At 42.1% G+C, this 263,381-nt stretch overlaps 6 protein-coding genes across 15 annotated transcripts in view; 4 read left to right on the plus strand and 2 right to left on the minus strand.

The window, feature by feature from the left end:
* The window catches only part of ZNF423 (zinc finger protein 423), a 209,708-nt gene extending 167,642 nt beyond the window's left edge, over positions 1 to 42,066 (minus strand). For all 3 annotated transcript variants that reach the window (XM_082770090.1, XM_082770091.1, XM_082770089.1), the window contains exons 1-2: positions 40,881 to 42,066; positions 9,358 to 9,417 (exon numbers count right to left, since the gene is read on the minus strand). In XM_082770090.1, the coding sequence (XP_082626216.1) occupies positions 9,358 to 9,417; positions 40,881 to 40,920 (100 nt within the window). In that variant the 5' untranslated portion in view covers positions 40,921 to 42,066. The remainder of the gene's footprint in view (positions 1 to 9,357; positions 9,418 to 40,880) is intronic.
* Positions 42,067 to 83,019: 40,953 nt separating this feature from the next.
* On the plus strand, positions 83,020 to 87,883 carry CNEP1R1 (CTD nuclear envelope phosphatase 1 regulatory subunit 1). 2 transcript variants are annotated; one of them, XR_014318371.1, is made up of 7 exons: positions 83,020 to 83,114; positions 84,578 to 84,649; positions 85,669 to 85,742; positions 86,071 to 86,180; positions 86,298 to 86,352; positions 86,596 to 86,786; positions 87,498 to 87,883. XR_014318371.1 is itself a non-coding variant. In XM_082770346.1 (6 exons), the coding sequence occupies exons 1-6, from the start codon at positions 83,090 to 83,092 to the stop codon at positions 86,635 to 86,637; spliced, it is 378 nt and encodes a 125-aa protein (XP_082626472.1). In that variant the 5' UTR covers positions 83,020 to 83,089; the 3' UTR covers positions 86,638 to 87,883. The 2 variants fall into 2 exon arrangements, 1 of the variants encoding a protein (XP_082626472.1); XM_082770346.1 differs by having other exon boundaries at positions 86,596 to 87,883.
* A 118-nt stretch (positions 87,884 to 88,001) lies between these two features.
* Positions 88,002 to 106,359, plus strand: HEATR3 (HEAT repeat containing 3). Its single transcript, XM_082770345.1, has 15 exons — positions 88,002 to 88,114; positions 89,388 to 89,560; positions 90,340 to 90,427; positions 91,511 to 91,623; positions 93,405 to 93,514; positions 94,256 to 94,396; positions 95,187 to 95,470; positions 96,167 to 96,257; positions 99,232 to 99,389; positions 100,414 to 100,496; positions 100,760 to 100,896; positions 103,199 to 103,287; positions 104,139 to 104,282; positions 104,383 to 104,559; positions 105,483 to 106,359. The coding sequence occupies exons 1-15, from the start codon at positions 88,010 to 88,012 to the stop codon at positions 105,600 to 105,602; spliced, it is 2,013 nt and encodes a 670-aa protein (XP_082626471.1). The 5' UTR covers positions 88,002 to 88,009; the 3' UTR covers positions 105,603 to 106,359.
* Positions 106,360 to 112,102: 5,743 nt separating this feature from the next.
* TENT4B (terminal nucleotidyltransferase 4B) lies at positions 112,103 to 153,735 on the plus strand. Of its 3 annotated transcripts, XM_082770215.1 has the most exons (12): positions 112,120 to 112,858; positions 132,514 to 132,637; positions 137,571 to 137,617; positions 140,135 to 140,255; positions 141,252 to 141,359; positions 143,904 to 144,032; positions 145,326 to 145,539; positions 146,414 to 146,540; positions 146,650 to 146,753; positions 148,614 to 148,801; positions 149,380 to 149,544; positions 150,835 to 153,735. In XM_082770215.1, the coding sequence occupies exons 1-12, from the start codon at positions 112,293 to 112,295 to the stop codon at positions 151,012 to 151,014; spliced, it is 2,073 nt and encodes a 690-aa protein (XP_082626341.1). In that variant the 5' UTR covers positions 112,120 to 112,292; the 3' UTR covers positions 151,015 to 153,735. The 3 variants fall into 3 exon arrangements, with proteins under 3 accessions (XP_082626342.1, XP_082626343.1, XP_082626341.1); XM_082770216.1 differs by lacking the exon at positions 149,380 to 149,544 and having other exon boundaries at positions 112,103 to 112,858; XM_082770217.1 differs by lacking the exons at positions 137,571 to 137,617; positions 140,135 to 140,255; positions 141,252 to 141,359 and having other exon boundaries at positions 112,118 to 112,858.
* Positions 153,736 to 161,974: 8,239 nt separating this feature from the next.
* ADCY7 (adenylate cyclase 7) lies at positions 161,975 to 224,351 on the plus strand. Of its 5 annotated transcripts, none has more exons than XM_082770092.1 (28): positions 161,975 to 162,889; positions 181,741 to 181,889; positions 192,712 to 193,241; positions 194,537 to 194,737; positions 196,748 to 196,909; positions 197,708 to 197,857; positions 200,152 to 200,300; positions 200,624 to 200,735; positions 202,006 to 202,133; positions 202,386 to 202,544; positions 206,083 to 206,215; positions 207,477 to 207,662; positions 207,778 to 207,821; positions 208,776 to 208,856; positions 209,656 to 209,728; positions 210,528 to 210,625; positions 211,353 to 211,437; positions 213,016 to 213,153; positions 214,374 to 214,436; positions 215,017 to 215,067; positions 216,399 to 216,565; positions 218,836 to 218,917; positions 219,494 to 219,649; positions 220,351 to 220,497; positions 220,923 to 221,030; positions 222,118 to 222,232; positions 222,877 to 223,001; positions 223,114 to 224,351. In XM_082770092.1, the coding sequence occupies exons 3-28, from the start codon at positions 193,071 to 193,073 to the stop codon at positions 223,258 to 223,260; spliced, it is 3,231 nt and encodes a 1,076-aa protein (XP_082626218.1). In that variant the 5' UTR covers positions 161,975 to 162,889; positions 181,741 to 181,889; positions 192,712 to 193,070; the 3' UTR covers positions 223,261 to 224,351. The 5 variants fall into 5 exon arrangements, with proteins under 5 accessions (XP_082626218.1, XP_082626221.1, XP_082626219.1 ...); XM_082770093.1 differs by lacking the exon at positions 161,975 to 162,889 and adding an exon at positions 163,092 to 163,109; XM_082770094.1 differs by lacking the exon at positions 161,975 to 162,889 and adding an exon at positions 163,738 to 163,755.
* A 1,823-nt stretch (positions 224,352 to 226,174) lies between these two features.
* Positions 226,175 to 240,306, minus strand: BRD7 (bromodomain containing 7). The gene is made up of 17 exons (XM_082770097.1): positions 240,188 to 240,306; positions 239,658 to 239,866; positions 238,778 to 238,907; positions 238,331 to 238,388; positions 237,272 to 237,416; positions 236,750 to 236,860; positions 236,229 to 236,413; positions 235,290 to 235,413; positions 234,534 to 234,609; positions 233,551 to 233,658; positions 233,043 to 233,175; positions 231,990 to 232,101; positions 230,763 to 230,819; positions 229,870 to 229,981; positions 229,568 to 229,711; positions 228,782 to 228,925; positions 226,175 to 227,816 (listed from the first exon to the last, which is right to left on the minus strand). Exons 1-17 carry the CDS (start codon positions 240,234 to 240,236, stop codon positions 227,752 to 227,754), a joined length of 1,962 nt encoding a protein of 653 aa, XP_082626223.1. The 5' UTR covers positions 240,237 to 240,306; the 3' UTR covers positions 226,175 to 227,751.
* Between the last annotated feature and the right edge of the window lie 23,075 nt (positions 240,307 to 263,381).

The following is a 263,381-nucleotide window of genomic DNA, read 5'->3' on the forward strand; positions in this document are numbered from 1 at the left end:
TAGTGCAATTAAATGTCTTTTTGTTTGTTTGTTTCCTTCCTTTTCGGAGCTTTGAAGAGTTTACTAGGAGAAATCTAACAGCAGAGTCACAACTTCACAACTAGGATTATAAAGATTAAGAAAATAAATGTGCTTTCTTCAATTATAATGATGCAATAAGCATCTTAGCCCTCAAAAGCACCTTTTGTGTTTTAAACATAAAAGTAATACTTGTGCATCATTTTACTTGTGAAATGCAAACCTCTCCCCCCTGCAGGAACCTGGGACATGAGCTCCAAGCTGCTCCTCTTCACCCGTCTGCAGAGCAGTAAGTGCTTCTCCCAGACACCGCGCCGAGGAGCTTGCTGCCAGTAGTGGAGGCGCGCACTTTCCGTATCTTGACAATTAAGTTAGGAAAGCACATTGCACGGATTCACTTCAAATGTGCCCAAGTTTCCAACAAAAGCAGCTATTTTCAGCCACGTTGCCCCACTGCAGCTTCAGTACCAACAAGCTGGCGTTGCCCACCTTCATCCACCACAAAGTGCCAGTATATCCCCAAGAAAATGTCAAGCTGAACGCACACATCTAATCCACGTGCTGCTGGTTAGCATTCGGGTAGTGCTGTTCTGCCCATTAGATTTACGATTTTATTGCTAATTGACTTTCTCCTTCTGAAGGAGAAGCCCTTAGCAGGAGGCCTGCGGTCCTTGCCCCCTTACCCTCACCCCAGCCTCATTACAGCCCCAGCACTGTTGCCAAAATGAGATATTTCCTCATTTTTGGTGCCGTGCCCTTGAAGGCATCTTATTAGAAGAGACCAGTTCTTAATTAACATTTTTGATCTCTAATCTATTACGCGTCCCTCTAATCCCACCCGGAGGAGCTTCTGGCCCACTTTGGCGGCGCAGGGTGGAGGCGAGGGGCTGGCGGGTGGCACTGGGGCTCCCGCCCAGCCCGGCGGTGCCGCCGCAGGCCCACGGCCAGCATCCGAGGCCACCACTCGGTGCCTTGCCACCCTCGTGGCTGCTGCTGGACATGGGCTGGACGTGGGCTGGATGTGGTCCTGCTCCGTGGCTGCGCAGCACGGCCACAGCCTGCCCACGGCAGCCGGCTGCCAGCGGCCGTCCCGCTCCGCAGCGTCCCGGCCACGCTCCTAGCACAGGACTTCGTGGGTCGCCAACGCGCAAAGCACTAAGAACGGTGCAGCCTTAAGTCCCTGACATCATTTGCCTCGCAAATAATTACAGCAATTACAATGTGCTAACTGGCAATTAATGACACGGGCCTCACAACTCACCAGAATTTTTTAAAGCAGGCTGCGACCTGATGCAAATCATCTCTTTGGTGCTCCTGATTCGGAGCCCGTACTTGCTAAGGGCTACGCATTAGCTCAGCAGATCTCGCAACAGAATTGTCCACGTGCCAGATAATTTAATTAGAGGCTTGATTTTGTCAGAGCTCTACGCAGCACAGACAGCGCTTCCAAGCAAAGCGCATGGGTTTTCTCCTCTCTCTTTAGCATTTTCCAACTGTCTAATAATTTCTCCTGACGAATGCCAAAGCCACCCAACGGAGCGAGGAGGCCCGGCTGGTGACACAGGCGGGCACGCAGGGGCCCGGTCGCAGCCGGGATGAACTCAGGGGTCGGCAGAGCGCGGCGGGCCCTGCACCTCTGCCACGCACACAGCACTCCGCACGCATCCAGGCGTCTTCACCGTGATGCGCACGGGTCGCTTGTGTCCAAGTGAGAGCCATCGAGCATCCCAAACCTCATTTAGCAGGTTCCTCAGCTGACTCTGCAGACAACAAATAGCAGCTTATGAGACGAACTCGCTTTGTTTTGACAGTGACACCGTAATTCCTCGTAGCCAGTCCTGAAAAGGCTGCTTTAGGCACTAAATGACAGAAATGCAAACATATCTTCCAATATGGGAAATTTCAGGCTATGTTAGCTTTAAAAATTCTTCTTTCCCTGTGAGTCTTTGACCTTATTTTCCCATTTTCTGCACACCCTTACACTACAGTAACCATACTTACACTCTTGCTTTATAATAAGCTTAACAGTTAAAGACAATTTAACCCAAAACACAGAGGTAGGGGTTGCTGAAACATTTCCAAGCAGGTCAATGTTGAACAAGACCCACTAGAGGTCCCTTCCAACCCAAACGATTCTAGTCTCCTGTACTGACTAAGCGAGGATTATTTGGGCACAGCACCACAGATTTCACGCAGTCCTTCACTGCAGAGTTCCTTACCAACGGCCTTGCCCAGAGAACAGCAGCAGAGTTTGTTTATTCCCTGTGTTTTCCTTCTTTCACAGCCTCATTTACAAAATCCCATTCTGATGACTGGCACAATTTGCTTTATTCTCAAGAAGAATGATTAGTGGGGATCCACCACTGCGGCATTATTTTTGTATTGATTTTTTTCCCCTTAAGCACAGGCCAATGTAATATATTCTGCCGTTCCTGTTTCACATTTATTCAGGCTGGGAGCTTTGAGCTACCAGTTACAACTGCAACGTGTGAATTAGTCGAAGGAGTGCAGGAGCTGCAGTAAAAACCAAAGAGATCGTTCACCAGGAGACTTTCCTTCAACCCTTCTGCTGCCTGCCTCCACAAAGGTGAAGCCCATCGCCACCTCTTCTGCAGCTTCCCCTGCCCCTGCTGAAGCAGGGTGGGATCTGTGCTCTTGGTCCTGCAGAAGCAGCTCCGAGCAAGTCCCAGAGCCGCAGCCCACACAGGGCAACCCGCGGCATGGTGCATGACACAGACGCAAGGCCGCACGGGCGTGGGGCACTAGGAACACTTTCTGCTCGGCTGGGAGGCTTAATTAGCATTTGTAATGTGCCACGAGATCCTACATCGAAGTGATTTACTGAAATAGGCTCTAGAAAGTGTGATTTGCCAGAGCATTCAGTCTGCATCTGTCGCCAAATCTGCAGGATATTAGTAAATCCAGAGTGTGGCAGAGCTGGATAAATTAGAAATGAGGAGGACTTATCAGGTGATCTTATCCATCCCTCTGCAACATCAGGCTGTTCCTCCAGTATATTTTCAAGCGCTTTGTCCAGTCCGGCTTGAAAATGACTGAAGTGATGGGAGATAATACCAGAGCCTATTAGATCTCACTACTGGGAAATGTTTCTTGATATTCAGCCCAGGATCTCCTTTGCTCTACTTTAGCCCATTACTGCTAGTTATGCCCCTGAGGGCTTTTGTAAACAACAGATATAATTTTCATCTAAAAACACAGAAAATGTTCATCTGAGCAAATCCCTTTGCTTGTGCAGCAAGAAGGGACAAGGTAGCGTCAGCAGAGGAGAGCCCAGGAAGGAAGAGGAGCGGACAAGAAGGTGCCAGGCTGCACCCTGCAGCCACTCCTGCAGGGACCCGAAAGGGAGCCCAGGAGGGTTGGTCCCAAGCAGGACACCCCACCCAGGGTGCCCACGGGAATGTCACCCAGCCCCTGGGGGACCCGCTCAGCTCACAGACCTCAGAGGTGAGCCCAGGACCCCACTAGCCATAAGTGGCCCCAACCACGGGCTCCCGCGGAGCACGGCGGTGCTGAGGGCAGCTCTGCCAGCATCACACGGCTCAGCAGGGCTGAGGAAATCCAGCGCTCTGCAGATGGTGCCTGCAGTGCTTTCAGTGCTGGGAAGTCCGGCAACGCTAGCGACAGACTAAGGAACACTCCACTTGCTCGGCTTTTCTTAGGCAGATTTGTTTTCAAAGTGAAAGGGTGGGTGAGGGGCAGGGGGAGCACTCCGTAGCTCCCTTCCAGATAAGCTTTTTTTTCCTCCCCTCTTTTACGATGGAAATTAATTCTCCTCCTCTGTGCTATCGCTATAATTTTCCCAATTAACATTTTTAATAGTAAGTATTTTCTAGGAAATGCCGTAATACACAGGTGTGTGCTTCTAATTTAAATACTGCCACCCGTGCTGTGCTCACATCTGAGGACCGCTCCTCCTTGCAGGAGGCTCCCTCCCAGCCAGGCCAGCAGCACCTACAGCCCCACGCCACCAGAGACGCCCCTGCAGGCTCCTGGGGTGGCCATCCCCACACCAGCCAGGGGCTCTGCTGGTGGAGCTTTGGGTCCTGTCCCCTGCCCCTGATGCAGATGGGGCAGGGGGGACCCTATTACTCCAGGCACCGCAGCACCCTGCCACCAGCCGTCCCCGTTCCCACCACCGACCTGTGGGCGCAGGGCTGTGCCCTGAGCTGCAATCGACAGAGGGATCTGGTGGGGTTTATAGTATAAAAACAAAAAATGCGAATAATTTACGTTGGCTCCAACAATCTTATGTCTGTCTTAGGTGCTGACCAAGCTCCCGTGACCACACGAGCTGAGCATCACGCACTTTCCATCACTTCACCTTCTGTTTGAGGAAATACTACAAAAACTATGCAGTAAGTATCATAAGTAAGAGACTGAAGTTAAAAAAATAATTCTATTTAAAAAAAAAAATTTAAAACTTTCCCTGTTCTGAAAGGACATACAATGTTACATCCTAAAAACGAATGTTACCAAGGAAAATAAAAGCTCTACTTGGCATAAACACACTTAAACCTTAGAGCTGTTTGCCAGGGGGTTAAGGCGACATCTTCTTGGGCAAGAGCATGGAAACGCAGTGAGATTTAGGAACCAGTGCATGTAAGTGGGTAAGTGTAGGCTTGAAAGCCTGAACCGAGAGGCCTCTCTTGGCTCTGGGGAGGCAGAGCAACGCTGGGTGGGATGTCAGACATCCCGGCGTCTCCGTGTGGCGGGCGGGCTTGGCGCTGCCTCCCGAGCACAGCTCCAGAGGAGCTGCGTGCTTGTAGGGCACGGGATGAGGCCCCTCCGCCTGGCCACTGCGTGCGTCCTTCCCACTAGGACAAAGGGGAAGGAACTGGTGTCACCGTGTCCCCCAGGCAGCCCACAAGACAGCCACCACCTCAAACTTCCCCAGGGAGGGAGGGGGCCGCGAGCTTCTGCAGCTTTGTCTCTACTTTGCATCTCTTTGGGTTTTGGCTGACTCCACAGCAGATATTTAAAATGTTGAGAACCTCAGCCTACACTAGCCAGGCTGCATGCTGCAGGTCCACGTGGAGGCAGGGATGTTGTTTTTAGAACCAACGTAAGGAAATCCATCAGCCGAGATCAAACGTTTCATGGTAGATTGAAAAAATACACCAAAGTTACCAAAGTCTGTTATGTTCTTTGCTAATACAGTTCAAGGGTTTATTTCTTTGGAAACCCTTACGTGCTGCAGTCAGAACGCTGGAGTATTGATTTACCGATGAGATCAGCTTTTAGAAGATGTCTGAGCTTGTAAAGGTGCTCAGGACAGGCGATTCCAGAGTACCTACGAGCTAATAGGTTTCTAATGCTCGCCAAGTTGTTACTGACCTTCTCGATGGTTTGCACAATTCCGGAATTTCATTCTGAGGGTGTCTGCCCAGCCTCGACCCCCCCGCCGGCCCACTCCAGGGGTTTGGCAGGAGCAGAGAGCGGGACAGCCCTGGGCGCAGCAGGGACCGGGACCCACCGGGACAGTGGCCCCAGTGAGCACCAGGACAGAGATCCCAGTGGGCACCAGGGCAGTGGGAGGACGTCTGAGGGATGCCAGCAGCTGCCTCACCCCCACGCGGCTCTGATGGCCCCCAGGCAGTGTAAAGGTGTTCCTCTGCTGAGGCAGCAGGCAAAAGTCGAGATTTACATAGCTGGGAGACATCGCGCAAAGCGGAAGAGAGGGGAGAGGAGTGACCGCAGCTTGGGGTTTTGCTTTGTTGTTTTTTTTTTCAATTATTGTTTTTGTGGTTCATTTCTGAAAAGCTGCTACTTCCCCTTTTTTCTTGAACTCCCCTCCCTTAAAAGAAAAAAAAAAAAAAGCTTTAAGAGAAATTGAAGAAAGCAACTAGAGCTCTGAAGCTGCACCCTGGACAAAACAAGTCCGTACGGGAACTCCTGCTGACAAAACACCAGATGCCTGCGTCCTAAAACATTTCTCCCCGTGCTGAGCTTTGCTAACACGTCCCCCGCACGTGGGGACTGCAGCAAGTAGTGAGATGGGCACGGGGGGCCTGGAGCTGATGGGGGTAACAGCCTGTCCTTGCGGTTTGTGATGTCAGGAATATTGTGACAGCACCGCACTCGTGTCTCCTGCTCGCTCACCACCTCCGGCACAGCCAGGAGCAGCAGGGCCACTTGCCCCCAGCGCCTGCTGCAGGTCCCTGGCCGTGCTCCCCAGCCCCCTTCTCGCTCGGTACCGCAGCCCGTAGCTGCGTACGGAGATACACCCAGTTACCTCAAGAATAGGAAAAAAATAAAATTCAGGCTTTTAGGTCTGCGGGATCCCAATGAGAATGCAGAATCTGCTCTGCGTGCCCCAGACAATTTGGCTGAGCTTCCCCAGGGCCCCACAGCCAGGCTAATGAGAAACTCCCCAGCAACCCCCATGTACAATGCTTCCATAGGTCTTTAAAATGCCTTAAATTCTCTGTATATTTAGTAAGACTTTTTACTTCTTTAAAACGTCCCTTGCTGCTCCTCAAGATAATGCTCTCGTGATGTATTGCAACAGCAATGCAGCACTGCAAACAAGGGCCCAGCCAGGCAGACGCTGAGCTTTGCTTTCCTGGCTCCAAGGCAGCAGCGAGCCCCCGAGCAGGGCAGGGCTGAGCCGGGGGCTGGGGGCTGCTGGGGGCAGCGGGGACCCCGCCACGCTCCTCGGCTGGGACGGGAGCCGGACCTGCCGCCGGCAGCGAGCGCTACTGGTGGGCTCTGCACCAGCAAGCCCGGTCCTCGGGGAGGGAGAGGAAAGGAAGAGCTTTCCTTCCCGCTGCATGAAGGAAAAACGGAGACGAGAACGGAAGAGGAAGGGCGCTTGCAGGATGCCCCTTGTAAACAGGGCTGGTGGGCACCGCCAGTGTTTTCCAGGGCAGGGGGCAACCTGCGCCTCCCTGCACACTCTGCCAGCCCTTTGGGTCAGTGCATACAGCCCTCAAGTTGCCAACCCAAAAAGAAAAGAATCCTAAAACTATTCCTAGTTGCATTTGAAGTATTGAAATCCCACCGTGGCAGGTTCTCCCAGCACAGGGCTGATGTGCCCTGCCATGGCAAACAGCACCTGGCACAAGGCGCCCGAGGAGCATCTCCGCAAGCAGCTCCTTTGCCCCACAAATTCCGCCTTGCCTTACCAGGAAGGCTTCCAGCATGGCTTACACTGGTTTGGTGAACACAGCAAGCTCGAGCAGCAAAAGCATCTCCCCGGGGCTGCTCCTCAATGACACGCGGGCCTTTCAAGCGCAGCTACCAAGGGCACTACCTGGCCGTGGCTCCCTCGCGCTGCCCCGTGCTCGCCCCACGGCTCGCCCCGCACCGGCAGCAGCGGAGCACAGCAGCAGCACGGCTGCTCAGAAGGCGCTTGGTGTGCGTTTGCACACACACAGAGATGTACAAACACACGCAGGAGAAGAAGGCAGAGAACTATGTTAATTTGAAACATCTGGCAACTGTTTTGGAGTTAACAAGTCTGGTTTTTGGCCTTTTGTTTAATTTTTTTTTTCTGCTGGGGGGTTAAGCAGGGAAGGCAAGCTTGTCATTTGGGGCTGGGGAAGGAAGGGGCATGAAAGGAGAAGTAGAAGCGTGTTTTTTCACCCGTTATTGAAGTTCAACATCACCCTACTGGAGCTAATGCAAACAGGAAGATCATAAAAGAGCATAATGAAAGTCTCGCGGGCTGGGGCCAGGGGCTGGTTTCAGTTACGGGCTGTAGCCGGGGAGGCACACCACACAAGAGCGAGGCTCCGCCGCACACCGCTACGCACCGCGGCGCGCGATGCTTTTTCTAGGTCGCTCCTCAGTCCCATTGCAGCCTCTGCCCCGTGCCCTGTACTCACAGGACGGCACACCGTGCCTTTATACGCATGCAAGGCCGAAGCCTGTAGCTGCTGAATGCACTGAAAGGAAAATCCACCAGTTAGCACACATTTTCTTTAAGCCACCATAAATCACACTTCCAAAACATCCAAGGTGTCAGATGTAGGGTAAAATGAGAGCTATAATTATGGCAGTAAATGAAGAACAATGTAGGAGACCCAACTAATTTGGGAAAAGCCTCTTACAGGCTTTGTCACCTACAGCACAGTCACTGCTACCATGCACAAATCCCAAATTAACTCCCACTCTGCACAGAAGTGACTGATGCTACTGCTTTGAGCCTCAGCCCGTGTTGAGCCGAACACACCCTGAGGCCAGCAACAGCACCAACCACCACGGGCACGAAGGGGCCCCAAGGGCACTGCCAGGGTTTGTGGCAGGGTCGGCCACCAAAGAACAGAGAGAACAAGAACCCCTCAGAGCAGCCCTGGCATGGGGAAGGATGTGCCCACCCCACGAGGCACCACGCCGAGGCAGCCCATGCTGTGCCGAGCAGCCAGATGCTGCCTCCAGGAGGAGAAGCCTCCTGCGAGCCCGTCTCCTGGTGACTCCCAGCCAGCCCGTGTGGAACAGGAAGGCAGCACCAACATTGATGCTTGTGTTACTGCTTGGTTTCTGAGCAGCTTTCATGCCACTGCCGAGACTCGCCGAGAACACCCTTGCCTGTCCCAGGAGGAGGGCACAGCGGTGGCATTATTGTCTTGAGAGTCAAGAGCATCCTGAGAATCTCATAACCATTAAAGACATACCAGACAGTAAAACATCAGCACACATGGCACACAGGGACTGGGACGTGGCTAGTGACTTACCCTGAACTTGAAGTACAAATGGATCTGCCACGTACATTTGTGTTATCAATACACATTACACAGCTACATACAAGCTTGTTTTATCCTGCTGCGTTCCCCGAGCCTCTCTTTATTCATGTTTTCAGTGCAATACAGATGAGCATGTCCCAGACACATGTTTAAGTTCTCTTACTATCAAAGAGACCAAAAGCTGGTTCAAATGTTAAATCTTTCTGCCATGGCAATGTACCACTTTCATCCTCCAGCTCCGACAGTACTTTCCAATTTCCTCCGAGAGAAGAAACACACACATTCCAGTTGAGACTGAAGTTTAAAATTCCTATTAAAGCCGCTTTTATGTAATTAGATTGGAATGAATGTGCAACAGTGCCCATTGCAGAAAACTTCAAAGCGGTTATACTGGAGAAATCGCAACCCGCTTCAGTGTGCCCACAAGAAGGAGGAATGGGTCTCCAGAGGATAAGAGTATATTAGTCTCTGTATGTAATAGATTTTATTGACCATATGGAACTGATATAAAAATTGTGTTGCAGTGGGTAGTCTTGGATTTGAGACAGGAATGTGACATACAAAATACAGTTTCTGTAAAAAGCCTGGCAGCTTTCTGGCAGTTTTTGCAATCAGAAGAACCTAAAATATTTACCTGATTGAGTCACTGATGAGTCCCAGTTCAAAGCAAAATCCGAAGATTCGCCCTCTTCAACTGAAAAAGAACAAAAATATGTTGTGATTGCTAAAACAAACCAACTGGAAAGCAAAACCATCAGAAAACTAGGTCCGCTATGACATTAAGTGTTCTACCAGACTTCTGCACCAGTGAAAGAGAACTTACTGCTTTCCATAAAATAATTCATACGGCGGAAATTTAGCAGAATTTTTCCCTACATTTTAACCTAACTATGGGATTTCTGCCTGCAGCTTCTTTCTGGATAGCTAACTGTAAGTTTATGTGAAATTTTAATAGAGGTTTAAGTACCCCTAGCTGCTAAAGGTGCATATTTGAAAGTCTGTACATTCACGACAACTTACATGCACAAAATTACCATTGTGAACTTAGAGGTCATTTTTGAGATCCATGTAACGCATCATAGTAAGGAACTGTCCCATGAAGGGAGAATTGCCCAACTTACGTAATTAACACATTAACAATAGTTCTTCCGTGTTCAGAATTAAAAGAAAAAATACTCTTATAATGTGCAAGCGATTTCTGTAATATGGCAGTCATAAATAAGTGCATTTAAGGCTTGATGATGTGAAAGCTGTCAGAGCCAGGTGCTCAGCACTCACAAGCGACGTGTATATAACCTGCCTGTTAGGAATTATAAAATTTCATTTCATTCTTACAAATAACGAAGAGACCAGCTGACAACAGGCAGGCTAGCTGAGAGCTCAATCCTGCTGTTCCTGAAGTCAGTGGCAGCCTCACTGCTGCCAGACTGTGTGTTTGAAAGCGGTAACTGCAGAAATTCTTCTTTTTAATCATGAAAGTTGATCACCTTCATCTGCCTGCTCTGTCACCACGACACCAAAAGAATTTAAATCACCAGTCTTTATTTCCTGATGAAAAGTATTTATTCCTTGCACTGAACAACCTCTCACCTTTTATCTAAATACTGCTGGATATGAGTACAAGTCCTACATAATTCTGCAACTGAAATCAAAGCCATATTGCAAAGCCCCAAGCACAAGTGCTATTGAACAGGTGGGACGTGTGTGCCCAGCCCTGGAACCTGCTGCAGTGATTATTTACATTGATTATTCACATTTGCATCACAACATTCTTGATTTTATGCTTTTTCTCCATCTTTTCTCTTCCTTTGAGGAATTCCAGCATCCTTTAAACTTGTCTGTGGAGGCTGGTGTCATCGATGACATCAATGAGCTATTAGGAACAGAGGATATAGCTTACACAGGCAGTGCTTTGACAAATTTCAATTTTCTGTTCAGCCCTCACAAGCAGCACACACTGCACAGAAGGGCACAGTGCCGGCCATGGTGGGCTGCAGGTTTATTAACTAGGGGAGAACTCGCCACTTCTGCTCAAAGTCCTACTTCAGACAGCTCTGCTTTTTCCAAAAAGAAACAAATCCATGTTAGCACAAAGGCCATGTCAGGTAATTCCAGAAGGGCAGAAGCCCGTAAGCTGTGAACGTCCTGCAGCCACTGGCAGGGACGGAGCGGGTAGGATCACACCTGCGCTATCCTAGGGGCTCGCCCGCCATTTTGTGCTCGGTAAGCCGCCATCTTGTTAACATTTTGACCTATCTCTTAACAGAAAAACTCCGGATATAATATCCTAAGTACAGTTTCCTAAGTACTTATGTATCCTAAGTACAATTTCACTTTCATACAAATATCTCATTTTAACATGAAAATCCACATAAAGTTAGGAGGATTTTGCCCTGACCTAAATAATACTTCAGATACCTTACTCAGACAAGTGGAAGGTTTTAATTTTATTTTTTCCATGACTGATTTTTGGCTAGTTGGTTTGGACAGGTTTCTTTATTAGTTATTTTATGCTGGGTTTTTGTATTTCTTGATATTTTTTCTTAGAAGGAAGAGTGGGGAAAAAAGTCTACTGAAAAGACACAAAGGCAGTAAATTCAGTCACAATCAAGCCGCAGCACACAAGATCAGTGCTGGCCATCAGCAGTTGCAGCCACACGCTGCCTTTCACTTTGGCCAGACCCTGCAGACTGCCCCAGTCCTGGAGCTGCCTTGGGGCAGCCGGCTCCAGCAACACAGCAATTTTAGGGATCCCCTACACAAGTGCTAAGGGTTGAGCCTGCCTCTGCTGGCATTAACTGGCTCTGCTCCCTAATGACTGAAAAGGGGACAGAGAACACAGACGTGAAGGTGGCGGCTCCTAAACCCGCCCTGTGGCACTGCAGCCCTGCTTTGGGCTGTGGGTTCCTCCCTGCTCTGCGCGGAGCCACCACGCAGCCGACCGCACAGCACCTCCCGGCAAGGAGCCGGCAAGTCTTCCTCTGGCCGCTGCTTGCATCACTGTTCCCTTCTTTTATTTTCATTAGAATTTGTTATAACAAAGGAGAAGGGGTAAAAGGGTGGCTGAGGCTGGGACTAAGCTCCGGGAGGTCGGGCCTTGCCACAGGCACGCAGTGTGACCATAGGGAGGGTGCTCAGCCCCACCCGGCCTCTGCTCCCCTCTCCTCCACGAACACAACTTTGAGCTGAGAGGTTTGTCTGTGGCCACCTTAATCTGGATGTCAACCTTTATTAGTGAGTCACTGCTTGAACCGGTGTCACTGTGGTTTCACCTCGGCCATGACAGCAAGCAGAAGCCACAGAAATCAGAGGAACAGAGCGGGTTTTTTCCTCCCCAAAATCAGCCTGCACAGCCAAACAGCAACAGCTACAGCCTGCCCTCTGTTGTGCCCAGCCATTACGGGCCTCATGGGGAAGCCGGAGCTTTCCTGGGACAGTCGGAGGCTCAACGATGTGATGCTCACGTCGGGGACAGGGAGTCCCACGGCCATGCCTGGGGACAGGCACCTGGGGACCCCCGGGAGGGCATGGTGGGTTGGCAGCAGGTCCTGTGGCTGCGGCTGGGAAGGGTTCCCAGCTCTCGCTGTGGAGAACTGAGGCAGAACCACCCTTGGAGCATAATATCAGCCAGAGTAATTCACTTCAGTTGATTTTTCAGTTAAAGCTTCAGTTTCTTAATATTTTGGCTGTCACTCCTTGAAACCTAGTTTGACTCAGGTGGCCAGTTTGCATTACCACTCACTTTGTGGATGCTATTATTTAAGCAGCCGTAATGGGGGAAAAAAGCCCACGAAGAGGTACAAAGTGTTCGACGTGATTACTTTCACAATACGTAGCACAGTAGAATAACTCCCATTTCATTAGCAAGAAAATAGGCTTTCTGAGACACACCAGACAATCACAGTTGCCGAACCCAGGGACCAGACCCTGGCCCTGTGCTGGCTCACCTGGGGGCACGCAGACATACACCCCACACCCCGATGCTCGGCCCCAGCAGGACACGGGCACAGCGGAGCCCCGCTGCCATCTGGCACATCCTGCAGCCTGGGAACACGGCAGGGAACCAGCATGGTTTCATAGGGAAAGCTGAGATTTCACAGAGCAACCAGAGATGTTGTATCTGCTTCACTGCTCTAAAGCACTAAACCTTCATATCAATGTCCACAGCACAGGATTTCTATATCTAAACCATCAGCTTTTGTGTTTGTTTTTTTTTGTGTGTTTTTTTTTTTTGTTTGTTTGTTTGTTTTGTTTGTTTTGTTTTTGTTTTTCCCATTCTGCCCCCATTATTCCCCAGCACTGGGGGCCCCACTGCATGCCCCCCAAGCAGAGCAGATGAGGGATCTGGGCACAAGACCCAGGGCAAGGGCAGCACAGCCATGGCCAAGGGGTGACATCGCAGCATGACACTCCTGTGCACCCCAAATATTTGCCTTTTGCCCACTTGTCTCAGCCATCCTTGGCTCTCCAAGGATGCTGATTTAATTGCTAGGTCACGAGTGCTGCAGGCACAGAGATTTCAGTTCTTTGTGCTCAGAGAAACTTCTGACAGGCTTCAGCATCCATTTCCCCAAGAGCGAGAGCATCTATTTATGGGGCTACCATTACCTGCGCTCCATTCACAGCCACAGTGCTTATTTAACACTTTATCACTCCCAGGAAAGAAGTTAACCTTATCAAAGGAAGACGCTTCTGAACCAAATGTTGATTTCTAGATGCAATCAAGCTTTACAAGCGAGCAGCAGCCCTCAGCAATTCAGATGGCATGTGCGTGCTCCCTTATCCTATTACACAGGCTTCGAGGACCGGTTTAATTCTTCTCGTAACACAAAAACTCCCTGATACGCACACTAAACCTCCAGGAACAGTGGCTGTGTGAGGCCTGGCCAGGAGGCATCCCTACACGGGGCTGTGGCGAGGAGTTGCAGTTGGACGGAACCACGCCACTGCCCTCAGCCCGAGCTCGGGCACCATGAACCTGAGAGCCCGAGTGCCAAACACAGGTGCCATGCTTGGAGGATTTTGTCAGATGTTGTTTATGACAGACCGCTCTCAGACAAACTCAGGGAAGTCTCAGTGACGGCTGCGTGTTAGCTGCAACACACGAGCCGAGATTCACTGCTCTCCCTCTAGAGAAATGCTCCAGCACCAGGCCCGCCTCCCAAGCCACTCACACAACGATCACGCATTTTCCCTGACCTGTCCGGGGGTATTTGCAAGCAAGATCTCTGTGACATTCCCAAATCTTTGGGTTCTTCTCTGCCTTTCAGATGCACACCTCAGTGCTGTCTGACCCAGCCTCTGCTCTGCTGCAGCCTTCACACGAAGCCGTACGCTCCCAAACCCACACACCAGGCTGAGCCCCACGTGCCCAGCCGGGATCTGATCCTGCGAAACATGGAGCAGCTTCGATGCCAGTCAAGTCCAAGGGAGTGAAGGATGCTTAAAACTTTATGGATGGAGGGCTGCAAATCCACCAGTTCCCAGCTGCATGGCATGGCAGCAGCACACAGGCTGTTAGCCATCATTACGCTGTAAATAGCCAAGTATTTTCCAGGCACATCTTGAGGTGCAGGTCGTGGGGCTTCACGGGGTATGGGAACACACACCAGAGAGCATGTCCTGGGGCATCCACCTCACCTCAGGAATGGACAGGAAGTGCTGGTGCCTCACTGCTCATCCTCGCCCACGATCCGTCCCCTGCAGGAGCCCCAAAACCACGAGCTCGCCAGTACCTTTCCCTTGGCACTGTCACTCTCAGCTCGCAGAGGGGACGAGCCCAACGGCTCCCTCGTCTCTCCCTGCTGCCCAGCCCCGTCAGCCATCGGTGGCCTCTGGCCAGCATTTTCTTCCCCCGTTAAATAGGGGCATTATACATCTGTGCTTTCACAGGCCAGCAGGCCAGGGAATAAGACAAGAGGGCTTACTGACATGGCTTATTTAGCTAGTTCAGAGCCTAAATTTGCACAAGTTCTCTAGCTGCTTTTCTCCAAAGTCAGTTACAGGGCTTGGCAGGGAACATGGTTTTTGCTGGCAAAGTCAGCCTTTTTGTGCAAAGGAGGGAGGAGTGGGGAAACCCAGGCTGCTGTGCTCAGTAGGTCAGGGAAAAAGAAAAATAAAAAAAAAGGAAGAAGGATGAGACAAATGGAACAGAATTACAAAGGAAAAATGAGAAAGAAATGCAAAGAAATATAGGAACAGGAAAAGATGCAGAGATGATTAAGGAGAACAAAACAAACAACAAAATAAGGTAGCACTAGCAGGTTTATGCAAAGAAGATCTAATTATGGGTGGCTAAATCCTCCAGGACATTAATATTCCATCCTAATGTGTCTAGTTTCCTCCTTTCCAGACATGGCAGGGAGGAAATGAGAATCACTTAGATACACTGTTTAATGAGCAAATGATGGACGATCACCAAATACAGCCTGCCTGATAAGTATCCATTAGCTCCAGCCCGCACCGTAAATCTGCACGCAGCTAACAGGCCCGGGTCTTCAGCCACCACAGCGAAACTTCATGTAACTGCGAGCACATAACGGGATCCCTCGAAATAAAAGCCTGCTCTCGGTAACAGGAGGCAGGCTGCAGGACATCCATAATGGCTAATCACTGCCCTGCCCGCGGCCCACACACCTGACTCACCGGCCGCAGCATATTTATTCCCAGTGCTCATATTTAGTTTTTGTTTCTAATTCGCAGACTCCACTGGAGACATACATTTCCCATCAAAATCTATTATGTAAATAAATACGAGTGCACGGCGTAATAAAACACAGGCAACGTTTCAGTTTACTCTCAGGATCAGCATCTTAAACGTGCGATACATTAAGCTCGTGGCTCCGAGAAGTGAACAGGCAGATACCTTGTCTGGGTGCTTTTAGAGATCTGGGAGCAATTCTCACCCCCCACCACCACTGCCCTCGGCTCTGAGGCAGATGGATGGGAGCACCCAGGCGGTGCCCTGCAGCCCCAGGGGAGCACCCAGGGGTGCTGTGGCAGCCCCAAGTGGGGCAGGGGGCCGCGGGCGGGCGGCTGGCAAGGCCGGAGGGAGGCGAGAGCCGGCTGCCTGCGGGCGCGCTCCTCTCTCATTACGTGCATTTCTAAGGCAACTGTCACCATAGTGTCTGCGCCTTCTTTCAAAAATAGATCTACTATGAGTAAACAGCCGTTTTAAAGCTCAAGTGAAACAAAACAGGTGAATCTGACGTCCCCCACGTCGCTCGTAAAACATGTATTTTACTTCAGCAACCAACAGTTTAAATGTTCTCATTCCATCTGGAATGCTGGTGGAGGACAAACCCGGTTACGTGTTGAAATCGGGGGGATCCATTTGAGAAAGCAGAGGAAGGAGGAACTGGCACACCTACAGCTCCATGCCAGGACCCTGTGCCAGGGGGCGATGCTGCAGCCTGAGGGGTGATCCCCTGCTCTGCCAGCAGGCCAGCAGCAAGCCCACGTCCCCAGAGGACAGCGGGGTGAGACGTGTGATGAGTGACGGACCAGGGGTGGGTCAGCAAGCGCAGACGCTGAGCTGCTGCTCCAGCACTCACGGCTCCGATGCCTCCCTTCACGTGCTGAGGAGCACGAAGAACACGGGGCGTACATCAGGAGGCAGCAGAGCCAAGAGCTGTGCCCGGCTTTTTGGTTGCTTTGTTAACCCAACGCAAAGAAGTGGCTGCAACAAAGCGACATCTCAGAACCAAACCAGAGCACTGCAAAGTTCAAACAAACTGGGCTTCGCTCCGAGGGGGGCAGAGTCTCACCAGACCCATCTATGGCGTGTTTGGCTTCTCCAGTGCGGAGAGGGAAAAAAAAAAAAGAAAAAAAAGAAAAGAAAAAGAAAACAGGAAAGAGCACTGTTTTTACATTCAGGCTATAAAGTCTCCCTACAAACAGGACACCTAATAAAATAATTTACATGTGCTTGCCCTATCTTGAGGCAGCTAATGAGGATGCTGAGGGTTCACGTCTAACAGACTGCCGACACAAAGCAAGAAGGCTTTGAAATTAATTTACATGTGCTTTTTATCGAAATAGGAACTAACCCTGGGGAGAACAGAAGTAGACAACTAGGACCTGCAGACAGGCAGTGTGGCTGTAACTCCTTACTCCTCATCCTGCCCTAGTGGCAAGAGACCGTGCCACCCGAAACACCGACCGGGACCACGTGCTGCTCCCCACTGCTGCCGACTGCCGTCACCCCGGACCGCAGGGTTCCTGCTTCATCAAAGCCTAGTGCAGCTCTGAACTCAAAAGCTGCCTCCTCCTTTCCTCCAGCAGCAAGCAGCAAAGCCTCCCCCAAAATCGCTCCTGCCTCATTGCCAATTTTCCCCATGCGTTTCACTGGGATGGGCAGGAGCAGGCACGGGGCCTCCCATGGCAGCAGCACCCCAGCACCCAGCCACTCGCAGCTTCCCCTCACCAAGCTTTTGGACTCGTGCTCAAGTTCGACATCGCAACAATTCACACCGCACATGTGATAAAAAGAACAGAAGATGACCAAAACAGCAGCGACTGCCTCAGGGGCATGGATGGCATGGCAAGCTGCACAGCCCTGCTCTTACAGACCTCTGCCTCTTCCTCCACCCTCCTCAAAAGCAGGTTTGGGGGTCAGGATGCCCGCACCCCTCATGCCTGCGTCCCCACCGACACCCCATCCAGCACCAGGGCTGCTCAGCAGAGCTGGAAAGAGTCTCCAGCTGGATCTCTTCCCCTCGGCCTAAAGAAATGCACTGCTCCTTGCTGCTAATCCTTCCAACTCAGTGTGTTTTTTTTTTTTTTTTAAATTGGTCAGCTCTGTTTCCAGAGCAGGTAGCACAGGAAAAGGAAGAGAGGAGGCCTTTCCTGACCAGCCACGTTAATTAGAGCCGTGAGGGCTTGGAAAAACCCATCTGGCGAGTAGTGTTATTTCCCCTTACCCCTCCTCTTTGGTGCTGGTCCCCGTCTGAACGAAATGAGTTTCCCAAAGCACAGCCACGCTGGGCTGCCGCTGTGCCGGCTCCACACCCGATGATGGGACAGGGGCAGCTCTTGTGGGGGAGCAGACATTTTGGGGCTGTTGGCAGGGGTCTGTGGCTCTAGCAAACAGCTCCCTGTGGCTCTTTGTGCATGCAGGCGTGTGCACGCCTCTGTGCGCGGGTATGGCAACACTCCCCAGGCGCTCTCATTCTAATGCTGCTTTCTCCCCAGATGAAAATATACATATTCTTATTAAGAAAAAAAAATGTGTGAAGTATAAATTTGCATCTATGATCATTTCTGTTTCATAAATTGTACTTTAATAATAAAACAATGCGCTCTTCTGAACTGCCTGATAAACGCTCACAGGAAGGTCAGCCTCTCGTACACAAGCCTCAATATTTTGACGAAGGAACGCACAAGTGGTATAAATTAAATACCACAGGGTAAAATACAGATAAAAGGGTAGATAAAAGCCGGTCCGAGAGCTCACACATGGGGAATCCAGCACCTCCTCCTGCGCCACGAGAAGTGTCTGGGACCCCCCAGAAGGACCCATGGGCAGGGCAGCGCTGCCGGGGTGTCACCGCCCCGGCCCGGAGAAGCCCCCCAGCGGAGATTTGTCTCCTTGAAAGACGAGACTTGTGGCCGCATTACAGCGAAAGAAATTACAGTGAGGGAGAGAACGTTTTATATATCACATATATCCCTTCGTAGCGTCAAATTTAATTTGAAGAAAAACCAAGGCGGCCGCCATAAAGTGGAAACTAATATTTTTTATGACCCCTTAACAACCTGTCCTTAGTGCTAACATACCATAAATAAATTTCAACGTCTTGTTATACACGTAGTTTATTTTAAACAAGACTAAAAGGGGAACACAGTTCTTATTGAAAACCGGCGCACACACAAAGAAGGGGGAAAGCTGGCTTTGAAAAACTTAATCCCAAAACCTACTCTTTTCTATTCGTATTAATCTCACAACCTTTCCATCGAAGCGAAACATGGAAAGAGTTTCCAAATATTTTATAATTCTGAATGGATTTCCCCCGTGTAACAGTAATAATATTTTTACAGCTAAAAGATCCACTGATTTAATAAGTGTGATTTGTGTATTTAGAAAATTCATTAGAGCAGACGTTTCCCGACATTTTCAGATTTATTTATTTATTTAGCCTAATTTGGGTACACTACTTCAAAAGAACGCTTAGAGCTTCCCAGTTCCTTAGTCACTCACTAATAACATCTAATAATTAATAAAGACATGTAAATTCTTAACTCCCAGAACTATTCCAAACTTACTATCAGTACGCTTCGTGTCATGTCTCACTTATGGATATCTGCATTACTTTGTTTCATAAAACGCTGAAGGGACACATACTTATCTCGCTCTCCACCGCGAACGAACACCCAGGCACGCTGCAGCCGCTCGGGCGCGGGGCCGAGGCTGCACCAGGCTGCGCCTCCCAGCCTGCAAAGCCTCACAGGCAGCAGCGCAGGATCACAGTCCAGGTCGTGCCAGGCTGTGGCCCTCGTGTGAAAACACGCCTATAAAGACGGGGCAGGGGACGTGCGCCTGTTCAGCCCTTGCGCAAAAATGTGGGTGCTACTCGTGGGTTGGGATGAAGGCAGATTGGGAGGGAAAGCAAACACTGCAAAAGCGGAGCATGAGGAGGAATTCAGGCGCTGCCTCCCACCGCAGGCAGATGTTCCACCACGGCCAGGAGAGCAGAGCCACCACACACAACGGGTGTGCCATCGCTCCCAACGTCCCCGCTGCTCCTTCCTCTCCCCCTGCTTCTATCACGAGCACACTCCGTGGCACAGCAGAGCTGGGGTCCCTCAGCATCCCTCAGCACCCCAGCCTGCTCGCTGGTGGGCAGGGCACGGAGCAGAAAGGACTGGGCTCCGGGCAAGCACACTCAGCAGCAGCTACGACATCCGCCTGCTATCAGCAGTTTTCATCACAAATCCGAAGCAGAGCGCCACAGGAGCTACTAGGAAGTAAATTAACTCCGTCCCAGCCAAAAGCAGGGTGGGCGAGTACATCTGGACAGGAAAGGCCCAGCTGAAAAGTATAAAAGCCCCGGACAGCAGCTCTGAAAGCATCTGTGGAAACAAAGAAGGCACCGAGGGCAGCAGCAAACACCCTCATTTTCCTCCTTACAGCCCCTTCTGCACCTGCCTCCAGGGTTATTAAAATCCCTATTCCATGGATGGGGACCACGGGGAATAACATCAGCTCAATCCATCTTTACTCGGAGGCAAATTATTTTGTGTCTACTCCTCTCTGACAAGTGCTCTTGTCAGTGCTTTGTGTTCTGTAACGTTTCTGTGTCATATTTATTTGCTTGTTTTGATTTCTGGTCCTCTGTCGGAAGGAAGGCTGCCAAGAACGTAAGTCCTGTCTCTGAGCAGTCCTGCTGAGCCTGGGAAATGGGGCGTGGGCACTTCCAGACGCAGCAAAAGGCAGTACGTTGACAGAAGCGTCCCTAAAGAAACACAACTTGCACCAAGTTTTGCATTTGAAGTTCAGTGGACTACACGAACAGTACTTGGAAGAAGACTGAGAAGAGCCCCAGTGTCCTAAAGAAGAGGGAGCACAATGGGTATTATGAAGCGACACCCGAGTAAGCTTCCCACACCAGGAACACGTGCAGGTGCAAGGTTATTCACACACGGACAAACCGCAGTCTGGTGGTAATTTCACTGCATGCGAGACAAGTCCCCCCAGATTTCAGCTGTTTCTATCACAGCCTCCCATAATCTGCAAGTCTCTTCCTCAAAGCCAAACAGAAAAAAATAAAAAAGAAAAAAATGCACCAAAGCTCCTTACCTTTCAATACAAATAGCTTTCTTCCAATCTAGCCACTATAAAAAAGTGTTCTGATAATTAATTTGCACTCAAGGCAAACAGGGTTACTTAGCCGAACTAATGTCTTTTCCCTGGAAAGTTTCACCCATAGCCCAGGGGTCAGTGAAGCAGAGTTCCTCTACAAATTTTTATGACATCTGAATATATTTCCCATCCACACTTGTATTCTTCCCTGTTAACAAGATTTCTCTGTTCTCTTGGTTTTCTGCTAGAGTTACACAACCTTATGGAAACCCTGCAGTAATAGGAGCCCTATTTGCGCTCAGCCCATGCTAATTCGTGCTCCTCAACTCAGGCACGCTTTGGCCATGCATACGCCGGCACAGGAACAACTCCCAGTCCCGCTGACAAATGAGCTCTTTAAATAATAATACTGCAGAAAGGGGATCGACTGCCTCCATCCCTTCTGCATGCATTATGGACTTCGCGGCGTTCTGGGAAGCCATCACTTTGTATTAGTGCTGACTGGTTTCAGGGATGGGCTGTTAAGGTGAGCGTCAGTCAAGTGGATATAAAACTTGCCATTGATCAGAAAGCTGACCCTGTAATCGATAACGGTGCAGACATCCTTCCCCCTCCATCACACTAGTTATTTGTCTAAAAATGTGACTTCTTTTAAGACAAGGCTTTGTGATAGTCTACTTGGGATGTGGCAGATGAAAACTTTTGTTGTAGATAAATGCAGTAATCAACAGAATTTGACTGCGCTCAGGAAGCCTTGAGCTGGCCACCACCCAGCACCACCAGCCCCATGGGGGCTTCCCAGTGCCGGCACCACCACAGGATGAGCACCCTGCCTGGCCTTACTCATCCCTGTGGCTTGGGGGCACACAGCCGAGCACCCCACAGACTAGTAAAATTGTGTCTTAGGCAAGATTCAGGGCGAGGAGGCAGCGGACACCGTACTGAAGTCTGGACAGTTCTGCTCATCTTTCCCCCGAGTGTCCGACACCTGGAAAAGCTGGCATGGGCTGCAGCTCCTTAGACCTTGTGTCTAAGTGGGGGGAGGAGTAGGGGGGAGTCTCCCACTGTTTTTAACGCATGCCTGTGCATTAGTATTTTTAGATTAAAAAATATATATATATTTTCTAAATGAGTTATTCTTTTTCATACCTGGGCTTACGCGATAGATACTGCTCAGAACCACAAATCAGTCTCCTAGAGCACCACACCTCCACCCACTAATCTGAACCCAGATACTGCTTTATGAAGTCTGCGTTTAGGCTGGTGGCACAAGTAGGAGTGTGGAGTGAAGGCTTCAGCCCTAACCAGGCATCGCTCACCTACCTGGGCACAACCCGAGCACAAACCAGCAGCAGGGTAAGCGCTGCACAGCCCAAACGCTAACAGGGCACCCGGCCCTCTGAAAGGACAGAGTGGAGGGGAGCATCTGCAGCGATACCATTTACAAACCCCTTCACTTGGTGAAATGTCACCAAAGCAGCGCCTCCCACACGCCCCGTGTCCACACCCCCCACAGCCGGCTCCGAGTGCCGTGACACCCCCAGTACCTTGGTTAGCTGCAGATCGTCCCCCGATGGCACGCGTGCTGACATGGCTGGGTTGGTAATATTGCGTTACTCAGACAGGTAATTAACTTCATTTAAAACTAACTGGAAACAACACCGGTTAATATTCCTTGATCTCTGTTACTGTTGTACTGTCATCAAACCACCAGCTATAAGTTAGCAGTCAGTGGGGAAAAAAAAAAAAAACAAAAACAAACAACCGAACTTCTGGCAGCCAGAACCATTTTCAAAATCAAAATAAGAGCTTTTAATAACTCCAAAATAGCGTGATGTGTTTTGAACAACAGCTTTTCATTTCAGTAAGCTTATATTATAGTATGTGTCTCCTTGAACTAAGAGATCATTTGTTTAAATTGCTTGATTATACATAATGATCCTTCTCTTATAAAAGAAGATTCAACATTGCCACTGGGGGAGAGGGTGGAAAAATGCAGAGAATTTTACAAGAAATAAAAACAGCTTACAGCTCTTGCAGTAATAAAACATTAAGAAAATTTTCATTTGACTGTTGAACAAAACAGCTAGAAACATCTCGTTCTACCACTAACTCGCCATTCACAGGGAATAATGTACAGTTTTGATCAAGCTATAGAATCCACAAGCTCACAAAATATTTAATTTTAAATATATAGCATAGAATTACTCCAACAACTTTTGCCATCACCTCCTGCCACTCTACATTTCCTAAACCTCGAGCCTAATTCACACATGAAGTCAGAGTATTTTAGTTTTAACCTAATAGCAATTGGACATAATTTAATACAAATCTGCCAAAAAGGGTACAGTTTCAAAGCAGTCTTTTACACTTTTATGGTCTGAAATGAGAACAAACATTTTAATTTCATAAAATTTGAGAGTGAAAAAAATGAAATCGTTTACCAGCAAGTCAGAGAACAGCTTACACGTACATTACAAAAGTCTGCTGAAAAGGTCCCACAGGGCAGACAGGAAAAATAAGAGCTTACAGAATGAAAGTCTGGCAAAGAGGTAACTTTTAAGAGGCAAAAACATGGATTTTGTGTCTCCCTACATTTAATTGAGCTAATTGCAGGACAAAAAAAGATGGGCCCTGCTCCCAGATGAGAAAAGGCTGGCAGGGAGCGATGTGCTGATCCCGGGGACGTTGCTTGCTGCTCTGCGACACGGGAGCAGCCGCAGGTTGCCCACGCTTGTCTGGCCGACTGCAGCTCTCACCGGCACCTGGCGAGCCCTCACACTGCCACCAGCAGCCCCCCCAAATGTCCCCCATGGATCAGGGAGCTTCGGGTGCATCTTGCCAAGGGAAAAGGGAGGGAGAACCACCAGGGAAAAGAAGTGAGCTTTTGGAGAGAGGTCTTGGTGACCTACACATAAATATGCAAAGCCAAGGAGAATGCCAAAGCCTTTGTACCATCCCCTCCTCCCCCGTTCCCACCGGACATTACTGCCTCCTGAGCATCACTCACCGCCTGTCCGTGTGCCTTACGCAAGGTGAGAACAAGACAAAGATGCTCCACAGCTGCAGCCAGTGCGTGCACGGAAGGGCCAAACCAACTGCAGACATCAAAGCTCTCATGTCTTCAAATAACAGAATTGCCATCCCAGCGACATGTACCCAAAATGCTGCTACTTCTTGTGCTAAACAACCAGGGCACCATTTTCACAGCGCGTGCAGCTCAGTGCTGGCTCCCACCAGGCACTCAAACATCATGCGATACATGCATAGCTTCAACTTTTTTAATACGGAGCACCTAGTTCAGGGCTGTGTAACTATCTGGTGGCCCAGGTTTTGCACTGTTGTCTGACACTTCCCAAATATTCCAGCCCCTTCCTGGCTACCCAGTCCGCTCTTTTCGGAGCAGTGGCTGCTGAGCAGGGCAGCTCCCGTGGGCAGGCCCTGCAGCTGCCACAGGATGGTCCCACCATGGCCAGGGCTGCCAGCCTGTGCCCCAGCCTGCCGGGCAGCTTGCTCACCCGCCCAGCCCCTCTGCACAGCCAGGTTTCGGCAAACGAAGGGTTCAAAAAAAAAAAAAAATTTTTTTTAAATTGACCTTTCAGAGTTGCAACTTGGCTTGCAGAACTTCCCCACCCCATCCTGAAACTGCTAAACATTTACATTTTTAATTCAATGTACAAAAATAAACAAGCACCAGGAGTTACAAACAGCCATGCTGCAGTCCCAGGCATCCCCTCCCGCTGCTCCCCAGCACCCAGTCCCTCCTGCACCACAACCAGGCTGCTCCTGGACCCAGCCGGGCACCGTGGCCAGGACCAGGGTGCACCCACGACCCCTGCCCAGGGCTGTGCAGCACCAGCCCCTCGCTGCTACCCCCAGCACAGATACCAGCTGCTGCCCCAGCACCGAGTACAGGCTGGTACGTGCCCACCCACACCCATACCGACACAGGGATGAGCACCTGAAGGGCAGCCCTTCCCTTCTCATCTCAATGAAAGCTGTTACTAAACATTTTTCTACAAGATTGGATTGCGTTCTCCAAGTGTTTCAAGGTATCCAGTGGTTTTCATGGAGAGTATAGAAGACAAAATCACCTGTACCACCACCTTTCCAGCAGCAATATGCACGTATACCCTAACACATGCATTTTGGCTGAGAAACTGGTAAGTCCCCTAGACAATAGCAGCACACCTTCATTAAGTTTCTCTTCCAAGCCCCAAGGATGGGAGCCAGTAGAACACTAAATGTATGTGGAAGTTTTAAGGTCAGCATTGTGTAAATCCTTGCCTTCGGTGTCCCATCAGCAGTCAGCCCCTGCCGGTGTCCCCAGCCCACCAAGGCCACGCATCCACTAATGCTCCTCCCTGTAAGGATGCTCTGCTTGGCCAATGCCCCAAGCCACAGCGGGGACCCCATGGTGGCAGCCACAAGCACCCTGCAAACACCAGGGCACAGGAAAGGCAGAGAGCACAGCAGCAGTCAGGAGACACCAGGTGCCAGGGGGTCACTGGGCTTGGAGAATATGCGATATGAAAAATAATTAACTGGGCCACGAAACACTGCCATCATTTCCAGTATTAAAAATATAATCTTGCATATTAAAACAAATCAACTGAAATCCAATTGATAACTCAGTGTCCTCAGTATTTCCTCCAGACAGCTAATTTAATTAATCTTTTTGTTCTCTTGGATATAGATTTTAGATTTGCATTCTGCCATCAGAAAATAGCTTGTGCAATACTACAGGATCCTCACAAAGCAAATACATTTGTACATGGATTGGATTTTATTCCCTTGGCTGAAATGCTGATCATTTAGAAGCAAGAATGTTGCTGCCGCACACAGGATGTCACTCAGGATGTGACAGTTTCCTCTTGTTTCAAGCTACTTTTTGAAAAAAAAAATCCTTCTTAAATTAGAAACAAAGTATTGCTTTTGATCAGCAGCAGCAGAGACTGCAAGCACGCTGGGCCCGATCCGGTTATCTGCGAATTTCACTTTCAACTCTGACGGAAATTAAATGGAAATTAAACACGGTGCGGCAGAATTGCTTCCCTACAACGCGGTCGAGGCGTTAGGCCCGCTGCCGCACCGGTGCCACTCCTGCCCGCGTTCCTGGGGCCATCAGGGCCCAGCCCCGCAGAGCAGGACCCCCAGGGCCGCTGGCCCCAGCAGGGCGGGCTCCTCTGGGGCTGCACGGCTTCGGCCCGAGGAGACAGCCTGCCGCCGAGCTCCTTGCAAGGGGTCAATTATTTTTTTTCAACACGAGTACGATAAGACATCCCTCCCTTTCATTCAGCTACACTGGCTTCATTGTTGCCTGGTTATTTTGCGAAGCTCAAGCGAATACGTGCAAATAGAAGAATCCAGTAATGCAGAGGCACAGACCCGAAATTGCATTTTGTGGGAACGTTTGAAAAAGTCAGGCCAGACTGCAATTTTTCCAGGTATTTCCAAGGCAAATCTGGATTGGACCCAAATTTGCAGTGGACCCTAAATTAGCTGCCTTTTCTCAACCTGTGCAATCCTGATAACTTAACTTGAGAGGGGCACATCCCATATTGCTTCAAAACTCACTTATCCTTGACTCTCCTATGTTTGTCTTGGTAGAACCGTGCTTGAATAACCCATTTGTTGGGCTAACATAACATTTTGCTTGGCTTGCAAGCTGTATCTGGGTAAACGCACATTTCCCCATCTCATTTTTTGATCGTTTTCTTCTGCAGGCATTTAATTGGGCTCACAAAGATGTTTGCAGAAGTTTAAATGAGGCATAGTTAGAGCTTTCAAAAATACATATAATTACCCACACCTACAATTTCTAAAGAAAAAATAAGTCTACATAAGCAACGATCCTGAAGGGCTCAGCGGGATATTTGCAAAGTTTCAGTTAAACATTAGTGGCAGCGCATTTAGAGCTTACAGCAGATAAAGAGACATTCACAGAAGCCAGCAACGTAACATTTCCACATTAGTATCATTGCATCGCCACCTGAACCCACCGCAGCGGTGCAAGGACCGAGGAACATGGGCGATCTCTTCCCAAGAAGCTGAACTCTGCAGTTGTGTGGGGCGTTATCCAGCTCTTTAGAAATGGTGATGCGGCCATACGTCCTGTCCCTCTCCCAAACAGTAATGGGACTCACAACGAGCAAAGTACCACGCTGAAGTGAGCCAAACGCGGAGATTTTTGCAGAATTCAGGCCAGTGGCAAAGCCTGATAGCTGGGCATAAGGCAGGGCCCTGACGTTACTGTCACAGAAAGCAGTTGGGCACACAGAAAGGCAGGACCTCGTCTGCCTGATGAGAGCTGAGGGAACAGAGAAAGCAAGCTCAGAGTGCCCGGACAGCCTCTCACACTCATTTGCTGATCAACAGAAATCCCCGTAAAATAAATGGACATGGAGCTGTATAAGCTTCTGTCAAAAGGATTCAAGGGATAAAGAGGGTTAGACCAGTCTGAACTAGAGCCCTGTTCTGCAGGGCTGTGGGCTGCTGGTAATGGAGCGCAAAGGAGGTGAGGAATCGCAGAACTTCTCTTCACTAGCAGCAACAGCACCGATCCTGCAGGAAAGCATGTGGCACTCCTCCCCATGAAGGAAATCCCTCCAAGGCAGCACTGGAGCCATCCCTGCTCTCACTTCACCTCACGCTCTGCACCCATGGGGCAGCCAGGCCCAAGGAGATCTGGTGAGGGCACCACCACCACGCTGCCCCCACTGCACCCCGTGCCCCTGCTGCGGCCATCACAGGGCGAGACCAGGGTGGCAATTCCTCTTACTGTGCAGATTGGACATTTTTCTTAGATTTCTGTGTGCCTTCAAATATTCCTCTCATAAACTGACTATAAACCAAGTAAGGACTCCATAATTCCTAAAAGAAACTTTTTTTTTTTTTTTAAAAAGAGGGATGGAAGTGGGGAGGGAAGAGCGTAAAAAAAAAAAAAAAACAAAACAAGCAGGTATATTTCTTGTGGGATATGCACTACAGATGAAATGCAAAGTGAGTCTCACCCTCCCTGGAGGGTCTTTTTTCAAGAGGGAGAATAATAATAATGTAGTAATAATAAGCACTTATATAGCGCTTTACATTTTCAAAGCGCTGTGCAAACATCAACTAATGGGACACGGTAGAATAAGTAGTGTCTAAAATGAGTTTACGTACTGCATTATATTTTTCTACAAAGTGGTTGGGACTGTTTTTAAAATTAAATTCCCTTACATATTGATACTTGTGCAAATGGATTCTCTGCTAAAGCAGTGCAACAACAACATTTCTGTATTAGCTATACTTCACAACTTGCATATTTCCAAATTCTGTTTCAAAGCGAATTGTTTACATAGCTTCATAGTCAAAAAGCATACTTTGTTCTAAGAACAATAGGTGTGTTAATCAAGTCCTTAGGATAATGCATCAGACTCTTAGAGATACATGCCAGTGTTTTCTAAGAAAAAAAGTTTGTTTTTTTTTTTTAAATGTATTAAATCAAAAGGAGTTTTTATGAGAGAAATAAAACAAATATTAATGGTTCTCCATATTCCTGCCCTGAAGACAGAATATAGCACACACGGCCTCCTCAATAAGAGGCTGCCCACAGAGGACAGATGTCTCTATAAGGGACATTGTAAAGTAAGCATCACTTTCTAGTTTTTCCATGTGAATTCTACTCTATAAAACTAACTTTCTAGAACAGGGAAGATGAAACAACCAAAAAGCAAATCCAAATATTATGGCCTGAACCATAATACCAGTGTTTCATTTCACTTTTACCTATCCAGGACCTCAGCATCCAATACATTCACTTTCATCTCCAAGGGTCACTGCTATACCCTCTTTGCACAGAACCAAGACGGGAAAAAAAAGAGGTATAGAAAAGTTGACACACACACACACGCTCACCAGTGGTTTGTGGCAGAGGTATGAAGAGAAGGTGGGAGGAAGCAGAGAAACCCAACTTAACTCTTGCTTGCCAGCCCATAGTATCTCACTGCTGTACAAGCTTTCCACTCCTTATTATCGATAGCTTGCTGGGGAGCAAACCTGGGTGCTTCTGTCACAAGCCACAACCCACTGTGCTACAGCCACATAGGCTCAGAACAAAAAGGCTGCACAAGACCAAAGTGATCGAAGGACTTTTTTCCCCCCCTGATCGCTCAAGCTAAGAATCAAACGCAAGTCAGAAAAATGCATGCTGAATATATCTACCTTTAGGCATGCGCTTAACTGTAAGTATATGAGTAATCCCAGCGGTTTCAGTTTTGGGGATTTTAATAGTTGTATGGTTTTCATAACTACAGGAAAAACCCTTTCCAACAAACTGCCAGTGCGACTCCCTGTTGTACTACACCACAATTACTGGAACATATTTGGTATTTCTCAAGAGGTTCAGATAATGAAGAATCCTCCAAATTTTCTATTAGCCCAAACTTAGGAATTCTGCATCAGGGAGTTAAGAGCAGAACAGACAATGTATGTTAGGTATTGCAAAAGAGAGGCAGAAATATTTATAAAATTTAAAGCTTTTTTCTTTTTAGTAAGGTTGTTCGAGAGCCCAGACTGCAGCCCAACCAATGCTATTGCACAAGCACGCTGAGTTATATAAAGAGCTTTACTTTTACTCCTTTATCTGAGACATTTGAACATTTCTTCATATTTTTCAAACCACAATGTTTTCCCACATCTAAACAAGACTAAAAACAAATAGGAAAACAGACAAAAATCCTATTTTATTCTTTGATGTGTCATCAGTTTAACACTGAATCACGAGCTTCTACCAAAAAAACAGATCAGTATTTACAGTTGCAAAGAATTTTATTTTTTGAAAAATGCAAGGAAAGGTACAATGCCTAGGTTGCTTTGGGGGTTTTGTTTGTTTTCTTACTGGCAAACAGCCGGTTCTTGTATTTCTGATGACTACTTGTATTTCCTATGACTAAAAACAAGCAAACAAGAAAAAAAGAGCCCTTTCGCAGCAGGGAAAGCCACGTAAGTTTGCCATATCAGAAATATTCCCAATAAGAAAGCAAATGGTTGCAACCAGTGCTGCGCTAGTAGGGGCCACGCACACCAACAGCTCGGCTGGCCCAAGGACACTTGCTCTGGGCAGCAGCCTTTGTCCTCGGCAAGATCATTGCTGCTTTGCAATTCCAGAAACGCTCGTGAGCCTGTACACTAGGTTACTGGGCACAGCAGTATTTGGGTCAGCCATAGTCAAAATGCTCAGAGGAGCACAGTTGTAAATCAGCAACAAGAACTGCAACTCACCACCGTAAAACCACCCATTTGGTCTCATACGTGCAACGGCAGCACAGCCTATGGTGAGAGCTGCACACGGATAATGTATCTCCCTTCTTCTTGAGAGGCATAATCTAATTTATTAGTGGCATTATCTTCACTCAGTTGGGGTGGAGAAGAGGATGGCTCCTCAGCCAGGTCTCCTCGTGCGGGGCAGCTGCCAGGAGCCAAGAGCCCCCAGACAAGCTCCAGCCTGCGGGGCCTCCCCTGCTCCCCCAGACCTGCCCCCCCATAAACCTGGGGCCCACAGGCAGGAGCAGAAAGCAGTGGTGGCAGCACAGCACAGCAGATCAGTGCTGCCACCAGCACGCTGCGAGGCCTGCACTGCTGCCAGCAGCGCGCTGCCCGGCCTACACCGCCTTTCTCTCACAGCGGTTACGACACAAAGAGTGAAACGGTGCCACAGCCGGCACCACCACGTGCTAAGGTGGTGCCGACATGGAGCAGTCCCTCCAAACCCACCAGGATTTGTCCCCACGCTCCCCCCAGGCCTGGCTCAGCACAGGCCGAGCGGCAGCAGGCATTCCAGGCAGGGCTCTCCTGAGGAGGGGGCGTTGGAGGGTACTTTCTTGATATGACAACAGCAGTTTAAAAAACAACCTTCACATGAAAACAAACCCGTTGGGGCGTGCTAATGCAAGAGAATCGAGTCAAGCCCGGCAGCAGACAGCAAGGCAGACGGGGGAGCAGATGCAGGCTGCCTAATAAAAGCCCACCGCTCCCCAGCGGGCAGGGACTGCCCTCCTGCCAGCCCACTGGGGCTTCCCAGCACTTTCAGAGCACCCCAGCAGGATGGCCCCGTGTGTTTCCTCCTCCCCGTCGGGGCCCACCAAGAGCAGCCATGGCCAGGGTCCTGCTGGTCCCTCCTGGCCCACCCAGGCCCCTCTCCCAACAGCCCTGCAGCTGTTTTCTGTACCACGAGGAGCAAAACCACCAGAGGCTGAGGAGAAAAACCTCAGTCAGAGGGCTTCCAGCTGCGTAAGGAGGCCAACCTGAAGCCCTCCCCACAAAGCAAAGCTTCCCAAGGAGATGCAGGAAGGGAAGCAAGGCTGCTGAAGGGACTCCACCAACAACCTTTTCACAGGCTACAGATACGAGGAAGGCTGGGCTTCATTTTTTTTCCAGACAGAAAGCTTGCAGCAGACCCTGCTCCCGCAGGCAGCAGCTCTGACACAACCCACGCACAGCCCCCTTGGGCACCCCCCAGGGCTTTCCGACCTCCACCTTTAAGTCCCACTCCAAATTTACTCACATTAAGATGAAGAAAAACAGCAGCTTTCTTTTGAGCATTTATTGAGGACAAAAAAAAATAGCAACTAAAATAAACCAAAACAGAGCTTTAAAGCAAGTCTCATGTATCTGTTATTAAGCAGGAAAGAAAAAAGCTTTAAATCAAGGGGACCACATCAATGGACTCCACACACAAGTATTAGGTGAGACTCAGTACCAGATCTGAAGGCAAGGATTCAGTTTTGTTTTAAAGAGGCTCAGAATACATTGTACCACACTCCCGACTGATGTTCAGAATCCAACTGAAAGTACTTATTTATCTTTAAGAAAATCCTTTCAAGGCAACAACTTTCTGACCCAGACTTGGCTACTACACTCTACATAAACATCAGTGCCAGAAACACACCATTTTTGCCAAACAAATCTAGAGGAAAAGAGATGCCATTCACACACAGACCTCCTTCTCTACTTCTCCATCCCAGGATTTTCAGTACTCTGCCACATCCCACATGCCCTCTGGGGGAACAGTCTGGTCAGTAAAAGCAAAGAAATTACGAAGGGCAAGGCATGCCATTTTCCTAGAAATAAAGGAGACCACGAGCAAATCGGCTGGCTAAGACATCTCCACAGAATTCAGCAATAAATAATATACAAGCTTGGCATTACTGTGCATGTAGCTCAGTATCTCTTCACTCATCTGAGTAGTCTCAGAAAACAAGATAAATCTGAACAAGAGCTTGAATAAGTAAATTAAAGCAAAGCTGCATTTGCCTATCAAGCAGTTAGCCAGAAGGCTGCTGCTTTTTTCAGGGCAGGCAGGCTGGCGCACCAGAAAAGCTTCCTTGCATCTTGCAGCCAGGTTAGTTGGCCTTAAAAAAAAAGAGGAAAAAAAAAGAAGCTACTATCTAATCCTTCAGACCTTCTCCTTCACATACTGTTTGTAGACATTTCACATAATGCTTGTAAACACACATTATGTTATATTTGTGTGCTTTTATGTAAGCTATCTTGAAAACCTCCTTTACCTACTCTTCCCTCTCAAACCCCGAGCAATCAGACATTCTCACAATCCAAGCTCAGACGCTGCCATGATCATAAAATAATTGAAACTCCCAGAACTAATGACTGATCACAGTTGTTCTCATATTTCTCTTCAATAAACAAAGAGCAGCCATAAACCACAACTATACTCCTCTAAAGAGAAAAGTACTGGTACTGTCTATTAAGAGCCAAAAATATAATTTGTTTAGGTGTTTTACATTTCTAGTGTTTTCTTTTCCACTTATACTTAATTATACTATTTTCCATAGAGCGAGATTTACTTTTCAGATTCATTTGTCCTCTCAGTCTTAAACTAAGAGTTAAAAAAAAATAAGGACACAGCTAAGGGTAAGTTAGCACCTGTGCCAATACTTTGCATCTAATCATCAGACACCTTCCATACTCAAGTGCCAGCAACAGATTTCCTGGTTTGTTTGGTTGTGGGTTTTTTTGTTTGTTTGGTTGGTTGTTTTTCTATTTTATTTCCATCTTTCTCCACTTAACACTTCTGCCTCCCCAAGTATTAAGCTCACCCTTCCACTGTGTGCTTTCTCCACCTCCTTTAGCTTTTCAAGTTTTAGGGACAGGAGGTTGAAAGGATGAAGAAGGATGGTCAGTTTTGCTCAGGCATGGCTTGCCCCTCTTTGGGTTAATAGCTGATAAATACGGGCCGAGTCTCTAGGGTTTCCCACAGTGCCATCAGAGAGCTCCCAGAGCACCGGTGCATCCCCTGCACCTCAAACACACCCAGGGCTCTGCTGGAAACTCCATCGGCAGCAGCCCCAGAGAGCTGGCAGAAGCAGCAGGTGATAAGCTCTGCAGTGTTGGGTGCCAAGTGACTACTCCCCCCAGATCTTTTCTCTGCTTTCTCCCTCAATTGTGACTCAAAACCAGAGAATAAAATCCCATCCCTTTTGAGATCGGTGAAAAACACTGCCACCAACAAAAATAGGACAGAGGCTTCATCCCATAGCTGATAAATACCTAGACTTGCTCATGGACCTCCAACATCAGCAGGAATCTCAGCACCTGCAGCTCTCCAGTAGATCTAGAAGACTTGGGCTTGCATTGCTGGTTTACATCTAAACACTCAAACCACATCCAACATCAAGGGGCAAACTTCCCCTTATCCTAAAAACTGGAGCAGCATGTCCTAGATACTCCCCTAGTGAAGGGCTCTGGCTCTGCAGGGCACCAACCACCCTCTTTTCAAAGGGCACAGCAGATCTTTGTTACCAGCACCTTGATTAACACTCAGTTGCCCACCACGTGAGACAAGTCCCAGCAATCACCACGCGAAGGGCTTGGCTACCTTCCCTCCACGGCAACGCAGAAAAACCTCACCCCAGCCAGGTGAGGATCATCAAGAAATACTCAGAGCTTCTAAATTAAGCACCAGCCCTGCTGGAAGTTGCCTGGGGTATCCCTCCCACCCCTGAATTATCTGTAGGCAAATCCTCTGTAAAGCCAGTAACAGCTTCTGTGAGTCCAATCAACTGAGTGGTTAAACTTGTGCATTCAGCAGGCAACCAAGGGAGGGATGTATTTTAATGGTAGATGTGGAAACAAAGGAATTTTGATTAGCCTTGGGACTGGAGGGGGTAAAAATACTGTTTTAGGATTTTCCCAGGATATGCATATTAAGAACTTGTCTTTTTGCCCTCTGTGTAATTTTTTAATATTTGGAAAGCAGAATTAGGCCACATTTGACCAAACCTCCAGAGCCTTGTAGGAGCCAGCAGAGACTGGAGCACAGCGACTTGCTAACTCTTGTGCTTTTACCCATAATGGGGTTTCGCTGGTGAGCAGCGAGGTTTTTGTAGAGCTATCGAAGGCTTAAAAAAACTGCTTCTCTACAAGCAGGGACCTTACCTCCGCTTTGCTTTAAAACACGTGCATGTTGTTTGCTTTCTCTAATACGAGCTGGAAATAACTTCTGCATCAAGCAACTCCAACTGCTACGCTTCTGAAACAGCCCTCCTTATCAGCGCCAGGCCCAAGGAGAACGCGGCCATCGGCGATGCTGTGCAGAGAGCCGAGACCAGCCCCACCAGAAATGCCCAGGAGAGCACGAGACCACGGCAGGGCTTGTCTCTCCCCAGCAGAGCCACGCAGGTCTCCGCCGTGGCCAACCCCACCACGACGCCGCTCCTCTGCCCCCACGGCGGTGTCGCAGCCGTACCTGCCCCTCCGCTGCGGTACCCATCAGTCCTTTACTGTTTGTTCAGCTCTTGAAAGTGCTGTAAAGCATTTGCCGTTCACCTGTCACACAGCACAAACTGATGCCTTTGAAATGAAAATCTAAAAGTAAACGTGTTAGTCGACGTCTGCGGCTGCAACAAGCACCAATGCCAGAGCGAGCCTCCAGGCAGGTAATTCACTGCAACGCTAGGCTGGCGAACAACACTATGTTTTATTTAATTAGGATGAACAGAAGAGATAAACCTCACAGCAGGGCGGGTAATGACAACATTTCAAAAATAATTCATGCCCAGGTAACAAAAGGGCAAATTTCAATTACATAAAAAGCTAAAAAAAGTTGACTTAATACATCCAAGGGGGAAAGTGAAAAAAAATAATAATAATTGTACTGCATATGATTAACAAGTGGCATTTACAAGCTCTGCAAATTGGTCTTTCTGTTGCCTAATCTGCGGTCGGAAAGGAAAAGGTTTTAAGAAACGCAAACAATATAATGAAGCTGCTGATCGCACGACCTGGCTGGGCTCTGCGGCGCTGCCCAGCGCGAACCAACCACCCCACATCCCCGCTCCGCCGCCACCTGCCTGCTCCCCAGCTCCATCGGGTCCCTCTCCATGTTGGAGAAGACAAACCGTGGCAAGGGGTTTGGGCTTGAGCCTTCTTTAGCTGCACATGTCACAAGAGACCATTCCCAGTGTCTCCCCAACCGTCTGCTCTCTAGAATAAAGTGACTCTGCTACACCACCCCAGTTCACTGGAGTAAATATGTCCAGATATATATCCATAGGTGTTGTCCAGGAGATGTAGTACTTTGAACTTTTATTACCTTACTTATCTAACAGAAGTAACCAGCATTCCTACATTTACTACCGGACAGCAGAAGACGTACAGGAATCTAGTTCTGGGTCTAAAAGTCCGCTGAGTGAACGTGGGCACTGCAGAAAGCTCCGAGCTGGCTCTCACTTGGCTACAAGACGCACCTGAATCCTCATAGCCCACGTACAGTAACGCATGCACAACACCAGACCATCCCCTCCAGCACCATTTGTCAGTGAGGATTTAGCAGAAGTCTGTAACAGGCTTTATGTTATTAGTATTTCATTACTCCGGTGCATTTAGCAGGATACAGCGGAACATAATAGCCATCCTTTTTCAGAGGCATTTAAGGAGAATACTGATGGAGTGATGAGGGGTTGGTGTAGGCACTTTTATAAGACAGTTCAATTACTGTGGGTAATTAATAATCTTTTAGGAGAATATTAAAATACAAGAAAAAAAAAATACTATCTTTTGCAGATTGCAGGCTAACAAATGAGACCAAGAGATTACCTCAAACAAACAAACAAACAAAAAGAGCACAGTGTGTGTTGCATTTTCCAAATGTTGTCATGATTGAAAACGTTGATTCCCCAGATTGGGGGGGGGGGGAGGATAAAGATGAACAAGTTCAGTAAAAAATAACTGAATAAAATTAAGAGCACATTTATCAAAACTGAAATAAATATTAATTCTACAGCATGAGAAAGCATCGCCATTCACAGAGCCAGCAGGTGAGGGGGAGGATGTTTAAAATGTTTATTCTAACAACCGAGCAATGGGTGCCACCCCAAGCTCATAGCTTAGTGGCTTAGTTCATTCAGCCTGGCTGAAAGCACTTATCCAGGTTTAACATAAAAGTTAATTTGGCACCAAACAATAGATAAAACCAAGCCAAAGCCCCATCTATGATAAGACAATTTGTGTTTACGCAAGCTTAATGCATCTCCAAAACATCATTTTTATATCCAATTCAGAGGATGGCATGAACATCTGCTTTCACTTCAAGACATTAATTTTCAATTATTGAAGAAAAACAAAATAAATCCTGACAAATTACTGGTAACTGTGGAATCTTTTGTTACTCTATTAGTTTATAATAGTAATTTAGAAATCCTACAATTAACATCCTAACAAGAGCTCTCTGATTATTTTTTTTGCATGTGTCATCTGAAGCAATTCAGTAATGAATGATGTTCTGTAGCGTGCACTGATTTTACACGGATACTTTTGAAGAAAAAAAAAAAAAAAACGACACGTTCTCTGAGAGTCACTGCTGCTGCTTGGTATTTGCTTTTCATCAATGGCATTAGAGGCAGCATCACTAAAAATGTGGGAATTCTATTTTCTCTCCGTTTGTATTTAAACCCTTCGCGTTGCCTTTTCCACCCTTTTCAATTTTTGGCCACATTTATTAGTTATGCTTGCCAGGACCAATGGGAACAGACCACAATTAAAAGGTGTTTGCACACAGGCATGAGTTTCAATCAGCAAAACCAGTTAAATACCACACAGATCCTGTCCAGGAAACCATACCGGAGGGAGAAAGAGGAAGGAAAATGGGACTTGTGGAGTTCAGGGGAGAACGCTGCTAGGCTTGTATCAAAATACACGCTCAAAAATTAAAAACTGCAGGCTAATCCCCAAAGGCAACGCTCGCTGTACTGCATGGATTCAAACGTTCTCATGGCACCAGCCCCACGACGAAACACCAACATCTCCAATTATTCCTAATCCCCCAAAAGCTACACTTGATAAAGAACAATCAAGAGTGTAATCTTATTTGATATGAGTTTTATCAATTTTAGCTGCTGCTTTCACTGTATCAATAAAATTCCACCAAAACTTGAATGAACTGTAAAATTAAAGGATAATCGCACAAGTCTCTTGTATTTGGCAATTATGATTATACTTGTCAAAATTTAATTTGTAGAATGTACTGTTCCAGTACCTGCAGGTTCTTCTCTATCAACTGGGAAAAAAAGAAAATTATATCTTTAAGACAAGTATGAAAGACATTGTTACTTCCACAGTCAACTCTGTAACTGAGCTCCGACATTGTATAATTGACTTTGCAAGCAGAACAACAGCAATATAACAAAGAAAATGTCAGTGTTTTCACAGCGCTAATCTATAGCACTAGGAGGGCCTCCTGCTGTCAGCCAGAGCTGACAATACAATAGCTTTCAAAGGGGTATTACCATCACGCTTTTATTCTTGACATCAATCAAGACAAAGAGAATCCTTTTCACAAGACATTAAAAATCAAACCTTTGTATGAGCAGATAGGTAAAACAGCATTCCTTTAAAGAAGATCATTCATAGCAATCAACTAATTGGAACTCAGCAAATGGCTGAAGTATTTTTATTTACTTTGCAGATAACGAAGTAGTGAACAACCCCCTTTTTTTTTCCCCTTGACTGACACAAATGAGGCAGGTAGGGTGTGAATCAAAAGTTTCTATCAGCATTTTTGCCAACTGAAAGCGAAAAAATATGACAGCAATTCTGCAACTTCAAGTAGGATAACAAATCTAGACTTAATTAGTGCATTCTTTTGCAAAACAGTTTGATTACTGACTAGCACGTTTATGCACAAAACACCCGCGCAACCTGACAGCAATTTGCAGAACTGTCAAATTCAGCAAGCAACGTGCATCTGATGCTGGAAACCTTGTGCCACCACCAGCCCAGTCCCCACAAACTGCCTCCAAGCCATTCCTCGACTGCATGATGTGGGACCTGAAACCTACGGCTCCGCTACCAGACCTGCATGTTTCGCAGCCGCGCTTCCGCAGGATTGCTTCCAGAGGCGGCGGGCTGCAAGGCACAGCTACAGCTCATCAACAGGCACCAGCAACACCTGCCCTGTGCCAGCCCCATGGCGAACGCGGCACACAGCCCTCCCCAGAGCTGGTGGCCCGCAGCAAACCTCTGAGGGTGCCCGCTTGGATGTGGCCGGGACCGCTCGTAGCAGGACGCAGGGAACTGCTGGGATGTTCTCCGTTCCATGATGGTCTGGGGTGCAAACCTTGGGGCTTTAGCAGCACTAAGGAGCGTACAGCTCTCCTTGCAGAGCTCTGGCAAAGCCACCAGCAGATCGGACTATGGGCAACAGGGCAAAGGAAGGTCCTGCGTTGAGGAAAAGCACTTCGATGGGCCCAGCTATGATGTGAAGGACAGCTTCAGAACAGGCAAGTGCGTGACTCCAAAACCACCGCCACCACGTTGTCCCCGAATGGTTTATGCTGCCAGCCAACAAAGGCTCGGTCCCTCCTACTTCTCTTCTGCCCTGCCTGACCCACAGCAACCTTCTCGGAGCCAAGGAGAGCCCTGTCCCCAGCCATCAGCTCCATGGCTGAGTGCCTGGGGGCCTGCACAGCCAAACCGATGGTCAAACCAAAGCAGCAGTGTGTTGTGCTGCAAGTGATGAATCCGCACCAGGGGAAATTCCACGGCTACTGCTGGAGTTACAGCTGCAGTAATTACTGCAACTTTCTGCGAGGCTGAACCAGATGCCTCATCACACAGACCGTGGGGCCACAGGACCCGCAGGTTTGCTGCCATCCAGTTCTGGGTTACAATTGCTTAATTTTCAATTACGTGGATCTAAAGAGTTGTCAGCATTTGATACTTCCGTCAGAGTCGGTTGCTTCTTTAATGTCAAAGGCAGCATCACTCACAGTTAATGCGCAGGCAACTTGCCTTTTGCATGCAGAATCATCCCTTTCATCACAGGCACACACCGGCTCTATTTCAGTATGTAATCTTTCTGAATGAAAAAGGATGCGCAAATCTCACTAGTGGTTAATAAATACCAAGGTTACTATACAAAGTGAAATAAATATACAGAAAAGAGAAAACCGGCAAATTGTTTGAAGTCCTAAATGCTACACATATATCCACATAATTTATGCCTGTTTTCTTCTCAGTTGAATTGGGAAACCTGTGACCTCAGAGTGCCTTTATTTATTACATCTCAATTATTTCCATGGAAACGTGTACTGTGGCAATCTACTGGGTTGCCAGCTCCCTAGACCACAAAATGTATATGATGGACTTCTTAAAAGCAAAAGATACGTATGGGCATAAGAAAAGGAAGAAATTCTATATCCTGTATACATATATATGAGTTGCCTCCTATTATTGAAAATTTCACCCGCATTCAGCCCCTTCCTTAGATTCCCTATTAGTCAGCTCACGCTAAGACCTGTAATTTACAGCCAGTTTACACTGAAGCTGAAAACACGTTTTTTGTGCCTAGAGACTAGAAGAATATTTAGAATCTCTGAGAAACCGGGCTTCACCCAGCTCCCTGTTGCAAAGACATTCTAGATATTTCTGCATCGCATGGAAAACGTTTCTTGGCTGTGACTTGCCACTAAGTTACCTGCTTCAATTCCTAAAAACGCTCCTGTAAATAGCGACCTGCTCTATCTCAGAGTTAGGGATAAATTTTCGTTATACAGCATCAATAGCCTGGGAGAGAGATCGCTGCCTGAAAAGTAACGAGGTAGAAAACAAACGAATAAACGTAAATATCGGATACCGTTATGTAACGAGGTGCCAGCGTTTATTAACCGGGCTTGCAGCGTGCGTACGGTCTCACTGACGTACGGCCGCGTCCCGAGCGTTAGGCGTGACACTGAGGCACAGACACCCCAGGCTGCAGGGGCCTGCGGGCTCGGGGCGATCCCGTGCCCAGGGAAGTCGTGACCCGAGGCCTGGGCGGCCGCTGGCAACCTGCGAGCCTTGAGCCTCCTCGTTTCCAGCCCCGTTATTTCAGCGCATCTCCTGGAAATCGCTCCGGCTCTGCCCTTTCTCCTTCCCTGCTGTGTGGGGGCCCCGCACCGCCAGGCCAGGCGGCTGCCGCTCGGCGCAGGGCTGAGGGCGACGCCGGGTCGGGGGCAGCGAGTTGAGCTTGCTGCGTGCCGGCCAAGGGCTGGCTTCACGGGAACTTCGCACACATCTGAAGCCTGCTTCCCCGCGACGTGCTACCCGCGGGTACCCGGTGAGCACAGAAAATGGCCCCGCACGGGGCTTCGGCGCCCGCACTGAGGGGTCTCGGCGCCAGCCCGGCGCTCGTTTGGTCCAGGCGCGACTTCTTCCATCACGAGCCGCTCCCGGGCTCTGCCTTCCAGGCGGGCACCGCGGCCCCTTTGTGCCTCCGCAACAAAGCCCCGAGGGCGGACAAAGCCGCGGGGCCCCGGAGCGGCCTCCCCGCAGCGCCCCGCGCCGGGCCCGGCCATTGTTCCCGCAGTCCCGGGCGGCTCCGCGGGGCTGCGGCCGCCGGGCTTCGCCCTTCGCCCCCCGCCCCCGCGCCGGGCACCGCCGCCAAACTTTTCCCTCGGCGGGCGGCGCCGCGGGGCTCCCGCTCCCGGTCCCCGTCCCCGTCCCCATCCCCATCCCCGCCACCCCGCCCCCGGCCTCCCGCAGCCCCCCGCCCCCGCGGCGCTGCCTCCCCTCCCTGGCGGGGCCGGGGGCCGCCATTACGCGAGGGCGCCGCGGCCGCTGCCCCTCCGGGCGCCGCCCGGCCCGCCCCCGGCGCGGGGCGCGGAGCCCCCAAGATGGAGGCGGGCGGGCGGCGGCCCCCTCCCCGCCGCTCCCCTCCCGGCCGGCCGGGCCCCGGGGCGGGGGGGGATTCGCAATCCCCGCCAAGCCGGGCCCCGGCCCTGATTGGCCGCGCCGCGGAGGCTGGAGCGGCGGCGGCGGCGGCTGCCCGGGGCCGGGCGCGGTGCGGGGCGGTGCGGTGCGGTGCGGGGCCGGGCGCTTACCTTTCACCGAGCGGGGCTTGGCTTGCTTCCTCCTGGACATGTCCGGGCGCCGCTGGCTCGTCCTCCCGGCCGCCGCGTCCTGCTCCGGCCCCTGCCTACCCTGCCCTGGCCCTGCCTCGCGCCCCTCCAAACTTTCGCCGAGCTCCGCCGGGCGCGGCGGCGGCAGCGGGACCGCTCAGTGGGATCCCCCGCTCCTTTCGCCTGTTGCAATGCGGCAAGTTCAGCTGCTCTTTCCACCCCCTCGGGCACCTAGAGGTTCTCCCCCCGGGGGAAAAGAAAAAAAAAAAAAAAAAAAAAAATCACAGGCGCAACAGTTGCAATTTCTTTCTTTTTTTTTTTTTTCCTTTTTTTCCTTTCCTCCCCTTCGATGTGCAAATAATGCCGAGCCCCTCCGCGCCCCCACCCGCCTTTTTGTTCTCTTTAAAGTTTGCAGGCGCCCTGCGGCTCTCAGTCCGGCTCGCACTTTCAGAATAATACAAAAAAGCCGTGCGGGGCTGCGGAGGGGAGGGGGGGGGGGGGGAGGAGAGGGAGGGCGCGGGGAGAATCGGCGGCTAAAAATAAGCCCGGCGACGGCCCCGACAATGCGAGGCGCTCCGGGGGTGCGCCCCGGCGGCGATTTTCCTAAATCCTCCCCGCGGCCGCGCTCGGCTCCCCCCCTCGGCTGCCGGCCGTGCCCGCGGGCTGCGCTCCTCTCGCTCTCGCTCTCCCTCTCGCTCTCCCTCGCCGCGTCCTCTACTGGGGCCGCGCTGCCCGGCGCGGTGCCCGCCGAGGGGCTGGGGGGGCTCCCGGCCGCCGGCCGCGCTCGCCGCCGCCTTCCCCTGCGCGCACGCACTTGGCGGCCCGGGCCGGGCGCCGCTTGGCATGGAGGCCGGGCCCGCTAGCTGCCTCCATGGGTCATCCGCTGCGAGGCGGCACCGCTCCTGCCTTCATCGCCGCTGCCGCTGCTGCCCTGGGTTTTTATTTTCTTTAGCTCTCGCCAGCCTCCCTCTCTTTTCTTTGTCCTGGCTCCTTTTCCTCCTCCCGATCTTGCTGCTGGGGCTGCAGTGCAGACACACATAATAAAGCCAGGCTTGGCTGGAAATGTAGCTGAGTCCCAGCAGGAGGATGTGAGGAGTGGAGTCCCGGCGGGGGAGCGCTCTGATCCCGTAGGGAGCCCCGCGCAGCCTGCGCCGATCAGACGGAGAGAGAGCCAACAGCACCGAGCCATGGACGGCCCGGGAAATACAGCGGCCGCCCGCAAAACCAGGACCCGCCGCCAGCGCGGACCGGACTCGGCGCCGCCGCCGCCCGCGGAGCCGCGCGGGGCCGGGGCAGCTGCGGGAGCCGCGGGGCGGGGGGGGGGGCTCCGCCCGCGGCCGCTGCCGGGGCCGGGCCGGGCCGCGCCGGGCCAAGTTTGCCGGGGGAGCCGGAGGGCAGCCGGAGGGGCCCTGCCCACGCTCCGCGCCCGCGGAGGGGCCGCTGGGGGCCGGGGGGCCGCGGGGAAGGCGGCCGGCGGCGGGGCTGCGGGGCGGCGGGGCTGCGGCCGGGCTCCCCGGGAGGTGCCGCCCTGCCCCGGCTCTCGGCCCGCCGGGCGCTCAGCGCGGCCCCGGGGGGGGCAGCCCCGCGGCGCGGGGACAGCGGGCTGGGGGTGCCGGGGCTGCAGCCTGGCCCCCGTAGGCCTGGCGCTGGGAAAGCGTCTGCCGGGGGGCTGTGTGTGGGTTCGGGGCTCCCTTTGGCTCTGTTTTTCTTTTTTCTTTTTCCTTTTTTTTTTTTTTTTCGCCCCACACCGAAAGAAACCCAAATCATTCCGGAGTGGGCTTGTCGTGTGATCCAGCAGATTCAGAATGTAAGTGTGAGGATGTCTGTTAGCACAGCGTCAAATTTCGATGGATGTGCAGGGGTGACTTTCTACTTTCTTAAGGTCTGTCAGAAACTGTTGGGTTTATTGTTATAATCAAGGTCTCCAGTTCCTTCCTACAGCATCACTCCGCTTTACCATCACGGACTGGACCTACAGTAACGAATGTTTCCTGTAACACCACTCAAATTAAGATACACTTCCTCTACATCACTGCACTAAGCATCACCCAATTCTGGGGTCAGGAAGGCTAACCCAGGAGAAAGAAGGATTTTAAAAGAGCCTGTGGCCCCAGTTCTGACACCGATACAAAATGGGGATAAGTCTCGTCAGCAGAAACCCAGCATTACAAAAGCTGGTGTGGTACCCGTCTCTATAAAGACATAACCAGAGCTGATGGGGAAAAAAAATGTGATGATATTTGTATCCTGAAAAAAAAACAACAACCAGAATCGTTGGCAAATTTGGTCAACGTGACCCTGGATTCATATCCGTACAGCATCTGAGTTGGATCAGGAACTGAATTACTTCTGTTTCCTCGTCTTATTGGAGAGCGTTACTCCCCAGGCTATCAGATTGTTTCTGTTCTCTCACTGGCCCAATGAATATTTAATTATTCTTACAAAGCAGAACAGCTTCAGCAGGACAGATTCTCATCCAGAATGTGCCGGCAGTTGGGCACTCTCGGAGGAGTTCAGAGACCCACATTCAAATCCCTGTGCAATCAGGCAAAGAGGGGATTTCAACCTTAGTTGTACACGTTCCACTTGGCGAGTAATTCACAAGCCCCGTCACCGTCCTCAGTCCCTTTGCCATCCACAGCCCTGCCTCGAAATTCTCCATGCTTTTTTAAAAATATCAGTAAATGCCCCGATTAAAATGAAGCGTTTCTACAACTTCTTCCTTTTTTAAAAAGGAAAAAACCGCTAAGAAGCCTGTATGGTTTTGTTTGAAATGAATGAACAGAAGCATTTTTCACCTTCTCTCTTGCCAGAGGGCCAAAAAGAAGGTTTATTTGTGAGCGAGCCCCTACCTGGTTCGGAGCAGCTGCTGGCAAGGTGAGGAGCCCTGATCGGAGCATCCCGAGCCCCTGCACTGGAAGTGGTTCCAGTTCACTCTCACGTCTGTCGTCAAAGCTGCAGCACCCTTGGAACTGCTGCTGTCCATGCTGGGACCTCCTGAAAGCAGCCGGTTCATAGCTAGAGAGAAAGAAAGTGGGAAAGCAGGTTCAGAAGTTTAAAAAACCTAAGTGTAAATCCATCTTTAAGTATGGCACTCGTGTATATAATTATTAATTCATCCCTCTCTATTATCTTCAAACCCAGAACACACAGCCTTCCTCTAGGCCCCGCTCTGTAAGCACATCTTTGTCCCACAGAGTTTGTCAGCATGTGCCTAAACGGTCTGCAGCCTGATTTTTGGATGTGCCGGTCCCGCGTGCATCCCCTCCAGACGTATGTACGGGGAGCGGGTTCGCTTCCCCCGCCTTGTGGTCCTGCAGCAGCTCTTGAGCAAAGAAAGCCCAGAACCATGCCGTGGCGCCCAGAGGAATGCAGAGCTCACCCATCTTCGCTCCGTTCCCAGCACCAGAACTTAAAATCGTATCGTCACTCAAACAGGTACATTCCAAAACCACTAATAACAGGGGAAGGCTTCACAGACTTCATTAAAACACTGAAGGCAAATGATGCCAGCCTGTGTGCTAATTTAATGAAAATACATTTAATAATTCAATTTAAATATGGTAATTTAAGAGGGCAGTAGAAATACATTTTGAACCTACTATCAGTCTTGCTTCCTCACGGATGCCTTCCCTCTTTATTCCGGGAAGTTTAATGAAAGCACAGAAAGCGGAGCTGCTCTCTCTGGGAGAGAGCCGAGTACCTTCCCCGTCTCTGGCCAACTCCCGTGCTCATTGGGGCAATTTGGATGCCACTTTCTGCTCTGGGAAACCCTCCTGGGGATGCTGCTGGTGAATATTATATATGATACCGCTGCTGGTGAGAGGAAACCCCTCCTGCGATGTGGGGAACCCCCAAGCTCAGCACAACTTGTCCAAAGCCAGGGTTTGCTGGCGGTGGCCACTGACACCTTCCCAACACACAGCTCCTCCTCCAGTTCCCACCGGAGCCCAGCAAGGTGCCACCATGCTCACACGCAGTCCAGGGGGACACAGTGTGTGTGCACGTGAGTTCTAAAGTTTGGTGACAGTTTCAGGAAGATGCTGTCCGCAGCACTAGCGAAAACCTGCCCTTTTCTCTTTGGAAGGCCCTTACACTGTGCCAGTGTCTTGTGGCATTATTCCCCCCACACCTGGTGGAGAGCATCCAGAATATTGGCACTTTGGCTTAAGTTTTCTCAAAGCAATTACATTTAAGACAGAAAACACCAGCTCAGGCAGCTCTGCCCCGGCAGTGGTATGGGAAACTGGTGGCAAGGCCACAGAGTGGGGCAATGCAGGCAGCACCCCCAGTATCTCTGCAGCATGGAGTTATTGGCATTCAGGACTGAGAGCAAAAACTTGCACATTTCTATATATAGGCATAATTATTTTAAAAGTCTGTCAGAATTAGCTTGAAATTACAACTTGCATAAAAATAGCACAGTTGCGTGAAAGCAGAAATAAAAACTTCCTGAAAGCTGCGGTCTTCACGGAGGACCTTACTTCCTTAGTCCTGGAGTTAGGCACCCAATGGGCTGAGCCTGCTTCGAGAAACACAGCCCCAGTCAGGATTTAAACTTTCTAAAGTCGAAAAGAGGAATGTTTTCAACCCATAAAATGACACTGACCAAGCAGGCAGCACAGGAAAAATCATCGGAATTGTGAAGCCGGCAATCAACCTTGAATTAAAGAACGTGTCTCACGTGTAGACATGAGAGATGCTCGCAACACCTAGGAGAAATGTGGCAAAATCCTAACACCCCCAGAAAAGCCAGACAGCGATCAGAAGGTTTACAGGAGAGATTGAGCAGAGCATGAAGGGACACCCATCTCTAGCCCCAGCGGGGCTCGAGGGGCAGGAGGCAGCCGGGCAGAGCCGAGGTGGGTGAGCACCTGAGCTCTCCATGGCAAAGGCAGCCAGGCACACGCAGGAAGCTGTTAAAGGCCTGGATTAGTTCTTAAAAAGAGATAATGTTTCCAAAACACGTGGCACAATGCACTCATTCAGCTGAGAGTCAAATGTCACAGTGGATACAGCTGCAAGACAGTGTCGCTCTTTATTTACAGTAAAATATGTCAAATGGGGAACACAAAGGCAGCGTCAGGGTAAACATGGGACTGGAGCACACAAAGGCAGGCGGCATCCACGGCGCATCAGACAACCCGAATAAAAGCCCCGACTACAATACCAGCCCAGTTTCTATGGTGTTTGCGAGTTAATGCCTCAGAACGTTTTACATAAATAAATAACTGGCATCCCCGCTTCAGTCACAGCAGAGGGCTGCCACGGCCTGAAATTCAGGCTACCGGGAGCGGCAGAGGCAGGAGCCAGAGGCGCTCCGGAGGGAGGACGTGCGCAGGGAGGAAAGGCTTCACCCCAAGGGCTGCTGGTGGGGCTGCGGGCAGGACCCAGCGCCAGTGTGCGTGCCGCTTTGTGCTTTGGCAACTTGCGGTAAAACAGGGTCGAGCTATTGTCCACGAGAGCTGAAAAACCACGGGGAAGTTACACTGCGAAACATCTTCCCAAGCGCAGAATTACGCATGCCATGTGTGCCGGTGTTACAACTCAGACATTTGTAATGATGCCGTGATTTCAAATTCCTTTTCACCAGTGTCTGGCACTCACCTCTATCAATCATTTTTCCTTCTATTAAAAAAGACACAGGACAGTCTAAAACCAAGACAGCGTAAGTGGCGCAGTTAGTGACACTTTCTGAAAAATACTATCATAGGCTGGTGCTGAATTTAGCTCAAATATCCCCAAATACCCATCTGTGGAGGAATCGCACATGCACACTCCTGCACAGCTCCAGGAAAACAATCGTTACCGATAACAGTGCTAAAGATACCGGCCATGCAGCACCCTACAAACACAGACAGGTATTTTTCCCCTTCCATCGCTCGCTGAGCAAAGCGTTCATTTCAGCCTCTTCCAGTTACGTGCCCCGGGAAACGGTGTGGGAGTCAGGCAGAGGATCTGCGCTTCATGACACAATCGCCTTCAGGACTGAGGGTTTTCCAGGCTCTACATCTGCCTTCTGAATGTTCCCATAAAAATAACTTACAGCCTCATAACGTTCCTTATTAACTTATGATGTTTACTGTTAAAAAATACCATGTTTCTGTACTTTTAATCACAACTCGGAGAAAGGATTTCTCTGTCATCTACTTATTCTGGATCCCTTCCATTCCCGCTGGACATGGGTCTGCAATGCTTCCACAGGACTTGTCTGAAGGAAAAAAAAAAAAGAAAAACTTCACACCCTGGGTTCATGAGAAGGGCTGGAGCCCCCGCACACCGGGGTGTGGTGGGCTGCCTCCAGCTGCTGGCTCCTCTGGTCTTGGGCCATCCACTTCACCTCTCCCCATTTCTGTTTCCTCGTAAACCAAACAACACCAGCAATCTTTGACCATGATCCTAAGCCTGCCAGCACCAGTCTGTCAGATGCTGCTATTTCTTCTTCAGAAAGCAGGCACCAAGCTGAGAGGCTGCCCCCCTGCACAAAACCCTTCTCGCCACCAAGAACATCTCTACCAAAGAAACCATCACCAAGGAGCTTTGGGCAACTCCTTGGTTAACCCCAGCGGCGCGAGGCCGATGCTCACCCCCACGCTACAACACATCCAGCTCTGAGCCGGCCCTGCCAGCAGTGTCCCCTCTGCTCCTGCAGTGGAGGAAAGATGGGCCCGAAGAGCAGCCTCGTGTTGCACCAAGGGACGCGGGGACAGGCCGACAAACTGCTGGTGTCACCTCCTCTTGCAGCTCCTTTCCACGGCACCAGAGAAAAGAAAACTGAAACACAAATCAAATCCTACTCTGCAAAATTAATAGCTTCCACTTGCTTCTTTCCTGTGTCTGCTTTTCTGCAATCACACACGCAGGCACGGTGCTACTGATGAACGAACCCCGCAGCTGCACAGGCAGACCCCCAGGCAGTTTTGAAAGCAGCACTTTAAAGAAAGTTGGTTCTTTAGTATTAAGATATTTATGGTCCCCCCTCTGAACCGATGTGATAACAGCGATGAGCTTGTGGTGGGGAGCAGGTGGCAGTGTGAGAACACACAGTTATTATCCTTGTGAAAAAGTTCTGTAGGAATTAATAGAAAATTATCTCCTTACTACTGAACGATGTCAGGTGAAGGCAAAAACCCAGGGAAAAGATCTCGTTCTCTATTAAATTCAGTAAGATTTGTCAAGTAGTTTCCAAAGAATCAGCCCAAATTTTTACAGATTTCTCTCCATTTCATCCCTCTACAGGGTTTTTGGAAGGGTCACAGAACTCCTGCCTGTTATCAGCCCCGCTGGTGCCCTGTTTAAAATTGCGTGCTTGGCAGCATTCGTTCTTTTCTTACTAGGGTTCCCTTCTTGCTATCAGTGATAACAGCTGGGCAAAACAGGAGGAGCCAGGGGATATTACGAGAGTGGGGTTTGTTTACATTTATTTAAGGGACGTTCCTTTACATCCTAAAGTACATTTTTAAATGCAGCAGCGCAAGTTTTCAAAACACATAATGCCCCTTAAAACAAGCGACCTGCTCTGTGTTTATTTCTACTTGCTTAACTTGCCGTGCTGCTCACAATTCTTGCTGTGGCCTCCAAAGAGGCCCCAAAATCTCAAGACCCTGGCGCTTCCCGGAGGCAGACGCCGAGCTCGGGCCCACGCGGTGCTCAGGGCAGCGCTGCTGCGCGGGGCCCAGCCCGTGCTGCGGGGTGGCGCTGGGCTTTGTGCCCTTGCTCCACAGCTCGGCACCACCACGGCTGTCCTCGCACACCAGCGAGGCCCGGCACAGCAGGGCATGGCACTGCATGAGGCCAGCCCGAAGGCCAGCCCGCTCCCCCCAGGGCTCGCTTTGGCTGGCGAAGGCAGCCCAGCCCAGCACAACCTCCGGCCTGTCAGCCACCTCCGTGAGGGAGCAGCACAACGTGACCAACTGGCGTCTCTTCTGGAGAAGGAGAAGCACACCCCGGCGAGGAGACGCCGCGGGATGGGAGCCCGCTGCCTTGCTGCTTTCGTGCCCGCCAGGGCAGCGCGGGGGGGCTCCGGGGGCAGCGCAGCGGGGGGCAGCCGGAGGGGCACGAATTCCTGCCGGCCCGGCGGGTCATGGCAACGGGAGCTGGGGGAGGAAAATGAAGCAGCGGGAGCTGTGAGAAAGCGGCGGCACGGCGGGGGGAAGAGGAGGGCGGGAGGGGAGCACGCAGCGCTGGCAGCTCTGGCTGGCAGCCGGCGGCAGGGAGCAGCGGCCCCGCTGACGGGAGCACCGCGCCATCCGCGCACCCAGCGCCTTGACTCACGCCAGCCACAGCAGCCCCTCACCCCTGAGTGAGGCACAGCCTGCTCCGAGCACAAAGGGGCTCGGGGATTCAAGCAGCACACACGGGCTCTGGGTTTGTGGCCCCCAGACACACCCAGCATGTTCCCAACAAAAGCCGGCGAGGCTGGGAGCCCATGGCACCAGCCCCCGGGGCCAGGGCGCTCTCCGTGCCCGCACTGGCACGAGCCCAGCTGACCCGCGGGCACACGCATCTGGGTTGGACCACACCAGCCATCAACGGCAGAGCGATGCGAGGTTTCCTCGAGCCCCCTTTTCCAGAGTGCCGTGTGAGCCTGGCTAAGCAAGGGCTGGCTCCTCCTGGCGCCGCACGGGCCAGCCAGGCCCTGGGGAAGTTTTGCTCACGCCGAGGATCCCACCTGGGCTCTGCGAGGCGCCCCCGTGCCTGGCACACGCAGCAGGCACCGCGCTGCTGCTCCCCGGTGAGGCCGGGCCAGCTCAGCACTGAGCTCCCATCAACCTCCCGTGGAAATGAATCCCCAGTGAGCTCAGGCCTCTTCCTTAGCAGTTTGGGAGCTGCACAGATGCGGTGCCAGTTTCCTTTTTTCCACACACTTTCCTACTTTGAGCCATGACCACAGTCCTCTCCTAATACAAAAAAAGGGTAAGGACCCGGTAAGAGCCGCAGAAGATGGCTCCATCGCAGGGAGCCTCCAGAAGCACCCCCTGCATTTCAGCCCTGCCTTTCAGCAGACACACGCCTCACGGCGCTCTCAGCCCCAGGAACAGGCCCGGCCCCGCTGCCCCCAGCCCCCAGGGGCCGTGCCTTGCCCCAGATGCTGCCCTTTCTTCACAGCCACCTCCCCTCCGAGCTGGGGCGCAGGCTGCCAGAGCCACAGCTGCGGCGGGGGTAAGAGGAGGCAGAAGCTGCCCCAGGCAGCTGGCGGCACAGCAGCAGCATCGCCCCTCCTGCCCCTGCTGCAGGGCCGCCCTGCCCTGCCCAGGGCACCACCCGCAGCGCCATGGCTGCGCGGGGGAGCCTCAGCCGGAGAGCCGCAGGGGGAAGAAGGGGAGCCGTGTAGAAGCAGGTATTTTTACATCAATCTGATTTACAGAAAGTCCCACCCGCTGCGAGAGGAGAAAAAGAGCCCCGGGGGCGTTTCGGCCAAACACACGCTGATGCAGGCCGAAGTGCTGAGCGGGAGCGGGCCCGACGCGGGCGCTGGGGAGGAGGCACGCGTCCACGCTAACCCCGCCAGGGGCAGAGGGGGCAAGTGGCATGCACACCTGGAACAGCACCGCGAAGTTCTGTGCACCCTGCCGTCACTTTTAAAGCTCTTCCTCTGATTCTTTCCCAGTGCCAGCATCTGCATGTACGCTGGGATACACTGACAATGTTGCAGCCCCAGTGGGGTCCCACCACAGGGTGGCCCCGAGGAGGTGCGGGTCCCTCCAGGCTGCAGTGACAAACTGAGTGTCCCCGATGAGCACAAGAGCTTGCGATGGGCAGAAACACAGCTGAAAATGGTGGGGGCACCTGGGCACCAACAGAAACTCACACGTGGAAAGGGCTGGCAAAGAGTGAGTTACTCCGTGTTGCAAGTCAAAATAAACCTGACCCTTCAGAGAGCCCCAGTCCATTACTCTTGTGCAAATTACATGTGTGTCCTCTGGTGCATACATCCACAGCCACAAACACGGAACATGAGAGGGACAGAGAAGGAGAAACCTTGCTGAACAAGGGGGTTACACACTGTAGGAATGCAGGCGTGTGTGATCTGCGTTATTTCTTTGCTCAAGGCCACCTAGCAACAGCGCATAGGTTAATCCTCCACAGACCGAGCAGACAGCATCAGCCAACAGGAAAACAAAACATCCCTGCCAGAAAAAATCAGAACAAGAATTTCCCATTTGTGAGAGGGTTGTATAAACAGGTATACACGGCACTCCTGCAAAAGGCAGATTTCCTTGTAAATGGAGTTATTGTCCACCTCGTTATTAAAAATACAAAAAGAGCTTCACAACCTTTCCAGCACACCCCACTGGGAGCTGCGGGAGCCCTGCCCCGCGGGGAGCTGGGGGCTGAGCCGTGCGGTGCCCGAGGCTGGTTGCTGTCTCTGCTGCCGTGCCCTCTGGAGCCGTGCCCCTCAGCCAGGGCCCGCAGCACCTGCAAGGGCAGGGGCAGGTTTCCACGAGCAGCAGCTGGACGTTAACACAGGCTGATGCCATCTTCAAGCCACTGTTCGCAGAGGCTTGGTCGCCCTGCGGCGATCATCTTAGCATTTAAGCTCTGCGACTTCGGGCCAAGCAGTTTGTCCTAGCTCAAAGGGCATCCCCACAACAGCAGCACAGCACCCCGTGCTTGTCCCAGCTCCCCGCTCCCGTGCTAGCAGGGGGTGCACCAAGAGCCAGCTCTTCACGGCATCACTTCGTTCCCTGTTTGATGCCTTCCCGGAGCTCTCGCCACTGACACAGGCTGGTAGCCAGCCCTGCAAACTTGTCAGTGACGGCCTTCTGTGGCCGCTCCCTTCCTGCAGCTCACCAACAGATGGTAGCAGCACTGCTGCTGTCACGCCGGCACTGGCGGCAGGAGGGGACTGCTCCAAAACTCTCCCTGAGTGCGGAGAAGCCTCCCTCGCCTCACCCCATGCCCCCAATGCCCCCTCGCAGACTGGAGCGTCTCCCAGCACGGCACACTCGACACGAGGCTCTGGCAGGAGCAGGAGCAGGAGCAGGGCTGCAGCTCAGTGCAGCTGAGGGGATGCTGCCGGCACCGAGGGGCTCGCTGCCTCCTCCTGCCTGGCGAGGTGTGCCCAGCAGGGTGGCACGCACCGGCCTCAGGACCTGCTCCACAGCTGCACCACAGACACACACCAGCTCTGCTGTGGGGCTTCCCCCGACTCTGCAAAGTGCTCGGGGGCTCGCAAGTGTCCCACTGCAAGGAATAACACCATTAACAGAAACACGTTACCTCTGATTAAAACAGAGCCCGTTGTGCATGGCAGACCCGGCCACATTGCTGCTTCTCCGCTCGCAGGCAGGCCTTTCCTAGCGCCATGCAATTCCTCTCCAAATCGCAGCAATACGGCAGGATTCCTTGCAGCTGCTCGCAAGTCTTTGGAGGCTGCCATTACACTTCACCTTTTTAATGCTTTATGTATTACAGCTTTATTTTCACTTAAGGCTGTGATCCTAAGCTTCCTCGCAGCCTTGTCTACAACTCGTATTTCAAAGCTTAATTTTCCTGCCCCCAAACGTAGAATAAAATAGCTTGCAAAAACAGCTGCGAGGAAGCTGCAAGTCCTGTGCTTTCCCAGCCCATCTCCATAGGTCCTGTACAGGTGCTATTCCTCACGGAGCCAGAAACTTCCTGGAGAAGTGCTGTAGCTAGAAGATATTTCTTGACCTGGCGTAACACTCTGTCCACCCTGGCTGGTGGAGAGATTATGAAATTTTAATTGGTCTGAGAGCAAGATATCACTATAATTGGAGCCCAAGTGTCTCTGCGAGCCCAGAGCTTGCACTTGCTGGAAATCCTCAGCCCCCGGCAGCGGCCCCAGTGCCCGACCGTGCCCGTGCGGCTGTGCAGAGGCAGCGCGCGCCCTCCCCTCTGCTCGCCTCGCAGCCACCGGCTCCCTTCTGCAACAAAAGGTTTCGCAAAGGAAGGATGCTTGGGCCCCTCCGGGCTTCCACCTCCCCGCAGTGCAGCCCGCAGCAGGGACAAGGGGAACGCCCCAGCCCTCGGATGCAGACGGTGTTTGTCACCCAGGAGCGGTCGGGGCAGAGCTGGCAGCGCTCTCTTGCCCTCCGAGCTGTGGTTGTCCTCCCCGTGGTGTGCTCCATGGGGACACAGCGAGCGCCGCCTCCCGCTGCCTCTGGGAGCAGGTAGGGGCTGTCGGATGGAGACAGGCACTGGAGCAATGCAGATGATGGGATCCCAGCCCCGCATTACCCCACCTCCAAGCCTGCCAGCTCACCACGGAGCCCACGGCGGCCCCAGCAGGGCCACGCTCCAAAGTTCATGCCCACATTACCCTTGCTCACACACACAGTGCTTAAGTCTCTGCCAGGCGTGGTCAGGGAGCTTTCCACGCCTGGCACACACAAAGCAAGGTCTCCGTTTTACTAGCAAGCCCACGGTGAAGAACCGTCAGGAAAACAAGGCTACAGCACAACAGCCTGAAGGCTCACAGAGGTTGTCTCTAGCCGGAGGCCAGCACAAACCTCCCTCGCATAACCCAGGCTTACCCAAAGTGGCCATGGCTTACCCATCGCTGCCTGGCATGTACTGCTCCTGGGATGGGCTCCCCATGGGGTAGCTCTGAAAACACCGACAGGCTGCGGGGTCGCTCCTTGTTGGGAGGAGAGGAATGGTTCTGGAAATGTAATAAGGAACCAAAGATGCAGATGGACAACTTAAAGCGGCTGGGTAGAGGCATCCCAGGGAACCCGGGCTGGTCTGTGGGCAGGCTGTGCTGGAGCACACATGGGGACAAGCACAACACTTTACTTGGTTTATGCTCCCTCAGCATTGGGATTGCTCAACAGAAAACACAATTACAAATAGATCGATACAGCTCTCATCGAGGTGGAGCTGGGAACAGCGTGCCTGACCCCAGGGACGCCCTGTCCCACCTCGCTCCGTCCCCTCCCCTCGGGCCACGCCTGCCCACCGCAGCCGAGAGGCAACAAAGCAGCCGGGACTGAAAACCCCTGGCATGGGCAGAGGGGTTTCAGCCGCACCAAGCGTCTTGCAAACCACGCCGAACTCAATTACTGTGGCCTTCATGTCTGGATTCATTAAGAACCAGGCTGCTTTATGATCTTATAAGCACGTTGTAGGATACTGACTGCATTAACTTCTCTCTTTTGTGAGAAAATTAATGAAAGGAATATTCAAGTCAGTCCGTATTGAGTGAGAACAGAGGGAAACCCAAACGAAGCTCGGCAGGCAGCGTGCGGGGACGGGACGGGACGGGACTGTGCGGGGCCTTCCCTGCCTGAGCAACCCATGGCTGCTGGCAGGCAGCACCAGCACCAGCCCTGCTTAGTGTAACTCCGCTAGGGCCCTGTGGCTGCTTGCCCACCGCGGAGCTCTGTGCGCCCCGGAGAATTAAGGGCTGAAGGGTCGTTACTGGGACGAGGAGAGCACAAACTTTTGCAAAAGGCCTCATCGATTGGCACCGTGTCTCGACCTAAAAGAGAAACTCTAAGGCAGCCTGATAGGAAGCTGATTCCTGCCGGGGTTTATGGCTATTAAGTACTATCATTATTGATTTCAGCTCATTATTTTCCTTTATTAAAAAAAAAAAAAAAAAAAAAGAGGAAATACAGAGAAGTTCAGTGGGTTTTCCATCAGCCTGTCTCTGGGTAAGGCTATTCATATTGCAAGGCAAAACAGAGTTGCACATGCAGATGCTATTAATACTTCCTTTCTAATTAAATTCCACAAGAAATTGTGCAGGATATTTCTGTCCCCATACTCATTCCAGTCCCATCATCTCCTGATTAACCACACTCACGCACTAGGAATTAAGGTGTGACCTCTAACTTTTTTTGAGGGAGATGTGCTGGTTTTAATATTAACAGCTCCATCCTTCCACTGTTCCTTGAGCAGGGCTGGGAGGAGAAATATAATTACACACTATGGGGGTATAATTCATGCATTACAAGTGACATGACAACGATAGGTAGCGAAAGGTAGCAGTACAACAGCTTGCCCGTTGCTCTCATGGACTGCTGGCACCCTCCACCCCCACCACAAACCAGCCCCGGGAGCGAGGGCAGCACCAGCACAGACCCCACAGACACCAAAAGGGCACCAGTCCATGAGCAGACTGCTTTGTGCACAGCCCCAGAGACTCACAGCACCCTGACACCACCACCTTGGGCTGAAAAGAAGTAGGGAATGCCCTCTCCAGTGGGGCTGCGGGTCCCTCGGCGAGCTGTGCTGCTGCAGGAGGATGCTGCTGCCCACTGCAGGTGTCCTCCAGCACCGCTGGTTTCAGCACACAACCACCAGCCTGCAGCGAGCTGCCTGCTGAGCATAAGACCCTCAGTTTGCCATCACCATGCTTCTTCAAGTAGGGAAATGAAATGAACTTCAGGATAAGCTTATATTTCAATGAAACCGACCCCTCAGTCACTCCAAATAAAGAGAAGTTTGTGGTTACTCCTCTCTCAGTAAGCCTCTCTGAGGGAGTGACTCTCAGTATTAAATAAAATCGCTTTCCGTGTCACCAGAACTTTCAAGTCAGGCAGCAAATTGTGATTATATGGATTAGGGAAGTCACAAGTGTGCTGTGTCAGACAACACAAATACAGAAGCTACAGTGAACTGGTATTGCACCGCATGATAATAGATGGACAAAGTTTATGTAAACCTTCAAAGTTCAAAAAATAATGGGCTCCCATAAAAAGTAGCACAGCCGGGGCCGGTACAGGTTAAACATGGTGGCTTACTGCAGCTGCTGCTTTACACAGCCTTTGAGTCAGGTTTCCTTGGACCACTGGTCACTGAGGCCTGATTCGTGCTGGTCAGAGGCAGGAGGGATGGTGGCTCTTGTTCCAAGACTTCTTGGAGCCAGCTGCCTTGTGAATACGGAGAATTTCCATCATGGTGAAGGGTTTCATGTAGAGGAGCAAACTAATCCTCTTCCAGGTCCATGGTGCCAGGGTGAGGATGCCCAGCTCTGATGACTGGGAGATAGGAGTCTGGCCTTGAGGAAGAACTTTGTAATTATAAGCCCTGGAACATGCTGTCTCCAGTGCCACTCAACACTTTTTTTTTTTTTTTTCCCTATCAGGTGAGCAGAGAACCACCAGCAGTCTGGATGCACTGATCCCATTTCACAGCAGGAGATGGACTGAGCCGTTCCCGAAATCCCTTCCCCACCCGTACTGCTGTGCTTATCTGGCCCTAAAGCTTTCCAAATCCTTTCGTGTCAAAGTTCACCAACAACTGCGTGAGCTTCAAGTGGATAATCCACTTGGAGCTGCCAGGCCAAGCAGCCCAGTTGAGCACGTTAAGGCTCCTCGTCCTGCGCTTGGTGTGGGCTCTCGCGCTGCCTGGCCCAGCAGGGTGGCATCACCAGGGAGGAGCCCAGAGCCCGCAGGTTTTCTGTGTTGTGGCTGAAAGGTGCAGTGCAGTGCTTCTCCTGTGCTGCAGGAACTAGTCCGTATTTCCATGAGGATCCCCATGAGTGAGCGGGACATCCGGAGGAACCAGAAGGGTCAGTGGCAACTGCAGGCACTGGGCTCCTCTGCACATGGAGGAGGCTCTACCTTTCCTTGTGCCGGGGCGGGAAGTTAACAGGGAACGTCCTTACACACTACAGCACATCGCAGCCTCCTGAAATGTAGTGAGCACAGGGGGCTCCCTGACTCCAGGAGCTCCCTGTCCCACCAAGGAGGTGCCACAGCCGTGCCGCCACAATGGTCCTGCTGCCAGAGAGGGCACGCTGCTGCTGCAGCTCCTGGCACAGCACGCTGCTTCTCAGCTGCCTGCTCCATGGGCCAGCACAGGCACAAACCCACCAGGCACATCCTGCCACTTCTCACCACAATTACTCTAAAAATACACTACAGAGCTGTTCAGTGGTTTTGAGTACTTACTCCCCGTGCTTCTCTTTCCCATGGCTTTCAGAGCCCGTGGCTCACGTTACCGCTGCCCACCCGTTAGATCTCCTTCTCCTCAGGAACACGGGTGTCCAGAGAGGAGATGGTGCAGGCCGAGCAACTATGTGAAGCAGCAGCAACAACTCGCAGCAACTTTTCATTTTCTGCCTTCTTGAGCCAAGTTTGTGGAGAGCTGACAGCCGTTTGTCAGAAGGCATTATCAGGAGGCGATACCTATGAGCGCAGCTATCGACTTGCTGCCTGGGCAAAATGTCTCCTCACCTCCTTCCATCAGAGCTGAGCGCGGCGCGGGCACCGTCTCTGGGGAGCAATCCGAAGCAAGTTTTAAGCCGGCTGCCACCGTGGCAGGAATGTTTCCCCCGCCTTTTCCCTTGTCCTCTCTGTCTGCCGCGGTCCCTGCTCGCCCCGCAACGCGGAGGTCAGCCAGACCCACGCAATTAGAGAGATTGTCTGCGGCTGACCCCGGGCCCGCCAGGCCCTTTCAAGCGCGGGCAGTCTTTATCAGCACGGCACAGAAAACACAGCAGAGCCATGAGATAGGCGGGAGGATGAGGTTGTTAAGATGTTTTTCCCTCACTCTCTGCAAACTAAGACAGTACCTCTGCCACTTGGGTGAACTTAGGTTATTCCCACTCACATCTGGCAGCCCGTGGCTTCCTCCTTCATCTCAACTGCTGCTATTTTCGTCCTGTGATGTCTGTACTTTGGCACTATTGGGAGTGGATTGTGTGTGGATCACTAACTTTTGGACAGGTCAGCCGTCTCGGCCTGAGCACCACTAGATGGATACTAATAAGAGGAAACGAATACATCAAAGAAAAGTCTCTCTTTTTCTCCTCATATCCCTCTCGCAGGCACACTGCTTTCTTCTGCTCTTGTTGTCTCTGCCCTTTCTCGCTCTGCACTCCCGCTCTGACTTCTGCAAATGGTACTGTACCGAGGAGGGGGACAGCTGACTTTTTAGATCTGCTGGAACCACCCCAACGGGGCTGCGGAGAGCCTCCCTTCAAAAGGGAGGATGCAAAAAAAAAAAAAAAAAAAAAAAAAAAAAAGATAAGGGATGGGACAAAATGCAAGAGAAACATAACAATGCAGAGCCGTGGCTGCCGGGGTACGGGTGGAGGGGCTGCGGGGAGCCCTGGCAGCCCTCAGTCACTTCAGGGCACTGAACAGCCAGACACAGCTGCAGGCAGTACGTGGCCGGGCAGACTGGGCAAGCACACCGCCTGCGCTCCTTGCCTCCTTGCCCAGGGACGCGGTGCAGGAGCCCCGTTGGAGCTGAGCACGCAGTGCCTGGCTCAGCACAGCTTCGGGGGACCCAGCAGTGCAAACCTGGGAAGTCGCCGTAGCAGATTTTCTGAGGACATGGTCCAAGAGGATCGATTCCCCTTTGCTTTGCAAGTAAGAAGCCAATATCCACCACCAGCCATGGCAGCTGGATGAGGCCGAGCACCTGCCCCCCCTGCCCCTGGAGCACAGACAGCTCAGCCCAGCTAGCCGCTCACCCCTCTGATGGTGCAGCACTGCAGCAGCTCCGGGCATCACAGCCACACCGATCACAGCTGGACACACACACACAGCCCAGTGGCATTGGCACAGCTGTCCCTGGGGCCGAATTTGGGCAGAAAAGGCTTTACCCCAGTGGCAATGCCTGAAAAGGACTTGCTCCAGCCTGGCTGGCAGGCTGTTCCAAAAGGCTGCAGCTGGGCTAAGACACCCCGTCCCTGGTGACGATCCATTGCAGGTGATCCGGTGCTCTGGACCTGAAGCTTTAGGGTAGCCGGGTGCCAGGAGCTCTGTGGCACCATAACCGTACTGGGAACCTCTCCCCAGAGCTGGCTGGTCACCCCCCTTGGACATGCATGAAGCCCAAAATTCCCCACATGGCAAAAGGGCTGCAAGGCCATGGAGCATTTGGCAAGGTGCAGGGAGCAGGGTGACAAAACACTTATTTCCAGGGGCTGAGTCAGTCCGTGGGGTATTTACGGACACACTCACCAGCAGAGCTTCCCAAGCTGTGAGCAGACACGGTGGGGAGAAGCAAACCAGGAGTGCATAGTAAATCCATGGCCTTGCAACTTGCCACTGCAGCAATGCAGCGAGGCCGGGTGTGCGGAGCAGGCTGCCTCAAGGCACGCTGTGCAGGCACCGCATGCAGCACGCTCTTGGATGACAGACTTTCAAAAATGGCTTTGCAGTCTGCTCTCAAGAAGTGTGAGCCTGCACTAAACTGATCGTTTGAATTACTCATCGTTTGTATTACCTTAGCAAAGGAGTGCACAGACACCGAGCTGCAGGGCCCAGCTGAGCCCTCCCCAGCTCCCACCCTCACAGCCCCAGCTTCACCCCGTGCTCCCAGCTCGTTCTTGTTTCCAAATGCTCACTTCAGGCAGTATTTCAAAGACTGAACACTGGTCACCTCTGTCACTATTTGTTTTTAAAACCTCACTCCACATTTGTACGTGAGGCGGTATTTTCCCTGGTGGCTGTACCAAAAAACTGTGTTACATTTAAACTCTTCCAACAGAAATATTTTCTTGAATGCTTTCTACTAGCTGAAAAATGGGGGGGGGGGGGGGGGCAAGAAGAAAACCACAAACTGCTAACAGCAGCAGGTCAGCATCCAGGAGCTCACAGCCGCCCTCCCACGGCAGCCATCCTGGCCCAGCCCTCAAACAGCACCCCTGCATCAGGCGGATGCCCCGAGACAGCCCCAGGAAGGCGATGCCCTTCTGCGCCAGCAGCGCTCCAACGTTTTCCATGCACGTGTGTGCTCCTCGTGCTCCTCCCTCCCTGCGGCAGGGAGGTTGATGCCGTCCAAACACCGCTGGTGCGAGGTGAGGCAGGTGGGCACACCACCTGAGATGGTTTTGGTGCAGGTGACAAGGGCCTCGGACAAACAACCATGCCGAGCCCAACAGAGCCTGCACAGAACCCCACCAGCCCCAGCCATCACCGCGGCCGGCTCCCAGCCACCACGGTTCCTCACCGCCTGGGCTGACGGGCTCTGGCTAATGAGAGCTTACCCAGCTCTGTGCCCCAGAGAGGAGCAGAGAGCACTTCACCTGCCAGCAGGGCCCCTCTGAGGGGACATGGATGAGCAGGAACATGCCCCCACCCAAGGAGGTATCAGCTGGGACTCGCACCCATCCCACCGACTGGCAGCTCACCATTTCCAGCGGCGTCAGCTCTCCTGGGGCTGCCTGCAGCGAAGCCCCGTGGCAGTGCAGCCCCCCATCACCCCGCTCCCCAGCCACTCACATCCCCATTAGCTGGTAATGACAAACGTTTAGAGCGCAGGCTTCCTCCCACACGCTTCCACAGGGCTTTGTGAGCTGAGCCATGGGCGCCCGCCGGGGACTGCTGCTCTCCCCGGGGCGAAGCGCCGCAGCCGCAGGGTCCCCAGGCGCCGGCACTGCCCTGGGACACGGCGCTGCCAGCTGGGGACGGGCACGGGGGTGGCACACGGGGCTGCCACACTGCACCGACGGGCGCCCAGCGGGCACAGGGTGCCCGGGACCGCCTGGCAGCGTGGGGGCTCTGCAGCCAGCCAGCAGGCGGGGCAAGGCGCTGCTGCTCTCCTGATTTTGTCCTAAATGTCCGGCCATTATGCATTTGTTTTGAATTCCTGGCCACGGAGTCATTACGCATTCAGGTGGAGAGGAAAGTGAGCTCGGCGGGAGCCTGACAGTAATTCTGCATTAGTTAAGCATTAGCTGACAGATGTACAAAGCCAAACCATTACTCCTGTCACACGTTGGGCCCTGACTTTCTTTTCCCCATTGTGGTGCTCCTCCAATCAACAGCTCCGGAGCACTGCACAAACGCCGAGACGAAAGCCTTGCAAAAGCTGTTATTGGAGGGGTTTTCAGCGGTAATTAGAGGTGAATGAAAGGGGGAAAAGGATTTTGTCTGGAACACAGTTTGGCAAAGTGTTACTGCTGCATTTATTTATTTCAGCGCTTTTCTGATAAAGCGACGTCGGGGCACAAACCTTTGCAGACACACGCGCCGCTTAGAGCCGGCACACCAGAAGTAATGCTCACAAACTTCAGATCGCTGAGTATTACTCAAACTGGAATTTATTTGAAATTCAGTCCATTAGTAACGATACCAAGAAACCACAAGAACTCCCTAGAAAATATGGCCTCCAAATAGCTTTTACTAAACCACTTACTACATACTAATTACTAAGTCCTATTAATGGTGAAAGAAATACACCAAGAGATGACTGGGTGCCTGCACGGAAGCAGCCAGATCCTTAACTGCATAAAAAGATCAATGTTGTGTTTCTGCAGAGCAAACTTTAAAACACGCCACATATATGGAAAATCAATGCAAAGTACAATTCCCTACGATTACTGTTGTTGGGTGCAAAATCAAAGATCTGGGGAGCAAATAATTTGGTGGTTCTTCTGTACACCTCCACCACCAGCCTGCCCGACACCGCACAAGCCCATACACCTCCCCGCAGATCAGAAGCACGCTCAAGTCCATCAGGAAGAAATTTGCAGCACAGTTGAATCAAAGCGGTGCCTCGGACAAGGCCGTCCTTCCTGCCACGTCCTACCCAATGAAATCATGTTCAGGAACCTACACAGCACGAAGTGCTGAAAGATATTGTAGGACAAAAAGAAGAACAACTCCCACCCCAGCCCTCTCCTCTTGGTGCTTACCAGATGACACCCATTTTAAAAGCCTTTGCACAAGCAGATGCACAGGGAGCACAGCACCCACACTCCCTGTCTGCATGCATATCCCCAAGAATACAGCAAGTACGGCTGAGGGAGAATCCAAATGTACCCCTCCATGATCCCGATGAGACTCAGCCGAGTATGTATTGTCAGACATCTGAACGAGATCTGCTAAAGCTCAAGTGCGGAGACAAGCTCCTGCTGCCAGCTGCAGCTCCTCGCCCCCAGCACCAACCCTGCCGCGCGGTGCCAGCCCGCCCCCTGCCCGAGGAGGGCCTGTGCCGGCAGGGGGATGCTTCCCACCATCACCCCTCACCGCCACGCTGGCCCAGAGCGGCAAGGGCTTTTCTGACAGGGCTTTCATCCCCCAGGGAGCCTGCCAGAGCTCGGGCGTGCAGCGATGCCTGGGCAGCCACGTGTGCCCAACAATTCCAGTGCCACGCTGCCCACGGTGCTGCTCTCCGGCTGCTCACATCCACTGGACTTGCCAGCAGTCCACGATGCTTTTCGCCTCGTGCTCAAAACCTGTGTCATTCCTTCTCTCTCCCATCTTTAACAGCTCGGACATTGCCCACCTTTTAATGAGTGGCTTTAATATTTCATTGCCCCGTACTGCTTTCTGTTAAATCATCCTGTATTATTTCCTTCCCACCCATTAGAGGCTCCCCCTTACTAAATTATTAAAGCATTTATTTAGATCACAGAAGCAAAGAAATTAGATTACATTGATCCATGACAATTTGCTCCCACACCGTTTCTTCATGAAACATCCCTGCCACATTTCGTTCACATCAGGCCTGGCCACCGCACTCCTGCCACTCCTGCATCCAACATCTTCATCAGCTTTTTTTTTTCTCTCAGCATTTTTCTCAGACTTTCAGACTTTCCCCAGATAAAACTTTAGATCAAAACGAACTTAAGCCAAGAAAAGGAGGGCCAATTTTCCTGGCCTCATGGCATTAAGGAGCCTTTGGTGCCACCGGCTGCCACAGCCCCAGGAGGCATCACATACTGCAGCCTCCTGCTGCCCCCAAACTGTCCCAAAGCCACGACCACCAGAGTGCTGCTCACGAAGGGGATGGAGAGAGTACCGCCGGTTTGGGGAAGAATGAATCGTGCCATGCAGCTCTGCTTTCCCTCCCTGTTCTTTCCTCAGTCTCTTCCCAGAAGCCGCTTCGTACTGCACAGGTGGAGGCCCTGCAGAGTGCAGCATCCGCTACAGCGCGCTGTCAGGGAGAGAGCTCCTAGCATCACCTACCGTAACCACCCCAATCTGAGCAAGGCTTGGATGCATTATTTCATCCTCTCTCCTCGCATTTCCCTCTTCTCCTTCCACAAGCCCCCAGCAGCAGGCTCTCACCCGGGACACCAGGGTCCCTGCAGCCTGTCGCAGGCAGCGCACCCTTTCCCTGCATTCCCTCTCCTGGCCTCCCCTCACCTGGCTGTGCGCAGGGAGCTGGAGGCCCAGGGGGACCCCTCCGGCCACGGGGCTCCTGCCACTCCTGGGCCCTTCCCCGGCTGCGGTCGCAGCCTCGGGACAGTGGCTGTCCCCACACAATGCCCCAAGGGCACTGGTGGTCTGCATGTAGGAAGCTTTGCTGCCTGCAGCAGCCCAGGCACCTCGCAGCATCTCCAAGTTTTACTTTAAAGCCACCTGCCCCTGGCTTCCCGAGCCCTCGCTGCCCCTTCCCGTGGAGCTGTCGAGCCTGTACCTGCACCTCCACTGACAGGCCAGGGGGAAGCAGCACGCAGGAAGGTGCACGGACGGGTGAGCGACTCGAAAAGCCACCAGGGAGGGAGAGGTTGCCAAAGGGTTGTTTTTCCCTTATGTCACTGCATTGGGACTCAAGACACAAAGCACGTTTTGAAGGAAAGGCTGAGCTCTGCAGGAGACAAAGACACTGAACAAAGTGTTCAGCGAGCACCGGAGAGGTGGAGAAACACCTGATAGGAGAGGCAGGGAGCTGCAGGCACAGGCACTAGCTGTGCCTGCTAACTAGTGGCAGCAGTAATTAATAACACCACCCTGCTACTGCCGCGCACGTAAGCCCAGAATCGCTGCGTTTTCTGCTCTGCCCCCTCATCCAGATGACTTTTGTGCAGCAGCTAACTCCTCGGAGCCCTGACCTATAGAAAAAGCGTCAGAGAAACCAACGACTCCGTGGTGGCTTCAGCAAAGGCATGAGAAAAGAGTTGTTGATTCACTGGGTAAAAACCTGGAACCTGGGGCACGTCACATTCTTGTCAGCAAGGGCAAAAGCTTCCCGGTTATCAGATGTCTGTCCTCTGCTGAGGTACCTGGGCACTCCCATCACCTCCAATCCTTTATGTGGGACAAAATAAAACTCATAAAACTTAGCAGCACAAGGCTTGTTTTCCCAGGCACGGCTCACTTCTGCAGCCTCTGATAGGCTGCAACATATCCCCAAATCCTCCCTGAAATATGAGCTCAAAACAGGTGATTCTGTTCTTCTCTTTGGAAACAGCACCACTAAGAACGTTCTCCTTCCTGCTAATGGAATCAAAAAAAGTCACGCAAGGCCTGTATTTTTCTCTCACTGCAGCACAGCGCTTAGTCCTCAAGCTGCTGCATCTCCCACCTGAAACACAACTCTTTGGCCTTTGTGCACGGGCATGCAGCAAGAGCCGGCTCCTGCCTTGAACCATGTTTTCACGTTGAGTCCTCTCAGCCAGCTGAGTTGGACAGAAAAAGCCTTTGCTATTTACTACCTCGCTGCTTCACTGTTTGAAAGTTTTGCCAGAAATAGGGCTTCTGTCACTCAGAAGTGCCCCATCTGTGGCACACCGGCTGCTCTGGGCTTGACAAACCAACTCGTCCTGTCCACAGCCTGTCCCTGGATCAGACCTTTCCACCCAGTGGCAGAATTTAGGTAAGATTTAACCCAAGAGCTTAAATGCCCACAGCAAAAGATGAAGAGGATTGAAACCTCCCTGCTTCCACGAGAAACGTGTCTGCTGTTGCAATTTCAGCGTAGCTCACCAGAGGCAGCAGATACATGTCCAAGAATTTCTACTTTCATTCATGCCATTTGTATCATATTTGTCTTGCTTCAGCACATCTAATTACATTACACAAATTACACAGTCTAGCACTCTTCCCTCCACAAGTCAGACAGAAGGCCTGAGCAGACGTGACTAAACTATTCCATAGCTGCTTTGCACTGAGCTGCCTTAGAAGTTGCTACCAAACGAAGGAAAGCAGATGTAAAGCAGTACAATGATGCTTCTGTTTGCTGTTCTGCCCATGGCAATAAAAGGCAAAGCGAGGGCACCATTTCTTCTCCCCACTCTGTTGGGCTGCAGCAGCCACCGAGCTCTCCCCTTCCGCAGCACCTTGGCATGCTCAGGTGGGCGAGCAGCTTTAGCTCTTCATTGCCCTCCGTTAGTTGTGTTTAATCCCCAAATTCTTACTGAACGGCTGCAAGTGAGAACTGTTTTTTCCTCTCCCACAGCAGCTCTCCAACCAGTGAGATGCAGCACAGCTGCCACCACAGGGCACAGCAGCTTCCCTCTCCCCAGCACTCCTCTTCCCTCCCCTGCAAAGCTCAGCAGGTGGCACGACGGATGGAACGGGCTGATACATGGCCTACAGGGCACGATGGTGGTACACTGCAAAAAAGTTACAAGCCCAAAGTACATATTTTAAATTAGGAAGTCACTTTCTCTTGCCTTGATTACCCAAACTTCACCAGACCACAAGAACCCCTATACAGAATCACCTGAAGATCAACACCATCAATTTTTTTTCTTTTTCACCCCAAAACCTCAAGTTTTAAGGCAGGTTAGGGCAGCACTGGTGTTTGTCTGAGAAGTACTTCAAACCCAAGCTTTCTGTCAGAAAAGTAAATCCTTCTAAAGATGCAGAAGTATAGGATGAAAAATACAATGCATTTAAAATCTATCACCACAGGTGCCCCAAGGACAGCTAAATCAACCGCAGTACTGGCAATACGAACAGCATTCAATAATTCAAGCACCCTGGGCCATGTGTCAGCCTTAACTACACATGAAAGTTATCTTTCCTTTTTTCCACTTGATCACTAGAGCGGGTTTCTGGTTAAAATCTCATCTGATATGTTTTCTTCTTTGTAAAACATGACACAGGTCTCCAGTGACTATTACGAAACTAAGCAGCTCAGAAAATAAACAGCGTATTCTGGAAGTATGAAAAGATTGAATGAAAGCTCAAACAAATGGTGTGCTAAGAATGATTAGGTGTCCACAACATATCTTCTGCGGGCCTCTGACACAGGCCACAGCTTGTGCTTACTCTCATCTTCGTGTTTTAAAGAATAGGAGACACCTGGTAAACTTTCAAACTTCTCCCCCCAGGTGGCTTCAGTAGCTGCATCAGAGTTGCACAACTTGTAGGGTTTCTTTGTTATTTGTGTTTTTTTTTTTTTGAGAATATGGGAATCTTCAGGAACCCACAGGTGATTATAAAAGGTTGTGAAGGAAGGTGAATGGGAAGTTGAGCTCTTTTCTTCACTTTCCACAAATGAACGGCCTAACATCATTTGCACTGAGGATCTGTACACACACCTTTGATTAAATACCTCCCATTTCTGCTCTCACACACACAGTGCTGTGAATGTTAAGGACAATTTGCCTTTTAGCCTGTTTGAGCTGATTACCTGATTTAGAAATGAACATACATTACTTAGCCAAGCATCCCATTTAAAAGTCAAACAAACATTTTTGTCTATAAGAAAGTTTGAGAGCCCTTTTGAGAGTTTGCAAATAGGAGACCAATGAAAGAATCTGAGCTCCTCTAAGCTGCTCAGAAATCTCCTTAGGAAAAGAAGCTCCAAGTTCACACCCTTTAGCTGACAATTCCTACAAAAGGCAGGGGCACTTTTTTTGTCATGTTTTTTTGGGGGTGGGGAGAGAGTCAGGTAATGTTTGGGTTTTGTGTGTGTGTTCTCCTATTTTCAAGTTTCAAATACAATTTCTTCTGTGCTCAGGCATGCAGAGTTTAGAACTTGTTCCCCTCCCTCTAATTTCACATCAGGAAAGCTGATAACTTAAACCTAATTCTCTTGAAAAGCCAGCTTCCAAAGACGTGTCCCTCTTATCTCCAAATGCAGATGAAAACTGGTTTTGCTTTGATTAGCTTCCTTAAATGTCGTTATCATGCTTCAGCTCAGAGGCTCAGAATGACTCCTAAACCAGACATGTTACACCATTTTTCACTTTATTTTATTCTCATCTCCATTCCTTACAGAACACAAGTATGCACCACTTTCACCCTCTGTTCTCTGAGGATGTTTAGGTTAGCCTCTCCTCCTTGCACAGAGGGATCGGGGTTTTTGTGCCCATGTCCCAGCCCTCCACCCAAGGCAGGGAAGGCCAGTCCTGATCAACTCCAGGCACAACAAAGCAGCACTCAGCATCTCAGTCCCTGCCTGCCAGAAGAGATTTTACACTAGGACAGAGAACATTTTAGCAAAGCTAACCTCAAAACCTCAACCTCAAGTGTTAAAAAAAAAGAAAAAAGAAAAAAAGAAAAAACTTAAATGATACAAGTTATTACATTTAATCCCTTTGGGGGAAGTGGGGAATGATTTTGTGATTAAGGACCTACTATGGGGCTCAGGAGAATTAGTTCAATTCCAGGCTCTGAAACAAGCTCCCAGATCCCCATGGGAAAGCCTCCTGCACTCTCCTGCTCGTATGGACACCGGCAGGGTAATTTGTAAGTGCTCACAGTCCTCAGACGATGTAGTACCAACAGCTAAATAAACTCCTGGGTAGGTGGGCTATAATAATTCTGAGGTTAGCTAGCTACCCAAAGAGGACACTGCCATTGGACTTTCACACTGCCACAGAAGTCATATTTACATATTTAAAAACCAATATTAGAGGGAGCCTTGACAAAGAATAAGTTATATGCTTACACACTCTTGGTATGACAGCTAGTTCCTGATGGTTTTAGCTAACCCATTCAATGAGCGAAAAAAGCTGCAAGACAAAAATAAACTGGCAGGCCTTGCAGAAAGACACCACTTCATTCTCAATCAGAGGGCTATTTTCCACAGCTTGCACTGCAGGGAAATTTTGCTCAATTAAAATCTGTATTGGTATTGTTTCTCAGCAAAATTAAATTTATGAATTGATTTAATTCATATAATGAGCAAATTCAATAATGAAAACTCATCTGTCAGCATACATTATGATAGAGCAAATCAAGCAAGCACCATCAGAAAAAACGTAACACTGAAGTCACCGTGTAACCTTCTAGATGGTGAAGTGCTACAGAAAACACAGTGGAAAAAGCATTATCCTGTTTTGCAAAAACAAAAAAGAAACATTACTCTGATATACAGATAAGCACACACATTAGTCAGTTCTTCACTATTCACTATAAGCAGAAATTTGTTATTTTGAGAACTACCAAGAAAAGTTATTATGGTTGCAAGTAATATCTGTGATGTATTTAGTGCAATTACAGAAGTTATTTTTGGTTACTGAATGTACAATTTTCTCTATGCAAGTAAATTTTCTCTTTCAGAAGTTAGAAACATCCATATAGTGCTTCATGGTGACGGTTACTGGTGTTGTTTACTTACGTACAAGCTGTAGTCAATAATTTAATCTTGGTATTAAAAACTTTTGGAGAGTAGCTGCTGTTTATTTTTCATGTATTAAATCCAAGTATACTTGACGTTTCAGTAGAATGGCTATTAAATATTTTTTAAACCTGGTATTTGACTGGCTTGTAGGTAACTACATATTAAGGTGATTCCTCACATAACTAAATGGCTTTATTAACTACAGTTATTTCAATATTTTCCTTATTTTTTTCCACTGTTACAATTTCAAGTTACAATGGAAGTAAAAAGAAATTAAAATACAACAAATCATTTTCAAGCAAATTAAAGACATGAATTTAAAACTTTTTCAAAGCTGTTAGTTATGTGAGAGAGCAACACCAGCAATTTCAGTTGAGGCTAAAGTCGGTCCTTTCATCTTCATCTCCCTCTAAGAAAATACAACAACAACAAAAAAAGATCAACCTCACACATTCAAAGAAATTCCATCCATGCTCTACTATATCCTGCAAACAACATCTGACTGGGCCTGCACATCTGAACTTGAATAGAGTCAGATGAAGTTCAACCACTAAATGAAACTGATGACAACTACCTAAGGCAGGCAACCCTATCTTGTGACTATTTAAGAGCTTCTATTTTAAAATTATGTAGCTATGACACTGACACTCATGAAAAATGGTTTTAATGAAAAAGCCTTCTTCAATTTTCAGAAATGGTCATGGGATGGAGTGCAACAGAAGGCGAACGTACTCACAGTAACAGGACTTCCACTATGGCCAGTTGTGTCAGTGGTATCTTCTTAGTTAAGTAAAGACTTGAGTTTAGCTTCCTGTTGGTGCTGCACTGCTTTAATGTTAATACCTGTGAAAAAGTAAAAACAAATACTGTGAGACAGTTTGTGGTTTATTTATCTGGTCACCTTCCCCACATCTATTTTTATCTGAAAATCAACTCCCTCTTCAATCAGCGAAAGGCTAATTGACATTTCCGTTTTACTGTAGTATCAAAACTAACGACTTGCTATAAACTTTTGATTGTTTCAAGTCCCCAAATACGTAATCTAACATCGAACTGCTCATTTTGATACAAAGCGCAGTCCAATATTTCTTTAAGTATTCTGCATACATGAGTAAGGTGAGGGCCCACTGCAAAGATAATATTCTCCTCTAGCTAATATTGTCTAATCCTAACCTAAGTCTTCATTACAAATTAAACCAAGTATTTATTATTTTACCTACAATGAACATGGAAAAAAGTTGTTTTCTTTAGAAACTTTTACATATAATTAACTTTTACTATCATTTTTCTTTTCCGTTTTCTCTTTTCTAGGTTTGAGTAAAACTAGCTTCTTAACTATTCCTCATAGGGCAGTTAAAAAAAAAAATGTTGTGGAGAAGGGCACCCAGCCAGCTACACTCATCTCAAACTGTTATGTACCAAGCTGGAAACTGAGCTCCTGTATTGACACTCCTATCTAAACACGACAGAACGAGATGCTCTTTTTTTTTGCAGCAACAGCAGCATTACATCAGTTCATTCACATCTCATCTTCTATGTAAATATATTGCCCATGTTCACCTTTCTGGGTATACGAAATTGCTAATGATATTTTACAATTCCTTAGCTCAGATGTTCAGCAAGGTGTTTTGTTTGTTTGTTTGTTTTAATTCTGTTCTCACAAACTGACAGTGTCAGGACTAAGTACGCTCTCTATTCTGTCCCATCACACGTACTGAAAACACCAAGCAGTACCTTATTTTCAGCTAGGCCTCTAAGGGTCCTTTCAGCAATGCCCTAAGAGTTTGATTGCAAACAAGTGACAGCTACAGTCTTAGAAGGACTCCAAGCTATTAGACCTTAGCTATCAGAACAGACTTATCTACTCTACCCCCTACTTGCTCCTGTAGGTCTCTGACAACCCAACATGACATCCTTCCCGTGAGGCACTGCAGGGATAAGTTCCTACTGCACATTCTCATGATTATTAACCTTTTCTTGAGACTCTGCTGACACAACGCCAGTTGATCAGCAGTCAAGCCATACTCTTGAAAGACTCAACCCATACCAAGAGGAAGAGCTTTGAAGAAAAAGAGAAAAAACAATTCCTCTAATGATCTTCTGCTCTTCTGAGAACCCCTTTCAGTTTCTGTCAGCTCACAGCTACCGCACACTCAGGTAGCTCCATTGCACCACATGCCTAATAAGCTGTAAAAACATCCACTTCTATTTCATGACCAGAAAATAGTACCAGTGTATTTTTCTATATTCTAATAGTAACAGCTACGCAGATATCTTAGGTAAACATCCTGGTTATTAAGAAAAAAGCCAAAGAAATCCACTGAACTTGAAATAATGACAAACTGCTTTCTAAAACATTCAATACAGAAACAGTATCCTTTGAGCTGAGAGTGGCTTAAAGAAGGCAGGCCACTGCTTTCAATTTTATTGAAATTAAGTTCTTTAACCAGAATGGATGTACAGCTGTCAGCATCAGGAAGGTCTGAGCTAGACGTGATGCATGGCTATCAGCACAAATAGCCACAGAGGCGGTGTCAGCACAAGGCCAGGTTTCTCCAAGCAGAGCCCATTCTGCAGGTGGATGTGGAGAATATCCCAGAGGCTCAAACCCCCTAGCAGGTGCTAAAAGAGGTGGAGGTTTACCCTCCACATCTGAGGGTCCCATTTGGAAAATGGTTTTGTTTTTTTTTAAAAGTGCTCTTACCTATGAGTACATGAAAACACTGGGCTTAAGCAAGGCCCACTACCTGCCTGAAGCACACAGAAACCAGCGCGGCAGATGAAGCAGCTTCACCACACACCAAGTGACGAATGCCATAGCTGTTTTCATTCATAGTGTCCTACTTTAAAAGATGTACAACCACTGAGCTGCAACAAAGCCTTCCTGGATGTATTTAACAACGCAGAGCTCACTGGCCTCCCGTGTTACTAAACTTAGCATGAGCTACTACAAAGCAAATCTTTCCCCAATACTAATGTTAACCTTGCACACATGAGTTAAAACACAAACTGACAAATTAAATACAATTGTCACAGAAAGTTAAAGCCAGATTCTATTTCTGACTGATGGTTCATGACAAACATTTTAGATGACATCTAAGGCTTGTTCTAAGCAAGCTTTTAATCCATGACCATAATGTAGGTCACGAATCTCAGTTCAGTTTGTGCCTAGTGTTCATGCCAAGGAACCAGACTCAGCACTAACAACAACAGCTGTCAAGAGTGTACGTGCAGCTTCCTTCTACACTACCATTTGATAAAAGAAAATAGTCCAATTAAGCAGATTTCACACTTTTTTAAAATCAATTTGCCTATTTGTTTCAATCATGAAAGCGGTATTTAATTGACGAAGCACCATACCCTAATCCTACGCATCTAGGAATATTCATGCTTAAAACCTGAACCGCCCTCACTGTTTCTGCCACCCTTTTGGTTTTCAATGAGCTTCAATAACTCAAAAGAATTGCAACCAACTTGGTAACTAAAAAAGAAAGCTTTGTGGAACAGGAAAGTTCACAACGGGGGAAGAAAAAAAGCCTTTCTAAAATAGCCAGGTGTTCACCTCAACCCGTACCAACTTCAAACAGATGCAAGGACAGTAGTTGAATCCGATTTCAGACTAAGGACATAAAAGATAAGCTTTATATTCCTATGCTTTTATAATGTTGGAACGAATTCATTTTTAGATAAAGAATAGTATACTCCCCTACTCTCCTATCCTTTCACATAAAGTTTGCTCTGAAAATACCATTGCTGAGTTCCAGTCTTTCAACTGTTATTTGATCACTGCTAAATATTTGCAAGTTCAGATTTTTTCAAGTCCCACCTACCTACTTGATGTAATTCACATAGTATCTACCATGTATTGTTCTACTTTTACGAGCAAACATACTGTGGCAAGCAACAAAGTCAGATGTGAAAACAGAACAAAATACTTTGAAATGGTGTTGGAAGACCACCCCCTAACGGCCTATTGCCCAGTAGTGCAGGTTTAACCTGAGGAAAGGGTGACTGGCCTAAGAGAGCTTTCCTGCTTGGCAGTGGAAAAGATGGGAGTTTGTTTAAGTTGATGATTGTGTCATCAACTTCAGCTGAAGGATCAGTTTGTTCAACACGGTCTAGTTTAAATGAAGAGGAAAGAAATTCTTCATAATACATTAACAGCGCAAGTAGAAACTTGTAAGAATCTCACTATTCCCTTGTCACAAGGGGATCGAAGATGTTTCCATAGAATAGCTCCTAAAATAAAATTAGCACAGATATTTTAAGTCTCTAATTTATGGGTGATGTAGCTGGGTTCATTTTTATCTTTTAGAGATGTTCTGCTGGATTTTAAACTTCTGTCAATAAAATATATGCACCATTAAATTATCGAACTCTTAAATCAAGAGTTGCTTAACAGACTGCTGGACATCACCAGCTTAAAGGCATTTATGTGCACGCAGTGTTAAACACAACAGCAGTAGCAGATGATCAAATACTTGTAACCATGCCCTGTGAAAGAGTAATTGCCAGCTAGAGTGTCTGTGTATGTCCTTATAGTGTTTCCAGATATGTGAAGAAACATATACATCCTACTTCAGGATGTACATGCCCACGAATATACACACTGGCATTTTATACATACGCTTTTGAACTTTACTGCTCTCCTTTATTTACAGATTACTGACATGGAATGTACTCAGGCTTTCTTTATATCAGATTTAAAAGAAGCTTGAAGTGGTATTTCAGGGAAAAAAAAGTGAGTACTTTCAATCATACCTTTCCTGGTCTTCGCATAGTCACTTACTGAGCTCAACTCTCCAAGAAAGATTCAGGTATCTTTCCTCATTTAACAGAAAAACATCTAATGCCCAGAGGCACGCTAACTCTCACACAGCTCCTGTGCTAGATAGTCATCCACCAGATCAGCTGCCTTATGTGAGATCTTGGTATACTCCTGTTGCTCACGCTCAGCGAATATATTCCCAAGTGCTTTAACTACGATAGCCAGTGCATTTTCCACAGGCATATTATGATTTACTGCAGAGAAGAGAGCATGCTGGCTTTATCAAGCTTATGTTTTCATCTACTTCACACATTTGCAAAAAGATAGAAAAATATAGCTGTTAAGTCTGTGTGTAATAAAACTGAGTGAGATTTTTTTAAACCTCCAGTTCAGCACTGACATAACCCGCCCGTAGCTGCACAAGTATATGAACTTCATTGGAAATACATATGAAAAGTTGTATTTTCTCCTTCTCACTGTCAAAACATTACTGGCCACTCATGATCTAAAGTTAAATTTAAGATAGATTTCCAATTCCATACAGACTTTCACAAATGCCTAAACTTGAAATAGAAATAGTATTATCACAGATTTTTCTTAAACTCAGAATATTTTTCCCTAACTGTACAACAGGGCAGTTACTTTCCATTCAAGAGAAAATGCGTTTTTACTACTGTGATCTTGATTCTAAAAATGATGTAAAATTTAAATCTACAATAGAGTTCTAAAACAGACAAAAAAAATTATTTTGATTAATTTACATAGAATCAATGCAAGAAAGAAATTTCAATTAATTTCTATGCAACTTCCTACCATTACTTACTGTATCTGACATACTGACTATATCATGTTGCACGCATGTCATGCCATTTAGGAAGAAGGAAACGAGGACAGATGTTTAATCACTCCATGTATTATGAATTATTAGAAATTAATTCAGTGAACTATTTCAAAGCTGTCTCATTTTAACTAGGTCAAATTTTGTTAGTAAGTGTAGTGAATCAGTGTTTAAAATTTTAATGGGTTGAAAGAAATATAAAGTGCAGTTCCGAATGGGGACTACCTTAAGCGACATCTCTAAACCAAGCTAAACTTAGTTTTGATAGAACCTTGAAGAATGATTACAAATGAAAGGGATATTTTTGACTTTTCAAAAATATAAATGCATCATTTTTAACTTCTTGGAATGCTTGTGTGAAACCTTACTTGTGTATTACTTCCACCACGAGACCACATTATTGTACCTGATCATCTATGCCTCTAGCATATTCGCCTGAAGAAAATCTTAAATAATAAAAAAATGCTTCAAGGTGGCCTTTAATTCTTAATATTTTGTTGTTGTTGTTCTAAGTCTGATTTTAATCCAATAAATCACTGAATGTGTTTGGTTTTTGTTTGTTTGTTCTAAGAACCTATACATGTTCCTCATTGTTGTAATACTCAAAAGCCCATGAGAGGCATAAGAAATTTTATTACCAACTTGAAATATTTAGGACATTCAGAAACATCAAATAAGCATGCTCTTCAAGTATTATCTACATATTTGCAAGATTACACCTTTCTAAATTGGGTAACACTTACCTATGTAGCTATCGTTTCTGTAACAGAATTAGCTGAAAGATTGTAATAGAAACTACTTTTGCTCCTTGCTGATGGCAACAATGACACAGTCAGGTCTCTCTCCATCATATTCTTGCTGCATCTGTTGGTAAAACTGCAGGTATAGCTTCTCTTTACAATCATCCCTGCTGCAGTCATCATCTGCAACCAAGTGAAAAATCAATTAAGCAACAGCAGACTGCAAAACCATATTAGAACATCACTATTTTGCCATTCAATACTGACAAAAATATGATAAAAAATAGTTCTTTGAAGTGTGGGTTTTGTTCCCCTCCTCTTTCCCTTTTTTCCCTGAGGGAATTTGTTACAGACATGCAAGAAGGCACAAGAAACATGGTTAAAGTTGGTTGCAGAGTTCTGAGAATTAAACTCTTGGGAACCAACCATTCATCTATTCATCTATTCCAACCTACAGAGGATTATTTTTGTCCCATTCTTTCCCCATCTTGGTTCCAGTATGATGCTGGGACTCAAATCTTACTCCAGGGGGAGGCAGAAAGAGACTAAGAAAAGAAACCATTTGCCCAGTTCGTCCTGCTGAAGATAAGACGTGATAACGGCACCAATTACAGAACCTGGTCCCTGCAACTCACACAAACTCACAGTAACTCCAATTTTGATTTTGCATAACCACCTAGTCGCTTCTTTCTCCACTATTCTGTGTGTTCTTCTACTCCTAGCATCTCCAGTTATCTCCTCTGGATACCTTTAACATAAGTACTCTGGGAGGAGTATGAGGAAACAAAGCATCCTTTCGTTACAGGATGCTTTCGTTACAGGACCAGGCTAATAAAATGATGTTTTAGAAATCTATTTTGTGCCTTCCTCAAAGGGTAAAAGGCACATAAGTCTGGCACAGTGTTTTAACTCAGGATTTTAAATGCTTTACCCTTTCTTTAGAGGATAACTTTCAACACTGGAACACTTCTCCTGGCTTACAGAATCCAAAGACTCTGTTAAAATTAGAAGATTTAAAACAAGCGGAATAGTCATTAACTGCACTTCAAGAGAAAATATTTTGGCGAGGGAGACTGCTCCAATACATTTCACACATCAGGCATCAGTGGACTACCCTGTTAAGCTGCTAGAGGGAGTACGTATCTTAGTACGGTCCTTTTGATCTTGAAAATTAAGTACCCTATTTTGAAAACCATTATTGTACTTCAGACCATAAGTAAACTAAAATGCTTTGGTAAACAGACAAGATGAAGAATGGACAAAATACAGCTTTACGTTATATTCCAATTTTTTACATTATATATTTCTATCCTGTAGATTGGACAATGAAGAGCGGTAATTGATAGTTATTTGTCCTTAGTGTTACAGAATGTAATAGTCAAAAATTGAACAGGTATTTAATTTCCTATGGCTATTCTTTCCTTTAAAGTTAAATTTTGAATGACAGCTTGATTCGAGAAAACCCATGTAAAGATGTAAAGTCACAAGAAAAATACTTTTCATCACAGGTTAGAGTTCAAGTTGCAAATGGAAGGCCAACCTGTTAAAAATCAGGTCAAATGCAAGTTAGTTTTGTACTCGGTACAATAATATTCCTGTCAAGCTGTGCATCTCTCATATATTCTTTTAAGTAACTCCCTAGCAGTTCATTAAAAAAGCCTCATTGTTACCTTCCTATAGCCACAAATGCTCTTAAAGGACCACACCATTTAATCCCATTCCAACATTTTTCTAAACCGTGTGAATATCAAACTAATCACATGAAATTTACTCATAATCACAGCCTTATCTGAGTTAGAAGGGGTGAGAATCTTGAGCACTTTTCTTCAAACTTATTTAAGCATAAGCTATGAAACCCAAAAAGTTAGAAAATATTAATTTCCAGGTAGTTTGATTATGCTGTTATCCATACAGCTGGATTTTGAATTTTAAGTTGAGATTCAGTTTCCCTGACCACTTACGGAAATTAAAAAAAAACATTTAAGGAAACGGGCAACTACAATTACAAAATCCTCAACAACTGCAGGATGATTCCAGAATAGATAGAGAATGCACTTATTAAAAAAGGAACAGGGAAAAAAAAAAAAAAAAGCCATGTTTGCTCCGGAAACAAATCATAACATGGAATAATGTAAGCATTTTAAAAGATTAGGTATCTAGAATCAAGCTTGTACACCACAGAAGCTGGCAATTCAAATCACTACAAAAGCTCAAAAGCACCATCAAGACCAGCTGAAGAACAGTCACGCTTTGCCCTCAAACTTAATGAGAACTCAGCAGCCAGGCACCCGTAAGAGACAGTCGGTGCCCTGGAATTCAGCCTCTGAAGAGCAGAGCCTGGAACTTGATAGGCTTCAAGGGACAAAACGTTTTCCTTCCCTGCTTATTTCACCTTATTTTATACTCCCAGATGAGTACTACAATTAATATAGGTTTATTAATTAATAAACTCTAAGGAGAAGTGAAAAGGTCGTGTTTCCCCAAACTATTGAATGTCTTATGATACACTGTAAGGTAGTTCAGTCTGTTCCTCCTGAAGTTGTTTAACAAAAGTCTAAAGAACAGTACACTGACATCAATCATTGCAAAAGAACGCAACCCCAAGGGGACGTTTAAGCCAAGAATTCTGCTTACACAGTATCTTTCCAAAGTTTTTGCTTCATTTATTTTCCCTTGAGTAAAGAGGTGCTGAGCAGTTTATGAGAGAAAGCACCTTCATTAAGCATCAGCAACCTGAAGGATCTCAAGTGACTGTTGCTGTTTCCCTCTATTTGCTTCCCAAAAGAAGATGTGGCACTTGCACATCATTTGTGTGCTCTAAATTAAGGATGTTTTTCGAATTAGTGTCTATGCTTGACCTAACTGAAAAACTGCTTTCTTAACTTGCATAAGACCCCAAATTGTACATACGGGCTTACTTCAGCCTGTACCACGAGATGTTGTCCGCAAGCACAGCCTTGTGTAGAAAAAAAAAAAAAAAAAGTATCTTTTTTCGTCTTTTCATGTTTACATTGCAGTAGCTATGAGGATTCTCCAAAACAGAGCTGGGACATGCTGTGCTCTGTTTGTACTAACTGTTGGACTTCCCAAAGAGCCCATGTCCTAGGACATGTGACATACAGAAGATGGTGGAGATGATCTAATGCATATCTTAACACAAGCAAATGTGGTGGTGGTGGTGGGTTTTGTTGGTGTTGTTTGTTTGTTTGTTTTTAAAAAAGGTTTGATAACTTAACTGAGCACAAATAATTAAAGGCAAAGAATCTATCCAGTTTCCATTTCCATCTAGGAACATTATATCCTAATGAAACAAGATGTTCAACCAAAAGCCTCAAAAGAGATTATCTCCCACTTCTTTTATAACTGCAAATTGATAGAGAAGAGCAATTGAAGTTCACTTTACAGAGCAACCATCACATTCTTCCAGAACATGCTCTTTTGGAAGCAGGTAAGAGAAAGAGCAACGCAAGAGACCATGAACAATAAACAGACTTGTATGGATTTGGTTATTTTGTTTGTTTTTGCTTTTAATAGACAGAACCTATGCTTAGAATGAATCCATTTTGCAAAAGTAGTTCAGACATTAGGAGTACAGGACAAGCAGATGGCTGAATGCAAACAACCCTCAAAGCAGCTGCTACAAATAGGATCTCAAGCTGAATAAAAAAGTTCCCCAAAATGTAGTTGGGAAATGGTAAGCAATACAGCATACCCCAGCAAACCCCCAGGGTGTAGGGCTCAGCATTTCAAAAGCTAACAAACTTCCTACTCATGCGCCTAGCACAAGGCAGACTACACACAGACGAGCTCAAGCAAGTGATCAGGTGCCAGCGCTCAGGGTGCTGTCAGCAATACGAACATAGCTGAAACTGCACCGCTGCCTGTCCTGTGGTGCTCTGCACCCACCACAGCTGCTCTTAATACCTTTGGGCTACACTGCCCAGTGGCAGCTGCCAGCTGGGGAGGGAGATGAGGACATAGCTACCCACAGGGAACCATCAGGCAGATGGGAACAACAGCCTCACCACCTCACAGCAGGCTGGTCTTCCAAGAGCAAGAACATGAAACTTCTGCACCCAAAAGGCAAGCATCTACTTCTGCTTTCAATCCCAGATTCCCCACTTCATTAACAATGGTTTGGTTTTCCTATGAGCCATTGTTGTTATGGTGCAGTATCTTGGCATCTAAGGTTGTTAAATGCATTATCCTTATTCTAAACACACCCTTCAAAGCTGAAAGTCAATAAAAACCCAACTTTGCCACTTGGTATTATATGTGGAACAACGTTTGAAGAACTAAAGTACTCCTTAAAACAAGGAAAAAGCAGATAAATGCAAGACTTCCCTGTCAGGTAGGATTTTTTTGGTTTGTTTTTTGAAAACCAAATACAAAACCATGGGAGATCATGAGCAATAAGAGACTGAAAAAATACTACTTGTGAATTAAATAGGGAGGACTAGGAACTGGAAAAGTTGAATACATGCTATTCAGGACTGAACAGACATTCTATTATGGTACAAAAACATGACAAAAAAGCAAACAAGAAGTTTCTGAGGGAGTTTTTTCCAACTTCATGTTATATGCCTAATAACTAAAGATCCATGTTTTTCATAAACTCTTTCATATCAGCAATTCTGTTACGTATTATTTACTCCAGGAGATATGGAATCCACATGGGTCTGTGACTGGGCTGAAAATCAAGAACCTTTGGGGATTAAATATTGAAGACAAACAGCAACAAAGAGCCACCATAGTTTAATTAAACACTGTGCTAATGAGAGCACAGAACTTGCGCAAAAGCAAGAACATGCTTTTAGACAGCTATAATATGTGTTAAGAAGAATGATAAACTTAAAAGTTATCTTGGATGTAAGAAGCCTGATTTCTGAAGCACTATAGAGGATAAGAAAGGGAGTTTTATCTCTACTGTCCTAATTACCTAAAAGTACATAAAAACCTTACACACCTCTGTTCCAGAAAAAAGAGTGGAAGATCAATTAGCTTTATAGACAACTGAAATTCAAGCATTGTTTAGTATCTCAAACCAAAACTTATCTTGTGCACAATGTGGCAGAACAAGTCTCAAACAACAATTCTAAGAATAATAATAACAAAAATCAATCTTCTATTATATCAAGACGCACGCATTTTTATAACACACATGTATTGAGTGATTCATGTAGATTTTGCTTACGTGTCCAAAGGGCCTTCTCTTTTCTACTGGATGTGCTGCTACTTGATAAAGCTGTTCTTCCAGGAAAAACTTCAAAATGTTTTCTAGAAGCCCACTGGGGAAAAAAAAATATTCCGATCAGATTTTTTTTGGCCAAAACAAGAAATAATGAATATGGATTTCCTTTAAAAAAAAAGTAGTTCTGTGGAAAAAATAACACTTCTCATGGAAAATGACATGGAAGGAAGGGAAAAAAAAAGAAAAAAAAAAAGACAGATTCATGATAAGAGTTTAAGCTTCCAAAAATCTAATTACAGAAGGAATATAAAGCACTATCCTCCTATCATTAAATGTAAATTAGGGTAATAATCACCAAGCTTGGGAGGTAGTTACTACGATAAACTGACTTATAAAAATACAGGATGAATAAATTCAAAAAGACTGAATTTTAACATCCCCAAGTGTTAACATAGTATTTCTGAAATCACATGTTGCCTCAAAAGGGAGGAACTGTTAAGAGAAAAATGAGCAGGAAAAGGGACTGTGTAGAGGAAAATGTGCAGGAGAAGGCTGGAAATGCACGCAAAGTAAGAAACAAGTGACCCATCCTAATTATCTCTGATAGCAGATGCTGCTAACAGATGCTCTCACATTATGCTCGAAGTACAGTTGTGAGAACCAGAAATAGATACCAAAGATGCTAAACTCAAAAAGATGCATCCCTTGCACCTCAAAAAGAGATACTTAAAATATTATTCTAGACTGACAAAGCACATTTCTTCCAAGTGCCTCTGCATTATGAAGCAATCCAAATGTATACTAAACCCTTTGCTCAAGGAGTTAATATTAAGGCTTTGCAGGTGTCAGCAAGAAAAACATCAAGACTTATTAACAGATGCACAACCCTAAGAAACAGTTTATTCGAGCCGTATTCGTAGTATAACAATTACTGTTTGGTCTCATTTACCTTAGCTAGACTCCAGTCAGTGGAATTGTACAGAAGAGTAAGCTACTTGGAAAAATCAGAGTGATATAAGCATTTTGAACCACCCAAGAAGTTTTAATATTAAAAATAAAGGAATTGCAATTGACTTCAGTTATCTCAAGGGGGCATGGATCTCATTGCTCTTGGAACTGTTTCCCCCAGTATAGGTTTAGCATTTGTGTCACAAATCATGAAAGCTTGAACAAAATCAGATGTAAAATATCTGTATCTCTTCCGAAGTAAATAGCTGGAGCAAAATGAAAGAGAACAGCAGATCTGTACATGAACAAGCTTTCGGAAGTATAAATAGCCTGGTGCAAATTAGAACTTTCTGATACTTTCAGGATGCTAGAAATCGTGAAGGATTTCTCCAAGCACGCCATTATCCAGAGTAGCATCAAACTTTTTGGTGTCTGATGAATGTAAGTGTCTGCAAGATTATAGTGCCTCATGTCCTCTAGCCAGAAAGCACGCTGGAGAAGGAGAGCTCTCAGCCTTCCTTCCTGAAACCGTTCCATATTTCAGTGGAGATCTTAGAAGACAAAGATCTGCATGGACAAAGACAAATCACAACTTGTGTAGTGCCAGGATTTGGGCACTGCTTTCAGTGCTTCAAGGACTTGTTACACACCTTACTTGAAACAACCACCTCACAAAATGCGTAAGTATTCTTCAACAAACAAACGCCAGATCTCTTCTGCCCCCTGTAAAATGCAGTGCTGCAGCTGCCCACAGCAAGCAGTCAGTAATTACACCCCAACTGACTGCAGCCTTGAGCCATTACACTCAGAACAAACTGCTGCTTTGACTTTTCTTTGGAATCTGTGAAAAGATCCAAGACTATTAATTCAACAGCAGTCATTCTTTAGTAATAAATAGTAATAATTCTGCAGTGCAATTATTACTGTATTGTGTGGTGTTTCGCTGCCTAGCACAGTAAAACCAACACAGTCCTTTTTTTTTGTCCTTTATTTCAGATTCCCCCAGTAAGTTCAGAACAGCCCTACAGCCGGTCCAACCTCCCTGACTATTCCTACAAATGCTGTTATGAGCAGAACAGATGGGAGTAGCACAGTATCAGTTATCACTACAGAATGTACCGTGGAGAAGCATTTGCATGCACAAGCATCACACTTTTTTTTTCCCTCTTGCATTCAATACCCATTGCCATCAGCATTCAGGAAGAAGAGAAGCAAGACCAATGATTTGGTATCTTCTACAGGGAGCATAATCCTGTAGCTGTGCAAATCAGCTGAAAAAAAACAGCCTGGACACTAAATCCTGGCCTCGGCAGGACTTGCACCAATGCCTCCTGCCCCCAAAGCACCACCAGAGCCCCTACACTGTGGCACCTCGGTGGCTGCTGATGCCAGCTCCCCGGCCAGCCCAGTCCCACTGCCCCAGAGCCCCGTGCCCCCAGGTGAGCCCAGCAGCCTCCCTGATGGGGTGGGCACGTGCCTGGCTCCCCACACGTCCCCCTTCCTGCCAAACCCCAGCTGCACGGCCTGCAAGTGGGAACTGCGCTGCCAGTGAACTGCTCCTAGGGCGGATTTCAGTAGTGTGAGGCTTCTGAGCAAAGCTTAACACACACAGAACTGTTTTGTTAATAAATAAAGAAAACTATGAGCTTACTATAGCTTACTTTGGTCAAATCTGATGGCATTTGATGATTACCTCCCTAAGCAAAACAAGCACTGTGCTGAGATGCCAGTGAAATATCTGCCTGTGCTGAGGTGGGAGCTGTCGGGTGCTGACAAGCGGGCTCTGCTCAATGAACACAAACGGTGCAGAGCACAGGGGGAGCTCCCTGGGGCCAGGTCCAACTCTGCCTGCTCCGTGTGCTCGTGGAGGGGAGCCTGAGGTGCGTGGCGCCGTGCCTGGGCCACCGCAGGGCACCACGACCAGCCCCCAGCGCCAGCTGGTTAAAAACCATGGGCAGCGAGCCGAGCCGGGCCTCCAGCGCCTGACACCTAAAAGCCGGGGCCGCGGGCACAGCGCTCTGTAACGCGGGGCGCTGTCACCGGGGGGAGCTGGCGGCCCGGCTACCCCAGCGCCCAGCCAGGGCAGCGGGAGGCGCCAGGGCAGCGGGAGGCGGCAGGGACCTGGGGCTCAGGGCTGGGAACCGTGCACAGGGCGCCGCCAGGCGCTGCTCTGGGGCACCCGCCCGCTGTGGCAGCGGCCCCACGCAGCGCCACAGGGCCCGGGGCTGGGCCGCCGGCACCGCTGAGGGGCCGCATCCCGGGGCCGTGCGCTCTGAGGCGCCGCCGCCGCGCGGAGCTCCTCACCCCGCCGCAGCCTCCTCCGACTGATCAAGCCCCGCCCTCAGCCCCGCCCCTTAGCGCCCGCTCGGGCGAATGGGAGCCGCGCTTACTGAAGGGGGCGTGGCGAGCGGGAGGGGGGCTGCCCAGTAGGGCGCGGCATTGTTGGGGGGTGAGGCCGGACCGGGCGGCCGGTGGAGGTGGCGGCGGGGCGCGGCGCCGTGAGGGGCCGTGAGGGGCCCGCCCGCTGCCATGAACTCCCTGGAGCAGGCCGAGGGTGAGTGCCCGGGGGGCGCCGCCACAGCAACACGGGGGGCCCCGGCTCCCTCCCGGCTCCCCCCCGGCTGGGGTCGGGCTCTCGGGGCCCGGCGGGGCGCGGGGCCGCGGGCAGGGGGCGTTCGGGCCGGGCAGCCCCTGCCCGTGCTGCCTCGGCGCCCGGCCGGGGGCTCCCTGTCAGAAGGGCGGTGAGGGCGGCGCCAGGGCCGCGTTACCACGGCCGAGGTGCCCGGAGCCGGCCCCGTGCCGCCGGGTGCTGCGGACCCGGAGCGTGTCGGTGCCCCGTTGCGGGGAGCTGTTACTGGGCTGTAATTGCCGGCCTGGGCTGGGCTTCCCCAGGAGGGAGGCGGAGGCCGGGCCGTGAGTGCCGGGCTGTTGGCAGCAGTTGGGGCAGGGTGCTGCAGCCCTGCCTCCGTGAGTGCACCTCCAAACCTCCCGGGAGGAAGCGTAAAACCTGAAAAAATGCCTTAGTAATGGCCACGGCCGGTGTGCTTCTTCTCATCGCGATCTCTAATCGCTTTGTGGTGGCACTTTAAATAACTTAGCGGTAGTTTTAAGTTGGAGGAGAGGATTTTCAGAGTGGCGTTAACTGAAACGTTTCAGCTGAAAGCCTGTGTGTTCATGCTATGAAAGATTTAACGCCAGGGAGAATTCTGTTTTTGACCGGAATGTTGTCAAATATTGACCTTGTTTTACAGAAGCTTGAATCTAAAACAGAGTGCAGGTGAAACCACTCTTTGTAGGCAAGTGTTGGGTGGCAGGCTAGGATTTTTAAACAAATCAGAAGTATAAACTTGACGTGCTGCTCATCTTTTAACAACGACCTCGGGGAAAAATGATGGTGATAAGGAGAAACATCTATTTAAAGAAAAAAAAGAACTGAAGTAAGATCAGTGAGCTAGTGTTTGCTGTGGGGATTATATGTATATTTGTATCTCTCTCTGTCATGTGGCATTAAAGGTGCCTACAAAATAAAGTCCTCAAAGCCACACTGCTACAAATAACCCTTTGAACAAGTAGCAAATTGCCAACCTCTTTTTCTTTTTTCACTGATATATAGATAATAGAACTTACTGGCTTCCTGATATACTTAATACTCTAAAATATGTTACTTATTTGCGTGGAGGGGCTGTTTAAAGTACTCTAAATCCAACTCCAGGTATTCTTAAAAGCTGTCTAAAATACTCCGGTTTCTTAACTACATTGATTTTACTTCCAATAAGTGGGAATGTTTCTTGCATTTAGTATGCCTTCATCATTATGCATTTTTGCTAGAGTTGCGTGAAGCTACTCTGACTTTACTTTTCATTTTTCATTTTCATTTCATCTGAATGATCAATGCGTTGTTTTCTCTATCTAAGAAAGTGATGTGCACAGGGAAAAAGTCAATTCCTTTGATCTTTTACATCACAATTTGACTGAATAGATGAAGATCTAATTATGCTTGCTGTGTATCCTCCTCAGATCTCAAAGCTTTTGAAAGAAGACTTACTGAATATATTGCATGTTTGCAACCAGCTACAGGACGTTGGAGAAGTAAGTTTGATATTCAAGGGATGAATAAGATTCTATTTTACAAGCATTTTAGATTTGCCAGTGTGTCTCTGATTTGTTCTTGCCCAAACAAAAATCTGTGCTTAAAGTCCCTTTATGGGTTCTGTGGCATGCATACACTCTGCAACAAGGCAGTAATGTGTAAACCTACAGTTAAAATTCAATGTTTGCCTGGTTATTGTTCTTTAGAAACCATGTAGTGGGCTCCAATGACAATTTCCACTGTTGCCTGAACGCAAATTTGACAAATCAAAAGAATGTTGTATGAATTAAAGGGGTGAGTTTATATCCAATATTCACAGTGCCAGTTGTCCTGGCAGATATGTTTTTAAAACTAATATTCTAGCCAGAGGGCAAGACAGAATGTGCTCAAGGCTGAATTATTCTGGAAGGAGTTGGGACATGAATATGTTGTGTGTTTTTTTTCTCCTGTTTTATTTTGGATTGTTGTTGGGTTGCGTTTTGTTGCTTTATTTGTTGTTTGTTTGTTTGTTTGTTTTGCAGGCTTGTACTGCCTACTTAGTCACTTTGGTTACCGGAACCAAACATGATTGCATTAGATAGTCCCTATTAAAAAGAAGGTGAAGAAATTAAAACAGTGAGGCTTGAAGCAGAAAGAACTAAGGGCAGAATATGTCCACATCTGTTCTAACAGAAAAGTTTGAAGTAGGGGGATGAGGGAAGCAATGTTCCCTTGATATGCTTCCAATTTTGGGGTCAGTAGTCCGTGGTAGAAACATAACTGCTTTTTGGTTCTAAGGTTCTGCTGAAGTTTCCATGCAGAAATACAGAAATATTATTCCATAATACAAAATACAGAAATATATTCTGTATAGAATACAGAAACTTTTTAGTACATATAATTAATTTAAAATGTAGGAAGACTGAATGAAAGTACTTTTACACACAAAAAAATATGCTTAAGAGCCACTGTTGAAAAATAAATGCTTTTTGATGGGGTGACGTAGACTGCTCATGGCTCTCATTCTTTCTTTTATCAGCGATTCTGATAGTGGTATCGGTCTGCACAGCAACTGGTGCTTGGAACTGGTTAATAGACCCAGAGACACAAAAGGTAAAGATTGTGTTAGTCCTGAAGCTAATCTGCTTCGTAGCTTGGTGCTGCAGCTAAGTGCTGTAGTGCCTTGAAAGGCAAAAGGCTAAAGGTGCTTCTCCCATGACACCGGGAGATCATTTTCAGCTTTTGAGCTGGCTGGGCTAGTTGTGGAATATGTCCTAGGACAGAGCCTGCCAAAATGCTACTACGTGAGTCTGTATCTAAAGAATTGCTCACAAATGTGTAGAAATGCCTAAGAGCAGTGTTTTCTGAATTGATTGAACAAGATAGCTTTCTGTATGGTTTAAGAAAGTAAATGCTAGGACTAATCTGATTTCTTTCCTAGGTGTCCTTTTTCACATCGCTTTGGAATCACCCATTTTTCACAATTAGCTGTATTACCCTAATAGGCTTGTTCTTTGCTGGAATACATAAAAGAGTTGTGGCACCGTCAATGTATCCTTTGATCATGTTTGTCAAGTTAAGTGCTTTAGTTATTAGTGGGGGCATTAGCATATGCTAATATTTACCGTGTGCAAGCGTTAGCTGCTTTCCTTGACACACTGCACACAGTATAGCAGCCCGATGTCGAACCGTTCTGGCAGAATATAACATGTCCTGTGATGATGTAAGTGTTGGTGGTTCACTGCCTAAACCCTTTTTTTTAAGATGCCAGTAATTCAAAAAGGCATGCAAGGTGTTTTTTTCTGCACAGCACTTATGTATGCCGTATCCAATCGTGTGGGTGTGTGTAAAGAATACAGAACACTTAGTATTTCATGTGTCTTTTTAAACGTAGCCTGTAAAATTGAAGTGCAATTATTAGGCTCAGCTTTCAGGATCTAAACTTTATTTTTTTTCTGTCTTGCAGACTGGAAAATTAATTTTGAAACCTAGGCCTCACGTTCAATAAGGGCTGTCTTCCTTCAGTTTTTTCCACTGCCATGGAAACCAAAAATGACCTTTTTTCTAAGGTAGTATGACAGTAAAAAAACAAAACCACCCAAACAGGACTGGATGTCACTGCCTAGGAGTGAGAGTCTTACACAGTTGACAATGAAGGTGTGCAATATTACTTTCTTGAATATTTATCCAAATTCTTTGTTATCATATCAGTGCTTTTGCTACTTCTGATTACCTCTTTTTCAGTATTAATGTCACTTTTTTACTTCAGCTAAAACAGAACATGCAGGAGAAGTATGTAAATTGGTTATAAAGTTGAACTTGAAAATCAAACCTCATTTGTGTTACGTCTTCGTAAGCTGTTGTAAATAGCAGACTAATGCCAATGTTCAGGGAAAAAAAATACATGCTACATGGATTTTTTGTTGTTCTCATGAACAGTATTGAAAGGAACACTTACCATTCCTGATGTTTTATTAGCACACTTACTCATTACAGCTGTCCTTATCTCCTGGTCACTTTTTGGGACTGGTTAAAAGGCTTGCAGAAAGTCTGTCCGTCTGTGCTGGAGAGAACTGCTCTTACTATTTAAGAACTTTACAAATATGTTGAGGATCACATTTGTCAAGTTGTGTGTGTATATAGAGTGCACCAGCCACTTTCGTTGTGGTCACATGCAGCTCGTTGATTGACCTGGTCACAACACTGCTATTTTAAGATTTTAACATTTTAAGAATTGTCTTAAATATGCTTGCACCATCCAAGTGATTGTAAAACTGTACCGTGTCTTAATTCACAAGACCATTCTGGGTGGGTTTTATGCTGTGATAGTCCGAAAATGAAACTAGTATTCCAAATGTGTCGCTTCAGGTTGGGTGAAGAAAACGTAAACCGTGCCACAATAAAATAACGAGGTGTTATTCCGAGTGTTAAAAGCAAGGCGTGGATGTTACCTGCGAGAAGTGTAACTTTTTGAATAGCTTAGGCCGTGAAGAGTTGTAGAAGCTGTTTCAGGTGCCTTTTTCATTGTTTTGAACTCTTTCAATTGACTGCAAGTGCACAGCTGCCGCACCTTCAGTAACTACAAGCTGGCCGGACTTTTACAGGCAGCCTGTCCGAGTCAACGGTGACATGAAAAATCATCCCTGCCCCTTCCTCTCGTCCCTCTGCCCGTCCGTGCTTTGTACCTGCTGTATGTTTTGTGGGTAAAGGTGGATGAAATAAACCCTTTGTACAAACAGCTGCGCCCTCCTTCCTGCTCCGGGGCCCTGGGGGTGGCGCTGGGCGGCGGGGCCGGGCGGGGCCGTGCCGGGCTGTGCCGAGCCGCGGCTGCGCCGTGCCGCACACGTGGGGCTGCGCCGGCGCCGGGCGGGCGCGGAGCCATGGGGAAGAGCCGGGCGCGGCGGTTCCGCAGGGCCCCCCCGGCCCCCAGCGGCCCCGAGCAGGGAGACCCCGAGGAGGAGCCGGCGGCCGAGCTGCTGGAGAAGGTGAGCGCGGGCCCGGACCCGGCGGCGGTGGCGGCGGGGGGAGGCCCCCGGGGCTGCGCCCGGGGGTGCGGGGCGGGGCGGGGGCAGCGCGGAGGGGAGCGGGGTCCCTCCGTGCGGCCCCCCCCGTGCCTGCCCTGCTCCCGCGGGGCAGTGCCCGGCCGCCTGGCCCCGCCACTGCAGGCGCTGCCTCCCCCCGGGCCTCGCTCCGCTGCTGGAGGCGCGGGCCGGGCCGGGAGGGGGGGCTCTGAAGCCGGTCCTGCCGCCGCCTGCCTCGTCCGAGGGTTTTGTGCGGGTGGGAAGAGCGGCGGGCATCTGCCGGCCCTGGGAAGTCTCTGGCAAGGTGCTGAAAATGGCTGGCTGCAGGCACTCGTTCGCCTCGTTCCTTTGGTTTGGTCGTTACACGTGAAAACTGGAGCTTAAACCTCCTTGTGCATGCGTTAGGTTGATATTAAAAAGCTGCTTTCCCTTACGTAAATAAATCCCTTTTGGTCACTTTGCCTGAATGAAAAGATCGAACAAATCACTGCTCGTTTTTCTGGAACAATCTTGTTGCTGGTTTAAAACAAAAAAAGTACAGAAATACACCAATGCATGGGTGAGGATGAGCTGGGAGGTCTGTGGGGTACGACACACCACTCTTTTCCACTCTGCTCTTCAGCAGGTGCTTATTTTCTCTGTTTTGTTGTCAGTAATCCCCATGGCCTTCCAGGTAGTCAGTTCTGCTTGTTTATTGTTTTCATGGTGTTCAATTCTGACAGCTCGTCTAAACCGCTGCTGTGCTACGAGCTGCTGCTGTCTTGTGGACATGGAGAACAGTTGCTCCATGTATTCTTTATCCAGATGCCTTTAACCTAAGGGCTATTATGCGTTTGCATATTTTTTGATTCTTCAGTTCTTTTGGTGTTATTTCTTTCGTCCGTTATACTTGATGCTATTTGTCCCCTAGTTCTGTGCATGTTTTTTTAAGCATGGTAAACAAAAGTAGATGCAAGGTCTCACCAGTGCCAGCTAGCGTCAAATCTGTGTCTGAACTACTACTCTCTTGTTAAACACCCATAACACAATTTATCTAGTCATTATAGATAACCTCATAACCCACATGAAGATTTATAAACTTCTGTGGAAGCTGAAAGCTCTTGATTCTCTTCAGGACCAATAAAGCAGGAGCTACCGTGCTGTGGTATACAAACTGAGAGGCAGATGAGCTGTTTCACTTGATAAAAAACTTCCAGCTACTTCTCCCCTTGTCCTTGATCTGTTTGTGTCCCCCTAGCTACAACATCCGAGTGCTGAAGTGAGAGAGTATGCCTGTGCCAGTATTTCCAAGCTGCTGCAGCAGAAACACGTAATCCCAGCCTTTTTGCAGAGAGATGTTGTCCGGTGTTTAGGACCGATGCTGCTGGATCACAGTTTAGCTGTTCGTGAGACAGCTGCGGGCGCTCTCCGGTAAGCAGTTGCTAACATTCAGAGTTAAAACAAGGTGTTCTTGGTGTGATAAATAAGAGAATGAGTTTCCCCTGTTAAAAGCTATGACCTTAAATTCCCTCCCTCTCTTGCTTCAACTCCGTTTTGTGTAAGTATTCCTGAGTCCGTTGAAGTCTTAGAGAGAGAGAGGACTCTCTTGCCCTGATGGGGCGCCCTCAGGCTTCAGTGTCAGGAATAGGGTTAAAGTTAGCTGCTGCCAGCGGGATGCATTGCTTTCCAACTTTACTTCAGGAAAGAAAACCTGTTACGTGAAGAAATCTAGAAAACTTGAATGCTGCTGGTATGGCATTTTGTGTCCTGATAACCCCAGGAGTAGTGGATTAGCTGGAGAGTGCACGTATGTCACTTTTTGGTAGCCTTTTAAATACTAGCAGCATTTTGAGTTGTCATTCTCTATTCAGACCTGCAACTTGCTCTACTTGTACAGAAACATAATGGTAATAATTGATAATGTTCAAATTTTATCTTATACCATGTAATTAGCTGTCAGAAGGTGTGTTTTAGACTATGTGAGCCTCCTAGCTATGGTAGACAAGTAGATAAATCTTTTTTTTTCTAACACCAAACTTCAGTTCTTTACGTTAGGAAGGGGTAGAAGACTAAAGATACTGATTAAGCAGATCCTTTTTAATGCAAAATATACCATTCATTGCCTTTATAGAAAAAGCATTGAATACAGGTTTTTGAAATACTCCTGGAAACTACTGACTATGATCCAAAGTATGTATTTTTTTTCCCAGAAATCTGAGTGCTTGTGGAGGGTTTGAAGTCTGTGATGACATGGTGACAAAAGACGTCATGACTCCTCTTGTTGCACTTCTGAAAGAGGTATGTTTATATTTATTCTGATTTTAAAACTGATCTAGCCATTTAATTATCTTCTTTTCCAATATAGTTCGATTTTTTTATATCTGTTTTCAAGATAAGATACTTGCAAGATCTTTACAAGAATATTTCAGGAGATGTATCTCCTCTTTAGGATTGTTAATTGCTATATGTTTGGATATCATCCAAGTGAATTTATAGAATACATTGCCTTTTCATCATTAGGATTTGCTAGTAAACATACACTACTACAACTCTTGATATGTATGACTCTTTCAAAAGCATGATAAAAATCAATCCAGAGATTTCAAACCGCTTACTTCTGCCTCTTGACCTGCTAACTTGGGTCCATGGAGAGGTGTGCTGCATAGGATGATTTTTGCATAAGTAGGCTGGAGATTTTGGGTCCGGAGTGTCATTCAGGGCAAATCAGTTCTGTTGGTCAAGATTTAGATACAAAATTTATGTTGCATCATTATTCTAGTGAGGGTTTTTGGTAAATCATTTTGTCTCAATGAAAGCTTAAATTTACAGTTGAATAGTTGCTGCTTTTGTAGAATAATCTGTACTGAATACCTGTTCTCTGTTTGGTCCAGGTTTTGCAGTGCAGTTTGGAAATTGCATTGAGTTCTGTCACCTGCTGTCTTTGAGCAGTCTTGAGAAATACCATCATTTTCTGTATGTTTCTTCCCCATTTTAAAATAAGGGTAATAGTATTGTTGTAAAGCACAGCAATATAGATAGCGAATTAGCCTTTGTGATTAAAACTGCTGAAAATTGCATACCCACTGTATTAGCAAGAAATGACATTTCAGCTTCTAAAATTGCTAAGCATTTGTTTGTGAAAAGTTTCTGAAGTCTGAATGCGAAGCAAGTACTGTAGGAGTCTGTTTCTACAGGAGAAAAAAAAATCAATGATTCAATTCCATTGTGACTCGGTTTTCATAGAGAATAGAAAACTAGTCAGGTTTTCTGATATTAAACACTTCATGAGAGATCTCTCAATTCCCTCTGCTTCAAACATTTTAAGTTTTTGCTTTTCTTCTTGGCTTGCTTCCCAACCCCGGTTCTCTTATTTGGTTGTAGTGTAGCACTGGACTAGATGCTAACCAGATCTCTCCAAAGAAATGCAGAGAGATGAACAAAAATTACATTGAAGACATAGCCAACGAGGCTATTAACTTGCTGTGGAATGTATGGTAAGTTCGATGTTAACACTTGCCTCTCAGAAGAGCTAAATGAAATTGCTCCTGAAAGAGTGTGGTAATCGAGGCAGAAAAGAAACGTCTGTCCTTGCATGAGAAGATGTGTTCAGTTGCAGATTCTGATTTCTGCCTGTGTAGCTCCTACATGTCTTGCTAATAAGTGGCGAGTCCACAACTGAAATGCAAAAATACCCTATGATAGAAAATAAATTTGTAAGTGAAAGATTTTAGAAATATACAAAGCTGCTAATTAGTTTCAGGAGAGTGACAAAGTTTTCTTTCTATTGATCCTTCTAAGTTCAGATACTGTTTTCTGAATGTGCTCTGTCATAGCACATTTGAAGACACTTGGACAGTTTGAGTTTTCTTGTCTTGCATGCAGCTCCTGTAGATCCATACTACGATACAGGAGATGGCTTTTAGAGGATTTTTTTAATTTATTTTATTTCCTCTGCAGACCTCATCAAAAGTTATAGTAAGTACTTGAACAACTACCCGACAGTGACTGAGGCACTGATTAAAAAAAAAAAAGTCTGCATGATTTTGTGAGAAGAGAATATGAATAGCTCAATTAGTAATTTACATTGGAAACGCTGGGTAAAAGAGATACAGCAATGCTATTCATACAGAAATGGCTATAAATATTGAAGTGATAAAAACCCCTTACACAAGTTCTTGAATTTTGTATTGTTTCTCCTCGCTTTGTAACAATTGCGCATCATTTTGCTGTTTGCTCCATACAGAATTGTGGTTTGTACTGTACAGTATTTCAATAGAGTTGCCTCTGTATGGCTGCTGGCTTGAGGCCTTATTTTTAATTTTTTTATTTTTTTTTTTTGGGGGGGGGGGAGGTTGACATGTAGAACAGTACAGAAACTGCTTGCGCAGCACCTTACAGATAATGTGACCCCTTGTAACTCTGAGTCAACTAAATTTTTGTGTGTGTTCATTTTCTTTAATTGCCTTTGTAGACATAAGTGCTTTGGAACAGGAACTGTAATCATTAAGCGTGCTGTAAATCACTTCTGTGTTTTGAACTCTGTGGCTATGACTGTGAACTGTTGGCATCAGTGCTAAGTTTGGTACTTATAAAATTGGAGCTGGTGTTGCTAATGAGATCAAAAATTTACTTTTGAAAATATTGTAAGAACGCTGTAGCTAGTCAGGTCCAATGCTGTTCTAGCTAGAATTTGTCTTGCATTCATGTTTTGGTTAAAAACAGAAATGGCTGTGGAAGCTAGAAGAAAAACAAATCCCACAGTTGTTAACTGAAGTGAATGTTGCATTTAATACTCATTTAAGATGCATTTCTGAATGTCAAGCAGTGGTCATTTTCTAGATTAAACGACTCTTTTGATATGAGAGGCAGCAGCCCCTTCTGTTACTGGTGTGTTTGCGGATGAAGTCATCCACGGGTGCAGAAAGCCCTGGGCTGGCTCATAGCCTGCAGCTGTAAGCTGCCTTTTACACGCAGGCTGGCTCTGTTCACAAGAGAATGCACTTAGGCTAATAAACTCCTGAATAAGGTGTATGAGGAAGCAGCTGACAGAAGGCAGCTTTCCTCAGAGGTATTCCAGCCGCTTTCCATTTTATGTACAGTTGACCATAACCTCAGTAATGAGGGGCAGCTCTTTGGCTAAAGTGTAATTCTTAGGTAGGTTTTAAAAATATAAATGTGAGAAATACTGAGTACATGTTACTTAAGATGTTGTTACAATAACTTTTTTTTTTTTTTCCTGGGAAAAGTATTTTATTGACCTTTTTTTATGCATTAGTGAATGCAACAGTACAGCAGTGTCCATATTCACTAAAGAAGGGTGTTTGGAGGCTGTGTTACATTACATGAAGAAATTTTCCACAAATGTGGACCTGGCTATTTCAGTTGGTAAGTGGTAAACAGAAGATAAAGGTCTAAAGATATTTTTTCTTTACGATCTGAATGTAGTACTGATGTCAAATTGATTGCATAATGCACCTGTTACTTAAACTGTACACTGAATATAGGACTGAATTCCTTCCTGAACAGTACATCACTTAGAATTTGACATGTTTTCTCTTTGTTTTCAATCTGAAGGGGAATGGAGCATTGATTGTTACATGGGAGAAAAAAAAAATGTGGAAAGAAAATAGTTGAGGGAGGATGAGGATGTCTTTTTTTTTTTTTTTTTTTTTTTTGTTAGAGCAAAGTACATAGGCCATCTGAAAAACAAAACCAAATGACTCCTACCATTGTGATCATATCTTTATTAGTAGTATTGCTGTTATGGTCTTACATAAAGGTCTTGGTTGTGTATGTGCTTGGAATGTTTTTTGGTGTTTTTCCTAATCAGTATATGGCAGAGAAATTGAATTGTATGTAGCTGGAACTGATCCAGCTAGTCCTGTGTCTGTGGTGGTACTGTTCTCTCCTGTATTACGTACAGGTTTGCTGGAGGATGGCTGTTAATCTAAAACAATTTGTGAAGGACAGTGTTATACCATTACAATAGGATGCTGCAGCACAGGTTTTTTCCTGTTTGTATTTAATTACTCCAGCTTTTAGGAGTACAGTGCATTCTTTTAAGAGACTGAAAGCTACTATTGGGTTTGTGAATTACCTTTTTTTTTTTTTTTTTGTTCGCTACAGCTAACTGCTTACAGGCAGTGACGGAAGATAATCCAGATCTTCTTTCTTCATTCAATGCCTCTGCACAGCAAGTATTGGAAACTGTGATGTTGTGTCCAGAGACCACAATGAAGCACGTACTTCTGAGAACACTGATAGCAGGTATGATGTTTGAGGGCATTCGTTCTTTTGTGTTGGACAGCACAGGAAGTAATAGAGGGTGGGAAAGATGTGAGATTTAGTTTTTTAATCTGCTATCATCTTGATACCCAGTTGAGGTACTGTGCTATCACCTAGCTATAAGCAAAACCTGTATAGACAGTTCATAAGGTTATTTCTGCCCCTTGGGCTTGTGTTCTGTGGTGTTTTGGAGGGAAAGATAGTTCCAAATATCTGTAGATAGTTTAAGAACTGTCTCAACTGCTTGATTCTGAATTTGGTACCTCTTCAGCATGATAACCCATTTTGAAGGTTCGTTTGGTTTTCACCGGTAAAATGAGTCAATAATTAATAGTACAGGAATTGTTTTGATCTTAACAGGTATAAGCTGTTTACCTCATGTTTTATGTCTTGCATCATCCTTTCTACCTCAAATGCTTAACTACGGTGATTTTTAATATGGAAATGGAATAAATTAGTTTAATTTTGAGAGTCCTTAAAATGTGGTAATCTCCTGGATTTTTTTTTTTTTGTCACAAGTCAAAAGTGTCATCAAGGTTACTCCTTAAAAATACTGCGTGTATTCTTATGTGCTAGAGTTTACTTGAGCTTATGATCTGGACATTATTACAGATATAAACAGGAAAAAATGCAAATCTGTGGAGAAAGGACTTGAAGTTTCATACTGAAATATAAGCACTGAGTATTGTAACTTGTTTAAGTACGTGGCTCTTAAAGAGCTGGGAATTGAGCACTTTAATGCATTTTTACGTTTCAACTATTTTGTGCTTAGGCACCATCTGGAATATCAAGGACACAATTCCACCAGGCAGCCTGGGAAGCATGGTTAATGCAATCCTGAAGATTTTTTCAGAATCATTAGCAATAGATGCTGGTGAAACAATTATTCGTATGAATGAAGCTGAAAAAAACAGGTTAAAGCTTGCTGCAGAGGCAGAAACTGAGGAAAACATGAGTGATGTTATAGACAACTGTGCTGTAAGTGAAGATGATGACATGGAAGAAATACCAAAAGGAAAAGTCAGAAGAGAACACGACATTTCAGACCTACTTCCAGTAAGTGTGGCTGGCTGGCTCTGAGAGCTTAATGCATTTGAGCATCTGGCTGTTGTTGACTAGCGTTTGCCAGAGTAACTGGCTACTACTGTTAATAATCTGAACTCCCAAGTGGCTTGTCTGTTTTAGTTAGGACTTCAAAGGTGAGCACGGAGAATTTCAGCACAAATTGTTCAGATGTGGTCAAGTTGAGCAACGTATAACGAAAGCACATTTCCATTTGTTCCATCTAGCGGGAAGTATATGCTAACCCAATAGTTTTACCTGTAGCTAGCGCAGAAAATTCCTGATCTCTGCATAAGACGAGCGAGATGTTTAATGGTTGTAACTATTCAATCACGAGTGGAGATTGCTGAGAGTTTACCAAATGAATTTGCTGTTCCATATGTGAAAAGAAAACAGAAATAAATATTTTTGTTAGGGCTTTAGGTAACATGTTAGTAGTCTTTTCTGTTATGATTTTAGTGCAGATGGCATTTTTAAAAGTAAAATTTGTTCCCTAGTACAGCTGGTCATCTGAAACATCTGACAGAAAGATGATAGATAATGCCTCTTAGCTCATTTTAAAAAGCTTTGGTGGGGGTGTGAGAAGAGGAAATGGCTGGGTAGTATTTTTCACTGACAGTCTAGGTACTTGAAATTGCACTGAAATGTTGTTTTCCAAAATTAAATTTTGCACTTTTTTTTTTTTTTTAGTCTGATAAATGGGAACTGAAAGAAGTGACAGCCTTACTGATGGCTCAGCAGACTGCTTTGGAAATCATTGTTAATATGTGCTGCAGTGAAGGTTTGTAGGAATCTCTTTCATTGCAAGTGTTAGTGTTGCTTTTGTTTCTGAGATATGTCATGTATAGTTTGCTATTTGGTGGTTGTAGCCTTTAAGGGTGAATGCACATAGATTTGTCTCCCTGATTTCCTCATCTGATTGAGAATCACAAGAATTAATTCTATTACTAATTTAAGTATTTTTCTCATTTAAATAACATCTATTGCTTACATGTTTTTTTGCTTGTTACTACAGATGTCATATGATTTAAAGAGGAAGGCTTTGTTCATAGTTCTCTTGCCGAAGATACATTTCCTAAAAAGTCTTGCAGCAAATTCTTTGTTCAGTTAGTCTGGTCTAAGTGCTAATCTGATACAGTATGGGTGTGAATCCTATTACAGGACTGGGGCATCATTTTTTTTAAGCAGAGAAATGTACTAGGTTTGATTTAGTTTTGATATTACAAATGTGGCAAAAGAAGAAGAGATGGCTTTTGCGTGAAACTCTAGTAGCAATGCAGATGTAGACTGTTAAGAGTTCTGCCTTTAAGAGCTTTGTTTTTGTTTTTTTTAATGCTGTTATTGTGGGTAGGTGGAATAAGGAAAAGATATTCTATATTCTTCTATGAACTTTAAGTTTTGATGCCAAATCTTCAGGAAAACAAGTGATTCTCAAGTTCTGTTTAAAAACTCAAAACCAAACATTTTAATTACTAATACAATTCATGAGCCTGATGCAAAAGTAATTGTGGAGATAGCTTTGTAAGTAAATCTTGCAGGTTCTAATAATAAAATCCACAGTAATACCCAGATATTCCCAATGGTGATTTTTTTTCTCTTGCAGCACAAGGAAATTTTGCACCTAGTATATGAAGCTCCTTTCATAGCTGCATTTCTCATCTAATGAGCTGTAATTCATAAGCTCTCCCCTTTAATTGGAAAATCTCTTGTGGATAAGCTGCATGTTCTGCCATTCACTCAGTGTAATGTAAGGTTGATTGTGTTGTATTTCACTACACTACTTTACCCATTCATGGGCAGACAGAAGTATAGTTGGTAGAAATTAAGAGGAATCCAGAGGCAGCTGTTCATTTAATTTTCAAGTTATTTGATGACTAAAATAGCTTTAGCCGTTAGGCTGAGTTCATAGAAACACTTGGTTTGCTGAAGAACTAAGGGAGATAACTAGGCTAGTGAAGAGATGTTCTCCTGAGTGCTGGCTGGCATTTGGAAGGAGAAACAAAGTGCTCCCCCCCTTAACAGGGACACAGGAAGGAATCAGGAGACTCTGGCATCACTGTCCAATTTGTGGTTCGTAGGTTGCCAGCCCTAGTTAAGATAGGATTGCCATTGGAAATGCTCCTGTATTTCCAAGAATGTTACAAGAAACCTGATCTTAGTTGTGGGCTGATGTTCTGGAGTCCAGTTTCTGCTCTGCCCTGCTCACTGTGAGCTGTGATAACACTGCCATTGTCTTTGCTGAAGCATGGTCAGCTAGTATAGTGGTCACTTAATTTTCAAATTAGTTTTTTTTTCTTTGCAGGTGAAAACTTGGAAACTTTTTTTTTTTTTTTTTTTGTAGAAGCAGCAGGAGGCTGACTAAAAGGGGCATGTGGGCTTTGTTTTTATGTTTGTTGTTCTAGTGGGGCTGATGATGTTTTCTCTTGCAAAGACTAGTAACACCAACGTGTTATGGGGGTGGATCGAATTGGGTGTTAACATGGGCAGCTTCTTGTGCTTATAGTATCAAGTGGCCACAGCTTCATAAGTTAATTTGTATCACAAACAATAGTCATCACCTTGAAACAAGTTCTTAAAACACTGCACAGTGCAGGTGACATGCGTTCTTTTAGACCTCTTACTGTATTTTAAGTGAAATAATTGGCCTTTTGCCACAGGAAAAGTGCATGGCTATGTTAGTAACTGAATCACACATGAACTTATTGTCAGACAAATTACATGGAAATGAATATATATTTTTTTCATAGTAGTTAAATATCCTGACCTTTTCATAGAAGCAGAACTTTCATCCCTCAATGAGGAGGATCGTTCCAGCCTGTAGACTTAGGGCTTGTGTAAACACCAATTTTGCACCAGTTAAAATGTAACTAGATCTAAAACAACTTCAGATAAATCAGTGTAAACCCTGTGGACATGGAAATACCAGTTTATATGTAGATGATAGACTTAGATTGTGGCCATCAGGCCAAATCAGCTTTTAGCCATAGGCAGATTTGCTGTAGCTGTGCTCATTGATAATTCTCTTCCTATAGCTGACCTTCCAGATCTGCTAGGATAGTAAATCATAAGTTTAGGTTATAACCCAGTTTAGGTTAATAACTATAAACTTAGTTTAAGTTACTTAAAATATGTTGCCTGAAATGGCTAACAGAGAGAGTTTGGATTGCTTTGCCTTGCTTTGTTGTCGTGATTTCCTTTTCACTGGCTTTGCTGTAGAGACAGCAGCATTTTCATCCAGTCCGGTTAGCATCCAGTTACAGGGTATCTGTCCGTGGCTTCAGGACTGTGAGAAAAAACAGGTACCTTAAACTGATTACAAGTTGTAAATAGGTGAAACTGGGGTATTTTCATGCTTGAATCTATCCCAAAAAGTAAACTGGTACAATCCAAATAAAAAATCTTAGTAAATGTTTTATGTTTCTTATGAAGTGCTTCTTTTTTATGTTATTTGATATCTCGAAGTCAAGCATAGTTAATACCAGAGAATGAGGTGTCTGTGTATGGAGAACCACTTTGATAAGAATACTTGTTCCCTGAGTGAATATAAAATGAGTAATTTTTTTAAATAAAACAATTTAAGCAAAAGTGGTTCTGTATTTATACCTGTTGCTTAATGGTTCTTGGGTTACGTGCTGTTTGTTAGAGCACTAGAACTTAAGACTCTTAAACCAAGAGCTGGAGCCAAGTATAATTCAGAAGTGGGGTACCTATTGCATGAGTACTGTCACATTTGCAAGTCTCTCTTCTGTTTTCAGATCCCTCCGATGATGAATGGGAAGAACTCTCCAGCAGTGATGAAAGTGACCTGTTTATGGAAAATTCTTACAATGAGGGCAGTGGGCTGCTGATGTCACCCCTATGCCTCTCTGATGAGGTTCACTCAGCATTTCTGAACAACCTTATTCCAAAGAAGGTATCGTCTTTTGTTTCCAACACATGGTACAATCTTGGATTTGTGCCTGTTTTGTATCCCAGGTTAGGCAGACAAACTATCCCAGTCCATCTGAAGAAGAGGAACATTTTTTTTTGAAGACAGTTTAGCTTATTTTTTCTGTTGTCCTAGAGGTGTAGCATCATTACATTAATTGTCTTGACGTAAATAACGTAAGTAGGAATGGAACATTTTTGTTTCTGAAGTCTTGCAGTTTTGTCTTTTAATTAATTTGGCTTTTCCAAAATACAGTGGCTATTTCTTGATTGCACATGGAAAGATGACTTGCAAAAAAAAAGAAAGGGAACTTTGAGTAGGAGCTTGGGTGCCAAATTTCCATGTTACCTAAGGCAAATAGAAGTAACCTGTGTGAACAACAGCAGTCAGCACTGAAAAATGACAAGTTCCTCTTTCACTCAATTTTATACGTGGGGTACAGTATTTGACACCAACAAGAATGCAGGTTTTCTTGTTCCAGAACTGTTTTGGTCATTCTTATCTGGGGTTGTAAAGATAACATTCCTGACTTGAATCAGTTAATAAGGTAGTTCAACATCGTGATAGAATTGTGACACGAGACTTGAGGTAAAAACATTCAGGGTTTTTTGCACTTTATAGCAAGCAGACTTAAGATTCATGTCAAGATCTTTTAGATTTGTAGCTATATGAAAGTTCTGAAACAGAATCTGTGAGAAGAAAGATTTAAATAAATAAATAGATATAGCAGAGACCTAGAAAATTACATTTTGTTCAGTATAGTTAGATACTTAAGATATGCTGTGATGAACCAGTGTGTAATTGCTCTGTTTGAGTGTTTGAGGAAGATTCTGGCAGTTTTAGCAAGTGAGACCTTTGCTGCCTGCAAAGCTTGGAAGATAGTCATGTATGAAATACTTGGATTTGAGGTATCTGTTTGACATTAAGCTAAAACTTTGGTCTTCCCCCTCCCCACACTTAAATAAATAAATAAGCTTTATTGCTAAACCTTTCTTTTTCCCCTCCCCAGATTCTTGAAAAAACTGCTTTTCCGAACAGTGTTGCTCTAGACATCTGTATGCACAATCCGTCTTGGAAACCATTAATTAAAAAGTAGGAATTTCGTTGTCTCTCTTGCTATTTTTAATGTATATTCAGTTGTTTTAGAATTCTTAGAAGGATTGTCCATCTTTGGGTTGCTTTTAAGATCTGGAAAATGGCACATCTGATAAGTGATTTTCAATAAGGAGGTACAAATCTTCGTGTAAACTGCACACCAGTTCACAGCTTTATTTGCTTAATTCAAGATCCTTCTTTGTATTTCAACATTTGTTTACAAAGATCTGCTAAGTGCATTTTTCTTTTGTTTGTTTCAGACTGAACACAGTGCAGTGTAGAGCTTTAACATGTCTTCATAGCATTTTATTAGTGTCAGATGTGGATTGTCTTGGAGGAGCTTCAGCACTTCAGTCACTTGCACAGCACCTTTCACAGCTGGTCTTTTCTAAAACAGGTAAGATGTTCCAAGATGTGCTTAACCTATTGTATAGATATAAGGTAGCTATGTACATTAAGTTTTATTGCCATTTTATTATTAAATTTATTCCCTTGCCCTTTCAAAATAAGGATTCTGAATGCTGGAAGTGTGCTAACAGAACAGTGTATCCTGACACGTGTTCACCCAAATTGAATTTTGAGCAAGTAAGCTTCTAATGCAAGGCTGGCTTATGTCTGTACGTGTGAGAAGAAATTCACTAAAGCAAATGAATCCTGCTTTGCTGTGAGACCAGAACGGCTTGCGTGATCGTATTTGTTGGTAATAGCAATTTTTCATTGATCAGCCAAGTCATGAAAAAGAGACATTTTCCTTTTAAATGTGGAAACTAGCCTAAACAGCCGTATGAAAAAAAAAAAGGGTATCTGAAACTTCTTTACATCTTTTTTTTTTTTTTTTTTTTTCCTAGTAATCATACGAAATTATGGTAGAAGTGGCTATTGTAAGGATCTCCATAATGCATGTTCTTATTACAGTAGGGAAGATAGCAGCCTTCTTGTCTCCAGGACATACATTACACGTATGATTTGCACAGTTCATTGAAATCATATTTACAAAAAGAAAGTGAGCAAAGTTTTTATGACTAAATATGAAAGCTGCTTATCTTCCTGTTATGACGGTGATTCAGTTTGAATGGAGAAGACAATAAATTGGATAATTTCATTTTTCTAAAAGTGATATTGGTTTAAAATATCAAGTATATCCTGGTGATCACTATAATGCATCCACCCTGATTCCTCCAAGACACATTATTTTCTGGAGATGCTGTGTTGGTCTAATGCAGATATGCAGCAGTTAGCATTTCCGACTACCTCCTGTAATCTCTTACGTTGGATCACTGTCATTCCAGTAATTCATGCTGGACCATTTACTCTGTGATCTCAGTTGCTAACAGTAGAGAAGCTGAACTGAGTCTTTAAAAAAAAATCTGGTTCCAAGTCAGTGATCTGGTTCCCTGATAGGCTGCTTCATTCAAACTATTTTACTAATGTGTTTCTTTTTTAGGGTCAGTGGTATGGCTCATCAATAAATCAGAGATATTCTTAGAGGCTGGAAAAGCCTGCCAAATCTCAAAAGTGACAGAAAATATTTTTCCTCAAATGGATCTGTTGAAGCATAGCATATGTATGGCTTTGTTATTTCTTGTCTTTTAGAAGCTTGAGAGGCTTGGTTTTCTTCTCTTCCGTCGAGTGTCTTCATTTGTAGCCACAAATATGGTGTTTGCAGTCCTTACTTGTATAGTATGACACTGCATTATTGCTTGGAATGCAACTGCCTCTAAGACATGCTTTTTTAAATCAAGATGCCACATTAAAAGGATATGATCAGAGCACAGTACTTGGAAAAAAAAACAAAATGCAGGAAATGAAAATAAATATGAAGATATTTTACTTTGCAGTAGTTGGAAAGTTCTTAGATGAAACTGGAGAAATGATTAGCTGAACACAGAGGATACTTATAAATTAGCTTAATGGCCCATGTCCATTTTCATTAACATTTTTAATAGTTAAATGCTATCTAATGGAAACTGCCAGTTAGAGCTGATCAGACACCAACAAGTGATTAGAAGGAATTTTGTGGTTTACAGGGTGAAAAAAGGCATAACAATCTAGTTGCATACATGGGGATGGCAGAGATGCATACTAAATTAACGAGAGTTTCTGGTTCTGGAATAGTCCAGAAAATAAGAACACAGAGGAAAATAAAAGCTTCAAGAAATGCAGAACATGCGCTGAAGATGCTTCTACTGATGATTTTTTAGTTAAACAGGAAAACAGTGTTTGAATTGTACATTTCTAAAAGGTTATTAAACCACTAGAAAACAGGCTCTTTACATGAGTTGGAAAGAGTCCAATCTTCTGGGTGTCTAAAAAAGCTTACTTAGAAGAAGGCAGCTAAAGCTTCAATCAGCTTTTGTGGTTTTCTGTTCATGTAATACGGCCCGCATGTAACACCAAGTTTTCAAGCTGCTATTCTGAGTGTGGTGGTTTATACTATATCTTAGGTCATGCAAATGTCTTAACCAGGGGTGTGCCTAAAAATAAAGACCATAAAGAACTATGATCTATCTTCCAGATGCAATTAATACTGAATTGAAAAATTCACAATGGCTACAACCTACAAAGACCAGTCTCTGAAAATCTAGCTCTTCCTGTTTGTGGTAGTATGTGGAGGAACAATTAAGGAATTCATATTTCTTTGCTTCATAATCCTTTATCTTTGTGATTAACTTTTGGCTTTGGGTTCAATTCTTTGACAGAACTCCCTGAAGACACAGACTTCCTGGAAGCCATAACCAGTGCTTTGAGGGCTCTTTTACAAACAATGGCATCAAAGAACATCTCCCAGGTAAGAGGTTTCAAGCTCAATTGCTGTGGTAGATTAAAATTAATGTAAGATTGTGCTGAAATGTTTTTGGAACAAATTCACTTACATGAGTTAATCTGTAATTGTGAACACCGAATGATTTTAAAATCTGTACTTTCAGACTTTATACTTTCCCTAGACCTTACAGGAATACTTTGCTATATATATGCTTCATAACACTTAAATTTCAGTGAAGTGTATTTCAAAACCAAAATAGCAATAAAAAACCCAGGTAGTCTCTTTGAGATGAGATGGATATAATGACAAATATTTCATCTACTACATTACCACCTACACGTACTGAGTCTTTATTTCCTGATGTCACCCAGTTGAAGCTGATTGTTCTTCTAGAATCTTTGTTGGACATAGATGTCCAACATCAAACATGAGGTAAGCATAGAAATGAAGCAAAATAATTTGTTTTAAAAGGTAATACTAGGTGGTCTGCAGGTCCTTTCTGTCTTTAAACTGAAAAAGAGCTTCTATAAGTTATAATGAGCTAGGAATAGCTATTGAGCTAGTAGGTAAATTTGTGAAAATCTTACTGGGCTCAGAACCATTTTTTCAGCTTTCTAATGGCCTTGGTTATGTTCTGGGAGAAACAACAAGCTGAAAAGGAAAGTGTAACTTTATTGTATTGTTGATTACACTTTCAGAATTTGTGTGATTTTTATAATATAGGAATTTCTATTTCTCTGTTACAAATCTACCTGTGTGGTCAGTAGAAGCAGATTACCGAAATGTCATATTTGAAATTTTCCCTGGAAGTGTAAATTTTATTTTTATTTTTTTAATTATTATTTATTTTCCCTTTCCTCTCCATTGCTAAACAGTGTATGACTCCTGAGCAGTTACTGGCTTTATGCGAAGCTGGTATTCACAGCAGCAATGCCAGTGTTAGAGTGAATGTGGTGAGCATCCTTGGAATTTCTGGCAGTGTCCTGGCAAAATTACAAGATACAGCTGAAACACTAAAGGTGAAAAAGCAAATTTTGTGTTTTAAGTCTGAAACTGTTTTGATACTTCTTTAAATTTTCACAAGTACTGTTTGAAAAATCTTTTTTTTTCTTATTTCAGATGATTGGAAAATTTCTTCTTGAGGTTGCTATGAAGGAATCTTCTCTTGTAGTAGCAGGAGAAGCCTTGGATGCGCTTTTTGATGTATTTGCAGATGGTAAAGAAGCAGAAAAAGCAGCGGTACAGATGAAGTTGCTCCCAGCACTGAAAGAATTTCAGCCAGTGTTCAAATTGAGGGTAGGCATTGGATGCAGCCAGCTCAGTATCTCAACACATGATGGGGGTTAGGGTTTGCGGGCTGGCAGAGGGATAATTATCTGGACTGTGTGACTTTGTAAGATCATGGGGGAAAAACTAAAACAAATAATTGAATTCCTGCTATCCTACTTTAAAGCAGAAGAAATGTACTTACCTTGCAGTTCATGGAACCATTCAGGTATCAGCACAGCATGAGCATTGCAACATCTGTGATACACTATCAGCGTTACTGATGTCCAAATGACTACTTTCCTGAAACTGTTGTAAAATTAATCCTTCAGATGTCTCTGGAGAACAGGTGATTTGGTGGGAGAGAGAGAAGTCCTATCTGAAATTACACTGACGTCTTTTGTTTTTGACTTGATGTAGTCGCAGGTGGATATTTCTGTTCCGTTGCTGCTCAATTATGCTGTATTTTCAAGAGCTACACAGATAAAATTCTAAGCTGTGTTTTTAATTTGAACTTCAGCTTAAATAGAAAATGATCTCCAGTGCATTATTTTTCACTCAGATGAAGCCTGAGGAATGACTTCTGTAGTCTTAGAAGTAAGCACATTTTGTGTGCATATAAAATAAATACTTGACAGTGCTACAGGTGTTTGGTTAGTTAGATGTGTAAGGTCTTTAATTTAAAAAGCTACAGTTAATAAATGTATGTATCAGATTTATGAGCAAAATAGGATGCCAGTAGTAGTATAGTTCTAGGCAGAGATGTATTGTAAATTACTTGCAGAAGTATTTGCTAGCTGTGAATGTGCGCACGTAAATATGTGGGTGTTCTCAAAAGGCACAGATAGCGCGCCTTGCTAGAGAACCTCCATGCAATTGTTAGAAACTTCTGGTGATCTAATGGAAAAGCTTCTCCATTAGTAAAATATGTATTATTTTTTTTGGTTTTGCAGATGCGAAAAGAAGGCAAAGAACAATGTAGTACAGATCAGCTCTGTGTTCTTGACAATGTGAAGATGAATTTGAGAAGATTCATTGCATATCAGGAGACGCTAGGCAAAAACCCAACTTGAAACATCGAGGAACTTTAAGGTTTCCTTATTGCAAAATGTTTTCCAAAAATATAACCATTTTGAACTTCTAAAATGTATTGAGCAGAACAGTTTGTGCTTTCATGTTCACATTAGATTTTTAAACGTTCAGTATTTTATACTCCTGGGTTGATGCAATATGTAAGTCACGACAGCATAAAAATGCATAGCATACTTTGAGATTAAATGTTAGCAGTGATAATAATGTGCTTTTGCAGTCCTGAGATCTGTAAATAGCACCACTGTCATTGTTTAGAAACTGTCATGTATCCTGGTGGACAAGTACAATTGCATGAAAAAGTAATTTAAAGAATATTGTCAGATATGCCCTAGATCAAGGTGGGGGGAACAGGACACTGAAGTTATTTTGAGGGAATTGAGCAGTGGCAGGATGTGCCTATTTGCCATTTGCTCTTAACTGTTTCTGGAATTGCACAGGCACTTATGGCAAGATTTGCAAGGGAAGTGTGTATAGATTACTATCAGCACTTGGATCTGTTGCTGCGTAAAGTTTATCAAAGAGGAAACTGTTTGCTTCATTTATGACAAATTTGGTATGATAGCTTTTCACTCTTGAAATTGGTCTAAGAGGATGCTATTCTTAAACAGTTCCATGTTTTTAGTTTGATTAGTGTTTCAGAAAATCAAGTCTCCCGATGTACCTTCTTCCTTGTAATTCTACATCAGGATGAATTTGAATTCAGGGAAGTAGTAAACATAATAAAAATATTTTGTTATACTGAGGTATTATCTAAAGTAATTTTATAACTGCTGAAAATCTTTTTTTAAATATTTGTGATAGAAACTTTTAAGCTGTAAAATACAGAAACTGTTTTCAAAAATGTCACTGATTCATGAAGAGACTGTATGTGCACTCCCATATATCCAAAGTTTTGGTTTTGTATCTGTGAACAAGATACTCATACATGTATACTTCAAGGGGTTTTATTTTTACCTTTTCAGGAAAATGCATTTTTTATACTGGCTTTTGAAGTAGGACGCCCCTCCTCCCTCCGTTAAAATAGACATCTAGTTTTTGGCAAGATTCTGCTTGTGGTGTTAGCATGGAACAGCAAACACCAAATTTACTCAGTTTGTTAGATATCAGTCTGTTAGTTTGGAAAGCAGGCTTTGGAACTGGCCAGAAAACTTGCAAATGGCTGATTTAAAAAAAAAATAAATCTGACATACTGTGTTTTGTCAAATGCAAGCAAGGGGGAGTGAAAACTGAGTTTTAAGCAGCTCCACAGCGTGAAATTCCTGTTACTGCTAGTACTTTTCAGAAGTTTGATTAAATGTGTGATGTGATGCCAGCTAAGCAAGTGTGCAAGTGAGTGTGCACAATTGGAAAGGCTCCAGAGCTGTTGGGCCTGGCTCTCAAAAGTCCGGGAGAAGTCCTGAGGAGATGGAGCTGTTGAAAAAGTTATCCTGTCATTCAGCAAGGGCAGCCAGTGACAAGGGCTGGAGTGTAACAGCTGAGGAAAGAGCAGTGAGGTGGATTAGGGCATAAGACTACACAGTGTGGATTTTAATCCCAATGTTAATAATACTTGCTGTTCACTGAGGTTAGTATAAGATTAGCCTGATTTAAAAAAAAAAAAAAAAAAAAAGGGGGGGGGTCAAAGCATTGAAAAGACTTCCATGGAGAAACTGAATACAATACTCCAGGTGTGATCTCATGAATGCTGAATAGAGGGAAGTAGTAGGTTCTCTTGACCATGCTCCTGCCAATGCAGTCCAGTATTTGATAGCGTGTGTTCCCTCCGAGGGTACGCTGCTGACTTCTCTTCAACTTGTTGTCCACCAGGACCCTGAGCTCCTTCTCTGGAACACTGCTCTCTGATCGTTCAGTCAAGAGCCTGCTCTGTTTCATGGGATTGTTCTGTCCCAGGTGTCAGGGCTTCAGGTTTTGCATCAAGTAAGAGGTCAGAATCTGTTTCCAGGGGCCATTAGCACAATTAAGGGGGTGGGGGTGGTGTTCTCTTAAGGTACAAATATGAAAGTTGCAGATAAACGCAGCAACTGGAAAGCCTACTGTTCTAATATGATCTGTCAGACCCTATTTTTCTTCTTCAAATGAAAGTAAAGACTGTCATTTAGATCTTCAGCTCTCCTAGTAGTAGGAATTCTTGTTTTGTTTTTGTTTCTGGTATGCACTAATCAGTTAACTACCTTAGAAAATCTTGGGGGTTTTTTGTTCTTTTTTTTTTTTTTTTTTTTTTTTCCATTATAAAATAGAGTCATAGTATAAACTGTATCACTTGTAGAAGTATATGATGTAGTGCTTTGATTTAGGGCTTAAAGTATTTTCTTCTATCTTCTGGTACGTATGCCATTTCTAAGCTAATAGCTGGAAGAGTAATGAGGACATAAAAAAAGCATTTTAGTTTCTTGTGAGTTTATACTAAAACTAATATAGAAAAGCTAAAATAATCCTTCACCTCGATTTCATCTGAGCAGGTTGAAGCACTTCAGTGGGCCTATTTGGCTGAGGGTATGGAAAAATTAGCAGGCTGGCTGTTCTGTCTACAGCTCTTCAGATACGTTTGGGTTGATAGAAGGAGAAGCTGTAGCTCTTAAGAGGGTTTTCTGTTTTATTAGCTCATCACTAATTAAAGAAACTTTTATAGGTAATTTCTGAACATCCCGTATTGTATAGTCTTATCAAAGTCTATTGCCCTTCTCAGTGATCCATAGCAAAATGGAGCCATCATATTCCTTTGGGGTTTCTGTGGTATTATGGTTATTAAAAATTAGCCAACTGCATATTTTGACATGCACGCTTTTGTTTCTTTTTTTTTTTAAATGAAGAAAATCTCACTATATCACCTGCTACTAACTTGGTGTAAGTTGCTCTTAGACTCTAATGGGTGGCTTGTGAGCGAACATGAGATAGTAATTTGGGATGCTAATGTAGGGGGCCTGTTCTACTTGTAAGGGATGAGATAGAAGAGAATAGGAAAAGTGTGGAAGACAACGAAATAGCAAGTTATGTGCGATGGGAGGAAGTGTCAGATCACGGCCTAAAAAGAGAAGAGAGATACAAGTACAGAAAAACTAAGCTGTATGATTTGGGCTATAAAAATTGTTCTAACACAGCTGAGGAATATTAAGGCATCAGAAAAGATAATGTGGCATAAGTTAACTGCTTGGTGGGCTCTTTTGACACTGATTTATTTAAGTAGTTTTAGGGTAAGTGTGAGATGAAGATAAGCTCCTTGACAACCTATAAAGACAAAGCCAGCTCTCTGATACACTTTGAAGGTGGAGGATACTGGCCTGATCCAGACAGTGAGCAGCATAAGTAAACAGATGCTAAATAGATGAAAGTGATCTTCATCAGTTCATGTAATCACACAGATAAAACTGGTATCAAAACAGGTATCTTAAGCTGAATTGGTTTGTTTATCCTGGTCCCTAAAGCATCATCTGTCTGTGCTTCCATTTAAAACCTGTGGTTCTTTCAAAGTATGGACTGCTGCTTTGTCTCCCTGTCTGACACCTAGCACAACAGAATCTGCCTCTGGAGAGAGATTTCGTGCCTTAGTAAGTGCTGAATTAGGTCAGTCTATGGTGTTAAGTATGATTGGAAAGGAAGAGGGGCTGTCTGCTTTCCCTTGCTGTTCAGAAGCAGTGGGACAGGTGGCACTCGCTGCTGCTTTGGCCTCTTTGCAGTCTGCAAAAAGTTGAATCTCCATCTGTGTAGATCAGGAGTTATCTTTGCTGTGTGGTTTTATTTTTACCCTCTATGCAAAGAAACGAGATAAGATTTAAATAAGCATTTGTTGTGAAGTACTTTTTATACGTCATGCCTTGGCATTCAGATGTTCTGCGTTGGGGGTATTTTTTTTGCATTATGTTTTATTTTAAAGATCCTCTCTGTAGGGGAACAAGAATAAGTTTAGCCAGTACTATCTGGCTTGGTTTTACATTTGTATTTTGAGTGAGGGGAAAAAAAAATAATCAGAGCACAGTAAAATTATAAAATGAAAACTGTAATGTGAGAACGAATTAATTTGAAATCACTTTGTAGTTTAAGTACAATAAATGAAACACATATCTTGTGGAATATTAACATATACCAACCAACCAAAAATGCTTAGAAACTGAAGTTCTGTTTCCTTAATGAGTAATTTTCAGTAAAAGCATTCCCAGAGGACTGGAAAGAAACATCTAGCCTTACATTTGCTGTTGCAAATTCAAATTCAGGCAATGGTAATTGTAATTGAAAATAATATAATGATTCTTTTCTGGCACAGATGAATTGAGTAAACAATCTAAATATAGTTGCACTGGACATGCTGTTAAGATAGAATACGCTAAAATAATTGGCAGAAAATAAAAACTCTGACAGTCACAGCAGATTAAGGAACCTGAAGTTTATCCACAAGGGCTGAAACATGGTGGGCCTTTCTGTCTGAAGAAGCTTTTACCGAGCAATGTGGAGTTTTTTTGTCTATCCTCCAGATAAATTCAAACTGTTTAACTTCTGTACTTTCCAGGAAAAACAGCATGTATTTAAATCACTTTGCTCTAACTTCATTTTGTTTCTGTATTATTTTCCTAAGCTCCTCGCTTCTGTGAGAGGCAGTGTGTCAGACATAATTCAGTGACCACATAAAAACATAGTTTGAGAATTGTACACAAAAGATATGGTAAGATGTTTGTCTTTTTTCTGCCGAATCTGGGTGTCTTTGTATTACTGCTATATTAAGGACTTAAATCAAAATGCCTGTGAGCTGGAACAAGGTATCGTCGCAATAATCTGTGTGCTGTTAGAACTATTGTGGCTGCTGTGTGGTTGTCTTGACACGCGGGAGGGTCTTAATGCAGCCCTGGCACTGCCAGGTGCTGTGAGTCATGGCCATGTAAATGCCTTTACCGCTTCTAGAGATGCATTGGGATTTCAGTATACATTCTCTAGGCTTTGTGTTCCTTTTTTTAACAAAAATCTCAGCTGGGATTCTTTGTTTTCTTTCCCTTCTGATGTGAATTTTTTGAACTTTTAAGGAAAATTGCATTGGCCTTTTCCCTCCCCCCTCACTGCTTGTTAGAGAGTGAAGGGCACTTCCAGAATTTGACTGAAGAATGGCTGACTCAGCTAGAAAATGCATGATGTTTCTAAATAGCCTTTTCTGAGGAATTGCCTCTCTTTAGTAAGTTGAAGTTCAAAGTCATGACTTAAAAATCATGTTGACCACATTCAAGAATGGTGCTCTTTTTTGCCTTTTTTTCTAATATCCTCTCAGTTTACCCCCTAATCTAATGTAGTATCACACTGTTTTTTTTAAGACCGGATTTTTTTTGTTACTGTTATCTCTGTAAGGATAATATGGATTTTTATTAGTCGTTTGTTCCCCTTCTTCTGTGGTGTTTAAAAAAGAAAGTTGATGACTCGAAGTTTGGCAGTTTATGTATCTTTGTAAAAGGAACATGAGGCTAATAATTTTTGATATTCTTCAGTTATTCTGGCAGTTACAAGCATGTGCATTATGGAAAGCAGTTATTCAGGACAGTTCTCCCACTTAGGAGCTTTTACTCCTGTGCTCCAGATCCACCAGTTTCCACTTGGCTTTGGATGGTAGTTTTCAGGTGACTTTCAAAGCAATTAACCAAATCTGCCACATCAAAGACAGAATTTCACCCAACACATTCTCACTGTAGTTGAGTTTTACTTCAGCCATACCTCTCAGGTACCTTAAGACAAAACCCCTCCTCGTCCTGCTCTTGGATGTTGGGGGACAGCAGCGTGAAGCCGTAACTCCAGTCTGTGTGTGTCAGCAGGACTTGCTGCGAGCATTTCTTTGCACACTTTCCATGTCGTGGGATACTGGGAATTGAAATGCATCGTGTTAATCGCAAAGCATCTCCATGCTCCATCTACCTACAGACAAATCTGGTCCCATACAGTCCTGAAACTACACAGAGAAGCATCAGGACATCCCTGCTTACTGCCTGATCTGATATTGAAGATGGTTTAGGGCTGTAGTATGCAACTACTCAAAATAAAGTTGGCGCTGCCCACACGTCCTACAGCTACATCTCGCTGCCTGTGTAAGGCGTTTTCCCAGCTGCAGCAGCGCTGGCGCTACCCGTGTGGCACCGAGGCTCCCCCTTGGCTCCTCGGGGAGCCCCTCGGCCGCCCGCCGTCACAGAGGGGCTGGGGGGGGGCACCCGTTGGGGAACGGCCGCCCGCGGCTGAGGGGCGCGGGGCTGGCCCCGCGGCGGCTCCTCGGGGCCGGGCGGCCGCTGCCGCCCCCTGCCGCCCAGCGGGGCCTCCCCGGGCAGCCCTCGGTGCGCTCAGCGCCGCTCAGCGCCGGGGGCGGCCGTGTCCTGAGGGGGGCCGGGGGCGTTTGTTACGCCGGGCCCGGCCGTGTGAGTGTGTGCGGGGTGTGTGAGTGTGAGCGTGCCCGTGTGTGTGTGTGTGTGTGCGTGTGTGTGTGTGTGTGTGTGCGTGTGTGTGTGCGTGTGCCGGCCCGGCCGGGCCCCGCCTCGCCGCGCTCGCCAGGAGGGGCGGGGGCTGTGGAGCGACGGCAGCGATCAGGCAGGCGCGGAGCTGCCCTTCCATAGGAGCCGCCATTAGCGCTGGGACCCGCTGACAGGGTCTCGGCGGCGGCGGCCGGCGCGGCGCGGCGCGGGGAGCGGAGGCAGCCGGGGTGGGGTCCCCGTTTGATGGATCCCCGGATCGCCTGGTTCCAGCCAGAGCAGCTCGGCCCCTCGAACCGCCTGTGGATGCAGATCTGGGAGACCACGCAGGGGGTCCGCAACCTCTACTTCCAGCAGCAGCAGCAGCAGGAGCAGCAGCAGCAGCAGCAGCAGCAGCAGAGCGCCCCCGCCGGGGCCGGCCCGGCCTCCCCGCCCGGCATGTACCGCGCCCCCCGCGCCGACCCCCAGCCCGACTTCCTGCCGCTCGAGAGCGCCAACAACCAGCACAACCGCAGCCTCCGCCAGGCCTCGCCGCCCCCGGGGGCCGCCGCCGCCTGGGCCCGGCCCGCCCGGGGGGTGCCGCCCGCCGCCGCCGCCGCCGCCGCGGCCGCCGCCGCCAGCAACAAGAGGAAGCGCGACAACAAGGCCAGCACCTTCGGCCTCAACTACAGCCTGCTGCTGGGCGCCCCCGCGCAGGGCCGGGCCCCCGCCCTGGGCGACGGGCCGGCGGGCAGGGCCCAGGCCGGCCTGGCCGAGCCGCCCTACACCGGCACCCCCTGGAAGAAGCGCAACTACAGCCAGGGCGTCGTGGGGTGAGCGGGGCGCGGGGGGAGGAGGAGGAGGAGGGGGAGGAGGGGGAGGAGGAGGAGGCCCGGGGCCGGCGGGGGGCGCTGGGCCGCGGCACCTGAGGCGGGCGGCGGGGCCCAGGCAGGCGCAGGCCCCGCGGGCGGCGCAGGGCAGGGCAGGGCCGGGCACGGGCGGTGCGGGAGCGGGCGGCGGGGCCTGGTGCGGCAGGTGCCGGGGCGGGACGGGACGGGACGGGACGGGACGGGCAGGGGGCAGCGCCTGGTGCCGGGGGGTGCCCGGGTGCGGCCCCCCCGGCTGTCCCCGCACGCGGTGCGCAGCCCCCTCCGCGCCGTGCCCCTGCTGCGGGGAGGGCCGGGGCCGGGAGCTGCCCGCAGCGCGGCGGGGGCACGGCGCTGTCAGCCGCTGTTCTGCCCGTGTGGCCGTGCCGCACGCCCCTGCGGCTCGGAGCTCCCCTGGAAGAAGCGCCCAGCAGGGCTGTGAGTTGAGGAGGAGCCGCTCAGTGAGCGCACACACCGGGCGGTTACGGTTACGCAGGGAGCGCGTTTTCTAGAGCCGTGACAGAAGAGGCAGGCGCACGTGCTGGCACCTGTGCTCAGCTGGGAGCCTGTGTGCGCGCACAGGGCGTTACGGGTTGCGGTGTGGGGTTATTAATGGCTTTCATGGAGCGCTGACTATGGAATGCGTGTGCTGATCTGAGTGTCTTGGCTGTGCTGGTTTTGCGTTAGCTTAGGTCTCATCAGTTGGCGTTGTGCGAGCCCACAGAGATCGAGGGCAGGCAAACACGTCTCTTCTGTCCCATCTACCCAAAAACCGTTCTGAGCTCCTCCTCCCCCATTTTGTAAATGTGAGGATGGCTTTGGGTACAGGTGATTCCTTGGATAAAATGCCATTGACAACTTCTGTAGCCTTTTTATGTTTTATTTATCTTTTTATTGCGTTCGTGCTTTTCAAAATATAACCTTTGTCTTTGACCCATAGCTTAGCCCTCCTCCCCCCGGCAGGAGCATGTTGACGTGTATTTGACTTGTTAAGTATGGATTTCTGCTGTGGCATGTGCAGGTGTAGTACCCTTTCCAATCCTTCTCCTTTACAAAAACGTCTGGCTTCGTTCCAGGGTTGGATGGCTGAGGTGTATGGTGACAGCAGGAGGCCACGAAGAGCTCATTTTAGAAATCAGTAATGATTTGGGTGCGTCGCTTTCTGTGTGCCCAGCTTGCACCTAAAGGTCCTTCTGCCACCTCCCACCAGAAAGCATTGACCTCGTGCCTTCTGAAAACTGCAGTTCTGTAAGATCTGTCAGAATGAATATTCAAAGTTGCTGGTTGTTTTGGAAGGCGAGCTCTTATAGCCTCGGGCTCCCTACTTTCTTGCCAGCTCCTATGTTACCTTTACTGCTGGGGTTATAATAATTCATAAAATGACATTGCAGAAGTGTGCTGTTTTAACTTCTGTAGTCACTGGACGCTGGAGCCTTCCATGACTTCCTTCACAAGACTTAAAAGCAGCGTGTTCAAAGCATACTAAATACCATGTGTTATTTTTTGTAAGTTAGTTTTTGGACTCTGTCTGTCTTCTAGCTTGTCATTTATTTACTTGAAGGTTGAGGATCGTTTTTAGAAGCGCCATTCTCTCTTGTAAACTGTAAACCTTTTCTCGGCATTGGAGATGCAGGGTAGGAAAAGGGGGTGAGCTTCCTCAAGAGATATAAACTAATAATTGTACGTAAGAATTCAAGACGATGGCTGTCACAACAGCAGAATTTTGTTTGAAAGAGTTTCAAAAGCCAAATGGATGTACTGTGTGTATTTTTTTTTCCTCTTAGTATTTAAAATCATTGAAATACGTCGGCTTGTCCTAGGTTTGGCTGTCAAATTTGTGGCATATATTTACATGATGCCCAGATTTTCTCTTAGCTATTTCCTTTGTTCGTAGCGGGGTAAGGTAGAGTGTCTCTAAGATGTGCCCCTGAATTCCATTTTCAAAGTGATGGAAGTAAGTGGCATTTGCTTTTTAAATGCTACTTATTCCTAAGGTATTAAGAGGCTATTAGCTAACAAGTCTTAATGAAAAATAGTGAAAACAAGTATTAAAAGGAGCTGTAGCCTCTCAGGAAAGCACGGAAAACCCTCAGATTTTCTGCAGATTGTTCTGTGACTGGCTGGCTGCTGGCGAGGCGTGGCGAAGCCTGCAGAGCTGCTTGGGTTGTGCTGAGCTGCTCCCATCCCTGTCATACATGGTTCTTTTTAATAGCTGCAGTCTTGGGGCTGAGATCACCACGTATGGTGAGGATGGACAGAGAGGTTCATAACCTAGCAAATGAGGCCATGGCGGAAATATGTGTTTTAAATTCCTTTTTTCCGAGATGGGCTCCTGCGTTTGTGTTGGCAATGCCTGGCAGCTGATAGGAGAGGAAAAGATACTGGAGCTCTGTTACAGGCACTACTTCTGTGTTAACAGGTATCTTTTTCTCCTCCCTAAATTGTTCCAATGCAAGTGGTAAATGTAATAAAGGCTTGACGCTTTCCCCTACCTACCATCCTATAACTGTTTTCAGCTGATGGCTTTAAATTCAGAGTCTCCTGAACGCTGCCGTGTTGTTGAACTGTCCCCTTTTCAGAAAGCTTAGGCCTGACTTGACAGCAAGCACAGTTGAAAGCTGACATGTGGAATTCACGTTTCCAGTGCAGGGATGTCACTTGCGTGTACAGCTGTGTGAAACCAGCTCTGAATACACAATTACATTGATCAGCTGTCTGGAAAAACAGTCCAATAATTCTTAGCTAGTGGGGCAGTTTGTGTAAACACCTAACAGCCTGTAACTAGTTTGCTGCTAGGCTGTCCAGGTAAATGTTTGAGTCTTCTCAGTTTTTTGATTTTTGAGATACAGTATTTTCTTGGTTTGCTCTATCTGTACGTAAGGTGATATCCAAATCATTCAGAAATAAGCTTCAAGTGTGTTGTTCTGATTTCAGGGTGGGTTTCTTACAAAGCCCGCACAGTGTTTGTGAACGTGCCTCAGTACCGGGATGCTGGCTGCCTTCAACATGTGGCCGGTTTTGGCAGAGTTAATGGTGCTGTTGTACACATCGTATTCGGGCATATCTGTAATATTTCTCCTTAATCTGTTTTCAGACTTGTAGTTCTGTGAATAATGTAGATGTTCACATTACACATGATCTTTCCTTAGTTCTGGCACTCCTACCGTTGTGAGGTCCAAAACCCCGCTGTAAACGAATTGTCCAGTGCTGCCCGTGATTGCTTTGCACTGGTCACATTCAGGCCGTGTGTCTTACATCCTCCATGGGCTTTGTCAGCAGGCAGTAGTGCTAAAAAGAACAAACAGCACAGGGAATGAACCTAAAGTCGTGCAGGATCCGTATGATGTTTCTGGTGACAAACATACCTCTGAGGACTGTAATTGAATTTACCTGGATGTGGTACTCTGGGCAGCATCACTCAGGGATGCAGGATTTGTGCTTTGGGGTTTGTGGAGGGTTTTCTTGTCATTCCCTTCCTTCCCAGGGCAATAGTCAACTGTTAGCACTGTGCCACAGTTCCAAGGGCACAACAAGTGGCTGGGGTACAGAGACAGGTGCCTGACCACTTTTGCCAAGCGTAGGCTGAAGCCTGAACTGCAACAAAACAGCAAAAATAAAGACCAGCGCTTCAGTTTGGTCCATCTCCTCATGTGTTTCTCTGATGCTTGCACTGAAGGGAAGAGTTGATAAGCAGCTCCCAGGTAGGAGACGTGGATTTGGGAACTTTGTAGGAAGCTGGATAATTTTGACCAGAGTCTTCTTTCAAGTAGAAAGGCCCTGATTCATGTATGAGTTTAGGAGGGAAAAGGCCATGTGCACAGCTGAGGAAGAACCTGGGTTAAACAGAAGACAAAGTGTTTTGAAATGCTGAACTCATGGCGCTTTGAAGTGCTGGTGGAGACTTTGACACAGAGGGAGAGCCTCCCGTGACCCCACTGGAGGTGGGTGCCGGTGCGGGCTCAGCCTTGCGAATTGGTCGGCACGGCGTGGGGGTTCCCTGCTGCCCTCCTGGATTACAAGGGTACCGTGAAATAAAACCAGTACTGCTTCGGGAAGAAAATAACTTAAAGCCGCATGTGCTTACTGGAGAAGTTGTAATGGGATTTTTTTCATGTGAAGTATGCCAGCTTTTCATGTCTTGTAGTCGCTTTTTTGGAAGAAGCTGAGTGTGCTAAGGCAGCTGCAAGCTCATGCTCATTGAGCTTTGAGCTGACCAGAAGGCATGTAGCCGCACTGCTGCAGCAGTTGGTCTGAGATAACGTGCCCTGTGTCTCTTCAGGTCTTACTCGTGCGGGCCCTTGCTTGGTATCAGGCACAGCAGCATGATTTCCACAGGGGCTGGAGCAGGAAGAGAAAGCTGTGTGTGTGAGTACCTGCAGCAAAATGTCTAGCCGGGCTGAATGCCTGACTGGGGGAGGGAACTGTGATAAAATCCTAATCAGCCGTGCTGGTTTTCGTCATGTACTCCCAGCAGTTCACATCAAATGCATGGGTGGCACTTGCTTTGCTCTTGCAGTAGCTCGATACCTACAAGTGCTTCAGGTAAATAAAGCACACGCTTGTCAGACGCGGAGCATCTGTGCGACTGCTGCTGAGGCAGCAGCGAGGGGTGCGTGCGGCTCTTCCAGCACTTTGTCACTTAGAGGATCGCATGCGTTTGGGATCTAATGAAGAAGTGGATGTCAAAACATCAGCTGCAGTCGAATTCACCACATACATCATGCACAGAAATCAACTACTTGGGAAACGTTCACAGGTGGCAGTCTGCCTGCTCCCTGGAGGTGTCTCAGAACGGTACTGGCCCTTGGCTCCGTACCCCTGTAAGTGTTCAGGTACGCTGCAGGGCCGTGAGTCCAGTGCGAATCATTTTCTTCTGCCTCTCTGGTAGGAGTCCCAATCACTCCTGGTCTTGTCCCGTGCTGTGACCCAGGGCCCTGGCAGGACCCTTGTGACAGCTCCTGCAGTACTTGAAGGCGGGCGTCGGGGTTTTATGGACGCAAAGTCAGCTGTTAGCCCACGGCCTCCAGCAGTGGCAGCCTGTTGTTACCCTCTTGGAGGGTCTGGGAGAGAGAAGCAGGCTTCCTAGGAGATGAAACTGTTAGACTAGAGGCAGTTTGAGGAAACCTGTAGGAAATATACTGTAAATATTATATAACAGTATTGTTTGAGCTTGCAGAACCTTGGGACGGGGCCAAAATTTCAGCAAGTCTTGTTTAAACAGTTTAAAGAGGACTTCAGAGGCCTGCTGGTTTCCACACATGCAGGGAAAGAGTATTTAAATGTATTTTTGTGGGCTGTTTTGTTTGCTCCGATTCTTATATTCCGTTTATGACTTGGGCACCTATTTACCTTGGAGCGGCTATATAAGGAACAGAAGTTTGGTGGACTTTTTTGGTGGACGGGGATGTCTATATTAAGTAATAGGAAGAGCATGTCGTGCCCTCTTGAGTGTTTGCTGGTTCCCAAGAGCTGATACGTGCTCTCCGTAGCAGTGTGCAGTTGGAGAAAGGGGACCTGCTCACCCCAAATCCTTATCAGTATCACATTAAACTGTGTTGGGGTTACAGCTCTTACTTTTTAATCGGCAAGCTGTTAGCTTGAGGTCAGCTTTAGGAAGCACGGGATTGTGTTGCTGGTCCTTGCCCTGTATCACAGAAGCATGTTGTTGTCTTTTCCTCTGCTTTGTTGTTTTTTAACCATCTTGCTGTTACACTTTGTTCCGGGGTAGCTTGTACTCACTTATTTCAGGTTGGAGAGTAAGATCTGTTTTTTACTTTGGGAGTTCTTAAAACTTTGAAATGCAGTCTGGGAGGCTGTATACATAACATTACAATCTCAGTAGGTAATAATGTAATATTTCATATTTCTTCTTCATGACCTCATAATTTGGTGATTCTGAGTGCATCTCTGAATATAGAGCGTGTTCTCCAAAATGACAGATATGCCAGAATACAGAGGTGACACCGTTATGTATTGAGGTGTTTGCGTGCTGGTAGTGATACTGCTACGTAACCTGCAAACCTCTCAGAGAGAGAAGTGTTTCTGAAGAAAACAAAGTGAAAATCTTGCATAATACATGTTATAAGCAAACAAACACTACCGCTGTTCTTAGCGAGCAGTTTGCATGCTAATTCATTAGTCGAACATGCTGTGAGCTCGTAATTTCTGAAATTACGACTTCATTCCTTTGAATTACCCTTGTGGATGAACTGCCAAAGAGTGCTCAAGATATTGGTCGCACTTGTGTATTGCTTTCTGTCCTTTCATCTAGAAATTGGGGCTAAACAAAGTATTGCTATAAGCAATTAAAAGCGTAAAAGCTAGGAAGCTGGCTGCTGGCTTCAGATATTCTTCCTAGGGTACAGGTAGCTTTAAAGAAGAAGTAATTTGAACTTTAATCATTTTGAAACTTTAACCTACAACAGATAACACAGCAGGATTTTTTTTTCCTGGAATATGAACTTCGGATGTCAAAGCAAGGCAGGCTGGATCGAGGCAACAGGGCTCATGTTTGTAAGGTGGCCCGAAACCTCTTCTGCGGAATCTCTGGAGCCTGTTTACCTAATACCAATTAACATATTAGTGCTGCTGTGTTCAGCACCCTTCTGAAGTCAGCTGTCCCTGATGGCTGTTGCTCTGACCTGTGGAGCAACGTCACAAAACCTGGGTGAGACCGGGTACCTGAGGGGTGCTGCAGCCCCGAGGAGGACGGCAGCAGCTCCTCGGCCACCACCGTGAGCTGGCCCTGCGGCCCGACCGAGGTGCATCGGCAACATCTGTTAACTTCCTTCCTCCCATGGTGACAATTAAGAGTATTTGGCAGCCCTCATTCCAGATCAGCCTCTCTGACAGTCTCGTAATGTCCTCCTTGGCATGGGAACTACCTCTGAATTATTCAGAAGCAATGTGCAGCTGAAGAGGCACGGTCTTGCTGCGATTACTTGGAGAAGGCTTTACAGTATGGAATGCCCCATCACCATACTGCATTGCATGGTCTTGCGTTTTATTTAGTTCTTCTGCACCGGATTTTACAGGGTTTTTACTGAAAAGCAGTGGTAGAGGGCTTGGGATCAAAGTCCATGCCCAGGTGTGCCTGCTGGGCCATCGTACTGGCGTGATGGGTGGGCCTGAAGGGAGGAACGAGACAGCCAGCACTGACCTGAGCGTGTCGGACAGGATGCTGTGATTCTACAGGTGGTGGGTTTTAACAGCAGGCAAATGCAAACCAAGTCCTCTCGGAACTTCCAAAGGAGGGAGAGCTGTGGTTACAGGTGACTGGGAGCCTCAGCTCATCATCTGCGCTCGGCGCAGGCTCGCTGCCAGGCTGAGCTGCGTGCACACATGTCAAGTGTCGCTGCCTTTCCTTCTGTTTGTTTACGGACCCGGCAAATGCTGCGAGAACTTGCATTAACCTGCCCCAAATACCACGCAGAAGTAAGCCCTTCATAAAATGTCTCGCTGTAATCAGAGCGGGGGCGTCAGTCACACAGGGCATGTGGGAGCACCTCACGGTGCTTTGGGACTGAGGCCTTGGTCTTACGGCCGCGTGTGGGCTGAGGGGAGCGAGCCTCGGTCAGGGCTTGCTGGCCTTGCCTGACCTCTTGATGTCGTGGTTGCTCCGGGCTGAGGATGTGTGACAGCACAGCTTGCCTCTTGCCTTCGTTTTTTCTCTCACTCTGTCAGTTTTGAAGCTATTCCCTTCCGCGTGGGGCTGCGTGGGCTCGTGGCTGCAGCCGCGCTGCCCGAGGTCAGGCCTGAGCCGTGCTGGGAGTGAGATCCCCACAGGTTTCTAGTGATTTTCTTTGCGATGTCACACTGTAGCTGGCTGAGTCAAGCAGCCTGTGAGGATCTTCTGTTTACTTGGCCTTCTGGTTGTGTTTTGGACTCGGTGCCTTATTCCCATTCATTCATGGGGATTTTTCCTTGTTGGAGTCATACTTGGCAGGTACTCCTGGGAGAACGATTTCATGTTGATTTTTGCCTTGAGGAGCTAGTTATCTGAGGTAAACAACTTCCTTACTCGTACCTCTGCTTCCAGCCTCGGCTAGAGAAGCTGGTCTCATCAAGCTGTTGGGTTTTGCTCTTAAACTTTTTTGAAATGAGGCAGAAAGAGCGACGTTGTCTTGCTTTTGTTGCTGTCTTGTAATTACATTATACATTTTCTTAGCTAAAATCTCTATAAATTTGAATTAGCCAGTGATGTTTTGAAGCTGCTCTTGTTACAATTTGGCCAAATGCGGCAGTGCTCATCCAGGTAGTAAAAGATACTATTTCAGTGGCAGTAAGTAGCAGTGGCGATTCCCAGGGTAGCAGTACCTTGGAGCAGATGAATAGAATAACTGCGTAATAATAAACTTCCCCTCTCAGTTCTTGTATAATGCAGTATTTGCCTGTAGGCAGTAAGTCACTGAGCATCATATGCTGGAATAGTTCACTTCAGCACTTGCTCCTGAAGCATTCCACTTCAGGCACGCTGCAGCGTGTCAATTCAGCTGCCTGTAGAGATTCGGGGACCCTCCTGCGGGTTTCTGATAGCTGGCCAGTTGGGCTCCACTGCCAGGTCTTCTACTCAATTTTGGGTACACTAGACAAATCTGCTTAATGTTCAGATTATTAATTAAATTATTTTGAGATAGCGGTTTCAGTAAACTAGTTGGATGAATCTGGAGTGCATATTGGGAGAGCTCTGGACAGCCTCATTTCCATTTGCTGCTTTTGCCAGAAGGCTGCACGCAAATTTGGTACCACACGTGTGTGGTCTGGGGATGTCCCACCCTAGGGCAGGGTCCAGTGTTCAGCTGCCTGATGTTATTATGCCTCGGCCTGCTGTGACTCTCAAGCTATTACAGTCCCTAATGTACCCTACACAGATCACTTTGTCCTTGCGTCCAAGCAGAATTCAGTAGTTAGTGTAGTTGCTTTAAATCCTTTACAAGCCATCCTTCAGCATATAATGGTCTCTCTGAATTTTAAGATTTTAGACCCTCGGTCGGTGAAGGGTATTTTCTAGGCTTGTATTGGTAGCTTTCTGGCAGAAAGCTGAACCTTCTGAGGGAAAGAAGATACAAACCATGAGCTGACCTGCAGGTTTAGTAAGAGACCACCTCTTCTAGATGCTGTGAGGAGGAGTCTGGTAGCTGCAGTGGAGGAGAAAGCGTTTCTCCTGGTTCTGAGATCGAAGCTCCTCAGTGTGCATCTGTCATTGAGCTAATGGAGGTGACCTCAGGGAACACGTTTCTGTGATCTGCTTAAGTATTATTCTTCTCTGCCTCTTGCTGTTTGGAGCCTTGTAGCCCAGAGCAGTCGAGCAGACTGAAAGATGCTGATGAGTCTCCAAAATATTTGGCAGGTTGTGTGGAAGCATGGCATGCTGCTGCTCACAGCTCATGCTAGTGCCTCTGCACCTTGTCTTGCCAGTGACAGTATCTGAGCTCCAGAAAACAAACCAGAATACAAACAGGTAGTTCGTATATACCTTTGAGAGAGTATGCTATTGGATAAATGAGTCCCAAAATGAATACTGAGTTTTTAAATCCAAACATAGCTCACTGTGCACCCCTTTACTGTAAAAATAACAAATCATCAGTGTAAAAAGCTGCCTGAGATGTTCCTTGTACTTTGCAATAGTATGTGTAATTCTTCCTTCTCCCTTAAAATGCACTCACTCTAGTGACTTCTGAACATTTGGAAATTGAGAGGGAAAAATACTTCTGTGACTCAAATTTTGCCTTGATATGACAACGCTGCTTACTGTTATAGCACTGTGTCACTGCCGTTCAGTAAAAGTCATGAATGGTTTTGAACATGTGCTAGGCAGGTAAGTCAGGATCACTGTCCTGACTTACTTTACTACACGAATATTTTTATATTTACTATATTTACTTTATTTTACTACACGAATATAAATTTGTCGTGGTTTAACCCGGCTGGCAGCTAAACACCACGCAGCCGTTCGCTCACCCTCCCCCCTCCCTCTCTGGGACGGGGGAGAGAAATGGAAAGTGAAGCCCGTGAGTTGAGATAAAGACAGTTTAATAAGACAGGAAAATAATAATAATAATAATAATGATGATGATACAATGGTGATAATACGAAAGTAATAATAGTATGTACAAACAAGTGATGCACAATGCAATTGCTCACCACCCGCTGACCGATGCCCAGCCTAACCCCGAGCAGTCCGGCCCCCTCCCCCCGGCTAGCCACCCCTATATATTGTTTAGCATGACGTCAGATGGTATGGAATACCCCTTTGGCTAGTTTGGGTCACCTGTCCTGGGTCTGTCCCCTCCCAGCTCTTACTGCACCCCCAGCCTGCCTGTTGGCAGGACAGAGCGAAAGGCTGAGATGTCCTTGGCTTGGTATAAGCACTGCTCTGCAACAATTAAAACATCGGGGTGTTATCAGCACTCTTCTCATTCTAAGCCAAAACACAGCATTCCACCAGCTACTAGGAAGAAAATTAATTCTGTGCTAACTGAAACCAGGACAAAATTTAACATACAAATCTAAAACCTTGTGCAAAATAGTAAGTGCTAACTTCAAATCTTTTCACAAAAATAAATAAATAAATAAATACTTTTAATGTAGAAGATGCAACCAAACCCTCCATCCCGTTAGCCCCCTCAAAATAGCCACCCAATACTATAAATATAAGAAAGCTTTAGGAATGTGCACTGACTTTCCAGGTGGCATACTTTTCCAGATTTCATCGTTTGAAAATGTTCCTATGCTGGAGTTGAAAAGGTCTTAAACTGCAAATGTAGCTTGTTTATTGGACTTACAAATAATAGAAAAAAAATGTTTAGTGTTGTGTGAATGAAATGGAGGTGTTTTGAGTTTTATGCTGTTCTTGGTTCTTCTGTCTACTTAGTAGCGAAGAAGCAGGCTTGTTGCACAAATGGACGTGAGGGGTTTCTGGAATTACCACTGCACTCAGAGGTGCGTGCTGCTCAGCTGCAGAGACAAGTGGGTAAGCAGGACCAGCTGTAGGTAGGAACTCAGATGTTAAACATCTTTCTTACTTGACTTTGGTGTGAATATGGTAAGCCTGGGATTGCATTAGTGTCTCTCTTCAACTGAAGACTGGCATGGGTACATTTGGGGTGGAGCTTTAAGGGTTTAAGTCAACTCTGATGGAAGGAGACTATGGTGAATAATTGCATAACCCTCCTTCTTTTCATTTAACTAATCTTTTAAGTTAAATCAGTTATCAAGTTGTGAGCAAGAAGAGTATTTGCTAGGCAGAACCTGCTGTGTCTGTGAAAGCAGACGACTTGTCTCAAATTTATTCTGTTTTGGAGCAGGCCCTGCTTTGGGTCCCCTGCAAGGCTCGTTGGGTTGTTGTGTGTGCTTCTGTGGCACGCGTGAGCCCGGCATGCTCACAGCCATTTAGCCGTGCTGGGAAAGGGCTGCACTGCGATTTTTTAGCTCAGAGCCAAGTCTTCAGATGGAGATTTTTTGTTTGAGCACACATTATCCATCGGAAGTACTCAACAGCCTTTGGGGAGTATGGTCATCTCACCTCTGCCCTGACAGCGTGCGCTGTCGTTTGTTGGCAGATCAGAGGCTGAGTGTTTGTTTAATAATATTTGCTGCACTGACAAAGTAGCAGCGATGTACTAGTGATGTATGGAGAACTTCCATGGTGGTGTATATTCATGAAACCAAACAGGAAGCTGACCTGCCATATTCCTACAGTCTGGTTTAACAGTAAACACCACAGTTACAATTGCAAAACTGATCTAATTTCTTAAAAACAAACAAATTTCCTTACTTCTTGTGTTGATACAGAAGGGTTTTTGCAAGCCTCTGAGGGGATGTACTGACAGTAACTTTTGTTACAGCCTGAGCACTAACTCAGCTGTTACTGTGTTATTGGGAAAGTTCAGCTAAAATAAACTACTACTGATAGTTACTTTTACTTCTCATTAAGCTCTTGTTTAAAAATCTGTTGTTTGGGCTCATTGAATGAGAGTTTTTTAAGCAAGGGAAACTGGCAGGCTGAGGAATTACTAATTCCTCCCTATAGGAAGTAGATACTTCTACAACTTCTCCGTGGTTTTAGCTGTTTGGAATTTTACCTCAATTTGTCATTACAGAATGTAGAAAGTGCATACTAATAGTTGCCCTCTAAACCTAAGGTGTTGTGTTGTTGTTTTTTGTTTTTGTTTTTTGTTTTTTTTTTTTTTAATATGAATCAGTCTTCTAGATTATGAGTTTGCAAAATGCATAGCTGATCTATGCATCCAACCATATTCCAACAGACTAAAGCTTTTCAAAAAGTCAGCGGAAGAAAAACCTCGTGGTAGTATTTTACATATGCTCGCTAGAGGAGATGCTGGAATTACTGGTGTGTTTCAAGATAATTAGATATCACCAAGAGTTGAAGGCCTTTTTGTCATTATGAAATAAAACAGATATATCCTTTCTCTATCTACTCGTCCCACTTTTTTTTTTCCTGCACAAACCTTTCCCTCCTGCTTCATCTTGTTCTTGTTAATCCTTTTCTCTTTCAGCAAAGTTGAGGTAGCAGTTTCTCTCTCCCCCCCGCCCCCCAACTCCTCTGTTAACAACACACATTAACTTTCCTTCCTTTGGCAACCTATTGCCTGGGAGAATAGAAGCAGAAGACTTGGTACGCATACGGCCTGGGTTTAAAAGCCAGTGGATCAGTTGTGGAGTCATATTTGAGACTGCTTATAGGTATGATTCATTCAAGCATTTAATTTCTAATTAAAGTTCTGTAGGATCTTTTTCCTCTTAAAAGACAAATTTCTCTAGGAAAAAAAAACTCTCTTCCAACCTAGAAATTCTGTGATTCTGTGGTAGTATATCTGGAGTGTATTTTAGAAGACAAAGCACATGTTGCAATTTATAAACAGACAAAAACGCTCACTTCTATGTTGTCTGAGAAATGCAGTCTTTAATAGTAGTTTCTGACCAAAGAATACGCTTGGAGTTTTAATCAGTTTAAAGAAGATAGTATTCATCCAGATTGAAGCAAAGGATCTATAAAATAATGATAAAAAAAATAACTGAAATGATGGAGACAATTTAAATTCAATAGTTGGAATAGAAAAAACCTGCCCACATTGCTTCTTTCTTCTGTGTTTTAATACGACTGCTTCACTTTGGCCATTTCCTTTTGGCAGTGTTATTTTAGTGCTTTTTATGATGCAGTTAAACCCATAAGTTAATTTAAATCCAGATCATAGATAAAAAGCTACATTGTTTTGGTGTGTCTAGGGGGAATGGTGTTTATTGGGAAGAAGAAGGAAGGGGCTACACTACCTATGTTTTCAAATATTTACACAGGATAGAAATTTTACGTCTTGTAATGCAGATTTTTGTAGCATCTTTTGCTCCACCACATTTGAAGAAATGTGTATTACTATCAGTTGACCATACTGAAGAAATGTGTATTATTATCAGTCCCCCATAAATTTTTAAAGTGTACAAACCCCATTCATGAAAACATTGTCAAGTTTAATGTCAGGTTAGTTTCATCTTGAAAGGCATTGGTCCTGAAAACAGGATCTGGGTTCCTGCATCACGCAGGTGTTTGGGAAAATGCTGCCCTCCCTCAGCGCGAAAAGGCACTTCTATCTACGGCACTACAAATGCTGCTCAGTAATGTCCTGCTTCTTGTGGGTAACTGCTGAAAGCCCCCCAGCGATGGCTCGTCCTGCCTTCTGGGCATGGGGGTGCCAGCTGAAGGTGTTTGTCCTGCTGGCAGCTGCTTGCCCCGTGCTGCCCCGGTGGAGGTGGCAGCGGCAGCTGCAGCGCTCAGGAAGCCCCTTCGGAGAGCTGGCAGCGTGGCTGGCCGGGGGGTGCTGGGTTTAACTTCACTATCTTTGCCTGAGGTGGATTAGGGAGGCTCACATAATCCTTTTATAGCAGACCTTGCGAGCACAAAGCCAGGGAGCGGTGACAAACACCTGGGCTGTAACGGAAGAGGGCAGAAATAAATCCCATTTGTCTAGCTTGTTGCAAAGTGAAGTCCTCTGTTTGTATCGTAGGGAACTGCTTTGTGCAGCAGATAGCCAGATTTTTAGTGATGCTTACTGAACATATGGTGGAAAAGCACCTGTTTTTTTTTCCTGCACGTCTATTTTAATGTGAACTCTGAGAAGGTGGCCTGGTGAAGCTGTATTTCAAACAGGTAAACTTACCTGAAGGAAAATGTGATCAAAAACCCCACCTCCGAAAGCTTTTCTGTTTCTGTTAGGTTACTAATATGGAAATCTTTTTGGCTGTTTCATTTTAAAGTTCCCCGAGGACATATGTGGCTACAGTACTGTTGCTGTGTGACCTGTGGTATATTGATATGGTTCGGTCACCAGGGATATGAAAAGTGATGGTCAAAGTCTCTGAGGCTGTTGAAAGTTGTTTGCTTCATTATGTGCAATTTTAGTTTCTTACCAGGGCCGATGTAGCAGTCATCGTGAAGCTTAATTGCCTATTAAATCACCTGCAGATGCAGTTAGGTGTTTCCTCAGTAGCTTAAAACCTAGCACATATTAAAAGAATTTGTCTGCTAGAGAGGCACAGGTGGTAGGGAGAGGACCTCAGCAGATGCTTCGTATTTACAGTTCCCTTCACATCTCTCATGTTTGTTTTTGTGTGAGATTGAAGGTAGGCAAAATAATTTGTGCTCTTTACAGTGTCTACTCTTGTTCTTGCTTTGTTACTGAATGCATGTAGATGGTGATAGTAACCTAGAAATTATTTATTAGGCTTGTGGGAGCTAAGTATTAAAATTGAAAGAGAATTCGGGAAGCTGTTGGATTCCCCATCTTGTAGAGTGCTGGTGTTACTTTTGAACTACTACTGCTAATAATAACGGGGGGAAAGGATTGGGCTGCCAGTGTCTTTCCTTTGTCTCAGAGTTTTGTTCAAAGACCCTTCAGAACCAAATAAGAGATGGACAAGCTTTCAAGTTCATCAAACTTCTAAAGGATCAGAAATCCCTGCCGTAATTGTGTTTTTTTTTTTTTTGTTGTTTGTTTGTTTTTAGACAGTTCCAAAAACAGTGCCGCCATCTTATTAAAAGGAAGCTTCAGACCAAAATTGTTCTCCTCCTGTGCAACACTGGTTTTCCTAACTGGAGCAGAGGGATGGATGCAGTTAGGGCTCTTAGTATTGATGCTTCCAAGAAGTTAATATGCCTAAGGTTCCTCCTTCCCCGGAGACTGAAATGCTATGTTGCTTCTCTCTGTTGCATTACATTCTTTTGTTGTTGTTTTTCCTTCAGAGAATACTTAAAATGGTAGGGGAGACTAAACAGTCAGATGGGAATTATTCAGCCAAAGAGAATTCAGATACAAAAGACTTATTCAGTGCTACAGGAGTACCTTGTAAATATCCCATCCAAGTGTGGGTATAAAATCAATAAACTCTGAAATCAGAAGTGATTCATCTTAAAACATAGAGTTTGGGGAGACAAAAGTTGTCTGTGTGTTCATTGCTTGCTTCTGCCCTCAGTCCACAGAGGTTCTCAATAATATAAGTTTTCATCACTCCAAAAATAGGGCTTCTTTCAGAAAGTCCTGTAGAATAAATTGTAGTACATGAGCACCATACGCTTTTTCTTTATTATTATTTTTACGTGTAGTTAATATCCAGTGTTTTAAATTCTCTTCAGTGATGTTGCAGATAGCCTTTCCAGTGCAGAGATATAGATGTGGCAAAGGCAGAAGAAGCTCTCTGGGACAGATGAGCAGAATTTTTAACTCAGTCGTTTTGAACAGTTGGAGCAGAAGCTCCGGGTAACACCCTTACTAGAGAAATTAGAACGTGCATGCCTGCATAATTTCTCTTGTGAAATGAAAAGTGAAGAAGAGCCAAAGGAGAGTGGAATAATAATGCAATTCTGGAATGACAAAAGCAGGAAACTTTTCAATTAAAACTTATTTCTCTGGTTAGCATAACACTGCATGTTGGCACACGATGGCAACACTTAACTGCTCTTCTGTTTATTAATAATAATAACAAAAAAATCAGAATTATCTGTATCTTGCTGGCGGCTCTGCTTAGTGTGACTGCTGCCTGCTTCGCAGCTGCTCAGGGCAGGACGGGAAGGGCCAGGCTAGGTGTGAACTTGGGGCAGCCACTGGCAAGGCTTGCAAATGGCTTACGTCTGGCTGGCTCCCTCCAAGCTGTCGAAACCTGTAAGCACAGCGGGCCAATCATTTAGTCTGTATCAAGATCCCAGTGCACAGAAACAATACTTCTAGCATCTCCAGCAATGTTTGTGAAGCAGTGTGACTGCCAGTGTCACTCCTGGTTCCAGTTCGGGACTTGTAATAGTGAGTTGTGCTGCTTTATGCCTCGGGCAACTGAAGAATGTAGTCCAACTTATGTGATGGACCCGTATCTTCTCTGTGCAGTGCATTTGAAACAGAAATAACATTTTGTTTGTATGTGACTGTTTTTAATCAATTGGCAAACATGCAGAAGGATTTGTCCTCCAGAATATCGTCATCTTGGACACGTAAACTAGTTGGAGAATCCCGAGTTGCATTTGTAGAGCCCACAAGTTGTGCTGCGAAAGAAAGTGAGGTGTGATCAAACTGAGAAAGAAATCTAACGTCCTGTGTTCCGTATCACTTGCATTGGTACAAGAGCTGCAGCTTTCCACCTAAACAGTGCCAGTCTAACAGCCTTTGTGTTCCTCACGGTGTGATTTGGTGACGTTACAATGGGAAGTTCTTGTGATTACAGCTTTTTGACCAGCATTTATTTTTTAATGTTGCATCGTTATCTCTGTCAGGTAAACATAACAAATGCTATAATCCACTGTATTTAGTGGCATCTGTTTTCTGTTACTTCAGTTCTGTTTGGTCTGTAAAACTCAAATGAAGTCAGCTTTCAAGGTTTTAAAACGGGATATGATGCGGCTAGTACTTTGTTTTAAAACATAGAGAAAGTATAAGATTTTTTTTCCAAAAGGTTAAGATTTCCTGCAATACAGGACTAAGATGCCCTTGTTTATTGCTATTTGCTGTAATAAATAGAGTAAACTAATGTTCCTATGCATTGCAAGGAACTCTTCGTGCATCCAAGTAGGTCTTGGGTGTCAGTAGCTTCGATACAACTATAAAGCCAAATAAAATATCCCTGCATAGTGTAATCGGGTTTATTACAGTGTAATTTCCTTCTAAAAACAAGCCTCCTTTTAAGGACTTTTATCTTAAATAACTAATGAATGTAGTAGCGTTAAATAATAAAATACTGTTAGGATGCCAAAAATAACTTCTCAGTCTCTTTGATCTTCATTTCAGCTAAAGATATAAAATTCCACTAGAGACTCCAGTAAACAGCCTCCATTAATCCAAACAAATTGTTTTGAAAAACAGTGACTGTAATAGATGTTGATTAAGACAGTGAATAACCTTGAGTTTTAATTTTCAATACAAGTTGAGTTAACTCCGCATTAATTGGAGTCACGCTACTAAGTCGTGTCGTACTGCTCTGAAATCTGCGTGTTGCTGCTTCTGTTTGCCGTGGCTTTAATTAATCATTCTCTTACTTCTTGGCAGCAGTTTTTGCTGGCAGGGAAGTGCAGTTCCAGGTGTAGATGTAAGCCCTGACCGCTCCTGCCGGCCGCCTGAGCGCCGCGATCCTGTGCAGCACAGGTGGCCCTGTCCGGGCAGCGTGGGATCCCGGGGGTGCCGAGATCCGGGTTATCTGTGGTGTTCTGTGGTGTTCGTCCTCTGGTAGTCTTAAAGCTGGTCTTCTATCAGTGAGAAAGGTCACATTTCATTTTTTTCTGTATCTGCATTGTGTAGTACCAGTCGGTGTGCATGTGATGCAAGTTTCTGTGTGTTTGCGTACTGCTTAATTTCTTGTCTTTGCCATCAAAGTGTCTGTGACTCCTGAAGAGTAAGACTGATCCCAGTTAGAGATGCAGACAGGTATTTTATGTGCTCCCAAGGAATGCACTGACTGATACATACAGGCTCCCTCGGGGGGAGCTGTCCCAGCAGGGCTCCTGCCATCAAATACCCTGACAGCAGTGTTTGTGTGTGCTTCATCTTGTTAAAAACACTGCTCTGGGCCAAATCGTGCATACTGTGGGTGCAGCCAGGCTGCTCCAGCCAGTCCAGGCTCGAAGGCTCCCTCGGCAGGTGCCGGAGGAGAAGCTGCACCCAGTGCAGGTTTCAAGCAGCTGTATTGCTTCTCCCTCAGGGTCTCCCCGTGGACAAACTCGTTCAGAGGCACTTTTCTCCTTGCATTAGCTGCAGAGAGCCTGTGGTGTTTGCCAGCTCAAGCTAATAGACTGTTAGCACTGTTGCCCTGCGGGTGTTGGGGGGGAATTCCCATAAATGCTCGGCAAAGGTGATGCAGGTATTTTATTCCTCAGTCTCTTGGGGAAAGACACTGGTGTTGTGGTGGCACATGGCGCTGAGGGGCGCAAGGCAGATGGATGGGTTGGGTTCTGTCCTTACTTGGGCTCTGTTACAACATCTTATTAAACAACATTAAATACAACATCTGAAAGTTGTATTTAATCTGTTTTTCTGACACCTGTGTACAACTTGCAGTGATTAACATGTGGTTTATGTGGATGTGTACGCGGTGGGGCAACGCTGGATTCCCTGTCTGATCTAAGGACGTGCTCTTAATGAACTGCTCCCTTGATGATCCCTCAGAGCTTTAAGGAGAGATGTGTTTGTACTTGGTACTGAGAAACAATCCATTTAAAAAAAAAAAAAAAACAAAAAAAATACCTGTAACTATAATGATCATTGCAGGAAGCAAATTACATTAATTTAGCTACTCAATGCCAGAGTTCCTCTGCGTTTTACTGGAATTAAGAGGTTGTTTGTGTCTGTTTTTTTAATACATTGTTAGTCAAGATGATGATGTGTTTATGATATTACAGAAGCCTAGAAATTCGTGGCACTGTATGAAGACATTGCTATTTCAGCTCTGATCACAGGCAATCTGAATGTAACTTACCACACGTGCGTCTCCCAGGCAGGCTGGGAGCTCCCATCTGCCAGAGGCAGTGCTTAGCTGCCTCTCCGGCACTTACTCCTCTGAGCCACCACTGCTGCTTGTCTGCGTGTTCCAAGGAGAGAATGCATGCTTAGTTGGTGTCTTGTCTAAACAGTAGACGAGGCAGGTTTCCTAGCTCCAGTACTGGCACAGTTACTGCAAACTTTTTTTTGCAAGCTCGGTGCTGGATACAGGCTGATGCCTGAAACGACCCTACTGGTGCCAAGGGGCAGGCTGCAAAGCGTTGGCTGAAAACCTCCTGGTTAAGCTGTTGAGCAGTGTGTACTTTGAGCTCGCAGCTGCTTTCTTAGCTGAAGACTGAAGCGTTCCTGTATAACGCTGACTTTAAAATACATGGCGCGACTTCTAACGTGAATCGAAGGTACTTGGGTTTAGATTTGCTTCCGTACTTTCAGCGAATGCAGTACAATATTGATGTATGATGCAAGTTTGTATGGGGAGACTAAACCTTACTAAGCAGCGTGAATTCATTTTTTTTAATTGCATTGTACTCATAAACTGAGCTTAAAAGTTATGTTTGATTAGAGTAGTTGCAATTTCATTCTTCTGTGTTTTTTTTCCTGACTTTCTGATCTTTTTTTTTTTTTTTCTTTCAGTCTCCATGAAGAAATCATTGACTTTTATAAGTATATGTCTCCCAGACATGAAGAGGAAAGAATGCGGATGGAAGTGGTGAACAGGATAGAAAACGTTATAAAGGAGCTCTGGCCTAATGCAGATGTGAGTAGGATACTATTGTATTTGTTAAAATATAATAGCAACGTTATGTGTCTATTTAGTTTGTAAAGTACTGAATAATGAAAACACTGTTTATTCTTCTGAAAAAAAAGGCTTTCTAGTCAAATGAGAGAGAGGTGATGTTTATTTGTAGAATAATATAGGTCAACGTTTTATATCACACCTAAGAACAGAAAGAACAAAGATGAGCTAAACCTGCTGTATCAAAGAAAGGGCATAAAGTATGGCAATGTTCAGTTTCATTAATATTCATTAAGGTTAATGGAAACATATCAGGCATGCATGCATATAAAAAGTGATGTTAAAAAAAAAAAAAAAAAGCTTCTGAAACTCATAGCTTGACTGAAAAAGTCTGTATTGCAGGACTTGTAGTCCAAAGACCTGCAGTCTTGAGTAGGTCTGTAAGCTGGAATGCCAGCAATGCCGTGCTATCTAGGCTGCTGTTTTTAATAGGCAGGGAAACTAAATTGAAATATCTTACAAATGTAAAGAAACCAGGTTTCTGTATGGGAAGAAACAAGCTATAGATCTCTGCTGTATATTGAGCTTTAAACCTCTAATGCGTCTTTCCATTGAAGGTAGATTTTTGCCAGGACTTTGTACAGTCAAAACAAGATTTTCTCCTCTGCACAGCTATGCTTCTGTGTGTATGTCGGGGGGGGGAGGTTGTTTGTTAGTTCTGTTTGTTTTCAATAAAGAATGGATTAAAGGGAAGCTAGAGAAGTTTCTTTTACATCTTAAGATGTTTTTTATGCAGACAACATTGGATTTTTAGCATAACTGACTCTAGTTTAATTGCATCCCTCTACTAACATGTTCGTTTCCAGAATGCAGATCTGTAGCCTCAGTCATTTATCTAAAGATAAATATAGATAACAGTAGCTGAAAATAAGGACTTGTTAACTAGAATAGCAAACCAAATTCAGACAGCAGAAATCTTTATTATAAGGAATGCTCTTTGATCCTGCCACAGTAAAAGGTAATGTTACGACATGAGTGACTTTAACCCACTGTTCATTTCAGATCTTCTTAACCTGTTTTTTGGAAAATGTTTTTAGAATTTGGCAGAAGGACTGATGGAATTCTGTATGAGCTGTACATGTATGTGTGTTTTTTTTTTGTGTGTGTGTGTAAAATACACTCTCGTGGTTCATGTTACGGACGTGTTAGTGATGTGTAACATGGAAGGAGCGCATTGCTCCATCACAGCTTTTGTTACAGAATTACAGAGGATTGGTATAGTCAGTATTACATATTTGGTAATTTTCTCTTTGAGGAAAAGCAGAGATTTTTCCAAGGGAACTGTGTCAGCCACCAGCATATCTCACAGGTATTATATAGCTCTCCTGTAACCAAGAGACCCAGTGCTGTAGGCGCTGCTGAAGAGCAGGAGTAGCAGGGTGCCAGTGTGACAAGAAGTAGTGTAGGAAACTGTGCTGGCATTGAACAGTTCTAACCATGATAGACCTTGCCAAAGTCTTGTAGTAGTGGATTTCACCCCCCAAAATTTGCTTCAGCCTAGGTGCTACTATTTCCAGACAAGTTTGTATGCTGCAGGCTTCCTAGCATAATGGGGCGAGTGCATTTATTAGCATGGGATCTTCCCTTGTTACTGCTGACATTTTGAATAGTACACAAGGACTTACTGCTTCCCAAGGTACTCTAAGCATTTGTAGGACAGACTTGACCCGTAAAAGCTAGCTAGGTATTCTATATTTAAAACAAAACCAAAAAAAAAGTATGACTTGAGAAAACAGTTATCTAACCTACTGATACTGTTTTTCAAAGCCCATAATCTTTTTAAGAATGGGAAGCATGCCAGCTTATAGCCTGGCAGTTACTGTAATGTCATTTTTCTAATACTTTACAGACCTACTTGGGAACTAACTGCTGAGCTAACTGTCTTCAACTTTGATGGTCTTTTGGATTTTTTTTTAGCCATTTGAGTTAATCACTAACCTTTCGAAAATCTGTATTGGTTTAGCTACTTGGAAGATTTGAGTACATACTTTGAGAAGGTGGACTGCTGTCTGGTCCAATGTCGTCAGCTTCAGCTGTAGTCTAAGGTGATAAGTTAATGTTTAAGCTGTTCATTTTGACTGATAGATGCAGCAAATCCAGCTAAAATAAACTTTTAAGTTAAACATACACATTTAGTTTGTAGTTTTTCACTAAACCGCTTTAGTAAGACACTCTAAAATTCAGATACCAAGAAAAGTAAAATTGGGCTTCATGAATCTAACTGTAAAAAGAGAGTGTAGAATGTGTGCATGCACATTTTTATATTTTTTTCCTGTTCCACTTAGGGAAAGGCTGAAAAAACAGATGGGGGGGGGGGGGTAAAACTAGGTGTCCTAAGCTGTTACTTTATTTATAGAAATTAGCAATTGTGTCATTTGCTCTCTTACTCAAGGGAATGTGCTTAGAAGGAAACATTCCTAGTAAGTGAGAACTGTTCTTGGCATCAGCAATGCTCTGACCGTAAGAAAGGCTTTAATTACACTGAAACTGAGCAACCCAAAACATTAAATTAAGGCATTTTAAGACAAAGTTTTTTTGACCAGTTGAATGTGAAAAACTGAGTATTGAATAAATACTGACTTAGACAATAGAGTTTAGGATACGTTTGTCATAATGTCTTCAACTTTGTGTCTGAGTAGTCTGTGGCCTTGCAGATGTCATGCTGCATACCTCATGCACTTCAGTTGTGAAAATGCACTGATCGGCAATAGAACTAGGAAGATGAACCCTATTTATTTTCATGGCCTTCAGAAAATTCAGTGTTTGAACTTAACAGCATAGCAGAAAGAGGAGTTTTAATTGGCTATGGATAGATTGATAGATTGTTTGTTTTGATTGGGGGGGGGGGGGAGATTTTGTTAGCAAGGACTTCACAAGATTTTGTGAGTTTCCAAGTTCTGTTCTGCATAGTGAGGATATTTTTGGACACAGCATCCGTAAAGCTCCTTCAGGAACTTTGGAATTTAACATGAACAAATTTGCGGAAGTATAGGATAAATACTAACAATAATATACAGCACTAAGAGTCCGTTACAGTCCTCTGAAATATTAGGGATGCAAATACTTATCTCTGTCCACATAGAAAAAAATATAATCATCAGTGTTGGCACTCCACAGAAAACAGCGTTTATGTCTCTCATGACATAACAGTATCCTGCTTTTGGGATGCTTTAAACATGAAAATGGCTACACAGCTACTGTGGGTTATGATTCTAATTTGATAATAAATCAACATGTTTTTAAATTTCTGTTCTGACTTCCCCACTTTTCCCTTTCAATCTCTACCAATTTGGTGAGAAAGGGATTGAAGTGTGGGTGTGGGTGTCTTTTATAATATTTCAGTGTTTCTCATACTCCAAATTATTGTACAATAGCAGATGTTCTCTCATTCCTTTCAGTAAAGGTCATATATGTTGTATCAGTAAGTTTATGAATACTTTCAGGATTGTTTATTCAATAAAGGCTTTCTTTGCTGTTCAGTTGAAGACACTATTTTGTTTGATAATGTGAAAGCATATTTAGACTTCTGAACCCATCACTGTTTGTTTTATTGTGCAAAAGTACTTTTCAGACTTCTTTGGTGTCAGAATAAATCCTGGTTTGACTGGACCCAAACAGTTTGACAGAGGATGCTTTTTTTATTATCCTGTGTTAAGAAAAAAATAATGTTTTTATTACATTCCTAGCTTTGTCATGCCTTTATGCTTTTGTCAAGGTCTAGTAAAATATTGATACTAGCACAGTAACATCTCTTGCAGTCTTTTCTAGTGTGAAGAGCTATGAACTTTCAACATAAATTTACTGCAAGTGTGTGCTTTTTGTTGGAGGTGGAGGTGAGAAGGGTTAAAGTGTGAAGTAACGTAAAATAATCAACAGGAAGCACTCATACTGCTTTTTAGTCTCTTAAACTATCAAGGCACTTATTTACAGAACATCATTTTTTCCCATCTCCCCTTTTTTCTTATCCCAAAGGAGAAAAACAAAAAGTGGGTCACTTGACATACAGATAGTGGAAATCAAGCTAGTTTGTGAGACTCATTAGAGCGGAATACATAACTCTGTTAGGTGGCTCCAGGAAACACATCAGAAGACAGTCTGGTTGAAAATTAGTCCAAATGTGTAGGTATCTTTCCTTTGAAGTCTCACCAGTCCCCCTTGGAGACTCAGCATGTGAGTCCGACCTCCCAGTGAGGCTTAGCTACATTAATGAGAATGTGGTTCTGGACAGCTTACAAAAGATACCTGGCCATTTAAGCCTCTGGTGCTAGGAAAAATCCAGCAAGGTGAACTAAATCTGTGTGATACGAAAATTCCTGAAACTATTTTGTTGTTGTTGAAGCGTAAATACCAGAGTTGTGCTACCTGCTCTATAATTCAGAAAGAAAAAAATTACTTTTTTTTTTTTTTTTCAAGTATGCAGAGCAGTGGAAATATATTAAACCTAAATTTGAAAATTTGTTTAAAAGCTAAAGGGTATACTTTAAGATACAAAAGCAAGAAAACAAATAGAACTAATACTGGTTTTGGTTTTGTTGTTCTGTCAGTCATCGTTTTTTGTTTGTTTCATTTTTTAAATCTTTTGGTTTATGGCTTTTGCCAAGTTTTCATGGTGAAAAGTTTTGCCATTACAAAGAAGATTTTGTAGGAGAAAAGTCAAGGTTGTAAACATTATTATCTGTACTTATGTGGGTGATAATAATGAAGATTAATTGTTTGTACGACACTGAAGATGTAAATGCTGTGACAGTACTTCTGTTCGTAATGTGCCTGTTAGCAATACCAAAATCTACCAATGGAGGGTTGCAATAGCCATCCCTCCATGCAACTTAATAGAATTTGTTTGTCTTCTGAAGTCTGAAAATTTGTTTTCATATATACTGTTCTTGTGTTTCAGGTGCAGATATTTGGAAGTTTTAAAACTGGTTTATATTTACCTACGAGGTTAGTAACTTTACAGTGTAAATTCCACACAAGTAAAAAGATACCCTCAGGAATCCGTGCCTTTGTAGTGATTTACCTGATCTCCTAATAGCTGTTACTTGTGGGTATGCTTGCTGAATTAAGACAGGGTTAACCTATTAACACTCTGCAAAATGGATAGAAACACAATAATCAGAACTACTAACAGTAATATGTGTCTATATAGATTTTACAAGGATCAGAAAAAGATAAGAATTGTCAAAAAAGAAAAAGGCTTATTTTGTGATTTGGCTTCATTAAGTGACTGAACCAAAATAATTTTAGTCTTAAAAGGGAAAGCTGGATTTCAGCATCTCCACAGTTAAATCAAAATATGTAACATTACCTTGTTAATGTTAGCATTGAAGATAAAAGATTGCACATAGTACTGTTTTGATTTGTTGTATTTTGTGAAATCTGTACAATAGTCAATCTCTGCCTTTTCAAAATCTAGTCCTAGTTTTCACTAAAAAAAAAAAACAACAACTTATTGTTCATTGGTGTCCTCTGTATAGAAAATGTAAATATTTTTGACAGAAATAGTATAAAAGACTTAAATGGCTGCAGAGGATAAACACATTTACATAGCATGAGTCTGAGGTTAACACTTGAAGTTCTGTAAATATTCCAAAATATTCTTTAGGTACATGAGGAATTAATACCTACTACTGACTGCAAGTGATACCTGAGTGGTTTTGTCTCCTAATGAAAAGAAAGTGTCTGTCATATCAAGAGAGATACTGTGTGGGTTGTTTTAGTCTAAGGAGTTGTGGGAAAGCTGAACTACTCATTTTTTATTTGGGAGATTAAAAGTGAGGTCTACAAATATACATTGTTTTCACATTTAGCTTTGTTCTTGGCCTTTTTTTGTAGATTATAGAAGGGCTTGGTTGAACTCATATGCTGGTAGTTCAAGAGAGAGATTTCTGTCCTCATGAGTGATAGCTATAGTTCTTTACTGTATTTACTTTTTTGAAGCTGATGCAATAACAAAAAAAGTTTACTCTTTTCTGTTTGATTTCATGTACTACTTTTCCTCCGTATCAGTTTCAGCTGAGTATTTGGTGGAGAACAAATGTGGATATTCTGAAAACAGTACGGGCCTACAGAAAAAAGTGCCTGTGGCAGTACTTTCCCAGACTTTCAAATTAACCAACATCCTCGTGTTGGTAATTAATTCAGTGTTGCCTTCCAACAGAGCTCCCCTTTGCCACAGTTTTTGCCCACTCATCAGGGAGTCAATAGTTAATCTAGATGTCAGGTTCTTAGATTCAGAAAGACCTACAGTGTGTTTTTAATTCTGTTACTCTGTTAGAGTTTGTCTGATATTCTTTTACTTCAGCTGATACTGAGGATTTGCATACATGCTTGTTCAGCTGCTGGATCTCTATGTTATCTTGTAGGTAACACTGAGGTGTACTTGAGGTGATGAGAGAGCTGCCTTTTCTGTCTCGGTGTGCATCAGAAAAACGTCTCCCACTGCTAACCGTCAGCAACAGGAGTAGGTTTAACACTCATTTAGTTTAGGTAAATTAGGAGAGAAGTGTTCAGCACCATTTCCTGCTCTCCAAGCAGGTTTTAAACATAGTTTTCTGAAACTCACTGAATGCTGCCTGTCCTTGTCAGCTAAATGGTATGCAGCTGAACTGGTGCTGAACTTGCCTGTTGCTGACATGAGTTGTTGGCGGGAGATGTTTTGTCTAAGGCAGATGTAGTTTCTTTGAACACTTCGAGATTGTTTAAGCATCGTTATATGTGAATGGGCAGACCTGTAAAAACGGTGCAGGAGGAAAAAAAAAGCATTCCTAAATTTGTTGGCGTTTTCTGTTATGTCAGTAACAGGTCCCTATTACTGCAGTGGCTGGCTGCTCTAACTGTAGGGTTGTACACTCGCCGCCTTTATGTTCCCAACCAAGCAGGAGAGATAGAGGAAAGAAGTTGAGGAGCAAAGAGGAATTAAGTTTACAGTTCCCTCTATATGAATGTCAGTGTGCGTAGGGGGAAGCATAGAGGGGCAGAGGCACTTCTTCAAGGAGTTGAGTTAATGAGTGAGGTTAATTAGCAGATTTGATGTTATTTAACAGCTTGTTGCTTCCTGAAGTCAAAGTTGCTGTGTTTTTCTCGCTTCTTCCCTGCTCCCCATCAGCTGCTTACCACCTGCCCACTCTGATGCTCTGATCACCCAGAAAACCCCCTTCAAGTTATGAAAAGGCCCCCAGAATGCTTTCAGGTTTTTTTTGGGGGGGTGAGTGGGTATTGGCTTTCTGCCAGGCAAGCCAATTGATCGATATGTATAGCTCTCCTTGGTAATCTGAAATGTTCTATATCTCCCCAAGTTTAAGGGCTTATCCCCGCCCCTTTCCTAAGACAAAACAAGAATAAATTTCTTGGTTAAGCTATCATTCCATGAACTTTCTTCCAGTTATGTGTGGGTAGTCTGTCTTTTTGGTGTATTGGTCTTTTAATTTGAATATAACTCTTGTTTTCTTTCTGTTTCAGTGATATTGATTTAGTTGTGTTTGGGAAGTGGGAGACATTACCTCTTTGGACGCTGGAAGAAGCTCTTAGAAAGCACAATGTAGCAGATGAAAACTCAGTAAAGGTTTTAGATAAAGCAACTGTAAGTTTGGGGAAGGAGGGTGTTTCCTTGTTCTAAGCTAAATTTCCAGTCAAAGAAAGATCTTTCTTAAAAGGATGAATTATCATAAGAGCAGAATATATATGTATAGATTCAAAACAGAACACTTTTATGTAGTGCAGGTTTTTTTTGCTGACAAAATAATTGATACTGTCACAAAAGAAGCATTTCTTCTGCTGGGGAATATTTTTGGATTTTCCATACAGCACGTGCTTGCTTTCAAATGTAGTTATGCTAGTCATGCTAGAATTAATGTGATCAGATTTGGAATTTCTGGACTGAGTTAGTACATAAGTAAATGCTATATATTTATTGCAAGCAAGCAAACACAATACATTTTCATATATAAGTAATAAGTACAGGCATATATGAACATTTAGGGGTGTTTCTTGTGCAGGATAGGATCAATTCCATTATAACATCCTATCTTTTGCTTATTATAAAACTATGGCAAGGGTTTAAACAGGTGTCTAACTAATGGCTATTATTAGTAAAAGAGATAATTTGGAAGCCACACAGATGGAGATATATTAGAGTGCTCTCAGTACCTTGCGCTTCTTATTTAAAGATCATTTTGATGAGGAATCTGTTTTTTTCTTAAGAGGATGTCTGTTACAATTTATCTTTATTTCTTAAGCATTTGTCTCCCTCTGGTGTTTGTTTTTCCCAATAGAACTATGCTTCTGCACCAGAAACTGACTAAAAACAATGCAAAATAAATAATTTGAAGCTGAAGTGTTAAGTTCAGTTAAAACAGAAGAGCAAATTGGAAATAGCATATATGAATTTAAAAATAAAATCAACATCTATTTGAACAGATTGGCAAGGAGAGTGAGTTCATAATTAGATAGAAGTCCTCCTGTTCTCTTTATCCACTTCCTCTGCAATTCATAAAATATTTCAGTTTTACTGAAGTCATTAATGAAACCAAATGTGTCTTGGGAGTCTGTGTTGACTTAATCTTTCTTTCTTTTGCAGGTACCTATTATTAAACTGACAGATTCCTTCACTGAAGTAAAAGTTGATATCAGCTTTAATGTACAGAATGGGGTTAAAGCAGCCCAGCTCATCAAAGATTTTATCAAGGTTAGGCAACACTATGATAGAGCTATAGAGCTGAACATATGATGAGTTAATTTGGTTCTGTTTTACTTTGACTGCATCCTTACTACAGATACACTTTCACTCAATTATTTTTTTGCTGTTACTGTTGCATGAAGTTCCTAGATTTCTGCTGCATTGCACTAAAAGGCATGTAGATAGCAAAACATACAAAGAAAGTACACATGGAGAAGTCATAATGATACAGTGACTAAGGAAAACACACTAATACTGACTTTGGATGTTCTCTTCTAGCTGTGGCTCCTTGAACATAAATCAGTATCACTCTGCATTCCTGCAGCAAGGAGGAATAATCTTGTTCTAGACTGAGTATCTGTTGTTCCAGTGTACAAATGCCAATTAAGTAGAATAAGTTAGATTTAACAAGTTACTGTTCAGGAGTTCACTGACAGCTATCTTGTAGGTACCATTGCCAATATTTTTGTTTAATATATAGGATGTATTAAAATGTGTTTATACTCATTTACTTTTCTTCCTCTACTCAGTGCATTGTACACTCATGGTTAATGTCTTACAGCAGAAAATTGTATCTGGATCTTCATGCTTTGTGTAGAGATATGAAGTGCATTTAGTGCATCATTTTAGTGATTTGGTATTGCTTTTCTACTACTGAGTGCTTTATTTTGTGTTTGGTTTATTTTTTAAACAAATTAACAGACAGTAGGAAAGTATTTCAACAGTTAGGCAAATAAAAATTCTTCAGAAAACTCTAAATCTGAGTAAAGCAAGCACTTTAAATCATCAGGATTATAAATCACGTGCATATGCCTTGGTAACGTCATTATCACAAGACACCTACCTGAAATTTGGTAGTTACTTTCAGTTTTTACATTTTGTGTGTTGTCACATTGCCTTGTGATGGACAGGTAATCTGTATTTGTTTTTTCTGCAGCACAGAGGGTGGTTACGTTTCTGTTATTCTCTGCAAGTTTATTTTTAGTTAAGTCCATCAAGCCCTGCATACTTGCCCAGTTGCCTCTATAGGTACCTTAAAGGAGGCTGTAGCGAGGTGGGGGTTGGTCTGTTCTCCCACGTGCCTGGTGACAGGACAAGGGGGAATGGGCTAAAGTTGCACCAGGGGAGGTTTAGGTTGGATATTAGGAAGAACTTCTTTACTGAGAGGGTTGTGAGGCATTGGAACGGGCTGCCCAGGGAAGTGGTGGAGTCACCATCCCTGGAGGTCTTTAAAAGACATTTAGATGTAGAGCTTGGTGATATGGTTTAGTGGAGAACTGGTTAGTGTTAGGTCAGAGGTTGGACTAGGTGATCTTGGAGGTCTCTTCCAACCTAGACGATCCTGTGATTTTCTGTACCCACATACTTCTTAGCTTCAGCATAGGAGATAGTCTTCTCTTGAGCCGGCATTTGTTTTTCTGGTGCTTAAAAAAAAAAGAGAGAAGTGCTGGTGTGCTCCTGTTGCCCAGGTTATTTGCAACCCTCTGGAGAGGCTGCTTTGGCTTTGCATCAGGGCACAGTGAGAGTGGGCTGCACACCTGGGGAAGGACGGGGTAGCCCCCGGCAGGATCCCTGCCAGCCAAGGGTGCAGCCTGCTGGTGCCTGAAGAGCAGAGCAGGTCTGGTGACAGCACTTGGGCAGCTCACAGTCCAGCCAAGCCCAGAGCGAAGAGGTGGAGGCTCAGGAAACCAGCAGGTAGGGGCAGCATCAGCAAGGGGTTGGGTAGGGTGCAGCAGTGGCTCTTGCAGGCACCAAGGGGAACCACTGGGATGAAAAGCAGCTCTTGAGCAAAGCAGGGGACCGCAGCAAGGCTTCTTGCAAGGTGTTTTCTCCTGCAGCTGTGTTGCTGGCAGCCCAAGTCAAGGCCACACAACTGGCCTTGGACACAGGCAGCTGTGCTTGCTGTGGCGGGGGAGAGGTTGCTCACAGCAGGTAGCATGGACACCCCGATCCACATCTCTTAGCTCTGTGATTATAAGAGGAGAGATGGTGTTGAGCCCCTTTTACCCCTCCCCTGTGAGGAGGGTGTGCAGAGTGCAGGTGTAGCCCCAGCCTCCATTGCTGTCCAAAAGGTCCAGGTTCTCCCACGTGCAGCTTACTCACCCCCTCAGGGAATCTCTGCAGACAAACTTTTTGAAGGGCTGTTACGATCTCCAGGCATCTCAAGTACTCACAGGACAGAAGTCCCAGTTCATTCTGGGTTATCACCTTGGATGTAGCAGGCAGTTTCTGTTACAGACTTGATTATCTCCAGAGTTATTCCTTTGTTTTCATTCTCATTTGTATTATAAAAGCAAGTGTGTTTACATATTCAAATGAAGTCGCACTGATTTTGTGAGGTAATAGTTTTTCTTCCATTGTTAGTAACTCTAAGCAGAGTTGAAGAGGTAAAATAACAGTCTTGATCGCAGGCAGAGCACTCAGCTTCTCCTGTTATTAAAAATAAGAAGTCAGAATTCTATCTAGCTTTGAGACTTACAGCACCTAGCTTTGATATGCTTTTAGCATCAGTTGTATGTATGCAGTCCTAAAGCCTTTGTTCTTCTTTTTCAGAAATACCCTGTGTTACCCTACCTAGTTTTAGTATTGAAACAGTTCCTGTTGCAGAGGGACCTTAATGAAGTATTCACGGGTGGAATTGGTTCTTACAGTCTTTTTTTAATGGCTGTCAGTTTCCTTCAGGTAAGCTGAATGAAATCTAATGCTTTTGGTGCAAAAGGACTCTATGTTAAGGAATTTAGTTTTTAAGCTTAATAACTTAACCTCTCCTATTTGTGGCTTTGCACACCCTTTTCACTTAAAAATAGAGGCATCCCACTCGCCTTCTACTCTTCCTTCCATACTGGTACTACCAGTACTAGAAGAGGTGTTTGGAACATCTATTAGTGTATCAATACCAGGCATGTTTGTCGTTCATGGTAAAATAACTTGACTACTGAGTAATTTCTCTGGAACAAGCTACAAAGGTTAGTGTTAGATGCAGCTGTCCTTTATAACACTTGTTCTCCAAGTCATGTGTGCTGTAAGTGCTTTAATGAGTGCAACATAATTTTGTTTGCTTGTCTTAGGTTTTTAAGCTGGTATGAAATAAAACATTTTACATCTTTCTTTTAAATATATGAGAACAAAATATGTAAGCTAAAAATACATTGTTATGTCTGGGGGAGAAAAATACTGCAGAAGCAAGAGGTAGTCAAGTTCTGACTTTACCAACCTCATTTTTATTCTTGTACTAAAGTATGTTTATACTTTTGCAGACTGTAGTTACTTTTAAAGCTGAGCCTTGAACTGGAGATCAGTGTTTGCTCAGTGGTGTTTTCAATTGACTGCTGAGCAGCAAAAGAAATGAAGGCAACAGGCATATCTTTGTGAAAGAAACGAGAATCTCTCCCAGTCTTAATTTTGTCTAATTGTGACTAGTGGTATAGCCATTCACAAAAAAACAAACTGATATCCAGTCAAGTTCTGTATCGGTTAGAAACCTAGTTCATAATCTCTCAGACTGCATAGTTAACAGTAGAGGGAATCATTTATATAGCTTTGTATGTTAAAATCTTGCATTTGTATTCCAAACACAGGTTTTTGAAGCGCAGACTGATTCTGGAATACTCATCTGTGCTTTTTTACACAAACTATGCCATTGGCACTGGAAGTTCACTTACTGAACTGAAAGTTCAAATACAAAATATATAAATATTAAAAACGTTTTTAAAAATCAAATATAGAAGCAGTGATTCTTGCCGGCCTTATTGTTAAGAGGTAATGAGTTTATAAAAGTTCTAACTGCATCTTGTCCTAAAGATGCAGAACTGCTTTGTTAAGAATAGTTACTACATTGAGATATGTTTGCTTTATTATGTATTATTTATTAGGCATGCTTGCTTGGAAATAGAAAAGGATATAAAGGTAAACAAAAGAGAACTTACGGGCACTTGAAATCTTAAGGAAATCATTTTTTTCCTCTCTTCTTAATAGCTGCATCCCAGAGAAGATGCCTGCATGCCCAGTGCCAACTATGGTGTTCTTTTAATAGAGTTCTTTGAATTATATGGACGTCACTTCAATTATCTGAAGACTGGAATCCGAATAAAGGATGGTGGCTCTTATGTTGCCAAGGATGAAGTGCAAAAAAGTATGCTGGATGGCTATAGACCATCAATGCTGTATATTGAAGATCCGTTACAGCCAGGTATCCTCGTAAACCAAAAAGTCAATAAGTTTCGCTTTATCAACTAAGAAAACAGTTAAGGGAATGCTTAATTCAAAGGAGTTAAACCAAAGAATAGTGCAGTGACCACGAAAAATCAAACATGTATGAACACAAGATACATTCCAAATAGCATGGTTATTTTCTTTTAAGATATTGCTAGCAAAAATTACCGTGTTATCCAAGAGCACGCCTATATTACAGTCAGGAGGTGGAGGTGGGGTATAAGAAGGCGTGCCAAACAACTTCGCTGTCCCCTAGAGTGGTGATGACGACAAGGCTGCAGCAGCACAAGCCTGAGTATGGGCTAGATATACAGGTATATACATCTGCTCCCTGCCAGCCTTGTGCCTGCCAGTACCACAGTTGCACCTTATACTGTATGTCTGTGCTTATGTCCACCCTCCTCTTTGATTCTATAAAGTCACGTAAACACACAGTGATTTCCTTCTGTAGCCTTACTCTTACGTTAAGGTTGATTGTTGACATGAATAGGCAGATCCTCAAATGGTGAATCAAATGCTGCTCTTAGGAAAGAGTTAACATACTTCCAACCTAAAAAATGTCAGCCGGGATAGTATTTGTTATATGTGCAGTATACAGTTAATATTTTTCTTCACGTATTAAATTTTTACATGCAGAATTTCCTTTTTGGACTTCCGTATATGTAAACAACTATAGGTTTTCTAAACTCTCTCGTATATTTAGGCTTCACTAATACTCTTGTATTCTAAAAGAAGTTACTGTAGTGAGATGGGACTTGAGGCCAAGTTTTAAAACAATGTAACTGTCCCATGTGTGAAAGGAGATATAGACATGAAACTGAAACCATGATTATTTATATTTTTATTTTAAGGTAATGATGTTGGGAGAAGTTCATATGGTGCCATGCAAGTGAAACAGGCCTTTGATTATGCCTATGTTGTTTTGAGCCATGCAGTTTCCCCAATAGCTAAATATTATCCCAACAACGAAACTGAAAGGTAAATTTTTTGAGTCTAAATCTCAGACATTAATTGCTTGTATTTTGGGTACCTAAAATTAATTGTGTGGGGTATTTCTCTTTTTTTTTTTTCTTTTCCTGGTTTACAGTATATTAGGTAGAATAATTAGAGTAACACAAGAAGTGGCCACGTACAGAGACTGGATATCAAAACAGTGGGGAATGCAAAGTAGGACCGAGTCTTCATGTAACGGTAAGATTTGTCAAAGCTTGGCTGGTGGTGGGAAACTTCCTGCGTATTTTGATTATGTAAATTTTTTGCTGCTTTTGCTCCATGTGTATGCACCTTTAACATGAATTTGCTTTATTAGTGAAGAGGTGATGAACTTTTGTTTTCACCCAGAAAATTCAGTTTTGTACAAGAATAAAGAGGCTATCCCACAACATCTTTGTTCTGCTGTTGATGAATTTGTTCAGCATAGAGTCTGTACAGTCTGTAAAGTTACAGTCTGTAAAGCATGCTGGCTTACAAAGGAAGCTTTTGAAAAACTTCAAATTTAAATTACATGTGTTGTTATTGTTGCACTTCCTTGTCCCTTAAAATGTGGACAAGGTTTTAAAAAGGATCACTAGGGATGCTAGTTTAAATCTAAGTCCTTGCCTTGTGTTGGTATTTTTATTTCTTTTTAAAGTATTTGAAGTCTGTCTGTCTACAGAAGCAGTATTTAAGCCAGGACTGACCATATAAGTGGAACAAGTCTTAAGAGAAATACTAAAATACCAATCACAATTTTTACTACTGACAAATGGAAATACACTAAATCTATCCAGAGAACTTGCTGGAAACATCCTTTAAAATCATCTTTATTTTCATTGCCCGTCTTCTGACCCCACCCACAAGTTGCCACCCTGTTTTGGTGTGCGTGTATCTGCTGGCTGGAAATTTTCAAATTAAAATTAATTTTAATACTCTACAGTTCATTTCAGAATGTTAGGTATTAGAAGTCTTCTCCTGTTAGATACTGCTCAAAGATGACAGATGACCCCATCTTCAGGTTGGGTTGGGTTTTTGTTTATTTGCTTTTAAAGCTTTTGTTAGTGATTTCCCCCCACTGTCCCTGCAAATACAACGTGTTTCTGGCCATTTCTGTTTTATCAGTCTGTAGGCTTCTATGGCACAGCTGTACCACTTGGTAGTGGCAGTTAACCACCATTCATTCATTACTGCAAGCTCTGTAGCAGTACTTAGCTATCTATTGTGACATATATATTAAATTGTAAATAAATAAAGCTAGCGGTGAGATAAACATATACTACATAAATCTATCAGAAAGTCAATTCAAGGTGACAAAAAAAAAAAAAAAGCTTTTTCTTCAGGTACTAGCTACTAGGAAAGAAGCAGAAGTGACTCCAATGTGCCTTATGTGAGACAAAGCAGTCAGTTTAAAAATAAGAAACCTAAGATAGGAGGGTAATGATAGCATTACAGTGCTCATCTTGCAGGTTTAGTTTAGATTTAAGTTCTGATTCTTTTTATTTATTAAGACAGAAGTTAGTGAGATAGAAGTGTTCTGTATCTCATGTTTTCAGTTTAGGGTATCGTACAAACATACAATGAGAATTATTTACAGTTCTTATGACCCGAGCAACTCCAGTAGAAGACAACTGGGAGTTGCAGAATTTTGGGCTCATAGGAACTGTATTTAAACCTGTATTTTTTAGAGCAGTTTAAGCACGTCATAAAACAATCTTATTTAAACAGCACATCTGAGCTCCGTTACTACTTTCTTCCGTGCCTTATTTCTAACTTCTGTCTTGAACTGTGTGTAATGCTTGATGGTTTTCATAGTGTCATAGAATCATGGGTCTTGTCAGGAAACTACCGAGGCCTCTGCAGAGTTTTGGTTGCTGTACCCAGTATGTACAAACACATGTACAAATGTGCTTGTAGGTAATGGAAGTATGTATGTGCATAGGTGTCTGTACGTGTCCTGCAGGGTGTAATAGATACATAGAACCCGAATGGGTGTGTATATTGGGAGGGAAAAAAAAATAGAGCAACATAAATTTTGTCAGTTAATGGGTGGTGATTCTTCTGTTTCATTTTTAATAGGTAATGGAGTAACCTTGATAGTAGATAATCAGCAGCTGGACAAATGCAACAATAATCTTGCTGAAGAGAACGAAGCACTGGGAAAACCTAGAAATAAAACTTCAGAAACACTTAGTAAACATTCTTCAAATTCTTCATCAGGTCCCTTATCATCGTCATCATCTACACTGTCCAGTTCTAGTGATGTAGTAAGTACTGGAGATTGTCTGCATTTTGCCTTTTCCAATTTACTTGTTTTCTTTACTTATATTGCTGCAAAAAGCTCAGAATCCTAGTTAATTATTTCATCCAGAATCCTAACTTGCATAAGATGTTACCTCTTATGCAATTTCTACACATGTAAATTGCAGTGTGTTTTTTAACACAAAACGTGTAGGAAAGTGAATACAGTAGATGTAAAGCTTCATAGCCCTCCTTTCTCTGAGAAAACTGTATTTCAAAAAAAGACTGGTAGTCCTAAGCCATATGCTTAAAAAGTAATACAAAATGCCTTATTAAAAAAAAAAAAGCTTGAATGGGAATTCTGTTTTAAAAAAAAAATAAATAAATAAAAGATAAAGCACCAAATCACAATCATTTACCAATACATTTTTAAAACAGTTTGTTGACTCAGTAAGAATTCTGGATTGCAAGTTTTAATACTTAATAAACACCTTTCAAGTTTTGCCCATTGCTAGCTTTAATTTTAAGGGAAAACTCACTCACTTTATAGAAAGACTCACTTATTCTTAAGAAAAACTCACTAATACTTTAAATTTTCCTGAAGGATTCTGATGGAACACCTTGCAAAACCTCTAAACAATTGAGTTGTCGTCAGTCTACGACAAACAGAGTGGGGTCACAAGAAGTATCACTGGAATCCTCCCAGTCAAGTGGGAAAACACAAAATAGCCAAACAGCCAATACATCCAGCAACACGAACAAATCTCAGGTTTGTGAAATGTTTAAAAGCAACAACTGTGTAGATTATTGGAATATTACACATGCCCTCCCTGGAAGGATAGTTTGTTCTGGAAAGAAAACAGTGTGTTTTTCTCTTCCCCTTTGCCCTACTAGAAAACTTTGAACACTGAGTGTGTCTAAAAATTACCTGGTTCTCTATTTAGGTTAGGGAGGTGAATTTATAATGGTGCTTTTCCTAGCCTTACACAGACTAAATTGGAGTGACTTTGTTTGGGGAAATCTAGATTTGCCAGAAGCATGCACTTGTGTTGTCCAAGTTTCCTTTATGCAAAAATCATGTTGGTCTAGTCTTAACTGCTGAATTTGAGATCTAATGAGATTTGCATGCACTTTAACAAACAGCAAAAATGTATGTTTAAACTACGACAAGCTGTTGATCCTTGTTGAAATATCTTCTGTTAAGGGAGATGGAGATACTTGCTGACATGAAATTCCTTTAATTTCCGCTTAAATTCAAATGTCTTTATGATGAGACCTGCCAGAGCTTATACTAGAGGGTTTCTCATGTTGAGAATACTTCTGTGACAACTCAGTAATCTGGAAATGCTGTATGCCTATATGTACAATATACCTCTGGATAGATGCAATTTACATTTTTACACTTTTTCAGAATTTATTTTTCATTCATTAGAAAAGTCCTAGTCTGGAATCTTCTGGAGTAATATTCCTGAAAAGTAATTCTGAAGACTTGCTGGTTCCTGTTTGCTGGTGATCTCTAGCTAGTAACAAGGAAGTTTAAAAAACAAAACAGGCCTTGGATATATACTACTAAATTCTGTTGCTGGAATGTGAATATGCACAATCTGAGATAACGTGCCATCTGCAAAAAGACATGATATAAAATTAGCCTTGGTCTTAAAAGAGTGTTGTCTTAACTGGGCAGGGAAGATAGATTTGAGCAATCTTCATCTCTTCTTGGATTATGGACTTCTGTTTCTGTAAAACACTCTTTTGATGGCTGTGCAGCGGATGAGAGAAGAGTTCTATCATTTTCAAAATTCCAAGTGCTATATACTCATCACTCTGCATTTGCATGGCTTCGGGTCTAGGGATGAGCATTTTGTCGCAGCCAACAAAATGAAAAATACGTGGTTCTGTGCTGCTGCCTAAGCAATGGCCTAGCTTCTTTTGCCATGTCACGTTGTTTATGTTAACACTGCTGTGAGTTATTAACGTCCTTGTTATCTGGAAATGGGGTTGTGTATTTGCCACACTTTCTCCTTACACTGACTTACCAGGCTGTCTTTTATTTTTGCAGCATGGATCTGCACGGTTATTTCGCTCTTCTAACAAAGGCTTCCAAGGTCCAGCAAACTCAAGCCACGGTACCTCAGTCACAAACAAACAACATCAAGGCAGCAAATCACACCATCAGTACTTCCATGGCAAAAAGAGGAAACACAAGAGGGATGCGGCCCTTTCAGACCTTTGTAGATAGTTGCCTATTTTATGACTGTTCTTCTGTGTGCAATGATCTCATGCTACAGGATAGTTTGATAGTGACTCCTTGGATCTCTTCCGGAGCTTCAGACTGTTCAGACATTGATTAGCAACTGCATTTTTTTTCCCAGCTCGCCACGGAACGGATCATGAAGATTGATCACTGAAAAAAAAAAAAAAAAAAGAAAAAAAAAAGGAAAAAAAAAGAAAAAAAAAGGAAAAAAAGAAAAAAAATTAAAAAGAGAAAAAATAAAAAAAATACGGAAAAAGGCTGCTCATTTGATAAGTCATATGCTACAACAGGGTCATTTAGGATATTAAAGCTTGAATGTAAAATAAATGTATTTCCCATCAGCTCATGCTGACCTGTAGGGGTAGTACTCAGTGTGTCTAGGGGGTGGTAACAAACAAATAAAAAAATAGGAGAAAAGGCAAAAATTTGTATTTTGAGGGAAACCCAGCCTTTAAAGGTGAAAGTAATTTGTGCATGATTTTTTTTATTATTTTTGCATATACTTACCATTTTATTGTGTATATATAGATGACCATATAGGAAAACTGACATTTGTAATAGTGGATTTGTTAATACTTTTTACATAACATTACTGTTTAAATTGTAAACATAAATTTTTCTCAGGATTAGTTTGGAAAATAATCTGAATTGTCATCTTAACATCCATATAAAGAGACATTACTAGTTATATTGCTCAGAATTTCTTTTCTTGGCATTTAAGAGATTTAATAGAACATTTGATCTGCAAAAGCTGTTCCTCTGAAAGAAAGGTTTATAGTGGCAAATGAAATTTTTCATTTGTATAAAGTGTAGATGTACTTCGTGTAGACACTGAGCTTGTCATCTCGGAGAAGTAACCTTCACCTTGTTTTCTAGAGTGCCATCATTTCAGGCAATGGGGTTTTATAGTTGCACCTTCCTTCTCTTCCTTGCCTTAGTGGTCCCCCCCTCATTTTTTTTTCCTTTTTTTTTTTTTTTTTTTTTTTTTCCCCACGTTGGGGGGGGTTGTTTGGTTGGTGTTGATTCTTTTTCTCCCTCTCCTTCTCCCCAGTTTAAAAAACAAAACCAAAACAACTCAGTTTGTTACAGATGTTTGCATTCCTGGGCTGCTTAAATCCCATGCCTCTTTGTTTGTGCCTTCCCTCCCATTTCCAGGTTGGTTTTTTTCTTTTATATTTCTGCTAACTCCTGTAGGAGATGATAACTGTTGAAGCTTTAAGTAAATTTTACAATTAAAGTATTTTTTCTCACTCCCCTCTAAGGCATTTTTATATTTACACTTAATAATTAAAAACGAAACAAAAAACCTTCAAATAATGAAATATATTTTATATTGCCTTAAAGACCCAAACCTTTCATATCTCATAGTCTTTCTTTGTTGATCTAGTTATCACTTCATTTAAACTCCACATTTGTCTGGTTCAGTCACATTTTAAGCCTAGGCTGCAGTAAGCTTGATGCCATGAATGCGAATCAAATGTGTAACTACAGGCATAGTTTGGAAAAGGGGTTGGGACACTTCAATGGTAAAATGTTAAGTGGCATTTACTTTCACATATTTCTTTAAAGAGGAAAGTCTGTACTTAGCATACGTGGCTGTATTTAATGCAGCTGTTCTGGAGATGATGCTTTTATAAAAAGTACTATTAGCTTTTAGAAACTTTTTTTTTTGTATACATTTGCAGAACTCTACAGACCAACTTGACCTTTACTGGGCACTAATGAGTGCAATGATTTTTAAAGTAAAATAATGCTAAAATAAGACCAGAACTGATGTCATCACTTAAATTAATAAACATTTTCAATGTGTTAAAGTGTTTTACTTCAAAAAGGAAAATATATATATATTATTCCAGAAATGTTGAAAGTCATAACAGTTACTCAAACACTAAGCTTAAGTGATGTTAATTTGACAATATTTTTTAAAATTTTTAGATTCATATTTTAATTTGAGATAATTTTATCAACACGATGTTGAGCTTTTGTTCATAGAAACTAGTAAAAGTTATACCACATTATGCATAATCACAGTATTTATTTTGTTTTAGATTATTGTGAATGTGTAGACTTAAGTTCACCGCTTAGGGAACAATTATTTATAAATTATATTAATCCAGTATTGTTAGCTGCTATTAGCAAAACTGTTCCAAAACTTAATACTTGCAAAGATCTGTATCGCATTTACCACACTGAAGTGTTTTTAAAAGAATCACCCTCATTGTTGAAAGCAAATGTACTCTTAGGGTGCAGATATTAGTGTTCCAATAAGCATGTGATAATTTTAAGGTGGTGGTAGCGGGAAGATAATCTTGATTCCATTGGGAATCTTAGGTTTGCCTCAATTTATGGTTTTCATAAATTTAATGGAAAATAGCTTTTCCTGGACTGCTCAAGTTTCTTTTTGGTAAACAGTATCTTTCTAAAAGAAGAAAAAAAAAGCATGAAGGAAGAATTGAGGTATTTTACATTGCCTCAAATGACCAGCATTGTATTCATAAAATACTGTATATCTTGCAAATCTTTATTTAAACAGAACAGTTGAACTGTTCGTTTTTCAATCTGAAGTAAAATACTTTCAAGACCTTTTAGTTTGCCTGCTCATTTGTCTTGTACATTTCATCTCTGTATTTGACTCAAGTCTAATTCCTTTTTGAGTTTCAATACTTTTGTGAAGATTTTGTGAATATATGAAAAATAAATGTTTAATCTAACTACTGTAGTTTATCACCATTCTTGACACTTACCCTGTTTTTCCCTTTGCAGTACTGGAAGGAGCAGAATAGTCAGACCACTTTGTAACTTTTGTAGTATCTGGGTGCTTCTCGCTGGGAGCCTCAAACTTCTGTTCAAGTAGGGCTGGTCTGTGGAGCTGAAGCAGAACCTGTGTTTCTGAGAATGAGAGAAATAATATATATGTATATTTTTTAAGTATTATTTTTCTATAGCTTTCCTCTGCAGTATATGTAGGAACTTGTGCAGAGGTTGGTTTACTTTGGGCTCCAAACTTGTGTTGTATCTAATGCTGCAGCTGTAGTGCAGCTGTCTTTCAGAAGTGGCACTCTGAGCAGGACATTGTGGAAATACACAAGTTAATTTGGGTTACCTTTGGCTAGAAAGTTTGTTTAGCATAGTTCCTGAAGCAGGGTTGATTTTACTAATGTATGGCTTTGGTTATCTTCCTTGCATAGATCAGTAAGACACATACATACTGACAGCTCTTACAGACTTGCTGCTGGTAGTTTAACACAGACCACCTAAAATTCTTAGGTACACTTCCTGTTGAACATCAGATTGATTTATTACTTTTTTTTTTTTTTTTTTTTTTTTTTTTTTTTTTTTTTACATTTTTAAAGGATAGATCAAATAGTGTTTATACTTTAAAAGCTGTGTATTTATTATTTTTTATATTGTCAATCCTCTACCTTGTGGCAAAAAGGTGAACTGCAGGTAATTCTTTGTGACACACCATGATTCTGTTTATTGACCTCCATGTTCTGTGTGGCATCCTCAGAATTTACATCTCATGTTTTTAAATCTTAAACGAAGTTATTTTCCTAGAACTAAATTGTTAGAAAATAAGTTGGCCAAATTGCTGGTGGCAACTTTTTCTTTCAAATTTATTTTCAAAATGGATCTTTTTCATTTCTGAACTCATCATGTATGCTTTCTAAATGCAATATATGAGAGAGTAATTAGAAAATAGTCTATCTTGAAAATGTTAAATAAAAGCAGCCAGCCATTTGACATGCTAAAGCTCGCGATAGATGTTAAGACTGCCAAATTTATTTCCTGAATAGTAAAAGCTGTAGGAGATTGCACATACTTTGCAAAGTATGCAATTACTCAAGAAAGGAGTATGTTTATCCACTCAGGGGTTGTAATAAAATATACCTTTGATTATTCCAGCTACTGTTAAAGTGTGAAAACTAGTGATTACTTACTCCACTGATTCCTACAACTTGATTCTTTTGCTTAACAATGCAAAATGATTTTCTAGAATCAAGTTTGTCATGTCTTGAAATGGTGTTTCTTTGTCCTGAAAGTGCAAAATGCAAGAGCTTTATTTTCAATCTAATTTGTAGTGTTTGTGTAGTTTCTCAGAAGTGTTTTCCATTTGCAGTGATCTAAATGTTAGTCTTGACTCTATTTGCATGAGCCGTTTACCAGCAGTTCTGTCAGATATTCATGGATTCATGAATTGTAAAGCGTGTAAACCTGTGTGGTGTTGAACGAAGTCTGACAAACCATTGGTTCAGTTCTGTTGAGTGTCCAAAAAGCAAACAAACAACAACAACAACAACAAACCACCACCCTTATGCAGTGATATAAAACTACTTTTGCTTAGGTATGGAACAGTGTTTGACTCCTGTGCTGAAAGATCATTAAGCAATTAAAATCAGCTGATTAGCTATTAGGAGAACAATCAGTACTCTCAGCTGCATTTTTCCAGGTCTAAAGTTCATTTACTGCAACAGATATGGTGATAGCAAAATCTGAAAACAAACCTGGTTAGACTGTTCTCTTATGCAGCCTGACCATGTAGCACTACGGTATCTTCTCTGAACTTAATGTTCCCATCTTAAAAAAACAAACAAATCTAAAAACAAATCTAACTTGCTGGTATGTATACAACTGATGGTTGCACCTAGAGTATGAAGAAATATTTTTGCCCCGATAACATTATGTGGTTTAGGTGAAATATGCATTAATGCTTGCTGTTTGTAAATCCCTAGTTCTGTGACCTATTTCCAAACAAGACTTGTTCATTCTTACAGTAAGTAGGGGACTGACTAATGATGAGATGTGTGTTTTTTGGTTGTTTGTTTTTGTTTTTTTTTTTCCTCTTCACTACAGTGGATATTGAATCAAACTCATTTGTGGTTGCCTGGTAATCAGTAACTATGAAAAGACCATTCTCAGTCAGAAAAATCAATGACTGAACCAACAGCAGGTAGAAAATCTTTCATATTTTCTTCCTTCAGTGCTAGCTTGTTTGCTTATTCTTTTCAAGATGTTTGACAATGCAAGGGAATAACTTAAAAGGTAATGTAACCTTTTCTATAAGATTTCTACTTACATCAAGCAATGTCTTACTGAACCTATGTTATAATGTTATCTTGTATCCATCAAGGTGACAAAAAGCAGTCTAATTCCTGAAAACTTCATGTACCTCAGAGCTGGAGTGTGTGCTGTCCAGTGAATGACTTCTGTGCAGTGTCTCAGCAACATACCCCAATTAAAAAAGGTAGTTTGAAGGTTTCTGTTTTGCAATGTTGCTTATACATCATACTAGTTACTTAAGGTTATAATAGCTTATTTGGTACTGCTGAGCTACCATCTGCACTCCTCATACATCCCAAATTCTAAAGAATCCCACTACTCTAAGAGTATAACTTAGAAAACTGTATATTTGTACTTTAAAAAAAAAAAAAAAAATGTAACCAGTGATAGCAGGGTTCAATTGCCAGTGGCTAAGAGCAGTGCCTGCGGTAGAGAAAGGAGCCATTGCAGTGACCGGCTGCCCTGGCACCCCCTTGGCGCATTCAGGCAGCCTTCGCCTCCTGGCAAAACAGGCCGTAGAGTGGACCCACCTTCCTAGGCAAAGTACTTGATTTAAATACACTTAACAATTAAGTATCTCTAAATTCTTGAGAGCAAAGTCACATGCTGGTCTATCAAAAACAGAACAAACTTAGAGTGCATGGGCAAATACAGATGTTGGGAAACCTAAAAGCTGAAACATTGATGTAAAAGGGAAGGAATTCAAACTTCTGCAGTTTCAGTCTGAAAACCTTACTATGCATGGATAGTCTGATTTAAAACAAACAAACAGAACCCTAAATCTTCAAATGGTATTACTGCACTTTATTTCTACTGAGTAAAATAATGTTTTACGTTATAATGGTGATTTTAGAGGGATATTTTTGAAGTAAAAACGTTAACAATTCAAAAAATAATGCTAGTTCTGTAGCTTCTCTATATTATGTACTTTTTTTAGTTATCAACACTATCAAATCTGTCCATGAAAAATACTGTACTTGAGTTGCGTGTATGAGTTTCTGTATGTGTACCTGTGGGAGAGCCTGAATATTCTAATGTGGTTTAGTGTGGGAAAACTACAATTAGCAATTTTGATGAGCTGGTGCAATACTAAAAGGATATATATTAGAACTGATGTTTACTTTTCTGATGTCATTATTAGAAAGTTATTTTAATTTCTTATTTCATGGCCTCCTTGATATCTTGATTTTATACATGTTTTCTGCCTTTGACACATCTGGCCTGTATGAGAAATCACAGGTGTCCTTTTCTACTGCCTCTGGCTGGGATGTTAACTTTTCCTGCAGCAGCCCACACAGTGCTGTGCTCTGCACTTGTAGCTAGAGCTGCAGTGGTATCACACCAGTGTTTGCTGCTGAGCAGTGCTGGCACAGCATCGGGACTCTCTCTAACCCTCCTAGGGAGTGGGCAAAAAAGTGAGAAAGGACATCACCAGGGCAGCTGGTATAAACCAACCAAAGGGATATATATTCCATATCATGTGGTGTCACACTCATCAATAAAAGGTGGAAAAAGGAAGAAGAGGGGCGGGGTGGGCTCTCGTGCAAATCTCTGTCCTCCTGAACACTGGCTACGTGTGTTGAAGCCCTGCTTTAAGGATGTGGTGAAGCATCGTTCGTTTGTGGGAAGTAGAGAGTAATTTCTTTCCTCTGCACTTCCACACAGCCTTTTCTTGTTTTGTTTTTCCTTTTTCCCCTCCCTTTTCTTTTTTTTTTTCCTCTTTAGTTAAATTGTTTAATTAATAATAATCTTTCCTTAATATTTTTTTTTTCTTTTAATTATATTATCCTTATCTTAACCTATGAGTTGTTCTTTCCTCTACTTCTTCCCCTGCCCTTCTAAGGAGGGGGAGTGAGAGAGCAGTTGTGGTGGAGTTCAGCTGCCTAGCATGGTAAAACCACCACACCTTTATCCTACCTGCCTGCTGGCATCAGTTAAGACTTGATTTAATGAGCAGGTAGATCACTATTAAAGAACAGTAATTATCCATTTTTGATATAATCAAAAATTTTTGATACAGTGGAACTCTGATTTCACTACAGTAACAAACTAAAGCATTTCTCATCCTAATTCTTCTCAGCTTTAGGATAATAACTATATCGGTATGTTTGAACATGCCAACTACATGGAGGAGAAAACAGCCTTTTCCTCAGTATAAAGGAAAACAAAAGTATTAGAATACTTAAAGCTCTCTGTGCTAATATAAGGCTAGATCCTGAGGTAATATAAATCATTTTTGCTCCATTAGCTTCAATATAATGGAGCTATGTTAATTTAACCAGATGATTTTATCCACTTGTTTTTAATTGCTTTGTAACAGACTTTTTGTTTGTTTGTTTCAGTACATCCGTGTTTTCTAGTGGATTCTCCAGGAACTTTGTTGTAGAATTTATGTAGAAGCATTTTTCCCTAATAATACACATGGTCTCTTTGTTCCTTCCTGATTTTTCTGAAGTATTTTTGGTTTCCAATATGCCCTTCTAGCTACTAATGTAAAGATATGGGAATTGCAAATTGAAAACAGCTGAACAGTTTCATCATTCACTGTGAAAATAAAACAATGTGTTACTTTTTGTGTTCCTTAAATCAGTAACATCTTCCATTTTATTATAAAACCTACTTGCAGTGCTGCAGTCTCTAACAGAGAGATGGCCTCCTTTCATTTATGTTCTTCCCTTGTATAACTTACCAATTAGGGAAAAGAAAGAGTGACCACTCAATAAGATCATCATAATCATTTTTTAGTCAGTAACAGACTGGATCTTCTGTCTCTCTGCACTGCTGTGGATAATTTGATTTCCAGAAGAAAACGTTAACATTTTAATACAGATCAACTTGAGTATACAGAAGCATTATAAAACAGGTCTGATCTCTTAGTGCAGTCCAAATCACAGCCACAAGCACAGGTAGAAGGTTTAAGGGGTCAGCCAGGCACTGATTTTAAGGCACAACACATCTTCTTGCTTTGCAGAAAAAAATGTTAGATATGAGTGAGAGAGGAAATTGAAGTACTTTTCTGATTCTTAATTCAAGAAGTCAACAAAACCTCACAGCCAAGGCTTCAAAGCTGAAGAACATCTCATGGGGAGACTTGAACTCCTAAGTCCTTCAGTTCCTTTAGAAAATGGCATATTAGCTCCTCAGTCATATAGGTACTTTTTTGGGACTGTTGATGCTTTTCATAATTTCTTCTATTGTTTCACAGTGCTGTGAGTTTGTATGGTTTTTAAGGTTTTATTTGGAGAAACTACTTTTGTAGAATTAAGTCCCACTGACTTTCATGAAATATGGAATGCTAGAAAATAAGATCTTGGTTCCAAGTCAGTTGGAATCTGGGAGACTTTTAACACAAGTAACAATTATGACAGGAGACCTGAGTAGCTTTTAATTTCCCTAAAGACACAGGTAACTCATATGGAATTGATTGCTTTATTTAAAGAAAAGCAGCAAATTATTCCCAACAGCTCCTTCAATTGATCTGAGAGATCAGAAAGGCAAATTACATAGTAGCAGTGAAACTCTTTCTTTTTATCATGGCTGATACATGATATCCTGTAAATGCAGATGATATCAATGTAATAGCTCAGAATAATTTCCCTTTCATTCCTTCCTAAGCATGTAGTGTCTAGCACGTTGTGATTGTTTTATTATTAGACATCTTTGAACTCATAAATTTGCAGGAAATAACACACAATTTACTCAAACTATTTGTCTCATCATTCACTAAATTAAGACAAGACTGTCTTGGTCACTTTTTCTGGATATTTTATTAACCGCTAAAAGGCAGCATGATAATACATAGTTTCCTAAAACAGGCTGTTTTCTGTGATGTTGCAGGATTTCAAAAGACTTTTAAAAATATGTAGCTATATCTAAAAGTCTTTGTGCTAATTTTAAAAGTACATCTTAATATACTGTCCTTGTTAAGATCATAGAATCATAGAATATCCCAAGTTGGAAGGGACCCATAAGGATCATTGAGTCCAACTCCTGCAGATTACGCCTAAAAAAAGTACCCACAAAATATTCTCCTGCATAATAATTTTTAAATTAGTCTTAAAGATTTAGAAATATCTTCTGAAATTGTGACTACATTTCTGATTTGCCTTCTTTGTTTACTTATTTGCTCAGCAGCTATCTTTTGAGTATTAGCTGACTAATTTATGGGAGCCACTAGAAATCAAAATGTTGAAACACTTTGCAATTAAATGATAAAAAAGTAACTTATTGGGTCCAAAATCAACCCTTTTACTATTGTGAATAGTCCAAGCAAGTGTATTCTGAAGGCAGACTCACACAATGACTTAAGAATCCAATTTAACCCCCCAAATCAGAATTGTACTAAAAGAGTTCTACATTTTCTTTCATTTCTGTTGCTTTTAAAAAAATAGTGATTTTTTTCCCCTTCTTTTATAATAGTTCATAGCACTGGGCATTATGGCAATTTACCTTGAAGCATACATCCTCATTGTACAAAGTAGACTTCTGTAATGCTCTATAATTCAATTTGTAAATGCTGCTGCACATAGACTCAATATAAATAACACATCAACAAGTAATTCATATACAAAATTGAAAAAGTTTGACTTTTGTTATATTAGATTTTATCAGCTAATGTGTGGCATTTTATTTTAATAACAAATCTATATTTATGATAGCTTATCCAATTCAGTCCGGAAAGATTTGATTTGTGTGTTTAATACAAACATGTATGTTTTATATGTTCAATATGTACATATTGTAGAGCTGCTGGACTTTTCCTGAAAAAGTGCTTGCGAATAATAATGTCTGTTCATCTGAGAGTAACGTTTTCAGGGAAGCAAGTAAAATCATAGGGACTGCTATTTTCTAATTTGAACATTTTCAGGTGGACCTTCGATAAAGGGCTCTTATTTTCACAGTTTCAAACATCTACAGTTATCACGTACACACAGGAAATTTTAGACCAATATATAGGTGCAAAAATAAATAATACTAATTATTTATTAGTATTGCACTAATAAAAGTACAGGCAAGGTGCTATCACTCTCACCCGGGACAGAACCTTACACTTACGGCAGCCGCAATGTCAGGCGCTCTCCAGTAAGGGGTGGTAGCATCTCCTCTGTGAAATTCAGCCGGCTGTACTCGACTGTACTGTGCGGCACTCGAGGGAAAAACTAGCTGCAGAAAAAGAAATGGGGAAGTCGATCCACAGCATCTGTAGGAGCCAACGAAATTTATCTTAATTTCTACGTTTTGCTTTTTATCCTTTTATATCCATTTTGCTAGAAATGTATTATGTTAGTTACTGATCGTTTAAGAATAATCTGTGCAACAGTGTACATACAGCACTTAGTGTTTTGGAACCACTACCATTAAAAAATTACACTGTCAGTAGCACTGATTCATGCAGGAAATTTAGAACTTTGTCTGGAATAGCAAATATTTGTGGATATACAGAAATGATGTTAAGCAATCTGTGTACTCGGAAGGTCCACAAAATTCTGATGAAGTAAATGGAATCCATCTGTTCTGAAATCAGTCCATTTATGATCTCAGAAGAACAATGTATTTTCCATTTCCTGCATTTTTTAATCCCTGTTATCTACTCCAACATTCAGTGAAGACAAAGGATTCTTTTTAACAAGTGTTTTACTGGAAGATCTTCTTTTTTTTTATTATTTTTTTTTTCCTCTCCCCTAAGAAATGGTCCAAATAGCCTATGCACTGCTTCCATGTGAACATGCTAATAATTTCCCAGTGCTTTTCAGATGTGCTGTGGCCAAAACAGGAATGGGAAGACCCAGGTAAGATGAAGCATGTTGTGCAAGACTGCCCGTAAAAGAGTCACAGGACACAGAACAGAGGAGCAGAGTCCAGCCTGTTCGCTGCCCCGTCCTGTGCCTCAGGTATGACAACTGCTGCTTCTCCAGCTCTGTTGCTTACATGCTTGTCCCATTCAGAGAAAGCTAGATTTTTATTCCTCTCCAAGATTCCCGGTCCCAATAGCATCCTGAGTGCCTGGCAGTGTCAGAGAGCTGTTTGCTGTTTGCCCACCACCATCAGACAGGAGCGAGGTGAACGCAGCTGTCCTGCCTGCAGTGAATGTGCTGAGCGGTGCTCGCTTGGAGGGGGTGAATTCAGGCACATAGACTCGGGCCTACAGAGAAATCGTCAGCTGGCTAGCAGTGCCCACGCCAAACGCACAGTATTTAGCTCCCATATTACGGCAGTACCGTCAGCCCCGGGGTCACAGCGTGCTGTTAGCACGCCTTGCCCTTCAGCAGAGCAGCTGAGGCGGGGTGCACGGGCACCTGCTCCTGGCGTGGCCCACAGCGCCTCACGCCAACCTCTGTGCGGCTCGGTGTGCTCTGTCCCCCTCCACGAAGATCCGTGACCTCCCAGCGCCTGCCACGGGCCTGGGACCCCGGACAGCTTGTTGAGCCACGGGGACACGCTGAGGAGTCCCGGCCAGCCCTGCGGAACCCACCCACGAGCCCGTGAGAGGAGCGAGGCGGTCGGCAAGCTGCGGAACACGAAGCCGTCACCGCCCTCCCCGCTGAGAGCCCTGCGGCTGTCCCAGCACGGCGCCCCCCGGGGCCCCGCGCCGAGCCCCCCGCCCGGCCGCCCCTCAGCGGCCGCCGCCCGGAGGCGGGCGGGGCCCTGCCGCGTTCCGCCCTCCGCGGAGCCTCGCCGGGCCCCGCCGAAACCTCGGGCGGCGGCACCGGCCGGGGAGGAGGAGGAGGAGGAGGAGGAGGAAGAGCAGGAGGAGCGCCCGGTCCTGCCCCGCTGCCCGCTTCTCTTCCGGCGGCCTCAGGTGAGAGCTGGGCCGGGCGGGGGGAGCCGAAAGGTCCGGCCCCCGGTAACGCCGACAGAATGGGAATAGAGGCAGAGAGGGACGGGGGGAGAAAGGCTGAAAGAGCGAAACTTGCGGGTAACAGCGCCCCGCGGTGCGCCCTCGGGTTGCTCGGGAGCAGAGCCCCTGGGGCCGCGGGGCTGTGCCCGGAGCGGGGCGGGCGCGGGGAGCCCGCAGCCAGGTGAGCGGGGCGAGGTCAGCGCACCCCCGGCTCTGTGCGGTGCCCGCCGTGCTTCTGCTGTACTTTCATTGTTATTTTTAATAGTAATAGGGCTCTAAAATGGTCCTTAAACATCCAAAGAAGACTTGAAACGTGTGCAGAAGGTTGGCTCGGCTTATCGTTTAGTGCCGAGGAACCAGTCAGTCATTCGGCTCTGCTCTTGGTAGGAAGCGTTACGGCGCTTCTGTAACAAGTGAGCACTCGATAAAGGGATTAAAACATTTCAGTGCATATAACGTGGTGCTTGATCATCATTGTTAGATCACGTTATGTTTGCCCCAGGGAGGTAAAGCACGTCGCTTAGCAGGGGCATGTCATCCTGCAGATGTCACTGAGGACCCGGGACCATTTTAAGGCTGCTGACCCCGAGGCTGCCTCTGTAATCATTCGAGATTTGGTCTGCAGAAGTGCTGAAGTCTCACAAAGACACTTGAAAGCGTTTTTGGACGCTGAAAGTAAATATTCAATGTAGCGTTTGAATTCAGTTCAGCACAGAAGCCTGCTTTTCTCCTGTCAGCGTGTTAACATTTTATTTGTATTGGTCGCTGCTTAACGTGTTTGGGCATGGACCAAGACCACGCTGTGCTAAGTGCTGTGCAAATACTAGGTGAGGAAGTCCATGAAAACGCATCTAAAACTTGTGGGTTTGATTCTGAGGCAGTTGTGACTTATTATAGGAAATAAAGTGTCCACTGCTGGACATGGGAGTGTGAAAATTTCTACAGAGTAAGAAACAGATGCACCTATACCTGTGATAGTGTTTTTGCTGCTTTGTGCTATGATTCACTATGCTGGGGTCTTTTTTATTTATTTAAAGAAACAAACAAAATCTATGAAATTGTTTATCATTATCATTAAGCATGCAGGATTGCAGGGAAGAAAGTGAGAGTTTCTGGGAGGGCTTAAGGGTTCTGAGTAGGTCAGAAATAAACAAATACCGTGCTGTGTGTGTGGTTTGTTGTCTGTTTATTTTAAAGAGATACAGATCTTTTGGGTGTTGATGTCCTGATCTGGAGGTTTTTAAATGGTCCCCTGTAGGGGGAAGAACAATTTGTTGCAGGTCTATGTTAAGACTGGTGATACGGTGTTCTCATGGTATGCTTGTGTGTATAGTGAAGCAAGTACATGTAAAATAAATCTGTGTTGTAGTGAGTGGTTGACAAAGTCATCACTTACTGACAGCGATGTAGAACAGAAAATGAGGAGTGTGAGGAATAGCAGCCTCGAAACGAGAGAACAATACTGACTTCTAATGGCTGTTATAGCATGTTATTTATGCTTCCAGAAGCCATTACTAGCAGCAATTAGGGTCATTGGGGGTTCTTGTAAAGAAGCCATTAAAGTTCTTAATTTTTTTCTTAATGAAGCTAACGTCAACACCATTAGGAGTAAACAGGGAAGACACTTCATTCCCTAATGTATGTGGATATTTATGTTCTCATGGTTTGTGCTAAGTGAAAGAGCAGGTGCTGGTAGAGAGCTAATTAGTTTAGGTGTTAGCCTTGAGACAGATGATCGTTGTCTTCTGTTAATGTGGGTGTTTATGTAATTGCCAGTTGCTCTTGGATCAAAAAAGAAGGGAGGGGGGAGAGATAATATTCCTTGTAGAATTAAAAAACAAAACACTCTAAATTGAATTCTTGCATATCTATTTCTTGGGATATATCTTTGACTCAGATTTAACTAATGTAACAAATGACTGTGATTTTAATCTATTGTGAAGGTTTTAAAACACAGAGTGAAGTACTTCACACAGGGATTCCTCCCTCAGTCCCACCATTTGTGTCCAAGCTACATTTTATACGTTTTATCTTTCTGAAAAAGCCTGATGGTTGGAAGAGTCTGCTGTTTAGATTAATCAAATACAGGAGTTAAAGTGCACTGAGCAGGTCTTCTACATTCAGACCATCTTTTGGGGCTCCTATGCAGAAATCTGTACATGCATTTATAAATCAAAGATTGTTTTATTGCTAACAAGAAAGTAACCCTGTACCTGTGAGCTGCCAGCAGATGGAAGAGGTGTTCCCCAGGAGCTGCCCACTGCGGCCTGGCCTGGTGCCCCACGCGCAGCCTGCCCTGGGCCTGCCTGGCTCCTGCCTGCTGCCCCTGGCAGCTCCATTTTGTATCGAGCAGGTGTTGCCAGCTGTGTGTTCATCTTCCCACTCTGGCAGGAGACTGAGGAAGAGAGTTTAAATATAGATGTTGTGTCTGGAAGTTGAAACTTCTAGTTATGAAACGTACTGAGTCCTTTTTCCAAGTGTGCTAGTTGCTTGTTCCTGCTGTTATTTTGGGCTAGATTTAAAGCTCTCGTGTGAGAAGCATCTGTGCTGATAAACAGTTCCAGAGATTTAGGCATACTGTTAAAAGGGAGTTAGGGACATTGTTTAAAACAAGGAAGTTCCTCGGGTGAGAACCGGGACCTTCTCTAACTGGAGCCCTGTCAGTACTGACATTCACGAACACCTCTCGGTGAAGTGCCCTGTCCCTGTAAAATGCCTTTTGAAGAGCCAACCTGTTCGTTCAAAGGCTGAATGCTGCTAAATAGATCATCTATTAAGCTGGTATCTGTAAAGTTTCAAGCTGACTATTTGCTCAGCTGACAGGATATTACAGTGTGAAATAGTTTGTAACCACTCTGCATTTAGATCATCATGCATTAAAATAAGGAAGTGTAGCTTCTTCCTTAGGTCAGTATGGTGCACTTCACAAGTAGTCAGTGTCTTCCGTCTGCTGAAAAGCATTTTTATATTTCATATTTTGAAAGAAGGAAAGATCTATTTATTTGGGATTGACTCATACTAATTTGAAGAGCCATTTTTACATGGAAAGAAAAATGCTCTCTTTGTTTTTATCATGAGGAAATAAAAGAGTTTTATACCATTTTTATTAATTTCCGTCGTTATCTGCAGAGGAATCTTCTGCTGTTGCTTACCTTTTGCTTTGTGTACCATCCTGTTTTCCTGAGTCACGCTGGGTAGGAACCAGGCTGTCCTGCAATGTGTCAGCTGCGGCCGGAGCTGCCAAGCCATGGGGTGGTCAATAAAGGTAGAGGAGAAAGCAATAGATTTGGTCTTTCCTTTTGCATGTGTTTTTCTTTGCTTAATAAGCATGGCATATGACAGTGTAAATATTTTGTGCTGTAGTAATACTTCCTGCATGTCATCTGTAGGTTGCTACTGTAGCTGAGTATTCTCTCTTTGGAGTTACTAAAATGAAGGCAGAAAAGGTGAAGTCATTTCCTCTATGTTATGCAAAGTTTAGGTGGTTTGATCATCAGCTAGTTCTAAAAAAAGTGTTGTAAAGAGAAGTCCCTAGTACAAATAAATTATGTTTTATATAAATAAATAAAGCAGAAAATGAGCAGACTGGACATTAAGTAAATAATGACTAAAACCTAGGGATATGTTACATTTTACTAAATGTAGGTTATGCAAACCACCTAAAATGGCAAAATTTAAGCAGAATACGGGACTGCTGTTCCTTTTCTAATGGAGGTATTGCTTTGACTCAGTATCTTGTAGTTATTGGCATGAGTTTATATTGAAATGTATCCTTCAAATAAAACAAATGTTTCTATGTAGCCTGATTTCAGTATTTTTTATTTTATATAAATCAAGCAGGTGTTCTCTTCTGTGTGAGCCAGGTCGCTGTTTTGTTTTGTGAAAAATGCAGCAGATTCTGGTCTGCCCTTGGTTTAAAGATGAAGCCCAAGTTGGCCCAAATGAGACCCAGGGTTGTATGTACTGCTTCTCCGAAGAGCTTCCTTGCAGCTCGAGTTCCTCCCAGTAGAACTGTGTCTGAACAGCTGTTCTGCAATCCTCATTTCAGCATTAAAAGTAGCTTCTGGTCTGTAGTTAGACAGAAGGAACAAACAGGGTGTGTTTAACTTCTGTTTCTTGACATAAAACTAAGTGAATATGTAACACATTGCAGTTAAACACAGAAATCACAAAGACTACCAAGGCTGTAATTAATGTCCTAAGTAAAAGAAAGGTGACGAGTGTCTTCAAATATGGCTGGCTGTTTCTGGCAACTTCCCTCTGAAGTGCCCACATGCTGTATGTATGTGTCTGCCTGCATAGTGCCGGCTGTGCTCCAGCAGCTTGCAGGGGAACTGACCGAGGGCATTTCCAGCTTCGCTCTGATGCCTCCTGCCTCACAGTTTGCTTCAGAGTAGCTGCAGGGCTTTGTATCGTCCTCCATTCTGCATGATCCGTAAATGAGTACTATTTGACGTGAGAGTTGTCTTTGATCCCACAATCAAAGGAACATATATTTCTTCTGAGATTCTCAGCAAGTGTAGTAATAAATTCTCTTTTTATAAAACTGCCTTGTAAATGACTGGTTATAAAACCATGAGTGTACTCTTGTACTGTAGCCAATATAAAAATGTTTTTAAAGGACTTTGATTAAGTTCTAAGGTCTTAAGTATGCATGCTTTATATAAGGGAAGAAGGCACCCTCTGGAAGTGTTTTATAGATAGAAAAAAGTTACATGTAGGCTATTTCTACATTTTACTTAACACGTTACTTTTGTCTCTGGGAAAAGTTTTGTTATGACTAATAATGTTAGCATTTCAGTGAGTTGGATAAAATATTTTAGTAAAATGTAACATATCCCTAGATTTTAGTCATTATTTACTTAATGTCCCATCTGTGCATTTTCTGCTTTATTTATTTATATAAAACATAATTTATTTGTTCTAGGGATTTCTCTTTATGACACTTCTTTTTAGAACTAGCTGATGATCAAACCACCTAGCAGTGACTAATTTTTATTCAGATATAGTCTTCCATCCATGTAACCAAAATGATGAGGCGACGAGGATGCCAATAGCATGACGAAGCACAGGAAAGGGCTGGATAATGAATACAACTGGGAAGCAGCCATCAAGTTGGATTTGAAGCACACTGAGGCACAAAGTCAGCTGAAATTAATGGAAATGGACAATAAAATCTGATCATTTTAAATGGCAGATATTCTTAGCGCCTGGCTCACGTCAGCCTGAATCCATCTGTTACATTACTTCAGGTAGGACTTGCTGAAACAAGCTTGAGCTTAGTCAGGCAGAGGGGGGAAAAACAGACTGGGGCAAGTAGAGAGAGAATGTACTTCCTACTTGCGCTTTTCTACGTGTTTACAGCTCGTTGCCACTGAACTTCTGTGGGACTGAATCAAAAAAATGAGTTCCAGTAGCAGAATAAATTTTCGGTTTCCATTTCCTCATTTGAAAGGAAGCTGGGGTATGGCTATTGCCACTTTCTCACCTCCTGACGCTTTCTGCCTGATCTTCTGCTACTCCTTTGCTGGCAATTTTAGGCAGCTGCCATGGAGGTGACTGCCATCTCACTATCGAGTTGGGTGGGGGAAGCAAACATTTATATCTTTGTGTGATACGCTTTTACTGGAATAAACTGAATAACAGAAGAGAAATGTGTGTGGGCTTTATTACTTTCTTGCCGAGAGGAGTGAGCCTGCTTGCTCTGGCTGCATAGGCAGCCGCAGTCTGAGGTGGAGCAGCAGTGCCACCAGAGCTGGAGGCCTGGCTGGGCCTGAGGAGAGCCCAGCTCTCTTCTTCCCCATGAGCGATCTGGCAGGGGACTTTTTATTGGGAAAAGTCTTGTTTTACCCTCTAGAACTGAATCTGGCAGTTGCTTCAGAATCTTGTGAGCAAATTGAAATTTGGCTTTTTGTATGCAGTTCATGAATTTGTCTTTTTTTTTTTTTTTTTTTTTTTTTTTGTTCTTCCAGTAAGGGTTTTGCATATGTACAGGAGAACACAGCTTCTTTTGGCAATGTCCTTAAATTGCTTTCTGCTTGCTAGTTATATAAACGTCTTTGTAAAGTATTTTTTCTGAAAATACTCGTCTGTGATTCTGGTGGGATTCCTATGGCATGGCTCAGAGAACTGCTGCCCCAAGGAGAGGGCAGTTCTGCTTGCTTCCCCGGGTCTGCTCCCAACCCTCCTCAAATCAGTCCTGTTGCTCATCTGACCAGCTGCTGAGCTGTTTTGGGGAACTGCATGGGCAAAAAAAGCTTTTTTTTTTTTTAATTGGATAAGCATTTTTTTTCTTCCGAAGGAACAGAACAACCGGGAGAGAGGAAGTGGCAAGACTGTATTGCTGAACTTCTGGAGAGACAGGCAGAGACCGTTCCCTTCTTTTAGGCAGTAGCTGTGTTGTAAAACTGTGCTCCTGTTACCCAAGTAGTAAGCTGTACTTCTGCAGGCATGCTGGAAAAGTGACCTGGGCTGTATTTTGTTTTGAGGTATTGCTAGCTGAATTAATTGTTAGCCTAATTACAGGACTGCATAAGAAAGATCTTCACTCCTCTGCTTTACTTGTACAGCAGGAAATGAATGTGAAAATATTTCACGTTTGTACTTCTTAAAAAAATCTTTTTTTTTTTTTTTTTCTAAGTTCCCGAGGAGCATCCTGTTTTGGATTTCGTATTTTATACTCTTTATTTTTAGTCTGCTTATTGTAATAAAGCATCAGTTACAAGCCCCCCACTCCCTTCTCTCAGGACACTGCACTTTTAAAATAAGGCAGGAGATGCAACATGGTGTTTTATTGACAATTGTGTTAGCACGTATTGTGATTTGGTTAAGGAAGTGCGAAGTTTAATGTAACACAACAGTATGGAACTCACAGACGTCAGAGGGTAGTCAAAACTAGGAGTTGCTCTGAGAAAGTGCGAATTTGATAGCAGTATAAACACCACATATATCTTTCAAAGAAATAGGAAAAAAACAGCACAGTTACTTTGTAAATGTGACTTGATGTGGTTCTTACAGCGCCACAAATATGCAAGATTCCACACAGGCAATTTTATTCCCCCATGAGCTGACGCGATGATTGCATGCATGTTCAGTACTCACTTGCAGAGTTTCAGAGCGTGATTTAGGGACATCAATTGTCAGCGTGAGCAGAACTGTGCGCGGGTGTTACGTTGCTTCTGGTGAGATGCAAACCAATAAACTAATAACACTGCTGGGTAATGGCGATTAAATAGGAATTCATGAATAATATATTGGAAGAATAAAGGCTCTTCCCTGCCCCCCTAAGATTCTGGATAGATTGAGGCAAGAATCAGGCTGCTCGTGTTCGTATACTGAATGTGTGTGTTCCGTAACTGTTGATAAAACATGTTTAGACAGGGAATTTGGATGTAGCTGTAGCTAAACTGGTTTACCAGAGTAACTTTAAACACTTGTTTTAAATGTTGATTGAATTTCTGTCCTGTGCTCATACAGGCTGTCACGTTTTATCATTCTGCTGTACTTATTTTTACCTGTCCTGGAAGTTATTTTGTCATTAAAATCAAGCCAAGGAGTGAGGCAGCACTTCTCCAGCACACAGTGTATTCAGCATGCTGAAAGCTACGCTGAATTACATAGTGAGTAGCTGGAAAGAGAATGAAGTGTTGCTGTTCTTACATGCTGGAAAACATTCTCACTAGAAATAGAGGGGATTTCAAGAGTGGGGAAAAGTGGCTGAGGGGGGAGATGTGAAATGACTTTAACTGTGGCACTGTACTCACAGAAATGGGCTCACTGTTGGCTGCAGGCAGAGGAGACCAAATTATGTTGTATAATAATACTCTCTTGGATCTCAGTAAGGTTTTCCAAGATCCAGAGTCAGGCTGGATTAGCACTAACACTGAGACGGAGACTCTGGAGGTACCAGAAGGGGGAAGGCCACATATCTCTTCTGGAAACCTGGCATGGTTCAAAAGCTCTTGCCTGCACCTATCCATTGCGTTGGAGACCAAAACGGTCACAAATGTTGCCTTGAGTTGCAGAGATGTGAGCCCACGCTTAGAGCAAAGCTCTAGCAGTAGGCAGAGGAGCTGTGTGGTCTCAGCGTGAACAGCCCCATCTTTCTTTTCAGTGTCACGTCTGAATTTAGTAAGTTCTCCTGCATGCTAGTTGGTGGTTAAACGGCCTGATTTGAGCTCTGTGTGCAGGACAGTGGTTAGCAGTGTTTGTGCCCACCCTGTAGGTGAGTGATGCAAGGCTTTCAGGGCATGAAGGAGGGTCTGGGCTGTGCCTCCCCAGGCTCCCTCACAGAGCCCAAACCTTGGAATAGCGGCCCTGGGCCGAAGGTCAGCGCAACTTGCTGCGTCTGGGGAAAGGGAGCTGTTCGGGAGGCCCATTCAGCAGGACCACTTCACTCCTGCAGGCCAGGGTACCTGGCAGCCACAGGGACACTGAGCTGGTTGTGGGGGGACTTTGTAAAGGTTTTCAGGTGATGCTGGAGATCGCTAGTTAGTGCAAAACCAACTATCCTGTGTGCTGTTCCCTGGCTCTCCCTTCTCTGGGGTATTCTCTGGGGATCCGGTTGACGCTCTGTAGGGCTCCTGTGTCTCCGTACTCCACACCCCTCAGTGCAGGCTTTTCTTTGCTCTGCCCTCTGAGAAGGATCCCGGCAGGCCTCGATTCTCTTACCGTGCCCTCAGCTGCTGGTTTGTGCCTCTGGTCAGGCACAAACCCTTGGGTGGGCTGTTGCGTGGTTACCTTGCGGTTTGAGTTTAGACCTGAAAAACTGGTTTTTATAAGCACTAACCACCTGTTCTGTTAGGGAACGGCCGTGTAATTGTGGACGGTCTTTAATGATGTCTTGTTCAGCAGTGGAGGCTGAGCGCCGCTCCTCCCTCTGTAGTGCAGTACAATCCATCCTTCTAACTGGGTTCGGGTTCTTGAACAAAAAGTTACCTATGAACAGTTAGAAATGTCCAGCTGACCTTCAGAATATGGATATTCATTCCCTGGGTAATCAAGAGGAATCCGTGGTTGCAGAGCTGTATTTTACATCTTTGTTCTTTCTCCCTCTCCAGAAGTGCGTGCAGCCAGGCTACCTGTATGGCTTCTAACGCTGCCGTCACGGAGCAGCTAGGTAATTACGGCTCTGGTAGTTTTTAGCCAGTAATTGGGCTGGTAACTGGTCTGCATTCAAACCTAAGAGGATGACTGCACAGAAAGTTGCCAAGGAACTAGTTATAATGCCTCAGTTATTACTTGAGTGTATTATTATCCTGCATAAGGTAAAAGTGAGACAGTTTTTTTCTACTTTCATATCCAGGAGGATGCAGTTTGTACAGTAGCATTTGCTATGAGAGATTTTACATGCTATTAATCCCCAAATTTTAATTGATCTACTAATAACTTATTCATGTAACTATGCAGTTAGTTTACTTTACCGTGATAATCTTAAAATATACATATTTAAAATCTGGACAATTTGATATTTTGGACAGAATGCAGAACATAGAAACTACATTGCATGCCTTGTGATTTGAAGTAAGACACCATGGACTGTTATGGGCTATTGATTATTAATTTTTTTCTATGTTGAGGTATAGGATGCAAAAGTGGGCAACAGTGATATTTTCCCACCTGTCCTTTCTCTTTTAAAATAAATATACAAAGAGTATTTTACAAGGTGATAACCTAGGGGATGAGGGAAACCCCCTCCTTGCAGTATTGCCAAATGTCACTTCTGAGGTTTTTGTTGTTGTTGTTGTTTTTTAAAGCGTTTTAATACTGTAAGACTCATCTTGCTCTTCCCTTCTCAATTTTGATCTATTTTTGGCCTAAATTTAGTTTTTCTCTGCAGTCAAGTGCTAAAAGCTTGATTAAAACACACAATTTTGTGATTTAGTGACATACTAAAAATGTCAGCAAGCATAAATATCCTGTATAGCACTAACCTTGTCAGCTAAATCATTCTTATAACTTCCTTCCTGTCTTAATGGAGAAGTTAGCAAACCTTTCTGCACTTTCCTAGGGCCTGTGACTTACTTTTTAATATATGTTTCCCTACAAAGCAATTTTAATTCCAGATTACAAGCACACTAAATGATGGAACATATCAGTAAGGTTACGTGCTGGGTATGTGCAATATGCGAGATGTTTTTGTATTGATGCTATTGTCTCATTTTTATGCTTTTGTGCAAGTGACTAATTTCTGAACCAAAACTAGTGGTAAAACCCCCTAGAAATAGTAGTACTGAAACTAAATAAACGCATGTTTTTGTTGATGGTTCCTGTTTCTTCTTCTGTTTGAGTTTAGCCAGAATGAGAATACACCTTTCTTATTTGGAATTTATTGACCAGCATTTTACCCTGTGGTCTAAGTTCCTTGATGCTCCAGAAAATTCACCAAATATTCCCTGTTCCTTAGGTTGACCTTCTGTTACTAGTTTCTGTAGGATTGTAAAAGAAGGGCAAACTGGGAGAGTCACTTGACTGCTTGGAGCAGCAGTCATCACCCAGCCAAGCACTGATCCCTGAGGGAAAGGGGAAATCCAGTCTGCACTGGCTCTGGGAAGGTCAGGCGCTGCGTGGTCACTGGACTCCGGCACTCGGTGCCGCCGTCCGCCTTCCCGCTGTAAGCTGCAGGAGGAAGGATTAGTATTGCATGCAGTCGGACTGGTACTTCATTCAGCATTTTTGCTCACGATTACGAATTTTCTGTATTGCCTTTTATTTAAATGACAGGTTTCTTCACACATTTTTATGCTAGTTTCCAGGCATAATCTCAGTTAAGATGAGACTTTTGTGAATACCATTTTCTGCAAATCTTAAAATTTGTTTGTTTTGGGTTACTTAAATTCTTGCTTTATATTCACAGTACAGATTTGTTTTCAGCCATGATGTCGATTATGCAGACATCTAGGACTCATAGTATGCGTAAAATATCTCTTGTACTTGGCATAGTTAATTACAGCTGCTTTTTTTATTAGTAGTGTTGTTGTGTGTTGTTGGTTTTTTTCTTCTTCTTCTTTGCGTCACCCTGTCTAAGGATTTGGGATTTCATAAATCAGTGTTTTGGGTGGAGAGTTCAGTGAATGTTAGTTTCTCTGTTCATTGTCTGTAGCCATTGTCTAAATATAAAAACTTATTCTTGCAACTTAATCTGTGCTTCATATCTCTTACTGACACAATACAATTTGTTTCCCAATGGGACATCACTTGTATTGTTAGCACCTTAGTCAGAACCGCTGTGTTCCCTCTGCCTTCTTTTTTAAAATCTATTTAAGCTGACAGTCTGGAAGACTGCCTTTTTCTATGCTTGTCACTGAACACGTTCAAGCAGTTGTCATGTTAGTGTTTTTTTGTTTTGTCTTTTTTTTTTTTTTCAAAAACTGAAGTAATTACACTTAGAAAGGTAAGTTCTGACAGTTTGTTTGCATTTAATTTCAAACTATTTTCTCATCTGGTTTTTTTTTTTTTTTTTGAGCTAGAATATATTTATATGAATCATTCAGAAAGAGACCGTGATTAAATTATTGGTACAAACAAGTATGTATGTGCCCGAATACATATATCATCAAAAGTACTTAGTCATTTGAAGAAGTTGATTGCATTTTTTTTTTAACAAAAATACATGCCAGACATTTTTATTTACACTTCATCCTTTCGCTTCCTCATTTCTGACTTCTTGTATTAACTGTACACTTAGGTTTACCATGGTGACAACGTAGAAGTGTGGATATAAACCACTGTCTCATGGTTTAACTCAATGTTACAACATTTTTATGGCTGTGTGTAGCACGTAGGGTAGCTAAAAATGTAGACGTGCCCGTTTTTATGCATGGCTTAGGTCACTGAAGGGTTGCGTACAGTTTATGTTTTTCCCTACCCAGAAACACTTCATTATTAGCTCCTGCTATTAGCTCCTAGAATGAAGCTCCTTCACTATTAGCTCCTAAATAAAGCGGGCTAAGTGATAGAGATGAGTACAGGTTCTGTCATATTGCAAGTTGCATTGTATTTCTGCTACATTTGTTAAATTCTTGCCTTTGCGACTTTTTCTCTTTGCAAGCTTCACGGTATTTCCTAGTGAAGGTTTGTCAGAAACAGTTAAGTGACTTAATTTAAAAGCAACAGAGATATCTGAGGGAAGTTTCAGTGTAAAAGTGGCTTTTGGATTTAAAAATATTTGGGGAGTGTGTTATTTTAGAAACACTCTGCACGTACACAAATGTTTGTGGTTTTTCTTTACTTTACCAGTGAGCAGTCATATGTCTTTCTAGACTGGAAATTAAATGCAAAAATACCTGGGTTTGAGATTTAACTAGGGAAGGTGTATAAAGTATTTAAAACATGTATTATGAGCTTCAAAATAGCCACAAAAGGACTGATTTTTTTTCAGTTTCTATGCAGAACTTTTTTAGTAAAAAAAAAAAAAAAAAAAAAAAGCGTGAGTTGAACCTTTTAAATGGTTCTGCTTATCTTGAAATTCCTTCAATAAATCCCCCCTCACTTGCACTTAAATACAGATACTTTTGGTGTTTGTCTTGCCATGCAACAGTTTTTCTGAATGCTTTTTATTTTATTTTTTTTTTCCATACGAAGTTACTATTTTTTTATTTTTAAGTTTAGCGTGATACAGTGGTGGAAGCAGAAACCTGGCAGTCAACTGATGTGAATATTGTTTGTAGGGTGGTTCTCTCAAGTCAGATTTTTTTTTTTTCTGGCTTTTTCTTTCTGCAGAATGCTGATAGCAAGAGTATAGGAGGCCCCCTGACAAAAGTGGTAAGTGTTCTGGGCATTAACAGTAATTTGGCTGCTGGAAGTTGCCCAAAGTATTAGCAGTATGTTCTGACTCTTTCTGAAAACTAAAGTAACAGATCTTTTTCTAATAAGCACAAGTCAGCTTGGGTCCTGCTCTACAGGCTGTGTCATAGTCATCACTTCTAACAGCACAGAGCCCCAGGGATCACTGCAGGGCATCAATGGGTTCAATACTGACTCACAGGAAAGAGAGCCACTGCCTAAACCATTGCCACTGCTGATCTTGAAAAATGATGCAATTGCCATTCTCCTCCCTGCTCTGGGAAAGCATCTCACATCCTGCTCGCTGCTGCAGTTTTCAGGGATGGGATAAGCTAGTCTCACTGGGGTGAGTCTTCACTTGTAGTGGATATTTATCAGTGCCTCTTAAATTCTTGAATATTTCCTTGATGGTATGGACTGTGTATAACTGAACTGAAGCGCGAATCACTGACTGCTCTGACTGCTTGCCTAGCAAAGATGCTGAGAAGTCTGTTTTCCCCAAGAAGCTGATCTTTTCTATTCCTGGCTCTTCTCTCATTATCTCTGGGCTCAGGACATGTGTGGGAGCACAGCTCCTTCATACAGGGGCTTTGGTGGCACTGCCAGGTGAAGGAGCTGCCTCCTGCCTGTGCTCCACAGCTCCCCGCTGTTGGCCGTGCCAGATCGCTGACCTGGTGGGTGCAGTTAGAGAAAAGGAAGCAAAAACTGAGGGATGCAATAGGTTATTTTTGAGCTGAGCCGACCAAGCGTGGGCCTAGAAACACTCACACGCTCATAACGAAACAGTGATGTGGCGTGGTGACACGATGGGAAGAAGAGAAGGGGAAACTCTTTGAACAAGCCCCTGTCCCAGAGCTGCAGCCAAGAACTATGGGTTTAGCTGCTAAAAAAAATGAGCAGCTAAAGCTCCTCTCCAGCTTTCTATTCACTAAACTAATTTAAGCTGTGTGTCTGTGTCTGTGGAGAGGGGGCTGATTTATTAATATGTGCCCTTGCCATAGTAGCTGGTCGTGTGTGAATACATCCCTGGTAGTGACGCCTGTCATTTCACTAGGAGGCTGTTGTCCCGTTACATTAGGGCTCATGGCTCGAGCAGTAAGCTGGGCTTTAGAAATAAGGAAGTGGTAGCAATGGCCCATGTGTCAGGTTGAATCATACGTGGAAAAAAAAAAAAGTGGTGGTTGGGTTACAGATGTATGAAAGGGGTGCAAAGGCCTCCATGATTCCAGCCATTGCTCTGTCTTGACATTGTTAAAATAACATGATTTTATGCTGGGGGGGGGGGGGCAAAACAAACAAACAAACAAACAAACTTTTCTTTCTCAGGTTATCGGAACATAAATTAATTTTTTTCCTGCTTGTGTAACTGAAATTGCAGCACTGACTTGCTCTGTAGCTTTTGTAACCACCGTGACTGTCAGTGGGAGTTGAATGACCGGCACTTTGCTCTCCTTAGCACGCATTCTTATTTAATTTTATTTTTATTTTTGAATATAATACTATTATACAATAACTTAATTATTTTTTTATGCAATATTTAAAGCCTGTCATTGTGCTTCCTGCCACAGCTAAAGAGACAGACTCCTCCAGGGATATCAATTTCTGGAAGCATGATATTAAAGTCCAACAAAAAGTTCGTGTCAAAGCTGGTGATTACTGTAATGCATTGTTAAAGGTGCAAATCATTTTGGACTATAAAATGTCCTGTGAGTGTTTATATATTTTGTCAGCACCTTTTGGGGATTGATGATGGTATTAGTTCAGCTCCTTTGGGAGAGAAAAAGGGATACCACACACTCAAAGCCTGCCAGCAGGAAATCTGTGGGAGAGCCGAAAGTTAGGAAATGGATTTTGAGTTCTTCGCTTTAACCGCAGTGGTCATCCTTCTCATCCATAGGCTAAGAGCTTCAGAAGGTTTGAGAATTTGTATGTGCACAGGATGGAAAGAAGGGATTACAGGCAGGAAAAATACCTCTGGAATTTATTATGCTTTAACCACAGGATGTGGTTGTTAAAATAATGTCTTGGGTTTTTGGCAATATTTGGATTTCATTCCTGCTCTTGAACTGTACTGAACAAATTCAGTGAAAGTTAAAAGTAATCAGAATTTTGAAACGCAGGGAAATGGCTGTGACACTAATTAAAAGGGTGATTTATGCTCCCACTGGAGCTCTCTGATCTACCAGATAAGATCTTGCCAGTGAACTATCAAGCCTGGGTTGTATTCCCAGATTTGCTACTGAGGTGCTTCATGGCATTTTAGTTAAGCGCTTTTCCAGTGCATAACTGCTTGCTTTCCTCTTGCGTTTCTACTTCAAATGTGAAGTCTCTGAATCATGGATTATCTGTTAGGAAACTAGTGTTTGGTCAGAGTTTAGGGCTACTTCTTAATTCCATTTTTAGTCAGAATTTTCTTGGTGTATAGTGCTGGGAAAAAAAAAAAAAAACAAAAAAACAAAAAAAAACACCAAAACACCTTTTCATCTCCCAACAATAAAAGTTAACCCTGTAATTCTATGGAATTTAGTTATATAGTTTGATTACATTTCCATTAAAAGATATATCATTTTCTCAGATTGTTTCTAGATTGCTATTTTTGAATTTGTCACTTTCTGCTTTTTATCTCATGCCATTTTATCTCATTATGGATGAGTAGTTGAAGTCCACTGTTGCATTATTGGGGTGCTGTATCTTCTGCCTCCTTTAGTTGGTCCTGTACAGTTTCAACTCCATAGCATTCTTCACTCTGGTTAGTTCTGGTGCACGTCTGTATCGTGTCTCAGCCAATGAATTCCTGCTAATACCAGCCCTGCCAAGGCACTAACATAAAACAAACGATAGTACGACCTTGCTGAGAGAAAGAGAGCTGTAGTGAGGCCCCCCTGGGTTTTGGCAAAGAGCTTCCAGTAGTGCTGGAGAGCTGCAGGGGTGGAAACTGCATATTTGATGCAGCCTGTGGCAATGGTGTTTCTGCTCTTGCTTTTGCTCATGAAAATAATTGCAATTTTAAATTTGAAATAGTTTAAATATGAACTACTGTTTGCTAAATTCTTAATTACGTGCTTGTATCAGATGGAAAAACAATTGTCACTGAAATGCAAAACCACTCCAGCAGCACTGTATAGCCTTCAGACTTGTTGCAGCAAGAAAGATTGTACCAGCAAATCTTGGAGACCTTCCTTCTGAGATAGTCTCTGTGTGGGTCTTCTTACTTCAAACTTTGTGCGCTCAGGAAATAGTTCCTGTGTTAATTAAATATTACTTCCAAAAGACCAGAAACCAGTCTTTGTGTAGAAGTCCTGTTTTCTAGGTGTTTCCCCAGGGGGATCAGTTGCAAGACGTTGGTAGCCAAGGAGTTCGGGTATAACAAAGGTAAAATGAAGAAGAGAATGAAGAATGCTCAGCTGGTTGTAACAAGTACAGTCAGGCTGCTCTGTTGTGTTATCTTTTAGTAATCTTAAAATTCCTTTTATGGCAGAAATTGATACAATTTTGACATTTCTTGTGGTTTTCAAAGTAATTCTACAGATAGCATAGGAGAGGAAGCAGTCCCAGCTTTGTCTGAGACAGTTTCAATCTGACTTTTGCATCTAAGTGTTTATATTGTTTCTCCAGTAAACTGTCTTACAAGTTCCTGAATAATGTAAACTTTAAGTTAAACATCAGTTCAATTTATGTTTCTTTGGAAATATAGGATAACATGGAAGTGATTTTAAGGAAATCTGTAAATATTAGCCAGGCAGTAAAGGAAACATCTTAGTCTTTGTAATAATTTTGGTGTGCTTTATATACAGTTTTGTTGTTGTTTTTAAATTTTAAAAAGATGATAGTATGAAATGTGTTTTAAGCATTTATGAAGTATTTTGGAGAATAGTGAAATCTGAATTTCCTTGGACTAGTTGATATGTTCGTGAACAGATGTCCTGAATAAAACAGGGAAGAATCATCCAGTTTTGGAAGTCTGTGCTCTAAACAGGTGTTACATTTGGGTGAAGTATGCTAAGTCTGGGAATTTGTAATACAAAAATGATCCATCCCTCTGTTTGGAGTTTCTGTTAGGTCACATTTGTTATTTCTTGAAGCTAATGAACTCTCAGTAAAATTAACTGAGAGCTATTCTCATGTCTTTTTCTTCTTCATATTGTAAGGCTCCAAACCTAAAGCAACAGAAAAATTTTGAAGGAAAAAAAAAAAGTAATAGTGTGTTACTAACGACTGAACAGAAGACTTTTTTTTTTTTTTTTTTTTTTTAATGTTGCAGCTTGGCTGTAGGTTTTTACAACTTTTAATAGTTTTAGCTTGATAAAGATTGAACACACATTAAAAATAAACAACACCAACGAAAAACAGCAAAAAGTGTGCATGCACACACAAAAAGATAAAACAGATTTGTGCTGCAGGTGCATTGATCCACCAGCTCAATGCCACATAAATAACAAATTGGTAAGTGTGAAAAGCACCTGCAGTCAGAGCAGCAAGGCGCAGTGCTCGCAGTGTAGCTGGTAAGTGTTCGGCAGGCAGAATGAGCAGGGCCTGCAAACAGTTGCTAGGGTAATAGGGCCTGTGGTTAGCGCTGAATGCAGGCAGCTTTCTCTGTCTCGTAGATCAAAAAATGGCTCAAAGTACCGTGCTTTGCTTCCTGAAACATGCTGCTTATCAGGAGGCTGCTCTCTGTGCCTCTGATGAGCTTTGGGTAAGCATACAGAGAGAACCATCTTTTTTGCTCCCTGTAGGTGCTGAAGCAAAGTACTTCTCTCATGTCTGCCTTTGTTTTCAGTGCTGGTGCATGATGTGAAGCGTACTGTCCGTAGGGCCTGCTCCTGACACACCTTCTGGCTGGGCAGCTTGATCCCTCTGCCCATAAAGTTCATCTTGCATGTAACTGCTTATCGGAGGCTCTGGTGAAATTTGTATTTTCAGACAGTTTTTTTTTTTTTTAAAAAAGGAAGAAATTTGGTGAAGTTTTGGGTATCGAGCATAATCCTTACTGTAACCTCTAAGAGCTATCACGATACAAGTACAAATAACAGCAGTTAAGCCCTTTCACAAACTCTGAAAAACATAACTCTTTAGCAACTTGTGTAAAATTTCTGGTGTTCTTTCTGGATAACTGAAAAATAAATGAATAAATCATAGCATATATTTCTAAAAACCATTATGAAATTTCTGGGACACCCTGGCTGTTTGGGCATTCTCCTCACTTTCCTACGTGAGTACCAGTGAGCAGCTGCTGGTATTGCTCTCTGGACTGCACTGACCCATTTCAAAGCAGCTCGAAGCATCTGTCTGCTGAATACCAGGGAGCCATGCTTGCTGGAGAAGTATTAAGATGAAAGTAAAGAGGAAACCTGTTTGGGCATTCCAGATCGAACACGTACCTCTAATAAGATGTACAGAGGTTATAGTCTCATTTTTATCTCTGTTTACACACATACACGCAGCAGATTTATATCTGCCTTTTCAGATCAGCTCTGCGAGATGTGGTCTTGTTTTCTTCCTTCCTCTTTTATCTCTAAGGCTGCAGGAAGGCTTTGTCAGGATCTTGACCTTTTTCTTAAGAATTGTCTCCAGTCTCCACCTGACTTCTATAAATACTGATGCCCGTGAACTTGGCTAAGTGGATCCAAGCAACTTCTATCCAAAAAGTAGCAAGATTTGATCACAGCTTGTCCCAGTGCTTAAGGATGAACTGGGCATTTAACTCCTTGTGACAGAAGTGTTTTCATAGCTTTGCTGCTGAGTGGGATTGCGTATAGACATGCAGCGTGCACGCTTGTGTGTGTGTTCTTGGTGACAAAGATATTTTAGATAGGTATACAAATATGCATAAATGTATATTTTGTTTTTAAAGAGCAGTGCATTGTCATTGTCAGAGTATAGTAAACTAAGTTTTCCTTCTATTTATTTTCCTGGCAAAAGACAGAGGTTGAGTAGTCTTTTTTTCTTCCTTGAGCTACAAGGGGAAGGAGTAGAAACATCGTTAATGCCTACGGTGGTCCATGGAATAAGGAGTCCTCATCTTGTTGCAGGTTGGTGTGAGTATCTCAAAGATTTGGTGTCAAGAATCATACCTGCCTGGGCTGTACTGACTCTGCTGCACAAATTTCAAAATGATCAAGCAGACCACAATGGAGTGAAGAAATGCTACTTTTGCTGATGAATTCTGTGGCCTGTAATGGTAAGCAAACAACAAGTTTTTTTTTCTTTTTTTTTTTTTTTCTTTTTTTTTTTTTTTTTTTTAATCAGGATTCTAAGTAAAATTTAGGACCATAAAACCCCAGAGTAACCTGTCATGCACAGCTCAGCCTTACAGTCTAGGTAAAAAGTACCTTCTCAGTGGCTTCGCCCTGCTCTGGGGATTGGTTAGATGTTGATCAGCATGATAAACTTTCATGTGATAGTGGCTGCATTCTTTGCTATTTTGGAAAGTTCTTCCGTGGACTCTATGTTACTCCAGGGAAGTAACTTCAGAGTTTTTTAGACAAGTAACATTTACCATATCCTCAAGTTTTGCTGTGGCTATCAAATTATTTCATGTTTTTGATATTAACTATTTCTGTTTTATAATACTAGTTAACTGAATTTAGTATCACTGAATCCAAAGGGTAAAGCTGCTCAAGGGTAATTTAATTTAAGTGCCTGCTTCACTTCAGCTGTTGCCTCCTGAGACACCAATATTTCCCATAGTGACTCAGTGCTTCACATGATGCAGGTTTCCAGTAGCTTGTTAGTGTAGAGAACAGTTGGGTTGGCTGCCAAGCAAAGCTTTGAAAATGAAAGATACAGGATAAGATAAAATGAGAATGATAGTGATTACAGATTTGTGTTCAGCAGTTGCATTATCTTGGTAGACAATCAAAACTTACAGTGTAAAAAATTCCCATGGGTTATGTGGTTGCCTATGGAGCAGTACAACACAGAGAGCTTTGTACTGTTTCTGTACACCTCTCTTCTTTCAGTTATCCAAGAGACCACACCCAGGTACTCGTGAACACTTGGTTCACATAGCCTGTAGTGTGGGTCAGTGATAAATGTGTGAAACCCGTAACAATTTTGCAGCTTCTGTTGCTATCAAGTATGACTGAAAATATAAGACTTCAGAGCTTTTATCCCGTTGGTGGTGTTTTATTTTAGTGAGCTCATAAGTGACCTTTCCTAAACCCCACAATGCTTTTTTGAAACCTTTCTTAACCAATCTGTTCTTTTTTGGTGTCTGTTGTGAGCTGAGGTAGGGTATAACAGCAGAAGCAAAACTTCCTGCCAGAAGTGTAGGTATGTCTCCTTAGTGGTACTTCAGTGCTTAACCTCCAAGGGAGGGAACTTCCTTATTGCAAGTGTTAGTTTTAGTTTTGGTTTTGGCTGTAAAGCATGAGTGTGGTGGTGTAATAAATACTGCATGGCTGATATTTGAAGATGTCTGGGGAACGTTAAAATGCCCTTATATAATAAATAGTACACAGAAATAAGATTTTAAAGACATGTACTGTATAGAATTTACTGGTGAAGTGCTGGTCACTAAATAAAGGAGAATTGGATTTAATACGGCCCTTTTTCAGAAACGGTAGGAAGGCTTTCTTTATGAAACTTTAAGGGCATGTTATACTTCAAAAATATTTGTACTGCAATAGCACCCCACAGTACATTGTTGCTGGTGCTGATGTACAGTCATGTTGGTTCTGTTGTCCATCTGTCATCAGCATTGGGCTGAGGTTTGTTTCCAACATGAAATTGTCTGCAGATCTGATATCCTTCAAGTTAGTGTTCTTCCTGAAGCAGATACAGGTGAATAAGTAGAAATTCAGACAGAAAAAATGGTTTTTACCTTTGGCTTAAACACAAGCAACGTTGTTCTCGTATTATGGCTTACCCTTGTATTTTGGTTATGATGCTTGGTAAAAGCATTTAAAAATGATTGGTTCTATAATAGCTATTGATAACAGAGTACAGTATGAAGGCAGTGCTGACTGGTACTGTCTCCCATGACATCTTGCTAGCAAAGCTGAGAAAGTGTGGGATAGAGGAGTGGACAGTAAGGTGGGTTGAGAACCGGCTGACTGGCTGAGCTCACAGGGTGGTGATCGGAGGAGCAGAGTCTGGCTGGAGACCTGTGACTAGCGGTGTTCCCCAGGGGTCGGTGCGGGGTCCAGTCTTGTTCAACATCTTCATTGACAACCTTGATGAGGGAATAGTGTCTGCCCTCAGCAAGTACGCCGATGACCCAAAGCTGGGAGGAGTGGCTGACACGCCAGAAGGCTGCGCTGCCATTCAGCGAGACCTGGACAGGCTGGAGAGATGGGCAGGGAGAAACCAAATGAGGTTTAACAAGAGCAAGTGTAGAGTCCTGCACCTGGGAAGGAACAACTACCTGTATCAGTACAGGCTGGGGGTGACCTACTGGAGAGGAGCTCTGAGGAGAAGGACCTGGGGGTCCTGGTGGACAACAGGTTGACCATGAGCCAGCAGTGTGCCCTGATGGCCAAGAGGGCCAATGGGATCCTGGCGTGCATTAAAAGGAGCGTGGCCAGCAGATCAAGGGGGGGATCCTCTTCCTCTACTCTGCCCTGCTCCGGCCTCACCTGGAGTACTGTGTCCAGTTCTGGGCTCCCTGGTACAAAAAAGACAGGGATCTCCTGGAAAAAGTCTAGCAGAGGGCCACAAAGATGATATGGGGCCTGGAGCATCTTCCTTATGAGGAAAGGCTGAGAGACCTGGGTCTGTTCAGCCTGGAGAAAAGAAGACTGAGAGGGGATCTCATCAATGTGTATCTCCCACACCTGAGGTGTGGGAGACAGAGGGATTTGGCCAACCTCTTTTCAGTGGCTTGTGGGGATGGGACAAGAGGTAATGGCCACAAGATTGAGCACAGGCAGTTCCGCACCAACACGCGGAAGAACCTCTTCACGGTGATGGTGACAGAGCACTGGGACAGGCTGCCCAGGGAAGTTGTGGAGTCTCCTTCTCTGGAGATATTCAAGGCCCATCTGGATGCCTACCTGGGCAGCCTGCTCTAAGGAACCTGCTTTGGTAAGGGGGTTGGACCTGATGATCTCTTGAAGTCCCTTCCAACCCCTTCAGTTCTGTGGTTCCATGATTCTGTGATCTATGCTTTGAGCAACCTTATGGGGTCAGTTACCTACTACTCAGTGACATATTTTCAGCGTGGACGTCTGTGTTAGTTCTTCCAAAAACTCAGAGACTGGGAAAAAAAAAAAAAAAAAAAAGACTAAAAACCCAAAGCTATTGGGTTCAGTGCATCAGCTGAGGCTCAGCTGTCTGTATGGGTTTCTCCTCAGGTCAGCAGCATGCAAGTATTGTAGAGAAAAGAGAGAGCTTTGTTTCTCTCTGAGCCTGCTTCTCTGTTTCACTGTCCTTAGTAGGACTGAACCTAAATCTAAATAGCAAGTGATTTCTTTCCTTATCTGACTTAGGACAGGTTTTATCTTCCTCCTGCCCATAGCATGCCCCTTATCCCTTGCCGTGTTGTGATTGCACCTGTTCTGTGCAAATACACTGTTTACCCTAGAGGTGGGAAACATACATTTCTCTGGAACTGCAACACTCCCCCTAAATAACTAAATTAGGTGGGGGGAAGGTAAAAGTAATGTGTGATGCCCATTGCACTCACTGTGATTTATTGAGCATCTCCTGGCGTACCTAGCTGTAAGAAGAGGCAAGTTACGTCCAAGTGTTCTGGTGCTGGCACATCAGCAGACTGTTTCTTGGTTGCTTTAGGGAGAGAGAAAAGTGGAGGCATACATGTATTTAAAATATTGCTATACAAACGAGAGAGATTTAAGTCTGGATGTAATTACGTAATTCTTTTAAGCTGAGGGAGTTTGTCAGCTTTAGCATCCTAAACAATAACATCAGGACAAAAGACTTGTCAGTTTGAACGTGCCTTTCTTCAAATGATCCTTTTTCTTAGTACTAATTTCAGTATAGACTGAGTATTACCTGGTGTAATGTATTTTTTCCCCTATAAGGAAAATGTTTTGAAAATATCAGGGAGTTCAGTTTCTGTAAAAATCAGGGGTATTCAGTAGAAAAAATTGAGTCTCCCTCCTTCCCCCCTCTGTTGGAAACACTATTTTACCTATAGTCTTCAAGCTAAATATTCTGTATTTGAGATTTTTTTTTGTAATGTATTTTACGTTGCTCTTTATTACTATAAATAACTGAGCAAGTGTTCTGCTTTAGATATAATTGAAATTATACAATGAAAACTTATCCTGACTTCTGAGGACACTGTTCAAAGATGTGACTTTTAAAACAGGTCACATAAAAAAAACTTACTGTAAGTGGGATATTGACTTTTGTAGTCATAAATTCAATTTTAAACCAGTTAGTCAGAAAATCTATCTGTGAGGTACATCGCAGTGTCTGGGACTCATGAAATAATCACACACCTTGGACTTTGAAACACGCAAAGCACAGCTGAATTCTCTTCTGGTGTGATACTACTTTTTTACACCCTGGAGTTTGTTGCTTATGAAAATCAGCATTATAAAAGGACTTTTTTTTTTCCTGCTGAGATAGAAACTGAAGTTAATTATAGGGCTGGAGAGATTGTTGTTTGAGCTGCCTTCTGTTTGCACAATAAACTACCTTGGAACAGCAGTGAACTCTCCCATCTAATTTAGTCACACTGCTCTGGTTATATGGATTCTTTTTCCTCTTTTACTTAGCTTAGTTTACGAGCTCGTTGTAAATTATGAGTCTTTAGTTTCCTGAGTCATCTTCTGTAGTCATTGCTGTGTCCTGCGTGGTGGATCAGTAGCACAGAGATTTCTTTGTGACGGGCTAATGGCTCTCCTTGAAGCCTGTCCTGTAACCATAGTGGTGTTTGCCAGCTCCAGATGCGATGTTATCAGTAAACTTCTTTTTGGGCTGTGGACCCGTGAGAATTGATGAGTCAATTAGCAACTCACTGCTGCCCTTGCTCCCCTACTTGTGGTTTGCCTTTCCTTTCCAAAAGCTGGGCCAGCTCTGGAGCTCATCGGATGCTTCTGCTTGCTGACACGCTCCAGCACCCAGAGAGAGAAGTGACAGGGCAAAACTAGCTTTCTGTTTTCCTTGGTGAGTAGGCTCAGAAGAGGGGCCAGAGAGTGCTGGAGTTGGGTGCCTGGGCAGGCTGGCCAGGAGAGGGGTCCAGGTGGGAGACACCTTCTCCTTCTTGTGCTCGGAGCTGCCTGCTCAGCTCAGATGTGTGTGAAACCATGGCCTCCGCTATTTCTAATCTTCTGTTTCTACCAGTGACTGGAAATCTATATTCAAATTACTACTACACAAGTTGTTCTGATTTTAAAGGCTATTGTACCACACATGTCATGAGAAGAAGCAATCTATACAGATAGGAATGTGAATAGAGAACGTTTTAGTTTTTCTTTGCAGAGTATTTAGCACTGTCATCATTATGGCTCTGAGTGCATAGTGATAACCTTTGTTTTATTTCATTGATAACAATTGTTCCGACACGTTGGGGTTTCTTCTGTTTCCTGACTTTTTTCCAGTTGTCAGACTACTTTTTAGTATTGTTTTGGCTTTTGTATGTAAATCAAGCTTTGAGTGATCATGCAATGAAGCTTAATTGCATGAATGCTCACTTTTAATAGGAAAGCAAGGTAAATGTATATCAGATTCCTTCCGTTTTCCAGAAGGAATTTTTCACAAATTAAACATAAATAAGGAAGGTGGAATGACACACAAAGAACTTCAGGGTACAAAAACGGTTTACCTTTGTAAAGAAATTTACTGCACAAGTTAGATTTAGTGCTGATAGCAGATAAGGCATTACAAATGCGTCTGTTCTCCTTTTAATATTTTTATAGGAGCAGAAAAAGCTAAGATGACTGCAGGCTAGCATTTGGAAGCAAATTCCTAAAAGGAAGAAGTGTTGTCTTTAACATGAGTGGTATTTCCTGTGGTGACTACTACGAAGTATGCAAAATCCAAAAGGATTGCTAACATTCATTTCCTAGACTGAATTAGTTGTGGAGTCCACTAGGCTGTAGATTATTTTTGCCTGAAATTCATAATTCATCTACTAATACTCCTGCAATTATTCAATTTGATGATCACAGATTCCTGATTCCCTTTTAATATCTGCTAATGGGTAATTATGGTCAGCAATCATTCTTGTCATGGAAATTGCTAATGTAATTTCAGAAACACTGTTGTCATTTGTGTGAAACAAAAGATGGAATGAAAATCGAAAGTGCACCTTTTTCTTTGATGCTGTAGTAGTCAAAAACAGAAAAACTGCTTCTGCTCACTTTTGTGCTTTGGCTATTGAGAAAAATAAGGCAATATATGTAATTTTACTTGATTCTTGCTATTACGGTTTGGTTTTAGCATTTCATGGATGAGACTGCTTTTCAGTAAACAGCTTGAGGTGAGTAAGACTTAGCTGCAAATGAGCAGCTAAGTAGAAAAATAAGTACTTATTATCCAGGCAGTTACTGAGAATGTGTTTGTGAATACGTTGATAATTTCAAAATGGAAAACAGAACTGCAGCGTACTTGGATCCTACTTGGAATGGCATCAACTCGGTCAGTGTCTGGTAGGGACAGTACTTGTAAGGAAAGGGGAGAAAGGATGTGATTCCTGACCATCTGCGTCAGTCCTGAGTGGGAGACTGAGCAGAAGGATATGGATTTGCCAGGTCCACTCCACAGTCTGAAACCTGAGAACAGTTTGTGCTTCATAAATAGGATAAAGGAAGGCCCTACCAAGAGCTTTTTTTGTTGTTATCAGCCTGATTTTTTTTGTCAGATAGCACGTCGTTCTGTCGCTCCACCTTGTGCTGCCAGGAAGGAAGAACGCTCTCTGTGCCGCTGTGATGGAGCTTTCTGCTGTGCTCTCAGGGCCTCAGATGTTCTCCCATGTCTCCCTGCTCAACCTGCCATGGCACCGGTCCTTTAGGACAGATCAGAAGTTACCCGTCCTTCAGCACCCTCTGCATGCTGTTTAGGACGTGGCTGGAGATGGAAAATGAGGGAAGTCCTGGCAGCAGTGGGGGCACAGGCATGCTATCACCCCATCAGGTGATGTGCCTCTTGTCTGAGTGATGCAAGTTCCCAGATCAGTTTCCCGTTTGATTCACATTCTGGAAGGAATCTTACTGGTTGTTTTTTCTTTCCTTCTTTCCTTCTTTCCTTCTTTCCTTCTTTCCTTCTTTCCTTCTTTCCTTCTTTCCTTCTTTCCTTCTTTCCTTCTTTCCTTCTTTCCTTCTTTCCTTCTTTCCTTCTTTCCTTCTTTCCTTCTTTCCTTCTTTCCTTCTTTCCTTCTTTCCTTCTTTCCTTCTTTCCTTCTTTCCTTCTTTCCTTCTTTCCTTCTTTCCTTCTTTCCTTCTTTCCTTCTTTCCTTCTTTCCTTCTTTCCTTCTTTCCTTCTTTCCTTCTTTCCTTCTTTCCTTCTTTCCTTCTTTCCTTCTTTCCTTCTTTCCTTCTTTCCTTCTTTCCTTCTTTCCTTCTTTCCTTCTTTCCTTCTTTCCTTCTTTCCTTCTTTCCTTCTTTCCTTCTTTCCTTCTTTCCTTCTTTCCTTCTTTCCTTCTTTCCTTCTTTCCTTCTTTCCTTCTTTCCTTCTTTCCTTCTTTCCTTCTTTCCTTCTTTCCTTCTTTCCTTCTTTCCTTCTTTCCTTCTTTCCTTCTTTCCTTCTTTCCTTCTTTCCTTCTTTCCTTCTTTCCTTCTTTCCTTCTTTCCTTCTTTCCTTCTTTCCTTCTTTCCTTCTTTCCTTCTTTCCTTCTTTCCTTCTTTCCTTCTTTCCTTCTTTCCTTCTTTCCTTCTTTCCTTCTTTCCTTCTTTCCTTCTTTCCTTCTTCTTCTTCTTTTTTTTTTTTTTTATTTTCTTCTTATTATTATTTTTTACCTATCACGAGTCCAATGCTCTTGTATATTCATTGGGTCAACTTTTTTATCTGACCAAATATTTTTCACGTTAACTGGCATGCGCAGGGCTGGAACTCATCTAGATCTGATCGAGTTTTATTCATTTGTTTGGTAGACGTTCTGGTCAGTTCTCAGTGCAGCTTCCAATCCATACTATTGGGGTTATTTCTGTGTGTATATACATATATAAATATATATATATATAAATATATATATATAAGCATACACTGAACTTATCTTGTTGACAAATTTTTCCTTCTCCTTTCTAATTCTTCAGAACGTGGCGAAGACTTCCAAAGAAAGCTTTTTTTTGATAAAGTGATGATCAGAGCTCTTTTTTTTTTTTTTTTTTTTTTTTTTTTTTTTTGCTGCTGGTGCTTCTGGGAGTGCTGTTTGGACTTTGTGGTCTATTGCCAGCATAGGGTTGCATCTCTCTTGTGGTGTCAGAATGCCAAATCTCCAAGAAGCAATGACCAAAAAAAGTAAAAGTGATGCTGTGGTGAACAGTGCTCATGTGATCCTTAAATACATAAACAGGAATGCCTTCAACTGATGATTTTACTAGTGTGTCATGTCATCTCTGAGACGGAACGTTTCTCCCTCTCATAAGTATTTCTTCTCTGCTTTAAAGTGGCTGTTGGAAAAAAAAATCAAAGGGGGAGGAAGGACAAAAGGACTGGAAACTTTCAGCTAAGTCTGTTAGTTTCTTGAAGAATAGATCTTTTTTAAGGAAATTTTAAGCTAATGGGAGGAATTAATATCACTACCATTTTTGTGTTCAAGTCTGGTTAAGCAATTTGAAGTTTTAAAATATTTTGCTTGTACTGAAGAAGCACAAGTTACTGGTTGGCTCTTTTTAAAAAGGGTTCTGGTAGTGGCAGTGGATGCAGGATGCAAACTGAAATTAGTCCAGAACTGAATTATTCATCTCCAAGTAGTATTTGGGTAGTGTGTTACAGATTCCTGTTAAACCAATATGGTACAAATTGAGGATTTATTTACTTAACAGAGTTTTTGAGAAGAAAGTGCTGTGACCCAGGGCTCGTTAGTAATTACTTGCAGTGTATGTCAGTGTAACAATTGGAAGGAATATGTGAATCAGTAAGGTAGCACCCTCTTACTTTATTGAGACAGATTAAGTCATTGAAGAGACGTGTCTCTCTGATTTTTGTATCCTGTAAAACTCTTGAAGCCATCCCTGAGTAGTATTAAAGCTGATATTTGACATCTTTTTCATCTTTTGAGCATTAGACAACTGAACCAGAGCCACAGTGTAGTTCTGAAGAATAGATTGCGCCTGGTGGTGTATTTTCCTTGGCAGAGTCAGAAGAATAAATGGCAGAAGAAAAGCTGTGAAGTCATTTTTCTTAGATTGCAGATTAAGTAGCCCAAGACAGCATTGTGTGTCTCATAATTGTGAATGTATCACTGCTTAGTAATTAATGGTTATTTTTAGAAAATGGATTTGGTTTTCCAAACTGGAAAAAGGCTTTTTTTTTTTTTTTTTAAGAACCTTTCAAAATATCTATTATCATAAAAATTACCATAAAATTGTATTTCAGTGAGTATATTAAATAATTTTTTTCTTTGTCTTCTGAGAATATACACAGAGAGGGGTCCCTACCCATGGCAGGGAGTGGGAAATGGGTGATCCTTAAGGATCCCTCCCAACCCAAACTGTTCTGTGATTCTGTGACTGTCACTGATTTCTATGATGCATCTACACACCTTTGCAAGAGCACAATGATGCGTATGCAAATAGCATAAGTGCCAGGGGATTTTTTTCAGGTAAAATATAGGAGACCTTTTTATTAGGAAAGAAAGCTCAGTAACAGCAAGTACAGGTGTGCCTAACAATGGCACAGGTGTGCCATTAACTGTACAAGGGGAAGATCTATTGAAACACACCTTATTTTATTTCAGATTTCAATATGCATCTGCATTCCTTAACACTGCTTCTGGTTGTAATGTGAATGCAGTGGGAACATGCGCCGTTGAAAGTTTTGCCTTAGAGTAACTGGCTAGAGTTTGGCTTTTCTTTTAGCTGGTTCTTTCTCCCCAGAGAAATAGTCTTGGGCACCATGGTGACGGCAGTCAAGTGGCAAAGAAGCTGTCGTCCTGTTATCAAGTTCTAATAAAACTTCTTCTGAAAGCCTGTTTTTCATGCTCCCCTCCATCCCATCCCCCTGCTTTTTTGTTTTATGTCTCTTGGCATTGAATGAGCTATATTCACGAATGTACTTGAAAAACGTTGGTAACTAGTAATTACCAATACAGTTAATCTCTTAATGTTCATTGTTAATAGAATGCACACTTTGCCCTGGAAACGCTATTAATTGGAGTTGAATGAAATATATAGAGCTAGAAGCTTTTTTAGACGCTTTTTTTTTTTTTTTTAATATATAGTTGAGTGAATTTTGGCTTCGGTTGTATTCCTTTCTAATTTTTGGTCTCCTTTTTAATTAAACAAATTGTGAAAGGAGTAAAAAAAAAAATAAATTAAAATACACATTTTGAAAAAGAATTAAAGCAAGAAACATGTATTATGATTAATGATTTATATATATGCATCACTTCAAAAGTGTTGTTTCGTAACAACAAAACCCACAAAACAAACAAAAAAAAATCTATTGCATCTTTTGGTTTCAGAAGGGAGCTGTATGCTCACTGTTCAACACATTTCCACATCAGCTGGTTAGCAAACTTTCTGCCCTCAAACCAGCACATTTACTAGTTCTTCCAGTCTTCGTAGTGTGAATTGTCTTCAGTTTTTATTGCACACTGCGCCCATGGAAAATACATCATTTGTTCAAAAGGAAACAAACCAAATTTAGTACACTTTTCATATGAAGTTTCAGTTGGTGGAGTAAGGTGTGATGGTGCACGCTGAGCAGCCACTGCTAAGTGTTGCTGGAGCCCTGCTTCTGTGGCTGTTAAGACAGCATCGCCTGTGCAAGGGGCTGTCAGGCTTCCATTCTGTGAGCCAGAAGCAGCTTTCAGTTGCTGCTCTTTAGAGCATGCAGATAGTGAGTTTAAGTGTGCTTTTTTTGGGTAGGGGGAATGTTGTGCACTTTTGTCTGAAGACACGTAACTTAATAATACTGTTTTTCTACAGAGTTCATCTCAGGAAGTGAAATTCAAGCTTATGGAAAGAAGGTAGAGACTTTCAAAATAATTTAAAGAAAAAAATAAAAATCCTTGCAGCACATGTACAAATTGATCTAAAGATTCCCACCTGAAACTGGTGAATAGCCCCTGGTTTTAGGGACGCTAACTCTTTCGCTTTTGGTTGCATCGGGAATCTGAAGTTAGTGCTCATGAGAAGTAAAATCGGAGAACCCGGGGTGCTCAGCGTGGCTAAAGGTTGTGGTGACGGCAGCGAAAAGTCAGACGTTCTCTTTGAAGTAGAGGCTTCAGCTTGGTCCTTTTGTGTGCCCTGGGAACTGAGAGAAATAGCAGCCAACCTGGGATAAAATGCCAGCTAAGGGTAAATACTTCTTCAATGAAAACGATGACTGCAGGATAACAGACCCTCTCTATGAGAAGTACCGCTATACAAGCCAGCAGCATCCACTCCTGCTATTGCTGCTCTTCATTGCAATCATCTTCTGGACTATACTAATTATCATCTTTTTTGTCAAAGATGTGAGTATACTATTGAATTGTTGGTATTCAGTGTTTTCAAAAATGATGAGAAATAGGTAAAATAGCATACACATAAAACAGCACTCAACATTTCTGGTTAAGTAGTTTTTGAGCTACGTGGTATGAAAGTTTGATGTTGAAAGAAATAGAGTAATTGCGTAAATAATGCTGTGTATGCTTTTGAAGAGATGGGGTGAGACAAGATAGTTTTGTTACACATGCACAGTTAGGAGGAGGCATGTTCTTCCATTCCTATATGTTATGAACAAATAGTAATCCACTCTGAGTAGTGGCTATCATAGTAAATAAGTAATAGTGGGGCCAAAGACACAACAAAATCATAAGTTAGCATGTCTCCTGCATGTTTTGTTTTTAAACTTTGTTTTTAGATTCGTCTAAGAAATGTAAATTAACATCGGTTATGAACTCCTGATTTTTTTTATTTTTTTTTATTTTTTTTTTTTTTTTTAGGATTTGTATATTTATTTATTTACTAAAAAGACATCAAACAATCCCACAATGTAATGGGAGATCTGTTGAATCAATAGTCATTTAGCAAAGTGTAGGGATCCTATAGGCATAGGAAAGGTGCACCTTAAAGAAATTTGCTGTTGTGTAGCATAATATGATTGTTGTTGTTTTTTTTTTGTTTGTTTGTTTGTTTGTTTTTTTTAATAAAAAATAAATAAATTAGGTGTTCTTCAAGTAAGCCCAGTTGACAGCTGGTAAAAAGGGGAGTTGAATTAATGATAATGTTGTAAAAGGGTAATGAGGGAGCTGTTACAGTCCTCCACTGCCTTCTTACACTGATTTTCCAAATAGAGTGCTTCAAGAGAAAGTGACTTAATCATACCAGTTGCACTCATATCCTGTTTAGCTTTTATTTCTTGAAAATGGAAAGAAATGTCAGTGCTGTTTATATGTGTTACAAGTCAACTGCTGTAAAACCTGCAGAAAATAGTTGTTGCACCCCTTTTAGCAATGCTTGAATTCTTTAAATATGTTTGTGTACAATATAGTATAGTTATAACATCTTAAAAGACAACAACAAAAAGACTAGTTTGGGAAATGATGATGATGAAACTGGACAGACAGGGTACCTAGGAGAGTATTTATTGTTATCTCTGTGTGTGAATACCAGAAAGTATTAACGCTGCCACAGCTTGACTACTAGGAATTCAGCTTAGCATATTTTAAAGCTAATTAAACTCTTTCCAGGACTGTATAGATGCATTTTCCATCTTTACTAAAGGAGAAAGCTAGATCAAACATAACACTTTGTTTTGCTTTTGCAGGACACAAATATGCATCTTGCCTTTATTATTGCAGTATGTGCTGTTCTGGTCATATTTGCAGTCATGTACTTACTTTTATGTATCGAATCCCTGTTTCGGAGATGGCTAACGTTATTTGGAGTTATGATTTGGATTTGCTTCCTAACAATAGGATATATTCCTCTTCTTGAAAGAGAAAATGATTTTTTAGCATGGGAACAGGTATGTATTTCCTGGTAATTCATGTACCTATACAGAACTGGTCAGTATATATAGATCTACTTGTGTGCTTTATTTTTTACAAACATTATAACTGCATAATATTTTTTCTTGAGATTTAGGTTCACTTTCCTAAATTGGTTTTATTGGTTTATATTGTGGCCAGTTTTTATTTGTATTCTTCTGGTGGTGAAAATACAGTTCAGCTAATAAAGTTGGATAACTGCATAAATTTATGCAGAAATTGCATCTCTAAGTTGTAATTTTAATTCTATTTAAGCAGGTTAAATGCTAATTATCATGAATGCATCTTGAAGAGAATTTTTTGTTAATAATGCTTGCTTTGTTAATTTATGTGTGTCAAAGTGGTGTTCAAGACATGTATTAAGGATTCTAGAACTGGGTGTGCCCTAGGGAGCAGTTTTTCAAATCAATGGGAGAGGTGAAGTGAACAATAAGAATTAATGACACATCCTGGCATAGCTGGGTGTGGTTCAAGTTCATTACTTAGTATCTCTGATCAGAAGACAGACAATTTCATGATGCCAAAAATATCATAATCTGTAGGAAACTCCTCCTAAACTTTCATAATGTAAACAGAAGAGTTTTTAATGAAATAAAAATGAGTTTTTATCTTGTTTTACTGACTCTTCCCCTTCCCCTCTTTATCTCAAATAAAGAAAGATATAAATTATGAGTTAAACAACCAAAATCTGATTTGTATTATGACCTCAATCCAGCATCAGTATTTGCAGTTGCTATTCAGTATTTTTTGACTTAAGGAAGAAGATGCCGCCTTAGGAAAAAAAACAAAACTTACTACTAACTATAGGTACAGTCATGTAATGAAGCAAGATTTGGTTTTGTTGCTTTCTATGCAGCAAGTCAGTGCCTTACATTGTTGCAATTTGGTAATAATGTTGATTTAAAACCAAAAATAAGGAGACCATAGATTAGAAAGCAGAAGTGAATAGGTGAAATCCAGAATTTTATCACAAGTTATGAATTTATGACAGATTGAGGCTAGTGTTTAAATGCAGGTATGACCTTTGCTTGCCTGTGCTTATAAAAAAAAATAATAATAATAATTACACTGCATTCAGAACAGTCTGATAGGGTTGTAAATACAGTAGAAAGATTTTTAGTACAGCTCAAATAGTAAATATGGATGTGAAAAGGTTACTTTTTTGTTGGATGAAAACCTTTGTTTGTTTGTTTGCTACCTTCTGTCCCAGCCAAGCAATCTGCTTAATGCTGGCAAAGCATTTAAGTGTTGTCTGGGCCTTGAGACTTCCTTGAAGGAAGCTGATGTCTGGAACAGCGCAAGTTTGAGCTGCAGTGAAGAGACAGACCTGAGCCAGGAACGCTGCAGTATTTTCTTCTGATCAGTCTCATTTAGTTTCCATATGTAAGAGCTAATCTCTATAACAAATCTGTAAATATGGATATAAGTTCTGTAGATGTTCCTTCAGATCTGTAGCAGTGTAGCAGATCATTGGGCATTTTGTAAAATTTGCAGTTAAATAGGTAGATAGTTGCAATAAGGATTATTCTCTTCTGTCAGCACTAGGAAGTATTTATCAAATATGGAGCAAATAAATGTGATCTGGTGGTTTTAGGATTAGAATACTAACTTGGAGAAGGTGAGAAATTTGTTTCTATTCAGTTTTGCTATCTGTGCAATGTGCTCTTCCTGATACATAATGTATAAGGTGCATCTTCAGCTGTAATGGATAAATTAAGGATAAAGAGCAAGGACAACTGGAAAAATTAAAGGTGATATGTCAGCTAAACCATTTTATCTATGAATCTATAGCTGCTAATTCCTCCAAAGATTGTAGGGTTACTTCCCTCATGTTTTTAACTGTGCTTTTGAAATGTCAATATTTTATTGTTTGGCTTGAAAATAGACAAGAATGCTGCTACTTTCCTTCTTCTTTAGTGATTTTTGGTGAACATAATAACATGTAAGTGTGTGTGTGTGTCTCACTTCTGTTTGCTTTTTTTCCAAAGGTGCCATTCTTTCTATTCATAATCTTCACAGTTTATACCATGCTACCTTTTGGAATGAGAGATGCAGTTATAATTAGTGTTCTTTCTGCTCTCTCCCATATTATCGTTCTAAGTGTGTTATCCAAGGATTCTCAGGCAGACAAGAGATCCCTTCTGTTTCAGGTAAGGAGAAGCTACTTGGGTAAGAAATTAGATATCCTAGTCATATTACCACTTGATACTGGCATAGCTATCCTGTTTAGATAAGTACCAAACGTCCATGCAATTCAAGGATTTGGAGCTTGGACCAACACCTGTTCTGCATGCTTTTATGAAAATATAATTATTTTCATTTATCATGCATTTGGGTTTGCTGACCTGCATGGAAGAAGCAGATTTATTTATTTATTTTAACATGTTACTTAAAATATGACAAACTTTGCCACAATCTTTCTTCCCAATCTGTGCTGTTTCAGATGGGTCCTATCTTACTTCATCTGGTACTGCCTACTGGGTGGATCAAAAGGGCCGCTGTTGCCCCTGGGAGTGCTACAGGTGCCTTTCAGCGTTCCCAAAGCTTATTAATTGGGTGTGTTCAAAGCAGCACCCCAGCTCTTTTGCAGATGATGTCAGACTTCACACAGTATGCTGATGCATGAGTTTGTTGGCTGGATTATCCCTAAACCAAACACTGGTGTCTGCAAATGAAAGTGTTAAGCGATACAGCAGAATTCACTTTTACATTGTACTACTGTACATTCGTACAGGAATGCCCATCACTGTGTAAGTTAGTTTGTATTTCCCAGGCACATCCTGGCTAATTGAAATGCTATGATTTGGTGTGTGACAGGGTAAGGGGAAAATTAAGACCTGCGACTACTTTTTTTTTTTTTTTTTTTTTTAAAGGGACTAGTAAGTGTGTGTATTGGTGAAAGATCAGTGGCTGTTCTGCTGTAGGTAAATGTTGTTCTTCTTGTGCAGGTACTTGCCAATGCTGTCATTTTCCTTTGTGGGAACTTGATGGGAGCATTTCATAAACGGCAAATGCAGGTTGCTTCATGGGATTTGTATAGGTACACGTTAAAGTGCATTCAGGTTCGAATGAAACTGAAGATTGAAAAGAGGCAACAAGTAAGTGAAATAATTCATGTTATGAATTGCTTGTTTTCATTTCTAAAGTTGGTGTAATTTTATCAGGTTTGTGACTAATGCCTGTTGAAAGGCTAGGGCTGATCTTTGTGATACCTACCTAATGTCAAAAGTTATGCCATTAGTAACAAAAGAAGGAAGTTAAAGGGAGGAAGCTGTTCTGTGTGGCTTGTCTGTATGAAAATCACAATATTTGTAACAGGAATGTAATTTCCAGTTATTTCAGTTAACTTCTTTCCTAGTATAAGAAGTTAAAGGGACTGGTAACTTAAAAGCAAGTGTCCTTAATGTCCTGACAAATACTTGTAAGGAAGTTTCAACAGTTAGTTTTGTGCTTCCCTTGGTCATGCTTTTGCTTTGTAATTCTGCAATATTTGTTCTTTTATTTTCTTGTCTCACAAAGTCTTTCTTTTGCTAGAAGGAGAAAATTGAAACTTAAGGGAGGAAAAAATCATATAATACATTATGGTGTTTTTTTGGAGTATGATTATAAATTATATATCTCTAAACTCCAGCGGTATTTAAAGAAGTAGGCAAGAAACATGAGTTTTCTACTGAGGAAGGACTGTAAAGAAGTATCAGTTGAAACTAGTATGCCTTTCTTCTTTTATCCTGGTATAAGTTGGGTTAAGGGTTTAAGCTGGCAGCTCTAAAAGGCTGATGTGTGCTGAGTTCTCTGCCCACAAGTTATGAGATGAAAGGAAGGGGCTGAAAAGTGACCAACTTGGCTGAGTTGAAAAGAAAATGGCACACTGCTGGTGTAGCCTGTCCTCTGATGATAGGCGTGTGATACGAGATGACAAATCTGCATGAAAACCCTATGAAAACCCTAGCAGAAGTCTGTTCCCTACACAACAGCCAGGGAAGTATTTAAGCAGCTTACACAAGCAGTGTGCTTTCTATAACGTCTTTGGGCGATGTGGTAACTTGCGTGCCTTCTGTGGTTGCTTGTTTGAAATGTAGATGAGCTTAAGTCTACTGACAGTTTACTTTTCATCTGTGTTGTAATTTGTCAGACAATTCTGAGCTGCCTTTTTGCCACCCACTTTTTCCCAATGGAAATGATGTGAGAAATGCAGGTCAGGGCTCATCATCGCTTTCTGGAAAGCTGTATTATGTGTCAGTATCAAACGGCCCCGTTACATCCAGCGGGGCTCTGTTGGCTTAAATTGGTCCCTAAAGTTGACTCCCGTAATACTAAAATGCTAGGGGAGGGGATGAAGTAGTTTCTGTTTCTGGGAGGCAGCCTCAAGCCAAGCTGCAGCCTATGGCTGGTTTAGTCCAGTACTTGACAGACCCCTTCTTTCTGCTGTGATCCCAAGACATTTATTTCTGCCAGTAGGTGCTGGCTAAGCAACCCTGGCAGCTTGCTCCCATCTGTGTACTGCTGCATCCTTTGCTCAGGAAAAGGGGACAAGGATTTAGTCAAAACAGGCAGAGTTTTACTCAGTTACACAATCTGGCTTTGCTGGCAGTGTTGTCTGAAAAAGTTTCTGCTTATAGCAGCTCCACACAACGTTTTCTCTTCTGTGGTGGCTCTTTCCATGGGGCAGCAGAGCCTTTCCTGGGCTAAAACCTCCTTTTGTCTTCTGCCCAACAACACAGTGCTCTCTTCTTTCAAGAGCAGGCTTTTAAGACAAAGCCAGCAAAACATGCAGCGCACTGAATAGTCAAATAGTATGTAAGTGGTTTGTAACAAGTCTTTATTCTCACTCAGTTCAGAAGACTTTTGTTTCAGTGGCATCAGTTCCTGGTTTGTTGAAGGAGTTTTGTATCTGCTGCGTTCCCAGCACTTGAGGTTCTCAGCTACTTATTTCAGCATTTGTGAATTCACAAGGGTTTTTAGTGCTGCATAGATTACTAGCTATAGAGTGTGAGATTTTATCAGATTTTTATCAGATGCTAACGTAATCCTGAGGTTGGTTGGGAAAAAAAAATAATTTATCTAGAAATTGTAGTAATACTGATTTATTTATTTAACTTTCTCCTGTTTCATACTTAGAAAGATGTGACATCTAGGGCACAAGGAACAAACCAAAAAAAAAAAAAAACAGCAACCTGTGTAACCCACTTAAATGTAAAATTATTTTTTTTTTGCTTTTTAGAACTGAAATGGAACAGTCTTTTCTGGAGAACCTGACATGCATTATGCAAAGGCTATTTGAATAAGGAGGTTTTATATCTTTAATTCATTCTTGTGGCCACTAAAATCTTGCAGTCTCAAAGTTACTATATGAAGAATTTTGTATCATTAATTTTTTTTGCTCCCCCTTTAGGAAAATCTGCTTTTATCCATACTGCCAGCTCATATATCTATGGAAATGAAGCTAGCAATCATAGAGCGACTGAAGGAAACTAATGATAATAGGCAAATGCATGACAACAACTTCCACAGTCTGTATGTGAAAAGACACCAAAATGTAAGGTAAGTTTAATTTCCAAAGTAGTTATACTGACATAAGCTGCTAATTTTTACCAGTGCATATTGTCCAGTGAAACTAAAATTCAGAGGTAGACTTCCAGGCTGAAGTGGACTTCTTTCCTGTTGTTGAAAGATAATCTGTCCCAAACTCATGTGTGGCCTTCTAATGAGTTGAGATGCTTGAGCCCCCCCCCCCCCCCCCTTTTTTTTTTTCTCTGAGGGAGAGGTGTTTTCCATTAAATGCATTTTAATATTTCAGCTGACTGCGGAGTAGACATATCTTCATATATCATTTATTTATTTATTTTCCTTTTGTTCTTGTGTAGCATTCTCTATGCAGACATTGTGGGATTTACTCGCCTTGCCAGTGACTGCTCTCCTAAGGAACTAGTAGTAATGCTGAATGAACTTTTTGGAAAGTTTGATCAGATTGCAAAGGTACGTGTTGCAGTTTCTTGTAGAGTGGGATTAAAGACTACTTTCATTCAGTTAAAACTCAGTTGTTAAAACTTCAAGTACCAGAAAGTAAAAGTTTCATATTTTCTATATTGTATTGAAGCAGCTATTAAGAACTCTTGGAATAAATCATGCTATCGTAGTTGCCACCAGCTTTTTATTCTACAGTAGAAGTTGGGATTAAAGACATTTGGTAATTGCAACTGTTCCTTGGGTACAGATTTAAGATTTTGAGTGATATGCTTGAATTTCTGCAAATTGCACTGTTTAAAAAATATTTGGATTTAGTGAGTCAAGATCTTTTGCAACTCTGTGGTTGGGCTGTAAGAAGATATCGCTGCTTTTTGTGCTGTTTTTATTCTGCAAGGAAACATTCTCAGTCATCTCTTCCACAATGTGAGGACGTTGTAGGCTCCAAACTACCTTATAAAAGTCCATGGCTAACCTGGATGCTTGGCTGGATACTAAAGTCTACCAGCTCTAACCTAAAGGTACCCCAGAGATCTCTGAAACACAGAAGTACAGGACTGTCTAAGCTTACTTAATCAGAACCTATGGAGTGGCTTCAGATGTTGGAGAATGATGTGTTCTCTTAAGGCTTGGGCTGATGAATGAGAACAACTTAGTTTGATAAATTGTCACTGACTTGGGCTGGTTGTAAATTGTGGTACTTCAGAGTTGATGGAAGAATTGCTGAGCTGTTCCCACAGTAGGGATGGTTGTGCAGGTGAAGGTGTCCCAAATTAAGCTCTCTCTAATCATCAATCAAACCCTAATTTCTCCCTAAATTCTGTGCAGATTTTGTGTCACTACATAATGTTATTTATGAGACTGCCATGAGGAAATTGAAGAAAAGGTGAACAAACCACTTATTATTCAGGTGTTAATAAATTAAAGACTAATATTAAGAGAGATAATTAGATTTCATCCTTCAGATGGTAAATTCTTTGACAGTTTTGCACTGCTATAATTTAAGTTAATTTATAGTTTCTCAATTGCAAACAGTTCCAAGAATAAATAAATAAGATTATTTTATTTCAAAAATGCTTGAAGCAGTCATATCTAATACTTTCCAGGTGCTTGGATGCAGAAAATTAGAAGTAGGTTTTGCTTCAAACAAGATTGAATGGAGCCTGACTTCCTCAAAATGGTGTAGACAAGTCCGAGATTTGGTGTCATTGGCCTACCTGCAGTTCACTTTTTTTTGTTTTGTTTTGTTTTCCTGCTAAATATGTTTACTTTAATTTCACAGGAGAATGAATGCATGAGAATAAAAATCCTGGGAGACTGTTACTACTGCGTGTCAGGCCTACCTGTGTCCTTGCCGGTTCATGCCAGGAACTGTGTTAAAATGGGACTTGACATGTGTGAAGCAATAAAGTAAGTACAGCACAGAAGACTTTTTAATTGTATAGAGTCTAAGAAGATATTGAATGGAGTCATTCTTAGTATTCTTGTTAACCTTCGAAAACCATTTATTACCTGTAGTTTGATAGTTATACATTAGGTCATAAGTTTGTCTCTTGTCTTTCCACTGGGTGTATGTTAAGAATGAACCCTAATAGATCTCCAGAAGGAAGAGACAAAGTCAAAAATGTAAAACATGTTCTAACTCCTTCCTTCCTTCCATAGGCAGGTGAGAGAAGCCACAGGCGTGGACATCAACATGAGAGTTGGTATTCATTCTGGGAACGTGCTGTGCGGCGTGATCGGCCTGCGGAAGTGGCAGTACGATGTCTGGTCTCACGACGTTTCCTTAGCGAACCGCATGGAGTCTGCGGGCGTACCTGGGTGAGAACCTTAGCTCTCAGTGCTGGCTCACTCTATCATTACCATTTTCATAATTGTGGCTTGTGAGTCTGGAATTTGTAACTGTGCCATAATGCAAATCATCCTAATGGCATGAAGAAAATAGGTCAAATGTGTACTTACTTACTTGAGCAGTAAAATATTAATATTTTCTGATGGTTACTTTTCAATGCGCTATACAATTGTTTTCTCAGGAAAATAACTACTTCTTGAACTCTCCTTCATTTGAGAAAGTTGTGTGTCTTTAGCAGTGCATTATGTTAACTTGTATTGCATAGTGTAATTTTAAGTTTAGATAAAGAATAGATGCACTTCTTATGTTGACAAGGCAAAGCAGCATATTTACCTGATGTTTCTGTTGACATATAAATCAGGTGGGACCAATTGATCTTAGCTCTATATTCAAACACACCACAAGCCCCAACCCTCAGAAATTAAAATAGACCCTGGTGAGAAGTGGCCAAGCAAGAATCTGAGCTGTTGACTGTTGTGTATTCTTTCTGCATAGCATTTGCCATGGGCAGAATGAGAAGCAGGATGAGTAGTCCTGGGTGGAAGAACTGAGGCAAAGCAGTAGTGTAACTTGCTGTGTATTGCTCAGCAGTGTGGGGTGTTGGGCCTGAGGTTGATCTTTTTGCTACCTTTTTGAAGATCCTTACGAAAAGGACAAATATAAATGCTTCTAAAAATAGTAGTACTTTGTATGTTCCACAATGAGGAAAATATTCCTGTTTTCTGTTTTTGAAGTTGAATCAGAGATTAGAATTGAGCAAAAATCTTTTTTCTTTTCAGTAGTCTGTACAAAAAAGATAATATTACAGGTTTTCCTTTTTCTATTCCCAAATGACACTGTAATTTTGCATGTTCTTGGTAGCCTGTGCAAATTAATGCTTACTAATGCAATGATGTTCTGAGGGGTATATGTTTGCCATTAAAAAACATTAAGCATTAAGATACTCGTTTCTCTTGGAAAGTGATTCTAAGCAGGAACATTGTATCATCAGCAATTGTCATCTTATTTGCATGCCTTGAACACTGTTTAGGTAAAATCCTGTAACTTTAAAGTGATTTTCTGCAAAATAGTAAGGGGATATGAGTTCTTTTCCTTCATTGGTAACAGAAACAGAAAACAAACTAATTGGATCTTAGTTAACAGTTGCAATGCCATCCAGGTTGAGTGTTTTACTGTGATTCTGCATGATGAAACAAGAATATGGAGTTGTAAAATTTCTTTTGTTGGTAAAGCAAACAACATGACTCTGAACATGGCATGAAAGTTTATTTTTTTAGTCATGTTTAGGACTATGGCCTAATGTTAAAAACTGATTATTCCATTATGTTTGTCATGCTTATATTTGATTCTCTCTTTGACTGAAGCTCTTTTAGGTTTGCTTGCTGATTCCAAGATATTACAGTTAATAATTTCTGTAGCTATACATGTCTAGCACTTGCTTTTCACATGTTAAAACTAGCTGAAGGAAACCTTCAATTCCTGGAAAACTAAGCCTCACAGGGAAAGGGGGGATTTCTATTTGTTATGTAGCTTCCTCTGTGGAACAGTGATCTGTCTGGGATTCTCCATAGCTTGCAATCCTAGCTAGTTCTGCTTCTTTGGAAGACAGAAGAAATTTTGTCATTGAGGGTTTCATTTAAAATAGGAAGTATATATATTTTGGGCTGCTGTCAATGAAGAAATTCTGAAGACATTTAAAAGGATGCAGGGAAACTTCTCCTTTTATAAATATATTATTTCCTTTGACTGAATATCCTCATTCTTTTCTAGACTAAAAAGGATTTGTATTCATAACAATGTAATACACTGGTAAAGCAGAAAGAACAAGCATAACACCAAAACTAAAAATGCATTTATGACTATTTCTCTAATGTATATGGCTGAAAAATTGTAATGTGTTATTTTCTCAGACTTATTAGCACAGGGAAACGAGAGTGCATATGTTAGATATTGTGCACTAACATTAGGTGCCTTGGTGTGTATTAAAACTCGCCTTTGAGAGGCAATGTTAGCAACTTTTGGAGTCCAGTAAGCATCAGTAACTGTTGAGAAGTTGTCAGCGTAGTCATTTAAATAGGAAGACATATACAGTGAGATCTGAAATGTGCTATGATAGTGTGTGACTTTGGGAAAAGGGGAGAGGATTCTTGATAAAATTGGAAAATTATGGATACTGAACAAATGAAATAAGTAGAAAACAGGAAACTTACTGCAGTACATGACTGATTCGATGCTCATTTAATACAGACATCACCCAGTATGCTTCGGTTCCGACTGGGGGGGAAAATGATGATCTAAAGCAGGCTATACAATTTTAGATTTGAAGGTTTGCCTCTACTACAAGACTGCTTAACTAAGGTAACAATTAGAAAAACCAGTCTTTTGAGACAATTACCAGTAAACAAAACCATGCATCCTCTGTATCCCAAAACTCTTACCTTCTAACTCTGGAAGAACTGAAGAATTTTTTTCTTCCTTGTGGGAAGCCATAGCCAGTGGTCTCCAGGTCTTGGCTAAATTATCTTCAGGTATCCTCTGCAGGATAAGGAAGTTGAGATGGATGGGACCATCTCCTTTCTTTCTGTAGTGCTGTCAGCTTCCATTCTGGAAATATTCTGCTCCCAGCTCCGTGCTGACAGGCTGTAGGAATGACTGCGCAGTAGTTAACCCCTCAGTGCCAAGGGAAACTCAGAAAAGCAGTGGGAAGATGAACAATTAGAAAGAATATAACAAAAATGTATTTATTTATCTGTTTATACACATATATGCACACGTACACTTCTATGAATGTACTAAAGTCTCTTGTTGAGAGATTCTGTGGAAAGGTATTACTCATTATTTGTATGGAAATACATGATTCAGGATACTGGACTAGAGAACATCCAAGGGAAAACATGAGTGGATACAGACAAGTGCTAGCTGCTCCCATTAAAAGTCTGTTGCTGTTGCTGTGTTACACTCAATTTGTTTCAGTCAGAAAAGACAGACTTTCAGAATTGTCCTGAAAACAACAACAACAAAAACTTTTCCAACTCTTTTCGATATTTTCTTTATCAATTTCTCCTCCCCTCCCCATGTGTTTCCTGCGTAAGGCAGTCCTCCCTTGTGCTTTGTATGTGAACTTTCCTTGTGGCTCTTGCTGTTTGAAACAACCTGCCTGTATGTCTGTTTTGTTAGTCATTGAATCTCCCGTGATCATATTTCTTCTTGCTTCTTGTATTTCTCTTTGTCTCCTACCGTGTTTATTTCACTTTAATTTTATGCTGGTAGTATCCCAATCTGGAAAGTGTTTTTTGGCATGTTTATTATTAAGGATGTGCCACAAAGATCTGCAGCAATGGATTGCAAATATTGTTTTAGGTACTAGCAGGATTTTGGAGTTGGCTGCCAAAGCACAGAATGGCTGAAAAGCAGAAATGTCAGCAGTAGCCTTTGAAATGTAAATGAGATGTTTAATATGACCTTTCTGTAAATGTTTGGGTCTCTTGTTCTTTCTTTCGTTCTCAGCCGCGTACACATCACTGAAGCAACGTTAAATCACCTAGGCAAAGCTTATGAAGTAGAAGAAGGAAATGGACACCTTAGAGATCCTTACCTTGAATCCATGAATATCAAAACCTACTTGGTGGTTGATCCAAGGGTATGTGCATGTTTTTAAACATGTATATTAAAAAAAAAAATGCATTTTAATTGCATAGCTATCTGCTTTGCATACATCTTTTTAATTCAGGAACAGAATTTAAACATGGAATGAGTCATCTGAATAGCTTTGATTTGGGACTTTAGATCTGAAAGCATATCCTATTGTTCTGTGAAATGTCTATTAGCTTGAAGGTAATAAGTGTTACACTGAAATCTCTTACATGGCCTGCATAGAGTCAAAATCTATATTGGGTTATGTATTTGCTTGAGCCGTGTGACTCTCAAATTAAGGTAAAAAGGTGGGATGAAGTAACGAAAGTGCATCTGTACTGCGTAGCCACTTTCAGTTAAAATATTCTCTATGGTGTGGCTTCTGACAACTTCTTCCTCACTGTTTTCAATGAGATTCACCTTATTTTCAAGGTATACAGATAACTGCTGGTTACCTACTTAGGGCCAGATAACCACAAACACATTGGGTATTGATGGTTTGAATTGGCTTGTGGTTGACAATAAAATATTTTAAAAGAAAGAAGAATGAAGACAAACTCCTTTCCTTCAGGATCTTTATGGGAGTCACTTTGAATTATCAACAGCTCAAGCTTGTTTTACTTGTATGTTTTATGTATGCCACAGTGTGCATGCGCACACACACATCATATACACTGCATACATTCTCAGATTTAAGATCTAATTGTTTAAATGGTCCCTACTCACTTGAAGATACCTATGAGATGTTAGCAGTTAACCAGTCAATGATTTATCAGTTTCTTCTGTAGTTTTAGCTTCCTTTTAGAAGCTAAGGAGGTACTGCTGTATGAGTACTGCCTGGCTGTTCACCTGCTGCGTAGGGATGTCATCTAAGGCACAGTGTCATTTGTGGGATCTTCTCCTGACCTATGTTTTGATATGCCCTAGCTCAGAAATTGAATATCTCATGCTTCTGCTCTTGTGCTGACTGCAAAGAAACTGCATCTGAGATCCCAGATCTCTCACATCATCACTTATAAACCAGGAAGCTTGAAAGTTGTTTCACAAGTGAAGGCTTGTAATGGGAGCTCAACCAAATTAATTATGTCATGATTTGCTCTAGCCCAAATTAGTTAAGTGAGACAAAGGTTGGCTGACACATCACCAATGAATGTTTAGAGTCCTAGTAAGTTGCTAGATTGTTCTTAAACTACTTAGCTACCCTGAGCTTCATTTGTTTGTAATCTGTATCACTTTCTGTTTTCTAAGTTACTGCATTTTTCTGTTAGTCCAAACAGTGCGTGTCAAATAATCATCTCCCTAAAACAAGAGTTAACGATGGGCTGAAGATGCGAGCATCTGTTCGGATGACACGTTATTTGGAGTCCTGGGGAGCAGCCAGGCCCTTTGCCCACTTGAACCATAGGGAAAGCGTGAGCAGTGACTCTTCCATTTCACAAGGAAGGAAAAGAAAGGTGGGGGTTTAAATAATTATTGTCATCTTAAAAATCTGAACTACTTGAAATCTGATGCTTTTTGAGGCTGAGTTTCTGTTGTTGTAACTTGTTCTTTATTCCTTATTTGTTTTAGGAAATACCTTTGTGTTCCGCTGGGCGCCAGAGGACTTCTGACAGGTTTGGTTTTGGTGGTGCTTAGCAACTGTTGTGGTTTAGGAAAAAGTCATTCTTTCTTGAAAGATACAGGACTCCCAGATGACTCCTTAAAGACTCCTCTTTAAGGCTTTCACAAGTTTCTTGCAGCAAAAGCCATTTCTATTATCCCTTCTTGGTGAAGACCTTTTTTAAGTCCTGAAAAAAACAACTTCTTTGCTGATTCCCAGCAGTAATCTGTTGGTTTTTGGTAGTGGGATGATCTTGTTGCTCAAGTACTTAAAGAGCACATACTCTTTGTTATATTGTTTACCTCCACTATATTACTTAGAAATAATTAGAGGGTCCTCCCTTGCCTAACAGCTCACACATTCCTGGGTTAACCTCTTAGTGGTTAAGGATGCTAATTTTGAGCCCATCTTTACTCATAGCCAGCCAGTTACACTCAGTTGTCAAAGTGGCTTAAATGTCATTTCCCTCTCTTTATTCCTGGGTTTCTTGTCTTTCTAGGATTCTGAGTACTGACATTTAGATGTAACGAGGACACTGTCTTTTTATAGGACTACGAGATAACTGTGTAAGAGGAAGGAGAAGTTAATAGGAATTTCTAGTTTCATCTTTGCTTTCTGATGTTGCCATTATCAGCACTAGAAAGCATACCTAATCTGATTTCTATCTTGGAGTTTTGCTTTGCTAATGTTTGTGCTTGCCATGCATTTGACTTTGGTCTATTTGAAAAAGTACATAATTTATTTTAAAATAGTTGCCTGATTTTGAAAGTACCCAGATGTTATTTTAATGTGTTTTAGGATACATATATTTATCAAAAAGCTGTTTAAATAAGATAAACAATGTCTGATAATCCCACAGTACATAACTTTTTCTACATATTTAAGAAGTTTGGATAAAGAGGAATTGTATCTATAAGCCATTAATTGTTTCTGAATAGCATTTGTGACATGGACTTCATATTCACAGAAATTCATCTCAAAAGGGAAGGATAGAAGAAGATATTTATGATGAAATGATGTCAACCATCGAGGGACTCAGTTCAACGAAGTATGCAGTACTTTAATTTTTTATCATATTTTCTTCAAGAATAATTTGCATTCACAATTTTAAGTCTAGATAGCAAATTTATTTTTTGAAAACATTACCAGGAGTTTGTCTTGCTCCTTTTTTTTTTTGTTTTGTTTTGTTTACTGAAGTTCTCTTTTTGCTTTAGTTTGCAGTAATAATATCACTATTTTCATTATTAGAACAAGAAGCAAATGGTTAGTTTAGCTGTTCAATGTGATCTGATACTATGAAATAGCGAAAGTACTGCTTTTTTTTTTTCTTAGGACCCTCTGAAATGATGAGGTGAACTGCAGTACCGGGATAGGAAGTCAATATTTGCATTCTGATTATTAAGATAAGATCTATGAGGAAATGGGGTGTAGTTCTGAACAAAATTTATGTATAAAGACATAAATCATAGCAAGGCTGCTAATACTGTAATGTCTGGTAATACCTATGGGCAGTGTTTGGAGGCTGTAAGCCATCTCTAACATTTCATGTTATATGTTCCTATATTTAAAACTCAAAAAAAAAAAAAAAAAAAAGTCTGGGGTTATATCTCGTGTGTAACTAGCAAACACTGCTGTCTGTGGAAGTTTTGGATCTGCCTGTCAACATTAAAATTTAGCAGCTCATGTGTCACCCTATGAAACATAAAGACCTTCCAGAGCTGTCAGATGTGTATAAAACCATGGCACCAACACCCTGTGTACTGCAGAGTTGTAACTACAACAATGCTCTTGCACTCTTCCCTGGGCCTGCTGCATACTTCTTGTAACACATTTCTCTTTGTATGTAGTCCATGGTGTAGCAAATCTGATGACTTCTATGGATTTTCACTGATATTTGCAGAACCTGGTCTTGAAAAAGAGGTTGGTAAGATCAAAACAATCCTTCTCAGTCTTTCTTTTGCACTTCAGAGCAGCATGAGTATATTTGAAACTGTTTTCATTCTTAAACTGGATTCTAGATATGACTGCATACCCAGAGAGGCTTATGATAGATAACGGGAAGCAGATCTCATGATTCATTTGAGCTGGTCACTCTTCCTTGATAATGCTGGTTATTAATGTGAAATTAAAGGAGATTGTATCTGACCTGTGGTAAAATTCTTGCCATGAGGGAGCCAGTAGGATTTTAATCAGCTTTATTATATAAAGAACTTATTTCAAAAGTAATGAGAATTTAAAAAATAAAATATAATGAAAAAATATATATTTTTTTCTGGTTGCTTCATTGCAAGTATAATACCTTTATTTGTTAGGTAGAGAGTATGTTTTCTGTTCTTTGATTCACTGTGCTGTGATGCACCTTACATAGTTACTGGTACACACACACACAAAAGTGTATATCTATCTATCTATATATACTGTGTGTATATCCTTTTTTTTGTAAAATTTTGATCATTTGTATCTGAAGTGCTGATTTACATACTCAGGGGTGGGTTTCCCTCTAGATTAGAAATTATTCTTTGGACTGCACTTTGGATACTTTGGACTGTGTTTATATTTGTTCACTGATTTTCTTTTGTTGCCTTTTAGTTCTGTGTGTTTTGAACAGTACAGTATAAATTTGTGTATGCATATGTAATCACAAAGATGTAATAGGATTCAAAAAATATCCTGGAATTGTTCTTTATAGTAATCTGATTTGTTATAATCTGTGTTTCAGTATCGCACCATTCCTATTCTAAAACTGAAGAGTTACTTTGCCTGTGCGAGTTTTGTGTTCTTCTGCATTTTCCTGATACAGATGTTTATAATGCCAAAGTAAGTGTCAGTATTTTAATCAATTATAATTCAAATTAACTAATGGTTTAAAAGAAACTCATGTGCATGAAACTTCTTGAAGTCTTTTGGAGTTCCTGAGGGTTTATGCTTAAGAAAGATACACTTCCTAGGACTCTAAAAGAGCGCATTCGTATTGTTGGCTTAACAGCCCAGATATCAGTATGGAAATAAAATAGAAATATTTCTTAAATACTATGTATGACTGGATATATATGCAGCGAGACGGTCATTTGATTGATAATTACTATTTTATAACAATAGTTGGCTGTAAGCTTGCTGACTGAGTGAGGAATAGAAAAATGGGTTTATTTGGTTTAAAAAATAAACAGTGATCAGCAATCCTTTTTTTTAATAGAGCTAAAAGGAAGGAATTTCTGTTTCTTCTCATATCTCCAAGAAAGCAGATATTTGATGTTTTTGACCTTTATGGGATACTTGCTTTTTTTCACAGCTATCACAGCGCAATTTCCATGTGATTTATGCGTGGGGGTTCAGGCCCTTAGTGACAGAGTGGAATAATTTAAAGTTATATTTATGCAACAGAGAGCAACAATAACTTATGCTATTTTATGGACATCCAGTGCCATTAGAAAAGAACAATCTATTTATAATTTTGAGAAATGCTGTTAGCAAACATTAGTCTGACGTGCAGTCTGAAAAACATTTTCATTTAACACTTTTATTTAATGCTTTCTTTTCTGTTTAGAACTGCAAAACTAGGAATCTCCTTTGGTGTTGTTGCTATCATCATTGTACTTATTTTGCTTGTATGCTTTGCTGAGAAATGTATGGTAAGTTTTAAAAAGCAGATGGATATAATTTGACAATTCAGTCTATTTTACAGGATGATGAATTAAGCTGTTTATTTCAATAAGAGTTGCAGAAGCCTGAAACTTTAGGTTACCAGTAGATTGGACTGTCTGAAACAGATTCTCATCTTTTGAAGTTCTTACTGTAATTTGAAATTATTTGAGTGCCAGAATAGATGGCTAGGAGGGAAGAGTGTATTAACACTTGTGTGATGGGGTTGCTTTTATGTTTGTGTTTGTTTGTTTCCCGTGTTTATCCTTAATAGTAATTTTGGTTGTAAATCCCGAGGTTTCCATACTGGAAACAAGATTAAATTCTCAAGGAGTTTGAATGCAAGGTTAGTTTTCATAATCATTTGTAAAGCCCTGTGAAAGCTACAAACATATGAATAATTCATTGACAACGATTTCATAGCTGTTAGAATTCGAAATTCACCATAATTCACCATTACATCAATTTTTCATTGCATCATTAAATGTCTGCAATTGCTGTTTAAAAATACATAAAACACCCTGTAGTGACAGAGTTCAACTGTGCAAAATGAAATAAACTCCATCTCTTCTCCAAGAACTGTCTGGAGGCTGGGGGTTGGAGAGGGAAGGAATTTTAGAGTGCTCCTTACACTCATCAAATCTTCGTTGTGCTAGAGCAAGGGTGGGAGAGCACTTTGAAGTTCTGTTGAGATCATCCCACCATCATCTTGTTGCAAACTAATGAGGGTGGTCTTCCAGGAAATCTGTCACAGAAAGGTGGTCTCTTACAGAGCCAGGTTCAAATTGCGTAAAAGGGAAAGGTAAAAACAGTGCACTCTACATATGTAAAATTTTATTATTAATTTAAAAATAGGTAACATGCACGGCATTTACATAGTAGTTTTTATTTATATGGATTTTATATGTGTGTATGTCTATATAGAGATGTGTGTGTATCTGTATCCATGTATAGTTTCTACGTATGTAAAACACACAGAGAAAAAAAAAGAAAATTCCAAGATGACAACTGCATCAGGCTTGAGTTTTACACTGGCGGTCTTTGAGTATAGCGTCCTTGAACAATGTTTGCAGTCTTCTAAAAGCATATGCTTTACCAAATATATTTTCTCTGAAGCAATAAATGAAGGCTATTAGGATGGCAAGGGAACTGTCTTTGGTTTTGATGTAGTCATCTGAAACTTTAGTTCTAGTGAAGTATTATATAGCTGAATAAAAAATACAGCGCAGGCTGTCACTATGTTTTTATAAATATTTATTTAGCAATTTCAATCAGATCATAGTTTGCTATTTTTATAGTAGACATTCAAAAAAATGTTATCCCCCAATGATAACACTGATAAGTTTTGAAATCAGAAGTCATTACCTCAATTTCCAAGTCTGGAATTTAAGGCATGAGGCATTAAATCTGAATTACTAGATTCAGAGCTCTAAATTTGGATCCTAACAATGAGCCTTGACTCTTTTGCATAGACAAAAGTATTTTTAAATTTATAAATATTTCTTCACACGTACCAAAATGTTGGTCATGTCATTAAAACTATATTTTTATTTTATTTTATTTTACAGAAGCACTGCTCAGAAAGGTGGCTTTTTCTGCGCCATCTTTGTGCTATCTCAGAAAAGGTGGAAACAATGCCTTTACTTAGGCTTCCTTTAGCAGTCATCACTATAGGTGCCTTGCTGATTATAGGTATCTTCAACTTGGTAAGTAATCACATTACCTTCATTCTGTGAACATATTGTAACTTCGAGCAATGTTCTTTATTCTTTTTATCAATTACTTTGCTTTTTGCTTTTTTTCTGATGTCCAGTTTCCACCTGAGTTGATTTACACGTGGGTAATGCACAATGTCATTAAAATTAACAATAAAAAATATTTTGAATATTGTAAAAATGTAAAATAATTCAAAGCAAAAAAAGACTAGTTTGTAGAACTAGAAGTTCTTGCAATAGACTTGAGATCTATGTTTCTGTCACCTCTTCTTGCTTTCAAGATGGCATTTATAATTACCGTTGATTATGACTATCATCACTAAGACGGTCTTCAAGTATTTTATGTGGGTTTAAATGTTTGGCTGATGTAGGTTAAGTGGTTTACTCTGTTATGCTCACTACCTAGGAACAATATAGGTGGTGGAGGGGAGGTGTATAGCTCAGCTCTCTTTTAAAACCAAAGACATTGTGGCTAGACTAAGAAGCAAGCAGAATCCATCTTTTAAATTTAGTTTGAGTATTTTGTTGCACCTGGGGAACACACATGAAAATTACCCTTTGGAGTTATGTTATGCTCAAGACCATGTCATTTGTGTTTTTGTGTTTTGTTTTAAACAAGCTTTATGTGACATCATGTTAACAGTTAAACCTGTCTGATAGCTAGCTAGCAAAGGTGATGTTCTTCCTATCCTGTGTTCTGTCTGCCATTCTCCTGATTCCATGGGGAGTTTATTCTGAAAGCTGTATTGTAGCTTTTGTAAGGTGGTTTTTCTGCTGGCTTGGGTCCTTGAATTAACTCACAGTGGTGTCATTTAAACACCACCAGAGACAGCCCAAAAGAAAACAGGAACAGCAGCTGTGAAACTGGTGGGGGAGACAGTAGGATAATGTCTGTGCCAGTTAGCTCTTAGATTAGATTAGCTGTAATGCGAAACTTCACCCCCAAATAGAAAAGTAAGTAAATACTTGGCAATTCTAACCTTCTCGTTACCTTGCGTGTGAATGTATAGTTAATTGAAGCTATATGGGATATGGAGTTCTAACACTTAAGTTGCAGTAGCACTGAAAGAGAGCCAAATCAGGACTCATTGTATAACATGCAGCAAAAAATCTTAAAATGAATGACTACCTGCTAACCAGTTTGTATGTTGTTTTGTCTTTTTTTTTTTTTTTTTTTTTTTTTTTTTTTTTCTTTCTTGCTAACAAATCAGACTACTGGGAAAAACAGTACTGCAAACTTTACTAGATCAAATTACGTGAATGGCACCATCTATGTGAGTAATGTCTTCATTTCTAAGATAAAATGAAATGAGGCTTGGATAGTGTGTAGAATATAGATGGATAGCAGTGTTTTGCTATCTTTTCCTGCTTTTATTAAAACAGAATTCTTAAACCATTGAACACAAAGATCACTACTGCCACAAGGCAGTTCTAGCAATATTTTCTGTTATTACCCATGACTTTACTGTGCATCTTCTATGGATTTTCAAAAGTCTCATACTACGGGTAAAGCCAAAGTTGGCTTACTTTGGTTACTCAACACTTTTGAGAGGTGTTCCCTGGCATTTGTGTTAGGGATAGTTAGGTGCAGCACTCGTTAACTGCACAAAAGGATTATTCCTACTGATGTAGTATTTTAGCTCTTTAGCTTCAGAATAGCTTTCTATTTTGAGATTGTTCAAATCTTTGTGATGCTCCTTTGTCACCTGGTCAACCCTTCAGGTGAGGAGCATTTTATTGAACAATGCATAGTAGGTCATGTGAGGACCCTTTTAATCGAAGTCCTTGTGACAGAAAAGTCATACATAATGTAATGCAAATTGTACTCATCTAGTAATTTTCTATTCTTGCAAGCCTGAAAATCAGTCTTTTGGAAACACAACTGAATACTTCGCTGAGAAAACTGTAAGTAGTGAATATGTTTTATTTTAAAACTCAGATATTTGAATACTATATATATTCTCGATAACTGGCAGGTTCTGTTGCTGTATAAAACAGCTTTTTAGGCATCTGGCAGCATCACAGTTCTAAAGGAAATTGAGATGTTTCTGCTGTTGTTGCAGTGATGAAGGAAGCATGACTTTTGATGTTTTAAACAACAACAAAAAGGCAAAATTAAAAGTAGGTCTAGAACTTTGAGGAAAAGCAGCAGAACAGGGTGGTGATTGTTTGTGAAATGAGAACTGAATTTGCAGTTATCACAGTAAAGTACTGTGGCAGAATGAAAAGGCTTAAATGGCAAACAGACTTGTGCTCTCAGAGGGTTGGCTGTGGGGTTGAAACTGAGTGCTTGTTATCTTTTGAAAGTTATACTCAAAGCCATTAGGATGACAAAGTTGGTACAATGCATTGCTATAGGTGGTCTGATTCTGAGTTGTCCAAAAAATTTTTCTAGCTTCATTTTCTTCATCAGAAATTTTTGCTTAGTCTAAAAATCTCCCAGATATGTGGTAGGTCTGTCAGTGCTGTTATGGGTGAAAAGCTGCTATAATGTGATCCTATGTGCATAAAGATAAATAAACTCTTGAGGAACAGAAGCAGAGGTAATTTCTGAATTGTCTGTAGACTGAAGTAAGCCACATCTGTACCTGTGGCAGCGGAGAGCAATCCTGTCTCTGCAATGAATTCTGTAGCAACTGATGTTCTGAAAGTTCCCAGCTGCTCGCTGAATGTGGAAGCCAGGCTTGCACTGTGATTTCCTTATGAATTTTTTCATGCCTTCCATTGGATAATGGCTCTAGCTTGATAATGCATCAAAGTTCTCATGCAGAAGTTGTGCCTAAGGTTGGAGAGCTGCTCACAGCCTTACATGTTACAAGCTGGGGAGATGGGAATATGCTATCAGCTTAAGGTTACAAAGGGAGCACTATTAAAAAGAGGACCAGAATTCAGGAGTTTGTGCTTCAGAGCCAGTTCACTGGAATATAAAGTAAGTTAGTCCTGACCTTGAAATAAGTAATTGCTTAAATTACTAGTCTTCAGAAAATAAATTCTCAACACTCATACCACTCATATTAATGTAATTCTTCTTGTTTAAATGTTCATCTTTAACAAATTAAAAACTAGTAGCTATAAAAAGCGTTAAATTCTGCGTTTAGTACAGTTAAAAATAAAGGATTAAGTGGTTATAATTTCTTTTTATGATGGTCATGAACTTAAAGCATTTGCTATGGCTTGAATGTTGCACATGCATAAAGTGTGAATAACACAACTGCATTTAAAATCTTCTTTTACAGTATTATGCATATTGCTGCATTTTGGGGTTCATTGCTTGCTCGGTATTTCTTCAAATGAGCTTCGAACTCAAGGTTCTCCTCCTGTCTATTGCTGTGACTGTATACCTCTTCATTTTCAATACCCTTCCAGAGCCTTGGAACTTGAGTCTATCCGTCAACCATACCAGGTGCAGTATGAAGTTTCTTATGAACAATAATATTCTATTTAAGATGTTGGATCTTTGTACGCATTCTAGAATATTGAAATACCATAATGGCATGAATCAGACATTATAAACCTTTTTGTAAAGTTAATGACTCAGAAATCTCATTAGACCGTATCACCATTTGTACTTGTTTATTCACTTGGAAAGGAAAGAGAGTGGAGGTGTGGGGTTTGTTTGTTTGTTTGTTTCCCTGAACAATTCTACCATGTGGCTTTTAAGATATCTGGAAAATTAGCTTGCGTTAAAGACTGGAGGGAAAGAAGGGGTAGAATATTAGTCTTGTAGTAGGGTAGATTTTCTTGTAAGATGCGAAGTGAAGCCTTGATAAATCTGATTCCTAAGCTGCGTTTGCCGGATGTGCCCAACAGGATAGTGAACTCTTCATTTGCTTACATGATAATTTGAACAGTAACAGCAACTTATCTGATCTAATTGAAGAAACTACAATAATACTAAAATCACATGTGGAAAGCTTTTACTCTTCATTTGCAAGTCTGTTTCCTACATTCTTAGCATATTCTCATAGTTGAAGATTAGGATTATTTTATTTTGCAGAGGCTAGCTGTGAGTTCTCAGTGCTTAAAAAAGCCTAAATGAGCTCTTAATTTTGCCTTGAAATCCCAGATTGTTCATATCACAAGAATTTACTTTGATACATTAGTGAAAACGAATAATGTGTTAAGAGACTGATTTTACTATGAAATGTGAATGATCTCTCAGATTTCTGTGGAATTCTGTACAGGTGTGATTTAATGGTTACATTTGCTTTAGAAATTCAGGTTTTTATTTATTATCAGCTTCCCTTCCACAAACAAGTGTGGTGGTTCCGCTCGAGTGGGCAGCCGAGCTCCACCACAACTGCCCTCTCACTCCCCCTCCTCAAAGAGGAATGGGGAGAAAATATGATGAAAAGGGCTCAAAGGTTGAGATAAGGACAAGGAGATCACGCAGTAATTATTGTGATGGGCAAAACAGGCTCGGCATAGGGAGACAGTAAGATTTATTGTTTATTACTAACAAGCTAGAGAAGTGAGAAACAAAGGAAAGAAATCAAAAGCACCTTCCCCCCCCATCCACCCTCTTCCACCTCTTCCCCCCGAGTGGCGCAGGGGAACAGGGGAGTGGGGGTTATGGTCAGTCTGTAGCGCTCCTTCTCAGTCACTCTCATCCCCTGTGCTGTGGGGTCCCACCCATGGGATGCCGTCCTTGCTGAACTGATCTGGTGTGGGCTTCCCACAGGCAGAAGCTCTTCAGGAACTGCTCCAGATATAGGTCCGTACCATGAGGTCCATCTCTCAGGAGCAAACTGCTCCAACCTGGCTCCCCCACGGGCAGCAGCTCCTGCCAGGTCACCTGCTCTTGTGTGGGCTCCTCTCCACGGGCTACAGGTCCGGCCCAGAATCTGCTCTGGCAGGGGTCTTCCACAGGCAGCAGCCTCCGTCGGTGCAGGGCCACCTGCTCCACCGTGGTCTCCTCCATGGGCTGCAGCGTGGAACCCTGCTCCACTGTGGTACTCCATGGGCTGCAGGGGGACAGCTTGCTTTACCATGGTCCTCACCACAGGGCCCAGGGGACTTCTGCTCCGAAACCTGGAGCACCTCTCCCCCTCCTCCTTCACTGACCTTGGTCCCTGCAAGGCTGTTCCTCACTCCTCTCACTCTCCCAGCTGCTGTGTGGCGCAGCGTTTTTTTTCCCTGTCTTAAATATGCTCTCACAGAGGCACAAAACAACATCGCCTATTGGCTCGGCTCTGGTCAACAGTGGGGCCCTTACCAAACATGGGGCAACTTCTAGATCCTTCTCACAGAAGCCACCCTTATGGCCCTCTGCTACCAAAACTTTGCCATGTAAACCCACTACAATAAGAAAGTTTGTTTTCCTATTTCAAGGTTCTGTTTACTATGTTTTTTTTTTTTTTTTTTTTTTTTTTTGTAGGACAGTGTGGGGAGGGAACATCTCATTACAATAGCTACTTAACAGGGTTTCAGCACCATTTTGTCATTGTGTCAGACACAGTTCATGTACTGAACTGAATGATTATCTTTCTTCACTATCAGGGTAATCAGGTAACCAGGCAGCTATTGGCACGAATGAATTGGTAATATATATGTGCACAAAGACATCCTCTTCTGCTATGCTTTCTGCTCCCCATCCCACTCTCAAACCAACCCTTAGTCGTGTGGATTTTCTTAAAGGATACAGATGATTTTGTATTGTTTTCTTGTTTTCAGGCTTTTCATTGAAGAGCCGAGGATAATGGTTAATATATATCTGGTTCTGTTTTATGTAACCCTAATATTACTTGCAAAACAGGTATGTATATAAAAAGCAATAGGTTAATTCTCTTACTTGCAGCAAGTTGATTTAAATACAATGCAAACGTGTCATTTATTGAAATTGTGCGCTAAATTAATGTATATAGTTTTATCTTTTTTTCTCTTGTACTTGTGGACTGTAGATAATGCCAAAAAAATTTACTGTGAAAGGGCAGGAACGTTTTTATTTTTTCAATAGTATGTATATTACAGAAGTCAGAACTTTTTAGAAATTCCTGCAATTTGAATCCATTGTGATTATTTATCCTAAATGTAGTAATTCAATTCAAAACCATCACTGTATTATTACTGTGATTATTATTGTTGTTGTTATTGTTTTATTAAAATACCGTTGTTGTACATACATCTGATGCTACCTTAATGGCATTCATTTGTAGTGACTGCTTCATATTTTTCTGATTTCCGTTTTTGAGGCACACAGTTCATAACTGTTTAAGTTCAAAATGTCTTGAAGAAATCTTACGGCTACTATGCTTTTGAAATAATTTAACTCATTATATATTTAAGTGAGATGTTATATGGATTTAAGTTAGGGTATTGGATTCATTTGCAGATTGATTATTACTGTCGACTGGATTGTCTGTGGAAGAATAAGTTTAAAAAAGAACATGAACAGTTTGAAACAATGGAGAATGTTAACAGGCTTTTGCTGGAAAATGTACTTCCAGCACATGTCGCTGCATATTTCATTGGGGAAAAACGAAATGAGGTATGTTTAGTCTCTAACATATGAATGACAGTAAATTGGACCAGTGTGACACAGAACATTGGGCCAACAAGCACACAGAACACTGCAATATTTTGCATCTTGTTTGTATCCCAAGAACTTTGTAAACCTAATCTGCTATCTAGACAGGCTCAGAAAGCACAAACTTCTGGTGTCAGTTTCTGAAATTTGTTTTTCAGAACTGATTGTTCAGCTTTGGGGCAGAGTGAATTTGGCAAATATTTAATGATTTACTGCATTCAAAAGACCATAATTCACTGGAGAAGATAGACCTTCTTTCTAAAGAAGTTAGTTGACCAACAGATAGTATCTCTGTGGTAACAACCCTGTGAGAAAAGTTCATTGATAGTGATTTTTAAAAGACATTTTTGATTCTGCCAGCATGTTATCAGAATAAATATTTTGCTGATTTCTAAGCTATGGTAAGTGGGAGAAAACAGGCACTGTCCAGAACAGATAAGAATCTTTGAGATATGTAGATATCTCAGCAGTTTTTCCTTAGGCACATCAACTTTGTTAATGTTTCTGATAAAATTGGACAAACCAACTGTAAAGATCTGTAGCTGGCTTCCAAAGAAAATTGTGATTTGATTACTGTTTGCAAACAATAATCATAATTTTGAGTGCCTGTGGTGTAAGTCAGCTGCAGACAATATCTAACTATACTGTTTGTTTTCCTGTAGGACTGGTACCATCAATCTTATGACTGTGTCTGTGTCATGTTTGCATCAGTGCCAGATTTTAAGGTGTTCTATACTGAATGTGATGTCAATAAAGAGGGTCTGGAATGCTTGCGGCTGTTAAATGAAATCATTGCTGATTTTGATGAGGTAATTAAGCTTCTGGCTAAAATGGACCGGATTATGGTTTTGCTGCAAAATGTTTCAATAGATCTGTTAGCCGTGGAAAGAGAAAAAAAAAAAAAAAAAAAAAAGGCTTTTATGCTTAACTAATATTTTGAGTTCAGCCTTGAAATCTTCGAAATAAAATATATTCAATCTGATGGGATCATCTAATTCGTTAGTAGTATGGCTTCAAAGTTGTGAATTTCAGTAGTTGCTTCATTTCTCTTACGAGCTATTAGAGCAAAAAGATTAAATGAACACTTTGTGCTTTCTTATCTAACATTCATGTGATTGATAGTGTTCCTACAGATGTCCAGTGTTTATTGCAGGCAGCATAGGATTTCCGGTTAAATCACACACAGAAATATTCTATTAAAGTCTCTGTCTCTATTTTCCTTACCTTCAAACAGCTCTTGCTAAAACCTAAATTTAGTGGTGTTGAAAAAATAAAAACCATTGGAAGCACTTATATGGCAGCAGCTGGCCTCAGTGTTACACCAGGCCAAGAGAACAACCAGGTATGTGTTTTTTTTTTTTTTTTTTTCTGAAATCTACCGTCAGTGCTGTATGTGTTTCGTGAAGCTGTGTGTGTGCATGTATGTTTCAAAGTAGCAGAATGAAGTGTGATGGAAAAAAGGAAGTAAATCACCAAGATAACTTTCTGAAATGTGGATGATCACAAAACTGTTTTGTCTCATTGAATTCACAGTTTCTAAGCAAGAGTCAAGACTGCATACTTCTTACATCTTTTATCTCTGATTACAGTAGCTTAGCATTTCTAGATGCATAACAGAATAGCTCTGGAGATAAGGAAGAATGGCTGCCAGAGAAAAAGCCATCTTATAATTTGACAGGAAGCTTTAGATAGCTGAGAACTGGCACAAAAAGAGAAGCCTCAAATATCTCATTAGATCTGAATCTGAAACATTCTGTAACCCAAAAAAATTAAGACCAGTTTCTGTACTCAGGCTAGCAGGATTGTATGTGACATTAGGATGCATGCAGGTGCTCTTCCTATATGTTATATAGCATATACATTAAATATGGAACTCTAAATATGGAATTATAAAATACTGGGAGGGTGTCTAGAGGATGGGGCCGGATTCTTTTCAGTGGTGCCTGGCGACAAGACAAGAGGCAGTGGACACAAACCAAAACACAGGAAATTCTGGCTGAATATGAGAAACCTTTACTCCTTTACTGTAAGGGTGACAGAGCACTGGAACAGGTTGCCCAGAGTGATGGTGGAGTCTCTGTCTTTGGAGATAGTCAAAACCTGCCTGGATGCCATCCTGTGCAATGCACACTGCATGACCCTGCTTGGCTGGGGGGTTGGACCAGATGATCTCCAGAGGTACCTTCCAACCTCGGCCATTCTGTGATTCTGTGCAATTCTGTGAATTCAGTAGGAGAGACATAAATTCATTATGACTAGCCATGCCAGTTGAATTTAATCCATTTTAAATATTTGTTGAACTGTGCAATTTCATTGTGTAGCCTCATCCTTATATACTTTATTCGTTAACAGTACTGGTTTTGAATATAAACCAGTCTAATATGATCATCTGTGTTGTTATTTGATCATTAACACGTTGCAAATGGTAGGATAAGGAGAGACAGCATGCACACATTGGGATTATGGTGGAATATGGAATTGCCCTGATGAGTAAACTGGATGGAATCAACCGACATTCCTTTAACAATTTCCGCTTACGTATTGGTAAGTTCAGTTTGTGAAGAACATGAACTCTGCAGCTCCTTGGAAATTAACAATGAGGCAGGATGACTTAAGTAAATGGAGTTCTGTGGAGCCCTGCTTAAAACTGAATACAGTAATTTTATTATTATTGGATGATGAATAGCTGAAGGTAGTGTTGTCTTGTCTCACTTTTTAAATATGCCAAACTTATAGGAATGTCAGGGATGGGCTTTTCTAATCACTGAAAGGAGCAATAGGAAGACAGCAGCTGGATGAGTTTGGAGAAAATTACAGGTATGGGTGAAGAGGGAGGTAGTCTGTAATTATTAACTGTCAGCTAAAGACAGTATTGTCATTATAGAAATAAATATTTCTATATATTTAAAGTAGAAACGTTTTGCTTTGGCATAAACTCTGCCCTAGCTCATTTTGGACTTCCATTATATAATGAATGAGTGACCTCCCATCTCATGAAGTTCAGTACTATTTTTATAGAACAGTGATAATACTGCCAGAAAAGTGTAGCAGGGTTAGAGGTTTTTTTTTTTTTTTTTTTTTTTTTTTTTTAATTTATTTCCCTGAAGGTCACAATTTATAGCTAATAATGAAGGTAGGTAACATATAACTACCTACTTTAGTAATGACTCCTGCTTTTATTTATACAGGGATAAATCATGGCCCTGTGATTGCTGGTGTAATTGGTGCTCGGAAACCACAGTATGATATTTGGGGCAACACTGTTAACGTTGCTAGCAGAATGGAGAGTACGGGGGAACTTGGGAAAATCCAGGTAAACGTGAGCCTTGGAATGTCTAAGAAATTATTTCTAATTGTTTGTTTATTTATTTATTTGAATAATAAGTAGAATTTCACAGGAGTTTTCTAATTCTTTTCACACAAAGGTCACAGAAGAAACAAGTAGAATACTACAGGAGCTGGGATATTCATGTGAATGTAGGGGACTCATTAATGTCAAAGGCAAGGGAGAACTGAGGACCTACTTTGTTTGCACTGAGACGGCCAAATTCCAAGGTATTGGACTGAACTGAGGCTATGACAAAGTTAATCAAAGTAGACTTAGAACTGCCTCCCTTCTGTGAAGACTTAAAATTTCCCTCCTTATGTAAAGGAGATTATTCAAAACTATATATACTTTCATACGTCTTCTACTTCAAAAGATCGGAGAATGTTGTTATGTTTGTTGTTTTTTGAAAGAAGTTCTGAGAAGTTTGTAGAAGACATGGAACCACCAGTTTGAAAAAGACTACATTTTCCCGAAGTTATTTGAGAATTTACCTGGAATTTGCATGAAGCATTTTCGGTTAGTTCCTGTCCTTCCCTGCACTGTGAGTGTCTAACAGCTCCAGTAACCACCTGTGTGGATGCACTGTAGAACTCTTTACCACCTTAAAACATTCCACTGCTTCATTCTTTGACACACCTGCACACAGTATTGCATTTGTCACAGACATACTGAGATGATACTCTGGGCACCGCATACCCTGCTTTTAATGCTAAACAAACTTCATGGCAGAAGACAGTTGAATAACAGAAAGAGAAATGCAAGTAAACTCCAATATATCATATGATAATTGTGCTGAGCTCCTTTGGTTGTGGAGGGAATTAATTGCGCAGTTTGGATCCCTTCTTCATTATCTTATCTTCTACAGTAGTATAAATGTTTTTTCTGACCAGCAGCTGTTCAGAAATCTTTAAACTAGTTGAGTGTTTACATTCTAATACATATCATCCTTTGTATTTCTGTGCTTCTGTATTTAGCATCTGCATGCAGATTTCGTAGTCACATAGGAGAATGTTCTTTAAAAATTCTGGCTTGAAATTTCAAAAGAACCCAAAACAACAATAATAATCTTGAGGAGCACTGGGCACCTGCATTTTGCATTTATGCTGAATGCTTGGTTAGACGGGCTCAGATAACGGCTTGTATCACTGACATCCAGCTGGAATTCTGCATACTGACTGTATCCTTGAGGGCATTTTTGAACAGTTTGGAAACTGAAAAACAGAACTAATAAAATAGTAACTGTTACTGTTTCTAATACTGTACAAACAGAACTGCAACTGAGATGGGCTTTCTTTTTTTCTTCCTTTTTTTTTTTTTTTTTTCCTATTTTTGTTTCTCCAATTTGACTAGCTACTTGCTGGTTTGAATTCCTTTGAAATGCAATGCAGCTTATGAAACAGTTTGGTTTTTAAAATTACAAAAGGAAGTGTGGAAAAATGTTCTTAAATTTTCATGCTCTTAACATTTTGATCATGTTCTTAACATTTTCGTACATGAAAGTATGCTTGGTGCATTGGTAAGATGATCATGGAAATCAGCTTGCTCTTAGTTTGTAAATTAGCATTTTTCTACTTCTTGTAATCAATCTCTTTTCTGTTGGTGGAATGACAGTATTTTATAATAATATCTCCTGCCTAAATGTATGCATTAACTAAGGATGGATTCTCCCTTTACCCCTTCATACCACACGGAGTATGACTAAACAGCACAGTGATTAGTAAGTTGTACATCTGCTTTGTTAATCCTTACACTTCTACAAACAAAGCAGCACTTACTAATCTTTGGGTTTACTACTAAGCTATACTGGAAAAGTTTTTAACAAGCAGTCATATGCATTACTGCCACTTTCTAATTACTGTGTAATTTCTTTAGAAGATGAAGTGACTATGTTTCAAGACAGAAACAAATCTAGATATTGTCCAACTGTGGATTAAAACTTGTGCTTACAGCCTTTTTCAATTTGGTAGGTCAAAACTGTCTGTAGTAAGCCTCCGACAGGAAATAGCATGTTAGAAAACCTTGGTTTGAGGTTTTCTGGGTCATGTATGGACTCAGCTGAAGAAGGAAGTTTCAGACTTGGCATCTTGTCAGTATCAGATCAGTGTTGCAATTGAATAAACTTTCAAACAGCTTTTGCTACTCTTGTATGTTGTGCATTTGTAGTAACAGATGCTCAGCAAGCATTTATCTTGAGATATTTATTGTTTTACAAGGACCATGCATGTGTCAAAGGCTCCTTTCAGCAGTCTTTGATGTCATATGTTACGTAAAGTCATGATTTGCCTCTAATATATTTTGGAAAGTGCATTATGCCTATAGATAGAGCTGGCTCTGAAGTGTTTCTGTTCACAGAACTAGTAGAACGTAGGGGTAAGTTATCTATGAAAAATTGGCTGTCTGTAACAGCATTTTGAAATGCTTTTGTTTACATTATATTGCCTATCAGGCTAGTAACTTGCTTGGGCATAACTTAAACTTAACCTCATTTACAGAAGTGGTATAAAAAGCTGTAGCTTTTGAACTGGAATTAGTAGTTTGTTTGTTTTCTTGTCGTGGTTTTAAAAGGACATTGCGTACTTACACTGCTCAATTTTAGCTTACATAATGGAGAAAGTTGGAAACCACATGTAAAGAAAAAGGGGTTATAGCTGAGAATGACATTAACTTAGCAGAACTGGAAGTGTATACAAAGAAAGTTATATTCAACCAGAGAATAAGTTCACTTTACATGGCAACTGTCTTTAAGTAATTGTTTTTAGCAGTCATTTCTTGAGAACTGTGAAACTTAAGATTGAAGAAGTAATCTTGTTTGAAAATCTTTACAGCATTACTGTGGTTTTTTGAACTGTAAAAATGGCATTGTATCTAATTTGAAGAGCTAATAATGTGTTTTGAAATAGGAATCTATTTTAAAGAACAAACTTTTCTTTTTACCATTAAATAAAGAACTTCCTGGAACTTGTTTGTTTTTTTGTAATTATTTTGATGAAGTTTCCCCATAAACAGGAGGCATGATACATAAGATATATCTCTATAGAGTTAATGAGATTGTTTTTACTTACTAAGTAAATTTGATACTCATATTTTTGAGAATTTATTTAAGTAGAAAATACATAGTGTGATATACTTACATTCAACAGCTAAAGAAAAATTTCCATGCTCTGTTTTCTGTCATCTGGCCTTCTACTGCACAATATGAAAGATAAATGATGGGAAATAAGATGCTATGGACTGAGCCAATAATGTGTTGTATCTTGCCGTCTCTTGTACCAAGAAAATGAGTTAAATATTAATTGAAAAATTCATTCCCTGAAGTATTTCAAAGTAATTAGCTACAATTAGCCACTACTGTGGGGAAAAAAGCACAACAGTTAATATTTTATTTAAAGAAAACAAAAACCTATTCTGCGATGATTTGATAACAGAAACTACTGGAGAAGTATTCAGGCTGACAGTTCAAACTTTTTGGAATGAGTTTTAAGAACTGAAAATTTTAAAATGGAATTAAATACCTCTGCAGCTCCTTTTTAGAGAGGAGGAGGAAGAAAGGAAGTATAAAGGTGATGTTGGCCATAAGACTAGGAATGAAGAGTGGAATTCATTATTCTGTTTTGTCTTTATGTTACCTCTTCATTTCAGTTCCATGCCACTACAAATATTATAAATCATTAGATTGAGATGAACTACTGCATGTCATTGCTGTTAACACTCCAAAGTAACACTGGAACCTTAAATAAATATTATGCAGTAAAAAGAAGCAATATTTAAAAATAGGTAATGATGTCTGTGGTAGAACGGTATAGCACCAGACAAGTGTATGAAAGTAATCGACTACACCATAGGAATAATTCTTGTTCAGGACTCTTGCTCTGTGTAATACTGCCACCATGCTTCAATTCCTCTCTGCCTGAATGCAGACAAAACAGACTAACACTATAAGCAATTTTTGTGACAAGGGAATCATGTTTTTAATTGACGTATAGTCAATATGCCCTTCTTTCTGAAAACAAGCTTAAAATAATTATTCAGATGGTGTTTAGTAATACCTTCAAGTTTTCTACATGCACATCTCAACCCGAGTTAATACTGCTACATTAATGTGGATTTTTTACTTTGGCAGCTAATGAGTTTGTTAAGTCTCACCTTATTGTTGTCATGATGTATATCAAAGCTTTCAACTTTTAGAATACTGTGAATGGATGTTGCTACTTATCTATGAGGAAATTAATCTATGCTGAAAGTCTTACAAAGGTGATCTTTTGTTAATTTATCAGGTTACATCAGTTTCATTCAGTGTTGTTTTTTTTCCTGTTCCTCGTGATCATAAGAGTTGCATGGTTATTTTAAAGAGGGAAACTTGTGTGTTCAGATACTAATAGTTTTTGCCCCAACCAAGTTTAACTACAGCTAAAGCAGTGCTTTTGGAAACATGTGGTTGAGTCCTTTCACCATACAGAACCCCATTTTCACTTATTCTTTGACTTTTCCAGGTATATAATAATGGAAGGAAAACTTAAATGCTGAAGTCTTTTAAAATAATAAATGACAGAAAAATAATCAAATGCTTTTAAGTAGCAGGAGAAACTCAAACAATTCAAATTTCAGTTCCAAAATTTAATAAACAAAAGTAGTTTCTTTAACACACAATATACACATGCTCTGTGAATGCACCTGAAGAATGTTTATCTGGTTCTTAAAAAGAATCAAACAAACACCTGTAAACTTAACTGAAGCTTCAGACTTTAACTGGCCCACATTCATTTTCAGTGATGGTGACAGTCTTTTTAGGTTCTTGAAACTCTGGAAGAGTACAACAGACCAGGTCAATATGTATATTTAGAACTTGTCAATGAAATAAGTGCATATACAATATAATACTTCTGAAGTAATTTGTTATTTGTACAGACAGTCCTGAGTTAACTGTGTGCTCTGTAACAGCTCAAGAATTTGTTTGTTACATAGTCTGGCTTGTAGTACACTACGAAAAAGAAATTGCTCAATAATTGTCAAATTGAGATTTCTTAGTCTCCTTGAAAAGAAGTTACTGAAGCAGTCCTGTTCTTCTCATTAAATCACATGAGACCTGAAACCTTTTATAAGCCACATATTGTGCAAATTTGTTGTGTGAATTGCCTTTCTTGAAACTAAATTCTTGCCTGTCTTAAAAATTGAGGAAACACAAATTCTAGGAATGCTTTCACAGTTTACATGACTTAATAAGCCGCTGCCACAAGGGGGAGATCTGGTTCTGGCACTTAAGTTTTTCACTGAACAAACTCCTCAGTCCAGCAAAAACAGTAGTTACTTCGTGCTGGATAAATGAGTTGATGCTGTCAACTAAAAAGCACTACGGCTGGCCAAATTAAGCAAAAGGAGTGCACAGCCAAAAGCTTGGGGAAGAAGGAAGCACGATGTCCTCATTTAAGCAAGTGAGGAATTTTAACTCTTTTCTTGTAACTTCATTCTAAATGGAAAAACTAGAATTTAATGGTTTGCCAAGCTTTACAATTTGGCAGTGCTATAAGATGAATGATAAAATAACCACTTTGAGTAGTTGAAACAAAGTTCCATGTATTCCAAAGATTAATTTTGAACTGAGACCAAGCACAACAACTTTCCATTAAAGACAGAATTTTAAAAAGTAGAGAATAACTGAAAGCTGGAACTAAGTTACTGCCAAGTTCTACCACAAGCCATTCTAATGGTTTGCAGATGTGGCTTTGTTTTAGTTGAACAGATGCTACAAAACAGTTCTGTATACTCACCATCTGTTAAATCTACCCCGCTGTCTTCTGTATCAGGTAAAGGAATCGAAATTCCCATTGCTTTCCGGATTCCATATGTACTAACAATGTCACCTGGAGTCACTTGTTGTGCCAGTTCTTTCAGATTATTGGTTACTCTCTCCGCTACATAAAAAATAGTAGTAGATGTACTCATAGGCTACATGTACAAGCATGCATATAAAATCACTGACAGAGAACTGGACCAACATTGGTCATATTTCTGCAATAATGGGGGTTTTATCTTTTGTCAGTGAGCTAGCTATTTTAGGCCACATACACTGTAGTGGATATTGCACAATTTAGTTTTACTCCTAGAACAAATACCCTCTTCACACAGTCCTGTCAGAGAAGGCTGTTGGAACTGAGCTGTGGAACAAGGGGCTTTGCTCGAATAATTGAAGAGTAAGTGATTGCTATTAATTGGTTATAATAAAATAAACTAGCCTAGAAGAAAACTATCCTTACAGTAAAAAATCGGTAACATTTAAATTACTCCTGTTCAAAGACACTGGAAAGATCATGAAGTTAGAGGTGCTTGGCTATCTGCTCTGGGGCATTGAGAAAATTCTCAATTTTAGGGAATTTCACTTAGTAAAGAAAAAAATATTTGCCATTACTGTTTAAAACTTGCATCTGTCTTTCCGTACAACAAATGAATCTACTATACACAACAGGGCAGAGAATCCCCCACTGTTCAAGTTCTGCCTTTATAAAACAGTGAGACTTGATCAATTCCCCCAAAATGAGCAGAAAAAGTATATTTACCTAAGTGCATCTCTCTGTAAGATGGACCCAGAAGACAAATCATGTTCGGGGGTGGTTTTGTACTTAGTCGTTCATTTTGCGCATCCTGAAGTTCTCTCAGAAGCTTTGTTGTTTCATCAAGTTTCCTCTGGAAAATTTCAGCCTCTGTTTAATGAAGAAAAGTCCTGTTAGTAAGAGAGTGTGTTTACTTCCATTATGATGTAAAATACATAAGATTGAATATGCAAGGAGACTAAGAACATTAATTACCTTTCATTAAAGGTTACAGACACATCAGAATTATTAGTACCAGGATAACTTACCCTCAGAATCAAACTCTTCTACAGGCATGCCGAAGTTTGTAACAGCTTTTAGTGCTGTGAGTCTGTCATTATTAGCAGAGTCCAACCTTGTTGCAATGTCAATTTCCATAATCTAAAAAAGCAGCAAGAAATAATTTATATAATATTTAGATCAGTCTGAAACAACAAAGTTGTTCTGGGGAAATCAGAATATCAAATTAGTTAAAATTAATCAGCTCTACAAAAAAGAAGTCAACTTACAGCAGGAAAGAAGTAAAGACACCCTATGAAGTTTTTACTGATCTTTAGTTGCTCAGCTGACTATTTCATACTCAAACATTGGTATCTCACCTAGAACAGAACTTATGTACAATCTGAGACTGAAAGTCAGAAACAACCCAGGAACTGGCAGCAGGTTAAAGCTTCAGGAGAGCAGCCTTTCAGTAGAACTACTACTATACTTTCTTTAACTGAACAAAGTTTGTCAGATGAAATGATTTTAGTGATATTTTGTATGCCTACAGGGACACAAGATAGTTGAGAATATGACTCAAAGATTGCTAAGTCTTGTGGGGTATGGTATTTCATACTTATTACAAGTTCGTGTTAAAAGTAATTAGAATAACTACAGCTGTCAGCCAGAAGTGCCAGTGGATTGTATGATAATTGCAGACAAAAGCCTATAAGCATTTTCCTGCACTTCTATTGACATATAGTCTAAATTAAGAATTAACTTTTTGAAGATTTTGGAGATTCTGCAAATGCCTACAAAATAGCATGCAGTTGTCAAGATTTACATTGTGTATATTTACAATCAAATTTTCGATGTCGCTTCATAGGCTTTACAATTGTTGGCAGTTTTATAACTGACAAGCTACACGTGTTGCTTACAGTAGCTAAACGAATAATCTTACCTTTACTTCTTTTATTGCATCACTTCTTTCATGTGTGCCTTCAGTTTCCTCCAGGGGCTGAATACACAAAGAATTCTTTAAAGCAGGCATTAAAGCTTACTTATCTTTTCCTTAAGGTCAAAGTAACACCTTACAATATGGTATTTTAAACTGAGGTAACTGATGCAAGCTTTCTTTGTAAAACCAAGTTACAAAGCAACTATTTTTAGAAAGCATTTTCAGATACCAATGTTTGCTAAAAATACATTTTTATAGCATCCATTTTATTACTCTCTGCAAACATCCATGTGTTCTTCCCCAGTGACATCACCTCAAAGATTATCTACTGGGGAGGAGGGAGAAAAGGAAGCATGATGATTAGAGGCTGAAATATACTGCTTCAATACATAACTATTTCTTAATATTTTGCACCAGTAGCAACTGAACCCTGTAAGTCAGTGTCACTATTGGGTACTAGAAAAGAGTAATGCTAAGCAGAGGTCTGAACTGGAGGCCAGGGGCTGATCTTTGCTCTATGAACTATTTCCAGTATTAGTTTAGCTGATATACGAACCATTACTAAGAAGCTATGATCTGTATTTCAAGTTTCCATTCATGTGAAAGTAGGTCAAATGAACACTTTTAGTTAGCAGCAACTGCCCTCTGGAGATACTCAACTAATTCAAGGATTGTGAATGAAGTTTTAGTCTCATGCTGTTCACCTCATCAGCTCCTCTGATACCAGTCATGTTTGGCATACATGTATATGGGTACTGAAGTCTCAGGAGCATTTGAGGACTACCTGTTTAGTGGTTTTCCATAGTGTGGTGCTTTTAAACTCAAATATGTGTTAACTAATAAAAAAACTAGGTACTAATTCTGACATAAACAGTGGCTGCTAGGGGCATGCTAAACTTTTCATGGAAACTAATAAACAAAAAACTGAGTTTGCCTTGTCTCTAAACCCCATATTGCTCTTTTCTTTCTAAGTGCTTGTGGTAGAATAGACAGAAAAAGGCCATGGGACTCTGGGTAACCTACGATATTTTGTAATTTTTCACAGTTCATTAATTAACAAACCAGCATAATCTCTTCCCAGAAGACCCATCCACTGGAGACAAAGGTATCTCCACTTCCAAATTTTACCGCTTAAAAGGGGGCCTGTCAATAGGATCAGTATCATCTTTCTCTAGCTTTATGGCTTATGTGCAAAAATAAAGACTAGAAAGTCCACAAACTCACTCTTACCGCTTCAAGTTCTCTGAGAGATCTAGAGTGTCCTCCTTTAGTTAGAACATCAAGCAAACTATCAGCCATTAGGAAAGGATAATCTTGTGATTTCATCAAAAATTCATGAATGCTAGAAGGTTAAAAGATAGTTAAGGTAACCACTTCTGTATCTAACATTCAACAGTAAAAAGTTTTGTTAGGTAAAGGCAGACTAATATCTACAGAATGGAAAACACAAAAAACAGCATAGAATTTAATCTAAATAGCTTGCTTTTGTTTAAAATCTATGGCTTTTGCAGCCTAGGAACACATTCAGATTACTTATAAAACCTGAAAAAGGATGAAAAGTATACTGCTTCAGGCAGCTGCATGAAACTGACAGCAAACTTGCACAGCCACTTAACATTTGCGCTGTACTTAAGTATTCCTATATTTCATATGAATTTATATTCATATGAATATAAATATGAATATCTTCTATTCCTGAGTTCTCATAAAACAAAAGGATTTACATTCTGACATTTTTACAAGCAGGAATAATAGAAGCAATGGGAATTAATTATTTTTGCTGTAGCAAATAGTAGGAAAATCAAGTAATATACATGTTATTTAAGAATGAAATTAGGAATCACCTCATTTGGACTCAGATCTCCCACTGTAACCACAGTAATGTGGTCACTATTTGTCATTAACAAAGCTTACTTTTTCTCAAGGCAGTAATAAAATTCATTAACATTAAAAAAATTCAGTTTGTCTGAACATTTTTTCCTCAATAATTTTCCTGGTTTTTAACATGAGTCCTTCAGAAATAGTTACGAATTAATAATAATTAAGTGCTAGGCTCTATGTTCTTATGTATTGGTACCATAAAAATCCTTCAGCCCGGGCTAATTTTACATCACATACAAATTCTCTTACTAAATTTTTGCTTCTTAAAACTAACAAAAAAACAGTAGGCTGTGAGACAGTAGCAACGTCATTCCAGCAGCAAAGATGCAGTCCATGCAGAGATTTGCACAAAACTGCTTCTATAGATGAAAACTGTAATACACATCCTAGCTGTTTGATTACCTGAAAGATCCTTGATTAGAGTCTTCCCCATACGTTGAATAGATTAAGTCTGAATCTTCTTTGCTGATGTTGGCAAATGTAGAATCATATGTCGGAGCATAGGAACTATAAGGTCCATAATTCAAGTACGTCACTAATGAATAACAACAGCACTGATTATCACCTCTGGTATGCACATATCAGATAAAAGTGAGAAGCAGTTGTAAAACAATCCCCCCCAAAGAAATTTCTAGAACATAGTTCTTAAGAAAAAAACATGTTTAGCAAAAACCTTTGTACCTCACTGGCATAGTTCCTCTTCTCAATATAGATGAAGATTTTATTGAATGTAGCTCCCATTTTGTACGTGTAAATTTGTGATGTGCTGTTTACTTGTGTGATAAATATATGCAAAGATGTGCTTTATCATTAAAAAGTTCAAAACTGTATGAGTAATGAGACCAACATATTTTGTTTATACAAAAAGAATTAAAATAATAACAAATATAATAAAAAATTCAGCACTTGCCTGGAGTAACCTTGTTTCTTTTATCTTCTTTGAACCCTTGTAATGTATTAACTCCTGACTGAAGTCTCCCTGCTGTCATACCCAGCTTTACAGGGCAGTAACCCGGTTCTGTAGGATATAATCAAAATACAAAAGTAATGATGGCATTGTTCATTGACATAGGAAGACATCCAAACTCATTTAATACTCATAGACAGAGGCTTCAGATTATACAGGATACAACTCTAAGCGTGTTTTTGTCCAACTGTTTCATATTAAAGACTATGTGTAGTCATGAACATGAAGTCAGACGTAAGTAAGCGATAATACTAGTTTAAGCGATAACACTAGGTAAGGATAGAAGATTTTAACTTAGATGTTTTCACTACTTTACTTCCTTCCCTAACAAAGGCTATATTGTTAAAGAGGATCTGATTGTAAATTTATTTATTCTTGCTGAGATTTCCTACTGCACAAATTAGGGGAATGGAGAAGTCAAACTTTCAGCATGGTTTCACTCTATTCGAGACCTTGTCAGTTCAAATCTGCAGTGAGATGGCAGTTAAAAAATCAAGCACCTGCACCCTTCCAGCTAGTGGCACTACACAGATGGTACTGATGTTACAAATGATTGAGGTCCCAGGTGGTTCCCAGTTCTTGAAAGGTTTTTGACCCTTCAGGTCACAGACTTCACTCTACAAATGATCCTGACTTAAGGGTAGTCCAGAAATTAAATGTGCCCTAGCATATGACTGGTAGTCCCATCTCTATGACAAAAGAAGTGTCTTGCACCTCCCACAAATAGGTGATGCAAAATGGAGAAGCCACTGAGGGCTCTCTCCAGTTCCTCTTAACAGTGATCAGCTGCAACTTTTTAAAGTTCAAATTATCAGGCTATTAAGAACCATTTGATTGCTGGGCACCATTCACCCATCTACCCCAGCAAAAAAAGCTACAGAACAGGTAGGTGGAAGCTATTTGTTACCAGAACTATGCCAACTTACCTCCTGCACTAAGGTCAACTGGATTAAGAAGGCCCAGAGTTGTTGTACCATCTGGCTTTCTTCTTTCAAATTCACACTGAAATAAGATTTTATTTTATACGCTAGCTGAAATTCACAGCTCTTAGATTTATAAAAACCTCTAATGAAACACTTCCAACTATATGAATTAGAAAGCAATTTGGAAAGATCAGTCAAATTCACAGTGAATACTCCTACTGTTTTTGCTCTCGCTAGATAACTGTTACTGATCTCGGAATTACCAAGTTACAAGAAATAGTAACATTTCTGTAAAGACTAAGAAAATAAGTAACTCATACTTGATAGAAAAGTAGGTCAATTTTACCAAACTGTGTTCCTCCTCCTATGTATTTAACAATTTTTGCTCAGATATCTGACTGCTTCAGAATTCAGAGCTATGAGGGAATTTTTTTTTTTTTTTTTTTTTTTTTGCAGGTCAGATTTGAGATATTTTTTGAAGTTTTTAGTATTCAACCTTTTCTGTTACTTTATTTAAAAATTCAAGAAACTTAAGCTGAACTTGCTCTGCTGATGAAATCCAGCATGTGTTCAATGGGTAACCTTCCTTCTCCCCACCCCCCTCTTATCTTGGACATGATTACTCATGTAAAATGATGTAAACTGTAGTAAAAGCACCCCTTGAGTTTCAACTGACATAAGATGCTAAGTGAGCCTGGTCCATGAAAAAGTGAATGGAGTCTTCATACTCCAAACTATACCAAACACCCCAAGACTTACCTGGCTGTTTGCAAGTCGTCTTGTTAGCTTTCCTCCAGATTCTCTAACAATGCGATCAATCTGCTCTTGTTCCCTTTCCAAGCTATTGTTTCTTAATTTGTCTTCAAGTAGGTCTTTGTCTTTTCTGTGAATAAAATTGACGTGTCTTAATTACTAGCTTTAACAGACACCAACTGGCTATTAGGAAAGGATACAGTGGAATATATTTTTTTTTCTGTCAACTATGCAAACTGTTTTAATATAGCAGGAAAAAATGTGACAGACACTACTTATACCCACAAATGCTTTTTAAATTAGTGACTGTAAAGGCCTTTGTTTAGTTTACTTTAGCCATACAGATGTCCTAGTTTGGCAGCTTGTCAGATTTTACATCATTACTCCCCCACAACAAACAAGAATATTTTGGGTAAAATTAATTCATATACTCTGGATTTTAGTATCTATTTTTGAATCTGTGAAAATGAATTCACTAGTATTTCGGAACATTAAAAGAAGTATTCCTAGATATTAAAAGATAATTTAGAAAGTGTAAATGCATAGGCTACAGAACATACAAGTTTCAAATACAAGTGTTATGCACAAAATAATTGGTACATGCAAATGGCTAAATAGTTATTTTGTACTGGGATATTTAAAATTTTTCTTCAAAACAGTGCTATCTATGTGAAAGAGACACTAAAATAAAAAACAACTGAAGGAATGGAGTTGATGACCAGTACAGGGTTACCTCCACAAAAAATGATGGTACTATATAAAAGATTCTACATATATTTTTGGCATACAATAATGCTTTATATAAATTTCGCTCCCTTGAGATGAAGGGCTCTTAGTGTATATCCTGTACCAGAGAAACCCACATCTACTAGTCCCTAATAGTTGTCATCTTTCAGTGTCTTTAAAGAGCTGTATCCTCTAATCAGTAATGAAACAATACTTCACTTTTTGTGGTCTTTGTTGGGTGTTTTGAATGCTTTGGTATCACCATCCACAGATTCTCCTTTGTCTTTCCCAGAACCATTTTCATCTTCTCCAGTTAGTTGCTGTTCCATCTTATCTTTCTGTTTCCTTGTCTTCTGCAGATCAGCCATGAATTCTATACTTTGTTTCAGGCTCTGAATCCTCTCCTAAAACACACAGCTGAATCTTAAAGTATCCTACTTCAATCAATCTTTTCTTAACTTACCTGCAGAGAATTATTTAATTTTTATCCTTTCTTTCTTTCACTAGCAAGTATAAAGACAATTTAGAAAAATCAAATATAAAATGCAAATAAGTAATCTGCTAGCTGTATTAAAAGCTCATGCTTTAGTACTATGAAATCCTAATATGCAAGCATTTGACAAATATTAAGCAAGCTTTCATTCATTTTCATGAGATCCCTACAAGAAAAGCAGAATGAAAGAAGAGTCAAAAAGTAAGAAGGCTATCTTGTAATAGTTTGTTTTGTAATTTTCTATTACCTGGCTAAGTATCTTCATCCCTGAGTGGAGCAGTTTTTTTGCAGCTTTGTAGTAAATGGTGTCAGGTTTGTTGTACGTCATTGCATTAGTACACATCAGTTTGAAGTTCTCCTATGCAAACATTAATAATTTTGCAATTACAGTTACAATTTTACAGCATACTGTATTAAAATCCTTGTTGCAAATGATGTATCTAGAGCTTTAGTGAAAAAGAACTTCAAAGAACCTTTTAAATGAATTTAAATGTACTTAATTAAAAATTTAAACAGAAATAAGTAAATGAAACTCCTCTCAAAACTAGACTCCCAATAACATCCTGAAAACATTCCTAAATGTTAAGCATTGCTTCTAATTTTTAAAGTTTTGATGCAAAACCTCTTTCTCCCAAAAAAGTCAAGAAGAAACATTTCTTCATGCTGAAGTATTGGTTCTTGTTGGTAACTTCATATTCTTATAAAATTCTAGAGCTGAAGTAAACTGACCATAATCCATCTCTAGTCAAAATAAAATTTACAGAATTACCTTTAATTCTTCTATGGACTGGTACCCATTGTTCTTGATCTTCTCTTTCATTGTACTAAAATCCATAGGATTTTTAATGATCATGGAATAGCCAGGAGCAATAAAGTCAGTCACAGGAAATGAAAAGAAAGAACTTGGATCCTTTCTGTTAAGATATGAAAAGACATTTTTATGTTTTGACTTTATTATAAAGAACATATTGAGCTTGGAATTAAATAGAAAGGAACAGACTAGGCTGAAAAGGAATCAAAAACATAAAGCCAGAAATGGCTTGTGTCAGCACAGTCTTTCACTCTTGAAGGCTGGAAAGATTCCACAACAAACCCATATACCAGAAAAGTGCTACAAACATATTTCAGGAGTTAGTTCTACAGTCTGATAACTATCTGTATTCCTCAAAAGAATGTTTTTTATTTTTAAATCTTTTGAAGTTTTGGTCTTTCCAGAAGTGGTTTTATACTATACTTAGGTTGACAAAAAATAAAGGGAACAAATGTGGTAAGAATGTATACCTGTCATTCATGAATTTTCTTACCCTGAAATTAACAGAAGGGAAAGCTTGTTGCTAAAATCTGTGATAGAACATATGTATTTATAATTCTGTTCATTTTCAGTTCACACAATTTTAACATTCTTTTTTACATTAAAATGTCTCCAAGGCTTTCTGTGATCTCTGATGTACACCGATGTTCATGGGTGCTTCTAAAAGCATTAACATCAAATTTAGTTGCTTAGTATTTTCTCTGTGGGGTCAGGCTAGGCTGATTAGCTGCTGAGAATCTTTTCTAGAACAAATTTTTGTGTGTGTGTGTGTTTTTTTGTTTGTTTTTGTTTTTCAAGGGTTTTCTAAAATTACTTTAAACTTAAAACTGACATGATTACATGAAGCCTAAACTGAGCAGAAACTGTATCTATTCTTAAACTAGTTCTTCGATTTCTAAAATAGTCATGTCAGCATAATATTTAGTGATATTTTCAGTCAGCTTTTTATAAGTTTCTTCTCTTAATGTATGTTATATTCATTTCATAGCTCTGAAAGCCTGTAGCATGGATATTTACCTCTGCAGCTGTCTCATGAGTTGATTCAGAGCTTCCTGAAGTGGTGTCTGTTCCACCTCTAGACCAAAAAGAAGCAGGGGGGAGAAAGGATGTGAAACAGAACTGACAGCAAGTGGTACTAAACTTACAACTGATCCAACTTGAGAATTCCTGATAAACAACAACAACAAAAACAAAATATGGTTGCAAAAACAACAGGATATGTAGGGGATCTCCTTTTTCTCATTGACCTTAATACCCTGCACACACTGACACAGACACTAGATACCCTTTTGTAAAAGAAGTACATGGTGACATAGATTCATATACATGTATTTCTATAAGATGGGGAAGAACACTGGGATGGCAAAAAATGTCAACGCAGTTGCTACAGAAACAAACAAAACATAAGTCAATTGCAGAAAACTGGAATTAACCAAGGGTTAACAAAATGTAATTTTTTCCTACCTTCCTGTTTTGCTAAAGTACTTGTCAATGATTTCTCTGGTGGCAATTCCAACCTGATAGGGGTCTGACATTTCAGCTCCTGCTCTCCATCGCTGTCTGGGTGGTCTCGATCGCGTTTCTTTTTATCATCCTAGAAAGAGAAAGATTGTTAGAGAAACTCAGGGGACCTCCAAACCAGTATTATTACTGCATGTAATGCTCTCCAGATTTTTCAAAACAACCTAGCATTTTTATTAAAAAAATAAAAATAATTAAATAATTGTAAGGCCCTGTATTCTTTATGTACTGTCTCCATCTACTGGACAGTACTTTCATTCAGCTATATAACAACTGTTATTGTTATTTTTTTTAAACATGACAGCCTTTTATAGCATGACAGGAACAATTCTGCACAGAGAATTATCTCCATTGTAGCCTCTAGGATTATTTTGAAGCTTTTAGAAAAACTAGTAGGAAAGAGACAGGAAGTTTAAAACGAAGGGTACCCCTAACACTTCAAATAAGTATGTTATAATTGCTTATCAGCTAAAGAACCCCCAAAGGGAAACACAATTCCTTCTTTTTTAATTAAGAACTAGTAAGGCTTCATTTTAGATAAATTAATTTATTTAGATGTGATAATTGTTTCTGGTTTTAATTTTCTTTGTTTATATTGGCCACTATTTTAGACGGCTTTACTCATCTTTTTCTGAAAGGACCTGGAGGAAAAGGCGTTGGCAGAACCAGCATACGCACTATGAATGCACTCCAGTTTAAGGATACAAGTAGTTATATCTGCTCACCATCTGAAGAGGTCTAGAGAAAGCTGAAGCTTATTTTTTGGGGGGGGGGGGGGGGGGGGAGGGAGGGGGACTAAAATGCAATATTAAGATATGCATACCTTAACTTTTCTCTTTCTTTTCTCCTTTTCTTCTCCAGGAACTTGTTTCTCTCCTTTCTTCCTCTTTTTCCGTTTTCTGTCTTTGTGCTTCTCGTGCTCGGATTTGTCATCGTATAGGCTTGAATCAAGCCCTGTGTTTCCAGTAGACAGCTCGGCAACTTCACTTCCTCCAACTTTCAGCACCAGCTTCAGGGGCTTTTCTACATATTCTTAGGACAGCAGAGAAATAAGGCACATGAGTAGCGCCGAAAACACCCTCGCTCCACCCGGATAACAACACGGGCTGAGCTTTGCCTCCACCCGACGGCTCCCCTGGGCTGCCACAGCCGCAGAGCCCCCCCCCGTGCCCTGCGGACCCCCAGCCGGGCACACGCAGCCCAGCCCGGCTGAGGGCCGGCAGCTCCCCGCCCGGCAGCCGCAGCCCAAGGCCGGCGGGCCCGGCCAGGCCGCGGGCCGAGACCCCGCACCCGCCTCGCTCGCTCCCTTGTCCCCTGCCGCCCCCCCCAGCCGCCGCCCACCCACCCACCCACCCTCGTAGGGGTGCTTGTCCGACTTGTGCTTCTTGTGCTTCTTGCCCATGGCGCCGGCCCGGCCAGGCCGCGCTGTTGTCGCGGCAGTGGCGGCGGGGGGGGGAAACGGGGCCGCGGTGCTGCGGCGCCCCCTGGCGGCCCGGAGGTGCCGCGGCGCATGCGGAGCGGCGGCCGTGGGGGCGCGCTCGGTGCCGGGGAGCGGGGAGAGCGGACGGGGGCCGCCCTCAGCGGCTCCCCCGGGTCATGGGGGTCCTGCCCGTCCCGGGGCGAGGGGTGCGGCCCCCTCAGAGGCCCCTCAGAGCCCGCTGCTCTCCTCACAGCTCACCCCGCTCCTCACAGCCCACCCCACTCATACGTTTTCGGGAAATACACCCCTGTTGTCCATTACAAGTGCAAAAATTAACTTTTAGATGGAAATTAAGGCTTCCTATAAACTCCTTGGAATTTAATAGCATATTTGTCGAGGCTTCCACGGTTTCAACAACGCTGCCGTAGCTACCGTTTTCTGTTAATGCCTGCCCCGTGATGCCTCTCAAAATGTTACTTCTATAAAGTTTAAGTGCAGAAATAAACCGTGCTTGTTTCTAAAGGGAAACTTCAATTTTAACCCCACAGGGATAATCCTGTAACTGTCCCTCAAATTTGTTGACTCATATGTGATATTCGATAACCAAAGAAAATAATAATTAGATGTTAATTAGAGATTTATTATATACATCTTCACAAGGTTAATTTTTAAGCTTGAGAAGTTCCAGAGAAATGTCCATTGGCCACTCAGTCACAGAGAATTTAATCAGATGTGACAGCTTTGTTTTGCATTGTACTGGGGAGATTTACTGTCATTTGGTGACCTACTCAGAGAATTGTGTGGGTGGTGCTCTGGAATAAACCACAGCTTTCCTGCTTGATCTTACTCCAGTAGTTTGAAATTCAGCTATAATAGACACAGTTGTTTTTCTACTTCACATCTGGATCCTTTAATACTCTTATTACATATGCAGTGAACGTTCTTAAGCATACTTTAGTGAGATGTAGAGGGCTTTTGCTTGGGACCTGGCCACATTCAGAAAATACAAGTCTAGTAAATATTTAAAGGACATGTTTTATAGAATGGAAAAAAAAGTTGCTATATCCTCTATTCCCACAAGAGAACTGGCAGACTTTCTAAGTTTTTTCTTCTAAACGTTATATGGCAAGACCATTTGTTCAATTGTTTTTCTGAAATTTCCTGACTAATCTCGTCCTGAATCTAATGAAATTTGAGAGAATTATACACAAACAAGTCATGTGGATTTTGCCAATGGTGAAGGCTGCCCTTTCTAGGTGTCTCATTCAGTAACATCTGGATCAGAGGAAGATACATTTCCAACTGGTAGCAGAGGCCCTCATTCCTAGAATATATGCCATTTTGCTGTCCTTGTCTTGATGTCTTCTTTCCAATGGAAGGATATGTATTTCTTCCCCCACATAAGTATTAATACAGCCTTTCAAAACACACTGTGAGAAGCCTGAAAAGAGAAGATACCGCGTTTCTGAGCAGTGTTTGAGAGTTGCTGTTGGGTCTTGTCTCTTCATTGAGAACTGAGCACATTTCATTCCTTCCTACAGAGCTGGCTCTGCTGTTACCTGTAGCACTAGAGGAAAGCTAAAGGAATCTTATCCCTGCATCCTCTTCCAATGCTTTTTGTCTTCTCAGCTCTGATTGTGGGCAGTTCTTGCAATTTCAGGGGAATTCAGTTGTGTAAAGAGGAAGCACAGAAGTCCTGAATATCCTATAAATCAACACAAAGGCTGCGTACAACTTGGAGCAGCTGTCATTTAAATGTTTGAGAAGTGATTTGTTCTATTGCCATAAAGAAAAAGACTTATGACTTCCTGTTTCCCAGTGATGTATTTTCATATTTTCAAATGAGATGTTTATTTTTCAACAGGAAATCACATTGTTTATAAATTTTCATTTCACCCAGTAAAACTGAAAGCTGGTAGTTTACAGATCTGACTCAAGTAGCTAAAGCTTGGCTGGTATAAAGTTTGCCTGGTGACATAGCAAAAAAGCTGTCAGCATAGACAGAGCTACAAGCTTCAGAAAGCTTAATATTCTTTCAGATTTATTGCAAGTCTCACACTTCAATATTTTGCCAAATTCACATCTACTGGAACCATGTACTCACCTGTAATTATAATCTGTAATTAAAATAGAAGTTATTACATACTGTTATTCTAGATAAAGACACGGAAATCTGGTTTAAGCTAACCCTAGAAATCTAGAAGTTGAATAAAATAATCTAAATTTTAAGACTGGTGATTTCTTCAGAAATATGACTCGAATTTATGGATTCTTCTATTGAATTCTGTTTCATACTTCTGTGACTTTTATTAGCAACATTCTAGACTTCATGATTGGAACCTAACTTGGCATGAAACACACATTCTAAAATTCTGGTTTTGTAATGCTTCCTGAATGTGTTGTCCAGCTGTTTTAAATTGCTATGATTACAAAAACAATTTCAAAGCCTTACCAGAGGTAAAAAGGGTCTTTTTTTTTTTCTTCTCTGTATCAAAATCCTAAGATTACACAGATACACAGCAAGACTACACTGTGTATATCTTCTATAATATTCTTGTCACTTAGCTTTCTACTAATTGTTGTATAAGCCTAACTCTGAGGTGTAAATTTTGCATCAGTACTTGAGTGGTGGAGTATTTTGTTGTACTGTACTGTCCCCTTCTATTTCCTCTGTTTTCTCTTTGTCTTTTTTTCCTCTTCTCTTCCTTTTTTCTTTAAATCACAACAGAGAGAAGAAACTGTAACCTGTCCATGCTGTGCGGTCTGCAGATGACCATAACACAAGCCTTTGTTCTCCTATCTTTGTAATTAAAATCACATGCTGGGATTTGATTTCTATTGGACTTTAATTTGCTGAAGGGCTTTAACTTTATTCATAACAAACTGTCCTTAACAGATAAAGTATTTGATGTCAAATGCTTTTTTTTTTTTTTTTTTTTTTTTCTTTTCCCCTTCTTCAGCACATTTTTCTTGGTGTATTTTTTGCACTGAAATAGACAAATTTGAATGAGGTTGAGGTCAGTTATTAGGTACAGTTATTGCAGAAGGATTTTCAAGTCTGTTTCATGAAAAATGTGTTTTGATTACAAATACAGCAGGACCCTCTGCAATATGTCAGATTAATGGATAGCACTCAAATCTCTTTTCTTTCAGCGGTCCTGAACTGAAGTTAGAAAATTAAATTAAACCTGAAATTTCTTTAATGCTATTAAAAAGTGTAACATTTTTCAACGTGTCATCTCACTATTTTTTGTTTTTATAGAAGTTATGCAGTCCTCCATAAATAGGCTTTAGCCTGGAGTAAATTAGTTGCTAGTTATTTTAAGAATATTTACATGATGTATGCTATATACTAATACCGAGTTACTGAGTCATCATTTAATTATAACCTTCTTCAGTGACATGTAGAAGTGTCTGGAAACTACGTAAGTATTATACAGAAATTTTCTGCATAAAAAGTATAATTTAGAAAGTTTCTGTATAAGAGAACATGAAAGAAGTATCACAGAAACTATATAATACTTTTTCTAAAGTACATCTTCCCAGCTAACAAAATCAGATAAAGAAAAAGGAAGCTATTAGAAATCATTGCTCCATCCCAACAAGTATTTTTTAATGTTCTCAGGTTAGTGTGCAATGTAGCCTTATAGCAAGGACGATATGATGATGTTCTGTTTCTTCTAAAGGTTACAGAACCTTTTGTTCTGCTTGAAGAGCTTTGCATTGGCAGTTGATATTAAAGATTATTACTTCTTTTGCATGACTTTTTGAAGTAAATCTTTCCTTCCTATATGTTTTGCTTTGTGAGCAAAATATGCTTTCTGGTTGAGGGAATGAAAACAGAGAAGTTCCTATTAATTACAAAGAGAAAGACTATTACTTCAGACTCACAATATACTATATTGTCACATAGGAAAGCTGGCGGTTCTTTTCATTATTTGGTGTACACAGATCTGTAACAAGACCTCTGTCAGCTAAAGCAGTTTCCTTTTCTATATGATTTCTGGAAATGTAATAAAGTGGTGGAGTGCTTCTTGTGACTGCAAGTTGCAGTGCAAGAAGCATGAGTATGTTTTGCTAATGTGAACAGAAATCTTTTAGATGCCATCCAAATGGGTTCCAGAATTGCCCCACAGAGTTAGAAAGAAATCTGCTGCAGCTCACAAAGAACCTGAGCTGGGCTGGGACACGAAGAACCTGAGCGGGGCTGGGACAAGAACCTCTGTGTCAACAGTTGCCTTTGATTAAGGGACGTTATCTCCTTGAAAGCTCTTACCCATGCGCTTTGAAATACTTTTCGTTAGCAGTCCACTGGCAGCAACTGTCAGCATGTGGAAATCTGCTTCAAGTCACTGTGTTTCCATGGACTATATTACCTAGAAAAAGTCTGGTTTGGGCATCACCTCGAAATGCCAGCTGTAAGCTTACAAAAAGCTTTATTGCTGTCTGGCATTCAAAATGCAAAGTCACATTCTTGTTGGTTGAATGTGCAGGATTAATAATTTCGGTTCGCTGCATATTTTCAGAGGATCATGTTCCTCATCTTAATCAGTGTCAAGTTTCTATAGCAACTAGCATTTAAGAGTATGAGGAGGTAACGTGTGTCGCTGTTACTGTTAGCTGTGGTGAGGTAGATGTTTCTGGTAACAGCAGGAAGATGCGTAGGGCACTGCAATGTGAGGGAGGCCTTTGGAAGAAGGTTCTGTGTGTGTACATGCACGGGAAGCTTGAAATGCTAAAGTTACTGGGAGCTTTTGTGATTTTGTAGTCTATGACACATGTAGACATTTTTGTATTGATTTACATAGACTATCATGTCTTTAGGTTGCATTTTCTATTTTTCATTTTAACATCAAAGTGCTGCATACTGAATGTATGAATACATACATTCAGTATGCATGCAGGGGGTGAATAATCACATCTGTAAACACATGGTAAATTATTAGTGGCAAAGTAATGGCACTTTGTCTAAGAAAAGTAATCCTAATTCATTTCCTCATGGTAACCGAGGATCCTTAAGACTGTAATAAACATTATAATTAGATTGTAATTCAACTGTAATTAAGGAAGATTATTTTCCATAAGAGCAGTCATGTTGATCATGCTGTTAGAGGTATGTGTGTGTATTTGTAAAAATCTGTGTTTTGTAAATATCCTTCCTGTGACCTTGTCCATCCTTTGGGCAACTCTTTTAATAGCTTTCTTTTTAAGTAATTTTATGCATCTGAAGAAAGACCTCATTGCACACCTTAGAACTAAGATAGAAAAATTTTTGCCAGATATGCATGAAATTGCATGAAATTCAAACGTTCACAACCTTCGTTCTTGTCTTGTATTGCTCCACAGGTTGGAAAAATTAAACAGGATTCAGCTGGATCCACGTGGCTTCCCTCATGAGTGGAGATGAATGGAAAATTTATCCATCGTCCCTGCTTCTCCTGGGTCATGTGGACTTTGGAGGATTTGGAGCAGGAGAGAGAAGCCTGAGCAGCAAACAAGTTGGAACTGGAGCATGCCTTGGCAGTTGCAGCAGGTAATTAAATATTATAATTTAAAATAATTTATAATTTAAAAATATTAGGGAGCAGAGATGTCACTGGCAGAGGCTGTCTCTCAGGGCCATTTTCTTGTCCTCCATGATAGCTTGCTCCAGCCCTGCCTGCTTTATCCTCATTTCCTCTCTCTCTTCTGTTGATTTAGCTAGTCCTCTTTCAGTGCAGATCGTGTTTGTATGCATGAGTGGGTGTGCAAGAAATCTGCATGCTGTTAGGTTGTTTGCCATGCCCTGTAGTTACATTCCTCTGCTCCAAGCTTACTTTGCTGTAAGGTTCCTAGGGCAGCAGTTATCATTGGGTGCACCTCCTGGAACTAGAAGTTCCAGGTAAAGGAACCGGAGCTTACCTCTGGCTGTCTGCTTTATGCTCCAAACCACAGAGCAGAGAGGTATCCCTGCATCTGCACATCTAGTTCCCATCTATGTGACTCCTGCCTGCACCCTGCCACTGGTTTTCTACAGTGCTTAATACAACCAGGTCCCAAATTTTTCTTGGCATTTTCTGTAATTGTGTTGGAAGAAGTATATCACTCAGGCTTGGGGGAATATTTAACTCTCAATAGGATTCTCTCAATAAAATAGCTTAAAGAATACGTTATTTTAACATAAACTTTCTAGCTCACCATTGTCTAACTATGGAGCAAATTTCCAAATAAAGCTTGTAGCAGTGTAAGTCTGGGCATTACAAATGAGGATGGAAAGTTTGAACTCTAGTTTTAACTGGGATAGGTACAGCATAATTTTTGTGTAGATGTAACCGATTATATTTGGTCTGATCCTGTTGTCCTCACTCGTGAGAGCAGTCCGGCTCATTTCAAATACCTGCAAGCTTTACTTGTTCAGTAGAGACAGAGGAACCAATGCAAGCACATTTCAGATTTCCTTGATTCACTTGCTTTTCCAGACCTTATTTAAAATTCCCAAACATTTTTTTCCATAGTACAAATTTTAATTGCTTATGTCAGATTTTATGTTTAATGAAGTATCTGAAAATGCTGGTGTTCATAGAGATGTATCAGACTACTCCATTAGACACATGTATCACCCAAATAAAGGTGAAGATGATCCTCTTCCTGATAAGTTTTAAGTTGCTGCTAAGAGGAAAAAAGGATAATCAAATTTACACTTGTATTAAATTTGCATTTATAAGCTATAATAGGAGAAAATTTGATACAAGTGTCTAGCTGAATCTCTCAAGTTATGGTCTACTTAATTTATTTATCTTATGTAGCAATTCAGCTTTTTAATTTTATTTTGTTTTCAGTACCGGTGTCTCTAGAGGAAACATGATAAATAGAAAAAAAATATGAAGAGCATTAGGCCACTTGGTGGTGTAATATGCAAAGGAAAATGAACTTGTCTTATTAAAGTTAAGGAAATGTACGTGATAGACCATTTTTATTTGCTTATTAAAGTAGTGGTGGTTTTCTGATTACCACTAGCAGTTACTTTTTAAAAACCTTTAATTTCAAGCAGTGAGTCAAACAAGTGTGTTTGGTAGGCTAAATTCTGGTTTTAGCACAGCTCGTTCCAAAGGTGCTTGTGTTCAAGTTATTTGTGTTCTGTTTGTTGGTTTAGAAATCCTGAACTGGTTCACAGTGGGAAATGTAGCATTTAGAAATGGAGAGGACAATGGCCTGCAGCCCCCAGCATGTGACTTCAGTAAGAACCTTGCTTTTCATCTGCTACAGCCTGGGTTTCCCTCATATTCACAACAGGTGCAGCAGCTTCTTTTCAGCTCGGTGTTTATATGTGACTGAGAAGCTTGGAGAAGGCGTGGGCTGCAGTGCTTTGGGAGATACCTCAAACTGCACAGGCTGTGGCAAGGGAGCAGTGGTAATCAGTACCAGTAATGTCCTCAGCCCAGCGTGTCCTGCAAATGCATACAGCTGCAAAGGCTACGTGTGGCAAGACTGAAACACGAACGCCCTGGTGCAGGGAACACCAAAAGGGAGGGTAACGTGGGAGGATCAGTTTGCTGGGGCCCGTTTGTTTTTCTCCATACAATAAGGAGAATGAAACGCCCAGCTTTCCTTTGCCTTTCAGTTCAAACTTCTTGTAGGCAGGTGCAAAATGTTTGAGCTCAGCAGGATGCCACAGGGTCTGCAGAGCAGTGTGCACACAGACAAAAATTTATACTGTATGCACTGGTGTTCAGGTCAAGGGAGAAAATTGAGGATAAAAGCATCAGAATAATGCTACTCTGCAAATTCTAGCAGAAGTAAACAGTTTCCTTGCAGAGTGGGGCCTGCTAAGGGATGTCAGTTTTAGTCAAACTACTATTCTGAAGTGGTAATCAGAATTTTCTTTACTGGGGGAAAGAAAAAGTGAAGGAAAAAAGAGGAAGTTTCAGTTCCCTTTTGACAGAAACATCAAAATAACAGCTTGGTTTCATTTTCAGATTGAGAAAGGGAAAAAATAAAGATACTTTGACTAGCATTTGGCTTGAGTTTGATTTGGCTTTTTAGCTTACAGCCATCATATGAAGTAGAATTTAAGAACATCTTAAGCCTGGGCTGTTCAAATTGCACTGAAGACATGACTTTGTCCTTGATGGATGTACCAAAGCAAGTCTTTGAAACTTTAGGACTGAAATAAGTAGCAGGTACTTGCTAGAATTTTAAGAACAGGTGACCAGGGTGCTGAGCAAGTAGGTGCTAACCTACTGGGACATGCCTTGGGTGAGATTATCTGTATCATTACACCCTGTTCCTCTGCTGACACAGAATGTATGGTTGAAGCGAGAACTTCACCTGTGGGCGGTAAGAACGGTAAGGAGGGCTTAGTCTGTAAGACTGTATGTGGCATGCTCCTGTGCTTCAGAGGATGTCATCCGTAATGGTTGCTCTGCTGCTATTAGGCTTGCTGGTATGGGTGATGACATCCTGGATTGTGTTCTCCAGGAATGTCTTCAGCAGTCTACAGCTCTTTACATAAATCAGACCTGAAATTTATTCCACTCTCCCATAGCAAGCAAGGTGACAGACTATTGATTAATTTATGCTGTGGATATTATCTCCTAAAACTTTTGAGTGGTACTTACAACCAAAGGTGCGATGGGAATGGGAGAGGCACAATTTATAACATAATTCTATAGTTCCTGTGATATCCCCCACAATTTTTTTCTCTGAAAGCTTGGAGGATGGAAACATAAACAGAGCATCCAGTAGGGTCACTTGAACCTTTAGTTTACTGATTATATGTAACCAAAACAATGTTATTTCAATACCCAAGTATTAAGGACCCAGTGCAGGCTATCTTAAAAAAATAAAGCAGGATGTGTGTATTTCTAGGCAGTGTCTGGTCTGAACTGTGAATTGTTTGAAAGTATTTGTTCTCCTCTCATTGAAGCTTCTAGTTCTCTTGAATAAGGTCCATTCAGCTTTACAGGTTTGAGAGATGCAGTAAGAAGCTGGGTGACAGGATCAGCAATAGGATAGACCCATATTGAATTGTAGTGTAAAGACACTTGGAGACGTTGCTTCTATGCCAGCTGGTAACCGTTTCTCTTGCTTCAAGAGATTTCTCTGTTGTCTGAGTATGGCTCTTGGAGCAGTTGATGACTCTTTGCAGTTTCACTAGAGAGTTATGGTGCTCTGTAACAAGATACAGGGATATTTTTTTGTTGTTGTTGTGCTTCAGTTTTCCTTAGTGTTACAATGTAAAGAATATAGTAAAGTCTTCGTTATTTCTGTAATTTTTTAAAAATATTTTTTTATAGATTGTGCTGTGGGAATGTGAAGTAGTAATTGCTATGAATACTCCCTGACTTTTGCTGTGATTAAATTCCTTTTTTTTTTTTTTTTTTTTAATGATGAACCCATTCCATGCAGTGGAATACAGATTAGCAGAAATGAATTGAAATGAACACTATGAGAGATTTTTCTGACTAGGCTGATTTACTCAAACTCTATACAGATTTTAGTTCTTCCAAATTCTTTAAGAATAACCAGCATGATGTGGATTCAAAGGGAATATGGATGCAGTTGATGGGGAGGAACATGTCTCCACTATACTTTTATTGTGCTTCTCTTTATTATACTGCTTTTCTAATGAAAGGGTTTGCCAACAGAACCGTACAAAATGACAAATAAATTATTTCTCTCCTTTTTTTTTTTTTTTTTTTTAATCACCTTTAAATGAAAAAGTAACGAATTTGGTCCAGGGAGTGGAGAAAGGAATTCAAGTATTTTAGCATGTAACTGCTCAGATGGAGTCTGTTTGGATAGACATAAATTTTTTATGTCATTGCTTATTAATGTTGTTGTGCCAAGTGTTTATGCATGATTATCCAAGAAGAACTGGATGTGATCAATTCAAAATGGCCTTGTCAGAGTGCATGAAGAATTCACCCTGAGATATATGTGGATGTACATACTTTATGATTTATTCTGACAGGGTATTCACATTGCTGCTTTAAGTATTTCTCCCAGTCTTTCCATATGATTTGATCACAGTGCTTTATTCTATTAATTTAAAACATGAAAACAACAACACTTCTTGCTGGACTTTTATATATCCTATTGAATGAAATTGATCATACCAGTGATCTACCTGGATCTGTCACCAACAGATACTTAGGAGATCTGCCCCTGGTTGCAGCGATTTCCTTCTATTTCCTTTTAACAGAAAGTGAACTGAATTACAGCGTGCTATAGGCTTGGGGGAGAGATAGATTCTGACCTTGGGGCTACACTTTTTATGCAGGTTTCTGTAAGCCCTTCTTTCCCTTCTCTGGTCTTCATGCCTCCAAAGAAAACTACTAATTCTAAAAATTGCTTAACAGGTTTATGAAATTTTGCATAGAGTTGCATTAGGCAACTTAAATGCGCAGTGGCATGGTTATTCCCTGATGTTACATCCTGATGTTGAACATCTATTTCTCTGAAGGACATTGTCTTACATACCGAGAAAGGAATAATCCAATATTATTTGAAGTTTTAAGCTCATGTTTATGTTTTTGTTTTGTTTTGTTTTTCATTGTCTTATGACAGGTGGTTCCAGGGATTATTGGACTAGAAGGTAGTTTTTTAATCAATGGTTTACATTTTCTGTTCTTCATTTCACTCACATGCCCTTGTTTTTCCATACACCAAAGCATGAATTTCAGTCACAACTACCCTCATGCCAAATAACTGTATCTTGGAAAAACAAAATTGTCACTGAAATTGTCTGTGTTTAACCTTACAACAAGTTAGCCAATAACTTTGCCCCAAACCCATAGTATTTTTTATAGTTTGTTTGTTTGAAAGAAACACCTTCTTATCTTGTTGATGCAGGGTAAAAATTGGAAATGTGTATTTCAGAGACAAAATTAATTTAGATTTATTTTTTAAAGTACTATGATTATTCTAGTGGAAATTGTGGCATTTTCGATGCTTTGAGTTGCTATTTTTTTTTCTCTTAAAATTTGTCCTTATTGAAATATCTTTATTAAAATATCTGAAAGTTAGACATGTTTCTTAATGTAATTCCCTATCTCAAGCTACTCCTAAGTGCTGTTTAGCCAAAGACACGCATAGGAAGCAGTAGAGGAAGAAGTTTTAACCATACAGTAGATGGCATTTTCAGAGTCCTTGTAGGGCTGGTTATATTGCTGGAAATGTTTATTTGAGATAATCTATCAGAGGGTGCTGCAAAAGTTTTTCTGCTTTTTATAGAATCTATTTCTGATTTTGCTGGTAGACGCTACATAAAAAGACAATACAACTTCAGAAAAATAATTTAACATTCTTCCTTGATTTCATTTGAGGTATAGATGTAGGTCATACTTCTTCAACTGAAACCTTATATTTATTGTTACCTGCCAGAATTCTTGCTTTATAGTATAGAGCAACACTTCACAGTTGCCAAATTTCACTGGAGATGAAGTGATAATCTCTGGCTATAAGTTGTAAATTGCTTTGGGATAAAAGGTACTGCATAAATGTAAATTGTTACCTTATTAAATGCAAGTGTCACATTACATGGTTTTCAAAATACTAATGAGTATTTTCTCTACAAGTCTGATGCCTTTTTAAAGATAAAATAGCACTGGATTTATTTTATCAGCCTAAGAAGTTCTTATCAAACGCATTGTGATTATTATTGATATAAACAAACATTTGGAAGTATTATGAAATAAAATAAGATGAAGTTTTTATTAGTCTTAATGTTTTGATTACCAATCAGATTGCTTATTTTTATGATTAAATTAAATGTTTTATGATAATACTTATTAAAATACTTTTTAGGGAGTCTTGTATCTGCTTTTAACAACACAAGTCAAAATGTCATAGAGGCTATTCTGGATGTGCGTAATGATTAAAGATGTTAACATCAAAAACACTGAATGGGAAGATTGTTTGGGGGATTTTTAACTGAAGTACTGATGAATACTGTTTTATGATTTTTCTATATAATTTCTGTTACTTCAGTTACTTCTCCCCATTCATATGCTTGGCTTTTAATAGGAGGAACAAAAATCAATGGGACTATGACTTCAATGAATGGTTTCACTGGTAGCTTGCAAGATTGTAAAATTCAAACCAGTCCAATTGTTGTTGTTACGAAGTGTTTAGTCAGTTCTGCCTGACTAAATCTAATGCTCATCTGAGCAACCATAAGAATATGAATACATTTTTCATACCAGCTACTGAAATTTAACAGGTAATATGCTTTAAAATGATTTTGCTTCACAAACTTACTTTATTGAAGGAAGAAATGGAGAAAAATAGGAAGTATTTAAGTAAAATTGCTTAGGAAAAAGGTTCATAGCTGTAGAGCAAATGGGGAAAACTCCCACATAATTGGGAATTGTCAAGTTCTGTTATACCCATGAGAAAACCAGAAAGCCAAGTTTGATGAGAAAAAATAAAACTAAGTGGGAAAAAAAATATATGAAGGCTTAAATAACGATGTAAGATATTCCCATAGCATGTAAAATTTTGTTGTTATTGGACACTGAACTTGTCCACCATCATTTCCTTTTGTGCTGAACTACGTTTCATTCATGATATATAGTCATATATTTTTAGGAATACTGAATGGTAGGCTCTCTTGTCTATAAATGAAGAGAGTTTTATGCATGTACATTTTAGCAAGTCTAATTTCACTTTCAGAGCATGTTTACATCAGGTAAACACTGTCATTCTGTGTTCTGATTGTATTCATTATTATTCTGACGTAATTCATGTTGTAAAACATGGGAAGAGAGTAATGCTAATATAGCAATAAGTAATACGGTAAAAAATGAAACTAAATTTTCCAGATGTATTGCTAAGCTGACCTCATGACCAAAAAGAATCAGAAATCAGATGTTATTTTTTGTCTTCTTTTGCTGAAAATATTAATTTATTTTTTATTGTTGCTCAACACGTGATCACGAAAGACTTATGCACTCTTGTAACAATAACTATGAACAGACTGTAATATCCTGCTTTGTGAAATGATAATACCGGCTAAAAACTGAAGGAGGTGCAGTAGAATAGCTTTATTCTAAAATGGTTGTTTTTAAATTATTTTCTGCTTTTGTTACCATTTCCCACTTAGGAAAATAGTGTGTTCAGGAGAGCTACAGAAAGAGGTGCCAGGTATATAAATCACCATTTTTATTCTGTTCTTTAGATATCTAAAGGTCTTTAAAAGTAACATGGAGATATTCTACAGCTGCTTGCTGATGGCTGACTCAGCAGTGCCTCACACTCCTACCTGCCTGCAGGTGTCATGGTGTATTCTACTGATGTGATTAAAAGAAGTGTTATTTTGTGGAAAAAAAAAAAAAAAAAAAAAAAAAAGTTAGAAGGCATAGAGGGAATCTGAATAAGTATTAAGGATGAAGATACCATGAAGAGAACAGCTTTCTCAAAAGGGAAACTTTATTTACCCTAGGCTCTCATGGTCCTGTCAATGTCAGTCTGGTGTTAAGGCATTTCACAAAAACATAGCATTTCTTTAGCACAATGGTTTATTTAGAAGCCTCCCCAGGCTATTCCAGACTTTCATTAGAATTGTATCATTCTATCACGGATGCTTATTTATACCCTTTCACAGCCTGATTAAAAGAAAAACAAAACAGAGCATTTGTTTTTCTAAGGTAAACCAAATGATAGTGCTGGGGAAATGATAGTATTCTGGGGAAATTATTGTTTTACACAGCTGAATAGTTGACTTGATTGTCCTTCAAGTGCATTTCATTTTGTAGTGGAGGATTTGCATGGGCTATACTTGGCTAGAGACAACACCTTGTGCTTAATTCTTTGGCAGCAATTCACCATCAGAGGTCTGCACGTTTTGCTCTATAAACCAGTGTCTGGTGCCGTTCTACTTACAACCAAAGGAAGAAGTGTATGGCTTAGCTGGGCTGGTGTGTGCTGGTGTCAGCTGAACTGGGGAGTAAGGGTGGAGGTGTGATGACTCCTCTTAGCCAACACACAGTTATTCAAATAATAATCTTTTCAGTCAAATGCACAAGTCTTCCCACCTTGAAATAAGTCAGACTTCTGACAGGCTCTGTTGATAGATTTCAAGCCTCTTTATATTAGGCACAGACTGTAATAGGCACTGGACATAAGCATTACATTATTTTCCTTGTCCTAAAGGACATTATTCTGTAAATGTAAACTTCTTCAAGGCATTTTGCAGCCAGGACTTCTGCTTTTGTAATATGACTGCTCTGGCTGCCACTGAAGAGAACTAAGATCAAGATTTCCAAAGGTTAAAAGTACTTGAATTCTCACATCAGTCTTGGCAGTTGAGGATTTCACAGTCCACACTGGCATGTTCTATGGATGAGGTGTTTATGATAATTGCCAAATAGCCAGAGAGAAGAGCAAAATAGACAGGACTGCTGTTTCTTACCAGGAATGCTATAGTTAGAAACAGTTAAATGCTGCCTCCCTGTAAGAGTTTAGCTTAGCCTACAATGCAGAAAAGACATTTTCAAGTTATTTGTTAGCACAACTGGAGTATTTTAGCCCAGATTTATTCAAAACTTGGTTTTATTCTAGAAATCAAGTTACTCTAGGATTACTTCTGTGCAAACAACAGAAGAATTTGGCTTCTCTGTTGGCTTTCTTTATAAATAATTCTGAGTTCTTTTCCATAGCCTTCATTTTACACTGACTGATGCAAAACTTCAGCTACTGAAAGTTCACAAGTAAAAAAGAACATGTATTTTGTATCAGCTGTGAAAATCTGCTGTTGAGTGACACCTCTGCAATCAGTAGGTCAACAGAGCAGAATCAAGCTTATTGTTTCCTTCACAAGGAAGGCCAAAACTGAAGAGCCGCAGCCCCACTTCTGAATGATTTGTACTGTTCACTACTACATCCATCTGCATAAATATGCTTCCTTACAGAATTTAGATGAATAGAAATGCCTTCTTTTTGGCTTTATTAATGCCATTTATTTTTAATAGAGGGGAAAATTGAAATAAGTTCTTTATGTGAAGCCTGTTGAGGAAAGGATTCTGGGGAAAAAAAAACTTAAAAGTTAATTTTTTTTTTTATCTTGAAATCTTGTGCTTAGTAAGTGTTTAAAAATTTCTGGCAGTCCTGTTAGTAAAAATAATTATTCACAGCCTTCTGGGTGTTGTGGATCTTTTCATTTTATATGTTCAAAAGAAAGGGGGATTCTTCCGAATCCTCAAATGTACAAAAGTACGTTAATTTCATTTTCATCACATTTCTTCAGTGCATTAGATTTGCAAGGATTTTTAACCCAGAGATTTAGCAGTAGTGTGGGAAGACAAGACAAGCTTTTTTTTTTTTGCTTTTTTTTTTTTTTTTTTTTTTTTTCAGGAGGGCGTTTTGGGTCATTTTAGATGAAAGCAACTTTGGTTCATGCTATTATGTTGGTTTCCTGGTTACAGTTCAGTTTTGATTCCCCCTCTAGAGAACACACGAAAGGGAAACATGTTGGCAACTCTATTGGACTTCTGGGTTGTTGGGTTTCTTTTTAATTTTAGCATGTATTCTAGTTAATACTTTTGAATAGTGTCAGCCTTACTTCTCAGGTTAGTCCCACTGATCATCTTTTGGGGGGAAGTGTATTTATTAGATGGGAACTGCTTACGTAGAACTCATCAGTGTGAGCAGAAGTGGTGGATCTTCCTTCTTTGATCAGGGGAGTCTGGTTCCTTAAGAGCACAGAAGACTTGTACAATGTAACTAAATACAAGATAACACCACAGTTTACAAAAACAGTTCCGTACACTCCAACTGCACAATACAGAGGCTGTAAAGATGCCCACCAGGGATTCTTCTTATGCAGCCATTTTGTAGAGCTCCATGTAGAGTATGGCCACAGGAGGGAAACTTGGGTAGTGTTTGCATGGTAGGGGGATCTCTGGGTAGTTCCACTACTGTTGCACAGTCCCCAAAATATCTGAATTGTTTGAGTGAGCACATTATACCTTTTGGATAAAAGAATTTTCCTGAAAAGAAATGCTGAAGTGACCTCTCAGTGTGAATTCTGTGTCACACCTACTACAGGTGCAACGACAAATCCCACTACTCTTTTCTAATAAATGATCTCAGTGTATTAGATCACACACATTGCTGGCCATTTCCATGGGTGTTTTGGAAGAACACCCTCCAAAACAGAGGTGTTGGAAGTTCTGATGTCCATAGCTAATTTGGTCACATTCTTTCTTCCCTATTTATTTTTAGCCCAATGTAGATTTATGTTTCGCTGTCCTTTGCTAATCACCCAAACACTTGCAGAATGTTTTACGATGGGTCTCTTTCTCTGGAAGTGACCAGTACACTGGGTATTCCTGGTGACAACTGGTACTGCGTAAATGCAGCATATTAATAGCATAAGAGCTTTATTACTTGTTATTTAGAGATTTACAGGTTGCTTCTGTTAAGAGAAGATATATATTTTGTTTCTTTTAATGTGAAAAGATACGTAAAAGTGTACCATATTCACACAGAGTCGATAGTCCTGTTTATCTAAACATGGTTGGGATTAAATAGCAGCAAATAGTTTCTTGAATTATGGTTCTGAGTCCTTTGGTTTAGAAAGTATTCTTGCTCCCTTGCTTTCTCTTTCAGCTTTCTCTTATCTCTTACCATGCTTTTCTTTCTGTGCTATTGACTTCCCCGCTGCCTACATTTTATTTTATTTTTTTTTTCCTCTGTTCCTCTGTCTGCCTCAGGTTGTTTTTAGTGTTCAGTATTCAGTTGCATGTGACTCCACCAAAAATCCCCAGGTAGATTTTAGGAAAACCTCAGTCTACCTGGCCCAACCTCTAGAACTTCAGCCAGGGTTGCGGAACTGTGTTGGGAATGGTGGCATCCTTGTTCAGCTGTTACCGTGAAAAAATGGACTTCAAGCTGTTCTCTTAATGGCATGTGGCTGCTGTACCTGCTACCCTGAGGGGAATTTATAAGTCTACCTGTAGGTCAAAACCCCATTCCTGGGAGGATGCCTGATCTTCAGTATATCATTTTAGCTGTTAAGCTTGAATGGATGCCCCTTTCACGCATCTAATGAGGTTGTGAGGACAACAGGAATACTTTCCTGTGCAGCATGTACCACTTGGAATGTTACTGCTGTGCTACCTCTTCACTCGTTTTGTTGGAACATGTTATTAAGCATTTAGGTCAGCACTGATTTTCCAGTAATATTGCATAGAATTAGGACTTGGATATAAATGTAACGATATCTGATATGACTTCAGATCTGATATTATAGGAACTGTTGCTTTTATGTGGAGCTGAAGTTCTGTATTTCATTGTCTTTGTTCCAGAATCAGATACGCATTTGCTTAACAGTAGGGAGGATCTATGTCTGTATTCATTCATGGAGAAAACCACCACCATCTAGAAGGAACAGTCTCTTACACTTGTGATTTTCAGACTGATTTAGCAGCTCGGTGGGTTTCACATTTATATGACAACTGATGCTGCTTTTTTATGGATTTTGGATTCTCATTTTTGATTTTGACTGACATTAGAATCTAACACACTAAAAGGCTGCCTGTCTGATGTGTACTCTGGTTGTGTTGCTACAGAGCTCAGGGTCTCATTGTGCTAGATACTATAGCTGCCTACAGAAAGATGGTCTTTACCCAAAATAGCTTGCCAGCTAAATACAAACCAGAATGGAGCTACAGCTTTTTATATTTTGGTGAGGTTATGGCTCAGAATATTTTCCTATATTTTTACCTAATCATATTTTCACTGACTCAAAACTCATGTTACATCAACTTCCGTTAAGGCTTTTAAGATCTTGGGAAACTTTCCATCTCATAATTTTATTTGTTCATAGATTTGTACTTATGTGATTTATGAAGTACCTGGGTTGAAAATAAACGAAACCCAAAGAATAAACATATGGTGTATAAGAAAATTCCTTTACCTTGTTTTGATCTTGGGGGACGTGAGGTCCTTCAGTGGTGTGACAGAAGCCATAATGCTGCCCGGGGTTGCTGCTGTGTTTATGTGCAGTAAGGAGAAGCTTTCAGTGACCACTGCTTCACTGTGACTGTTGCTGTGCTCAACAGGTCTGGTAATCCTGAGAAGCCTGCAATACGTTCATTTTGTGTTTGTACAGCTTAAAGAGAGGAGGGTGATGGGACAGAATACTGTTGAAATAGATGGTATCAGAGAATAGACTGCTGCCATAACAGCCTTTTCCTGTAGCTTTACATAAAACAACAACAAAATTGCTAGGACTGGGCCATAGATCTGATGATGTTAGAGCCTTTTCCACCCAGTGAAAGTGTCTAGAGATGATTTATGGGGTGGGGGAAGGAAATGTACTAGCATTTTATTAACACTGGTTATTTTATTTTAGAATGATGAATGTCAATGTTTCTTTAAGTGTGATTCTTCTGATGTAACTTGAATGTTTATTTTAATTGTTTAATTATTTTAGGCTTTTTGTTGAAGTTTCTTCTCTCTCTCCATTGCTAATAAGTTCTGCTTTTATCCTCAGTGTTATACAGTTCAAGGTGAAGTACTCATTGAAAAGTTATTTGACATACTGAAAGAATGAAAGTCTAGTGAGATACGAAGATATATATATATATATATGTATATATATATATAAATAAAATGATAGGACAGATATGTAATGATAGGACTGCATTGCAGTTGAGATGTACAACATAGTGGGTGATTTAATTTATATGAAAGGTAAATATGCTGTAGAAAGTTCTCATTTATACCTTTACTATCATATAAGCTAGTATTAAATGCTCAGTATAAAAAGAGTAATTTTGACTAAATAAGTGGAAACTGCGTGTAGTCAGTAATTGCTATTCTCATCATAGCAGCAAAGCAAAAATATGTAGTATTACTATGGGGATGCTATTTTGGATGAAAGAATGTTGTGTTTCAAGGCTAGTGGAAAGTATGATTAATGCTTTAGAAATGAAGTATTTTGGATGTTTCTGTGTGTGGAGTTACTGCCATGCCACTATCAAGAGTTAGTCCTGTGTTGTAGATGAGCTTGAGCCTCATGTTTCCTTGTCAGAGATGTTTAAAGGTCATGTCCCTTTTAGGAGTTTTATTTCTAAAAGTAATGGAGCAGAAATAGTTCCTCTTTGAAATCTTTTTAACTGTCAAATGCTGAATGCAAATTCAGTTGGGCTTTGTAGCAGTTCTGTTTTTGTCTGACACAGTTTGTGCTGGGTCCTTGCCTGTTTGCTTCACACTGCTCCTTCCAGTTCCTTGTTTACCACTGCTAGCACAGCTACTTGCAAGCAGGCAGCTGCTTCCAGAGAATAAGTTGCAGTTTGAAATGATGGCTTTGTATAAAGTGAGCTAGTTGTTGCATTTGTTCTCTTTGGTCATGTGATAGTGGAATATCATTTGAACTACATTGATTGTATAAGTTGTGTTTCTGGGAAAATGATGATGGAATCCTTGAATGACATTGAGCCTTCTATCCAAAAGGAAGACTCACTCTTTGCATGGGTTTGTCCTGGAAGGCTGACAGTAAGCAAGGAGCTGATAAAGTCAGAATGAAGTGATGCTGAGATGTAAGATTTGCAACCCAAAAGCAGAAGGTAGAAAAAGAAAAATCATGATACTGTCACGATCAGAAATGGGATGAAAGAAGTGGTTAACTTGGGGGTTTTATCAGGGAAAGCAAGAACAGAAGTACCTGGATTCATGTTCAAGATGATCAAGTTTCAATGATGAAATCAGAAAGCTTTCTGAGGTCAGGAATAGAAGATCAACAGCGAAGGAGTTTGGAATGGCAGCAAGACCAAGCTTGTTAACTGCTTGGGATGAGGTGGTGCAGGCAAATAGCTTGTTTACTCCTTGTTCTTAGTCAGTTCTTCTCTGAAATGCTGTTGTGAATTATCTGTAAATTTGTCATCTATGTGGGCTGTTTGGAGAGCTTGCGGTGATATTTCACAGTGATATCTCTACATTTTTAATCAATTTAAAAAACCTTATTTAATTCATATGCTGAAAATGAAGCAGGTATCAATTGGAAAGATGTTTCTTGAAAAAAGCCAAGGCATTCAGGAAAGTAGATGAGAATAGTGGTGTATAGGAATATATTATTTCCTCTGAACAGTATGTTGGAATTCTCTACTGCAGCAAAGTAGTTCAAAGTCACGGTTTATATATTCAATTGTTTGCAATGCAAATTGGAAACCAGCCTTGTCATTTTTCACTCATGTTCCACTCCACAGCCTGGAATCCAGGAGAGCTTTGGAAACCCATAGCTGACATTGTAATGGTGTATGGCTTTACCACAGTGTGAATTCCTTTTAATGTCAGTTTCTCTATGGGGGATTAGCCACCACAGATGTCACAGATCCTGGGAATATCTTCCATGATAAAAAAAGGAAAGCTGGTATCTCAACTGTCATTTAATAATCTACAGGCTTGTTAATTTATGTGTTTTATGACATTTGATACCTGCAGATACAGTAAACCTGGTCTTCAAATGCTTGCTAGTTTGATTGCAAAATGTGTATTAATTTATATTCTTTTAGAACAGTTAGATTATAAAATTTTGTGTTGTCATTGCTTTGGCTTTTTTTAAGATATGAGTGGATAAATTAAGAGTGCTGACCTTCGCAATACATAGGCTTTAAAGCAAGCCTCTCTGACTAATCACTTCTCCCCACACCCTTTTTTTTTTTTTTTTTTTTTTCCTCATCCACGTGTAATGTTAGTCTAAAATGCTTATTAAGGTCAAAACAAGTTTATGCCAGTTAAAAACAGACATATGGAAAGTTCCAGCGCTGAGCTCCAAAAGGTATGAGGGAGGAATTTATAGCCTTGCAATGCTCCCAGTGCTTCTCTTTAATTAACTACTCTAAGCATCCTAAAATTCTCAACAACAATCTGCCTGACAACCGAGAACCCTCTAAATCTGTATTTAGTAGTAATCACTCTGCCCCAACAGTACTCCAGATAGATGTGTGTATCAGGTGTTTTGTGACCTCCCAGCAAACTGTTACGCTTCTTCGTTCTGCACTGTAAATGTGAAAAATAAGGCAATTCTTTTGTTTTACTCTTACTTAAAAACAGTGGTATGATTCTTAAATTAAGCTTTACTAACTTTGCTTGTAAAAACATGTTTATCTCTTTGTTTTAAAGAAATAGCCAAAAAGACAGCATTCCACAATGTTTTTAAGCATGTAACCATTGTTCTATTTATACAGTTTTCTTTTCATTTGCTTCAGCTGAGGGACACTTAGCTGTCCTCTGGAGGAAAGAAAAGAGACTAACAAGTTTGTCAGTATTTACTCTTTTGGAAAAGTAGGTCCTCAAGATCTGTATGCTAGTGGTGATCTAAAAACAAAAAAAAAGGATACTACTATTCCTTGCCCATGCAACAGAAGAGCTATCATCTCAGCAGTTCTTGTAGCCACAGAATGAGGCAGGGAGCCCATGCTTATTAGGTTACCTGCTACCTGTTAGAACCCTAAGGTTGTCTGAGTTACTGCTATCCAGTGTACTCCATCCTGTAAGTATGTCCACCCATATTTGTTCATAGATATAAGAACTCACATTTCGCTTTCTTTGCATCTATTTTTTAATTGGCTATACATGAATTGTTCATGGTATGGTTAAATTCTCCTCCACTTGTTATCAGCAAACTTTATCAATATTTATATACTTTTCTTCTTTGTCACTGTTGAAAACATGAAATACTATTGACCACAGATTCCTCTTTTCTTAATAATCATTCATTTTTAATTCATTGTTTGCTTTTTTTTTTTTTTTTTTTTTAACTAAATATTAATTAAAATCAAGAACAGGTGTTCATCAAAGATCTTTCAATGCAATTTATTATATTTGTACCTCCCGCCTTCATCAACAAAACTTGTCATTTCATAAAATAAGAAGATGAAATAAATCTGTTGTAATCTTTATGCTTTTTTCCAAGCTGCAATACAATTAGGAGATATGTATTCCCTGTAAACATTTAGAAATTTGCCTTTTTATGTTCCTAGAATTCTGCTGAAGACTCTCGTGTAATAACTATATAAATGTGGTAATATTTATACATTAGGTTACATACCATACATAACATATGTTATGGTAATAACATAGTGTTGTGCAGTTGTCATTTATTTTTATAATAACTAGTGCACACAGACTTTGGTGTAGCATGGTATGGTTATGTCCAAATAGGCTGGCCTGGGGCCTTAACGATATCACAGAACTTAGGGGAAGCTGTAGCATCTGCTGGCATTCAGGGTAAATATTTTTGTGGTTAATTTATACTCATCTTTGTGCTGGTAGATTCTCCATTTTCAAACTAGCAATTTTACAGCTATGTTGAATATGTTTCCAGAGATCATATTAAAGATGTGTCTGTAGGGTGTAAGGTTTTGAGGAAAGGCTATGGAAAAGTACAGAGAATTGAAGCTCCTGAAAGTTGAAATCCTAATGTATGGTTCCTACAGTGATGCTCTGATTCCATGAAATAATGTTACTGTCTTTGGTGTCAGGTTTCAATTTTTCACTGCCAGAGGTTGATCAAACCTCTCTTGTGGAAAAAATACCTGGAAAAAATATGGAGGTTTAGGTGTGTTGCCTTTCCATTTCACTGGGTGAGCCAATGGTTTTGTTTAAAGAAAGGGGTAATAAAACAGTGTCTGAGTTATATTCTACAGTGCTTTAAAATCTTTGTCGTATTAGCCTGTCCTTATTTTCTTTTGAAGTTAAGTTGCCAGTCATCCCTTCCCCCCCCCTTTTTTTTTATCTCTGTCCTTGACCCTAGTGTTAGACCTTTGAACCTCTCGTATATGTTATCTTTTTTTGACACTGGTCAGAAAGGGACAGCCTCTGATGAGGATGTTTCATTGTTTTGCAAAATACCATATTTAAGAGAGGATTTCTGCAGCTACAAAGGGCAGCTAGACATCTGACTGAAAATCAGTGCTAACTGAATACTTCACTCCCTTTGTACCTTTGAAAATCTCACTGTATAATAATATTTCCCTCTGGAGTTGTCTGAATGAGAAAGATAACAGATGTCTGTGTATCATGATTGCTTACCCAAGACATTGCTGTGTAAACCTAGTAAGTGGGGATCAAGATACTTTGTGATATGCTCTACCATGTCAAAACAGCGGCTAAATCTTTTCACTGAAGTGGTGATTAGGA

This window comes from Aythya marila, assembly GCF_965140915.1.
Source record: "Aythya marila genome assembly, chromosome: 12".
NCBI classification, from domain to species: Eukaryota; Metazoa; Chordata; class Aves; order Anseriformes; family Anatidae; genus Aythya; species Aythya marila.

What these genes read in the sequence shown, in the direction of transcription:
- CNEP1R1 (XM_082770346.1), top strand. Translation starts at nt 83,090, where the DNA reads ATGAACTCCCTGGAGCAGGCCGAGG. An exon ending in CTCCCTGGAGCAGGCCGAGG is followed by an intron (nt 83,115 to 84,577) that starts GTGAGTGCCCGG and finishes TATCCTCCTCAG; the next exon opens with ATCTCAAAGCTTTTGAAAGA. An exon ending in AGAGTTGTGGCACCGTCAAT is followed by an intron (nt 86,181 to 86,297) that starts GTATCCTTTGAT and finishes CACTGCACACAG; the next exon opens with TATAGCAGCCCGATGTCGAA.
- ADCY7 (XM_082770092.1), top strand. Translation starts at nt 193,071, where the DNA reads ATGCCAGCTAAGGGTAAATACTTCTTCAATGAAAACGATGACTGCAGG. An exon ending in AACCTGGTCTTGAAAAAGAG is followed by an intron (nt 209,729 to 210,527) that starts GTTGGTAAGATC and finishes TCTGTGTTTCAG; the next exon opens with TATCGCACCATTCCTATTCT. An exon ending in CAATTTCCGCTTACGTATTG is followed by an intron (nt 222,233 to 222,876) that starts GTAAGTTCAGTT and finishes TTATTTATACAG; the next exon opens with GGATAAATCATGGCCCTGTG.
- TENT4B (XM_082770215.1), top strand. Translation starts at nt 112,293, where the DNA reads ATGGATCCCCGGATCGCCTGGTTCCAGCCAGAGCAGCTCGGCCCCTCG. An exon ending in AGGTTTTAGATAAAGCAACT is followed by an intron (nt 140,256 to 141,251) that starts GTAAGTTTGGGG and finishes TTTCTTTTGCAG; the next exon opens with GTACCTATTATTAAACTGAC. An exon ending in TGTCCAGTTCTAGTGATGTA is followed by an intron (nt 148,802 to 149,379) that starts GTAAGTACTGGA and finishes ATTTTCCTGAAG; the next exon opens with GATTCTGATGGAACACCTTG.
- HEATR3 (XM_082770345.1), top strand. Translation starts at nt 88,010, where the DNA reads ATGGGGAAGAGCCGGGCGCGGCGGTTCCGCAGGGCCCCCCCGGCCCCC. An exon ending in CGGCCGAGCTGCTGGAGAAG is followed by an intron (nt 88,115 to 89,387) that starts GTGAGCGCGGGC and finishes GTGTCCCCCTAG; the next exon opens with CTACAACATCCGAGTGCTGA. An exon ending in ACAGCTGCGGGCGCTCTCCG is followed by an intron (nt 89,561 to 90,339) that starts GTAAGCAGTTGC and finishes TTTTTTTCCCAG; the next exon opens with AAATCTGAGTGCTTGTGGAG.
- BRD7 (XM_082770097.1), bottom strand. Translation starts at nt 240,236, where the DNA reads ATGGGCAAGAAGCACAAGAAGCACAAGTCGGACAAGCACCCCTACGAG. An exon ending in AGTTGACCTTAGTGCAGGAG is followed by an intron (nt 233,659 to 234,533) that starts GTAAGTTGGCAT and finishes TATATCCTACAG; the next exon opens with AACCGGGTTACTGCCCTGTA. An exon ending in CTCTCAGAGAACTTGAAGCG is followed by an intron (nt 230,820 to 231,989) that starts GTAAGAGTGAGT and finishes TTGTGTATTCAG; the next exon opens with CCCCTGGAGGAAACTGAAGG.